This window comes from Pezoporus flaviventris, unplaced genomic scaffold (genome assembly GCF_033815535.1).
Source record: "Pezoporus flaviventris isolate CSIRO_AGI_PZ_B2104156 unplaced genomic scaffold, CSIRO_AGI_Pfla_v1 ptg000013l, whole genome shotgun sequence".
Lineage (NCBI taxonomy): Eukaryota > Metazoa > Chordata > Aves > Psittaciformes > Psittacidae > Pezoporus > Pezoporus flaviventris.
This window is the reverse complement of record NW_026892561.1, coordinates 23,808,937-24,051,373: the sequence shown is the minus strand read 5'-3', so window position 1 is coordinate 24,051,373 and position 242,437 is coordinate 23,808,937. Positions and strand designations below refer to the sequence as shown.

At 48.6% G+C, this 242,437-nt stretch overlaps 13 protein-coding genes across 49 annotated transcripts; 5 read left to right on the top strand and 8 right to left on the bottom strand.

The window, feature by feature from the left end:
* Positions 1 to 5,465: 5,465 nt before the first annotated feature.
* Positions 5,466 to 9,134, bottom strand: RPL35A (ribosomal protein L35a). The gene is made up of 4 exons (XM_061452238.1): positions 9,092 to 9,134; positions 7,844 to 7,996; positions 6,688 to 6,832; positions 5,466 to 5,803 (listed from the first exon to the last, which is right to left on the bottom strand). Exons 1-4 carry the CDS (start codon positions 9,100 to 9,102, stop codon positions 5,780 to 5,782), a joined length of 333 nt encoding a protein of 110 aa, XP_061308222.1. The 5' UTR covers positions 9,103 to 9,134; the 3' UTR covers positions 5,466 to 5,779.
* Positions 9,135 to 9,885: 751 nt separating this feature from the next.
* IQCG (IQ motif containing G) lies at positions 9,886 to 31,553 on the top strand. 4 transcript variants are annotated; one of them, XM_061452234.1, is made up of 10 exons: positions 9,886 to 10,077; positions 13,111 to 13,261; positions 16,662 to 16,900; positions 18,069 to 18,197; positions 20,349 to 20,430; positions 26,950 to 27,111; positions 27,763 to 27,837; positions 29,425 to 29,556; positions 30,717 to 30,818; positions 31,322 to 31,553. In XM_061452234.1, the coding sequence occupies exons 2-10, from the start codon at positions 13,133 to 13,135 to the stop codon at positions 31,460 to 31,462; spliced, it is 1,191 nt and encodes a 396-aa protein (XP_061308218.1). In that variant the 5' UTR covers positions 9,886 to 10,077; positions 13,111 to 13,132; the 3' UTR covers positions 31,463 to 31,553. The 4 variants fall into 4 exon arrangements, with proteins under 4 accessions (XP_061308218.1, XP_061308220.1, XP_061308221.1 ...); XM_061452236.1 differs by lacking the exon at positions 13,111 to 13,261; XM_061452237.1 differs by lacking the exon at positions 26,950 to 27,111.
* A 2,603-nt stretch (positions 31,554 to 34,156) lies between these two features.
* On the bottom strand, positions 34,157 to 102,823 carry LRCH3 (leucine rich repeats and calponin homology domain containing 3). 12 transcript variants are annotated; one of them, XM_061452265.1, is made up of 22 exons: positions 102,543 to 102,822; positions 74,472 to 74,616; positions 72,839 to 72,965; positions 71,984 to 72,089; positions 71,658 to 71,794; positions 70,575 to 70,684; positions 66,371 to 66,464; positions 65,235 to 65,355; positions 62,591 to 62,739; positions 60,204 to 60,280; positions 56,898 to 56,943; positions 56,605 to 56,745; positions 55,319 to 55,366; positions 54,184 to 54,237; positions 50,658 to 50,738; positions 49,205 to 49,276; positions 48,260 to 48,308; positions 47,657 to 47,770; positions 46,891 to 47,009; positions 45,289 to 45,426; positions 42,994 to 43,071; positions 34,157 to 37,819 (listed from the first exon to the last, which is right to left on the bottom strand). In XM_061452265.1, exons 1-22 carry the CDS (start codon positions 102,778 to 102,780, stop codon positions 37,691 to 37,693), a joined length of 2,373 nt encoding a protein of 790 aa, XP_061308249.1. In that variant the 5' UTR covers positions 102,781 to 102,822; the 3' UTR covers positions 34,157 to 37,690. The 12 variants fall into 12 exon arrangements, 11 of the variants coding, with proteins under 11 accessions (XP_061308249.1, XP_061308253.1, XP_061308256.1 ...); XM_061452263.1 differs by lacking the exon at positions 34,157 to 37,819 and adding an exon at positions 38,426 to 40,794 and having other exon boundaries at positions 102,543 to 102,823; XM_061452266.1 differs by lacking the exon at positions 34,157 to 37,819 and adding an exon at positions 38,426 to 40,794 and having other exon boundaries at positions 62,675 to 62,739; positions 102,543 to 102,823.
* A 2,921-nt stretch (positions 102,824 to 105,744) lies between these two features.
* FYTTD1 (forty-two-three domain containing 1) lies at positions 105,745 to 123,311 on the bottom strand. Of its 4 annotated transcripts, none has more exons than XM_061452233.1 (9): positions 123,293 to 123,311; positions 115,272 to 115,403; positions 112,055 to 112,200; positions 111,150 to 111,262; positions 110,201 to 110,297; positions 109,092 to 109,153; positions 108,143 to 108,217; positions 107,244 to 107,370; positions 105,745 to 106,137 (listed from the first exon to the last, which is right to left on the bottom strand). In XM_061452233.1, exons 2-9 carry the CDS (start codon positions 115,348 to 115,350, stop codon positions 106,042 to 106,044), a joined length of 795 nt encoding a protein of 264 aa, XP_061308217.1. In that variant the 5' UTR covers positions 115,351 to 115,403; positions 123,293 to 123,311; the 3' UTR covers positions 105,745 to 106,041. The 4 variants fall into 4 exon arrangements, with proteins under 4 accessions (XP_061308217.1, XP_061308216.1, XP_061308214.1 ...); XM_061452232.1 differs by lacking the exon at positions 123,293 to 123,311 and adding an exon at positions 119,392 to 119,524; XM_061452230.1 differs by lacking the exon at positions 123,293 to 123,311 and adding an exon at positions 118,528 to 118,734 and having other exon boundaries at positions 105,745 to 106,133.
* A 190-nt stretch (positions 123,312 to 123,501) lies between these two features.
* Positions 123,502 to 151,550, top strand: RUBCN (rubicon autophagy regulator). 9 transcript variants are annotated; one of them, XM_061452220.1, is made up of 23 exons: positions 123,502 to 123,603; positions 131,367 to 131,520; positions 133,434 to 133,517; positions 134,202 to 134,361; positions 134,536 to 134,642; positions 135,211 to 135,351; positions 135,570 to 135,726; positions 135,939 to 136,487; positions 137,050 to 137,094; positions 138,996 to 139,091; positions 139,256 to 139,371; positions 139,841 to 140,045; positions 140,407 to 140,508; positions 141,316 to 141,390; positions 144,085 to 144,145; positions 145,179 to 145,311; positions 145,627 to 145,772; positions 146,133 to 146,197; positions 146,605 to 146,840; positions 147,242 to 147,306; positions 147,502 to 147,655; positions 148,038 to 148,131; positions 149,001 to 151,550. In XM_061452220.1, exons 1-23 carry the CDS (start codon positions 123,566 to 123,568, stop codon positions 149,162 to 149,164), a joined length of 3,147 nt encoding a protein of 1,048 aa, XP_061308204.1. In that variant the 5' UTR covers positions 123,502 to 123,565; the 3' UTR covers positions 149,165 to 151,550. The 9 variants fall into 9 exon arrangements, with proteins under 9 accessions (XP_061308204.1, XP_061308203.1, XP_061308206.1 ...); XM_061452219.1 differs by having other exon boundaries at positions 146,605 to 146,843; positions 147,245 to 147,306; XM_061452222.1 differs by lacking the exon at positions 137,050 to 137,094 and having other exon boundaries at positions 146,605 to 146,843; positions 147,245 to 147,306.
* Positions 151,551 to 152,261: 711 nt separating this feature from the next.
* LOC133268712 (deoxyribodipyrimidine photo-lyase-like) lies at positions 152,262 to 155,651 on the bottom strand. Its single transcript, XM_061452218.1, has 10 exons — positions 155,530 to 155,651; positions 155,145 to 155,430; positions 154,825 to 154,970; positions 154,498 to 154,680; positions 154,160 to 154,318; positions 153,650 to 153,848; positions 153,408 to 153,560; positions 153,002 to 153,123; positions 152,742 to 152,901; positions 152,262 to 152,561 (listed from the first exon to the last, which is right to left on the bottom strand). The coding sequence occupies exons 2-10, from the start codon at positions 155,377 to 155,379 to the stop codon at positions 152,407 to 152,409; spliced, it is 1,512 nt and encodes a 503-aa protein (XP_061308202.1). The 5' UTR covers positions 155,380 to 155,430; positions 155,530 to 155,651; the 3' UTR covers positions 152,262 to 152,406.
* A 55-nt stretch (positions 155,652 to 155,706) lies between these two features.
* On the top strand, positions 155,707 to 159,123 carry LOC133268236 (mucin-2-like). Its single transcript, XM_061451083.1, has 3 exons — positions 155,707 to 155,990; positions 157,053 to 157,883; positions 158,945 to 159,123. The coding sequence occupies exons 1-3, from the start codon at positions 155,924 to 155,926 to the stop codon at positions 159,121 to 159,123; spliced, it is 1,077 nt and encodes a 358-aa protein (XP_061307067.1). The 5' UTR covers positions 155,707 to 155,923.
* Positions 158,806 to 162,617, top strand: LOC133268728 (UV excision repair protein RAD23 homolog). The gene is made up of 5 exons (XM_061452278.1): positions 158,806 to 159,328; positions 160,448 to 160,844; positions 161,029 to 161,145; positions 161,459 to 161,544; positions 161,778 to 162,617. Exons 2-5 carry the CDS (start codon positions 160,640 to 160,642, stop codon positions 161,850 to 161,852), a joined length of 483 nt encoding a protein of 160 aa, XP_061308262.1. The 5' UTR covers positions 158,806 to 159,328; positions 160,448 to 160,639; the 3' UTR covers positions 161,853 to 162,617.
* Positions 162,618 to 166,471: 3,854 nt separating this feature from the next.
* On the top strand, positions 166,472 to 179,825 carry LOC133268711 (mucin-4-like). Of its 5 annotated transcripts, XM_061452216.1 has the most exons (13): positions 166,472 to 166,638; positions 168,448 to 170,683; positions 171,572 to 172,629; positions 173,894 to 174,033; positions 174,311 to 174,475; positions 174,757 to 174,912; positions 175,405 to 175,535; positions 176,370 to 176,458; positions 177,657 to 177,836; positions 178,275 to 178,427; positions 178,645 to 178,764; positions 179,057 to 179,101; positions 179,245 to 179,825. In XM_061452216.1, the coding sequence occupies exons 1-13, from the start codon at positions 166,578 to 166,580 to the stop codon at positions 179,259 to 179,261; spliced, it is 4,551 nt and encodes a 1,516-aa protein (XP_061308200.1). In that variant the 5' UTR covers positions 166,472 to 166,577; the 3' UTR covers positions 179,262 to 179,825. The 5 variants fall into 5 exon arrangements, with proteins under 5 accessions (XP_061308200.1, XP_061308198.1, XP_061308197.1 ...); XM_061452214.1 differs by having other exon boundaries at positions 168,448 to 172,629; positions 179,060 to 179,101; XM_061452213.1 differs by having other exon boundaries at positions 168,448 to 172,629.
* Positions 179,826 to 180,322: 497 nt separating this feature from the next.
* On the bottom strand, positions 180,323 to 202,839 carry MUC4 (mucin 4, cell surface associated). The gene is made up of 31 exons (XM_061451100.1): positions 202,648 to 202,839; positions 202,046 to 202,243; positions 199,023 to 200,672; positions 192,454 to 192,614; positions 189,615 to 189,948; positions 189,144 to 189,283; positions 188,776 to 188,940; positions 188,541 to 188,696; positions 188,230 to 188,360; positions 187,914 to 188,002; positions 187,428 to 187,604; positions 187,197 to 187,340; positions 186,968 to 187,087; positions 186,578 to 186,783; positions 186,298 to 186,376; positions 185,958 to 186,128; positions 185,653 to 185,754; positions 185,209 to 185,445; positions 184,785 to 184,919; positions 184,510 to 184,688; positions 184,242 to 184,401; positions 184,056 to 184,154; positions 183,273 to 183,455; positions 183,110 to 183,183; positions 182,754 to 182,818; positions 182,290 to 182,489; positions 181,955 to 182,123; positions 181,691 to 181,864; positions 181,188 to 181,225; positions 181,005 to 181,102; positions 180,323 to 180,793 (listed from the first exon to the last, which is right to left on the bottom strand). The coding sequence occupies exons 1-31, from the start codon at positions 202,712 to 202,714 to the stop codon at positions 180,737 to 180,739; spliced, it is 5,958 nt and encodes a 1,985-aa protein (XP_061307084.1). The 5' UTR covers positions 202,715 to 202,839; the 3' UTR covers positions 180,323 to 180,736.
* A 1,803-nt stretch (positions 202,840 to 204,642) lies between these two features.
* TNK2 (tyrosine kinase non receptor 2) lies at positions 204,643 to 223,223 on the bottom strand. Of its 8 annotated transcripts, none has more exons than XM_061452208.1 (17): positions 223,080 to 223,223; positions 219,922 to 220,219; positions 216,187 to 216,364; positions 215,964 to 216,034; positions 214,156 to 214,368; positions 213,914 to 214,066; positions 213,447 to 213,724; positions 213,246 to 213,372; positions 213,007 to 213,153; positions 212,545 to 212,639; positions 209,605 to 209,799; positions 208,048 to 208,139; positions 207,489 to 207,533; positions 205,823 to 207,141; positions 205,269 to 205,364; positions 205,052 to 205,179; positions 204,643 to 204,943 (listed from the first exon to the last, which is right to left on the bottom strand). In XM_061452208.1, the coding sequence occupies exons 2-17, from the start codon at positions 220,096 to 220,098 to the stop codon at positions 204,937 to 204,939; spliced, it is 3,321 nt and encodes a 1,106-aa protein (XP_061308192.1). In that variant the 5' UTR covers positions 220,099 to 220,219; positions 223,080 to 223,223; the 3' UTR covers positions 204,643 to 204,936. The 8 variants fall into 8 exon arrangements, with proteins under 8 accessions (XP_061308192.1, XP_061308191.1, XP_061308187.1 ...); XM_061452207.1 differs by lacking the exon at positions 223,080 to 223,223 and adding an exon at positions 220,356 to 221,184; XM_061452203.1 differs by lacking the exons at positions 219,922 to 220,219; positions 223,080 to 223,223 and adding exons at positions 217,103 to 217,289; positions 217,482 to 219,542.
* A 1,744-nt stretch (positions 223,224 to 224,967) lies between these two features.
* LOC133268251 (uncharacterized) lies at positions 224,968 to 227,527 on the bottom strand. Its single transcript, XM_061451099.1, has 3 exons — positions 227,517 to 227,527; positions 225,533 to 226,683; positions 224,968 to 225,354 (listed from the first exon to the last, which is right to left on the bottom strand). The coding sequence occupies exons 1-2, from the start codon at positions 227,525 to 227,527 to the stop codon at positions 225,582 to 225,584; spliced, it is 1,113 nt and encodes a 370-aa protein (XP_061307083.1). The 3' UTR covers positions 224,968 to 225,354; positions 225,533 to 225,581.
* Positions 227,528 to 227,556: 29 nt separating this feature from the next.
* TFRC (transferrin receptor) lies at positions 227,557 to 241,538 on the bottom strand. Its single transcript, XM_061452212.1, has 18 exons — positions 241,310 to 241,538; positions 239,326 to 239,536; positions 238,502 to 238,721; positions 238,144 to 238,287; positions 237,360 to 237,456; positions 236,854 to 236,976; positions 235,969 to 236,064; positions 235,662 to 235,801; positions 235,106 to 235,272; positions 234,686 to 234,805; positions 234,006 to 234,091; positions 233,842 to 233,905; positions 233,500 to 233,567; positions 233,067 to 233,134; positions 232,581 to 232,662; positions 231,422 to 231,643; positions 230,771 to 230,911; positions 227,557 to 230,490 (listed from the first exon to the last, which is right to left on the bottom strand). The coding sequence occupies exons 1-18, from the start codon at positions 241,340 to 241,342 to the stop codon at positions 230,248 to 230,250; spliced, it is 2,325 nt and encodes a 774-aa protein (XP_061308196.1). The 5' UTR covers positions 241,343 to 241,538; the 3' UTR covers positions 227,557 to 230,247.
* Between the last annotated feature and the right edge of the window lie 899 nt (positions 241,539 to 242,437).

The following is a 242,437-nucleotide window of genomic DNA, read 5'->3' as shown; positions in this document are numbered from 1 at the left end:
ACACAACCAACCTCAGAGCCCTTGCACGGGCCTCTTGCGAGGCTGGTCTTGTTTCCAATGGGGAGGTGATAAACTTCAGGCAAAAAAAGTGCTGTGGAGAGGCTGGGAAGCTGAGAGAGGGATGAGCAGAAGCTGTAGTGACTGCAAAGTGGGGTACACACAAGGCCACAATAGAGGAGCAGCTGATTGTGCAGCCCCGAGGGTATAACGTGCTCACCAGGGTATAACAGGCCTTACCCCAGGGCAGTGCTGGAGTGGCCTCCCTGGTGTCACATGTCATTACGCTGCTGCACAGCCTGGCCAGGCTACAGCCACATTTGGGAAAAAATTTCACTTTGGGAAACAATTACCCCTTCACAGACCATACCCACCCCACTGGTCACAAGTTCCCCAATTTGTGCACAAGTGCACAGCTGAGCTGCAGCCCTCACCCCACACTCTGCAACTCCAAGTCCCTTCTTAAGCCAGTCTCCTTTGGCTTCCCCTCTGCAAATCTATCACTCTCCACGCAAAACACAGTCCATAGTCACAGCCACCAGCACTGGCAGTGCTCCACAGTGACACACATATCCCATCAAAGCATATAATGCTTGCAGGAAGCTATAATCAGGGCTTGGGTGCTGGCATGTGTTACACAGCCCCAGCACAGAGAAGGGTCCATATCCCATGAGCTGGCTCTGCTAGCCAACAGTGAATGACAACCACATCAGAGCAGTGCCGACCCCTGATACTTGTGTGGTGTTGGTGTGTCTGTCATATAAACCAGGAAGCTCCAGTCTATGGTACCTGTTAAATACTTCCCCTGTGCCATATCAGAACAGGATCTACCAAACAGCTCGTCCTACCACAAGAACCCAGGAAGGGATAAACAGCTCAAAGGAGTCACCTTGGGCAGTTGCTCTTTGAGGCCATTTGGAGCCAAACCATCTCTGTGGGATAGGCAGAGTTGGCTCTAAGAGCATGGCAGGCAAAAGCAGAGCTGAAATCCATGTGCCTGCCCTGTATCAGTGGTTCCCAGCAGCACACTGGGCCACACTCATGCCACAAAGGCAGCTGAGCCAGCATGCCTGCTTCCTGCCCATACTCATGGCCACTCTTCCCCAGAGCCCTGCAGATCAGCAGGCACTACATGTGGGATGTGCCACAGGCTGGTGCTCAGGCACAGCGGAGGTGTGTCAGGTTGGGAAGATCGCTGTTTGCCACCAATTTTCATCCAGGAAAATATTTTCCCCAGCTATGACAGACAGGCTTAGCAAACACTGCCCCCCATGCCAGCATCACTGGCGCCAGACAGCACAGGCAAGGGCTTCAGAGAGACTTTCTGTCCTGGGTCCTTGCAAAAGCAACTTGCTCATTGACAACTGCTGATAAGCAAATCAGGGGGAGATAAAATAGAAGGATTAGTCTTCTCTTCCAAAGATCAGGGTCTATTGTTGCAAGAGCCTATGCTACCATGCCAGGTAGCCCTGAGAGCAGCTGTCAATATGGCAGGGCTACAAAGTCAGGCATAATTCAACAGCCAGGTCTGGTTATAGTGTTGCCCAGATTTTGTATTTATGAGGAAATTTTTTACTCATCTGTTCAGAGTCCTGCTTCTGTGGAGAAAATCCCTGGGTGTAACCAGCACTATGAGCAGCACCTGGAGGGGACAGGAGCAGGTGCTGGTCCACAGGAAGCCCTCATCTTGGGGTTTCTCTGCAGATACTCTACCCCACTACAGAATTGTGGCTGCAGACATAGACTGGATCATAAGCAAGTCACAACCAGAAAGTCTCTGGGAAAAGGAACCAGCAGCTTTGGCTGCTCCGTGCAAAGAACAAACCAAAGACAGACACTTGCTTTGGCCAGTTTGACTGCAAAAGGCCAGGTCTCTTGAAGGTTGCCCTAAGGAGGCAGGATGCCCCCTGCAAACCTCCACAAGATGACCCGCATATTTAAATTCCACATGAGCTGCCAGCACAGCCTGGTGTGTGGTGGTGCCAGCTATACCCTGCCTGATGTGCCAAGACCATTACAGCATGGGTCTCACAGGGCTCTTCTCAAGCAGTGCTGTGGCAGTGACTTGCACAGAAACCCCAAACTGCATCAGAAAGTGTGAGATTCCCCAAATTAATGAAGATTACTCCTGCAGAGGAGGTATAGAAAAAGCTTAAATTATCTTCCTAACTCAGCTCAGAAGGAACACCACTGGCTGTTTTTCTGCAGTGGCCCCAGTGTTTAAACTGCCAGCACACCCTCTGAAAACTAATATTTGGACCAGATAGAGCTGTTCTTCATGGCCACTGCAATTCTTTAGTTAATTTTTGGGTACACACATACCATTGCCAGCAGAAGCTGACTAGACTGGTGAATGTCACCCACAATACCCAAACAACCTTGTTTACATTTCTTTACTCATTAACAGAGGTAAGATCTAATAACATATACAACTTTATCTTCCTTTGTGTTACTTAAAGGGGTACAGCTCAAACAGTTCAAAGGGTGTCAGGAGCTCAGCAAGATTTGTGGTCCCTGACAAAGTGACTTCAGAGCTCTAGCAGGCATCTGAGCAAAACACAGATATATTTACAAGACTTGACACTCCTTCAAACACCTACCTGACAGTCACATTTGTAGAAAACCTCTACAAATAGTCCCAGATGAGGGTAATCACATCTCTTACATATGGCTGTTCAGAGTAAACACAGCATCTGCTCATTCTGGACTTCAGGGGAGGAGAGGATGCTTTGTTCAGAGAAATAAATTTGTCATGTGTAGTAGTATAGTGCCTTGAAGCCTAAACAAAATCAAAAGTCCATTGGATTAGGCCCCTTAAGAGATGCATTTACCAAGATTGACTTCTCTTCTGAAGAGAGTAGAAAGAGGACAGGGAAAGGATTCTCGTGCCGATTTTGATGATAGGACTGCAAAGAAGCTAAACAGGAGGGAATCTGTGAGAGCAGTTATGAGCCTCTGTGTGTAGTGATTCAGCCCAGCTTCTTAAACATTTCCATTCAGCAGCCTTGGTGCTCATGGGGGCACTTTGAACCAGCAAGGATCTGAGCTGGTGGCTAACAAGTGGTCTTTCACACACCTGTTCTCCAAACCTGCTTCCACCTACTGCTTTGGAAAAACACATCGTTAGGAGATGCTGGAAAGCAAGCTCCGGCTTTACTTGTGCATTGCTCCTGACTGCCACCAAGGGCATTGCTGTGCTACACCAGCACGTGCTGATCTCTCCACCCATGGACAGACCTTGGGCTCCACCAAACACTAGCAGAGGTCACGTCAAGAAATCCCACCTATCCCCTTGCCCTGAACATCCCAATCACACTGATCCCCTTCTAGCCCCTGTCTCCTGTTCAGTCTTCCCATCTCCTCCACTGACCTTCTTCAAGACTCCTTTTAACCCTTCTAGCCCCTGAACTGCACGCTTTTCACCCACTGAAGTGTACCAAACCAGACACAGATCCTTCCTGTGGTGAGTTCAGTCACCACTGAATTCAAATACTGGATGGTCACTTTGCTCTGTCTCAGCAACCCACACCCAGATACCTCCAGGGATGGCTGAGACAGTCCCAATTTTGGTCTCTTGGTAGCCTGTGCTGACTCAGCTCTGGCCTGGATCCATCCAAGTCACCATACCCCTCTGAGCTCCACTGAACATAGGTTACACCCTATAAACAAATCATAGAATTATGGAATAGTTAGGATTGGAAAGGACCTTAAGATCATCCAGTTCCACCCCCCCTCCCTCCCCCCACCATGGGCAGGGGCACTTCACACTAAAGCATGTCACCCAAGACTCCTTCCATTTGGCCTTGAACACTGCCAGGGATAGAGCATTCACGACTTCTTTGGGCAACCCATTCCAGTGCCTCACCACCCTCACAGTGAAGAACCTCTTCTCTGTATCTAACCTAAACTTCCCCTGTTTAAGTTTGAACCCGTTACCCCTTGTCCTGTCACTACAGTTCCTAATGAAGAGTCCCTCTCCAGCATCCTTGTAGGCGACCTTCAGATACTGGAAGGCTGCTATGAGGTCTCCATGCAGCCTTCTCTTCTCCAGGCTGAACAAGCCCCAACTTTCTCAGCCCGTCTTCATACAGGAGGTGCTCCAGCTCCCTGATCATCCTTGTGGCCTCCTCTGGACTTGCTCCAACAGCTCCATGGCCTTGTTATGTTGTGGCCCCAGAACTGTACACAGTGCTCCAAATGAGGTCTCATGAGAGCAGAGCAGAGGGGCAGGTTCACCTCCTTCACCTGCTGGTCACGCTCCTTTTGATGCAGCTCAGGATACGGTTGACTTTCTGGGCTGCAAGTGACACTGCTGGCTCATGTTAAGTTTCTCATCAACCAACAGCCCCAAGTCCTTCTCTGCAGGGTTGCTCTGAATCTCTTCTCCACTCAACCTGTAGCTGTGCCTGGGATTCCCCCAACCCAGGTGTAGAACCTTGCATTTGGCTTGGTTGAACTTCACACAGGGGAATCTCTGCTTCAGTGCCTGGAGTACCTCCTCTTTCCGGCACTGACCTTAGTGTCTGCAGGACTGTTTATCCCACATATTGTCACTCCTCCCTCCAGCTGCAATTGCTGCTGCACAGTAACTTCCCCCTCCTTCTTAAAGATGTTGGCCCAGAGACACTACCACTGTTACTGGCTTGACCTTGGCAAGCACTAGGTCCATCCTGGAGCCAGCTGGCATTTGCATTATCAGACCTAGGGGAAGCTTCTGGCAGCTTCTCACAGAAGACATTCCTGTAGCTCAGCTACTACCAAAACTTTGCCAAGCAAACCCTATACAATAAGAAATCCCAAACCTTTCCCTGCCTCTGTTCTCCAAAATGCTGTTCTCTTCGAAAGCTGTGCCTCATTCTGCCCATCTTGGCTGTTCTCCTAAGTTTCCTTAAGTCATCATCCCTTTCTGGATGGCAAAGGGGCATAGGAAGGTATGTCTGAAGAGGAAGATGGGGACCTGGCACAGTCTGATGTAAAGAGCCTCACCACTGCCCACTCTGAACTATGATAAGGCCAACCAGGAGACCAGCAATTATTAGCACTCGGGCGCTAGAGTTGCATGATGAAAAAAGTCTTCACTGTCCCTGGCAGTGTTCAAGGCCAGGCTGGATGGGACTTTGAGCAACCTGCTCTAGTGGAAGGTGTCCCTGCCCAAGGCAGAGGGTTGGAATGAGATGATCTTTAAGGTTGCTTCCAACCCAAACCATTCTGTGATTCTATGAAAACCTATCTAAATAAACTGCACACAGCAGACACAAGGCATACATGCTGCCCACGTACATATGGCCTCACCCTCTGTGATTCTACTAGAACCATTATTTTTAGATGCAAGCTAGGACTTAGGTCTGCTAGGATTTGGTGTCCCGTCACACAGTTTTGTCTCAACAGCAGTCATCACCCAGTACACAACAGGAACAAGGAAATTTCCCTCTACTAGGTAGGCAAAGAAATACTTCTCATGTCCTAGGTAAAGTTTCTGTGTACAGTTATGGGGTTGTGAACATTTATTGTTTAGCCTTGCAAACAATTCAAATTCCAGAGACAGGTCACAGTAAAGACTGCCAGTTATTTGTCTTTAGAATGCAGTCCGGTCTGCAAGCTCCTTGCCAAGCACAGTGAATCTCCATTTCATTGTCTAGCTTAGAGTCACTATTCCATCCCTGTGCTGTGAACTCTGATACTCTACTGAAAATGAGCGAAGTCCCTCAAAACAGGTGGAGGGGACAAAACCAGAAATGTACAATAATTAAACAGATTCTCCATTTTATTTCCAATAAAAATTTTAGATCCTAGATGGATACAGCATCTGCAAAACACAAGAACAGATACAATCTTGTTAGAAATCTTGTTACTGGACTCTATCATTTTAAACACAAGTTTTGCAGTTGCAATCTGGATTCTCAATCTCTTCAACTACTATAAAAGTGACACCCTTTCCCCCATTTACACAGAAGAGGTGCAAGAATTGAAAAGTGCAACAACTAGTTCAGTGACTCGAAGTAGCACTTTGGTGACGGTACAGAGTGCCCTGGCAGTCAGGCCTTTTGCTCACAGTAAGCAAGAGTCCTCATGAGTCTAGTTTCAGGATTTAACTGTACCACTCCTCCTCCCAAGGCACAGGAGAGTCAGAACAGAAGGATGGAAGAATTGCACCCCGATACTCCTTTGACAACATCACTAGAAGAATACTGCATCAAAACTCAGTGAGGGGCCTAAAGGGACAGTCTCACTGAAGCCTTGTGGCTAAAACACCAACTGTGGAGCAGGTACTAGTGGTCATGCCAGGACAGCACCCTCTAAGTTCAAATACTGGGGAGGCAGGAGAAAACAAATCTATAAATGGGTAGAAATCAGAGTAGAAGGGGGCAAAAGTACACAATCTAGGGAAAAAAAAAAAATCAAGATAGCTTTAGAAGGGAGCAGAGGAAGAGTCCTGGAAGCTGAAAAGCCTTTCGAGACAAGCTGAGCCAGCACACAAAACCCTTGACAATGAGACAAATACCCTCAGCACAAGAAGCCACCAATAAACCCCTCCTAGCTCCAAAAGGAGCATTTACCGAAGAGCCATGCTGAATGCACAACAGCAACAGAACAAAACCATAGTTCAAGTTTTCCCTCATATTAAGTGGGATGAAAAGGCTCCCTGAAATCTGCTACTAAATATCTTGTTGCTGAAATAAATCCACTTACCACTCGGATTCTGTGTCCAATGGCCTTGGCAGGAAGGTTGGAGCGGAACTTGGCACGAACCATGCCACTGTTCCCATGGGCGCGGGTTACCTTCCCCCAGATCACTCGTGTCCTGTTAGGTTTCCCACCGGGGGTTACGGTGTTGCTAAGGAAAGAGGAAAAGCTCTGCTGAGCAGGCCAGCCACAGCGCCCTATTGGGCTCTGCAGTGACAGGGCAGACAATGTGGCCTTGTTAATGCACTTCGGTAACTTTATTCCACAATCATTTTTAAGCAGACCGCATGTCACTTTTATTTGCCTGTGAAATTTCCCAAGCCTGGGAATTTCACTATCCTTTCCAAACAGCTACATACTGCAGCTTGTAATCTATCAGAAGCTCCACTGGAGAACTATTAAGTTACGAAGCTTAAGAATTTGTAAAATGCTGATGCCAATAATATGATCAAACCAAAAAATCAAGAGTTTTCCAAAGAAAATGCAACATCTTATTTGTACTATTTACCCAGACACACCAAAGGCAGGAGAGGCCTAAGCCATTGGAATAGACTGCAAAAAACTGGTTTAAAGAAGCCATACGCCATCTTGGAAATGATGGTGGTCAGGTTAACACTTCAATAAATTTTATTCAAAGCAATTCTGAACTCCCATATCTGAACTCCAAAAAATACACTCCCAAGAAAAAAATAAGTGGAAAATATTAAGTAACTGTTCTTAAAGGCTTCCACCAATGCTAGCACAGCAGTGACAGTACTCTGATATGGGCACACAAATGCCATGATACAAATTCCTCCAGGTCTCACAAAATAATTCTGCCATTTAATTAACTCAAGAGCTCACAGCACCCACCTCCAACTCACCTCACTTCAATCTACTTCATCAACCCACCTTCAGCATTTGCCAATCTCAAGCAAAATTTGTTTTTCATAATTCCATTATCTGAATTAAGCCAGTCAAAGCAAAAACAACTCCAGACATTAAGAACAAAACCAACTCAGGAAACTGCTCTACACAGTACTCCATGAACACTACTGATAAACTGAACCCAATTTATTTTTGTTCTGACAAAAACTCTGTAAGCAGACTGCTCACATGCTGGCATTTCCAAAAGCTGATACAGGAGCTAGCTAAATTAGCATAACAATAAAAAGCAACTTACTTTTTAGCTTTGTATACATAGGCACATCTCTTGCCCAAGTAGAAGTCTGTCTCCTGACGGGCATAAACACCTTCAATTTTCAGCAGGGCAGTGTGCTCCCGCTGGTTTCGGAGGCCACGTTTGTAGCCAGCAAAGATGGCCTTGCACCACAGCCTAGAGACATTGAAAGCATTTGCAAATTAGAATTCACACCGAAGTATCAAATACAAAAATCGCGTGCTGTTTCAGCAGAAGCTATTTCTACAGCAATAAAAATTCAGCCAAGGAAAAGCACCACTACTTTTACATATTACTGCAGATCCCTACATTCAGTCAAGAGAGAAAAGCCAAGTAACTCAGACACAAAGTATTTCTGAAAAGTCTGTATCTTTCTGCTTGTTACAAATTTCTGGCACTGCAGGCTGCATATTAAACCCATAGTGCTTCAACATCAGTAGGTGTTATGTTTTCAAATGTCTACAAACACTCTGTGGTGAGTAAACTTCTTTTCTATACACCACAAACTGTGCTTCCTGTGTTGCAATAACTGCTGTACAAAATAGTAACTGCTGCTAATTTGTAGTCTCAAAGGACTTAACTGCAGCTTATCAGGACAGCTCCACATGCTCTGGACCAGTGACATTACACAAACTCCTCAGCAATTCTTCATGACAAAGACGTGTCTGTACTGTGCAGGTAAAGCAATTACAAGGCTCATTCCACACATCATGTATGCAGTGTGACTGTCTCAACTGCGTCCAGCAACTGTCCCATAACACAGTAGTAGTAAACCAAGCTACCTAGTTCGACCTCCTACACATGCATGAGAGAAGATGAACTCTACAGATAAATATTAAGACAAAAACTTATGATTCAGACTCAATCCCTACATCCATAGCAAGTAGCGCAGTTATGCAAGGAAGCAATATGCCAAAGCCTCCACTGTACACTGGCGGGTTACAAACGCTGTGCTAACAAAGCCACCATTAATACTACACATCTACTGTCAGGCCAGGAAAGCGTGGCAGAACATATGAGCAGCTACAACTACATACGAACTACTACAGCTAGTTTAAGGCAGAGACTTCAAAACAGGGAAGCACAACCGTGGGTGTTCAAGAGAGCTCAGCAGGATACTGGGCAGAAGAGCTGCCGCAGGAAAACGGATTCTTGCACACAGCTTTAACGCTCAGAAATGCTCACTCTGCAAGACTTGTCAGAAGCACAGTGTACAGCGAGCCAAAAGCCATCTGGGGGTAGGTAACTCACCTCCCGGTCATGGTGTCCTCCTGAAGCCCTGGTCCCAGCAGGCCTAGAAACGACACACAAGCCATGAGCCTTCCAGGCCGGTAGCTCTCTCCTGCCGAGCGAGCGGGAGCTGCCGCAGGCCCGGTCCGGGGTCAGAACATTCCGGCAGCCGGGAGCCACCCAGAACAAAGCGACAAGGGCTGCCAGAGCACCCAGTTCGGGCTCCGCTTCGCGGAGGAGTTAAGGAGACCCCTCCGCTTCCCCACAGAAGGGGACGTTCCAGTCGCCCCAGCCCGTATCAGCTACGAGCCCCAAACGTACGGCCGGGACCATCCGCCGCACATCGCCGCCATCCCGCCCTCTACCCGCTCCGCACGGCGCCAGCCTCAACACCCCAGGAATGCCGCGCCCGCCGGCGGTGCCATGGCGGTGCCATGGCGGGGCCACCTCCCTCCCGCCCTTCACCCCGCGCCGCCACTCATCAACTCACCCCCACGGCGACGAACCAATATGGCGGCAAAAGAGAGAGCTGCCGCGCTGCCTTCCGGGATGTGGGCTGGGAAGGACCCTCTTCGAGCGGCCGCGAGCACTGCCTGACAGGGCGAAACAGAGGCGACCCGGCGGGGTAAGTACATCGGGCCCCCGCGCCATCCCTCGCCGCATCCCCCCGGTCCCCTTACTCCCCCGGCTGGGGATCCGGGGAGGGACGGCCCCAGCCCCGCCGCGCAGGCATCCGCCTGGGCAACCCGTCGAGGCCCCCGGAGCGTGGTGGTTGTCGTGGAGACGGGCGCCGCCGATACTGCGTGTCAGTGAGCGCCGCAGCGGGTCGGGGCTGGGCACAGCACCGGCAGTGAGCGGTTGCCTGGGGTAGGAGGGGAGCTGGTAGTGTATCGCGGCGCGGAGGGGGAGGGGAGGCTTGGCAGGACGAACGGGGCCGCAGCCCGGCTGTGAGAACCGCCTGCGGCGGTAGAACAAGCGGAGGAGCCCTGCGAGAGGGCAGCTAGGAGGTGAAGTTGGAGTGCTTGGTGCTTCTGAGATGGCCAGGGCTCTGGGGCCCTCTTCTGATGGCTGCTTTCCGGGCCCTGCCCATCTGCCTCCCTTCTTACCTTAAACTGAATCATCTCAACATTTATTTCACTCTCGATATCACCCTGGGGACGCAAAACATGTATTTCTACGCTCGGATCACTGCAGAAATACATGTTTTCTATTACCCGTTTTCCCATGTTAGGGCCATTCACTCCTGATCACTGTCACTTCTCTCACCTAGCCAGAAACGCGAGGGAAATGCACCCGACTGGTTAGACTTTCACTGTTACTTTGTTCCTAAGTGTCTTAAGCTGCATCTGAACATGTGTCCAGGCTGCCCTTGGGGGGGGGGGAAGGAAAAAGGATCTCAGTAGTCTACTATTGTCTTGTCACCAGGTGGGCTTAGAGAGCTTGAACCTGGACTAAGGAATTAAATCCTGATCCAGGAGGAGAATCAAGTCTATTTGTGCATTGTTGGGCCAGGGCAGAAGCACACAATGCCTTGCAAGCAGGTATAAGCAGAGGTTTTTCTTAGAGATTAAATTGTTAGGAAGTAGGAGCAGAGAAGGGATGGAATATTATGCATTCTCCAAATTACTCAGTTGGCTTCTGCTTTAAGGAAGAAGTAGAAAGCAAAGCAGTGCTCAGTATTCTATCTAGTTATCAGTACCAAATGTGTGCTAGTCACCTCTGCTTAGAAGAAGAACACGGTCCCTTCTTTGAGGAGAATGAACTATCTGTCAAAACACTGTTTCCCAGCAGTACACATCCACAGTCGATAAATGCTCCCTAAATCTTATCTTTTCCTGTCCCACACCAATCTAGTCCCATATGGGACATACAGCTAAAAGCAGCACCACATCTTTCATTCCTGCACTCAGTTCTCCAGGGTTCTCATTAGTGCAGCCTCAGAGAGCAGGAGTGGAAATTCTTTACAGTCAGGATGAAAACTAAATTGCATCTCTAAGCCAAATCCAAGATATGTTCTAACATTTATAGTGGTAGGCAGGGTTTTGAAAGACCAGAACTATTTTACTTGCCTAAGAGACATTTTTTTTTTTTTTTTTGTAAAAACTAAGGTATTTCTGATTTATGGCCCAGCTACTGCCCCTATGGATATTTGAATCTCTCTTTGCCAATCATTTGCAAAACAGAGCTGAAGGAGATGTAACATTCTCAGCTTCAAATTATCCCACTGGAATCCTTAATTGACTAAAAGAAATCCTGCCTTTGAATCCATTTTAGTCTAATAGGCAGCAGGATGGGAGAAACATGCATCCAGGACTCTCACACAGCAGAGGGAGTTGCAATCCCCAAAGGAACAGGAGGCCAGACTTTTTATACAGTTGTTTTAAAAATTATTTCTCAACATGTTTTTCTTTCCCTTTAGTTCAGCAGGGAAAGAATTTCAACCTAAACTCTTGGGGAAAACTGAATCCTTCACATACCTCCTTTTTTATTATTATTAATAGAGTTTAATGAACAAGTTCGGCAAAGCAAAATGATTAAAGCCAGTGCCAATGGCTACATCAGGATGCTCTGAGACTGCAGTAATGGTAAAATCCTGGGAAAGCAGCTCACTATTTGTACCGTTTCTTAATGCTCCAGACAGTTGTTTCCTTCTCATTTCCAAGTCAACGTAAGTCCAGAGTGTACTGGCTTGGCACATGCATCTTCTGAGGGAGTGTATGATTATAAGAGGAGATACATAGGAGGAGCAAACCAGCAGGCTTTAGAGAGACATTCCAGCTGTGAGTTCTTTTAACATATATTAATATCTTGAGTAAATTCTGTCCTGGACAGAAGCTGTTGATGGAATAGAGGAGAAGCTATTGTATCCTCCTTTGTTTCCAATTAAGTTGCTTTTTCCTATAAAAGCTGTGAGCATTACTTCTTTCAAGACTGCTGTTGTAATCATCTGTCACAGCTATCTCACAACAAATTTTTTTTGGGGGGTTATATTTTTAGCATTAGGACTCCACATGTAATAGATTATTTTTATGTTGTTTAGACTCAAAACATGGATTGTAGATTTCTTAAAAAGATAAAACCAAGTTAAACATTTGAAAATATTTTATTAGTGTCTGCTGACTGGAAAAAAACATTGTTTGACTTTCTCTACGTAAAGATACTTAATTTGCACATCTCCACTTCTATCACTGAATCCACGGTTGAAAAGAAAGGAAAAGTGATGTTTTGGGTTTGGAGGAATTGTCTAATGGCTTACCAAAACATTAAAAATCTCAAAATTTCTCTGTTGTTTATGCAGGTGTTTTATTATACATTTTCCTAAATGGGTCAATTTTGCCTGGACTAATAGTGAATTTCTACCATTCCTAGAAGCACTTTCACAATATTCCATGTGTAAGCAAGACAAAGTGATACTAAGACATACATCACAGCAGTTTCACATTTGAAATGCAACTTAAAACAACACAGAATGTTAAAGATAGTTTACTTAGTCCAGATACTGATTCTTGTTTGACTTTCAAGACCTTAAGTTGATGACAGTTCCTGCTGAGGAGATTTGCATCAAAAGTGTTAAAAGCTACACAGTAATACTGAGGAAAGATTAGAGCATGCAGGTTCATCATCTGAGATCTTATAAAATGTGGATTTATTTTTCTGCCTTTTAAAAAGGCACCTTCATTCCATTGTTTTGCAAAGAATAAAGTCCATCATGAAACACTGCTCCCACCTGAACTGAATGGTGAGGCCACCTCACCCAGTTTGTGCCTCCCTTATCCATTCCCTCCTCAGCCTATCTATCCAGATCTACTGTAGGAGGGACTAGGCCCTACTTTGTTTTGTGAAAGCTAAACATTCCCACTGTCCCTGAATACAACCATTAGCAGAGCATGGCTCCTTCTATAAACAGTATATGACAGAGTATAAACAAAGCTAAGGAAGTATATGAAAGGCTGCAAATAAGGCTATTTCAGGTCTACCTTTACTGTTGCTAACACCATAGCCTCTTTCTCATTAGTGTCTTTTGTCTTTGTTCCTCTTAGCAAGAACACAGAGACTAAAGAAATGGAAAAACTCACTCATCTGGAAGCTCTGCTGTTTACTGATGTGCTGGAGACTTGTGTTGATCAGCTCTCAATTCTTGGATATATTATGCCAGTTTCATATGAGGGCCAGAAGACAGACCTTGGCCATGTACGTGCCTTTATCCTGCCTGCTTTAAAAAATACCTTTTTTTCACCTTTTTTTTTCTTGTCTTAGTGTTATGTCTTCTACCAGCATTAAAAAAAAAAGAAATCAACTCAGATATTTTCTCTGCTAAGTGTCCCATGACCCTTGGGTGGAGCAACACATTCAAAATGCATGGATGAAAAATTTAATATTTATACTGCAGCATCACTGAGAAGCCTTTGTCCAGACTTGGTGCAAAGGACCTCACTGACATAAGATGAGGTTCCTGGGCTTATAATTTTAAAATCTCAGTGGTCAGATGACAAGCAAAGGATTAAGGAAAAGGAGGCAAAACATAACTATGTTCTTATGCAGATACACAACTATCTTAAAAATACAAACTAATAGCACATTTGAAAGTACTCAAACCCAGGGTAATTCTGTTCCTCTCTAAATCCACATCAAAGTTCCTCTACTCCTCACAGACAGTGAATTAAAACAGATTCTACTTCAAAATATGTTAGTAACTATCCATTCTCAATGACCATTTTTAACTAGTTGATTTCTAATAGGCATCATAACTAAGAGGGTTTGGGCAGAGAGATAAGGATCAGAAAAGAAGTCCTAATGTCCAGGCACAAGTTTGTTGCTTGTGGAGGAAGGGGTTGTGATATTTCTGGTAGCTGATAGACATAAGAAACAGGATGGAACCATCTGGAGGGGTAAATGGTTCCAAGTTCTGTTGTGATATATTTGAAGTGACATTGCTGGCTGTTTACAATTTAAGCAGTTTGAAACCCTTTTTTTTTTAAGAGGAACTCAGAAAAGTGGGTGACCAGGATGGAAATAAAAACTGGGATCTGAGTTTTCAGATCTCATACTATTCGCTCTGTCTAATTTACCACTTAAGAATGCAAGAGGAAGGTAAATCAATACGTTGTTTTCTACGTGTTTCCTTTCCATATTATTTCCTTTCCATTGTGGGGCCGCAGAAGCTGGTGTTACACTGTATTTCAGGGAGTGAACGATGCTTATACCGTGCAATAGAGGGCACTCCTCCCCTTAAAAGAGTCCTGTGAGCCATTCCCCACCTGTGTCCGGAGGAGAAGCTTCTCCAGAGTTGGATGTGTAACCTCTTCTGTGCCAGCAGCAAAACCACAGAGACAGAGTGTATCTCTAGAACAATAGTTGTTCTTCCTCAGACACACAGACTCAGGTTGACTGAACTACTAAAAGTACACAATTATAGAGAAAACACCTTAGCTTTTTTCTTCAGTCACAAATGCTCATTTTTATCAAGTCACTTCTTAAAAAATAATTTTCTCACAGACTATAAACCCTACTTGTGTTCTCAAAGACGCCAAAACAAATTGAAAAGGAAACAAGAAAATGACTTAAAGGAAGCTACTCACTAACTTTGGTGCTCTGTAATTTGCTACTCCTCCCTGTTTCTTAGTTATATTTGGCTGTTATCATTGTATTTGTATAAGACCCATATTTGCAGAGCACCCTGAAGCTCTGTCAGTCAAAAAAATCAATGACATTTTCAAAGACTGCCATCTAAATTTCAGTTGATGACATTTTTGAGAGAATTAATCACCATGCTGGCCAGCACCTCATTGAATTTCCAGACTGGGGACTCTAGTACATTGCATCATGCAGTGTACCCCCTCAGAGGAAGGCAGCCTTTCCATTTGCTGAATTTTGGGCAAAAGACTAGCAAAACATAAACAGCTAGGAGACTACACAGTTGATAACACATGCAGTTTACAAACTCCTTGTCTTACATAGTTATTTGGTAATTATTAGCATGTTTACAGACAATCCAGTTAAAGCCTGTCTTGAACTTTCCCAGACATAAAAGTAAGCTATGAGAACATTCATAAAATCTACATTATATTAAGCAGTTTGTTTGCCAAAATTAGTTCTTTCTGAAGCAGAGTCATCACCAGCAAATTATTTAAACCTTTTTTTTCTAGTTAACTATGTAATTTTCATTGGTCTGTGTATATTTTGCATGCAATTCATTTAATGTAAATTTAACTGTCTAAATTAAGCATATAGACACCTAGACTCCTTCTGTAGTCAGTGGTGAGTCAGGCACTACCACAGACTTATTCGTCCAATCTGGAGATGTCCACAATACTCAAAATGAAGCAGCCCCTTGCAGTGCCCTGTTCACTGCCCTCAGACTACACAGACCACTAATGGAGCCTTGGTTGACAACTTCTTGGAAGTAGACCTGACATACACAGTTGCTGTTTTGACCCCTTGCTTTTACTCTGTCCTCTGTGTTGCATTGGCACAAATGCGTCTGTGGCTGTGGAGGGATCTGGACTGAGAACTGGTGCTGCTAAAAATAAACTTACTTTTTTTTTTTTTCTTTTTCTCTGGAAAATGTTTCAGCTCAGTGAGTTCTCTCATCAGTTTTCTCAAGCAGCCAGGGCAGGAGTAGGCAGCTCTGGACTGGGCTGGGGCTGGCAGTGACTGTGTTAGCTGGCTTCAGTGATACTGCTAGTAAGTGTTCAGCCACAGAAGTGCTGGTAGGCAGGCAACAAAAATTTTAATGTTCCAGTGTATACACTTGCATTCTTACCCATAGCACTTAAAGCAGAGAAATTCCTAGAACCAAGGCCTCACCTGGCTCTGTAGTCTGCTTTTGCTTTTCTGGAGCTTTTTCCTTTTAAATAAAATTGTACACAGCCACAAGATACCTTTGCATGTAGGAGAGAGCTGCCAATATTTTGAATTTCTCTGAATTCATATATACTTCTTCTGCTTTCACTGTTTCAAAAAAAAAAACAGCTAAGCAGATAGCTGATGTCTATCACTTATTTCCACACATCTCAGCTCTTGTTATAACCATAATACTGTAGGGAAAGGTTGTGGTGACAGGCAGAGGGAAATGGCTAAGGAGAGAAGGCAAAGAGGAAGCAGGCTAACAGTCTTCCACTACATAAAAGCTGCTGCAAAAGATGGAATGATTTGTCCTATGTGCCTAGGGAAATGAAGACAAGAAGCCAGTGGCTTGACTTCAGCTGAGGAGACAAGAAACTTATGGTAAAGATTGTTGTGACATGCTAGCACTGGCAGCATTGTCTCCATTGCTGGAGGTCATTAAGAACATGCCAGGAATAACAAGTCTGAACCATCATCTCTTGGAGCAAACGTTTTCACCTTCTGAGGCTTCTTCTAGTCCTGCCACTTTAGGACTTTTGATCTCATAAACTTTAACACACCTACATTGTGTGGTCAGAGCTAACCAAGACAAATGCTTCTCCTCTTAGCAGAATGTAACATGGACTATCAACTGCTTTTAGTATAGCTCCACTTTATTATTAATTTTTCTTCCTCTCATGTAATGTTGCAGAAGGTTTACTTCCACTGCCCAGTGTGCAAGCAGGTCTCTCTTATTCCCTTTCAGTCTGGCATTCAAGAAATGAAAGAAATTGTGGAGGCTCTGAAGGAGCTGGACAGTAACTACCAAGAGTCAGCAAATCAAGGGAGTAGAGAAACAATTACCTCCATGTCTCTGAAAAGCATCGAACACAAGCAGCAGCTGGGGAAAACTGAAGAGCTAAAAAGTACCCATCTTCTTTCCAATAGGGCTGTGAAAAACAGTGCTCTGTCCATAGAGAGTCTCAGAAAAATTCAAGCTGACAGGTGAGTGAAGCACAAATACGATGACTGTGGAGGATGCTCTGAGCTGTAAAGTTCTCAGTTTATCTCTTGTAAGCAAAAATACAAGCTCCCCACTCTCCCACTGGTGTACCTCAGCCTTGTTCCAGAAGGCGTACCTCTGAAGAGAGCAGTGGGGTCTAGCTTCATAGGCAATTTAGTTCTGGCCTTTGCTTGTCTCTAGATGCCAAGTAATGACAATCAGTTTATTTTGAATGGAGTTGCATAATATTACCCAGTTGATAATTGTTGCTGAGGTTGAATTCATGACAGGTACTAGCCAGTGCTGATGTTCTGCTCTCTGTAGTCAGGTTCCGCTAGCAGAGGTGTACAGGCCAAGAGGGATCTGAGCGTTGTCCCATGAACTAAGCTATTCTGCAGGGCACACAGAGCCTCCGTGGCAGCTACAGACATTTTCCTTTATAGAACAGATAAGGTATATAAAAAACAAAGACTGCTTTTCTTTTTTAAAATATTTTTTATTCCTGCACCTAATCCAATGCCTTGATTTACAAAAATACCAACAGCCTTTGGTTTAAAAGACAGAATGTGGAGCTGAGCATTCAAGATGCATTTTACTGCATTCTGGCTTTAACGTTATATCAACAAAGGGCTTAAAGAAGACCCAAACACAAATGAGAAAAATGCAGCTAAGATATAAATATCATGTGCACCATGAAACTCAATAAACTGGGCAAGCCCATGTATTTGTTAAGATCAGCTTAGGGCTGTACTGGGATATTTTGGCACCTGAAATATCTATCTCTTCATGGACACATTTGTCTGCCTCCCCAGGTGTCATTTTCCAAGATCCACCTGTCATCACTACTACAGGCCAGCAGACTTCTTCCTAATGGCATCACAATCTGGCACAGACTGGATATGTTTGTGCCTCTTTTCTATTTCCCAGAGTAACATTCAGAGCAGCACTTTTAAATTGTAAACTTCCATGAACTCCTAATACAGAGTTCTCCAGACACACAAGAAGCAGATACCATGGGAGAAACACCTCTGGCTTTGATAGGACACAAGAACACAAATGGGACCTTGTATTTCCTTACCTTTTTATCTGAAAATAATAATGGATAAAGGTGATGCACACAATAGTACCAGCACCTCTAGATTGATGTTGTATTTCTTTTCTTCCTGGCAGGCAGTATGCAAGTGATGTAATTACAGCCACTATGAAAAGGATGCAGGAATCAGGAACATTCAATAGCCTAACAGAAGCTAATGAGAGAGAGGAGGCAAAAAAGAGCAAGTTTCACGATGTCCTCATCAGGTCAGTGTTGTGTTCATTACTTTCCTGATTAACTGCTGAAAGCCAAAGCCCGTTCTTGCTTAGTGTATGCTAAAAAGTTTTAAAAGAAAACCCCAATCTACACCCAAAATACAGAAAGGATTCCAGTTTTTCAGTTTGAATCATTCTGTCTGCTTCCCAAACTACACTTCTTTCCCCCTCAGAAAGAAATAACTGGTGGTTATGATACCGATCTGAGCTACAATTGCCTGAGCTTTGACTGCAGCGGACACCAGTGTCTGCATTAATGTGAACAGTGCCCCATTAAAATCATATTAATATCAAATTAAAACATAATGTGATGTAGGAGCTCCCTGATCTTTAACTCCTATAACCAGTGAAAGCCAAAGAAGCAGAGAATCTGTTCAAACCAGGGCCAGCAATATATGGTCTTTAGGTTATGTGATGCCAGGGAGTATCTTGACCCACGCTAATGCTAATATGCTCCATTTTCCCAGGAGCAGCGAGGAGCTAGCAGAGATCGTGACAGAGGCAGTTGTCTTATTTACAGCTAATCCACCAGCCACTGCACTGTAGATTCTCTTCTGTCGCAAATCTTACAGGGCACAGATTTGTTATAATCTCAACTCGAACTGGTGATTCCTTAGCACAAAATTCTGGGCACTAGAGGTTTGGAGGTCTTTTAGCATGGGAAGGTCTGCTTCAATCCCAACCCTGCCAGAGAGAATAGCAGTCATCAAAAAAGTATTTGACTGTTTTAAAGTTACTCTGTTCTGTGTAGCAGCTCAGGCCCATCATTTAGGGTAGACAGCAAAGCTGCTGTGAGTCATGATTTGTCATGAGTCCAAGCTACTGGATCAGCTAGCTCCAGTGGTGGCTCAGTGGTCTGCCTCTGGGGCAAGCTGTCAGCTTCCAGTGAAATGGGTGATTTCAGCCACAAACTCCAACTCTTCCACAGTCTAAACCCAAGGGATTTATTGTTTATCCATGAAAGGGACAGAAAGCAAAAATAAAAGCAGCAGTTGCTTGTGGAATAGCTATCCAATACTGGAAGGTGGAAAGGAGCAAACAAATTATAATCAGAAAGAACATAATCCTTTTTATTCCACTCCATCAACTATATCTAGCCACTGTGATGTCTGTTCTACTATATATTCTTTTCATGGAATAAAATTGATCTGTCTTTCAATATAATGCATACTTGCCTGGAATTGTGTCAATATACTAGTCTGAAAGCAGCCTGCAGTAAGACTAGAACTCAGTATCAGAAGCTTGTGTTCTGATCAGTCACCCAGCTAAGGACTGAAATTTAAATGCATGTTTGACTGTAAGGTTGGGATAGAGTATGAAGTCTCAGGTACTAACTGTAGTATTTACTGGCTTTATATCAAACTATAAGCATAAAAACTGAGAAAAGCACTCTAAGTAAAATAAGATAGTAACACCTAGAACCTTCTTGCATCTGTTTTGCTTTAAGCAGCTTAACAGTTCTCTAGCATTTGCCTTCACTCATATCCCTTCATAGATCTCAGAACATGAAGCAGTGTTTTTTGAAAGATTTTAAGTCTGATCCAAAAAACCATTCTTGATACATATACTGAAACTTCAGCAATTTCGCACTGTCTGCTGGTGAGGCATGCTTCTGCACAGAATCAGGGAGGTTTTTGCCTGAAATGCAGAAACTGTGACTCACTGGTAGGCATCCTCCCTCTCTGCTATAGGATCTGCATCATCCTCAAGTGCCCTCCATGCTTTCAAGACCATCCCATTTTTTGGCTCATTCACCCATTCATTCCCATCCTCCTTGCTCAGTCTGTGCACTTTTTTCAGAATTTACTTACCAAGACACTAGCTTTAGCAAGAAGTCTCTGTTGCAGATGTGCTGCCTCCTCAAGACTCAGATGAAGACATAAATGCCTTTTTTTTGCTACTCAGCTGCAGGAAGCAGCTTGTCTTCTACTGCTCTGAACAAGCTGGCCCAGCATTTGTGTGCGTTTCTTTTAGTTCAGCTGTTAGAAACTCAGGGAGTGAGCAGGAAAAGCAGGGCAGTGTTCAGCAAGGTGCCACAATGTACCACAATGTACCAAGAGACAGGAAGTTCCCCTTCAAGGTAAACAGCTCGTCTTTTTTTTTTGTATATTCAAGTGATAGTATTTTCACGTTTTCCTTCAGGGAGCAGGAAGGAAAGAAGCAGATAAAGTCACTTGAGAAACAGCTGCAATATGTCAAGAAACAAACTGAAACAGAACTTAAGGTGAGATCACTTAGCATTGGGCATCATGCCAGGTGGGAAGCCTGTTAAGCAAGGTTGTCTCTGCTGCACAGGAACTTGCCCTTAACTGGGAGAACATGTGGCGTATATAATGATCCATAATTTAGAAATATAGAAGCAGTATAATTGCAATAAAGATTTGTATTCTGAATGAGACCATTAATGACTTGAAGAGCAGTGTTCAATGGTTTTCAAATGGCAGTTTGAAATTCTTACAAGCTTGAGAGACTATGATCAAATTTGAACACCCCAAAACACTGCTGAGAGTGGCAAAGCACAGACGTCTGCAATCAGTAAGAAAGAGGTTATCTGCAGATAGCAGTATTTAAGGTTCTGTCATACTTACTCATGCAGATGTGACACCTGGCACAGAAAAAAGTGTCACAATGAGGGAGTGAGAGATACCTGGCATAGGGGCATGTAATTTTTTTTACCTACATTTTTGTCTGAGGAAAATTTCATTATTTTATCTAATTTTTTTGGCTTCCAGATATTAGAGAGTCCCAAGCCTGAGAGTCATAAACAAAGGCAGATCAACGTTATTGCACATACACTGTCAGTTTGTTCTTTCATGCTCAGTATTTCCACTGTTCTGTCTGCAGCATAAAAATGGTGTGTGCATGCACAGTAAATCTGGGGCATTCTGGAAATGCCAGACTGGCTACACAAGTGCAGGTCATTTGAATGCCATATCACTGGTCACTTTGATGCCCACCAGACAGCTCAGACTTGATGCTTGGGCGTGCTTGAGCACGAAAGCAAACACAGTTCTGTAGAGAAACATAGAAATGTAGCATAGCCCTGATGAGGCAGGAAGAATGTTATAGAAAACAAGCAAAAGGAATGCAGATTCAGAGGTATACAAGGAGTGGAAGAAGGAACAAGAATCTGATGCTTCGTTCAGTACTGAGCAAGAGGACAGCAAGGGCGTCAGAGGAAACAGTCAATATCACTGAATTTTGTCTTTGGACAAAAGTGTGGACAGTATTCAAACCAGGATATAGTTGGCTACAGAGAGGAATTTTAAGCCACTGACATGCTGGTGAAGTATAGTTTATAGAACGTGAGGGTTTTGTGCTAGCAGTCTGGATGTGCAGTGGAAATTTTAATTGTAAATAGAGGATGGTTGTAACAACATGAAGGATCTATTAGCACTGGTAGTGCATGCAGCTATCTATAACTGATGAAAACACCAGAAGTCCAGGAAGATATTGGAACAGCAGAGGAGAAAGCAGGAATATACAAGATGGGAAAATTCATTTAGGTCAATGCTCATCTACGAGCGGAGATCCTGGAAATTCATAACAGAAATTGGGAAGTGTCCCTGTGGGACAGCCCAAAAGTTCCTCGACATCTGCGTGGCAGTTAAATGAAATAAGCTAGATGGTTTGGCAGGCTCAAGAGACTGTATGTTGTCTGTTTGCTTCTGCATATTGTCACTTCTCAGTCAGAATCTGATGGCTCCTGGTAAGCCCCTATTCTCCCACCTCCAAAGCTAGTGAATTATGATGGCATGGTTCTACTGTGCAGTGCATCTCAAACCTCACAGTGTCTCTGCATCCAATATATGCACCTGGTTCTGATTTAATACCTTCCCAGGGACTGATGTAAAGGGAGCTGTAATCATCCTGTCTCACACTAGCAGCAATGTCCTCCACTGTGCAGTCAGGCTGGGCACTTCTCTGTGTCCTGCCCTGCATCTCTCCTACCCCTTGCAGCATAAGGCGGGTAGCTCCCATGCTGAGAGAGTGTTCTTCTTTGTATTCTTTCAATGCCTTCTGCTAATCTGATCCTTGCTTTTTGCCATATGAAGTGGGATCTGAATTCATCTGGGATTTTGTTTTTACATTTCCAGCTTAAAAGTCCTTTGCTCAGCTTCCTTACAGTTTCAGCTTTGATAACAAATCAAAGACAAGACTACTTTCAAGTACTCCTTTCCTCCTGTGCCAAAAATAATGGTGTCTCACTGCGTCTCCCAAGGGAGAATAATTTCTATTTGCTTCATATGGGATTTTCCCTTAGGCAGTTTTACAGCCACTTGCATGATTTGTCACCTTGCCAGCTAATTAAAACCAAAAATACAGCTTGCGGATTTTGGAGTACTTTGAACAACAATAATACACAGACCTGTGGACAAAAGCCTACATGGTTGTCTCCAGTCTAGTGGATGAGAAAACAAAAGGAGCAAATCTAATCATGGAACCAGAAAAACATGGTCTTTGCTTCACGCATGTTGCCTGTACGCTTGTATTTTCAGCTTTGCTACCTCTTAATGAGATGCTAATTAATGCAGTGTTAACCTGCTCAGCTCATTTTTCTTTCTAATGGAACACAAATCTAATGCTGAATGTTCTTTTTTTTTGAATCTTGTCTTCTTGGAAAGAACTGATGTCTCTAAAGGAGCTGAAATGATCACTCTGGTTTTGCTCTTATCCTCCATGCAGTGGCATCACCAATACCTCTAGTTTGGCTTTAGGAGTTCCGTTTGCTGCTGCAGTGTTTATTTTCTAGCTTGGATGAAAATACTTTCTCTGGTTTCCTGGACAAGTGATAGCAGTCTGTACAGCAGCTTTTGTAACAAGTTCACATCATATAGTATTATATAGTTTAACATAAAAATGTACAAAGTTTAAACTTTAGAGTTCCTGCACTGCTATTCACCTGAAGGCTCTTTATGTCCTGTAGGCTTTGTGGTATAATCATGCCATACATGTGTGCAAGTCATAGTACAATTTTATAACAAGCAGTAACACTGCAGGCTACCTCCCCGACAGAAAACCATGTTGTTGCACTACACTACCAATGAAAACAGGTCTGTAACTTTTACTGTGTAGGCTCTCATAACACACCCAGGGACGCCGTGTCAGTGTACCACTTGGTAGTGCATTTAGTAGTGCAACTAAAATCCATCATGTTTCCTCTGTTACCCTCTCCCAAAAGGACGAAAGATGAAGTGTTCTGGGGGAATATTTTACACACACACACACACACACACACACACACACGTGAACTGGCACATGTTCCTACTGCAGAAATGCACCAGGTGATTCCAGCAGAAAGCACAAGGTCTGGGATGGTCCTGAGCTCCTGAGTGACAGCTGGCAGAGCCTCAAGGCAGCTCAGCAGGACCTGGAGCTGGCGCACTAGATCCAGACCCAGCTCCAGAGGGACAGGACTTTGGACCAGAGTGCGGCTGCTAACAGGTCTCCTCCCTCTATCAGCAAACCGCCCCCCACAGTTTGCTCCTGCAGCTGCTGTGATTGGAGGTGAGCTAGTGCAAGGCTGCAGAAGCTGTTACGCCGAAGCCGGGTGACCTTCCAGTCCTGGTGTCCTTTCGGCTGAGGCATTTCTTGGGGTGTGCAGCATGCAGATGTTCTGGCAGCTGGGACAGAGCCTTAGTGAAATGTCTGTAGGGCTTCATGTTGTGGTTTCGGGGGGAGCAAGTCCAGGCTGCAGCAGGTGTGTAGATCTAAGCATATCTTCAGGCTTTGCAAGCTGAGATATTGCAGCTGCCAGTGGAGAGACTTGAGCTCATACGCACTCAGCGTGGAAGCAAGGAGGCAGGCAGCAGGGCTCTGCCGGCATGCTGCCTGCCTGCACATAGCACAGCACCCATTCCCCTGCCACCTCCCAGTGCCTGCCAAATGGTGGGCTCTGGGTGTGCTGCTGGCTGCAGGAATTCCTCAGACTCTTTACTCCTGTTGGCTATTTTTGTAACCACTGACTGTAAATACTAATTGCTGTGGAGGAACTGAGAGATCTAGGTGGCACTTGTAAGAGAAACAAATCAAAGTAAATTAAGACGCAGGGGTGTGCATAGCCTCTCCAGCTAAGTGCAGTTCCTTTTGCAGCCAAACAGCATTTGTAGAGCAGACTGCTGTGGCATTGGGTAACAGCAGCAGACAGAACTCTGAGCTTATGTCTGCAAGCTGAGAGATCAGAGAAAATCAGCTTGTTTACCTGCTTGTGAAGCAGACTGGCTCTTTGCAACTATTTCCTGGGTTTTGATCTTGCTCTCTGCCAGTTTTATGATGGTTTTGGACACACGATGTATGATCTTGCATCTTTGGTTTGGCAGATTCAAGGCTGAAGTCATCCCAAAGAAGCAGCCCAGAGGTTTACTGCATTAACTATGGCAGCGCTCAGTGTCCTGGCTGGGAACTTTGCTATGATAAACCAGAATGCATAAATATGAACTCATTTGCCAGGTGTCGCTTAAGTTCAGGGAACACCATACTCTACAGATGGTGCCCATGGCTTGTGGGCATCTACTACTGTATTTAAGGCCTGCAATCTAATACCAAATGTGCCCCAATTCCGCAGCACCAGGTCCATCAGCAGGGCTGCAGTAGTAGCCCTCACGCCTCCAGCTGACTTTCTCTCTCCAAGCAAATGCATTGCTGTAAACCACCAGTGGGGTTTTGCATTTCACTTCCTGTCTGCTTTGGATTGTGTAACTAAGCCCCCAGATTCCCCATCTCTAACAAAGATGTTTTACAACACTGCAGACCAAATCCAAACCACGGACATGTCATGCAACAAAGAAAACAAACGGCACAGTCAGGCCCCCGTCCCAGCTGAGGCCTGGGGTGCTGGAATCAAAAGCACTCTTTCCTCTGCTTTACTAAAATGTCAAATAAAAAGGAAAATATGGTGAAGTGGTCATGCTCTGCCCCACCTCTGTAATACCTGAGTACTTTGTAACCTAGGCTGAACCCTTCTTTCCTGATTTGTTTGCAGATCCTTAGCAGACAGCAGTAACATTGACATCCGCAGCACTTGGCTTTGCTGAGTCTTAGCACCAAAAAAAACCAGCATCCTTCACCAGCATCTCCCTAGTCCCTCTGCCAGGCCCTCAATTTAGACATGATTCAACAATGAGACAGGAAGGCAATCTCTAAATAAAGTGTTTTGGTCACCTTGCATATCTAGCGACTGGGAACTTGAGCCCTCCCAGTGCCCACCAAAATTTCATACCAGGGAAAATAAAGGCCACTACCAGAAACTTTAATAGGGCACAAAAAGGTGCTGTCTGTAGCTGTCTGCAGGCATATGATGCTATGGCTGTAATATAGCACCTGATGTTGCAAACCTTCAAAAAATAAAAATAAGTGAACACATGACGTTCAAACCCACAAAACAGCATCAGCCAAGGGCCCAAACTGTTCTGAGCCTTACAGGCACACTTTACTCTTCCTAACTATGTCCCACAAGGGGTGCAGAGGGAAGGATTTTCCTTTTAACTGCTCCAAACTCTTCTTATAAGGAAACATTTTCCAAATGAGTCATACTGCAGAGACTCGTAAACACAGCGCTATTGAGCTGGCTTCTTCCTATGGCATTTTTCCATATTTACACATGTAAGGAATGTGAGGGTGCTTCAGAGACAAGATGTGTGGACTTCAAAACATTTAAATGCCAGCACTTTGGTATTTCATCTTCAGCTGCAAGGTTTGTCTGATGAATGTCAAACCCATCACAGCACATCAAGAAAGCAAAGAGAAAGGCTGTAGTGGAGCCATCGGGCACCAAACCCAAGACATTGATTGATCTTGCATAATCGCATAGGAGACGTTGATGAAACCATTTAACTCTTGATACAGGAATCCAGAGTTTTTCATTTTACAGGCGGTTCTTCCAAGTGCCAACCCCAGATGAATGAACATTTATCTGTTACTCAAAGAAATCCATTAAAAAGGAGTAAACAAATCAACAATCCCATGTCAAGCAAATGCACTTTGCTTCCTAAGCATGCGCCAAAAGCTGGACAAATGGCTCAGGATTCTTGCCCATAGTGAGCTCCCCAGGGACAGAATTCCCTCAGGAAAGCTCAGCTCCATTGCAAAACAAAGCATGGGGAGAGGCTGGGAGCTCATAGAAAGCTTGCTTCAGCATTTCCTTGCCCTTCCTTTTATAACAAAGTGGACACCATCTACCTGGTAAAATTTCAAGAACGAACTGTTTAAACATAAGCATCACAAGATAAGATTTTCACCTGATTATAAGGTTGCATTTATAGAGTTGCTGCATAACTAGGAAAAAATGAATCCAAGGAATAGAGTATGCTTTAGGAAATCAACCTTTGGTTTACGTGGGGCTGAGGTATTATCCTCCTCTTACAGATGCTCACTCACTGAGACAGCCTAATTCAGTAGTTTGGTAAAGCCTAGCTTTAGGCAGTTGAAATTATTTGTCTTCTTTCACACATGACTGAATTCCTTCCTGGATCAGAGACCAGAAGGCCTGGTTTCTTGTCTCACTCTGTTCATTACTCCACCCTCTCCTGAGGTAATCAGTCCTTGCCATGGGTTTATTGCCATCTTTATGGGTTACAAATCAAACTTCCCTTTGAAGTTAAGGTTGAAATGGAGCAACATTCAGGGAAAGTGTGAAGCCTATAGCCTTGCCTTTCCTGAGTTTATCAGGGACTGGAGAGATTAAGAGACAGTGAGCTGATCTCAGTCTCTAGGCTTGCTTTTGGGCTTCTCTCTCCTCCACTAGAGCCGAGATGCTATGATTCTTAACCTCAAAGATGAGCTACAAGAGATAAAAGCCAAAGTGAGCATGGAGAGATCCTATGTGAAGAAAAGCACTGACCTCCAGGTCCACGAAACCCAGAAGAGGTGTAACAATGCAGAGGATATCCTGGACAAGGAAATTCAGGTAAGCCCTTCCCCATGACCCCTACTGGAAGGCATATCCAGCTAGTAAGGAAAGAGTCCTCGCTCCCCAGATGCCCTTTGTGTTCTCCATCACAGTCACCAAGACAACTATTTGAACTGGATCAGAAAACTCATCCAGGTTAGAAATCTTTCACTCTTCCACTGCTTCTCTGTATGGTCCTGCAAACAGCAACAGCATGGATGGCATGGCTGCAGGAGACAGTGGCTGGAGGCAGGGACTGCTTAAAGTAATGACACTATCAGAAAAACAGACCCATAACTACATCCAAAGGGTGTCATTACAAGGCTGTTTAGCAACATAAGCAGCCTGAACTCTCAGCACTGGCCGCAGCACATGGTGCTGATACAGCTGTTCATGTGGCCCTAAGGTAAATTGGGCTAGAAAATCATTCTGGTTTTGCAAGCTTCCCTTTCCTCCCCTTTCCCCCCCAAAAAAGTCTGATCTAGTTGTCCCTTCTTTATGGATGGCCCAAGGTCAAGGACTGCCTCGGTTAATTTTGTCACTGGGAAGAAATGGCTTTGACTACACAAGTTGCTCCTGCACTCTTGCTCACAGCTCAGCTTTCAGCAGCATGTGTGTGCACACACATATGCACTGACGTCTCTTGTTTTCTGTTTGTGCTGATCACAGAAGCTGAAGAGCAAAACTGATGAGGAGACTCGAGTCCACACGGAGATTGAAGATTTCCTCAGGCAAAACCATAAGGTACTTGTGACTGTCTGCTAGTGCTCAAAGTAGCAACTGATAAACATTGTATCCTCAATTAGTGCCTAAACAAAGCCAGTTATTGCTCTATCAAATTTACCAGATTCTTCATTGCTGCTGTCTGAATGACTGTTTATCCTCAAGTCATAATTAACCCAGCTCACCCAGACTTGGGATTTGGTGCATCTCCTTAAAATTAGAGTTTGTGTAATGATTGGCATTGTTTGTTCAGGTGTTACAGGACTGTTCCTCCCTCAGAGAGTTGTGTTCAGGTGATCGGAATTTTATTTAGACCTTCGTTGGCAGTAGCTGGGGCTCCCAGTGCTTCAGTGAAGGGTGCTACTGCGCAGAGTGAGGGTGACTCTTTCACCGACCCAAGTGTTGCACACACGAGGCACCAGGGAGGAAATGACACAAACTGCCAGCCCAGTTTTGCCTTACCTTAATCCGAGGAAGTATCAGGGTTGGCTAATTGCTAATTCACAATTACTGTACCCGTTTTCAGCAGCAAACAACCATGAATGTTCTTGTGCTGTTGATCCAGAAGTTCAGGGCTCTCCTATTATCAACAGTGTGTCCAACACTGGAAAGCATCTCAAACAACACGACTGGAAGAAAACCTGTACTACTGCAGGGTGCCTAACAACTCTGCTAGTACAAAACCTATTAGAAGATATTAAATTTAAAAAAAATGAATTGAGTGCAAAAAGTGTGCTGTATTGCGTAAGCAATTGGTGTCCTCTGTATCCCAGAGCCTTAGGCTGATCAGCGCTTCATAGTGAGGGGGCTTTCCAAGTACAAGCTGCAGCCTATTTGACCTCTACCATACAGCAAAGTACAAGACTCTCTGTACTCAGACAGCAGCTGGTGGCTTTATAGGGGCCCACAGAGAAGAGAATGACCATGGCCTCCATCTCCCTTGTGTGTCCAGCTGTGATGCCATAATGAGATTGATGCTTTCCCTCAGATTATTTTTCCATGCAAGCCATCATGGTTGTTGCCATGGAGAAGTTGTTCATGAATGGAAGGAAGTCATCTGGGTGACTGTTTCAGAAACACCTGCCCCTCTATTCACAAGTGAGACAAAGCCAAGTTCACAACCTGAAATAGCGTGAAGTGCACCTCTGGGACCTTATTCCTGGTGTGCTGAGCTTAATACAGAAAGTGGGTAGGGAGTCAGGCAGAGAATAAAAGCTTTCTCACTGATAAATTCTGTTTCTTAACCCCCTCCCTCCCTCTGTGTACACACAAAGAATGGCTTCTAATTGTCACTTACTTCACCGGGACTGACTGTGTACAAAACGAACCCGCAGTGCTGCTCCATTCTTCATGCACCCCTGAAAGCCCAACCTAGCCTCTCTTCATCTCCAGTCCAGTGCTGCACCTTCCCAGTGAGGGACCTGCAGGCCACCAGTAATTTATCACTAGTCCTAGGGCGTTGGCGTTTTCAAGATGAGAAGAAAACACCGAGTATGTGAAATTTAGGGGACTCTTACCACCATTCTGACAGCAGGCCATATAATAGGAGCAAACCTTTCCCCTGTACACTGTTTTTACTATGCTGAGCACCACTCTATCCCCCTGCAGAAGGTGGAAGAGAAACTGGAATTCTGGGTTGACAAATACGAAAACGACACAGATGCTAAAGACAAAGAACTGGATGCCCTAAAAGCATTAAAGGCAAACAACTTGGAAATACTGCAGGGACTTGCCAAGGAGGTAAGACATCAGCAGCATCTCTGCGCAGCCATGCAAAACTGCATCCTGGCTTTTTCTTACCTGCATTCAGGTAAGGAACCAGGACCCCGGAAAGTAAAAATCAATAATCTTGAGGCGTATTGTGAGATGGTTCTAGGAAGGCAGGGACCGAGCAGTCATCTTCTGTTTGCCACCTGTGACACTGAAGGATGATGATGTTTCCCCTACAGCAGTTGCCAAATATCAGCAAATAATCAGAGCTATTGACAGCCTTCGAGAGGGGCAAAGATGCTATCCCATCCCATCAGTATGCCTCACCTTCATTTGCTGCCTTATTCTGAACATATCTGCTCCTTCTAGCCACACTGGGGTAAGACAGGCTGAGACTGGAAGAGGCAGTTCATCCCTCCCTGCAGATGCACATTTACAGCTGCACAGTGCTCTAAAGGACTGACCTGGTTAAAACTATTCCTGCTCCACACTAGTTTTTTGGTTAACTGCCATGCTCTGAACACAGCTATGCAGGCACAGTAAAGCAGGCAGCACAGGGTGGAGAGAAGTGTCTAGAAAAAGGGGTTTTCTGAAGCCAGAAGGAATTAATTTGTAATCATTCCTTACTGTCACTGGGTCTGAGATGATGGAACCGAGTTAAATGTTTCCCTGTTTGTGGGCTCATATTTTTTACTCTGTACACTGTCATCTCAGTGTCCCAGGTGTTTGTACATCATCTGCTTCCTACCTGGGGGAGCCCAGGTCGTTCCTACCACCATCTGTTGCCTGAGACACCATCAGACAGCCATTTTACAGTGCAGGATCAGAGGGTTAATTATACCCAGGCCATGAGAGGCTTCACTTTGGCGGCAGCTCTCAGTGCCTGTGGACTGATGGCAGTAATGAGCAACATTTGCCATCTGGATTCAGGAAAGATCAAATAAAGGAGATGGGGGAGGAAGGCTCACACTTACACATTGCCTTTGGGCTGCCGTGGAGCTCCCTGGTGCACAGGGTAGAGATCCGCGCTGTGGCCCATTAGACAGCCAGAGGAGAAGAATCCTTTCACCAGGGTCTGGATGAGCCCTGCTCTGGCAGGCTGATGGGCAGGGTGAGGCTTGAAGGACAGCCCTGCACTTTAGGGAAAGTGGTTTTCATGCTGCTGTTGCCACCCTTGTGCTGTCTTGCAGTGTCAGACATTTGAGAAAACCATCATCACTGACCGGGCAGAAAAGGATGCTAAAAGAAAACAAATAGAGCAGGAGGCCTTGCAGCTGAAGAGCACCCTGAAGGTAAAGGGGAGTAAAGCTGAGGCAGTGCTGCTCCATCAGCAGATGGGAGTTAGTAATTTGTGTCATTTGTTTTGGCAGAAAATGGCCCAAGAAAATTGGCTGGTGTGGGGCAGCACAAGCAAAGGACAGAAAAAGCCTGTCCTCCCTTTCTACTGGGGCAGACACAAAGCCAGCAGTCAGCTGCAGGTTTGAGAAAGCAGCAAAAGGGGAGAAGCCGGTCCCCTCAAATGATGTGGGGCTGTGCCTATCACACCAGCCCCACTGCATGGGTGATAGAGGGAGGGTCATGGAGCTGTCCCATGCTCATCCCCTTGCCACCAGCAATAGATGCCCTTGGCCCAGATGTGGATTCCTTCAGCATGACCAGCACAGGCCCAACTGCTGCTATGCAGGCCAGAGGTTCCCTCTTGCAGCTGGGGAGCACAAGAGAGACTCTGCCCATTGAGTTGTACCAGGTACTCCAACAAGTGGCTTCTCCTAAGACATCTCTCTCTCTCTTCCAGCTGCAGTCCTGGTGGAGAGGTACAATGGTCCGCAAGAACCTTGGCCCCTACCAGGGCCTCAAGAAGAAGATGGAGAAAAAGAAATCGGACCACAAAGAAAAAGGGAAAAAGGGAAAAGCTGGAGCAAAGAAAAAAAAGTGATAAGAAAGTGGCCACAGAAATGCTCCAGGGCTGTTGCTGGGCATGGCACTGCTGTCAGTCTGTCTGACACAATGAAATAAATCAAGTTCTCAAGCTATTCTGGAGAACACAGTCATGTCAGACACAGTTAAGGTAAAGCTACAGTAACTCTTACGATCTTGAACCTGCCCTTGCACAGCAGAGACATTTTCTCCAGCAGAAAGGGGATTTGCATCAGAGCAGTGAGAAACACTGTCCCCCAAAGTGCTGTATGGAAACAAAGACAGCTAGCAGGAGGTAACCCTGTTAACAGCCCAGCATCTTGCCTGCATGGGATGCTCTGCACTGAGAATGTCCTTTGCAGACCCCAGAGCTCTGGCCATGGCTGAGGCACTGGTGTTTGCTGCGGCTCCAAGTGAGGCAGGGAGGCCAAGTCACCCACACCTGGGCTCAAGCAGCTCGGCTGTCAGTGCCAGCATCAGGTCAGCAGGGGAAAAACTGCTGACAGCTTGCAGTATAAACACAAGGGCAGTCAAAGCACGCAGGTTTCCATTCCCCCAGTCCTGCAAAATGTCAGCGCACAGCATAGCTCCAAATGTCATCCCACCGGGGGAAGGCACATCGAAAAAAGACAGCCGGATGCACTGCCTGCAGGAGCTGCCCTGGCCTCATCGGTGCACAGCAAGATGAGGCAGCAGAAAGAGAGTGAAGCTGCTGGACAGCAGTGCACTGCTTTTCTAACCAAGAGGGGAGCCCCTTCTCCTGACACGATTGTCAGTCACATGCAGGTCTGTGCATAAGGCAAAATTAGCCCCGTGGCTGAGCTGGCTGGTGTCTGACACTCCCTCACAGGAGAGCTCAAACCACACAAAACCTGCTGTGCTTAGTGACCAGCTGATGCTGGCCTCATCCAAACATCCTCATGTCCAAGTTGAACTCTGCCAAAAGATCTAAAGGTGGAGATGACTGAAATCATAAGCAGAGAGCCTTTGGCTCACGGCTCTGTATGAACAGCAGAGAAGGGGCTGGTGCCCAAGTATCAGGCAGAATGGATCATCAAGGGAGCACAAAAGTTTCAGATACAGGTTCCCTTCCCAACACTGGTACCAAAGCCATTTTGCTCACTTTCCATGGTCTCCGTGCAGTGTTAAGAGCAGGTATCATGAGCCAGGACTGTGCCCGCACCCATATCGACAGTACATATCCACACCCCTCACTGTAGGAAGTGCCTCAGAGCAACTGTGGGACTTAGGTTCCAAATCTTAACTCTCCTTTCTCATGCACTGCTGACTTACGTTTTCCATATGTGGTGGGTGTTAACAGGTGACCTGTTCGGGTGGAAGGAATTGAGTCTGATAATAAACTCTTCAGAGGGCTTGAACAAAGGAAAAAGCAGGATAAGTGGAGGGGTGGTAGACCTTATATCAAACTCTAGGCACACACTAGTAATACAACCAAACAACTGAAATCTGAAACGTGGCATTTCCTGGGATCTGACTGCTTTTCAGCAGAAAGCAAATCAGAATTCTGGTTGCAAAGAAAAAAACCAGCAGTAGAACAGGCTCTGTTATTCCACTAAGGTGGGAGGTGCTGAAATCTCAAGTCCAACACAAGTGTCCCAGCCACTGGTTGTAGTGCAATGGGTGTGAAGGTGTTGAACTTAAACTCGCACCTCCCAGGGAAGGACAGCATGCTCCTCCCTGGGGACTGTGGCCTGGCTGCCAACCATCCTCCTCCTCCCGCCAGCAGCCCATCCCAGAGGTGCTGCTCCCCTTACAAGCCTTACCTTGCTTAGCAAAAACCGCAGCGGCGCTCTGTTCCTTGGCTGTGCAGCGGGCAAGTAAACTGGCTGAGTGTGTGTCTGGTGGTGGGAGGGGAGAACAGTGTCCCAAAACCTGGCAGTGTTGAGGAACTCTGTCAGGGTTGGTACTGTGTGTTTTCTCCGGCTATGGAAAGAGGGGATCAAAGCACATCCATATTTCTTGTAGGGAAAACCAGAAATCGCAAGCCCTTTGGAAGAAGTGGGTTCCTGGGAGGTAAATGGGGAAGAAAGGCTGGAGATGGGGAAGCTGATTAGGAGGTGGCTTTGGAAAGAATGGGAAGGATGAACACCTGGAGAGAAATGGGCAGCCCTCACGAAGGCAGCAGCTTGGTGAGCAGTGAACAGGGGCACGCAGTGGGAAGTTTGTGGCTCTCTAGGCCTTTACTTATTTATTTTTCTAAATAATAAAAACTAGCTATGAGGAGGGAAGAAAAGAGGAGCAGGCATTTTGGTCAGTAAAAACAAACCCTTCAAATGCTGCAGGGCATGAAGCTGGGTGCAAGTTTTACAGATTAGACCCGAGGCAGGATAAAACCACGCAAGCAGTAAGAGCCACAAGGAGCAGCAGCACCAGCAAAGTCCCCAAACCCAGAGTGTACATTCTGCTTTGAGGAAAAACCAGGGCGTGGAGAGAGGGGAGCACAGGATTCTGAACAGTATCACTGCTTCTCTGTGTCTGTGGAAGGTAAAATATCCCTAAGAAAAAGCTTCTGATGTGGCTGCAGAACATGTGTAAAGACAATGGGGTTGTTCTGTCCTAGTTAACTACGAAAATGAGAGGAACAAAGAAGTCCACTAACTGGCACCTGCAAGGATGAGGAAGGGGAATAAACACCCGATACAGAGGATGTGACATTCATGGGTGGAACAGAAAAACAGCAGGGAGAAATAACGTAACTTATGTAAGTTTGAAAACTTTATTTCAAATTACCCATGGTTTCCTTTTATATTACAGGTGTGCTAGAAGTTCACACTACTGGCAGAATACAGGCAATGTAAAATATACAATACTCAGACACATTTATGTGTAACAGACTTAGAAATTATGGAATGTATTTACAGACATACAGCATGGGATGGAGCTTTAAAATCCTTTACTCTATTAATTACACGTTTACACTGTTTTCAGAAATAACAAAATTAGATCACTTTGTAAAACATCACAATATCTATACAAAAGCATTTTTTAATGTCCAAATTCACCTTAGAAGTACTCTGTTCCTAAAACATTTTTTCAAATAACTATTTATAGGCATAAAAGGATAAAAATACCATTTGCCGTTGTGTCACAACCAAGAACAAGAGGTGTCCTTGGCGTTGTAAGAAGCTGTCTCAGATTCATTTTAAGCAGGCTGCTGTGCTGGGGCCATTACAAACGCCTCCCCTTCAGCAGGGGAGACCTAAACCCTGGGGGGTTTTGCTGCCAGGGCTCCCGTGTGCCTGCACCGCTCCACCTCGAGCATGTAACCCTGCTGAGCATCAAACACTGCCCAGCACTTGACACGGCTCAAGGAAGGACAAGTGGCACAGGGGAACCAGTGTGTAAACACCGGCAAGCATGACACACTCAGGTGGATTACTCCTGAACACAAATGCCCCAGAGAAAGACAATCGCCTCTTTGCTTTGTCACACGAAACAGGATTTTATACACGTTCTCTTTAATATACTCTTTTCAAGGGATATGACAAAAATTGCACAGAAACACACCAAAAAATCAGCACCCATTTTGCAAACAAGAACTGAAGTTGGGTTTGGTATAATACATTAAATTAACTGTAAGATGAAATTTCAGGTTTGGATTTTGTTCCTAAACATCTGGTCAAGATTTAGTCTTTGCCAGGATGAACACACAGGATTGTTACTGCCAAACTGATATGTCACATACACTGAAACTGCCAGAGGGAACCAGGGCTTAGCACAGAGCGAGCAATGGTGGAGGTAGCCCCTGCCCAGCCAGGCCACTGCCGCTCCTTACCCAAGCTCTGCTGCCGCACACACACTGCTTGGACAGAAGAGGAGCTGCCTTCACCAGGCACAAGGGGAAACGGCCTTTTCTTGCTGTCCAGACTCAACCCCCCACCCCGTTAACTCCTAAAAACTAGTATTAATGAAACGCCAAACTTCCACCAACCTGAACACTGTTAGGTTTCACCTCCCCTAAGTGCTGGAAGCTGGACCGGAGCAAAGAGCACACCCACCATTCCATGAAGGGAAGGGTTTTCTTAAAACAGGAGTGTTTAACTAGCCCACAAAGGGTGTGCTAATAAAAGCCCTGTAACAACACAAGTGACCTGATGATGGAAACTGATGAAGTCAGTACCCTCCTCTTTTAAATTCTATGCAGCGACAAACACACACAGAACATTTGTGGTCCGTACTGTTTGCTTGTGAGTGGCAGAACCTTCCACCCAACAAACCACAGCAGAGACTTCAGACACTTTGACATAATCATGTGAGAATTACCAGCACTCCTTGCAAGCGACATGAAGTGAAATACAAGATCTGAGGAGAAAAGTGTCTGTGTGGGCTGCTCTCTTCCTACACATGGCATTTTCATTTCCTGCCAGGCTCAGGGCAGCGCACAGACCCAGTGTGAAAAGGTTTCTCTCCAGCTGCACAGTTTGAAATACCCTTCAGGTGTTCTTCTCCACTCACAATGTGATCAGCCATCTACAGATGCCAGTAAGGAGCAACTGGAATAATTATGTGAAATAAGGGATTCAACACTCACCACAATGGACCTTGAAAGAAATACATGAAGCAAAATGGAGTGGAAACAAAACTGCAAATCAAAAGGGGGAAAATTCAGCTAAGCCCAGTCCTTAGCAGTGCTCCCATGGGAGGTTTACTTCCACAAGAATGCCTGTTAGCCAGCCTCCTCCCATTTCTTCTGTTATTATCCCTATGAAATCCTTCTGGTGTATTCTGCTTCAAATATATTCCCAGATGGAATACCTCCAGCGCCTGAGGTTGGTTTCAGACCCCATGCACCATGTATTTATTAGTAGCGTAACATTCTGGGATGCTTTAAATGGGCCAAAGCCAACCAAAGGAAGTGCACGGGAGAGAACTAGATTTTGCAAGGTCTTTTTTCGGGGGTGGGGGGGAGAAAATACTGTAGGTGATGTGGTTGTGAGCTTGGCCTCGGCACTAGGACCAGAGCACATGGAGCTAGTCTTTATTTTGCCAGGATCATCTGTCCAGAAAAATGTGAAACCTGTTGGCTACCTCTCCCATTCCTGTATATTGAATTTCCATTTTCATATTAAGGAAAAAGGAAAGAAGTAATGGTAGCTCTGTAAAACCAGTGCGGCTCTCTACATAAACTCTCACCGATAAAAGGCTTATTTAAAGCCCTGTCGAACCCCCAAAGAGAAGCTACCTTTTGTAACAGACACTGTTTTGACAATACGCAGCCCACTGTGGAAATTCAGTAACTGTGTTCTTAAAATGATGAATTTCTCAGTGGCTGGGACACTCACCAGTGCTGGCATGGCTGCAGGGGATGCTCCCGCCCCTAATAAACCATTTGATAAAGGGTTGCCAAGGATTATTAACACAGCAGGCTGTGATTCTTTGCACTGCAGTGAAAATAGAGACGTGGCTCCTGATGACATCTAGTCACTATTCAACAAAACCACCGAGTAACCAAACGCATCCCTGCTTGACCAGAGGGGCAGGTGAGGAAACAGATGTGATCTCTCTCCACTGGTGTTGGGAAAATCGTCAGATAAAGACATGTTAAAAGCCCAAAGAGAAAGTGAACCCAGCAAGAATGCTGATGTGATTAACACAATTTGAACAGTTCTGATTCAGTATCTTTGACTACGGCGCTTTCCTGCAGAGAAAACACGCAGTATTTCTCAACCCTTGAGAAAAAAAAATTCATCAGTTTTTTTTTTGTCTTCAAATTTTAAGTGATGAGGACATGCCAACGCAAGTTACAGCAGCAGGAGGTTCGACCCTGTCATCAAACACTGCAGGTAAGATTGTGTGTTGCAATTTTTTAGTATATGTAATAGAAATAGCTGTTCTTTGGAAGCAAAGAAATTCCCCTTCTTTGAACCCTGTGAGGAAGGAAAGAAATTTCCCCATGTGCCCACTGCAGCAACATCCTTTTTTAACAATGAATTCCCCTAGGAATCTCATTCCAAGCTACACCCATGTCAGCAAGGAATTCCCTACCCTCCTCCCAATGAACTCTGTTTTCTTTAAATAAGGGGCAAAATACTGATAATAAAAATGTTATTGGAAACTGTTGTGATCTCCAAAAAAAATGGAGAAATGAAGTAAAACATTCCTGTCAGGAATCACGGAAACTCGTTTCCTTAGAACAGAGCTCTGTGTGTTTGGATGCACTGCATGGGCAGTAAAGTCTTCACGTCCTTCTGCTTAGCCAAGGTAACCCCAAAGGTCCCGGAGGTCTTTACACAGCAGACAAGTGGTGAAGTTGCTGCTGCTTTGGGGGTGCCAGCTCCAGGAGCGCCTGGACAGTCACAGCTACCTGTGTCAAACCCTTCTCTTCTAAAATATGTAGAGGCAAACATAATTGCTCCTGAATGGGGAACAAAACAAAGACAAAAACAAAATGGATGAAAAACACTCAACTGAAAAGAAAAAAAAAAAAAATCAAGCAAAAGGTGACTGAAATATGAAATGTTATGGACAGCCAGCACACACACACACAGGTACGACATGAAACTCCTGCTTGTGGCTAAAGAACCATGAACTCGACTCTCAACGAAGGTGGCCTCGGGCTAATCCTTGTCTTCATTTATCAGAAAACTGTACAAATGGAACCTGAAGAGGACTGTGGGAGGTGCGGGGAACAGCAGATTGCTCTGTCTCTGCCCACACTGAAACAGCAGCAGCTTATGAAACCAAAAGAAGATGGAACTTCTCCCAAAAGAAGGGAGACAGCTTTCCCTCAGTGTGATGAACCCACCACCACATGGAGCAGGAAAGGAACCATGGCTTCCTTTCCAGAGCAACACTGCCTTTTTGAGGAAGTCCTCCTGTTCAGCTATCAAACGTGAGGAGAGACATGCTTTAAAGCAGAGAATGAACCACTACCACTTATCAACCTCCCAGAGGTACACCCGCCTAGCAGGTTACCTCCAAAGTCATCCTGAGGAATAAGAGTAATACGCAAAATGCAAGAGAGGTTTAAAAGTGTTTATTAATAATTGTGCTGTTCTCAGCCTAAGACGTATTTAAAGTCTCACCCTACACCAGTCCTTGGCACATCCTGGCCATCCTCACTCCGCAACAGTCAGGATACATGTCCTGTATTTGTAGAAAATAACCAAAGTGTGTCCTTCCTACAGAACTACATTTCACGTGTTATTTCCACAGCAACCTGCCTTCCTCCACTTTTTGACCCTTCACTGATTTAGGATGTTAAAGAAATCCTTCAGCATAAACAGCAGCAGCCAGCACTCCTCCCGCAAAGCTCAGGGTGGAGAGAGAACAAACAAAACCAGGCTGAAATTCTCACAGTAAACCATATGACCAGGCTCAAATACATTTTTCTTCCAGCAAATTTGTGCTGTTTTGAAAAGAGTGTGCTTTTCGTGAAAATAACCTGTAAACTTGAGCAAACATGCCTTTTTTCTTCTATATGCAAGCAGATAAGAGGATAAGCTTTGGAATGAATCCGTATCACAGTCAGTCGTGACAAGCAACATTTAGAAACTGGAAGGCACTGTTAGTGTAAAAAAACCCTTGCAGCTTTTATCACAGTGTTCATTAGAAAAAGTTAAAGGACATAGGAACCGAGTTCATTTTAGTTTATACCAGTAAGCAGTGCAAAAATAGCTCATTTAAAAATAAAACAATTTCCCCCTGTCAGAATTCCCCTCTTTGCTCAGAAATGCTTTGCTTGGACAGAACACTTTGTGTGATTTGGAAAGAGGGCACAGACTCCTCTAGTTGCTTCTTTGTTAAGCACTCGCTCTGTGTTACAAGGGCTTGCGAGATCCATGTACACATAACACATTTTTACTGGTAGCAACTACAAGTGCAACTGAACTCCTGTGTATCTTAAACTGTGCTTCAGAGCTGTTGCCAGGTTAACATCGGAATGCTAACACCACTTACACTGGGCTTACAAGCCACTTCCTGTATTTTCAGATGTAACAGAAATGTACTGAAAACACATTTGTCATTAAGCCATTTTCTTTAACACTTACCTGTGACTGGTCTCTGAACAGAGTTCCCTGAATCAATCTACACTCTGAGGAGACATGGTCTTTTACACATCACATGGGGAGTGCCCTGAAGTTCTGAGGTGTCCCTGAGACATTAAAGCATTAAAGCACCAGGATGCTTTTCCTGGGGAGGGAAAAGCTTTGAAGCATTATGGAAGACTACCTGAGTTTTGTATAACAGTGAAGAGTCATTGTGCAACTGGGACTTGCATTTCTGCAACTGGATGATACAAGGTTTCTGAAAATTACAGGATGGGAGGAAGACGCATGGAACAAGCATGGGTTGGGCTGCCCACAGTCAAGTGGAAACTCCAGAAGTTTTTGTTAAGTTTTATCCAGAGCACAGTAAAATGCTACAGCATTCTGTGGCATGCAACAGAATTTTAAGGGATTTTTCCTTCTGTGACAGAAAAAAAATTATTTCAAAGTTGTTAAAGAGTGCAATTTCTCTGAAAATTTCCTCCTTGATCTGTTACAAAGCTCACGTAGTTCAGGATTCACTGACAGTTACTGTGCAAATCCTGACTCAGACTAATACACCAGTCTACAAATACAAGAAATCACATGCTCTCAGAAGCAGCATAAGGATAAGGAAAAAGAAAAATCAGCTACAAGGTCCCGTGGATAAAACTTACCAGACCATGCCTCCTTAAGACTGTGAGATCTCATCAAGAACACTGATGTTGGAAAAAAAACCAACTTTGCCTTCTTCAACATTTTTCATCAGATAAATTCTCAAGCAATTTACCAGGGTGGGTGCAATTCCCATTATACAGGTGGGAAAACTGAGGCACAAACTGACAACACCGTTTTCCAAGTACTACATCACCTGTTGGCAGACTATAGCATGCACCCACACGTCCTAACCTCTGTGCCTCACTCTAGCTCCCAGACAGCACTTCCTCCCTTGTCACCTGCTAAATATGACACAGGAAATACAAATGTGGATTATGTCACAGACGGTCGTGTGGGTGCACCAATGTGTTCACACATTATACTTGTCACCTCTGTCCCATCAGTGGGAAGTAAAGCACTTCATACACACAGTCTTGACAAAACCCCAAATCCTTTCCCAAGCACTGGAGGGACAGAGGGAGGAAGCGGCGACACTATCCTTCAGCTAGAGAAAAAAGACCCAGCGATAGAACATACAGAGCGTTAGCATTAGAGTACAGTAAAACACCACAAAGCCCCAGAGCTGAATGGAAAGGGAGACAAGACTGGATTCTTCTGAATCTGTCCCCAGGGAAAGAAGAGTCTCAACTGTTCTTTTAACGCTGAGGTTTAGCTGAAGAATGTCAGAAGGGGAACAAAGATTGTCCTGTCCAGAGTGTGTGAGCAAGAAGGGAAAACAGACAGAAAAAAAAAGGTCAGTCAGTTAGCCATAGCAACATCCACGAAGCAGTCAGTTATCAGACATCTCAGATACAGCCTACATAGTTGAGGAGCATATCACAGCTGGTTATTTTGCACAAAGGAATCCGCAAGACTCCCATTGCAAAGAACAGACCTAATGCAAATATTTAGTGTTCAGTGAGGTGCCTGTCACCTGTGTACAGCTTAAACATGTAACTATTCCTTGTTGTTAAAAACAGCAGTTTACACATGCCTTAGTGAAAACCATTTTTCTCCAGGGGAGGTTTCTGAGACACTGCTGGCACTGAGCACTCACCAACACTAAGTCTCCATTCACTCTTAGTTAATGAAAACAGTAGGACAAGGGTAGTCTGCAAAAATATCTATTACTAATTAAAGTGTTCTGCAACTATTCCCAATGTGTATCTTTTCCCTTCCTTTCACCCAGGTAAGAAGCGTAAATCAGTGAAATCTAGATGCACAGATCAATCTGTTCAACTGTCAGACTCTTTTGATGCAAGGGCTTTAACTTGCAAAGTTCTGTAAAGAGCTGCTCCACTGTGGAGCCTGTAATTACCGTTTTCTAAAAGTAGTCTTCTCTTAGTGTTTCTGCATAGATCCATATTTCAGAAAGCCTTTTATTTTTGTAATTAGACGTTAAAGGAAAGGAAATACCTGCAGGCATCTTTTCAAAAAACCATGCTAGGCCATTCTTGCATAGAGATATCTTACATTCACATCTCAGCAGATATGTAACGTAGACATGTGAGAGCAACTTCAGAGTTCAGGTGGGGCTGTTTCAGTAAGCTTCCCCAGAGACACTCTCCTTGAACTCTTCCACATTAAAGCAAGAAATATGAGAAAATCAGGAGGGTCCTGGACTGTAGGTGCAGCAGATGGAGCAGGCTGCGTCTATAAGAGCTTTTTTCTTGACTGGCTTTTTTGTTTGTTTGTTGTTAAAGGTGGGTCATTTCAGTGATCTGCTCCGTACTGTAATCTCATAAAAATCACATGTGCATGTTTGAGGGAGCTGTAATTAGGGAAGCTGGGGTAGAATTGAACAACTTTGCCTCAGGCAAATTTATATTGTGTAGTTCTGCCGGGAGTAAAAATCTGAAGTTTCCTAGGGTGCCAAAATAGTGCAGGATCTCAAAGTACTAATGATCACTTACAACTCCCTACCATGTTCCAAGGCAGTTCACCACTGAGTCATGCGGAATTGCCAGGCATTTGATAAGTATGATATCCTAAAAGCCCAGTGGTTCAAATGCCTGCAAGTGAACTATCTGAATACACCAAAAAATACTGCATGACTGACTTGAGAACAGTGGTTTTAGAAATAACTGGGAAATGAGCGCCTGGGTCTACTTTTCCTTTTCACAATACAGAAGAAAGAAAACAGCACCTACAATAGGAACACTAATGCTTAGCAATATAAGAAACAAAATTAATGCACTAGAAGAAAAATTAAGAAAAACATGATGTATCAAAGTTATTTATGCTGACACAGCTGCTAAGACAAAGTGGAAAGGACAGGATAGCATAAAACAGGATAACTGGAGTCAGATGGACTATTTTATGTTCCCATCTCCTAGATCTTCCAAGTTTCAGAAGGTGACAAGGAGTATCTGAAGACGGATTTCTACCACTGGTATGTAATGAAAGAATTAGGATCTCTGCAAAGATAGCTACCATCAGAGAAAGGCCAGTAATACTGTGACTTGCTGGTAAGATAGGAAAGGTATTTGTGTGGGATAATTATTCTGAAGGAATGTGAAAAGCTTTGGGAAAAATAAAACATGCAAAACATCATCCAAGTTTTATCCCACTTTTAAGCTGTCAAATATCTAATCTTGAGAAGACGTAACTGTAGTTAGAAATACCTTGCAGTTCTAAAGGCAGACTTCAACTGCATCAGCTATTATGAATTTGAGGGACAGCAGTAAGTGAATAAGACCTCTGATATACTAAATCTGACATCATTTAGCTCTGGAAGATTATGCAAGCTAAGTCTGATCTATACCACAAGACATAGCTTATACCTGCACCTTCTAAGCTTTTAATAATTTTGTTTTCATCCAATCTTTCAAAGAAGGTTTTATTTTCCGAAGCATCATACAAAACTGCACCTGAAACATTATATCAGGATAGCAGAAATACGTACCTGAGGCACTCCAATCCTCCTGCAAGCTTCCAAGAAATTCTCCACGTTTCGTCTGCATTTTGCCATTGTAAGTTTAGGCTGCAAAGAAGGAGGCAGGCACAGTGTTCGTCATTGGCAGGATTTAAAAAGATCTTAATTTTTTATTTAAATAAAACTCCTAATAAATCTCTTTGCCAAAAACTTACTGCACTGACCTAAGCTTGTCTAATTCAAAGCAGGCTCTGTTTAAGTTTGCTTTTCTTTAGAATTTCAAAGCCATTTTATGAAAAGCTAATTTATGAATTCTGGATGTTTATTAAAAAAGACAATTTTAAGCTGTGCACTATTTAGACACAAGGTGTTATGAAACTGGCCAACACCCTTAGTGACCACAGCATAGCAATTTCAAAAATATACTTTGAATGAAGCACATGCATGGCTTCCATGCTGTGATTTCAGAGCAATTTCATGATATGAAGCAAATCTGGAGTCTCTCTGGATGACTACAATACAAAACCATATAAATCTCAAACTGTGTGTCAAACAACAAAGAGATTAAAAAAAAAAAAAAAGGAAGGCTGTTAGATGTAACCAGAACATAATGGGAGAAAAGTGGAACTGAAGCTTGCTGCTTGTAGATGTGTTTGATGTAGCTGTTTGAATTGCACTCACCAGCATTTTTTCAAGCAAGTTTTTTTCTGCAGCTAGCTTGCACACCTCTACACATACAGACCAGGGCACAGCCTCTGTCTCGTTTCTATTTGTGAAGTTTATTCTTTTCTGGTCAAAGAGACACAAGCTTCCTGCTCCTTTGAAAAAACTACCCAGAGTCTACATAGCAGCAGGCAGCAGCCTCTGTGGGTTCAATCCTTTTCCACAAATGGCAGGGACTCTGCTCTATCCCCTCAATGTGCCACACTTCCCCATCAAGAAAGCAGGTTAAAGGCTAGCGCCGACTTCTTTCGCCCCAAAAGGCGAAGGGAATACAAAGATTACATTGTAACTGAGGAATGACATGATGCCTCTTCGGCTCCTGGAGCCACACAGCTAATGGCTGCCTCCTCCTTGGGATTAGTATGACAAAGCCATGATTTAATTCCCAACACAGAATATTCAACAGCACATAAAGCCAGGCCACTGAAGAGATACTCTCAGTGACGTAAGTCTTCTGAATAGCGGCTGTATGCCTTTTCTCTTAATGATTCCACAATCTGCCTAAAATGTTGGCATGGCCAGTTCAATCATTCTCAAAGTAATGAAGACATTTGCTTGTTCACATTAAGTCCAAGGGAGAGGAGCCACAATGATATAGTAGGCAGCCCTGTAAGTGCCAGTTCAAATTCCAGCCAACACAATGACAGACTCCAAAATAAGGAAAAGCAAACACAACAGGCATGTTTCAACTCCTTCCCAGAGGATCAATCTCTAAAGGTGCATAACAAGCAGTCTGCCTGTTCCTAATACTTTTAAGTAGCTGACCCTAAGTATTTTCACTGAACTTTCTAACTTCCACAAATACACATTAGGTAAATGATCTGCTACTATTTCCCAGTTCTTGACCTTTCTCTAATACTGTGCTTTCCCTATGTGATACACAGTGACCTGCATCCTGAAATCTATTATCATCACTGCTTTCCCAAAGCACTGCAGATAGGCAGGGTCAGAGAAACAACTTCAGACATTTTCAAACTTCTCTGTTTGCAGTATGTCTGCATTTCCTTCCTTGCTCTCAACAGGAAAAAAGGTTGTGTCTGGGTACTATTATCACAGAGGTATGACTGGATTTGTTCTGTTCCAGGAGATGATGTTCTCCTAGTAGCTTGAGTGTGCTCTGCTGAAATTCCTAAGCAGAGGAATTTGTAGTGCTGCGAAGTGGACACAGGAATCAACTTGACTTCTCTGCTTGTTTTTACTGTCTTATGCAGTGGGATCCTAAAAGTGGTAGAGAATATCCTATTTCACTACTATCTGCTTTTCTTAACTTCTCAGACCTTTTGATCTTTTGAAATACCCTATTTCAGTTTTCATGCTGAACTGACTCTTATTTCACTAATTTTCATGTTGATGGATGGAGGACTTGAAAATGTTAACATTTTCTTATAATCTATGTTACAAGCAACTTCATTTAAGTGAAGCAAACACAAATATAGTTTCTTTTAATGATGCTATAGACCTTTTTTAGACAGAGCAGATGGTTAATGTTTGTCATGTACATTCACAGAGGAAAATGCTGAATTTAGCATTTGTCTAGGTTATGGGACTTTGTTGGATGCTATTTTGGATACCTATAAAATACTATCATTATTACATACTTACAACAGCAGGCGAGGGGACGTGAATGCTGGGAACAGATCGAGGACGCACGTGATTAGCTAAATGGCACAGAACAACACCATCAGTGAGAGCTGCTCCAAGATCACTGGGTAATGACACTTTCAACCGTGATTCTATATTCTGCAGAAAGATGAACATGGACACACAAAAAGTAAGAGCTGGTTTCCTCCAGCTGTTTCATTCTACAGAACATTTTACATGAGGCAGAGTGCTTGCACTACAACTCTGTCTGTCCTCATGACATTTCCAAAAGGCTTTCTGAATAACATCAAGGAAAGCTCTGCACACTACTGTGGCCCAGAGCTGACCATAATCTGGGAGCAATTGAGTTCAATGATGAACAGTTTTCATTGTATAGCAGGAAGCACTAATACAACCGTTATTCAGAAATAATGGAAATCAGGGTCTAGAAATAGTATTCCTGATGTTACGTAGTCTGAGATAAAGGTTCTGTCAAGGGAAGTGAAAATCATTGTCATTGTGGGCTGGAAGACAACACAGTTAACAAAAGTCAAGACAACATTTTTGCCTTTAAATAAAAAACTGAACTATTTGACGAAAACAGCATTTGTGTAAGAAAATGAATACAAATTCTGTTCAGCCATTTAATCTTATTTCAAACATTGTGTGAATTTCACTGAGTTGTTAGGCTGTATCTACTTTAAGCGTTAAAAAAGATTTAAGCGTATCTGGCAAGCAGAACAAGACAGACATTCTGAGATAACAGAAGAGGGGCTTTGCAAACAGCACCAAGTTCTGTTCTGCTTTAAGATAACTTTTTCCTTTTGGAGAGATTGTCCTTACTTTAAATGTTACGAAGAGAAAGAATTCTCTCTGCCATCTGGGATGTTTATAGCCTTAACAAGTAGGAATTCTTATTTCTTGGGAAAGTTAAAAAAATTGACATGTCAAGGAATCTCTTCATGATCTCCAGAAACAAGTCTGGGGTAAAGCAGAGCAGTACCTTAATGCTGTGTGTCATTTTCAATATTTATGTATGTCCAGTATCACTGTACCTGGGTATAAGCCACAACTGTGGTGGCCCTGAACAGACACGTATAAAGAATATTTGTGCCTCTGATGTTCTGTACTTAACTAAGGATAAAGCATGAATCAAAAGATGGATCCAGAGCACAGAAGGAAACCATACTGTCAGCATGACTGGCAGTAGTCTGCATAGCACCAGCTTTTCTGTGGGATTTACAGCAAAGGGGAGTTTAAAACAGAGATTAAAAGGAAAAAGTGAGGTAACTTCCCAGTGAAGTGTGAAGGCTTCACCCAAACAAGTGTGAGGGCTGATAAAGAAGAAAGCGAGCACACATTCATTTTAAAAGCAGAAATCACCAGACACCCAGAAACAGAAGTCTTTATTTTACAGAATTTGAAGCTGACTTTATCCATCACAAAAAACATCACTGCATCCATCTGAAAGAACCACTTAAACTGTACACCACCATTTTATTTTGGTCAATTTTGCACCACACTGGTTCAGTGAAATTGATCCAAAACACAATGACAGCCTTAACAGGCTGCGCACAATGCATTTACTAAGATGCCCACATACTGGCTCAGGGCAGCACCTACCTTGCGTAGCTGCTCAATTAGCTCCAGCTCCTCCTCTCGCTGTTTGGAGTTCTGTCTTACTCTAGGGTCTGCAGCATCATTAGCAGGTGACAAGGTACAGGTAGAAGATGAAACAGCACCTAAAAAAGCAGCATGAAGGAAAGAAAAATCACTAAGCATGGTTTGGCTGATTGTCCTTCACTGCTGTACTATACATGCACACACAAGGTTCCAGAAAGGCTATCATACATTCCCTTTCACAACCTGTTTCTTTCATTTTATTATGAATCAAACTAATGATCTCCTAATCTAAGTGAGGCATTCTTTAACACATTTTCCTTTCTGTTTAGATTGTTCTTTCTCTTGGGTAACAGTAACTCACAAAGGAGACAGCAAAGTTCTGCTGGATGGAGAATGTTGAAACAGTTCAGTTTTTCTACAGAAGCTGCAACTTTATTATGTGCGACTGCACAACGCTAAATTTATCAAGCTGCCTTCATCAGCTGCTGAAGACTCTTGTGGCATTTCCTCGGTATCTCTTGGGTGTAAGCACAGACCAGGAAGAACAAATCCCCACATTTCTACAAATATGGCAAAAGAATATTTGACAGCTCTAAATAAGAAATTTCTTATTCAAAAAGTATGCAATACCACATGTCTAGAAAAGAAAGTCAAAAAGTAGTTTCACGGTAATGACCTGAAGTAACAGAACACTACGAAACCTCAGTAAATGCAGATGTTAATACAGGGTAGCAAAGCTAGCTGATTTCTGGGCTATTTAACCTACCTTTCTTTGCTTCATCCCTGACAGCTGCTTGGTAAAGGAAACTCTCTGGTCGCAGGACAGGGTTTCTATAGGAAGGCGGGACTGCATGGCCAGGATATGGAGGGGAAAGGTGGACTAAACAAACGGGGAAAGGCACAGGAATGGAGGAAGAAGGAAACAGTTAGAATTTAAATAGGAAATGGGTTTGGCAATGTGGTAATTAAAGGAACAAAACAAAAATTTTAATATAATAATGACAAAATAAATTACAGCCATGCATGGTAAAAAGCACAGAGCAGGAAAAGGCACTTCCAAGGACACTTGCATGCAAAGCACATTCCACATACCAATACCAACAACTGTTCTGGCTGGTGCTGAATGCATCTGCTTTAGGTCTGTATGAGGGCCTAAAGCAGCCAAACCCTACACTGCCTGAGGACATGCTTCACCCCTGTTGTCTCTTCCCTTGTGTGTTTCTAAGGAGACCCAAATAACTGGGTAAATTCTCTAACAGCAGTGCCACATAGAGAGATGGGAACAAATATTCCCATCTCTTCATAGTACAAACAAGCAAAGCAGGCATTTTGATCCTTTTTCAGAAATTTTTGTTCCTTTCCCTGTTACCTGTCTGAGTGGTAGGTGAGCCAGGGGAGATGGTAGATCTGTCATCACTCTGTGGATAAAGAGAGCAGAAGAATATAAATGGTCCTAATCTGGAAAAGCTGTGACTAAATTTTAATTTTTCTGTGCTTTTAAAAAAAGCTCCATCCATCTAAATGCATTTCAGAAAAAAAACCCAAACCAAAGAACCCCAACAAACCCCAGAAATGTGAAAAACCACAGTACACTGTTCCCCAAGTCTCATCGCTGCAGAAAGCAACAAAGTTTTGTCTTTTGCAGAAATGACACATTTGGTTTTTTCTAAGGAAAGAGAATGATGAAACAGTACTGACAATGCAATGATGGATCTCTGTTTACTCTTCCTTCAAACCAAAACTTTCAAATTATTCTTTGCAAACGGGACACAGAAAAAGAGATCATTGTGCAAAACTTGCACTACAGAAGCACCAGTAAGGATACACTTTTCCCTTTGCTAATGCAAACCTGGTATTTACTTAACATCACTCTCCACAGAAACATCCTGTGTTTTATTACAGTGCCTAGACAGATTGATTTCTTGTGATTAATGCATGCAGTATAGCAGTTTTCACAGAGGAGAAAGAAAGACAGTGTGTCTGTATTCAGAAGTAAGCTGGTGAAGAATACAAAAGGAGTACTTTTGATGAACTCAACTTAATCAAGCACAAATAAACCTGTACAGAAAAAGCAACATCAAAGCCAACCAAGAACCCCTCAGAGGAGAGACTGGTTACCATGCTTTTATAGCTTAGTCCTCCTGTAGATGCAGCCTAAAGCTAAGATGAGGTAATATCTACTACATTTTAATGAGATAAATCGGATTCATACCCTACCTGAACTTCTGATTAGAAGCTGACAGACTAACACCTGTTAAAACAGATGTGTGGATCCAAGGTTTTTTTGTTGGTGAAAGATAATAGCAAGAGATACCTTGACAGGACTGAAGGTAGAGGCATTAGGCAGAGTAGTAGCATGGCTTTCTTGATTCAACCCTGAAAGTGACTGAATGCAGAAAGAAAGAGAAGGCAGTAGGAGTGTTAGCAAATGGCTGATAGGTCACACACAAAGGTGGAATGCAGTAAACAAGGTAAAAAACAAGAGATGAGTGTGATCACATTCTCAGAAACACTCAACAGGCAACAAATATGTACTTGCTGAACTGCAGGTAAAGCCTTCCTATTCTCCTGAACTTTTTGGCTTGTAAGCTTGGGAGATGTGATGTTTCTTTTACACACCACACAGTGACATCAAAAGCAGAACTAGTAGAACAGTGAGTTACTAAGAACAGTGAGGCGAAAGCTTCTTTAATAACACCTAATCTATCCCCTATGCCATCAGCCAAAAGGAAATTTTACCCTAAACAATTTATTCTGAGCCACTATTCAGAATAAAGCTTTTTTTTTTTTTTTTAAATATTTGAACTATGTTGTGCATTTTTAGTTAGTTATTTTCCTGTCAACTTGGTGAAAATCAGAGAAACCCACATCTCACCAATTTAGGAATACACGCTTTGTGTCTGCCACAAACACCTAATGCTGATCCTTGTGAATTACACACAAAGTAAATAAGATTCCATGAGTGGAATCTAGGTCTCAGGGAAGGTATCAGTGTGAAGATTCACAGCGCTGCCACAAAAAAAGCACAGTCAGATTTCAATTACAGACAACCTTAAACCCAACCAAATAAACAACTTCTCATGTTTATGGAACAGGAGCTCCAGCATCCCAATCTATCACTGACAGATGGGCCTAGAAGGCCAAATTCCATGCCTTATTGAAAGCACAATCAAAACATTTGAGGACTGAATGGCTCAAGAATGAAACTATACTTTCTGAAACAGCATTCAAATAGGAAAGTGGCAGTTCAGCACATGAGAAGAACACCAAATGACACCTAGAGACTCTATGGATGTGAACGACACACTTGAGAGCGTTAGTGTTTTAAATGATTTGCAACTACTCTGCCACTTCAGAACAGTATAGCCAGGAAGGACTAGGAGGATAGGTTATGCTCAGGGCAAGCCTTAAATACAAACATCTTCAAGCCTTATGCAGACTTAACAGCTGATTCTCAGGACAGACTCTTTCTCCACAGCAGCACAGAGCAAAAATCTTGTTTGGTTATTTTTTTTTGGTAAGAATTTCAAAATATCACTTAAGAAAACATCATCTATTATATAAGATCAGTAAAATAAAACAGAAGTAGGTGGTCTGTAACATTAACATAACTGTTTATGCCTATATGAAAAGACCAAGACAACCTTGATGCAGACTAACAAGAACTCATCACAAATCCATGTACCCAGCAGCGGGGGAAGGGAAGGGGAAAACAGCACACGACAGGGTAGGACAATCACAACAGCAACACACTGCATGCTCTTAACCTGTTTGCGAGTCCCTGGCCTTCTTTTAATGGTATTGGTGTTACTGTCAATCTCAAACACAAAGAAAGGCTCAAAGCCATTCTGCCAGGGCCAGCAAGGAAAGAAAGAGAGGAAAGAAAGGAGGAAGTGAGACAAAGAACAACTGTAAGAAAAGGCAGCTGCAATATGAAAGGAACCAAGGTGTCGGAATTCAGACTTACAACACCTGACTGCACATGCCGCACTTGGCCTCTAGGTCTAGCATTGAAGTCAGAGAAATCTCCCTGTGCCAGAAACAACTGTAGATACAGGGACTGTCAAAGCAGAGCCCAACCAGAACTCTGCTCAAACCAAGTAAGGGTATTTTAAGAGAATTTGATTATTAAACTTCTGAAAACACAAATGGATGCCAGTGGTCTAAGAGAAAACTCCAGGGTAGAAGTTACCATAACTCAAGTCCTGCTTACTTTACCCATACCATTATTATTTGTGACACACTGGTGCCTAAAAGCCTTAAAGTTTCAGAAATCCCAGGTGCTAACAGCAACATGATGGCCTCAGGCAATGTTTGAGACCACAACAAGAAAACAGAGCACAAGGCAGCAATGACACAAAGGTTATGAAAGGAAGAGGTCACACCAGCTGCCTGATGCTTATCAAGTATGTCATAGGCTTCACAACAGAGAAATTGTGCAGCAGTTTGAGACGATGTTTTGGGCTATTTTTCCTTCCACAGTATTCACTTTGTAAGAGACGGTATGGGAGGAAACAAAGTATTCGGGAAAAAATGAGATCCATAAGCAATCAAACCTGACATCACTAGCCATGTCTGAAGCATTGATACTATCTCAACAAGTAATCTCAATTTAAACCAACAGGACTACCCTTGTGAGACCAGCAGCCAGGACAGGATTAATACAAAACTTTGAGGTATACAGCACCAGAGACCAGTGATTACGTTTCGTCAGCAACATTTTAGTTAGTCTGGCTATCATCAGTCAACAAAAAGAAAGCACCTGCAGTGTGCAATGAAGCCAAAATCCACTTATAATCACAGGTATGTAGAACAAACATACAACTCAACTATTAACACTCATAGAAAAGTATGCGTAGTTTTTTGTGAGTTCAAACAGACTGTCCTGAAAATGTTTACAAACAGAAGGAAACAATCAGAGCAACCTGTGCAATGTGAATACATTTTAATTTAATTAGTTATGAAAGACAACAAGGAGAAGAAACACGATGTAAGATTTAAAAAAGGAAATTCACAACTTAAATTTTGGTTGTAAGAAAATTTTTTGCTAAAGCAGTAATAAAACCAGAAGACAGAACAAGTAAAATAAAAGAACGCTCACTTGCATTCTAACTATGTATTAGACTACTACTTTTTTAATCTTTTCCTTACATCTGAGCTGAAAACATTGTTTGGAGGAAAAGAAAAGCAACTGCTCAGTTTGGAGAGCTCTGATGTAACAAGGGAAATGCTGAACAAAAGATCTTTTACTGTACTTCTGTGTAATATTCTCTCCTTTTGCCATGAAGTGTTATTCCCACACTACAAAGCAAGAACAATCAGTGGAAAAACCAGCAGAACTAATTTTTTTTTTTTAGGTAACCTATCTGCAAGTTGCAATGTCCTAAAGTTTGGTACGGTAAAGTTCACACTGTTGCATGCAGTCTTTATGGAGAGAGAGAAAAGACGGAGAGGAAACTATGTAAATGAAAAATGGGCACTGAAAACTGCCATTAGTGAACAGAACACTTTGATATCAAATACGTTGTGGAGGAAAAAAATATCCTCAGAAATTAGACCCAGCTAAATCTCAAATCCATAAGGGCAGGGAGAAAGTCAAATGAAATACAACAGAATAGAAAAAAGCAGAAGTAATTTCAACTCTTACGACAGACTGTTTTTTGGTGGTTTTTTTTTTTTTCCCTAAAGCAATCTAATGAACATTTCCTTGGTTTTGAACAGGTTTTTACCACACAGAATACATTTGTTGAAACAAAACTGCTACAAATTCATGAGCTTGCATGGGCTTAATGTTCCAATTTATAATAATTGCCAGAAACAGCTGCCCTGGCATATGTCATCATTAGACACACTGTGTATTTATTTCCACTGCAAAATAGAGCTGCAGATCATACTTCAGCAGTTTAGAAAACTGAGTATTTCATATACTATTACAGTTCAGTGCTGCTGAAAAGAGCAAGGACTCAAAAGAAAATAAATGAACAGAGAAATGACCGCTTGGAAATCTGGTTCAATCTTCCCCTACCAGCCTGGTGCAAGGATGTGACTTGGTTAAAATACAAAAGAAACAAACAGCGACGGAAGACAGTCTCAAATCAATTTCCGAAAAGTGCAAGTCATGTAATGTAAAATTCTACATATTAATTTACAACAGAAGTCATGGAGTCACACAATCAAATAGTCCCTAAAGGTATCTTTAAAATACATTCCAAAGATTAATTCACTGACAACAGATTCTTAACACTTAAACCAGACCACTGCTATTCTTCTGTTTCTTATTATCTAAATATGAAAGCACATTTTTATACGCTAATTGACTGTGATTTCTCTCAACAGGCACATGCATGATCACTACATCTCTCTCTAATATTACAAGCTTGCTTGCTTGCTTGCTTTCTCGCACAGTGCTGACTGTTTTAAAGCAGGAAAACAACGTCTGAATAAAGAGATAGTAAATATCTTGAGCAACATGTTCTAGAGAAAGATACTCTAACTGAAACCACTGCCTAAAGAAAATTTAGGCTGATAATGGAAGCACGTGAATGAAGAAAATAAATCCCAGGCATGCAGTCATGCAACAGCAGGCAAATCAGGTGTATTTTTCTTTTATAGACATGGATTATGGCATTAATTATATTCTTTATTATGCTACATTGCTAAGATGCCATAAAGGGAGAAATAGCATAAAACATGAATTAGGTACATAAATACTTTTATTTTTTCTAAGTGTCCATAATAGATTATTTTTAAGATGTCTCAATCAATACACAGTAAAAAGATTTGGGGAATATTTCATGATTTGTAGCATATGTAAAGCAGTTTTTCCTTGCCAGGATACTAGGTATTTCTAACCACTGTGTGCAGGATGCAGACGAGTTAAAGTAGAAGGCTGTGCCTGAAGCATTAAAATTGCTTACTTGATACTGCAGAGCGCATCAATGGGGAAGCAAGCTGAATGGAGAAGAAATCAAACCAGAACGACTAGAGGCTAATTTTTAATTGTAGAAGCTGTTCTTTATTGCTGTTCTATCAGTAATTTTCTTCTGCTGTCAGCAAAAGATAAGTTTTAATTATTTTGTGGGACATCATCACTATATTACTAAAAAATGGCTCCCAGTACAAGTATCAATATAATATTAAAGTTCACAGCTAAGCTACTTTTCAAGAAGATGGTCATGTTTTATGCTATTTAGATTAGCTCTAAAATAGTTTGTCTGAGAAAATCATAACATGTTGTTATTTCTATGCTCTAGAATCTGACACATAAAAAGGCCATTACGTGCAGGATCTTACCACTAACAAGGCACTATCATCAGTATGCTGAGACCTTCTGGATGGAAAAGGACACTGGGAGTTGGGAGAGATGGAGTAATGTCAGAAACACACAGAATGTCAGAAACACATGGTATGTGAACAGACAGACATTTTGGAACATGTACTGCTTGTTTATAGCATTGTGAGGCTTTTTTAAAATCCATAAAGTATATGTAACTCTGCAGTAATATACAGCCACATAACCAGGAATTACAGTGTATTCGTATTACTTAAGGAATCAATTACTCTGCTTTCTGTGTTGTCTCAAGTAAATATAGCTAATACATATTCACAGTTCTTACTGTGGTAGAACAAAGGACCCTTTAAAAGAATAAATTAAGAACAGAAGAACATTAAGAAGGCAAAGGAGCAAAAACTATTTCAATTACCCCATGTTTCGGTAATTTTCTAACTACTTAGTTTGAAAATGCTGCTGAAGAAGTATTTATACTCATTATATTATTAAAAGTTTTGATCTGATTAACACTGCCAAGTGAATTACTGTCCTCTGGAGGAAAGTGGGGATGGCACGCAGTGGAACATGTAGAAATCTTATGGAGAGAGTGAACAGATGTTATTGGCTCAGCTCTAGAAGGCTGAGCCTTGTATGATTTGTGTTCCCCACTGACTTACTGGTTTTGATTGGGAAACTACACAAGAATAAAACTTTAAAAAATTTTATTTTTCTGACAGCCCTCAAAATTCTAATGCTTAAACTTTTTGGCATAACTGTTGATCTAATGGCAGGAAACTGCGAGAAAACTGATCAATGAAGGATGACTACAACACAGTAACTTGTCTCAATACTCCCGTTAGAAAGTAAACTGTAGGGCTCGCAAGGAGTAACTTTAAATGAAATAAGAAATGTGACACAGAAAACATGCAAGAAACAATAAAACAACACACTTGGACAGGCATTTACACGAACAAAAGCAAATACTAGTATGGTCCCATAAGCAAAAAAAAAACCATTCCAAGGATTAACATGAAGTGTCAAAAGAACTGCTATAACCCAGTCCTGAAGAGTTCTCCATCATCAGAAAAATACCTCTGACGGAGAGTGCTAAGAATTGAGGTGCCGATGTCCCTTGTAACACTCCTATTGGACTCTTACCTCACTATCCAGGGGACTTTGCTTCTGAGGACTTAAGGATGCCTTTTGCTATACAGAAAAAGGAAAAATGAATGACAATTTAAAAGAATGTGACAGAGAAACAAAAGCTCAGAACAAAACAGTGTAATTTAGAAGTGTTTTAAAAAAAACAAGTCTTAGTTTTTAAATATGCACTGGGAAAATTGCAAGTTTCCACTGAGCTGACGCTTCACTGATACAATCATAAAAAAACAGCCTTTATTCCATGTGAAAACAAACAAAATTAAAGTTGCTTTTGCATATTAAAGATGTATAATAAATCCAAAATATAACCCAAGGGAAGAATTTAACTGCTGGGAATAAAGTGCTCATGCATAACAAAGACAACAGAAGAAAAAAAAGCTAATCAAAACCAAAAACCCCAAAAAGGCTCATCAATGAACAAAATACATTCTAAACATTTCATGTCTTTAACTGAAAGCCTGAGCTGAATCTTTGATAAAAACAGCTTTTATAAAAACTATTGCCAGAGGCCTGAGCTTAGTTGGTGTTAATGAAAAGCCTACTTTCCAGCAGCTAAAAACCTTTTTCTAAACTAAATTTACACATTACATAAATGCAATAAAACATTCTTTTCCTCTCTGCAGACCACCCTAAGCCCAAAATACTAGATTTGTAATAGCAAGAGTTGGGTAGGTCACCAGACCAGTAAACAGTAAAATAAATTTAACTAACATATAAAGAAATTTGCATGTTGAGCAGCAGAGTACTTCATACTGACTACAGTGAAAGAGAATACAAAGATGCAGCACCCATGGAGGATCTGAGGTACCATAAATTTGCACCTGTGCTTTACCTGGAAGTAACTAACTTACACACCATAAAGCATCAAAATAGATCAGCCAACGTCATCTCGTGGGTATGATCGCTTTCTTTCTGCCCAGTTTGTCTTCAAAATTAAATGGCCTCCATGCCTTCTCCAATAAAGACCCCTTCTTTCTTTTACCAACCCTGTCACTTCTATATGAATGAAAAATTGAGAGAATGAGGTGGACTATGTAAAAATACAGTTCTTTGCAAAAACTGTGTGTGGGCAGATCTCTTCTGTCTTCCTCTCCAGTTCTAGTCCTGTCTATGTTAAGCTACAGCACCAACACTAAATGGACTTAAGCACTATTTCTCCATTTTCTTTATAAATGGCATGCATGCTCGAGAGTGTAATGTACAAGTATTATGATCTTGGCAATTAATTTTCATTCAGGGATTCGGAAATGATAAAGTATCAAGTAGATACTAAAAGGAGGTACCTTAACAAAGTCAAGGACAGCTTCTCTCTGAATCTGTTTTGTTCTCATCCTCTCCTCCTCATACTGAAGCGCCGCTAGCTGAGCCTCCCGACGGGTATGCTCTATGTGCCTGCGGTGCAGCTCAGGATCTGTGTTAGGCACCTGGAACAAAACAGTGCACCATGCTGTAAAGACAGAGCTACATAGGGTAAAACAGATGGAGAAACAGTCCATGTGTTATGGCTAACATGAGTTTGGTTTTGCGTCAAACTCATCCAAAAGAATAAAATAGTAGGTAGAGTTCAATGTGTTACCTGACTGTGGTGACTTGATAGAAAGTAAGATGAATCAGCTGGGGGTCTGACAAATGGAAAAACAGAGTAAGTATAATTTTTACCTTAAATCTAAACAAATTTTCATACATGAGTTGTCAGCGACACACAAGTATCTCATCAAATCAGAAGAGTAACTGTTTAGTAAGCAAAGCTGTTAAACCAACTGCTGTGATAACAACTTAACTCACTGTGCATGACAGATTTTGAGCAGTCATTTCTAGCTCTCCTCTGGTACTTTTCTGTAGCTAAAGGTGTACCAACTGGATTGTACATTTGGCCTATTACACAGAGGTATTTCAGTTCTTCATACTGATTATCTATGAGCTGATTAAGTAACCAATCCAGGACCTTTTCAGACGATCCTTGTTTAGAGGACCAACAGGCTACTGCAGTTACTGGGGGGAGAGGGGTGTATGTGTGGAATAAAATTAGTCAGTAGAAACTATGTGTTGCTTTTCCCTACCTCTCTGTCCTGTCCCCATGACTCCTTAGTACTTGGTGATGCTCTCTGTCCTGCATCAAATTTAGAGTTTCAGGTCTTTGTAATTTATCAGTATCCCTGCAGGCAAGCACCAGTGGAAGGGGGATCAGCCACTAATGCTTATAAACTATCAGATTAATTCCTCTCTAGATTACATCTTTCCAAATAGATTTTCTAGATTACAGTTTTTCCAAGAGTAATGGCCTAGACAATTAGCTTCAGGTAACAACAAAGCTGAGGATGACTAAAGAAATCATGTTGTTATATGTAGTCAGATCACAGTTACTGCAGCTCATAATTAAATAAACACACCTTGCTTAATTAACAGTGATTTCAAAATACACAAAGATAGAATCTCTCTTTTAAGACTATATTCTGGTTATTGTAGGCCTTTTTGTGCTCTGAAAAGAACAGTTTTAAACATTAGCACCCTCTGATATTTTCAGAACCTGCTCACTTTATCAATCAAGTAATGACTTCCTAACTGCGAATCAACCCATCAAAGTCACAAGGTAAACAATAACTGATCCTTGTTATCCATCATATCAACAATAAAAGAAAACTTGCAGTCATTTTTTTACTAGAAGGCAGTTGCTAGCACTGCAACAATTCCCAAGGCCCACAGTCTACAGCACGTTCCCTGCCACGTTGCTGCCTAGAAAGTTGATGGAAATCTAGTAGCTTACTCTTGACAGCCTCAACACTGCAACCTTCACTCCTGGGGCAACTGTGGAACAGAGACACATTTGCCAATTTCCAAAAAATGTCAGTCCTGCAGCCTATGTGTAGACTTATTACCTATTCTGCATGGAGAATCTTAAGAGATGTGGAAGACCCATATGCTACAGGTCTCCTCTGTTACTTAAATTAGCACTGATTCACATGACAAATCCATTAACTGTGCTGTTTCAAATGGACAGGACTGGATTCAACTGAGTGCCAAGAAACGTATTCAGAGCAGAGTACACAGAGCTTTGTTGCATCAGGAATGCACCACAGTCTGTAGAGACACAAACTGTAGTTACTGAGTTGAATAAACTAATGTAAGTACTCTTGAGATGGAGTCTGCCTTACATCCAACACTAAGAGTTTTAATGGCTTCAGCATGCTGAAGGAAAAACAAAGAGGCCGCCTGCCAAGGCATTTGTACAGAATTATTGTGGAAGCAGTTTACTGCTTGTGGTGGCCACAAATGAAATATTTGTCTAATACAAGCTTAAAATACAAAAAAATTACGCATTGTCATATGGCTGTTTTTACACTGTTCTGAAGGCATTAACAGTATGATCTGTTTTTAGTCCCTTGTTAAGAATTTCACTCTGCTGCAGCATAATATGAATAAACTACAATTCATCTAGATCGTACATTAACTGCTTCTGCATGAAGATCTGCTGCCACCCTTAAGTTAAATTTTGAAAACACTGGATACCATCCTGAAGCACAATTTCCTTTATCTTTAAAATACGTCTATGTAAACATCAGCTCTCTCCAAGCTAATGAGCCTTCTTTTACTTCCTTCAGATGCATCATAGAATCCAGTGTTTGTAAAGTCTAAATATTTCCATGTTGACCACAAATGTACAAATAAGAATGTAAATAAACAAACAAGCAACAAAATCAGTCTTTCAAACCAAGAGCACTCACTTTATTTGGGGAGGACATATCAGACTGCTGCATTATTTTATGCCTTACCTGTAGACACTACAGGATAAGGAATGCTGATATATGCTGAAGGAGTTACCCTCCTCTGAATCAAGACAGCTACCTTACCTGCACATCTGCTGATATTTCAAAATGCTTATTAAAATGTTGCCATGACTCTGGAAAAATGCACACACTATTCTTGATTTTATTTTCTCTTTCAATGCCATTTTAGTATGCCATTAAAAATTAATTTCCACTGTCAGCATAAGTAATGACATAATTATAGCTAGCAGTTCCTAACATTCCTAGTACAACTGAGCTGGCGTTCTGCTGTGTCTTTGCACATTCACATTCACCCCACAGAATACTGAAATATGAAGGGTTCCAACAATTTTTATTCAAGCTCCATTAGTAAGAAGCTAAACATTCACTTATCTTCTATTCTCTTAACTAGACACCCAAATGTCTTTTATCAAACCCAATCACCTCACTTATACTCTGTTCAACTCTGACCAGTTTTTACAGATAAGCATTCCCTCCAATAAGCCAATAGTCACTAGAGTGTGAACGTCATTCAAAAAGTCTGCTTTATGAAACTAAACAACCTGTTTTCAGCATTGACTCCCATCCTATCCCTTCTTCCCCTGACGTAAGCTCATGATTATGACACATAAAAGCACATTTTAAATTAAATTAAACCCCTACAGTACTACAGCTACCTAGAGTCAACCAGGTAGCACATCGGATGCTCCATAGTAACTCTCTTTGTGCTTCCCCTAAACCTGCAATACAAGTTTGTTTACTCCTTCTGTCCAATATAGTCAGCTATTTAATCAAAGTCAGCTATTTAACTGAAGCACAAATTAAATCATGAAATGCAGATACTAAATCAGTTTAAAAGTATACACTTTAATATGGCAGACTTCTTTAACCAACTGATTCAAAGCTGAGCACTGGTCTAGAACAGCCGTGCCTTTTGGTCACTGCCATTATTAGAATACAAATTCCTAATCTGGAGCAATAATTTACAAGTCAAGTGCAATGCATGTTTCTGGTGAAGCATCAGACAACAGTGCCATTTTTAAAACACATTCAGTAAATATGCACTCTGCATTCATCATAAAACTCTGGATAGAATTACTGTTACCACATATTCTTACCTGTTTTGATGTAAGTATCGTCTTGTATCCTCTGTTCTCTGACATTCTCTGATGGATACAGGCTTTACTGGTGAGCCCTAAGCAAAATAACAAAGACTAAGTTAGCAAGTTGTTCAGAAAACTGTACATTAATGTCAAAGAAACTCTTTGTAGAGCAACATCTGTAATTACTTGTATTCAAAATACTTGACAAAGAACCACAAATCACAACTCGGGGACGTTCATTTCCAGCTAGGCAAGCTCGCTTTTATTTTTTCCTCCAATTTAAATGCTTTTAAATAAATTCAAGAGTTTAAAAACCTACACTATTAAGAATTGTGAAGGAAAGTACATGTAGGTAGAAAATAATTCATGTCACTTAGAAGAAATGTAGCATTAAGTCCGAAAAACATATATCCCAGTGTACAGCAATGCAGTCTGGATTCTCAGAAATACAGGCTACAATAGCTGATGGTCTTTTAGGATGCCCTAAAGACACATCACAGAGGGACTAAGAAAGCAAAACATGGGAAGAGTGAGAACGCATCAAGCTTCATCTGAGCTATGAAATCATTTAACCCATTGGGAATTTTATCTTAAAACGTCTGCTGATACCCATTAATGTAGGAAAATGGAAACTCTTCAACATTAGCTTGCCAATTTCCAGTCATGCTTCTTGTATGCATGTTGTTATATTGCATACAGCTTGTTTTCCTAAGTAGTATTTTGGATTGTCTAAGAGAAACGACTTCAGTTAAAAGCAAACGATTAAATTTTTATGAAAAAATATGGACAGCTTTTTGATATTAACAATGCCTTTTCCCTATCCACAGCAAGGAGTCCTTGGGTTGCATTGCCAATGGTTGCTTTTTTCTGAGTTTTGCTTTTATGTCTATGCTTCAAATGACATCAGCTTTCGTGATCTGATACTGGATTTATGAGATTTGCAAAATGCATGCGCCTCTCGAATCTCTGTCACGGATTCTGAACACAGCAAACAGTAATATAAAGTGGGCAAACTGGGGACCAAACTCCTACATGAACCAATGTTCCTATTGGTTAGATTTCTGAGGACAGTCTCCAGAAATGTACCATCCAAATGACTTACAGGGAACAGTTTTCTCTATGTGTTTCACAGCAGGGGCTGCTACAACTAGAACAAAGGCACTTCCCAGTTTTGGCAATTCATAGAGTTTTAAAGCAATCCCAGTGAATTTCATTATAGTATGCACCAATTCTTGTGCAGCTAAAAAGCAGTAAAAGACCTGAGCTAAAGAAACCTTACTGGAATCATTGCCCCTGTCTGTGCCAGGAGATCATTTGGATAGAGTAAGAAATCAATAAAACCAGCTGCTATTAGGACAGTATATGCTAAGTTTGCCCTTTCTTTTTAAAATTACTATTATTATTAGTTGTATTTTTTTGTCTGTGAGAGAAACCAGGGCAGTGTTCAGAGTTGCTCACAGCTGTTTCCAGAAATTTCTAAAAAGCTGGCTGGAGAACTTTCAAACCTATCTAGCAATAATTTTACTTATTGTTCATTCACCTGTATACTTTCACTGACTGAAAACACTTTCGTGCCAGGTTTATCTAAAACTACAGATGCTGGTTTTTGTTCAGAAAGGCGACCACACATGTAACCAAATCCGTATCTGTGGTTCAGAGCTTTCCTCAATAGTAAAGTGAGAAAGAAATTGTTTTCTGCAAAGAGTAGGCTTTCTGAAAAGTCTGAATATTTAAGTTAGTCTAAACTTAAACAGGATGCTCAAGACACCGAGTTTACTGGCAAGTAACTTACAATCAACTTGAACAGCCAAATAAATGGAATTGCAAAATTCCTGTATTAAATATTTAGGCTGGTAACAATTAACATTTCCCCCTGAGAAAGCCAGTATATATTCAGTACTACCAAGTAAATGTTCACAGTTTTCTAGATCTCATAAATTACCATCTGGAAGTATCAACTTGTTTTTTGAAGACAGCACTCCTTTGTAAAAAACACTTACTTCACATATGCCTAAAGCATAAGCTTGCAAAAAGCAAGCCTAGTGGAAGGGGTCACTGCCCATGGCAGGAGGGTTGGAACTAGATGATCTTTAAGGACCCTACTAACCCAAACCATTCTATGATTTCCTCAATCCACATGACAGAAAAACAGTATGGCTGCATTGGACTTATCCCACATATCCCAAAAGGCACTTGGGAGCAGCTTAAAACTCCAGCTCTGACCTTCCACAAAGCCCAATGCTGTGCTCTTCCTCCAGATCAGACCAGATTTTATTATTTAAATAAATAAAAGCAAACAAACAAACAACCTTAAGAAAACCTCTAAGGACAAGAAGCATTAATACCATCACAGAGACTTTCCTGGGGCATATGAATTTAACTAATTTAAGTAAAAGCACCACCTCATTAGAGATTCGCCGCTGGTCAATATATGCCATGAATTGTGAGCTGAGGCTGTCTGAGTCCATGCACTTGGGTTGCCTCACCTCTTCCTCCTCCTCTTCTGTGGCACAGCTGTCAATATAGTCGATCTGATCGAGATCATGCTCCACTTGACACACATACACAAAGAAAACATCCACAATTAGATAAGCAACAGGAGAGGGGAAAAACACCAACAAAAAAGCAATGCCAGGAACTAAGGCCCTACTGTTTTTCTTCCGTCTGGGAAAACTCAGCCTAAAAGCTCCTGGACTTTGCCAAGTCCACTAACATTTCTTAAACATCAAATTCTGAAATAATGAGAAAATTTATGCTTTTTAAAGAGCAATGAGAACCGTGTATCAAGCATGTAGTTTTATGGCAGCGGATACTTTCGCAGTGACTGAAGAAGTAAAGCAAGTAGTGATTTTTTTTCAATACCCAAAACTATCTATCAGAATCTGCCAGCTGACACCAAGACTGTACAATGATTTGTGTACACATTGAATCATTTCTCTTGGTTCTAATTCATCTCTGTCACAGAAATGAGAATGGATATGACATACTTCTATTAATTTTACAACAACAACAAGAACATAGAAGGCAGAGTGTCTGTTACCTAGATACAAATCCACTAAACATAAGAAGTATGTGTGGAAATAACGAAGGACAACACAGAAAGCAACAAAATCCTTATAAACCAACATAAAATCATCTACAGTTTTATTTTAAAAGAAGGAATGGAAAAGGGATTAGGAACCACTGAAATGAGAGCAAGAAACAGCACAGCTTGGCTAGTATTGATTTTCCCTTGTGTGGGTGATATTATGTAGGGCAATTTTTTCACTTGTCACTGCCTTTATACATTCTGCCCAGGGATCCTGAGAGTACTGACACTGAGTAAACTACCCTTGTGAAAAATACTGTGCTGGGGATGCAGCACAAGGCATGAGCTCCCTTTCTGAGTACTAGAGTTTTCTTTCTCTTAAAACTCTCCCCAAACTCTAAACTCTCTTGCACACATTCTTTTTCTACTCCCCCGCCCCTTTCCTGCTTGTCTAAAACAGACTTCTCTTTGCCTCACCACACAATCTAGCAACTGTTACTGACGAAGCCACCTCCTCTGCTACAACCCTCCAGAACAGCATTCGTATATACTTTGGCTTCATTAAGTCTCCATGACAGTTTCAAACCATAAAAAAATCCCCAAGAAAAAGCCAAAACAAAAAAGCCCTTCTTTCCAGCCTTGCTTATTAAACTTAAATAATGATAACACTACAGTAAAAGGTGAAAGACACTAGTGTCTGTGTTAGAAACACAAAATTGGAAAGCACCCCCTGGATCACTGACAGCTATGGGCTACAGCTTGTGCCACTCTCAAATACTCCTAATCATGAACTGATCCTGCTCCATCTTAAAAGACTAGTGAGACATTTTGAAATCCCTGGTTTACAAAATAAAGTTAGTCTTGGAGGCAGAGCTGGCAGTACTACCTGTTGTTAAGGCTGCCCAGAGCTTCTCATGATGCCATGTCTTCAATTCTTCTAACTTTGATAGAATCTAAGTGTTTGAATTGGTATTTATTGTCTGTCATCATGTGAAAGAGTGTGAGTCAACTAAAATAATGCAGGTATTTCTAGCAGATGGCAAAACCCCAAAGTACTGTGGAGAAGAGTAAGACCAAGAAAAGAAGATGGCAAAAGACGACGAGGAGGAGAAGAGAGAAGAAAAAATGGGAGCTGGGCACAGAAGATTAAAAGTAGTTGGCAAGAGTGCCACTCATATGGGGAATATGAATTGTAACCATTAGGGGAAATGGAAAGCAGGGAGCAGCTAAGAAAGAAATAAAATTAATCAAGATATATGGGATGAGATCTAACAATAAGTAGTGCAGGAAAATAGGGAAGACGGAATTACTGGGAACATTCCCCCCCCCCCAAAAAAAAAAAAACCAAACAAACACCAAAACCTGGAAGAATACTAAAACTGAGACATATAATCAAAACAAGACAGTGGTAGCAGCAGATTATTGGAAGTTAAAAGGGAGAAGGACTGCAGAGATCAAGAAACATGTAAAGTGCTGTCACCTCTTTAACAAATATGAGTGCGCTACTGTAAGACTGCAGCGCAACCAATTAAGAAAGTGCAAAAAAGCAACATCACTAAGAAATACCAGTCCCCCACAGATGCCTTGTGTGCTTGGATTAAAACCTGAGACTGCTGAATGAGGCACTTTTGCTACTTGGAAATTTGGCATTCCCTGACAAAATTGCTGACTCCCTTCCGACAGCAGTCAGCGTGAAGCCCCGACAATTTACTCCTACTGTAAATTTTCCCCAGTAGCTCAAGCAGCAGAACTCCATTCCAGAACACTGTCCGAAGCAACTGGAGACTTTACACAGCACATAAGCAGAAGCTGACACAATCCTAATTCTGATTCTATTTGATTTTGCCTCATAGCAACCTTAATACAAGTGTTTTTCTGTTTACACAGCAGTGGTTGTATAAAATTACACCTGGATTTTTTAATTTTTTTCCTCTTTAGACAACCTACTATTTATAGCAAATATCCTGGAGCTTTCATAATGATGACAATAAATAGTGTCAACCAAAATCACTATTTACCTCCACCATTAGTGACAACTGTGCTGCCTCGGTTTTCTTGATACTGACTTTCTCTTCGCAGCCTCTGTTCTTTAGTGATCTCTGCCACACGCAAAGGGAGATCCGAGAATTCATCTGTTGGCTTCAGAAAACAAACAGTGAAGTCAAGAAACACTTTTCTTCAGAAACATCATCTTGCAACTGTTACTTCTCAATTTGCGTTTTTACTTCAACTGTCCTGAATGGCACCTACAAAATACAGCTGTAGTGTTTTCAACCACATATTTAAATTTTCTTAAAAAACCCCAAACAAACAAAGAAACCCAAACATCACGCCCCCCCCCCCCCCCCCCCCCCCAACCCCAGCCAAAATTAAAAAAAAACAACACCAAAACAACCCCAAAAAATCCAAAAATACAAACAGCTTGCCTATGGAGTTGTGGGTTTTTTGGCTTGGTGTTTTTTTTTTGTTTGTTTTGTTTGTGGTTGTTTTTTTGTATCTGTAAGTGTCTGAAAACGTTCCAGGATGGAAACTCCTAGAACCCTCTCAAAAACCAAGCTAGGAGTGCAAGCAGCTGTACAGAGTATATCTCACTGAAGCTCTTAAGGTCTTGGCTACTGCCTTTTCTAGTTGTCTCAGGAGAAAAAGGGAGCTTTTCTCTGGGAAAAGTAATTGACAGTCGCCTTGCTAAGAGACACCATTTTCCTGCTTCTAAATGGCAAACGGATTTTAACATTTGAAACAAGCTTCAAAGAAAGAAGAAAAAATTTCCATCTGATTTTGGAAGCTTGATTTTCATGTTCAGATTTATTTTATTGAAACAACTCCTCATAAGTAATTGTAGTTGACTCAACATTGTAATATGATACAGTTATAAGCTTTTTTAAAATGAGGCCTCCCATTTTTCTCATGTTTTGTACCCCAGTAAATTAATTTGTCATGCAGTTTTATACATTTCTCTTATTATTTCCAACTTTGTGTTTGTCCCATATAAAATTACACTTGTTTTTCTCCAATAAAACAACAAATATTTTTGGCTCAAGGGCACCTGCACACTAGCATATACATTACATATTGAATATGCTTCCATATGTATACTTAACAGTTTTCTTTCCTATACAATACTGCACCAGACAAAAATAAAGCTGCAACTTACTTCATTCCCTGACCATCTTTTGTCTCCGCTGTCCACACTATTGAAGCCAGAATCAAGTGCTCCATATGGACGACCGGAATAGAGTTCCTCATGGCTGTTAAACACACAGTTTTGGTTACTATAATATAAACACCACTAAAAACTCAGCTACTGCAGAATCAAAGCAGAATGAGCTACAAAGCAGTTGCAGTGTGTTCAGAAGCTCAGCATATTAGAAAGCATCATAGCGCATTTGCCACTTAGAACAAGAGGGCACGTACACACAGCTGCAAACATACTTCAAACTTGTCCACCTGCCACTGCCTAGCGTTTTAAGAGCTAATCTGATCCAAGAGATCCATACTTTAAGCATTTCCCAAGCAGAAATTATGACAAAGAAAACTTCAAAGTGGCATCTTATTTCACTTATTTAACAACTCAAGTTTTTATTTTTTCATGTTTTCACTGATAAAACACTGTCCCACAAACTTTTTCAAAAGTATAAATTACTAAAAATTAAATCACATGCAAAATTACTAAAAATTCAGAACATACTACTTCTACACAAAAGTGCACAGAATGCATTACATAATTATCTCCTGTATCATAATAACCGACCTAAGAAACTGTACCAATCTCAACAGTATTTCAGATGCTTTGTAATATAATATAGAAGTGCAGTTTTCATCCACAGAGCCCGACTCTGACTAGACAAAGGCATCAGACATGTGTCTAGTGTAACAATACACATAACCAAACAGCCATGCAGTTCTCAACTTCTGGGCTTAGAAACTACTTAATTCATCAGTACAGCCATCACAGATGTCAAGTCTGGCAACTGCTGCAGATAGCTACAGTAAAAGAGACAATGGGACTTGTCTGATCCACTGCAGATGGCATTTCACAATGGCTCAACTGTCCTACTGGCACTGGATGCCTCAGGGAGAGCTGCAGCAATAATTACTATACAATACACAAGGAAGAACAAATTTCAGGAAGCTAATTGCTTCACCCCATCATAACTAAATTGCAGGTCATTTTCTCTCCGTTATTGCTCTCAAGTTGTCGCTCCCTCTGAAATTCCTCTTTCAGGAAACACTTATTTTCAAATGAATCATTACTGTTGTTATTATTATTAATGCAGTACTGTATGTGTGCATGGGACTTTGTATAATAGCAACAGACGATTATCCTGAGCTATTTGAATTTTCAAATAAACATAAAATAGCAAAAAAGTAAGAGGAGGGATGACAAAGTTAAGCTATACATCTACTTCCATGATGATATACACCAAAAACCAAACCTGTATAGGCATGGAGTTTTGTTTAAATAAAAAGAGTTCACCTTTGTGGCCCTGCATTTGATCAGAAAGATCATTTGCATAATAAACCCCTATAAAGAAAAAGGGGGAAAGAAAAAACAACTTCCTTCTTTTGTGTGGGGAAGCGAAAAGAATGACCATAAAATCACCCATGCAGTTAAAGAAAGATTTACTTGAATAACTGACAACTGAACTATATTTATGTGAACAGTTGTCAGTACTTAAATGGTGTCTTTAAAACATGGGTCAAAGAAAAATCCATCTGCAGTGTAATTCCATTATAAATACATCAATATTTTCAGAATCTCCCAAGTACCCTGTTGTAAGGTTGAACAATCACTGCAAATTGAAGAGCATCAAAATGACTATTTGGCTACATTTCAAAAATGAGAAAGTATTTTGATACAAATTTTCTTCTTTTAGCCTTCCTTTTCAATTAGAGATTTTGAAAAGCTCTACATCTAACAGTGAGGGCTACCAGGAAGCTCAAGAATTCATAATCACTGTTCCTAGGACTTTCTTCCTTTTTAACATGAAAGCTGCTGTCTCTCTAACTTTCACATCTAAAAACAGCTGCACACCCAATGCTGCACACTTTACATGTTTATAATCATACCGCAGCCATCCTGAAATCAGTTGAGACTTATGATTTTTATTCCTCTCTGACCAACAAGCTACAAGGAACAATGACTAAGCATTTGGACAGATCAGAGCATTTTGGGGCAAGTAACCCAGAAGGCTATGTAAGAAGGCCATGTAAGGCTTGAAATCAAAGCGTGAGAAGCTAACTGCCTGGTAAAGCCAACAGCCAAAGACAATACTTGCCAACACTTCAAAGACACCACTCCAAAGCCACATTAAAACATGTATTTTTAAGAAAGAACAGTTCTCCAAGTCCCAGAATATCCAAGACACTGGTTCATGCGTGAGTACTTCACATTTTAAACCTTCTAACTCCAGCCTGTACCAGTCTGCCACAGTGCCAAAAGAACTGCTACACAGCTTGGACAGTTCTGCCTCCTCTCAATCACATTCATTCCAGCACCAACCTGAGCTGCTCTGAACTTTAATCTTACAAATGAGGGACCGGCTGCAGCAGATAGAAACTTGCTGCAACACAAATTTCATATATCTTATGTTTAGAAAAGGACTGTAACATACAAAATTTCACTCTGGTAAAACAGTTTGATAATCAGCTGCACTACGACTTCGAAATCCCACTTTCTACCCTAATGTTTCAGAGCATCTTGTTTTATTAGCAGTATTAACAACTTTATTATTAAACAATGTTTGATGAAGAGTGATCTGACAGTATGACTCAAACTTTCTTAAACTTTTAAAAATCTCAACCACTCAGTTTCAGATCCTTAACCTTCATATCCATGGTATTTCACCTAGCTTATCAGATAAAAACAGCAACAAAGTCTAGGTGTACAGACTGATACCTTTGTTCTATTGGCCACCTTTGAAGATAACAAACATAAAGCTCTTATGACTTGCCTGGAAATATTAACTATATTGTAGCAGAATGCTTTTATTTCTCTCACCCCAAGTTCCAGAAGAATATAGTAATTTGAGATCCTCTCTTCCACTAGATCATTCTACCGTTGCCTCCTAATATATACTCTTAACCGTGGACAGTTGAGAGTAGGTACATGAAGACAGGAATAATCCCCTGTAAAACTAAATGCCCTGAACAGCATGGTAATGACAAATAATTCTACCACCAACTCTTATATCCTATTGGGGATGGAAATACAGCTAAAGGAATGCCAGCTGAAACTCATTTCATATGCTTGAATCTGGAGGCAAATCCAAAGAAAGCATATGCAAATAGCTCTGCACTTGTTTTTACATTCATAATTCCAAGTTATGATTATAATACATTAATTCTTCTAATTGCACAAAAGCAATTAATGAAAATTTCCATAGTGATATACAACTAAAACCAACAATAAATCAGTAACCACATAGTCCACTGATATCTTTAGAATTTCTCTTAAAAAATACACAAACTATGCTAGAGATAAACAGATCATGACACTTTATCATTTAGATAAAATACCATGGTTTAGTAACATGGCAGAATCCTCAGTATTATGCAGAAAACATCTGCAACAGCTTATACTCTAGGAAACCGAGTAACAGTCAAAATGCTTATATGTTGACCTCACCTAAAAAATTAATAATTTAAGATACTCTGTGCTGATGAGGAATCACTCATCAGTCCCTTGTGCAAATCCCTCTTCACAAATCTTTCTCATGATTTATTGTAACATGCGCTGATTTCTGTTTTATTGCTGCTAAAACAGCAGTACATCCTTTCCAGGCAACTCACTCCTCCACACCTTATTACGACCTTCCAAGATGATTGAGGTAATGTTTCTATATATTTAGTTTCATACTTCACAGACTCCCTTTCTTCTATATCATATAACAGAAATAAATCTTAACTCCTGCTTTTCTCTAGACATCTTAATCTAGCAGCAGATAAAACTGACTGTTCCAACATTTGTGTTACAATTCTAAGCAATAGTGCCAAGTGAAAGCTTGCCAAAAATAGCAGTATACTAATAGGGTGGAGATCAGCATTTACACCTGTGGTTTGAGCACAGCAGTTATAAAATTCTGTACAAAAGGCTCAAAATCACAGCAAGGATGTACTTCAGGAAGTATGTGGAAAATATTAAGATCTTGTAAACTGAACACGTGTTAACAACACAAGAGCATGCACCAATTCTTAAAGTGCACCATGAGATAATATAAATTACATTCTTCAAAGCCACATCCATCAATGCACTTACTGAAGAATGATCCTTGGCTCTAGTTTCTTTAAAAACTCAAGGCAACTGAAAAATTTTTCCTGAATGTCAAAACTAAGAACTTGGATTGTGCCAGACTTACCAAGATCCAAATCCCATGGGTCTCCTATCATAATCAGGCAAGTCTGGAGCTATCTTGCATGCTTCTATGTTCAGGTATTTAAATATGTGGATTTTTCCTTTTATACATATCTAAAAAAAGAAAAAAAAAAGGAATAAATTACATAGGTATAATCTGACAATACATTTTGAAAGTACTCTACAGGCATTTAACCTGTAGTTGAGAAGAATAAATGAGCACATTTACATCAACCAACATATCTTTTCTTACAATCTCACTGCATTTTAGAGAAACAGCTACAGTGGAGCATGACAGGATGCACACAACAGACGAATGGAAGCTACCCTCCAAGTACATCTGGTCTGCATGCAACTGTGTCAGCTGGATGCTGAAATTTCAACATGCAAACAACACATAAGTATTTACAAGTACTAGAATTTATATCCTTGGCATTAGAACGGCACATTGCACCCATGCCCAGCTCTGAATGGCAGCAGCAGTCTGCCAAAGCAAGCTCAAATTTAAAGTGAATGAAGCCAGTAACAGCTGGTTTTGCTTTCAAAAGGGAGGCAAAAACCTACTTCCTACAGGTCTTAGCAAGTGCCCTCCTGACTCAGAAGCAGCAGCTCACAGTAGAACCTGTAATACTCAGGGGCTTATATACCACATTAAAAAAATCAAATTAGTCACTAACCATATTGCAGCTTCTAATTTGAGCACTCTGCTGCAAAGTGAACCAGCACACAGCAGCACTGAGGCCTCAGTCAAAATTTTGACATTTGAGTGGCACAAAATCAGTCTTGCTTAACAGAGCTTCCTCTCTCTTACACCAAAAGCAGAAGTGTTCTGCTAACATTAACAGCAGTACAATGCTAACAGGGGAATTCTTAGTAATATCCCATCAATGAGACTACTAATACAGTAAAGTAAAAGAAGAAAAGGGACTTCTCAAGCTGTGCTGCGTATTTAACACTATTAGTTAATACAATTTATTTGAAGTCCTCTTGTTCTTAAATAAAGCTCATAATATAATCCTTCAGCATCCAACTTTGTTCTGCTCTTTATAGTTGAACTAGTCCTTCTGGATTCCTAGCTGCGGTTTACCTGTGCAGGGGGTGACTGGAGAGGATTGTTCTCCAACATGATGGTCTGCAGATGTCTGAGGTTCCTATAACAAACTGGTATTGTTGTTATCTTATTGCAGGAGAAATCTAATCGGATCAAAGGCAACTCAGCAAGCTCTGGAGACAGAAAATAAACACAGAATTCAGCAGACTAAAAAAAGTATTAAAAAAAATCAAAAGTATAAAACTGTGTGTTTTACAAAATAATTAAACATGCTGCTTCTAGCTCCCACGGGAAGAAAACAGCATCGAAAATACAGAAGTGCTTTAGGTTTCTGCTGTTACAACTGACAGCCTTTATCTCACCTTCAGGTAAACGCACCAAATTATTTCTTCTGACATTTAGGTCCCGTAAGGATTCCAAATTTCCAATCTGTGGAGGTATTGTCTGTATTTCATTACAGCTCACATCCTAGAAAACAAGAGTAAAGAATGAGTTATCACTGACTGGTAGCCTTCTGTTAAGTAAAATATGTAGCACTTTATTTAAGGACTGAAAAAGACAACTATTTACATAACATGTCAGATCTCTATATTCCTTAATCTCATTGCTGATATGAAGCATTATTCTCATTTTAAATACATGGGGAAATAAAAGTTTTACAAAGATTTAACCATTCAGATGTAGAGGGTTATTTTAAGTTATCGCATTCAAGTTATTCCATATTATCTGAGAGAGCACAACTTGCTACATAAAAGCTTTATGCCAGAAACAAATGCATGAAGAGCTCTAATTCCATCCAGCCTTCCTTTAAAAATTAAGGAAGACTTTTAGTTAAATTGACATGGATCATTTGCTCTCCAGTGCAAGGCATCTCTCCCTCATATAATTTTTTTTAAGACGTCAGAGTATTTCAAACTCTATCCAAAGTCAAAGCATAGTTGGAGATACTACAGGAGACATAAATCCTCCTTAGGCTAAGAGCAGATGTAAGTAACTTACGACTGCATGCAAGTGACTGGTTTAGAATCACAAAGTTCTCAGCAGAATGAGAAACAGGATGTTGACCTTGTACATGCCCAGACAGCATCCTAGTTACTGCATTATTTTGACCAGTTTAAAAGAAGTTATTTCTTCTGAGGCACGTCTGAACCTATTAAACACATCACTTACAAATTCAGGACAGAATAGTAATAGTTAAAAAGTAACTGCATACTCACAAGCTCTGTCAGCTGTCTGAGCTGTCCAATTTCTTCAGGTATTGAAACCAACTTATTATTACTTGCTATCAAGACTTTTAGCGGTAGACTACAGAGGTGTACTGGCAATGTGGAAAGCTGGTTTCGACTTTTTGGACAGAAAGAAAACAAAATCATCAGAACTCTAATGAACTCACATTCTAATGAAACGAAAGACACATACAAGAAGCACATTACAATTATGTAAAATCTGAGTTGATCATCTAATTACTGTAAAAGTAGTTCCAGTAAGTCATTCTTCATTACTTGCTTTATTCAGTTACATGTGAACAAACTCTGAGTATCAAGTACCAAACCTGATCAGATGTTTCTGAACCTATGTGCTGGGGAATATGTTATTTCAAGTGCTTCTGATGAGGGGCCACCCTCTGTCACAAATGACTACAAACAGAGTGCAAAAGCCTTTCAGATAGGTAGTACTGCAGGTGGGCACATACAAAATGCCACAGAGAAAGTCAGTACTTACTGAATATTTAAAGTATATTTCTAATTGAGCAAGTCATGTGGATCAAAAATCATGGTGTGCTGGATTTCACTATTACAAAATGCAGCCTTGAACATTTCACAATAAATTACTATTAAAGCAAATATGAGGTCATATGACTGGACTGTAACCTCAGATGAGAAACAGGAAGGATGAGAATGGGCTGTAAAAGACAAAGATTCCCTTTAAAAATAAAACATAGAAAGGAGCAGTGACTGGATGATTAGAAAGAATTTTATTAGGATCTTAATTAAGGCTTTGATCACATTTAGCAAAATATGCTGTATTTTTTCACACCTGAAATCAAGATTTCCCTGCTATTAAAGAAAAAAAGTTCTGAGCAGTAGTAGGTGAACCAACAGCAACTTTTAAAAGGATAATAATTGGACCTCACCTACTAGAGATCATAGCAATAGGAAACCCATACATGATTCATATCCTATTCATACAATTCTCACCATCAATAAAGAAAATAAAGAAAGTATACTAAATTGGCAAAAGTATAGCAACAGAAAAAAATAGCCTGACGTTTTTCCTGATTGATATCACTGCCAATTTGTGATGAGGCACTTTCCATGCCTCTTAAAAGGCCTTCTACAAACGGAGGATGCTGTACACAGTTAAATTAAATCAACAGCCTGAGTTGCACTGATTAGCTTTTGCACCAATTAGCTTTTTGGCAATGCTGCCAGAGTCATATTAACGCTTAAGAAAGATCTTTAAAAACTATCAATGCAGTGAAAAGTAAAGGAAAACTGCATGAGCCTTGCTCAGCTACTGAGAGCTGAAATGTAAAGACTGTCTAAAAGCTCTATCATCTCTTTCCAGTCTGCATGCCTGTATTTCACATGAAAACTACTGGAATTCGTTTGGCTATTCCTTTAAGCCAGAATTAGCTTTCTTCGTCATACTCAGTTCCACAAGCTGCTAGTTAATCCTCATGTTCCTGATCCACCTGAGTGGGTAAGACTGGTTCAGGTGCTTTGATCCAATGACATAAAATAAAACAATGTCATGATCACACACCATGTTAGCACTACTTACAGATGCATTAAAATTTATAAACCTAGACTACTGATGCTAAAGCAAAATTTCTAAGACAATTGTTACCTGATATTTAGAAATGTTAAAGACTGTAAGTTCAAAATAGCCTCTGGGATGTATCGAATGCAGTTCTGGTACAAATTGAGACTCTCGAGGGAGACAAAGTGACATGCTTCTGCTGGAAGCTCTGACAGTCTGTTCCGTGACAAATCTGAAGGGAGGGAAAAAAGAAACATTCAGTAAAGCTCTTAAAACTTCATGAGGACAAGTATTGTCTGTGTATTCACTGTCACACAGTTGGACAGGAATTAGTTTCGCTGTCCTGCCTGCGAGAGTTTCAAAGTTATGAAGTGACTCACACATGAAATACATCAACATCTTTTAAAATCTTACAGCCGCAATGAGAGAAAGAGAGCCTGATGCAACACTCCTTTCATAGTCAGACTTCCATATCCCAAAATGCCTTATGCTTATAGGAAGATACTTTAAGATGCTGAAAGCCCAGCTTCAAATCTCTGTACCAAGACCCTCTTTAAATAATGGAATTGGCACTGGGTGGCCAGTGCTGTAATGAAAAGAATCAGAAACTACTTTTCTCCCAGCCCTCTACTAAGGTACTCAATGCTATGTGAAAATCACAGATTTTTAGTCTAAAATACATACTTCATATAGATACATGTATATTCATGTGTAACAGTTCCAACAGGGGAAACATGAGGCACACACTTCAGACAAGCCTTCTATACTCTAGAAAAGCATTCCCTCCTTCAGAGAGATACAGTTCAAGCCTGTAATCTCAACCAGGCAAAAGAATGGTTTACAATAAAGGGTCTTCCCAGCTGCAGAGAAATGCTCTGCTTGCTGCTGGCAGTAAAGTTTATTGTTATCTTTGTGGTCATATATTCCTCACTCAGCAAAAGACAAAAAGTTTCACCAAAACTCCTACCAAACTCTGTATATGAGGAATCAGTATTTTTCCTTAGCCTGTTCCAATTACCAGTCTATTTGCATAAAATACCCATTGGTAATACTCTCCTTCAAAAGTACTCACGCATGGAACACTCAGTGGATAAAGAATTGGCTCACAACTCAGAGAGTTCTGGCCAATGGACCAATGTCCAATTGGAGACCAATGACAAGTGGTGCTCCTCAGGGGTCAGTACTGGGACTGGTGCTGTGTAATGCCTTTATCAGTGACATGGACAGTGGGACTGAGTGCACCCGGAGCAAGTTTGCCAATGACACCAAGCTGTGTGTCCACACTCCACCTGGAGTACTGCTAAGGACTAAGGCCCCTTCTAACCCTAACCATTCTATGATTCTATGATAAAAGCTGCATTGTGATAAATAATGCAGCTACAAAGGGCTCTTGTTTTTAAAGGTTAAAGAAAGCTTTTGCTTATAATGCCAGCTCCTGCTTCCTAACACACCCAGCTCTTAAGTCTGACAAGAGTTATGCTCACATCAAGAACAGCTTGTGTCAGCAGGGAGTTCCTACAGACATACTTCCTGTTTAATAAACTAACTCTTCACCTTAATATTTTTAAGGGAGGGCAGACATTCATTGTAAGAACCCATATAACCTGAATCAATGTTATACATGATTAAAAAACAAATAATCCAAGTTTAACTGCTACTTTGTTTTGAATTTTGAATTTTCCTCAACAGCATAAAGGATGAAGGAACCATCAGATTATTTTTTTTAAGACTTCCAATGCAGTCTTAAAGAACAGAACAAAACTCTTTGTCCATTCAGCAATGAGTATTTAACAAAAAAAAAAAAAAAAAAAAAATCACACCAAGTGCTTCTTTCCAGCTTGTATCAGACTCAAACATGACCTCAGCTTAAACTTGTCCATACTTGATTCTGAAAAATCAACAGTGGGAGCCAAAACTACAAAATAATAGAAGTCACCAATATTAATTGTGCATCACGTCTTGAATTATTTAGTTGCCTTATGACAGGAAACAATTTGAGATCTTTGCCCATTTTTTCTTTGTGTGAAAAATACCTCTTTTTCCACTTCTTCTTTTCTTTGAAGAGTGAAGGAAAAGCTGCTCTTACAATTGCTAAAGGCAGATTCCATAAACATCCCAATCTTACCATATGCCAATCCAGATAAAACATCAGATAAATGCATCAAATGCAAAGAAAGACCACTGTGATAGGTCCTGCTTCCTGCTACTTGCCAAACCCAAAGTCTTCTTACTTCTGTTGCTCATCCCAAGCCCTTGCCTTGTCAGAGTTTGTGGGAAATCCTGTCAGAATTAAATACAATGGTTTTTTTTCTGAGCCCCTCAGCACCCAGCCCCACAAACCCTAAGCCAACACCAGGGAAAAACAATGGTGCAAGCAGCAGAGTCCCTTGCTCCAGTGGCATGGATTGTTTTTGCTGATTTATAGCACTCACCAAACTCCAGCTGAAGTGGAAACAGCAAATGAACCTGGCTGATCAGAACCTGCTTAAGAATCTGTAGATAGTAAAGGAGTCAATAAAGCAATTGTCTATATCCTGCTTCCTTCACACAGTATACGCTTTCAAAAGAATTTCTGCAATGGACACTTATTTTGCACAAGCCATTTCCCTTAATATACTAGCCTGTCCTAGGGTTTCTTCTGCTTTACTTCCATAATATATTTTTTATTAATGTTTCAGTGAGAATGACAGCAAACTCCAGCTCTCCCCTCCTCCATGTTGTACAGCTGCAGTAAATTCAAAGCAGAGTAAATAGCGCTAAAACTATGCAACAATGCAATGTCCAAAATGGCAACATTCCCAAACATCTCTCCTGTGCCAACACTGTTGTAATACGTAACAGAAGAGCCATTTCCAAACAAACATATTGTCCCAACACATAAAAATGATGTGCCCTGAAAAGTTTCTTGTAAGTGCAGCCATAGTATTTGGAATTACTGAAATTATCTGTGACATATAGAACTCGCCATTAACATTTCACTGCACAGTTGTATGTTGCCATAGAAGAAAGGGAGAAGAATGCAAATTATTTCAGAGATATCAAGAAACAAGCAAAGGTAATTCAGAAAGAATACTTAGCTTCCACACTGACTAGATGTTTAAGCACCTACTTAAAGAATTTCAACGCTGGTTCACTATAAGGTGCATTTTTCCTAGGGACTCTGGAGGATGGAACAGAATTCCACCAGTTATCTCACCATGTAACAACATCCTTCAGCACATGGTTTTAGCCCTCCTTCACACAGCTGTGTCGGCAGTCTGTTTTAATACTACCCATTTTAACAATGAAACAGGCTTCCCAAGTAATGAGCCATATTTTCTGGCAGAAGAGTTGCAAAGAAAGAATTTCTTTCAACTTTGTTTTGGAAAGGGTTTAACCACAAACATAAGAATTCACAAGTGCTTTTTGTTTCACTTTATTTTACCAAAGAACATTTAAATTCTAGTGTTTACATATTGTGCAGCCCATGAGGCATGAACTAGTCAAGAATTTAATATATTCTCAGCTATGATTTGGAATTTCTATAGAAATAACTCCCTACAAAGTAACATTGGGTGTGAAGAAGTGAAAATATATTTTTTTAAACAACAAATGAGCTCATTGCATGATAGAAGAGAGACACCAAAGCTGGCTAGCCACAACAACTAAGTTTTTCCAGACTTCTCTCAATCTACAGTGATTTTTTAAAACTTGGCAATTCTGTTTAGCAGTAGGAATTTGGTGGGAAGCAGATTAAATCGAAGCTGAATTTTGATGCTGCAGTGTAGTCTCTTAAATCATTAGAAGCGGGTCTAACCAATTACAAGCTTGGTTAAGAAGCTTGCAGCATTTTTACCCAGATGATGGCCATGAGAATGCTAACTCATACACAGCAGCCATGATTTCATATGCTTGAATGGGGAGCTAAGAGGGAATGTCTGCCAGGAACATAAGAAAAGCCAAGTGCTAGAAAAACACAGACTAAGTGATAGAGTCAAACAATATATGATAAAATACAGTGTGAATTCCAAATCAGCAAATGAAGAACTGCTTTTGGTCATTCCTAATCGCTGCCTTGCCGCTTTGCAAACCTCCAACAAGTATTTCAATTTCCCTAAGTCCAGAACACACTATCCCCAAGACTCAGAGACATTTCTGATTTTGGCCAATTTCTCTGGAACCCTCCTCTACTCCAAAAAGTGGACCTTAAATGGACCCAGAAATGGGGCAGAGACTGCAGCAGTCATTGTATGAAATGATTCAACAACTCCATCCTCTTCCCCCTCTTCTTCCTAGAAGTATCTGAATGAAAGGAACAGCTCTAACAAAATCAGGAGAGAAATAAAACCACCAGTGATTGGTTAGATATTTACACATATGCTACCCTGTAGTACGGCAGTAGCTGATGCTTTTCCAAAAGAGAAAGTGGTGAAGGAACAAAACTTAAGGTATTTTATTGAAAATACCTTTTCAATTAAGACTTGTTTTAGTGATATTTTTCTGCTACTGTATGCATAAAATAACTTCAACTACAACCAGAAAACCAGAATGTGCTACAGTATAAATTACTGAACTAAAATTACAAACTAAAAGTTCCGCAAAGATTTCTCTCAACTTCTCGGAAGAACATCGTAGTGACTTCTTATTTAAAATCTATTTTTTCCTTTTTTTTTTTTTAACAAATACTACAGCATGAATTAAGAACCAATTGCTGTCAAATCAAGCGAGGAGTAATCAGCATGATGCAGATTATTTGCTTTAATATGTATGTACACACCCTTGCTGCTTGACATACCATGAACTCCAAAGAGCAAATGACTAATTCTCCCCCGAAAGCACAAACATTGAATTTCAGAACGAGTAAGTGTATGAGTGGAATATAGCTAATATAATTTGAAGCAGGATTCACCTGTGGTCACATTTTATGGGCTAAAATTGCTGTTACCAGAAATCTGCTTTAAAAAAGGCTTTCGTACCCTGCTAAAAATGGACATGTTTCCTTGAAGGCAAGATTATGTGGAATTTTGGCAAAGGAGAAGCATTCTTTGGAACTAAGCTCTTTGTGAAAGATAATAAAGCCAAGAGTACAAACACAAAATGAAACCTCAGAGTGGAGTCAGATCACTGACCTTTTCCATCTTAATTGGGATTCTGTTCAGAAAGCCAGTAAATCCAACGTTAAATGCGACTAGAGAATACAATACGTATAAAATTGCATCATTTGGCTCTAAACTTCAACTGTTCCTGCTCAAAGAAGAATGCTCCTCTGACACCAAATATTAGCAGGGCTGTGTTCACACATCTTTAACTTAAGCTGTAACACTACTTTTGTCTCCAAAGTAAAATCACTGATACACAAGGATGCACTATTTAAGGTACTGGGTACTTTAACCCACTCCATACTCTAGAAAGAAAGGGAGCTGCAGCTCAACTGCTGCTGGCACTCAAACTAGCTGGGTGGTGCTGAATTCCAATTCATCTAATGCTAATGTGATCAGTCCACTAATCCTGTTGCAATGGGAATACAGCTTCTGCTTTCATTCCAATTAATTATGACAATGAAGGCCAGTTCTAGGCCTGGGCTGCTCTACACCATTTCGTTGATAAAAATCTGCCTTTTGTCACCAGGGATCTGCATGTGCTCCCCATGCACATTTTTTTTTTCTTAATTTAAACCAGCAAAGCCTACATTTTTGGCCATCTATTCAAACCCAAATGTCAGCAACCACCATAACACCCTGCTGGCAAAATGCTAATGTAAGAGAGATTGCGACTTTATGTCAGCAGCTGTAAACTGTGAGCTCCCACCCATGATGTATCACATCTTCTACAATAACCCAGTTGCAGCTGCGTGACATAAGCCGTGAATGTGCTGCAGTGATGCAATAACAATACTGGTATCCATGAATTGATCTGAATCCTGATGGTGACACTGGCTACTATATACTGCCCCTAACTAGGATGACTTCATTTGAAGGGCAAGAAAATGTTTTGTTTTCCCTAAAACGATGAGAACAGTTGTAACTTAAAAGCACGCCACAATTTTCTTTTTCTAACAGACAAATCTAAGATATATTAGCTTGCAGCTTAGAGACAAAAGCATTTTCATATAAATAATCAGAGAAGCCAATCAGCGACCAGGAGGCTGACAGCCAGAACAGTGACAGAAGGCAAAAGGCAGAATGAACTGCTGTATGAGGACAAAGCACAGCTGTTCAAGAAGAAATAAGCTCAAAATCTGGAACTGTGTAAACAGACATTATTTTTCTCCCCATATACACAACTTAAAGACCAGAAGCAAACTCCATAGTTTCACAATGATAACAACAAAACCGCAATCACACTGAAGAATACCCTTGAAGTAGCTGATGTAATCTCACAGATATGGAAAGCAGCTCACCTGAACAACTCATCTGCAACCTACTGTTCCGGAAGAGTTGGTCTGCTCCTTGGAAATTAACTGCTTAGGTTACAGGCATCTTTCAGATAACGTCACTCAACAGATCTTTTGAGGAACTTGATGCCGTCTGATTGCTCAATTATGATGTTTAGAATCAAATCTATTAGAATGATTACTCACAATTCCAAATGCATTATATAAACTTTAACTCTACCTCTTGTTTGTCATTCATTCTATCAGCCAAACAAATTCATGCATATTCATCCTGGTTTTATGAAATTATTTGTTTCACCTTGCAAACATTTCAGAACTTGAAATGTTCTCAGGTTATACTGAGAAGAGCAATGATTATGATTCTGATGATTTTTAGGAAATATTCCCACAAAGCTACTGAAAGAAAACAAATAAAAAGCAAGCACAGTCCTAAGCAGATGAGCTGCTGGTATTATTGTCCTGACTTGCACAAGTAAAACCAGAAATCATCATTAAATAATACCTCTGTGCATAATTCTGATGCTGTTGGTCTCTGGACTCAGTATCTGGTAACGTTTTCCTCTCTAAGCACTGAAAATGTTGGCATCCTTAGAGCTGCATTTCACACCTGGAGGATTTCCTGACACAGAAGGGATGATTTTGCCTCTTCCTGCCTGCTGTGATACAACACTACCACTTTTGTCATACCCTAATTTAAAACTAACCTCAGAAATGTCATCTCCTGACTCACCTTCCACCTGCCAGTCCTGTCAAACCTGAAGTTTTCCCAACTATTCTCCCATGTATCCGAGATACACTTCTTGTAAACCTATTAAGTTAAGGTGAAAGGAGGTGAGCCAAAATGAAACACTTCCTTCTTTGTTTTACCTCAGTAATGTACAATGACGACACAACAGCACCACTGCCCAAGCTGGAATACCCAAGTACCAGGCATAATGAAGACTATTTTCACCTACATTATTTCTGTAGCCCTGTAATGAAATACATCCCCTAATTTCTAGTTTCAATTTCCAGTATTTCATGAAGGAAAATTAGATTCAGACATGTGATCCATCCCTGATACACTTACCACATTTCAGTTCTCAGCAGATCCATTCTTGATATGTACGATCACATTCCTACTTAGCCACAATACTAGCAGCATTGAACTGTGTTTTAACCATTTCCATAGACTAAGATTTTTTAACCAGGAATCTCCAACCTACTGGGTTTTGCCAAGTGAACAGGCTATTATTTCTACAGTTACAGGAAACAAGGCAAAGTATGGTGGTTTCTTCCAAATGTCAACTTGGTGGTATCATGCCTGGAATGCAGTGGTGTTTACTACCAAAGCCTGCTTCACCAACCTGAGAATATACTGCATAACATGCAAAATTAACTGAAAGATTATACTTCACACTGAAATCATGCTCTGTATTTCCTGTCTTGTGTGCTGAAGACAAGGTTTGTAGCATGCTTTTAATCAGAGCTGCTTAACACTGTCCTTTATAAACCATGCTTCAAATCATTGCCAAATCATTGCCAAGCATCAGATGCATGGATCAGTTTCACAGACGCCATTTCCTCTGACCACACTTTTATTTTGGAACACTCAATACAAATAACACGGCTTCTTGCCAAAGGTTTAAAAAAAAACAAAACCCCTCACTTTTCTGAAGACCTCTCACAAATCCCTTGCTTGAGGCAATTTTAGTGACCCAGAACTATGGCCTAAGCGTTTACCTTCAACACACAGTTTGCCACATGAAACCTAGCTAGCTTTTGTTTTAACTCAGGAACATCTTAAGAACAGTCACACAAGGGAGTCTTGCTGAATCTGCCTTCCAACTCACCTGAACTACAGTAGGGATTTTTTAGCAGTGTTGCCCCTTCAACTCTTCTCCATTAGAATACAACACATAAACCCAAGAAATTAATCAACTGCAACTCTCTTACTGAGCCTGGTCTTTGCAAAATTCACCATCCCCTGTTAGGGCTAGAAAAATCCACACACAAAGATCTGCAAGAACTTTAATCATACTAAATAAGAAAACTCAGTCATACCTGGGATCAAAGAGGCAAACAAGATTCCAAGCACCAACTCCCATTCTCCCTCCCTTTTTCTTTCCACATGATTTTAATGCGTATTTGCTGTAGTTTAGCTTTCTCTTTTTACACATGAATGAAAACTTCACAGGTGTCACCATAAAACATACTGACTAAACACAAACACATATTTTACAGTCCTGCACTTAATGTCAGCTGCTGTACATCATCTGACAAGAAAGCACATTCCCAAAGAAAGCAGGATTTTCTCACAGGAGCAGACTGTGTAAGCACTGCAAGAAGAGATAAACACTGTAATCAGAGTAACAACCTGGAATACAATGCCACTTCCTCTGTAAAATAATTTATTTTTCCTTTTGCAAGGAATAATATTGCTTGTTTACTAAAAATGAAAACAAACAACCAAAACCCAGTGGAAACTATGGAACACCATTACACAGTTGTGTGGTTACCGGAGAGTGACAAGTTCCAGTCCCTGTAAGGAACAGAGAACTCCTAATACTCCAGCTGCTTTTCCTCTAGTTGGCTCTGGAGCAGGAAAATCAGTAGTGTCAATGAATCAAACTGTTATGTCAAGTATTATTTATTAATTTTTCAATGGAGATGCTGGCTTCACAGTCAGTCACCATAAGCCAGTGAAGGGAACAATTCCTTTCTGGCCATGTGTTATCATGCCCTCCTCTTGCACCAGCACTCCCAACTGTGCAGCCACACAGCCAGTTCGGGCTCATTAGTAAGAACAAATCCTGCAAAAAAACCACCACCACGAATAGTTTTCAGCCCTTCTAAGGCATGATCTGATTCATGCTGCAGTTGTGTAATCTCTAACATCAGTATGAAAGAGAGGACAAGAATGTGCATGGAAAGAAAGGGACCATGATTTTTGGCAGTAGTTGGGATTTGGACTAGCTGGTGCATGAAACTGCACTTTTTTTGGATCCTTAACACACACACTTACCAAAACACAGAGTTCTTCTCAGAGTAGCAAATACATTGTGATCAGGGATTTATTCCCAAATTTTGCTCATTACAGATATGTACCTGGGTATGCAGTATGACATTAAGGATGGCACATGGTGGAGCAAAGCAAACACTTCAGGAATGAGAAGCAACCACTTTCCAGATGAGCAGGGAGCAGAATTCAGTGGCTTTAGAATGGAGGCAGATAAAGGAAGTCAGATGACTTGGGCCTTATGACTGGTCAGTAAACAAGAGGACAGATTACTGACAGAATGCAAACTGCAACTCATGTACTGCCACAGCAGAGATGATGCAAATTGGAACTGTTTGGCTATGGTTGAAAACAGAGACTAATTCTAACCCCCTCCTATACGGTTTGGGGTTAAAGAAGTATTTACATACACTTTACTTCCACCTTCTGCTAGAAACCCCACCATTCCCCTGATCTCTCTTCCAGCAATTTCATTCCCTTTCCTCACTAAACTTGGGCATCCAGCCAACAGCACAATCATGCTTCTCTTTCAAACCACCCTAAAACATAAAGCCAAACAAACTAAAATAAGTGAAAGTTGGAGGAACAATGTCGCAATAGAGCTAACACTGAGGAAATGAACCAGAATCTCCAGCTCACCAAGGCCGGTTAAACTGGGGAAGTTCAGTTCCTCCCTGACCAGCTGCATTGCAAGAATCTCTGGGGTTTTGTGCAAAACACACCTACAGTATTTATCTCCACGGGAAAACAGCCTTTGGACTGCACATACATAGCTGGTAAGGCAGCATACACCCCTTCACTGATAAACGTGTTTTAAAGGAGGCTGTTTTCGTTTGACCCAAGCCTACTCCTTGTTGACTTTTAACTAAAAACAAACAGAAAAACACAACCAAGCAACCAACCAAAAAAAAAAATACCAAATCATAGCATAAAACCTGTGAGTCTTGCCTTTTATACTAGTTTAACCAAGACAGTTTAAAATGGCATTTGAAAGGCTTGGAGATACACCCCCTGGAATCCAACTATACTGGTGTAAAATTATCACCTCTATTGGATACTCCTTACCAGCCCTTTGCTGTAAGTTACTGATTCTGCAACACTTCTGTGAGCATTTCTCAATTTACATCAGGCAGAGAAGCAGTCAAGTTAGCCCACATGATTTTTAAAGTTGTTTAAACCACTCTTGCAAATTTTGCCTGAAGTTTTGAATTCTGCCTCCTTGGGGAGGACTTACATGAACTGTCTTTCTAGTGGACAGGTAAGGGCAGTGACTTCCATTGGTAGTACAACCTCCTTAAAGTAGCTGTTACCTGCATACTGGCAAACGAGTTGAAGCCTCACCTTTACAAGAAGGTTAAAAAACCCCATATCCCAAAACCAAACTGACCAAACCAAAACCCAATCCAGGAGGGAAGAAAGAAAAAAACTTATGAAAGAAAAATCTTTAATCAGGATTTTCTAAGCAGACATTACTTGGACTTGAATCAGATCAAAGTGCTCATTACTTAAGCATTCTATTTTCTTCTAGCATTAAGCAACCATCTCAGCTAAAACAAAGGAAACTAAGCTCATTTTGTAAATGCTTTGCTGCAATAACACTACTTAGAATCATTACACAGTTCATATTTGCTCGTTTGATTCAGGATTTCAATCCCAGCCTATACAACAGGAAATTTCTCTCTCCTGTATTTCTTCCTCATCTATTTTTTATTTAAGGCATCCGCTTTTCTCAGTTCTCAGGATCATGGAGAATGAATACCAATAAATGGACATACTCCCACCAAAAGTATCAGCACTTCCCACGATGTTTGCTTCCCATATGCCTGAGCTGGTCTTGTCCCATATTATTTAGGGAGGACATACCTTCCTTCTATGGACTCTTTTCCATAATCAGGAAAGAATTTCTCATTTTCTGTTACATTCCCATTTAATACCTCAAGAAAACCAACTATTAAAGACTTGAGTATAACTTCTCACTTTCACAGGAGCAGAACTAACCTAGTTGTCACTTCATAACTTAAAACAACTTGATCTTAGTGATCTGGTTGAGAGCGCAGGAGAGAGGAACTGCTGTACAGAAACAGGAATGAATGTGGCAAAGGGCTGCAACTTTTTCAGCCTGCTGTGACACTGAAGCTATACTCAAGCTTCGTTAAACTTCAGCTGACATTCTTTTGCTGGGTTGTGTTGAACTGCTGAGTCTAAAAGTCAAGTCACTTAATAATACTTTTTTTATCTTGTTTTTAATTTAAAAGCTTCCTGTTGTTATGAAACTTGTCCTCACATCATGGTAAGTTGTATTCAAAATTTACTTCAGTACAGGACACAATGCAAGTTGCCACCTCCAGAACAGAGGGCTGAGCTACTGTTGCAATGGGAAGACATTTGCTCTTTAAGAGAGGAGGGAAGGCTGTGTGCTTTATGTGGCAACTTTTCATTTCCTTACATCTACAGGTTTAAGGAAACACGTTTTTCTCATGGTCCAGAGGCTGGCCAGTAAGCACCCAAATGGCTCTGAGGTCTTCACACACATTATCATCTCCTTCAATTCCATTTGTCTCACCTTTCCAGTTTACATGGAAAACCTGTAGTATGCAGCATGTACTAAAGGTACCACACACAGAAGCAGCTATAATATAGCAGCAGGAAAACAGAAAAGACTCTTACCAAGAAGCTATACTATACAAACAACTTCTCACAAAAAAAGGAAAACAAAAAATACAAGAAATATTAGTTCCTTCATCTCACTATTAGACTCTAAGGTACTATGCTAGATACCATATAGTTTAGAATCCATAGTCAATCTTCAGTTATTCAGAAAAGGAGGGGGAAGGAAGGGTCAGAAAATGTGGATAAAGTAACACACCACAAGTTAATACAAAGGCTAATGCAGATGGTGTGCAATGATAAGTAATGACAAATACTAACAGAAAGGTATCAAGACCTCCTAGGCAGCAGTGAGCCAGGCTAGAAAGTCCCTGTAAGGCAGCATAGTGCCTTTTCAATAAATTTATGTTGCCTCAGCTGGCACCCCCACAACCAGCTCAGGCACTCCAAATACACCAATTACATTTTTAAACCACCCTCAACAATCTGTTCATGGCTATCAAGAGTTCTGCCTGAAGAAACTATCAGTGTGGAAGACTCTATGTTACCGTGACTTTGCTTAATGCTCTGCTCTGGCTTTCCTCTGTATCAGTGAAATATCTCTTATATTCAGTAATTCCAACAGCTCTGTCATGAAACCGTAACTTGGGGAAGGAGACCTGGCACAGACGAAAGGCAGGAACAGGTTAGTCAGGAAGGCTGAAAACATAAAATGCAACCAACAAAGGCTTCATATTTCCACCATTCATCTATTTATTTCACTAAAAGCTAGCAATGACTTCAGTTCATCTTAATATTATTATCCATAAAATTCACATATAAATAAGTCAGCTAATGTGACAGCTGCAATTTACCTACTATCCCATTAGTTTTGCATATTTCCCTTATATATTTCACTGATCAGTTCAAAATACATTACTTTACTCCCTTTTTTCCACAGACAGTTTAAGTTGAATGATCTATTAAAGCCAGTAATAGGTGGACAGACCATAAAGAAAAACATTTTAGCTATGAATACATTTCAGAATGTCATAAGTGGAGAGTTAGAAAAAAAACAGCTTAAACCAGAACTGGAAATTCAAAGGTCCTAAAAAGCAAAGTGAGTAATTTCACATAAAAAGGCCAATTACTTTCACAGAAAGGCAAGCATTTCTATAAAATTTTATGGCTGTTATTACTGCATTTCTCTGAAGCTCTTAATAGAGTGCCTTCGTATTTACAGAACTTAGATGCAGCTTCATCAGACTACACAAGTAAGGTCACCAAGTATGTCTCATAGCATTGCAGACACTAATCTGTCTTTAGCAGGATGGTATTTTATTGAGAAGAAAAGTCAATAAAGTCCAACAGTCAAAAGTCCTATGTTCTTTTAATGACTCCTTGAGGCCATCTCTCATGCTGACATCATCCCTAACAAAAAAAGTCTGTTACACTTTACACCAGCAGTGCTGCAAATTTTCAATTGGACAATTATTGCCAGAGTTCTAGAAAAAGAGCTGGAGCCTTACCAAGTCGTCTGTGCAGTACAAGCCATTTTAGTGTCAAGAAATAAAACAACAGTACAGAATATGTATGGAAAATCCCCCCCATCAAACAGAGAGGACAGCCAAATGAAGAGATAAATGACAGCAATTGCCAAAACATATGTTCATCATATGAAATAAATTTTGAATCTGGAAACCATAAAAGTCACCTTCAGTCAAAAGCACGCCATGCCGATGTTAGCAGGGATCAAGAACTACAGAACTGGTGGTCACAATTACATGCATCTTCACTTTTTTAAAAGCTCAGCTTGCTAAGAGCTAGTAGCAAGGCTATCAAAAGGATTGTTACATTCTCAAACCAGTATTTGAGATGAACTCTACATGTCTTTTTAGAAAAGTATCTCTGGCAGCAAATACACAACACAAAATCTAACCTGATCTCACTACAACTTAAAAGAGAATTCTTTTAAAACCAAACCCATCCCTATTCAGGAAAAGGCTGAAGCAGAGGTTTAACAGTAAACATTGCTCCTCTGAAGAGGCCATGATGGAAGTTAATCTCAAACTGTAGCACTCACTTTGAAAATTTTTGGCTGATTGGTTCTATCCCTCCAGCTCCTCTGAGAAACATCAGTTTTGTGCATGTGACAACTCCATCTATACAGTCTCAGTGCAAACTGCACACAGCAAGAGAAAAAGGAGAACAAAAGTTTTTTTGCATTATTAGAAGAATTCTTGACAAATGCTGAGCTGTGTGGCAACTGCCCACACTGCACAACAATGATAAGAGTTCTACTCCAAGAGATCTCTGCTACTCCATTTTCAAAATGACTTTTAACCCCCGGTATTTTTAGAGCTCTGTCTATAAAACCTTATTTCACAAAGTGGTCATTCACCAACATGTAAAAATCCAAATGTAAAAATCTCAAAGGTTCAGATAAACTGCTTTATACATGCTCAAGCATGGGCACAAGCATGACACACTATGTATGGAAGCACACTACTGCTCCTTAGCAACATGACACCCTGCCTCTTGCCCACTGCTTATGAAATACTTGACTGTGTTCCAGGAGAGCAGGGTTTCATTTTACACCACTGCTTCACAGAGTTAGTAGTGAGGGGAAGTGGGCAGTAAGTGAACTCTTCCCCTCCCAACCCCCGTGACAAAGTTTCTTCAGGTACAAACAAAAGGAATTGCCCAACTAAAATTAACTTTAAAAATTCATTTTCAAGCAAAACACATAACAAAGCCTTGAAAATGGAGCTAGAACTATTGTCAGGTTGTAAGTCTATGCAGAAAGCTCTGGATCCATCTGTCTTTTTTCCTATTAAAAATTACAAGCATTGTTAAAAGCATAGATTAATATTTATTCAATCCATTTATCTTTCGCAAAATCTCGCTAGGATAATAGGCTTGGGTAAAAAGAAGAACAACAATCTTCAGCTTGGGTGAAACTGCAGGTAAACTTGCAGTTCCAGCACTGCAAAAAAATCCCAAACAAATCCAACCCCACACCATGGAAAATAGTCCTACTGCAACAATCACTCCATGAATTTTAATCAAGAGACTTAATGGAAACAATTCACCTTTAACAACTTCCACAAGCCTGCACAGAGTTATGGAGAGATCGGAGAGAAGGACTTTGATGCAGCAAAGATACTGGATAGCTTAAGAGCCCTGAAATTACAAATCTGATTTTCAGATTTCAGTGCAGAATAAGTCAATGAATCACCCACAGCAAAATGGAAAGGTTATACATGGAAAATAATTGGCTCTGATATGCAATTTTAAAAAGGCACTGCATTAAAAGATTAACTGTGGTATAAATATGGAAGTGATCAGCAAAAAGAAAGCAGTAAGGGTGGAAAATGTGAGTCAAGCAGGATATTTGAAGTTTATATAAGAAGAAAAATGATGATAAAGCACTAACAATAGTGACGGCACTAAGTATTTCTTTTGCCCTGAAAGTAATACTGATCTCATTACAGTATGTACAAGATAAGGAAGAAAATCTATCCTGGGATGACTAGAAGCACATCTGTACTTCTAACAGAAGTAAAATAAAACTCTTCAGGCCATTATAAAACAAGAATGAGAAACTTGTGAAAAATCCCACCATAAAATATATTTGCAAATAAACCCATTTTAGTTTCTACTTCAACTGCTAATATTTAACATTCATTACAAATCAGAATTTACCTATCATTATTAAACTGCAACTACAGCCAAAGAAGAAACAGCTGTTACAATTGCGAGAATACTACATAAAAGAAACAGAGTGCCGCATTTCATTGATACAGAGTGAGAAAGCAAGAGTGCCAGTGATCACAAGACAGGATGCCATAAACCAATTGAAACTTTGGTAAATGAGAATTTGCCACTGGAGTTTGACATCCTACGAAAAGGTTAACACCAACAATACAGGAGGAATGACCTTCCTGCCACAAAAGCTACATGGAAAAGTCGTCACATGGGAAGTAACATGAAGAAAACACTTGAACAGCTGGAGCGAAACAAAGTTTATGACAGTGAAATTATGCTATAAGTGTGAAGCAACATTAAGATTACAATTACAATTTCATATGCACATGTATTAAACTCTTGTTCATTAATCTTCTTTCCCCTCATGGAAGATGCTACCTGCCAGAGACAGCCTGTTTTATCAGCTAATAACACCAGTACATCAACCAACTCCATAACACCACATACTCATTTTGCTTATTGAAAGGATGTCTCCAGCTTTACAGATGTTAACATCCCCAGTTCCTCCTCCTAAGTACTGTCATCCCAGCACAACAGGCTATTTTAGGAGATTACATGATGTAGTAATATAGTTTCAGATCAAATGGCATGGAAGCAAAATACAAAGGCATATTAAAAAACTCTTTCAACAACTTTAGTCTATGTGCAATATAAAACTTGAAATGAAATCAAATTCAAGCCCCCCAAGTAAGACACATGGCTTATATTTTTTTTTTCCCCCTCTTCTCTTCATGGGACATAAATTGTGTTTTCTAGAATTTCTTTAAAATTGCAAGATTTTGCCTGAAAAGTAAAACAGTACACCAAACAAGTTGCTCTACAAGTATCTCTGACATAAGCATGTATCACCATGCAGGGAATGGACGTACCACACAAATTAGAGAGAGCAAGATGCAAAGAGATAGGAAACACAGAGACAGAAAGATTATTTAAGGTCAAAACCAGAGAATGAAAATTGAACAGGCAAATCTAAAAGGCATATTTTTTTTAAGTATGAACACATTTTCTTCTAATAATATGAAAAAAAAGACACTGTGTTGAGCAGACTGAAATACCCCCAGCTGAGCATCAGAGAATTATAAACTGCTTCTTCAAGAGTGAAGCAGGAGCCATTACCAGATCCTCTCTGCCTCTTGCACTCCATCACATCAGTCCAATGTAGGAGCAAAGAGAAATTCTCTTGGTTCTACTTGGTTCTTGTTGTTTCTTTGCTTTGGTAATCCCCAACAATTGTCAGGTATCAGATACATTTCTCATTACTATACTGAGAAAGCCCCAGAGACACATGTTGTAGTCATTCATTAGAAGAGGAAACCCCTTCCCCAAAACAAAGGGGACAACAACTCATTCAAGTTATTCCAGAATCTGCTCATACAGGTTGCCATGTATGCTTCTAAAAACCCTTCTATTTCCATTTATTACCTATTCAACACAGTCAAAAGTTGAGAACAGCCTCATATGGGAAGAATATAGTCATGTTTAAAAAATAAATCACATTTCTGTCTGAAAATCTAATTAGATCGAAATAATAGCAGAGGTTATTAAAAAAGTAAGAGTATTTCTTTTTCCACTTAAATACTGCAAATCTGGCAGCACCGTGCCAACAATTACATTACTGATGAAAATAGGTATTTCTGCATTTTGTTTTACATATTCAAAGAGAATAATGTGTTTTAAGAAAAAGGAATATGAACTGCATACTTTAAAAAAGCTATTTAAATGGTCTAGTTTCAAACTGGTGGCACATTATTGAAATAGAACTTCCAGAGACTTATTTCTTAACCACTTTCTATAGCAGCACTACAGAATTGTGAATAGAAATTATACTGCAGTAACACTGACAAAAAGAATTTACCAGATTAACAGATGAACTTCTCATTTTAGCATGTATTTGTGGAAGCAGAAATGCCAGATATCTAGAAGTTTACAGCTGTTACTCAGTTACATAATTCACACCCAAATCACGTGCACTAGAAATATGTGAGGGAGAAAAGTACCACTTCCGTTGTGCCTTCCCTCTTCAAAGCGCTGTATGCTTCTTAACAGCAGTAAAACATAACTCTCTTACCTATTCCCAAATCGCATCTGAATGGAATGTTATGGTGCAGAGAAAGTTAAACTCAAGAAAAACATATGAAGCATGTTAATTTCATAAGCAATAGAGATTTCTGGCAAGGAAAGCCACATTTAAAGATTTATTTTATTACTACTTTAATACCTTGGTCTAGATGAATTTCTATGAAGTAGAAGAGTTTCTTGCATTAAGTAACAAAAATGCTCTTCTGAAAAAAGCAGGAAGAGCAATCAAGCTTTGCAACCTGCACTACAGCACTCCTAAGGTATTTTCAATATCTGAATGAATAAATTTTTAGAAAACATGGCATGCAGAGTTGTTTGTAGCCACAAAAGTCTCCTCAGAAACAAAATAGAAACATCAGATCTAGGACACAAATAGGTTACACCATATTCTTTATTTATACCTATTGCTTTTCATTCAACATGGTCATAGCCATCTGCACGCTTGAACTTGTGATGAATGTAATGATACGGAAAAAGCAGTGAAAGTTAATTCAGTGACAAATATGTCATATCACAAAAAAGTTCTCAAAATAATTACAATACAGGTATGTTTTTGTAACCCTTCATATTCTTCATACCTTACAGCATAGCCCTGGGAAAAAGTTCTTCAAATGATAACACGCCAAGTTGGAAAGAAACTACGGCTTTTTTGTCATATTGAGGTTTGTTGAGGTTTTGTTTTTTTTTTAACATGTGTTTAATAAGCACATTAATACTCTCATAGAAGTATATTTCTAGTAGTATTGATAAACCTTCAGGTAAACAGTAAGAGCTTGTAAAAGAATGCTTTTGAATAGAAAACTAGCCTCCTCCTTACCCTATGTGAAGAGAGAATAAAACTCTCACTCAACACCATTTGTTAACATTGACCATATCAATTAGCCAACAGAAAGAAGAATGTAGTATTTCAGAAAGATTTTAAATAGTTGCAGTGCACTTGGGCACTAACAAACTCAAATCTTCTACCTCTTATTTCAAATTACAAGTTAATGCTCTTTTCCCTTCAGAGAAAACAAAAAAACCAGCAGGAGTAAAAAAAAAGTGAGCATCCTGAATAAAAAAGAAAAATATGTTAAGTTGATCATAGTATGAAATCTGCAGTTAAATACTAGCTCATGATAAAATGCTATGACAGCACCTTTAAACTAACAATTCAAATAGAAAAGCTGATTTTAAAAAATGTGTTTAATGAGAACAGGAACTACAAAACAGATTGAAGGTTATCAGTTATGGGGGGGTGTGGGGTATTCTCCACGAAAACTTGCTTCACCTTGCTCAGAAGCTAATGTTTTAATCACCAGTAAAGCTTCTAGGCTTGCCTTCTTACACTGTAGCTTTTAGCAGTAATAATGATAACAATCTTTCGACACACAGGCCTCCCTGAATGACAGGATGATTTGCATGGCAGCAGACCAGAATCATGCCATATAGAATACTCAAATATTCTGCAACACATTTACAGCTCAAACAATCTGCTGTTTTAACATAGATGGGTTCCAAAGATAATTTTTTGACCTTGCTAAGCACAAATCTACCCACCCCTTGACAAGCCAGCAGAATAAAAGGAAGTAGCAGATATTTTATGGTTCATAACCACATTCAGCAGTGGCCCTCTAAAAAAAAGCTGAGCTTGGAGTCAATGTAATGACAAGCACCTAATTGTCCTGCTATTACTGTGCTCACTGACTCTCACTCCTAGAGAACAGTATGTATGACATCAATTCAAAGACCAGTAAAAGCCTTGGTCTATGACTGAACTAAGTAGTAATATATATGTCCATAAATAATGGCAATAATGAATTAAACAGGTTTAAATTACTACTTGTCTCATCAGCACCCTAAAATTAATGTTCTGCTCAGATTTAAAAGGGATTTTCTGTCAAGCATTAAGATATTGGTTAGTCCTCTCTTTATCATGCTAACAACTTAGAAGATTGGAGTTGGCAACAAGAGAAGCATTTGAGACAGAGGGCAAGATTATTGAGGAAAGAATAAAAGGTTAAGATGTGGAAGCTTGGATGAAGGAGATGAAAAAAGACTGAGGGTAGAGGAGACAGATAACATCATATTGCTGGGAACATGTGACACAAACACTTAGGAGGAATCCCAACCCAGTAGAGCACAATCCCCTCCAGTACACCAAGCACAGTACTGAAGACCTACACATACTATCATTCCTCTGCTTTCAAACATCTGTACAATTTGGAGGCAGAGCATTCCACTCTACAAACTGGTCCCAGGGAATGGCAACCTACTGCTGTCTCATTGGCACAGGTAAGAGAAACCTGATGGGCATAAAGGTTTGAATTGTCATGATGCCAGCATGATTCCACTTAATTGCATCTAGAGAAAGTCAGCCTGCATTCAGAATTCAGCGTTAGGAAAGTAACCTGAAAAAAGCACTGGAGTCTTGTACAGAGAAAACCCAGTTAAAAACTTACATAATACTGGTAAATCAAGCACACAGACAGTATAGTCTATAATCAAAGATGGTCACGTAACTGTAGTTGCCCATTTCCTGTGTGTATCTAGTGTCTGGAGGTCTTTAATTAGCAGCCACATACTACTTTTCATTCCTCTTCAAGATCTTTCTGTTCAAGTGGATTTCTTCAGAAGACAAAATTACTGTAAGAATCAGGACTGATCACAGCAACTGTGATCAACACCTACTGTTGAAAAATCATTAGGAAAAAAGTGGAATTGCAAAAAAAAAAAAAAAAAAAGGGATGATAACCTGAAAGCTGGTGAATGCTGCTTTGGAAATACAGATTGCATCTGTCATTGCCATATAGTTCCTCTATCATACTAAACAAACCTTCTGAACTAATTTTTCCAAAAGTAGCAATTAATCACATATTCCCATTTTTCTAGATGTCAGGCTTGATTTCCAGTACTCCTGAAGAGTCACCAAGGTAACTGAAGTTATTGAAGAACTGCATTTAAAAAATAAAACCAGGATTTATCTGTAATGGTTCTGTTGCCTAAAAGTTCAGGCACTAAGTGCTTTGAATCTGGCACCCCAAATCAGCATACGCTACCAAACTTTGTATGAATACAAGCTTCATATATACAAAATACAGTTACATTACCTTGCTTCACTCCACAGAGATTACATGAAAAATAGTGTCTGGAACCTTTTCAAAAGTAGGGAGCACTACCCAAATGCCCAAGGCAATAACAACACAATTCTGTACTCAGAGCTAAGTCTCAACAATAAGCAGAATAGACTAAAATTCACATGGGTCACTGAACAATTGGGGGGAGAGGGGGAGGGAACTGAATAGATGCTCACTAATCCTACTGTCCTCTGCACAGAGCAGACTATGGTTAAAAAAAATGTGTTTCTCCAGCCAACACCTGGGCTGCACAGCAAGTTGGGATTTTTTAGGCATATCCTGATTTTGGAGTGCTTGAACTACATTTAGAGAAGACTATTAAATACTTTCAAATCGGTAACACTACCAGCTAGAAAAGAACAAAGGCTCTCCTCGCTCTAAAGAGACTTCTCTGGGCTCTGTCCGTGAAGACAGCAGTTTGTAGTGTAGGACCGTAAGTGAGGCTGAAGTAAGCAACTGTCAGGACAGTCTGGGGGACTTCAAAGTGAAAAATAAAGCCCCCTTCCTGCATATATACAAAATTACTAACTTACACTAACTTACTAACACTCCTATGAAGAAAAGACCAGAATGTATTACCCTTTCTCTAAATAGCTGTAATTCAGAGAACTAAAGCAATATTTTCACTCTAATACACTGATAAAGTCTAACCCCAAGACACTTTTAACATGAATGGGTTTTCACATCCCCCACACTTTGGAGAGGGGGACGTAGTAGCTGAAGAAGAAAGCTCACTGCACAGCCCATAACTTCAGCTAAATACACAACTGCAATTCATTCAAGCTGTTTGGCTAACATCGGAAACCGTGAGATCCAAGCCTGGTTAGTTATTAAAGAGAGAAGAACCCTTGAATTGAGTTACAGCCTTTTCATTAGCTACCATGTAATTTTATTTTTAACACACACTATATAATTTTCAGTGTTTGTTGTAATTAATTCTTCACTGTTGGTTCTTCTACTGAAGAAACTAATTCCATCTACTGCATTCTAAAGCTAAACATGAGTGTAAAATTACTTCCATAAAATAATGTATTTTGCCAAATGAAAGCATGAGATCAAAATCTGTCAGCAGTAAAGTTTCAATTAATGCAACTCAGCTCTATAAGCCATACTCTGAAAGAAAAAGTTCCTATGCTTACTGACTCAAAGGCTAGCACATCGTTTTACAGAAAGAAATACGCAAATTTACAACAGCTCAGTGGTAAAAGGTTACAAAATAGAGTTAAGGTATGATTTCACAACTGATGCAAGTCAATTTAAGCTTACATATCTTCCAAAACAGACCCCCTCATTCTTATCACCCAATAGGATCTTTCCATCCTTTCTGTTTGCTGGCACTCAAACACACGTGAAAACGCTGCAAGCTGTCCAAGGATTTGATCTAGCTAGTTATGGGTTCTGTTTTCAGCTCGGTAAGTACAAAAGAGGTTGCTGGAAGGCAATATGATTGCTGGCGTTGACTGTGCAGCAAGAGATGAAGACAGAACTTCCCCTTCTGGCATCAGCATAGAACTTGGCCCACATTAGGCTGTGTATTTATGACTGACTTCAGCGAATACTTACCCAATATAAATTTGCTATCTCCAAGCACAGGTATAACCAGAGGAGAAGAGGTCTGGAAATGCCATGAGAGAAAAGAAGACATTTCCTATTTTCCTAAACTCTAATTTCTCCTTGGTGTGACTGCCGGACTGAATATATTTACCTACCAATCCTGCTCCTCTTTACTTTCTATGTAGTTACAATTATCTTTAAAATCATAGCTAAAAGTGTGCATGCATACATGACAAAAATATTAAAAAAAGCCTGACCATGATGGAGGCAGGGAAGTGGAAGTAACCAGAAACACATGCCATCCCAAACAACACTTAGAAGAGTTCACTGGTAGCAAAAGTTTGATTGTAAGACTACTTCTTCTGTTTTAAAAGATCAGCTCACTAAACAAAGGCATTCTGAATGTCACATATTACTTTTACTGACACAAGGATCAGAAGCTACAAGCTCAGACTCCATTTCCCCAGCTGCTATAAAACATGAGGCAAAAAGACTGCCTGTGTGCCAAGAACCACTGAGCATTAGTGCAGGCCTCAGCTCTCCACCAAAACCCAACCCATTCAAAAAAACCAAACCATAAACTGCAACAGTCTACTGCTCTAGACATTTTGAGGGTAACAAAGAAAGAGAACTGACCACAATTTACCCATTCACCAAAGCAACATTCTCAGATAATCCCATTAGCCTAGACTAAGAATTGCCAGTATTTACGCACAGAACATGCATGAGATCAAGACTTTATAATAATAGAAACACAACTTGAAAGAAAATAAGGTAGACCAACAGTCAAATTATAAAGGGACTGACACAAGAAGGAGGTAAAAATCAAAAAATGCAACAAGCCAGACTACCATCTATAGTTTGGGGAAAGATTGCCATCCTCCCTCCTTCTTTCCCATACAGCTACCAGAACCTTGGGAGAGTGTATTTCTGTTTGGGTTTTGATAAGGGTAGGTGTAAATATAGAAATCTGAGCACAATACTCTGGACTACCCTAATAAAATGTTTTGATTTTTAATACTGAAACTTCAGATAATCTAAGTAGCAACACTGTAAACTCCTCTGACAAATAGCCTGTGACTTGAACACAGAACAATCCCATTTCCTTGCAAGTTACCTTAAAGATCGCTATAAAATCATATTCTAGATACAGTAACCCAAAGAGGTTTTGTTGTTTTTTTTTTCCAAACAGTTTTTTAATTTTAGGCTGGTTTAGATTCTGCTGTTGCGGCTTTTGAGTACAAATGTTGCGGAAATACGGCCACTGCTCTATGTGCCAGAGTGTACTTCTCAAGTTGTTTTTGCATTTCATCAGGCAATATCAACTCAAGCTCTGGCAGGAAAGAAAAATATCAGTGAGAGCTCTTTCTGCAGATCACTGATAAAGTCACTGTAATCTTTCTAAATGCAAGCAAGCACTCTGCACGTAGAAATTTTATTGACACTATGATCGGATTATACTGTTTCTGTGGAGAGCTGCCAAGACCAAAACTACAGACACCTTACTGGCAAAGGCATGCAAAAAGGTAGTAGCAGACAAGTTTTTTCTTAATTTTCAGAGTCTTGCTATCTTTTCTCACTATTAATATATTCCAGAAACAAGATGTAGTACACTGCATATAATGATCTCACTACCTGATTCCCACACTACAGCCATTTCTTTTATTGCATAAAACCCCATATTCCCATCTTTCCCTTTAAAAATGGAGACAGTGAGTGGTTTAGATAATTACAGCTGTCACAAAGGGCTTGACAAATAACTTTTCTGCTCAATGTATGCTTTAGGCCACTGGGAAAGCTGTCAAATAATGACATCAGAATCTACATTAACACTGGCAAAATGCAACTGTGCTTCCTTTCAGATGGTTTATAGCCCTTCCTTTTCCTATTCCCTGGTTGAGCACAAGAGTGGGATGAACAAATGGGTTGTAATTCAACCCAGACAAAACGGGGATAGACAATGCAGATTAAAGGAAAGAGTATGAAAGAAAGAGAGAAGCACATCCTTGATTTGTTAATGAAGAAGCTTGCTCATTCTTCATTAGCAATGAATGCTGAAAGCTTGAGTCACTTCCTAAAATTCCAATTAACTTGTAAGGGATGAGCATACATAACAGCTGCTCTCCCCTCTTTCAGTATCTAAGTTGTTATTACAGTGCATTTCTTGTACATGAGCCACTCCACATGTACAAGAACGTCAGATGAACTACCACCTCACACATTGTGGGGAGCTACCTTCCCGCTCATCCATTCCAAAGCTCTCAAGCACAGATCCTTCCCATCTTCAATTTGATTTTATATTACGTGATCTTAATTCCAGTCAATGTACAAGCAAACCAGAAATTCACTATTACTTCAATGCCTGCTGAGTTCACCTGCTCTGTTCTGAGAGCAACCTTGGGCACTGATCTTGGTTTTAAAAGCTGCTTGTGGGTATTCCCCACATGGAAGACGGCAGTGGCCAGAAGCAGCTGAGGCTTGACATTATTAGACAATTCACTTGCCAGTGAAAAGTTTAGTGACTATGGCAAATGATTAATGAGGAACTTCGTATTTCTGTTAGGCATCAGTGGAAAAAATAGATTTATTTCCAGAATAAAAATGCAGCAAACCTGATCTGGTCATGTGGTTTGGTTTTAGGTAGCCCTGCGAAAGGCAGCAAGTTGGACTCAAGGATCCTTATGGATCCCTCCAACTGATTCTGTGATCTGTTTATCAAGTATTTTTCCAGAGTTAAGTTACACACGCCACAAATTCGGCTCTGATGATTGTTTAGTGCGTCGTTAAGAATGCTACTTTGAAGCTATTACAGCTTGAGCACTAGGGTTAGTATCACTGTCAACTCTGAAGCCATAAAGGATCCAAAGAAATATGATCTTCCCATTCATTTAATGTTTTGAAAATGTACCTTATGGGTGACATGTATTTAAAGGGATTTTCCCCTCACCCATCAATTTCAGAATCTTCACAGAGCCCCTAACTTGATCAAGCATCTAACCTCTAACATCCTGTTCCTGCTGACCCACTGTGCTGGTTCATCTGCATTAACAACAGTTTCCATGCAAGGCCAGTGATTCTGTTAAAGCTTAAGGCTATGCTAGACGCTGGTTTTCTACCAGTGTAGTTACGTTAATGAGAGATGCAATTCATCCCCACCTCTTTAGCATCAATGCAGTTACAGTGACATGCAATTACTTTTATTACTACAAGAATGGGAATGAGCTATACCAGTATAACATGATCAACACTAGAGAAGTGTCATGTAAAAAGAAGTAAGGTTTGCATATACATTGTTTTGCCTTCATTTTTACAGTTTTGGAGTAATTCCAATGATTTTTACGAAACTCCACACACATACCCCACCTGTGTATTTGTGGCACAGCATGCAGGAAGGCATTTGGAGTATACAATCTAGGGGGTTAGTTAAAGTGTTTCAGTGTTTCTAACACCTAGCACACATATATATTATACCATATTACTCGTGGCTGCTCCCATAGAAGATAGTTGAAGGTTTTACAAGAATGAAACTGATGTGGGGTAAGAAGCAGATTAAATTGTAGCTGACCACTCAAGTGAAAAGTGGGGGTCAGAAACACTGCCCAGCCTCACTCAAAACAAAAGTCATAGAACAGACCACACTAAAAAAGGGCACAAGATGAAGTTATTCACAGCAGCCTTCAAAACAAGAGAATTTAAACAGTATGCGTCCCTCCCTCCCTCCCACACACTGCTCAATAAGATTTGCTCCCTACAACTTAAGAACAGTTCTAGCTTTTTTTTTTTCCTAAGGTTCATTGTGATGATAAATGCACAAAAGTGTATGGTATGCACTGCTGCTTATTAGCATTTAATGCTTCTTGAACAACTACAATGCAAATATTCATTACAACAGATGGGAACCTTGGTGGAAACAAGAATTCCCACAAATTGTTTAAGAGTACAGTAAATGAATAGGATGACAAAAAGCCCAAATCCCTCACAAATGCGTATGCTGCATTTGCTTACAGATTAGCCCACTACACATCCGTTGTGCAACTGCATTTGTAGAACACCCTTTGAACAACAACGAAAAAAATTATACCCCAACAAGAAGTGTTTCCTATTTATGGATGTGTTCATATCAAGCAAACCACAGTTGTCTCAAGGTTTGGTTTGATTTTTTTTTTGTTTATTTTTATTAGTGACAGATTTTTGCGTAAGTAGGGTGTGACAGGACAGACTATAAAGTCAGACAGTTTTAAAGAAGGCTCCATTTTGAAGTACTTAGTTGACAGTGTATCAATACACTTTCTAACAGACATGGTAACTTTCAAAAACTGATGTCCAGAGTTTATTTCCAAGCTCCTAAGCTACAACTCCACATAAACCACCAAAAAATCTGAATGACAGCATAGGAAGTAATCGAAGCTACAAAAGGCATGCTGGCACCCTTTAAAACTGCTTTTACTTCATGTATACAACTACACTATCAAAATAAACATAAACTAAATTTGCTCTATAGAATGCATTACGAAAACTCCTACATCCTGCACAAACTCTCACTGATTCCCAAGTCTCCTCTCCCTATTCAATACAGTAATATGTAAACACACTCCACAAACGTGTTTCTTGCTTATGATCAAGGTGCTTCCAGGGAAAGTATATTAGTTTTTAGTCTATTCCTATGACTACACTGAGGAGCGCAGAGAAAAAACGAGCCCTACTGCTTACTGTACCTTGTAAATTGTTTCTTAAAAATACTTAATATTTTTATCCATATGAGGCAGGAGAAAAAAAAAAGGCATGTGATTCTGTCTACAGTACCTTTCATATCTTGCTTATGGCTGTCAGAAATGACAATAACAGAAGCATAAGAGCACAAGAAACAGTTGTCTTTAGTGTATGCACACGTGACAGCCCTTCTTGGAAAGTTGGTTTCCCCTGTCAACAGCACAAGACGAGATGGGTAGGGTCCATAGACCCGTGTACATATGCACACACAATCACATGCAGCTACATCAGAACAAGAACATGTGTGGCTAAAACCGCATCAGGGATCAGCAGTATTCAGAAAAGCCTCATAACTCTTTTAAAAACAGCCTCCAACAAGGGAAACACCTCTAAAGTGGAGACGACAAAGAAAAAAAAAACCCAATAAATGAAGAGATTTCATCGGCCAGACCGACGGCGGGCAGAGGAAGGAGGAGTACCCTGCAACAGCTCCTCCATCCTGTCCCAGCCGAGGAGAGGAAGGGCGGAGGGCGAAGGGAGGAGGCTAAGGGGTGAAGGAGAAACGGCCCAAATTAAGAAACATGCCAAGCATCGCTTCGCTGCGGGAATCCCCCTCCGCACACACACGCACTTTCAAAGACAAACTCGCGGCGGGGGGGGAACACCTCCAAACATCCACTGAGGATATTCCTCATCTTCATACACCCAGCTTGAATTTACTGGAGCGACAGCGAATTGACCAACTCAGCTTCAATTCTGGCGGGGGACTGTCACCCTCCCACCCCAGCACCCTTCCTGGAACGGGGCGGGGCGGGACGGGACAGGCAGCCCTCCCGAGCCCTCTCTCATGGGGAGCCGCTAGACCCCCACACGCCGGCTGCCCCCAGCCCTGAGGTGCTCGCGGAGGCACGGCAAGGCGTTTCCCCGACCCCCCGTCCCCGCCGTCTCGCTCCCTGCAGCGCCGCGTCCCTCACCAGCCTGGGTGGTGTCGCTGAGGTCGTGGTTGGCGGCGCTGGCCCGCGGGTAGTCACGGAGCTTCCTGCCGCTCAGACTGAGGGTACCGCTGGCCGCCGCTTCTTCTAAGGCTCGGTCCAAGGAGCGGTTCCACGAACCGGGACCCGAAGGACCTGGTGGCGGAGTACAAGCCGCCGCGTTTCCCGCTTGCATCACGGCGGAACCGCCCTCCGGCGCCGCCAGCACCGTGGCCGCCATTTCGCCCCCTCCGCCGCCACCACCACCACTGCCACCGTCGCTGCTACTGCTCCGGCTTTGCGCGCCCCTGCGCAGGCGCGGGGAAGCCCGGGGACCGGCTGGGAGGGAGCAGGGTATGCGCATGCGCGGCTAACCACCTGCGCGCACAGGAACGGCAGCTCCTGAAAATAACGCGGCACATCCGCTTTGTGGGTCCGACTGGGGGTAATGTGTCGTGCGGGGGCGCGCACCGCCCCTCGGCCATGGCTGCTGTGCCCGGACCCCTTCTGACCTCTCACCAGCTCCTGAGCATAGGCCCGTTCCAGCAGCAAACCAAGGGGAGATCGCAGGGATTGAACTAGGTGGGAAGAGTACTGACTGGATCGTGTTCAACTCGATGTCATCAGTCCCTAAAAGGCTGCACACTTTGCAACGTCCAAATAAACGCCAATCTTGGTCTGGGCAAGCACTGATGCGCTTGCATGCTGGAACTGCTGCGGGAAGCTGGCAAGTGTGCAGGCTTGAGCTGGTAAGGAAGAGCAAAGGCTGTGAACACTCTTCCTCATCAATAACTTATCGAACATATTTACAGGCAGCATTTTCTTCCTGCACTTCCAATAAGCAGCAGCACTTCCAGTGCTGGCACAAGCCTGCACTCAGAACCACAGGTGGTGGCTGTTTTCTCAGGGTGTTGACACCCATCTTGTAACCCGAGGTTCAGGTGACAGTCACTTCTCACTAGCAAGGTATGTCACAGCAACATGAAACCAGCGCTTGGTCTGACCGAGTCAGGGATCTGGTTCTATAATCACACCAAACCACTACAGTAGATGGTGCTACTGAAAAAATACATAAATACAACATTTAAATGAAAGTTTGTACAGTGCCACTCCAAGAAGTGCTTCATTTTCAGGATATTAAGCTGGGCAACGAATGTGAGCCCTCCTCAAGTGAGCCTCCTTTCTGGTATGTTCTTCAGAACATTTAATAAGAATCTAATTATTAAGAACCCCTTGAAGGATATCACAAAATTCACATAACCAATATACTGCTCAGGTAGTTATAACAGGAACAAGACAATATGAAACCTGTAACTTTTTATTAAAAAAAAAAATTAACAGCTTCAGAATAGATCCAATGTAATAACTTCTCTGAAAAATACCAAAAGGTATAGTGTAACACATCTTCTCATTAAATACAAACTAGCATTTTTTGATGCACTGCATCAGTGTTTTGCATCTATGTTGATGCAAAAAAAATGTTATTTTCGTTGCATCCTGGCACATCAAAGAAAGTATACACTGAAACAGGGTGACTGACAACACTTTATCTACTCCAATTCTAACAGTGGGACATTTTTTAAAAAACCCAATTTCCTACTAGTAATTAACAGAAAAAAAAAAAACAAACCCCAACCAACCCTTAACACCATTACAATTAGTTTGCTTCTCCTAAGGTATATTTTTCAACATTAAAAATAAGGGTTTAAGTACTATATAGTATCAGGATGCACTCTTGACTTTAAAACTGCTATACAAAAGCCCTTCTAATGTCAAACGTTCTTCAACATTGAAGTTCCTGGTAAATGTCAGTTAACTTGGAATTTGAGACAAAAATGCAAGGAAACCAACTCTAAGAAGGCAAATGTAAGTTCCTGAAGAACAATAAAAGGAATTAAACCCACTTCAAACACTGAACATTTCTGGATACAGCAAGCCAGTTGTTCTTTTGCCTGACTGTACCTAAATCTCATTGCTATAGAACACTGTTAAGTTCCTGATCTGGAAGCAATTCTGAACAGGTGCCTCAGTTTTATGGATCATACAAATTCAGACTGAGGATGAACATTTCTGGATACAGCAAGCCAGTTGTTCTTTTGCCTGACTGTACCTAAATCTCATTGCTATAAAACACTGTTAAGCTCCTGATCTGGAAGCAATTCTGACAGGTGCCTCATTTTTATGGATCATACAAATTCAGACTGAGGATGCCCCAGCTGTTACCATCCTGCAGATCATGATGCACAAAGCTAAACGTAAAGCAACAACTACATGGTCCTGGCTTAACGCATTGCATGTGCCGGCAAACCGAAGGCTTTCTTCCAGCAACATTCCCCAGTTCCAGACAATTTTAAGATATCTGACCACTTCTGATCAGCTTCACATCTTTCCTCTCTTTGGTATACACAAACAAGTGCCATTAGATTGCTTGCCTCTGGCTATTTCCAAGAGCCAGAGAAAACCCTCTGGGGCAAGGAATGCAAAATGAGAATCCTGTCTCTGGGGAGGATAAGGAATTCTACCATACCACTGGCTTTCTCGTGCATGGTTGCATTTATTCCTATGTAATTCAAAATTTCAAAGTTATTGCATTAAATTTGTGAAAAAGGTTACAAAAAGAAACAACAAAAGTTTAAGAAAAAATAGGAGACAGACATACTCCATTTACAGAGGAGGATAATGAGATTAAGCTATTTGTAATATAAATTACTCTCATACTGCCTGTGCAGTATTCCTCCACTGCAATCTGGACCACTTTTAAGGATAAGAGTAGAATAGTCTCCATCCCAATTTCATATTTTGGATATCTCAACTAACAGCTTTATTTGTGAAAGTGAGGATGCAAAACATGTAGTTTTCAAGAAAGGAAAAAACCTGAACTTCAAAACCACAAAGAAATCCAACCAATGCTCCCATAAAAAAATGCCACTACATCACTACCGAAGTATTCATGGACTGAGGCTCTGTGCCAAACTGCAGCCCACAGGGAAGTTTATAAGCAGTCCCTAAAAAACCCTAAAATGGGGTTTGCAATGAAACATACAACCTTTCTTGTGACAGAGGGGTCAAAGAATAGACACTGAGCACTCCTAAATAAAAAAAAAAACCAAAACCAAAAAGAAAATCCAAACAAAAACAACAACAAGAAAAAAAACCCACCACAACCCAAATCAAACAAATAAACAAAAAACAAAAACAAAACAAAAAACTTTTAAGATTTTTGTATTTTGGTTACAAGAACCAAAATCAGTGTTTGTTGTCAGCTGGGCCACAGAATCCTTTCCAGCCAGGTGATGGTGCCACTCCAGCAGATCAGTTTCCCCACTTTCCCCCTCTCAGGACATCATGTCTTTTACTATTCAAAGTAATAAAGAGAGAAAACTCTTGCCACCATCTCAGCATGAAGTCCAGAGAATTTCAGTGATGTGTGCTGTATACTTCTGCCCACTTCTATCTCCATTTCTTAGGTAGGTGGGATCAGTGCTCAAGTCCATCTGTCAGGTTAGCCCACTGTTACAAAACGGCTCCCTTTGTTCTGAGACAGTGCTGTTCTTTGTTCCTTCAGGATCCCAAAACGTTCATTCAACGTCATCCCTGTCTGAGAAATAAAATAATTTAACTATAGTCTTAAAAAACATTAGGTTAATTTAATCAAAGTATGAGAGGCAACAATATTTTTTTCCACTCATTCTGTATCATCACACGATTTCTTAATAGCCTCACTTGGATAAAAAAATGGTTTGATTTGATTTCATCATTTCCCCACACCATTTAAAAATCAGATTGGACTATACATCAAGAGCTAGCATTTCTCATTTCTCAGAATTCACTAAAACCACATGGTACACAATGTCAAGACAATGTCTGCTCAAAATACTGCAAGTTAAATTGAGGACAGACAGACTGAAAGCGGGAACTTCCACTAAACTAATTTTCCCCACATAGTTTCCATGCAACTTCAACAAATGCAGCAATTTAACTACGTTAATGCAGGGCTGCTTTCCAGTCCATCCATCTGATACAGTAGACTGGAGTCTAGTCCAAAAGTTCAATTAATGTTACAGTATACTAGTAGGCCTTTTTTACCATACTGCTTATTTATGGAAGGAAAAAATCCAGCTTGATGCCCTGAGCCCATGTATTTTTCTACAGCTGGCAAGAAGGAGCCAATTACAAAAGCAGCATCTAACGGTCACCCTGTAAGAATTCTTTCAATGATAGAAGCAAGATTTCTGCACCAAATCATCTGTCGTCATGAAACTTGTGAAAAATTGTCCATCTTTAAGCGTTTACATCATTACATTTGATTTTTTTCCCCTAGATGCATAGCAAAAGTTGCTTTATAAATTCAGCTGCTGGGGTTCTATGCAGGTTACACAACTGAAAACAACTCATCCCTGAATTATGCACAGTTGCTGATTCAAGCACTGCGGGAACACAAGAAGGCTTTTAGAAATATTCAACATTTTAAATCCCATTTAAAACATGTGAGCACGCAAGACATGAACTAGACGAACAGGAACAGTGAGTTTAGTTACTTGTATGAAGTTACATAGCAAGTTAGTGAAAGAACTGGAAGTGGAAACAAGTAGTCACTAGTTCCCTCTTCCTGTCACTAGTGAGTCTAGGTGGAAAGTGCCTGGCTCACTGGCTTTCATCTGTCTTGAAACTGTTTCCACAGTTAAGCAATGAAAATGCATTTACCTGTTTTCCAACACTATTAATATCAAACTGCAATGGAACCCCTTTGGGAATCTTCTTCTCTTCAGATTGGTCTCTCTTCATCAGAAATGGTGGCACAGGAGTACGAGTTAATCGCAATTTTGGGGAACTGTGAAAGAAGAATGGTACAAAGGACAGAGTGAATATATGTTTTATGTAGTAAAACCTTAATGCTGATATATGTATGAATTTTTCGTCAAGCCATTCGATCTGAGTAGCTGAATAGCTGAAAGGTACAAATTCAAGAAGGTAAAAGTTCATGCAGAACTATAAAAAGGTACCATTTGTTACTGTAATCAGATAGCGAGTGTCATGACAGGAAGTAATCTTTTACCTCTCACTCCTTCTGACAAACACATAATTTGGAGTTAAGGATTCCCGTAAATACAAAAAAATTAAAATGCTACTAATGCAAAAGGCTACTTTAAAATAAAACACCTCATGAAACAACAGTACCATCAACTTCCTAAAGACAAAGACAGTAATGCTTTCCTTAAGCACAATTCCAGAACTATTTTTATGAATCACAGAGGAACTATTACCATCACTCATCAACTAGATGCTCATTCCTTTTCACACAAAACAGCTGCAATACAATCTAATTGGGAAGAGACAGACAAGGTGAAAATTTACCAGCCCGCCACTCTTTGACTCTATACACAACATCAAGCTCCTAACTGGGATACGTCTTGTGAAATCCAGCTGTGATATTATTCAAACAGTGTTCAGAAACACTCAGAGGGGTGCCAGACTTAAAGTCTTCTCAAGAAGCTGTGACCTTGAGGTCATCTGAAATACTACCTGCAAGGAACTTGCTGAATGGCCCAGACCAGCAATTTTGGTTAAGCTAAAAACATTTCAGAACTTTTTTGAAAACTCACATTGGGGTTATGATGGCTCCTGGGTTGTCAATAGACACAGTCAGAATCCCTCCAGTTGTGGTAGAAGTTCGCCATCTAGATGGAAAACACAGAAGTCACTTACAAAAAAATACAGAAATTTAAGTCAGAATATCTTTAAATGCGTATCCAAAACACTGGGCTAGTAAAGAACGTGCAAGCTTTCAAAATATAGGGCAGTGCAAAGACCACATGCAGTCGAACAATCTACAAGAAGTTTGGCTATTGATTCTTTTATCTTTCACACTCTCTAAACCTATTCAGGTGAGTGCTACATTACACACTGGCGTACACTAGGTGTACTAGAACTGCAGCACTGACTGAAATGTTGTGTTGTTGTTTTTTTTAAAAAAATATTCAATTTCCTTGTCACAGATGGGACTAAAATGGTGCTCACAGCAAATCAAACAGGTGACAGATTCAGGTCTGTGGCATACACTGCTTACTCAGCCTGTTGTGTTACCAATAAAGTTGTGAAGAGCCTAGCAAGCATGGAACAATATGGGAAGAATATGTGTGGGGAGAGTTGAGTGTCCACCTGTGACCTGCTTTGTTTATTTCCAAACTGTTTCATAGGCTTATATGTGTACTCAATAAAATGGAAATTACATTAAGAGATCAGGAGAACACTAACATTTGATTTTTTATTTCCAGTCTATGCAGTATTCACAACTGGTAGACTACTCTGATCCTCTGAAGCTCCCTCTTTCCCCTTTATTCCTGCAAATGTCTTAAGCAAAACCAAACTCCTCCTGGTTAAATTAGAATATAATTTAGGAAATAACTGAGAATAGGGGAAGGATCACTGTCACTCAGTTGATATGCATACAGGGTAAAAGAAAAACCATTCAATTATCATAACCCGGAAGGCAGAGCTAAAATGAGACTCATACCAGTAACTAAACTGAAGTTTTACAAATTACATACTTACTGACGAGTTCTCTTTACTATCTGATTATCAAGATCATCTGTTGACTGCACTTGGGCTTGTACCTGAAAACACATCAACAGACACTGGATTTGAATACTGTTTCGACTCCTATTTTAGCAGCTGGAAATAGAGAAGTTCAAAACCAGAAGTTTAAAACCATTTGTACACTCTGGACAAAAACAGCTGCATTTTACAGGGACTTTAAAGACCTACCCTATCTATCCTAAAAAATAACTATCCTATTACCCTTGCAAGACACTGGAAAGAACTTAAGAACACAATGATTTTATACAAAACTGTTAATGACAGTAACTTCACCAATAAAAAGATGGAAACATTTTGGAAGACTATGTCAGCAAACATATGCTGTATCAAGATACACCAAAACCTTACGAGGCCAGTGAGAAAAACCTGGTTAGCTCCTAATCTGATCAATGTTAACATACATAATATCCAATACACACTCACAGCTGTTTTAAAGGACTTTTGTTTTATTTTTCTTCCTCCTGACCCTGTCTGCAATTCTACAATCTGTGTGGCTGGAATACAGCAGCTACTTACAGTCACAACAATGGCAGATACAGAATGAGGGCAAACTGAAAACACCACTTATCATTCACTGCACACTCTGTTCTCTTGATCTTATTCAAAATAACTAAAAAAAAAATAAAAAATCCTTAAGTAACTAACAACTCAAACAACAAAAATAAATAACCTCATGTAACTAATCCTCCCCCAACCATAATCAGATTCTAAAATATGCTTCTCCTATATTCACCTGAAAGCAACTTTTGAAAGCTGCAAAGTGCTAACATTGACCTTTTAAAAGGAAAAATTAATACTCTGCAACCATCCTCAAACACTAATGAGTTCCATGGCCCTCTGAACAATCCAGCTACACTGGAACAGGAAGCAATACTCAGTAGATTACAGTAACTAAAGGCAACAAGTACACTTCCCTAGAAGAACCAGTAGCTATTTCCTAATCCACCTGAAGTTTCTACTCTGATCTAACATTCAAAGTTAGTTCATTAATACCAGTGTTATAGGTTAGCTTAGAACCTGTGGCACTTTTTTTTGTTAGCGTCATTTTCAGTGATTTTTATTACCTTCAGGCCCCTTCTAAACAGGAAAGTTGCTTGACGAGTCTCTTTCTGCTGATTTAGTTTGTTTCCAATTCTGGCAAAAGCTGACAACGCATTATTCCTGTAATTTTTATTAAAATATAGTTATTAAAGGCTCCACAGGTAACATCTTGGAGCAACTACAGTGTATGAGAGGAAAGTGCCCAATACAACCTTAAGGACACCTGCAATGCTGCCTCTTTGAGGCAGAACATTTCAATTGCAGTAAGCTCCGCCTCGATCAGGAACAAAACACAGTACTCATACAGGGGAAAAAAATACTCCTGCTGCACAGAAGCCTAGTACTATTATGTCATAGGACAGTATGGTTATTAGTTCAGTTTTGTACTTCACTCGGTATCCTCCAGCACTTTAAACATTGCTGATTAGATGAAAACCAAGAAGCAACTTGATTTGTATAAAGAAAGTTTGTTAAGAGTTTCCACAATAAAGTCACTCGGTGAAAATTTTCATCATGGACACCAGTTAAAATGCAGTTTATAACAGACATGTTAATTCCAGCACAAGCAAAAAATGCAATAGGTTCTATGAAACTGAAGATGGCATCAGCTTCCACAAAGGTATTTTCTTTAGGAAGTTCACTAAACCATGGCTATCACTTCAAAGCTACTAAAATCCGTACTGGCCATTTCAGTATAGGCTGCCTATGACTTAAATGAAGGCAGTATGCTAGGTGCTCACAAACACAGGCATTCCTGAGTGTTTTACATGGTAATAAAATATCTGGCTTTGTATTGGGATGCTGTTTGTTCCATGCTTGGCTTCTAGATTTGTAGAACTTCACATACATGGCAGTCTTGACCGTATTACTACTGCTGGTATCTACCATCTTCTCTTTGACTCACTCCTATCAAGCAAGACTCCCTATGGGAAGTTGGCAAGGAGAGTTCAGAAAGCAGACTTGGTATTTTACCTTCTGTTTAGCAGGGCATGCCTCCTTAGGGCTGGAGCTTGTTTTCTCTGCATTTCAGATTGTCTCCGCAGGTTTGTTTTCTTTTTCAAAACTGGGTAATACCGCTGTGCATTCTTAAAAACCAACAAATATATATAGCATGCATGTACTGCATACACACAAACACTTCTCCTTCAATTCCCATTTACAAACTGCATATAGAATACATTTAGCCTATCCTACCTTTTGCAGCCTAGTACAATTTGAAAACAACTTCTACACTTTCATGAATTCTATATTCCACTCATTACCGGGGGGGGGTGGTGGTGTGTGTGAGGGGGGAATCAACACAAAACCCCCAAAGCTCGGCAGTTACTTTTTAATTCCTGTATTTCCCCGAACTGACAAAGTACACACTTCACACATCTTTAAAAATGTTTTTTCTTCACAAATGCAAAAGCAGTCCCTGTTCTACAATATTGAATGAGATGGAGCAGGCACCAATGCACTGGAGGAGTGCAGAAGAGGCAGCCTACGGATGGAGTGACGTATTTTGCAAAAGCTTCCATTTTTGTAACAGGCACATGCTTAACACCTGCATTTTGGTTGAATCACTGCAATGCAAAGGCAAGAAATCCTATTAAGTAAGCTTTTCTCATAAAAATACAGTAACTACCTCCATACTTGCACAATATACATCTGTACTTCAACTTTAATGACTTCCAACCTAGTTTAGAGTTAAAAGTTTCAAACCTAGTCATTAACCACTCCCTTTAAAACAAGCAAGAACTCAGCTAACACATTCGTAATTTAAAAAAATTTGCACCAGATTGTCTCCATTTTCTATTCAGTAGCACTCTTCTGAAGACACTATGCTTCGTGTTTTAATCTGTTCTTAAATAAACCACTAGAACTGCATTAATTACCTTCTCACTAAGTGGCTGCCTGTTCAGAGGACTAATTCCTTTGCGTGAACCCATTGCTTTCTTGGCTGCCAAGCCAGTTACAACTCCGTAAGAACGCTTCTTCCCTGCTATCTTCTTTCTGCGTCCCAAACGATTTATACCATAACCTGCAACAAATATGGAGAGTTCAACAATCCTTATTGAAAGAAAAAGCTTATTGCTTTACAATGCTACACCGGCAATGGAAGTTATTTGGCTGCACACTTGAAGCCCTTAGAGCAGAAGCTATCATTACACTCAAAGACAATTTGGTCATTCAGTTATTCTAGCAGGTTTGGCCCAAGCTCTAGCACAAGAATAATCAGCTTCTCATACAGATCCTAGTGTTGCTTTAGTTCATTTCATTAATTTCTGCTGAAAATCTGTTATTTGACATGCCTACAGGGATGACTTAGTCATTCTGACATAGAAAAATACCAAAATACTAAAAAATGGAATTTCATTAAGCGCTGAATAACACAAAAGCAAACCAAAACAAAACCCCAGCTGCCTACCCATTTAGCAAACTTTAAATTACCAGTTCAATTTAAAAGGGAAAAAAAAGGCAACTTCAAAGCTTATTTATTTACATCAGTGGTTCCCAAGACATGACTTTAAAAAAAAAGAACATAGCAATTGGCCCACAAAACCATACTAAGCAGCATATGAATGACATCACATTTAAAGTGTTTTCAATCAGAAGTCTGCACAGCAGTTCAGATAAAACTGAGAATTAAACCAGCCTTTGAATATAAAAGGCTTGTAAGTTTGAGGTCTGCAGTATAAACACCTCAAATCTCCAGTTACAAGGCTTTGGTTAACCCTGTCTGGAGCCATTTAACTTCACATTATGAATACAGACCATGCTTTAGTTTTATCCCCAAGTATCATCCCCCCTAAAACCTCAGACCTCGAGAAAGTAAGACTAAGGTGTCAGCTTAACAGCAACAGACACATCTCGATTTGACATATCTGACTTCATAGCATCAATAATAAATCTGTGTTTCTCCATGAGACATGAGCTGTCACATGAGGTTAGCCATCGATCAGAACCCAGCTTTGATAAGTCTGCCATGGTGAAGCTGCTATGTACCTGCATTTTGTGGGTGGTTAGCAAATGCTTTTCAAATAGAAAAGCAGAGAAACAGGGTTACTTTGGCTAAAAAGGACCTTATAAGCTCTCTGGACCAAACTCTGCTCAAATGAATGACAACCTCTAAGTTAGCTCAGGCTGCACAGGTTTTGTGCACTTGCATTTTCTGTATCACCAATGACAACCTTTATTTATATGAACAATGTTCCCCTCTCTGTTTCTTCCACCAAAAGCTGAAAAGACTCCCAGCTCAAGTTCCTCGCTTCTTTCCAGAGAGTTTGGCAGATGATTCTAAAACCACAAGGAATTGAATGCTGCTGATCATCTGTGGTTTCCGTTGCTATCCACAAACAACACAGGATTTGCTACTTATCAGAATAGCTTCCATGGCAATGGAGCAGCAACAAATCTATTGGTCATAAGCTACTAATAACTAAACTGCTCAGAAGAACTATTCAATTACACCTTCTGCTCAAAAAACAATATAAAAGAGGTTTGCTTTCAAATGAAAATGTGTGGAGCTGTACAAGGGAGAGAAGTTAAAGCTGAAGAAGTTAAAGAAGTTCACAATGTTTCAGCATGTCATGAATCTGGCAATTTAAAGAAAAAAAAAGAAAAAAAAAAAAAAAAAAGAAAAAAAGAGTCATCTTTTTCCTAGAAAAAGGGCAGGCAAGGGCAGGCTAGGAGAGAAGGTCCCAAGAGAGAAAAGTAACTGCCAAGACAGTTGTATTTAGTTTAGTATCTGCAGCTCAAGTTCCTCCTAAAATTCCAAATTCTGTTACTTGCTTCTTTTGTGACCCTTCAGATCACAATTGCTTTTAACAACTGCAGCCATAAATAGAAGCCTCCACATTTGATAATCTGCAACTTAAATTCACTTACACGCTTCACCTACACAAGTAATTTTACACTCAGGCTGACAGATGCAAAATATTTTCCTGCAGTCACCAATCTACTGAAGACGCACAAGTAACACTGCCATGTTGGCCTGTATAAAACCCAAACTTCCTCTGAGCCCTGATCAACACAACACTGCACTGATCCCCAAAGATATTTGGGTCTAAGATGCTAGCAACAAGCTGTTGCTTCAACAAACATTAAGCAAGACAACGATAAAATGGGGATCACTGAATACACCAGACAGATGTGTTATTTGTTTTAAATGAATGTTACTGAACAAGAAATTACATATATTAAACACTTAATTAGCCCGTATTGAGGTGGTCAGCTTTCTGATTAGACAGTACTCTTCCATATTTTGATAATCCAGAGCTAAACAGATACTTTGAAATATTAAATATAAGCAAAACCAGTTTATACTTCAAGCAAGTTCTGGACATGTCTGGACTAAAACCTGGGAATCATCTGAGGATATGACTTCTGTTTATCTGTTACTCAGGGAATCTACAGTAAAGCTATTATTGTGCGCTTTGCCTCTTCTCACTCCCTGCCTATTTGTATTTCTATATTCCATTGTAAAAACACTGGCTTAAGAAGGCTGACAAGGCTCTTCTTCTCCATCCCAAACTCTTAACAAAGCCAATTCAGACAGTCTACACTACACATTTATGCATCCCAGACCCAGTGTTACAGTCTGCAGTAACAGGTGTTTTAGGGAGACCTGCTAAGAGAATTCTTCTTAGCAAATATAAATATGCTGGCTCTGTTGCACAAGGCTCTGTTGCACAAAGCTCTGAGCTCTGGCAAGTCCTCCGTATTTCCTAATATGAAGGCATTGGCATAAGCACTCTTTCTATTCATTTCTGAGAAAGGACAAGTATCAACACCATTTCCAAAATTAAAATAAATAAATAAATTACTAAAAAAAAAAAAAAAAAAAAAAAAAAAAAAAGCAAGCCAATCCTTCCTCAAGTCAGAGTCCCTCAAGCACTTCAGTTCCCTTTGGGCCAAACATGTCAATGACTTTCTCACACTGAACCAAAAACCAAACATAAATGGATCACAAAGAAGTCAATTATAATAAAAATTGCATATAATAGTATTTGAAAGACACCTGAATTGACCAGGGCAATCCCCACATTTCATTAGGTTACATTTCACCTCAAAAAACAAATTGTGCATCTAGATCATGTTTGGCATACACACCTTTCTGCTGTTGGGTTCCCCACTTCGAGCCTGGTGCCCTGAACTGTCGAGTTTGATTCTGCTGAAGCCCTCTTTTCATTTTGGGAGAATATTGCTTTCTCTCTTCTTTCTTGTTCAGTTTAATTATATCATCTGTAAGAAGAAAATAAAAAATTTATGTCCTGCAGACACATTCCAGTTCTGAAGAAAAAACCCTCACAGCTTGGAGTCACGGGAAACAGGCCAGTTAATCCTGCAAAGCCAGCGCATACAAGTTACGGTTCCAGAAACATTATCACCAGAAAACACCCAATCCCTGTTAGTTTTATTATAAGACTTGCTTTATAATATAATGACCTAGCAAAAGAGAAGTGGTTGCATACCTCCAGAAAATCCAGGCTTGAAAGATGATGGGATTCAGCCCATCATTAAATTTTAAACTGAATGACTCCATTAGTTTTTGTATACCTTTAAAGAAAAGATAATTCCATCTCACACCGAGACTTTGAAGAGTCCATACAGTCAGTTCAAGCCTTAGTTCTTCCACATAAAGTTAGTTAAGAAAAACCACATAAGAGAGAACTGAGCCTATCAGTTATCTTCCTATGTTCACCGAGGTTAAGATGAAGGGAAAAAAAGCAAGCAAGATTTCTCCCTCCCCAGGTTATCTGCAATGCAAAGCAATCATCAACCTACTGTCCAGGGAAACAATGTTGAACAAATTATTAATCTGTTTCAGAATAAGTGTAAGATAATATACAGATGAAAAGTGAACAGCAGGTCTGTCAAGTGCAAATCATGCCACACCAATTGGATTTTCTTCACTGATCTGGTAGGAGATAAGAGTAAAGCAACAGATGTAGCATGCTTCTATTTGATTGTTAGCTTGTTCACAGAAATACCATAAAGGAAGATGTCAATTACATTTATTGCATCTAGATCATGGGAGCAGCACAACTGATAAACATATTGTTTTAACAGGGAGCTACCACAAACATGTGGAAATGCTTTTCTGAGCCAGGGAGAGATGGGAACAGGGTTACTGTGTTTAACAGAGTTCAAATGGACTTGGACAGGGTAAAACAGATCACAACATAATTATCCAATGGTTTCTATCCTGCTGAAGTAAAGCTAAGAGGAAATGAGCTTACTTTGCTGCAAAAATGACTGAATGTTCAGAAGAGTCCTAGCAGGACAAGGAATACCAATACAGGTCACTCAGGGTTTGATTGCTACAAAATCTTTTTTACCAAACGGACCATCCAAGCAGCAAGGATTACCAATCTACCCTCTTTATATGACAAAGGAAACCAAAGCCACTTCAAAATGGCAGAAACTGTCACTGCCAACAGCAGTACTCAACCAGGAGCTTTAGCCAAACACAGCACCATTAATAAAGTGATGTTAAATAAAAACTAAAACTTCCAAAACTGTTAGAGCAGAGAATGTACCTGAGATACAAAACCTCCACGTTCAGAGAGCATGGATCCTTGCTTCAGCTTCTCTGTTCCATCTTAAATGCCTTTTTTGCAAGTTAGCTATTGCTGCACACAGGGTTGTAATTTTTTTTTAAACTTTAGAACTTAAGTTTCAGCTACTCTCTTATTTGGGAAAACGAAGGATACCTGAGAAATGTATCAAACTGGAAGATTAGCTTCAGATGAGTTGCACATAACACATTCCCAACAAAACAGGTTTAATCTTTACTGCTACATGAGAAAATACTCAATGTTACACCTAGATTTTAAGATTAATGTGACATTTTCTTATTCTGTATCACAGAGAGGTGGGACAGCCTCTCATCTTTCCTTACACAAGCCCACGCAGCTTTGACCTGCGGAAAGTGGTGATGGATGTCACAGTTCTCATGCAAGCTACCCTTGCATCTGAACAAGTGAAGGGACATACCCACTCACAACAAAACATCACCATGACACCACAACAGTCTGTTGTGATCTGCTATTAATCAGTGTCCAGGACACATAGCAGTAGCTAACCAAAAGGTTAACCTGGCCAAGAAACATTAGAACATATGAAAACATAACCAGCCACTCAGAGTCAGTAACTCTGTTAATCTTGGTAACTTTGAAAATACAGACTCAATGTGCTACAAGTAAAACTAGATTTATGTGAATACTGTAATGCTACTCCAGTCAGAAAAACTCAAAACATCACTTCACAAGTCATCTCTATTGCCAAAGCAAAGAATTGCACTGGGTTCTCTACAGAAGAAAAAATTATACAAAACTTATTTTAAGCTGGTTCACAAATGCTAAGTCTACCATTAACAATGTTCACACCATGATTTTTCTGTTTGAAGTGAGTCTCCTGGGAGTATCCACCACCCAACACACTCCAGTAGCATCATGGAACAGTCTTGTAGCGTATAAAAATAAGTTTTCTTTTTTTTTTAATAAAACTACACTGGAACAAGTACTCCAGGAACACACCAAATATGTCCCCAGCTGTTAAGGGAACTCAGTGCACAAGACCAGACTAGAACTGTTCTGAGATCCCTCTCTGAAATACATATAGTGAGAATGTCAGTTTCTCAGACACAGCTCTGCAGATCCCTAAGGAGGTTGTGCCACTTCCTAGCACACACAACCAATGGGAGGACAGAAGAGAAAGGAGTATATTGTCACAGGAAACTACGTGGTAGACACGACATCACGCTTGATCTGACTGGTAAAGTACTGCAAAGGAGTTACAAAGGAGAGCTGCCATTACCGACTTCCAAACCTGAGAAGAAGGAGTCACAGCCAGCTGAGCGGCAACAAAACCACCCCACCCCTGCAATTATGAACGCTAGGTGAGGTCCTGGAACGCTCCCCAGGGGCCACCCAGCAAAGGGCCCAAGCACCGCAGGGCCTGGCTGGTGCCTAACGCACGCAGCACCCCGGGTATTAGGCCTGCTCCGGACACCCAGACGGAACAAAGGGGACTCAACCCGCCAAACCCCGCGCCACCATAGCCAGTGACAGCAACTCCCAGCCCAGAGCCCTGGGAGCTCTGCTGCTCCCTGGGACACAGCCGGGCCTCGCCTCCCGTCCCCGCCACGATGGGTCCCCGAAACAACCTCGCACTCCACCCCTCGCCTCGCTGTAACTGTGGTGTGGTCCTGCGCCCCCGCCCGACTTGGCTCCAGCCACCTCCCTTTGGTCCCACCCCCGCCGGTAACCGACAGAGCCCGTCGGTTTGTGCCGCCCAACCCGGCCGGGGCGGTCGGTTCAGCCCGCGCCCCTCCCCTCTCTCCCCACAGCAGCGCTCTCCTCACCGAGCGACATGTCGATCTTCTCTAGGCTGTCGCTGCTGCCCTTCCGGCCGCCCGCCGCAGCCGAGGACCCGGGAAGCGGCGCCACAGCCCCGAACCCACTCATGGCTGCCCGCAGGACCACTGCTGCCTCCCCTTACCGCCTCGGCAGAGCGCTCTACGCATGCGCAGGGTGCGGCCACGCATGCGCCCTTCCCACCCAGGCACCGGTAGTTCACGCGTGCGCAGTAACCTCCCCTCCGCCCAGAGAGCAGACGCCTGCGCCGGGGAGAAGAGCTGCTTCCCCCATTTCAACCCCTCTTGCCGGGAACTGGCGTGCCGCCCCCTGCCGGCCGGGAGGAGCAGTTACAGGGGAAGAAGATCCGGGCGGGCCGGGCCTCAGACCCCCGCCGCGCCCTTGGAGCTGCCAGCGTCGGCAGCCCGCCCTGCGACTGTCGAGGTGACACTGGCCGCAGGACGGATGGTCCGGAGGCCGCTTGAGAGAGGGCTTCCCCAGGGACAGCGGGTGTCCTTGGGATAGGCGAGCGCCCCCCTGCCGCAGCGGGGTCCGGGGACGCCGGAAGGCTGGTGTCGGGGTGGGTTTGGTCCGACCGGGACCCAGGGCAGATGTGCCACAGTTCGTAAAATCACGGGCTGGCCTAGAGCAGGGGAAGGTGCTCAGCCAAGTAGCTGAGCACAAGATGCCTTCACCTCCCATCCCACTGCAACTAAGAGAAATACCCTCAGCAGTAAACAGCAAAACCAACACAGTCCAGTTTCTAGTAGAATTATGTTTTCAAATGGCAGGGTTCAAAACATGTTCCCATTTCAAAACATCATGTAAGGCGTAAAATTACTACTTAAGCCTAGAACAGCACGGCTACTGACCTTTCGTTTTCTTTGGGTTCTTTTCAGGGTTATCTTCTCCCACATTTGGTCAGAATCACGATTCAGAAACTCAGAAAAATTAACTACTTGGTATTTTTTAGCAATGAATTTAGTGAAGCCTTTCCTTCCTCCCCTATATATATGCACTGTGCCTACATATAGGCACTGTTGTTGCTGGGTCAACAGCACACACATAGCTAGTGGTCAGTTGGCAGCTGCTGAATGAGCTGCAACAGGGCTGAGTTCTACCTCTTTTACACAGTGGCTCCTTCCTCCTGCAACGCTATCTTTGCTAAAGCATTGGATGGCAATTAGCTTTGCAATCTCTACATCTTGCTCATAGCTGGTTGAAATTGGGCAGTGGGTTCCAGAGATAGTAAAGGAAAGAGCAGGTGTGCAAACCACATGATTGCAGAGACTGCCTTTGGAAGCCAGACAGTAAATGGTGAGAATAGGATCTGTACCCATTTCCCCCACCTGCAGTAGTCACCTGGCATCTCTGCCTGCATCTCCTCGAGTTTTCATCCTGGAGCTGTGCTGAGGCTGCCATTCAAAAGCTGATTGCCTTTGCCCTTCAGCTGGTTTTGCAACATGACCGAAGGACAGCTTGTTTTAGGGCTTGACTAACTGCCTCCAGTGCTGCAACTCCAGGGACTATATTGCAAATACCCTTGGACAGGAATAAATATTTCCATACGCATGACTCAGTGCAACAGGGACACTCCTGCATTTCATTAACTGCCCATGTACTTCACATGCTCATTTGACAGAACAAATACTCTGCGGCAAATCCGAGTACCCACAAGCAGCTCCCTGTGTGTGCAGTCTCTGGCACAGCTCTGTCCCATGCTCAGAGGCATCTGTGCCTAAATACCTAAATAATACTAATACCTAATACCTAGTATAAGTACCTAATAATACTAAATGGAGGGCTTTGCTCCTGACTGCAGAAACGGACATCCTTCTTGGAGTTCCATCAAGAAAAGTGAGAATGAGAAGAGAGCTGAGGTTTTCTGGCCACCGCCCTGTGCTGTGCAACACTGTTGACAAAGCTTTGCTCTCTCTGCTTATGCTCTTTATGCATCTCTTCCCTTTTAAAACAATGCTAATAACAGCTCTGGATGCTCCTCTTGCTGCTTTCTACTACGTAGAAGTGAATGTCTCAGTTACTGTCACATGGCATCTTCAGCTCTTGAGACTGATCTTCAGCTAGTGAGAGATTTTCTCTTTCGAGCAAGAGCAGCTCGTGACCACAGTGCTGGAGGCACCCTGTTTTCTTCTTTATGTTCTCCATGTGCAGCATAAGTTCAGACATGGAGTCCTGGAGCCACAGATTTGGTAATTTATGCATTTTCCTCCAGATGACAAGTGGGATTTGATGACAAGTGATTGATGACAAGTGGGACTTAAGGTTCTTAAAGTCAGGCCTCATTTGTAAAGCAAAGATGCTATCACCAGATTACCAATAAATACTAATAATAGAGCTGTCACAAGAGGTATTATTTTAAAAACATCAAATCAAATTCCTGTAATGCTGTAGGGTACAGCTCCATCTGGTGACTGTGTCACACTGATCAGCAAATGCTCTGTTTACCCAAAACAAATATGCTAACTGCAAAGGTGGCAGATGCTGCCTGCCCTCGTGACAGGTGGAAATCAGACAAAATCCAGATTGTACCATATCCATGGTTCCCATTTATTACCCAGACAGGACACCAGCTGTCTGCTTCTCAGCACAACAGAAAAAAACACAGAAGTTCTGATCCTGAAGAGTGTCTTCTTCTGTATTGAAAATGGCTGAAATGCTGTGGGGATCATGGTGACAACTGTACAGACATCAGCTCTAGATTTTCTTCCTGGCTCTCAGGACTGTGTCAGCATCCAGCCAAGCAACAAAGATTCCATGTGGCACTGACAGTTATTGTCTCCTCAGAAAAATGAGACTTCATGACTTGGCTGCCCAGTAACCCCTGTTGTTATGATACATCTTGGGGGAATTGCAGACCAGATGTTACCTGCTGTACATCCTGGCTAAAATTCTTAGGAGGAAGCCATAAAATTACCAAGCAGAAACCATGCCCAAAGAATCAGATACTAAATGCACATGTAGATTTAAAGCCAGAGGGGACTGTCTAGTCCAATCTGTATGTCCTCAGCTGTGGAACACCTGCATTGATCCCAGTCTCTGCTTCCCTAGAGGCATGGGCATTACCCCTCTGAAAAACAGCTTCTCATTCCTCACATGAAATTGTCTAGCAACTACCATTAACTTCCAGGCCTGCCTTCCCTGTGAAGTTCTTTTGATGAGTAAAGAAATTACATTGAGTTGATAACTGACTTCATGTCACCCAAATCTTCTCTGAACAGCAGTCAGGTCTGCGAGATTCCAGATTTTGCTACTGTTTAGCAAAAGGATATATACATGCTTTCCTACATTTACAACTGTTGACCTCTATAGGCACTCCTCAAATTTTATACTGGAAGGTGACTCTTCAGTTGAACCTCAGCACAGTCCCAGAAGCTTACACATCCATGTGTGACTACAAGCTCTTGGTGACTGGGCTTATTCTTGACAGAATTATTTCTTATATGCTCTCTAAATTGACAAAGGTATGGACAATAGTTAAGTGAGCAGTGTCTGTAAGTAACTTGCAAAACAGTAATGAAGCAGGGGAAGAGATTTTCCTGAAGAAAGAGAATTTGAAAATTGCTGTTAAGCAATATCCATGCTACCTCTAACTTGTGGAGCCAGAAGAATCTTGTAATTCCTGATTTAGGAGCTAAATGAGATCTGTCAGCAGCTTCGTCTACATGCTCCACTTCACCAGGCATGATCATCTAACAATGATCCCAATAGTCTTGACGACTTGATTTCCTCCACTATTTTTACTGTGAGAGTTAATGCATAGCCCAGTGCCCTGACACCAGACATGGCACATACAGCCAGTGCTTTCCACCCGTCCAATCAGTGCATGAAAACTTCTGCACAATGGACAACCAGCTGGAAGCTGTTGTTCCACACCTGTACACAGTTACTATGGCTGGGGAGTCCTAGGCTCTTAATTAAGCACCTTCTGAAAAAACAAACAAACAAAAAAACCCACTAGTTTTTGTTATTTTTTTCTGTTACTGCTTTTAGAATAGCAGTGTAGAGCCCTATTCTCCCAGACGCTGCTGAAGTCCTGTACCGGTAAAATACAGAGAAAATGTCAGGTGAGGTGGGTTGTCTTCATGTATGCAGCATCAGTGAGCAGCACATATTTGTTAGAAGTAACAGATATAGGATGCTTCTACTGTACTAATGACTACCTTTGGTTTCTGAGGCATCAGATGTACCTGGAGACATATCTGGGTTTTGTCTCCTATAATAATTTGTTAGTGACTGTTCTCAGACTACTGGTGGCAACATCATTTTTATCTTTTCCAAGTTTCATGTCAATCTTCCTTGAGGAAAGTACATATAATTCTGCAGTATTTTTCACATACACTTTACTGTGGATGATAGAACAGAAACCCCTGTTTGTCTCCACATGTGCATGAGCTGTCTCTCAGGGACACCTTGCCTGTTTGTTTTTCTCAGCATCACAATTTCCTCAGCACCTCTGATGCAGGATTTGTCAAGCGGTTACCACAGCACTCACTGTGGTGCAGCTACACCCCAGTGCAAACGCTTTACTCGGAGGGCTGTCAATAACCCGACTGGCAACTCAACATTTCACGCTGACACAGCGAATCGCTACAGGGACCTAGAGCAGCCATAGACTCACCCTGGGGTGAGTTATAGACACAGGTGAGAACCTGCATCTACAGGGGTGGAGGACGCCGGCGGCCCGGCCCGCCCCGCTCAGCGCCAGCGGCCGTGCCTGACGGGAACCCATAGTGCCCACTGCTCCCTTCTCACCGAGTCATGCAGGGCGCTGGCTCATGGGGGCATGCTGTCGCAGAGAACAGCGAGGGCAGCACAAAGCTCCGGGCGGCAAACTGCGGTGAACCTCCGGCCACAGCATAACGCCACCACCTCCGCGGGGCGCGAGCCCCGGTTTTCCAGCCGCGCGAAGGTTGCCGGGCGGCCGCGGTGCATGCCGGGAGATGTAGTTCACCACCGGCGGGGCGGGCGCACGCCCCCACGTGACGGCGGCGAGGCGGCGGCGGGTGGCGGCGCCGCGCGCCCGGGATGGAGGTCGGTCCCCGCGAGGGGCACGCGGAGAGCAGGTGTGTCCGCGGCGGGGGGCGGCACGTGTGCGTGTGTGACACGGCGGCGCGGGGCGTGAGCGGGACGGGCCCGGGACCCGCGGCAACCCCCGTGCTGCTGGGGGGGGGGGGGGGGGGGGGGGGGCGGCTGCAGGGCGTGCCGCTGCCCCCGCTCGGCCCCTCCTGTTTCAGAGCCACGCGTTGCGCTGACAGCCCGGGCCAGCTGCCGAGTGCTTCACATTGCACCCCAGGACTAGCGGACCGCTCTGCCCCTGGCACTGAGCGGGCATCTTGCTGATGGATGGAGGGTGGTCAGCGGTTCGAGGGAGGTGATCCTGCCCCTGTGCTCTGCTCTCGTGAGACCCCAGCTGGAGTACAGTGTCCAGCTCTGGAGCCCCCAACATAAGGAGGATGTGGAGCTGTTGGAGTGAGTCCAGAGGAGGCCACGAAGATGACGAGAGGGCTGGAGCAGCTCTCCTATGGAGACAGGCTGAGAGAGCTGGGTTGTTCAGCCTGGATAAGAGAATGGTCTGGGGAGACCTTAGAGAAGCTTCCAGTGCCTTAAAAGGGGCTGACAAGAAATCTGGAGAGGGGCTTTTTACAAGGGCATACAGGGATAGGACAAGGGGAATGGCTTTAAACTGAAAGAGGGTAGACTTCAATTAGACATAGGGAAAAATTCTTCACAGTGAGGGTTGTGAGACACTGGCACAGGTTGGCCAGGGAAGCTGTGGCTGCCCCATCCCTGGCAGTCTTCAAGGCCAGGGCGGACAGGGCTTTGAGCAGCCTGATCTAGTGGAAGGTGTCCCTGCCCATGGCAGGAGGGTTGGAACTGGATGAGCTTTAAGGTCCTTTGCAACTCAAACCATTCTGTGATTCTGTTGGCAGTGACAGTCACAGATGTACACCCTGAGAACCTTGTACTCTGTCTCCAATATGGTGGAGACAGCCACTCTCCATCAGACATGGCCAAGAAGGCAGCTGCCAAGTCTCTGCTTCACACGCCTTGTTTTAAGGGTGACGCCATCCCGCCCTGACGCTGTGCTGCTGCTGTCCTGGCAGCTCTGCAGCTTGCTGCTTTTGGATCATGTCTCCTTACCCTCCTGGCAGGCAGCTGCATTGCCCTTTCTGGGTGCTGAAAAGAAATCCCCAGCTTCTTTCTATTTCTAAAGGCAAGGCCCTGCACCTGCACATGGCTGGCTGCAGGAGTGGCTGTGTGGTCTTCATTCATGCTTTAGGCATGGTTTTTCTTGTTGACATCTATAAAAGCAGCAGAGGTTGCTCCCTAGAGGTGTTTTGATGACAAGTCCTGTTTACTTCAGGGTTTTGCATGTCTTCAGCCTTTGCTTTGTGCTTCAGTTTTGCCGTGGTGCTCACAGGCACAGTGTGGATGTCGGATGGAAAAGGGAGTGTTGGCTGTGGAGGAGAGAGCCACTGAAACTTGATATGGGAGACAAGCATTCCTTATCTGAGGGGCTCAGCCAGCCTCTATTCCTGCTAGCAATATCAGCCGGAAAAATGCTGCTGTAGCTTTTAAAGCTACAGCACAGGTTTGGGGCAAACCTTTTGATTTGCATGGTTCAAGCTATTCTCCCTCTTTAGCTAACACTTCAGACCCAGCAGGTTCAGAAAGGTAAAAGGAGTCGACTGCATTCATTTCTTTTTTTTTTCCAGATTGTCTTTGTGCATTTTCTTGCCTTTACAAGTGAAAATCCTGCACTACCAGACTCTATCATTGTGTTATTAATAGGGCTGAGGTGGTGCCACCCCCAGCAATCCCCCAGGGACACAGCAGGCATCATCCGCTCTGGAGCTGACATATGAGGGGGCCTGCTTGTGCTCCTGGCTATCACTGATGTGCTGGGGAGGATCCTGGCATGGGCCATGCACAGCCTCATTGTCCTTTGTGCAAATGGTTCAGCAGTTTAATTCCCTGTGAGGTGCCATTTCACTATAGATTGTGGCTGTGACTGACAGCAGTGGGGTAGAGCTCACTGGAGCCATCTTCCTGTGTATCACAGGAAATGCAGAAACAGAAGTTATTTTGCTGAAGTCCGTCCTTCTGCCAGCACAGGAGAGGAGAGCAAGGATTTTGCACTGGGTTTTGCTGTCTCTCCTGCTATGCAGCAGGTTTGGCGTGCATTGGGGAGCAGGGGTTGTAACAGCGATGTCCACTGAGGCGCAGCAGGAAGGTTAGCTGGGCAGAGAGCAGGGCTTTCGGTGCCTCAGGCGGGTGGTGTGGAGGACACAGCAGTGCTGGGAGGGAGCAGAGGGGCCCTTGTCATCTGGGCAGGTTGACAGCTGCTGCCCTCAGCTCCCAGGATCAGCAGGGCCTGAGGAGAAGGTTCCTAAAGGAAGCCTTGCTGGGAGCATTGGAGGAAGGTGAGTGGCTGGTCCCAGGGAGATGGGCTGCCGTGGGGGTCTGCTCTGCCTGTCACTGCCCCTGGCTGCCTGTGCACAAGTTACAGGCAAGGTCCCATGCAGATCAAAGCTTGATGGACAGTATCCTGGATTTATGGTTTTGTGGTCATCTGCCTGTGGGAGGTTTCACCAGGACAAGCAGGTGAAACTACTGGTATGCTGTGCTGGGAGAAGGCTAAAACCCACCTTTAATCCCTGTTTCCTTCCCTCATCGTTTGCCAGTGCAGAGCAAGAGTGCTCCAGCAAGCAGCAGCTCTGGGCTGCATTTGCTGGGGGAGCCTTTTGTGGTTGTGCCCCCTGTTTTATACTGATGAATGCTTTTAGCACTGTTGCAAACCACCCTATGTTTTGTTTCCCTGCCAGCCTGCTCGGGTGTTCCCATCCAGGCACTGCAGGGCTGATCTGCCGGGCTGGCAGAGCTCTCCTGGCTTCCTCGGCCTTGTCAGCCACTCCCCATGGCTGCAGATGAATTGCACGAAACCTGCCTTCCTTCTAATGCGCTTCCCCAGCAGCGCTGAGCCTGCTGGAGGAGCAGTGGGGGAGCCCAGGGAAGGGGCTGCTGGTTGTCTGGGAGACCCGGGAATAGTGAGAACGGGAGCAGGGTGTGCGCAGCAGTGGGTTGCGCAGTGCCTGCGGGATCTGCAGGAGGAACTGACAGCACGGGAATGTCCTTGGAGATCTGGTGGAAGTCCCTCCGTGACCTCACCATCCTCAGCCTGACCTTTTTAGTGTGCTAAGAAGGATTGAAAGCCTTCTCTAGGTAGAGGACAGGGTTCAAGCAGCCTGTTAGGTACCTCCTGCAGGACACAGACACATGTTGACTGCTTTTTTATTTTATTTTTATATTTTTAATACTAACTAGCTGTGTGATTCTATTTTGGAAAGTAACCAGGGTTTGGTTTTGTTTTAAATGAAGAAGTTCACCTCAGTCAACAGCATTTCTCTCTGCCTCTGCTGTGGGTCACCTTTGCTGCCTTGGACCAAAAGAAGCTCCTAGCCTCAGTGGCATGGAGGGGCTGAGAAAGCCTTGGGAGAGCAAGCAACGTTTCCCTCTTGTTGTCATCAGCAGAGGCATTAAGTCATTTCTTGCTCCAAGGCTGTATTCTGTCTTCTATTGCTTCAGTGCAAAAGATTCAGTTATGCTGAACACAGTTCTTGATGGCAGGTTGATGTTGCTGTACCTGAAGGTAGAGTTTGTGGAGGTAAAGCAAGGAGACCCAGTGTCGAGTTTACAGAGCTGGTGGTTAAAATTAGAGGCTGGATCAGAGGTTGTTGTCTTTAAGGAAGGAGAGCGATGCAGCTGAGGTCTCAGTGATGGCCCCGGCAAGCACAGTCAACCATTCTGGCTGGGAGAGCCAGGTTCTGCTAGAGCAGGAGAACAGAAGCACATGTAGTTCTTGCTCTGCTCGCGTACTGTGACCTCTGTGGGACACAAAACCCCACTCGTCTTGCTCTTCTGTAAGTTTTTATGATGTGATTACGAAGTGGCCTTACCTTTCTTTAGCACTAGTGAAGGGGAATTCTCTTTATTCAGAGAAGACCAAGCAGATTTCTTAATATTGCTCTGAACACCTGCTGAAATGGGGAACTTGTGGGCAGCTGGGCTCAGGCTTTCTCCATCCCTCCTGGCAGCCCAAGCTCAGGCTCTGTCAATGGGAAGGCAGCAAACCCTGCCGCTAATTTGGGGTTATCCCACAAGTCCAGTCAAAGCTGAAATGTGGTTTCCCTGCCACCTGCAGCCAGCTGTATGGGTCTTCATTTCTTCAACCTTATGTCACTGCATGATTTTCAGCATGCACAGTGTTCCGTCCCAGAAACAGCTGGGTTTTCAGTGTCAGTAGGATCTTGTGCGTCCAACTTGTGAACTGCTTTGCACCAGGAAGTCCCATGGGATCCATACTGTCTTACAGGGGTTTAATTCATTTCTGGTAGCTTCTGCATCACCTCTGCAAAGTTGCTTTTGTTGTGCTGCTCATTCCCTATGTGCCTCTGAGTTCAATGTTTTAATATTTTGAGGTTATTTTGTTTGAGGGTCGCTTAACCTTAGTTTCCCTGTGCTAGGAGGGAGCTGTGACTCCAGCCTGTTGGACCCTGGTTTCCTACCTCTGGGGAGATTCACAACTCCTTTAATGAGAGAGTTCGTTTAGAAAGGCACGTCTCTGCATGTCCTACCCCCACATCCTTGGGTGCATCGCCTTGCTTTTTAGCATGAAAGAGCATGGGAGGGAGTTCCTCTGACTCAGTTACTTGGAAGACCAACAGCATGGTTGAGCTTTCACTTGCATTTCCTAACTCTTGAGTGTCAGAAATATCCTGGGGAGGAGCTGGTGAAGTTTTGAGCTCAGTGGCTGCAAATGCTCTTTGGCTGGGGACTGGTGATGCCGCTCTGGGTGTCCACAGTCCCCGATCAAAGAGCATCTGCATCCCTCAGGGCAGGGATGGGAACAGCCCATAAATTTAGAAGAGCTGTATCAGTTTTCTGTGTCTCCCCAAGTTGGATCTCTTTCAGGATAAGGAGATAAAATCTCCTGAGATAAAGCCCTGTCAGTGCTTGTTAGCCTAAGTACATCATAAATATATACATACATATATATACATCTACATGTAGCTCTGCTTTGGAGCTCCTGTGTTGTCAGGGTGACAGGCTTTGCTGGTGGGATGGGCTGGCTTCTGTTTAAGTTTAGGTGGGCACTGAAAGTGGTGAGGTTTCACTGGGGAGACCTTGTGAAGGGAGTGAACGGAGAGCCTGAAGTAGACCCAATATTTGATGATCTGCTTGTTCACTTAATCAGTTTCATAGAATCATAGAATAGTTAGGGTTGGAAAGGACCTTAAGGTCATCTAGTTCCAACCCCCCTGCCATGGGCACGGACACCTCACACTAAACCATGGCACCCAAGGCTTCGTCCAACCTGGCCTTGAACACTGCCAGGGATGAAGCATTCACAACCTCCCTGGGCAACCTATTCCAGTGCCTCACCACCCTAACAGTAAAGAACTTATTCCTTATATCCAATCTAAACTTCCCCTGTTTAAGTTTTAACCCATTACCCCTTGTCCTGTCACTACAGTCCCTTATAAAGGGTTCTTCCCCAGCATCCCTATAGCCCCCCTTAAGATACTGGAAGGCTGCTATGAGGTCTCCACGCAGCCTTCTCCTCTCCAGGCTGAACAGCCCCAACTTTCTCAGCCTGTCTTCATATGGGAGGTGCTCCAGTCCCCTGATCATCCTCATGGCCTCCTCTGGACTTGTTCCAACAGTTCCATGTCCTTTTTATGTTGAGGACACCAGAACTGCACACAATACTCCAGGTGAGGTCTCACGAGAGCAGAGTAGAGCGGCAGGATCACCTCCTTCGACCTGCTGGTCACGCTCCTTTTGATGCAGCCCAGGATACAGTTGGCTTTCTGGGCTGCAAGCGCACACTGAAGCCGGCTCATGTTCATTTTCTTATCAACCAACACCCCCAAGTCCTTCTCTGCAGGGCTGCTCTGAATCTCTTCTCTGCCCAACCTGTAGCTGTGCCTGACATTGCTCTGACCCAGGTGCAGGACCTTGCACTTGGCATGGTTAAACTTCATGAGGTTGGCATCAGCCCACCTCACAAGCGTGTCAAGGTCCCTCAGGATGGCATTCCTTCCCTCCAGCGTATCAACCGAACCACACAGCTTGGTGTCATCGGCAAACTTGCTGAGGGCGCACTCAATCCCACTGTCCATGTCAGCGACAAAGATGTTGAACAAGACCGGTCCCAACACCAATCTCTGAAGGACACCACTCGTTACTGGTCTCCAGCTGGACATTGAGCCATTGACCACAACTCTCTGTGTGCGGCCATCCAGCCACTTCTTTATCCACCGAGTGATCCATCCATCAAATTGATGTCTCTCCAATTTAGAGACAAGGATGTTGTGTCGGACAGTGTCGAACACTTTGCACAAGTCCGGGTAGATGACATCAACTGCTCTATACCTGTCCATCAGTTCTGTAGCCCCATCATAGAAGGCCACCAAATTGGTCAATAGTTTAGCAATAGTGAACAAGTCTCAAAAAGATAATATTGGCAAGGAAAGGTTGGTTTTAAATACCAGGATTATGTTATTTTTTAGTATCGTTCTCTGTGCTGCAGAAGTGTGCAGCCCACACTTTCATCTACAAAGAGCAGTTTTAAATAATGTTATTTTTTATTTTATATTTTTCCCCTTTTGCTTTGGAAGTTCAGTTTACTTTTGGCTGTGGGAGGAATTAACTGCTGAAACACTGGCTTGTTTCTTGCAAGATGAAAGGTTGGACTTTCATTGTAAGCTATCACCTTGGGTGCTTTTGTTACAAACCCTGCAGAGGCAGTTTTTTTGGTATTTACACCCCTATATAGACATTGCAACATTCCTGCTGCTTCTGAAAGAGTAGCTTCTGTCTGAATACATGTTTCTTAGAGCTGCTGTTCCTCTGACAACATAGTCAAGGAGCTTGAGCAGGGACCTTAGTTGTCCAAAGCTTCCTTCCCCAAAGTTGCTTTTGCATAGGCAAATGATATTACCTCTCTGCACTGTCACTCCTCCTTTATAGCCAATCATGGTGATTTCTTACTGTATGGAGGGTGGCTGAGGTGGGTCGTACCAATGAGAAATGCTGTGCAAGCTCTTGAGTACAGCTGTAGTTTGCAGTTTGTTAATCTCTGTCCGGAACATGATGAATGCTTTTGCGAGAAAGTCAACTTGTACCTACGGGAGCTCAGGAGCCAGAGGGCAGCTGTACAGATGGAGATGCAGGTGAAGAGTTACCAGCCTTGGAGTAGTGCACCTCTGCATCGTGATAGTGCTGGAGTGCTTGGTGCAGTACATATTGCTCAGGGCGTGCTGCTCTCTGTAAATGTGGCTGCAGCATGGCCAGTATCTGCTGTATAGAATCATGGCATCAACTAGTTTGAATGGGGCAGACATCATGCTTTTGCCTTACAACTGCTGTACTCCTGATGGGCTGCTGCTCTGAACAGTTTCTGACAGAGCTTGTGAATGAAACAAGCAAGAGGCTGGCTGGAAAAATGTCCTTCAGCTTTGCTGGTGTGTACCAGGCAAGTGGCATATTGCAGGAACCATGAGTCTTTGTTCTGGTTGCCTTCTGAGACCACATTGGTGGTGACTACCAGTCATCACAAGAATCATTACGATACAGCCTCTTGTCCACAAAGCATGTGTGGGAGACCACAAGGAGTTGTAGAGTGTTAGCTCACCTTTGCTAGCTTCTGGACCACCAAAGGTTTCAGCCTGACCAGAGTCTCCTTGGAGATACCAGTACCATGATCCTGTTGTGAATCTCCTCTTGCTCTATATCTGATGCAACTTGCTGTGTTCCTCTGCAGGAAGGAGCACTGGAAGCTACTAGGCAACCTGAAGACTACAGTGGAAGGTTTGGTGTCCACCAGCAACCCAAATGTCTGGTCCAAGTATGGTGGCTTGGAACGGCTCTGCAGAGACATGCATAGTATCCTCTATCATGGGCTCATCCATGACAAGGTAGCCTTCTGTCCTGCCAGCACTGCTGTAGCAGCTTTGGTGCCTGTCATGAGCAAGTGGGGCCGTCCTATTTGCTGCAGCTCGCTTCAGTGCTCCTAGCATGGAGTGGGTACAATGCTTGTAGCAGTGCGGGAAATGCTTGAAGCTGGAACTGAACTTGCCTGGCAAGTGCTGTGGTTGTCAGAGGGACCTGAGTGTGTGTTCTTTCTATCTCATCCACCTTTGACATAGTTATTCTAAGTACCTGTGCCCCTGCGCTGAGGTCAGCCCCTCTCTCCTTTCCTCCTGCTGCAGCCAAGTGATAAAGTTGCGTTTGTGATGAGTTGACCCCATATTGTCTGCACTTGGACAACTCTGCAGCGAAGTCTGGCAAGAAAACCTTGCATCTTTACTGTTTCCGGTTAACTGTGTTAGTAGCAGAAACTGGCAGCCAAATCTGGCTTCCTGTGAATGGGATCTCTTTCCAGGCTCTTGTGCCTTGCAGTTACTCACACAACCATTCCCCCTTTCATGGCTGCCTGGGAGAACTTCTCTTTCCCACTTGTGTACAGAGGCTTGAAGATCTCCCTTTCAGCTTACAATTACCAGCACAATTAATTTACAATGGAGGGTTGAAGCAAGTCTGCAGGGCATGCCCGCGGGCAGGCTTCCCATCTTGGCTCTGGGGCCCAGAGAGCAATGCAGGCAAGAGAGGGATGCAGAGGAGCCCCAGGCAGCTTGCATGGGCCAGGAGCAGGAAAACCACACCTCTGCAGTGCTGCACCCCAGCTAATAAGCCTCCAGGAAGAGCCAGGCTGGCATGTCATCCCAGCATGGTGCTTTGCTCCCTGGATTCATTAAATTTGCAGTCAGCATTCTTTACCGTGCCTCTCTAATCCCATTAGTTCCCAGGGAATAGGAGCTTCTTTGAGAGATCGACAGAGAGAGAAGCTACCTTTCATCTGAGGCGTGCGGTGCTCCCTTCTGATAGATGTGCTATTAATAGGCTTCAGGAAGTGAGATTTAAATTATTTGTACTTGTCTGACTATTGGTAACAGTTCATGCCAGACCTGCAAAGCAGAATGGTGTCTTCCTGAATCCTTTTCAGGTAGGCAAAGGCAGCTCTTTCTCTTAGAAATGTCTCCCATGTCTGGGCACCTGCAGCACCAGTCAAGCTATATAAGCTGCAAAGGGAGGCACATAAATACAGCTTCCTAACAGCAGTTTTCTCATAGTTGCTCCAGCAAAACAATTAATTTTGCTTATTATTTCATCAGCTTTTTTTGGAAAAATTCATATGTACGTGTTGAGAAAATGGAAAGAGTTTTTTAAACTTTTAAGTGAATTTTACCTACCTGTTCAAAAAAAAAAAAAAAACCACAACACCCTATTCAATCTAGAGAACTAAAATTGCCATGTTAGTTCTCTAGTCTTAAAAAAACAAACCAACATCTCTCCCCCAGCCAAATAAACCACGAAACAGAGCCCATTCCTCTGCCACTTGTGAAAGAGGAAATAAAGATAGAAGAAAAACAATTCAGTCTTTTGGTGAACAGAGATATTTTGGGGTTGTGTTTACACCCTAGGGGGTGGTGAGGGAAACAGCAACTCTGCTGCAGTTCCTCTTTAATGGCAAGAAAAACTAAGAGCAAAATAATCCAGTGTTTGAATAAAGCTGAGGCAAACGGAAGCAAGGAGTTGATAGAAGTGCAATGCCAAATTTCCTACCTGGGATGCTCAGCTGTGCTGGTGTCCTCAGTGGTGGTTTGCATCAGAAAACAGCAATGGTTGCTGGGTTTGCTGGGATGTGTTTGCCTGTTTTCTGGCTCACCTTGCCAGGTTTAGGGGCTGTCCTCTGTGGCAAGGGGCTAATGGGAGATGTCATTTAAGTGGGACTTGGCTGGTGGTATCTAACTGTGCCTGTCCTATGCAGGTGTGCTGCAGACAGAAGGATTACTGGCAGTTTGTGAAGGACATTCGCTGGCTGAGTCCTGGCTCTGCTCATCACCTGGAGAAGGTGAGTTCTGGGGGGGTGGCCCTGTGTGCCCAGCAGGGATGGGATTGGGTAGCTGTGCTGCAAGCCTCACTGCTGGGATAGCAGTGCCTTAGCTGCTGGCCTGCTGGGAGTAAAGCAGTCCCATGGTTTGTGGAGGCTGAGGCAGCCTTGTGTTTGTGTACAAGCCACGTCCCAGGAACTCGACATGGCTTGGGCTGAGACAATTGGCTGCTTATTTCTCCCAGGCCAATCTCCAGCTTGGCTTGGCCGGGTACAGCAGGCGTCACCAAGGAAACTGGCACAAGCGGCACTTGTGTGTACGCAGAGGTGATTCATGTGTCTGTGCAGATCTCTAACAGTCTAGCTCTTCAAGCTGCAGCAGCTCGGGCATTGCCATAACCTTCCACAGTTAATATGTCAGCAAGAACATGACCGTCACCACGGGGGTCAGGTTGGATTTGGGAGTGTGGGGTCCCATTAGGTCAGGGGCGAGGCACATATATGGGAAAACATGCAAGAGAAATTCATATTGCTGGTGGCTGTCAGAGGACTTTGGTCACTGGCTGACCTTTGAAGCATTGCTCCTGCCTGGTGCTTTGGCTCCCTGGTGGCAAAGAAGCTGCTGGGATGTGTCCTCCTTCCCGCTGACAGTGACTAGTGCTGCTCCAGTGCTTGTCTTAACCTGTACCTGGTGTCTCTTTCCAGTTCATCAGCCTGCAGGAGAGCGGTAAGCCTGACCCTGAGGGCCCAGGGGACCAGGCCATTGCACAGCTGTGGCTGCAGCACAGCCTGCAGTGCCACTGCCTGTCAGCACAGCTGAGACCACTCCTGGGGAACCGGCAATACATCAGGAAATTCTATGCAGGTAAAGAGAAATGGGCTTTTTCCTTCTTATTAGGAAAATATCTAGCTAGTGGCATTTCTAAGCCACATAGGAGTGAGTGGGATGGTAGAAAAGATGGTTTGAATGTGAGGAACTGACACTATCAAACCACGCAGATGAGAGGGACCCCTCCAAGCAGCAGTTTTCTCTCCCCAGACACTGCCTTCCTGCTCAGCGACGCACACGTGACGGCCATGCTGCAGTGCCTGGAGGCTGTTGAGCAGAACAACCCCAGGCTTCTGGCTCAGATCGACACCTCCATGGTGAGTTGAGGTCCTGTCTTTTACATCTGGTTTTCTCCAGATGCTGGCTGGCTGTGGCTGCTTGTGGGAGGTCTTATTTGGGCCACATGTAGCCCTTGGACAAGGGGCTGGACTTGGAAGTAGCCGAAGATGCTCCAAGAGGGGAGGAGAGCAGTGAACTTATCCCTCCACTGCCTGTGTGAGACTGGCAGGGGTCGGGGTGGTGGAGGTGGCTTTGTGGAGCCTTGTGTAGTGGGGCACCTTGGTTCTGGCTGACATCGAGGATTTGAGTATGAGGACCTGAGGACTGGTTCCTTCTAAGAGGCACCTCTGAAGCCCTCTCAAATAGGCTTCAGGGCCAGTGAGCAGAGCTGCCTGGTTGTGAGGGACAGCCACCATCCGAGGGACAGGCAGCACCCCAGGACACCTGGGTGCCCATTCCTGCTGGTGATGCCAGTTACCCCCGTGCAGCCCCACACCGTCTTCCCCCTCCCCAGAGGATGGGAACAACAGCTGCTTTCTTTACACAGAGCTCCCCAGAGGAGAGCAATTAATGAGGCTCCATTTAATGGGAGCTGTGTTCTTTCAGCTGGCCGGCACGTCACTGCCATCCCTGTGCGCATCAGGTCCTTCTGCTGGTACAAGAGAGATGTGTGACCACGACTCTGAAGGACATGAGAGCCATCTGTCTGGGGCGCTGGGCTGCCTGGATCATTTCACTGAGAGCCTGGTAATTTCCCAAAGGGAGCCTGCCACGTAACTGCAAACAAAGAGCCGCTTCCCTTCTGCACCTCTGTTTTTCCCTCCCCATCCTCCTGCCCTCAGGGCTGCCACATCCTTGCTGGCTGGTGACCAGGCACTAGCAAGTTGATTCCTTTCCCTTACTGCTCCTTTGATGTGTAAATGCCCTGTAAATGCTAATTTATTAATGATGCCACCTCTCTTCAGCTTACCAGGAAGAGTGATGGTCCACCTCCAGTGACCAAGAGTCAGAGCCTGACTGCCCTTCCCGCATCCCCATACATTCCGGTTGCAGACTGCATGCAGCAGCGCTGCTTTGGGTCCGTTTCCAGCCTTCATTCTCCAGCCTCCTCTGGCCTCTCAGGTAATGAGGGGTGCTTGGAAGTTCAGGATAGACCCAGAAAAGACTTTGCCTTTTATTTCTGCTTTTTGATTCATTGTGGTGGATGGGTGCCTGCAATGGGAGGGAGATCCCTGGTGAGAATGGGCTCATGGGGTGTGGACATGCTGGCGTGAAGACATAGGGTGCTCTGCTTGTGCCAGGGTATGTGACATCCTGCTCCTGATTCTGTCCAGACAGGAGATCAGCGAGCAACTCCATCAGCTTCAGTGCCAGCCAGCCCCAGGAACGCTGCCCGTCCACCCAGTCTTCCTCCTTCAGTGAGGGCAGGTCCCCTCTGGAGCAGCCCAGCTCTGTCACCCACTTCAATGTACCCTCACCCAAAGACCCCTTCTCTCCAGCCAGTGAGATGAGCTCCAGCACCACCAGCCAGAGTGAGGACACTTGGATGGGGAGTCAGGATGATCCACAGAGCGATGTTAATGATGGGCCAGAGTACCTGGCCATTGGGAACTCGGGCCGCCGGGGCCGAGCGTGCAGCAGTGCTAGCACCAACAGCACCAAGAGCAGTAGCTCCAAACTCTTCTCCTCCAGCAGCTCCCAGAAGCTGGACTCGGTCTCATCCCTGGGGGAGCAGGGGGCAAGTGGAGGTGGAAGCAGGGGCCTGAGCCTGTTGCGCCGGTCCAGCTTCTCAGAAGGACAGTCATCAGCTACACAGGGCATCCTCAAGAAGAGCCACGTGCGCTCACACTCTGACACGAACGTGGCTTCGGGGAAGTTGCACGGTAATGGAGGAGCTTTTCTGGGATGGCTTTGGGGTATGGGAGTCCCCGGTACTGGGAGGCTCATGCTGGCCACCCCTTTGACACCATGGATCTGGTTGGTGAGGGGAACAGTGTGCAAGTGGTTGGTAAATTTGGTCTTTGCCCTTACTTTCCTGCACTACACTGGAACGATGGGCTGACCTTTTGCCTCCCAGAATGCCCTGGGCCAGTCTCTTACTGGTATTGGCAGCTTTTACCAAAACTTAGAAAATGCCAGCAATGGCATGGCATTAACTGTCCTGCTTCCCCACTGGCCTTGCCTGGCTGGGGCATGGGGCCATGGTTGGCAGGGCACTGAGCTGGAGCTTGGGCTCATCCTACTGGTAGGATGTCATCCTTCTGGTAACCTGCTGGGTCCTGTGCTTGAGTAGGGGGGGGAAGGATGTGAGAGGACAACCAGTCTGGGAGTCTGCCCCACTGTTGCTGCCTTCATGGGAGAAGTGGAGGCCCTTGCTGAGTGGTAACCAGTCTGTCTCTGTTTTCTCTCCCTTAATGCTGCCCTTCTCCTTCTCTGTCTGCCCAGGAGGCCTCAGGGATATCACCATTATAATAGAAGATCCAGTGGCAGGTTTGGGAGCCAGTGTAACAGCCCTTCATTAGTGATCATTGCATCAAGTTCAGGATTTCCATCAATCCATTAGTGCTCATTTAAAAAAAAAAAAAAAATAATCTTTCTTCTCTGTGTCCCAGCTGATGCTTTGAAGCACAATCAGGTTTATGCATGTGACCTGACTGAAGATCCTAGCTTGGATTTTGGGAACAGTGGGCCAGACTCAGAAGGGCACCCAGCTCCCCTACATGGTGTTACAGAGTGCTGGCCACTAAGTCCCTGAGATGCATCCTCTGCTCTTCCCTCTACCCTGCTGCCTTGGGAGCCAGGAGAGGTTTCATATCTCACTTAGCAAGTAAGGACTGGCAGCTAAGCAGGCCTGAACATCTTATTTTTCTTTTCATTTAGTGGGTCTGTGGCATTTGGAGGTTTGATGTTGGCTGAGGTCAGCCACATCCCAGTCAGCTGTGTTTGCACCCACAGCCAGGGCAGGACTCCGCCTGATCTGCTGAGCCTGGGGCAGGTTTTCCCTCAAGCTGAGGTGCTGGGGTGCTGCCATCCCTTTCCCCCACATGCAGAAAGAGTCAGGAGCTCTAAAAAAATGGGCTGCTTTCTTTTGTACTCCACTGAACAGCAGCAGTGGGTTTGTCAAGCTTACAGCTGGGTGCTGAGTGCTCTTGCAGTTGCAAAGGCTCCTTTCTAGTGGTAGTGGACATTCAGACACGTGTGTCCAGCCCTGTGTCCTGCCCCAGCAGAGGATTCTGAGCACTGCATTGTTTTACCCTTCAGCAGTGGGCTCTGTTGTATGTGGCATTCCCCAGGCTGGTGATCACGAGGTGGTTTCTGTGCTGGTTTTCAGCAGGGCTGAGGTGGCGGCAGGATACTCTGCCAGGCTGCTGTGATTAGTTATGGGAGCCTCCCACCCCAGCGGGCTTCCTTTGTCACCCAGCCTGTCAGGTGGGTTAATCCCAGGGCTGATCCTGGTGCCTGCTTCATGGTCTTTGCAGGGACGTGCTGGTGTTGGTGGGCTCAGGAGCCTCCAGCCACGTCAGGGTTATGGCACAAAGCTGGGAACAAAGAGGAGCAGGAAGCTGAGAGGATGGGGTTGCCCTTCTGTTTTGCTCAGCATGTCAGGATATCAGCTGGCACCAGTCCTTCTGTCCACACCTGTGTGTTCCTGTCCTGCTTCAGTCAGGGTGTTTTCAGTCTCCCTCAGTAGTCCTTGGTCATCCAGGTGCTCTCTGGGGCTGTGGCTCTCCATAGAGCACTATCCATTGCTGGTCTCTGGTCACACCAGCTCGTGACAGTCCCTGCCAGTTCAGCCTGGCAGAGAGTTGCACCACAAGTGTGTGCACAGGGCAGTGCCCTGCACACAGCCTGTGCAGGTCACCTTGAGGACTACAGGTGACCAGGGAACCCTGGCTTCTAGTTGGGCAAGCGCATGTCCTTCAGATGCCTCCTTTTAGTTGTTTGGGCTGTTTTGCAGGGCTGGGAGCCCCACATATCCCTCAGCTCCTCAGGTTTCCCCTTTCTCATGATTCAGTACCCTGGACATAGCTCTTTTCTTAAAGGTGCTCCATCAGAAAGAAAGGGCATGCAAGAGGCACTTGCTGGAGCCTGTTGTGTCCCCCAGCTCTGCTAGGGAGTAAAGAGAAGGCAGCTCCGGACTTTACTGCTCTGTGGCATCTCATGAGTATCTCACCTTCTTTCTGTCCCTCCTCTTCTCCTGCCTGAAATGCCTTCTAGTTTTGTCCCCTCCTGGGCTTGCCCCTAGTCATTGCATGGAGCAGAAAGATATCCCTCTGTGCTTTCCATCCATTTGTGCCTGCCCATGCGATGCTGAGCCCCTTTCATTTCACCCTGTGCAGTGGCTGAGCACCTCTGGGATACTGATTTGTGCCTGGTGTCTTCTCTTCCAGAGTCCCACGATGATCCAAGTGGAGGGAGAAGGCCAGTCTCTGCTTCTACCCAGAGCAGTGAACTGAGCACACCCAGCTCACTCTACATGGAATATGGTGTGTACAGCCAGCTTCATCAGGGATGCATGCTCCTGGTCAGGCTGCGGTGGCCTCAGCTTTAGGCACTTTCTTATGGGATGCTGATTGGGCACTGGCAGGGCTCATTAGCAGGGGGATAACAGCAGGTGCCTCCCTAATATGTTTGTCTCTTGCTTTTGTAGACTCTGGACAGTACCTGAGCTCGGGTGAAGGGATGTTCAGAAGACCCTCAGAAGGGCAGTCCCTCATCAGCTACCTCTCTGAGCAGGACTTTGGAAGCTGTGCAGACCTGGAGAAGGTGAGGGAGGCAGCAGCAGTCTGTGCATTGGAGAATGTATCTTACTGCAGGTTCAGTGATACTTTCCTCTGTGGGGAAGATAATGCCATAGTGTTTCCTATTACAGAGGTGTGCACACAGAACTTCAAGGTTAAGTTCTGTGATGGTGTCTGGCAGCCGGGATCTGCCCAAACAGCATATACACAGCAGCTTTGCAACATGTTAGGGCTCCTCCGTGACATGTGCTGACTGCTCGGAGTGGATTTATTGCACAACCTCTTTGTAGAAGTATTCTGGTGCCCAGGAAGGCTTTAGTTTCTAGGTCCTCCTAGAAGAGTCAGGTTTTGTGTGATTGACAGGGCTTAAGATCTTCCTACCACTCTCCATGAGCAGTAAGTTCTTTGCTGTCATAGGTGGAGACAGGATATTTACCATGTCTTCCTAGTTTCTCTGTGCTACAGCCTTGAATACTTTTGCTCTTGCCTTGCAGGAGAATGCCCACTTCAGCATCTCAGAGTCCCTGATCGCTGCCATTGAGCTGATGAAATGCAACATGATGAGCCGACAGCTGGAGGAGGAGGAGGAGGAAGACAGCGACAAGGAAATCCAGGAGCTTAAACAAAAGATTCGCATTCGGCGCCAGCAGATCCGCACCAGGCACCTGTACCCTACCTGCCAGGGGATGGGCTCAGACAGTGGGTGATGTGTTTTGGGCTCATCAGTTATTAGCATGTGGGGTTTCTGTCTGTTGCCTGACCTTATAGCATCCTGCCTTCCTGCCCATTTGTGAGAAACAGTCATGATTACAAAGGTGCTGCAGAGATTTGTGAAACTCTGCTGCTACTGAAGATCATAATGGGACTAATGATGTAACCCTTGTGTGATGCTGTCACTGAGTTATGGAATGTAATTTGATTTTGAACCCATAGTGTTTTCCAGCCTTGACCTCTGTCCCTCCCTGCCCTGGCCATGCCTGGCTATCAACTTGTCCCTTAGCTGTCAATGACCCTTCAGACCACTTCCATTGATGGCCTGGTTGTGTTGCATTTCTCCCAGGTCTTGTGGTGACAGATAGCGGGTCCCAGTTCAGCTCCCATGGCTCCATGCGACTCTCTGACTCTGGCTCTGCAGAGGATGTGGAAGAGTACGAGATTCGAGGTAGGAGGGAATGGCTGTGTTGCTCCTTGCATAGGGACAGCTTTCCCCTTGATGTGGTTGTGCTGAAGTCAGTCCTGCTGAAAAATAGCCCATCCCTCTCACTTCAGGATGACTTTGCCCAAACAACTGGCTGAATTCTCAGCCTGAGAAGAGCAACCAGTTTCCCTCATGTGGTGGCATAGCTTTCCTTCAAAATCCTCTAACTCTCTAGCATTCAGTGCCTCTGGCTAGTAGGTTTCTGTTTCATTGCCTGGTCCACATAGTGGCTGTCACAGCTAGAGACAGCTGGGAGAGCTGCCATCCTGCTCCCCTCATCCCCAGGCAGAAGGAGCTGTAGCTCTGACTACTTACCTCTTGGGTGGCAGTAGTGGGTGTTGGTCACATCCTGACCTACAATACCTCTGTTCTGCTCCTGGCAGCTTGGGTGGCTGAGCTTATTGCCCACAGGAGACCTGTCGGGGTCCCTGGGTGTTCTTTTCTTCAGACCCTTGTTTATCCTCTGAGGTGGATGACTGACTTCTCAGCAGTAGTTTCATCTTACTGACTTTAAAAAGGAGATAAAATCGTAGAAGACAGAGCACTCTCCACTCTCCAGCTTAAATTTCTTGTCTCTTAACTGTGGATATAGCAAAGCTCTCCTTTCAGTCACTGAGGGCTACATTTTTGGCCTGATTTTGAAGCCCAAGGAGGGGTGTGTGAATTCAGTTCTGGGTTTCTTGTGTGAGTGCTGCTCTTGTATTATGCCCTGTCTCTTTGGCCTGGCTGAAGCACTGAAGTCAACTATTTTGTCATCACCATGTTATGCAGATGGTAACGATGGATCTAACCTGATTCAAATGTCCAAGAACGGCCTCTCAGTGTCAATGGCTTCCTTGTTCTCAGGTAGTACACCGCAGTGCTCCTCTGCAGCACGTGTGTGTTTGTGTGCAAGCTGTGTGTGTGTGCATGTGCACACTGCTCAGAAATCTGCCTGGTTTGACTGCAGTGGGGATTGTGAACAGTATCATCCAGACATCACCAAGAGAAGCTATGGCAGGATGATACAGAATGGAGCAGAGAGGAGGCAGAGGAGCTCTGCTGTGGGCTCCATCCCCCAGCTTGTTTTGCCATACAGTATTTCAGATATACCAAACAAGCCGGCTGTGGTGAAGACCTGTCTTGAGTGGGGTAGGGCTTGGCAGGGTGATGGCACAGCTTTGTGGTTCTGTAGCTGCTGAAGGCTGAGCCTAAGCTGAACAAACACAGAGACCTCTACAGGTGCCTTGGGGAGCATTATCCTGCTTGTCCTGGCAGGGCTGCTGCCCTGTTGCTCTGATCTGAACCACAGCCAAACTTTGCCATCCTGCTCAGATTTGGCTTGGAGAAGAATCCTTCCAGAAGGAAGTCCTGGAGGGAGAAGTGGTGAGAGCAGACAGGGCACAGGCAGTTTGTTTTACACTGGAGCCCTGAACACCAGGATCATGTGCAGCCAGATCTTGCTTAGTGTTTTTATTGTTTACAGTGCTACTACATAATCCTTCCAGTATTCTGGCTGCATTTGAATAACCTTCATGTGTCCCCTGTTTGCTTTAGCAAGGGAGCAGCCTATGTGAGCTGCTGCTGATCCCTCCTGTCAGTTTTTTGGCGCCAGCATGTTGCTCGTGCTGGAGATGCTGGTGCTCAGAGCTTCCCCACCAGCCCTACTGTGTCCTGTGTTTACAGCCCAGGGATTGATCCATGGGGGTCTCATCCTGGCCTGAAACTGGCATACAGGGACTGGGGTAATGTCCTTGGGTTTGTGTTTGTTCACAAGCCTTCTGGAGACTATCCCACCTGGTGATAGCATTGGCAGCAGAAGCATTTCAGGCAGCTAGCTGGAGGCTTTTGAGGAGTGTCTGCAGTTAAGGTTGGGAAGTGAGTGGTGGCAGCATTCCAGTGAGAGCCCCCATGGGAGCCTGGGGTCAGATTTGGCTCCCTCTGCCATCCCTGAGATGATGCCAGTGCCAAAGTGTGCTGGCTCTTCTTCTCCATAACACTTAGCCCACACTGTGCTGCGTGTGCTCCGCTGTTTGCTCATGTTCATTGTACTCCAGGACAACGGAGCACCTTCCTATGCAGAGCCAAAGGCACCAGGGCATGGCAGGTATGTCTAGCCAGTGCCCTCCGTAGTCGGGAGGCTATATTTGCCTGATTTCCCTGTTTTGTGCAGCTAGAAGTCTATTTGCATGATGTAGATATGTGGATTCCTTAGAATTAGGATGCTTTACTGTTCTGTTCTAGCAATGGATGTCAAACGTGGAGGGTCAAGCATCCATGCTGGACTCCTCTGGTGTGAGTCTGTAAATTTATGGGCAGGAGTGGAACTTGCTCCCCTTGCTGCCAGGGCAGCCCCACTCTTCCTAAGGGAGCCAATGGCTCTGGGGTGACACTCTTCAGTCAGCCAGACTGTGATTCCCTTGGCCCCAGTGTGTGGTTGGTGCCTGGCCAGGAGCAGATGGACTCTTTGTTGGACCATGTACTGGCACTGGGCCATTGGGTAGGAAAGCTGCGAGCCTGTGTTTGGGGGTGGTAGGGTCACTGCAGACCCCAGTGCTAGAGCTCCCTAGAGGTACAAAACAGGAGACCTACTGGGCTGAAGGTTGTGGCATTGGTCTCTGTACTGTCTGACCTATAGTACTTTCCCCTTCTATGTCCTTCTTCCCTTTTCTGGGAGTCCTTCTGCAATGAAGCAGTGTTGCTGCCTGCTTCTGCCTACCGTGTACTGCTGGAAGAGTCTCCTGTCCCAGGGTCCTTCCACTGTTGAGATAAATTCCCTGTCAGGGTTTAACCTGCCAGAATGAAAGAAAGGATGAGTGATTAAGGTACCATCGGGTACTGTCTGCACCTGAGGCTGGCACCGAGGAGGAATGTGGGGCAGCCCAGGGCTGTTGGGGAGCTGATGGAGGGAGCAGGACCCCAGGGTCCTCCTGCATCTTACCTTGGACTCCCCCTCCTTGGTAGATGGGCCTGTGGCCTGTGCAGAGCATGTGGCACCCATAGGGCCAGCCCACTTCCTGCATAGATGCTGACATGTTTCTGGAGTGCTGGATGAGGCTACCAGCCCTGGCTGTGCAGCCACTGAAAAGCTGAGGCATGGCCACTGTCTGATCTTACAGGTTGTAGTCAAGTAGAGAGAAGTGGTCTGCATCCCATTGCTAATCCCCTGCAGCATCTATACTGTGTAGAGAGCTACTAAACCTTCTTGCTAACCTTGCTGTCCTGTCCTCCTAACCTTGCTGTCCTGTCCTCCTAGCTCCTGTGTGTGTACTGTTTCAGGCCATTCGCTGCTGGGACTTGGTGTGTGACCAGCAGCCACTCAACTCCCCCAAGCCCCAGGCTCACTGTTTTCACAGCATCTTACCATGTCTCCCTTGAAACTCCTGACAGGTGACTGATTAGACTGCACCTCTCCTTGCTGCTCACTGGTAGAAGTTGATGCTGTAGTTATTTCACGTGCTCTTGAACAGCTTGATGAGTTTTACAATGAAGCTTTGGTTTGAAATGAGTGTATCCCCCTGCCCTGCCCCATCTGCTCCACTTTGTCTGTTTGTGATTCAGATGCAGACATCAAGAGGAACCCAGACTCCAGCAGGAAGCCCTTTCTCTCCTCAGAGTCCATGTACGTTTGCGGCTTGTGGCGAGACATCTTGTTACCAAGTTCCCTTTCCTGCCCAACTCTGCTCTTCCAAGTTCATCAGCTCCTGTTTTGCACTGGAGTGGACATTCCTCCTTTCCTCCCTTCTTCCCTCCCTCCCTCCTTTCTTCCCCCCTTCCCTCCCTCTCTCCCTCTCTTTACTTAGCAGTGAGGCACTAGGTTCTAGTCTTAAATTTGGTAAGCAGCACCTGGGATGATCAGGATACTCATGAGGTAGATATGATATGGACAAGTGTCAGGAGACAGGCCCACACCTCCTGGTAGGTAAGAGGCTGGGGAGAGGACATGGCATAACCTGAAGCATCTGGACTGGCTGCTGGCTTGCTGCTGGCTCTGATCCTTCCCTGCCTCTCTCCTCTCAACTGGGATAGCCTGATACACTACGTGGTGCTGACACCTTCTCTCCAACCCTTGTTGCGGTGTTGTGACCCAGAGGTGGAACTGCTGGCACACAGCAATGCTCACTGACTGTGCAGTGTGGCAGCAGCTTAAACTTGAAGTGCTCAGTCCTTTCCTGGTACTGCCCTGGGGTGATGAGGTGGGTGCTGTGGGGAGGGGAATCACCACCTGTTCTAAGCACTGCTGCTGTTAATGCTCTGAAAGCAAAACCCTAATGGGATGCAGGGACCCCTTTGCTAGCTGGGTAAGATACAAAGCCGTGTCTGTGGTTGGAAGGTTCTTGGGTAGGTTTGTACTGGGAGAGCAGTTCTGGCTCTCACTTTGCAGCTTCCCCTGCAAACAGGCACAGGTTTTATTAAGTAAGATATGTTTTGCTTGCCTTTCTAAATAATTGTTGTGCCATTAGCCAGCTTTACTTGAGGGCAGCTGCAAAGATAGAAATCAATAACGTATCTCAATTGCAGGCCTGTGTAGCAGTGCAGAAATCAGGTACCAAAGTTGAAGGGGGCATCTTCAGCTTGAGATGGGACAGGCATCAGGGGTTTTGAGGAGAGCACAGCTGTGAGACCTGGTACTAACCGTCCCCTTCACTGTCTAGATCCCATTCCTTCCTCAATTCCAACTCAGCGGAGGCTGTGGCCATGGGCTTGCTGAAGCAGTTTGAGGGCATGCAGCTCCCAGCTGCCTCTGAATTGGAGTGGCTGGTCCCTGAGCATGATGCTCCACAGAAGGTAGGGTTGTGAGTACTTGATCTTCCCCAGATCCCTGGCTTCTGCCTACTGCTGAGGGGCTTTGCTCGTGATCCTTTTGTGGAGCTGGAGGAGGGGTTTTGTCCAGGCTCTGGGGTTCAGCTCAGTGGGGCTCTGCCACCACAGCCTCCAACAGCAGAGTGCTCACATCCTTGGGGACATCCCTCCTCCAGCCCCTGTTCAGCTGGAGCAGCAACTTGATGCCTGGCAGTTTTCCAGAGGTTTCTGGCAAGCCAGCCAGGTGCATTGGATTTGCTGTACCTGGCAGGGATCTACCCACTTCCCTGCTTCTTCCAGCTCCTACCCATCCCCGACTCTCTGCCCATCTCTCCTGATGATGGAGAACATGCCGACATCTACAAGCTGAGGATTCGGGTGCGCGGAAACCTGGAGTGGGCCCCTCCACGACCACAGATCATCTTCAATGTTCACCCAGCCCCAGCGTAAGGACCTGTGCTGCCAATGGCTTTCCAGGGTCCTGCCCTTTCCAGCCCTTTTCCATTAACACCAAGGTTGATTATCCTCTCCTTCCTACTTGACCACCAGGACTTCCCTGTTCTTAGCCCGATAAATGCACATTGATCACTACCATAGCTGGTGCTATGAGATGGAGCCAGTGCCAGTGGTCAGCACCTTTGGTGTGCACCAGGGCACAACAGGGCTTTTCCCCTTGGATTTGTTGTCCACACTGGAGTGGCAAAGCATGTGGCCATCTCCTGTCCACCCCTGTGCCAGTGCCCATCCTCTGGTGCCATGTGCCATCAGGGCTGGACTCATGCACGTTGTCTTCTGTCTCTGGGCAGGAGGAAGGTGGGTGTAGCCAAGCAGAATTACCGGTGTGCAGGCTGTGGCATCCGGACTGATCCTGGTGAGTGCTGGGACCATGAGCTGTACTTGGGGAATGGGGAATACTGTGAACAAGTGGAAAGACACACAGTGGGTGTGTGGTGGCAGAGCTCAGGACAAGGACACTGGGCAAAATGATATGGTGGTTTTACCAGCTTTGCCTGCAAATATATTAGTGTGCACCATCCACAGGGGAGCTTCCTTCTTCAGAAGGTCACAGGGCTGGTAGAGACAAAGAGCAGCCAGCCTGTCCTTTGGGAAGGGCATTTCGGATGTTGACTCTTCTAAGGCAAAGTCATCTTTTGGGGTCCTGTAGCTCCGAGCAGGTTCCTTGCTTGCTGGAAATGCTGGGCAATGTTGGGAGTCCAGTAGGTGGTTGTGCAGAGCCTATGCCTCAGCTGACCTCCCTGTCTGCCTGGGTTTGCCCAGATTACATCAAGAGACTGCGGTACTGTGAGTACCTGGGGAAGTATTTCTGCCAGTGCTGCCATGAGAATGCCCAGATGGTCATCCCCAGCCGCATCCTGCGCAAGTGGGACTTCAGCAAGTACTACGTGAGCAACTTCTCAAAGGACCTACTGAGTAAGATCTGGAGTGACCCCCTCTTCAACGTGCAGGATATCAATCCTGCTCTGTACCGGAAAGTGAAGTCTCTCAACCAAGTGTGGGTAAGATCCTTTGCACACCTTCCTGAGTGGGGTTTGGGTGAGGTGAGTGGCTGTTCATTGTAAACAGCGTTCCAGGGAAGCTGTGGAGAAGCAGATATTTCAGGTTTTGAGGCTTAAAACCTTGGCACCACGGATTTCCATTCACCTCTTGTTCTTTGTCCAATAACAGAGGCATTTCAAAAGGAATTTCTGCCTAGTGTCCAGCTGGGCTTCAGTTTATCTCTTGGAGCTTGTGATGGTTGTTGTGCTCATTTTGTCCTGTGTGGTGTAAACACTTTGGTAGCGGGAGAGCAGCAGCTGAGGAGCAGTGGTTGTTTCACCAGCACAGGAAATTGGGCAGACCTGCTTGGCCAAAGACTGTACTCTGTTTACTGATTCTTGTGTCCCCCCTTCCTCTCCAGCTGCTGCGAATCCAGCTTTTCCACATGAAGAACATGTTTAAGACATGCCGGCTAGCTAAAGAGTGAGTACCAGGCTGTGAGACGAAGCTGTTTTGCTGTTCTGGTTCTGTCCCATGACAATTTGCACTGGGGATTGTGCAGGCTGTGCAGTGAGCAATGGAGGGAGAAGGGAGGGGAGGGAGGAAGAAAGCAGAAGCAGTGGAAAGGAGCTTAATGGATTTGCTTTGCTCTGAGTTCTGGTTTCTCTATCCTTGCAGCCTCCTTGACTCCTTTGATACAGTTCCTGGCCACTTGACAGAGGATTTACACCTCTACTCGCTCCGTGACCTCAGTGCCACAAAGAAAGGGGAGTTGGTGCCTTGCCTGACTGAGCTCCTGAAGGCAGGCAGTCTGCACGTTGATAAGTGCATGGTAAGGCCTCCCTTTCCTGCCTCATGCATGGCTCCGCACCCTCAGGAGCACCTTGGGAGCATCTTGCTGCAAAGATAACTGATGGGGAGGCCTTTGATATGTGGGACAGCCACCAAATTAATGATTCAATGCTAACTGTTCCTGCCTGCTCCACAGAGTTAGTACTGAGTCATGTACAGGAAGTTTGTTTCCCCATTTTGGCTCCCCCACCCCTAACACATGTTGATTCTGTCTTGCTATGCTCCATGCCGGGGAAGGGCTGTCCTGCATGCTTAGAGCAGGGCACCGTGTCCTCCTGTCCGGCTCTGCTCTACCTCCTGCCCTGCTTGCCAGGGAGATGAGAAGCATTCAGCTGCTTTTTCCTCACCTTTTCTCCTTCCAGCTGTGCCAAGCCAAAGGTTTCATCTGTGAGTTCTGCCAGAATGAGAGTGACATCATCTTCCCTTTTGAGCTCAACAAGTGCAGCACATGTGAAGGTGAGATGGTGCGGAGAAAAAGGGAGGGGACAGACCCTGAGGCCACCAAGGTCTGCCTCCGGTTTGAGTGGCATTTGTGCTAGCAAGAGGTGTAGAGCCAGGGCCAGCCAGACCGGGGTGCCTCTGTGCATGGCCTGTGTCTCTGCACCACGTTATCACAGTAGTAGATCAGCATTATAACAATGTCTGTCTAGAGCTGCTGGTGTGGTGGAGCATGTAGGTCCCTTCCTGACCGTGCTGTGTGCTCCCTACCCAGGCGGCAGCATGCAGTCGGGTTGTGACTGCAGCAAGCAGGTCCCTTGGCTTTCCTTCTGCTGTGGCTGTGGGACACACGGCTCCCCTGCCCTTGCTTGGATGGCTGGAGCCGACCTTCTAGAGCAGAGAGAGGCTAAAGGCTTTGTCTCTGTGCACTTCCTGCTTGCCAGGAAATCCACAGGTTCCCTTCAGGTGTAATCCTTGATAATGCCTAGTATTAGTGGCCAAGCAGAGCTTGTTGCTGCAGCTTGGAGCCAGCCTCTGAACTGGCTTGAAATGACTCTGACACCATGCAGACACAGTGCCAGAGAAACCTTGGGGCAGAATTACTGTTTCCTTGGAGAATCGTGAAATTTTGGGGAAGGACCTTATGTGGAGGAGGCAGCCTCCTGCCTGTGCTCCCAAAGGCTTCACAAGCCAGTTCAGGGACCCTGCAGCCTGTCTTCTTGCTGCTTCCAGAGCAGCGCTGGACCCCTGCATCTTGTGCTAGTTCTGCCATGGCTTTGGTTTGAAAAGTCCTCCTGGACAAGTCTGGAGCATCCCTCTCTCAGGGTGCCAAGTGTCAGGCAGTCTGTGTCAGCCTCTACCAGCTCTCAGTCATGCTTCCTTTGCAGAGTGCAAAGCCTGCTACCACAAATCCTGCTTCAAATCCACCCGCTGTCCCCGCTGTGAGCGGCTTCAAGCCCGGAGAGAGCTGCTGGCCAAGCAGAGCATGGAGTCCTATGTCTCGGACTACGAAGAGGAGCTGGAGCAGTCAGAGGTGGTGGTAGCTACATGAATGTTGCAGCAGAGGAGCAGAACGTGGGTTTATGTGCATGGATTTCATCACCAGAGACTGAGGCACACAGACTGGCGATGAGGAGGACTGTCAGGAGGCTGGAGCACTGTCTTGAAGGGATCTGTTTTCCTCCCGTGCAGTAGTGCTGGGCTGGGGAAGGGACATCTTCCATTATCTGGGTCTGCTCCAGGTTCTGCTCACAGGTTTGCTTGGGGAAGTTCAACTGCTTCTGCCTCACAGGCAGAACAGGGGCCTTTTCTGAGCAGTTGTTCATGCTGGACCAGGCAGGGCTGTGCTGCCGGTCCCTTTGCCCTGCTCCCCAACAGGGTCCCTGGGGGATCAGCACTTTCTGCTCATCAACTGTATATTAGGAATCTCTGGCCACATCTGGTCCTTGGAGGTGGGAATCAGCTCTCCAAGTCCTCTGATCCTGTATCTTGCTGCTGGGAGTTGTGTTTATGGAGGGACAGTGGGGATTTGGGGTTGATGTGCATATAACAGCTCTCTGCCTCAAATTTGGCTTGCGACACTGCCAGAGAGCAGTTCTCACTCCAGGATCAGAGCAGAGGATGTGGCAGTGGTGAAAATGCCAGATTCCTGCCTTGTCTCTTTGTGCCATCTGTGCTGAGCTGCTTTCCCTGCCCTCCACATGTGCTGTAGAGGTGCATTGCCCCTGGAAAAGCTGCACAAGGGCACTGGTGCTGCCAGGTTTTTGTAGGGGCAGATCCCCATGGCTGGAGAAGGCAGTAAGCCCCACTTCCTCATTCTGCCTGTCTGTCCCCCTGGGGGGCACGTCCTTCTCTAAGGGTGATACGGGGCCTCACTGGTGGCACCAGGACCTGCCTTGTATGCAGCTGCCTTCTGTTGGGATGTGAGTGAAGGCTCAGCCCTCCAGCCACATCCCCTGAGCCCCTGTCTCAGTTTGTTCTTTGGTTTGGGGTTTTGGTTTTTAATCTGCTGGGTTTGGTTTTATTTTTTAATGTGGTTGTTTGTATTTTTAACTGTGTGTTCCCCCCAGGAAGGTGCTGCTTGAAATGCCTCTTTAGGGGACATGGACTCTGCTTGGGGCTCACAGGTATAAAACTTCCAAGCCTGTCCTGCTCCTGGTTCCTCAGCCCTGGAGGGAGCTGTTGTTTGCCAGGAGTCCTCTCTCCCAGCACATCTCCTGTTCCACTTGGGAGAGATGTCCCTGAGCCAGGCAAAGCCTCAAGGCTTCCCAGGTGCAGTGCAGTGGGGTGGCCAGGCAGCCTGCTTGCAATGGGGGGTGCATGGGGGAGAGGGTTTGGCACTGAGGTGCTTCAAAGGGCTGGTCCCTTGCTGATACAGAGCTGCCTGCCACAACCAACAGCTTCGCAGGGTCGGACCCAGCAGTACAAGATGCTCTGGGGCTAGCAGTCAGCTGAGGAGGTGCCTGCATTGCAGGGGAATGCTTTACATGGCACAGGTGAGTGTCCAGCATCACCTTGGCATGGGTAGGACATGGCGTGTTCAGAAGGATGGTGTGGCCTGTGTATGTGCAAGAAGGGTGTTGAAGAACTGTAGAGCAATACACTGGCAGAAGGCACCTAGAGGCAGTGGCTTTTGCAGCACAAGCACTGGCTTGAGGCTGGGGTGTGACCCCTCGTGGGCTATCCCTGCAGGGGTGGCAGGGTCAGGGAGAGAGGCTGAGACCAGGAGAGGTGGATGCAGGACTTGGTGAAGGAGGGTGGCTGGGAGCGTTGCTGCACAACAGCATGTCTCCCTGACTCGCAGCATCCTGGCAAAGCCAGGTCTAGCTGGGAAAGGGGCTTCAGCTCCCCACACACTCTCTGGAGTGTTTGCTGCCTCCTCTCTTGCTTCTGCTCTGTTTCTTGCCAGGGGAGCCACTGCTGTCCTGCTCACTGTCTGTCTCTGCAAGCCATGGGGCTGCCAGATGCTGGTCCACCTCTGTCTTGTCTGTCCTCAACAGCAAGCCAAGCCTTCACACTGCTGCCCAGAGTTGGCACCCCCTTCCCTGGAGCTGGCTCAGCAGCACACCTTCATCCATCCTGTTTTGTTTGAAGCACTTTAATGTCATGGGACAGCAGCTGAGAGGCTGCCCATGTCCCCTTCTAGAAGCACTGAGTACATTTAAAGAAGAGAGAAGGGATTTTGGATTATCTGTGGTTTCCACCCTCCACTGTGGACTTTGGAAGCAGTGGGACTTGCAAACTCGATGGAGGGCTCCAGGGCAGGATTGTGCCCAGCACTCACCATTGCAAGGAACACTGGAAGTGGCCAAGGCAGTGAGCTCTTTTTAAGAGAGAGCAAGGGAATGCTCTGGCCATTACCTGGAGCCCTCCCCATGGGACTGTTGCACAGAGAGGCAACAAAAATGCCATCCCAAATAAACTAAGTTAATGATGGGCCTGGTTTTGTTGTGGCATCATTTCAGCTGTTGTAGCAGGGTGTATTGCCCTTGGGGTCAGTCCTGCAGTGCCTGTTGGCCCCTGGGGTAGGGAGGGAGTGGGCAGAGGGGGGACAACTTGTGCAACTGGCGGTGCGTTGCCAGATGTCACTGGGTCTAATCCATGTGGTTTGTGGCCTCTCCTTGCAAACTGCCCACTGGACTCAGGGCAGGAAGTACAAAACACTGAGTAAGGGGCTCCCTGTATGGTCTGTCTCTCCCTGGGTCTGCCTTTGCAGGCATGGCCTTGGGTGTCCCATTGTTGTTGGATCTCTGTCGCTTGCAGCAGTGTTGTGCATCACCACATAAACACCACAGACACAGGACATATATAGATGGATAGATACAAACTGTAAACTTTAAAACAACTGCTGACAGATGCTTGTGCAAGCACAGCGCTAGCTCTCCATGGAGCAAAACAAGGCTTCCCTGCCTTGCAGCACACCAGGAGGAGCCACTTTCTAGGAGTTTTTCCCCAGAAAAGCCCTGCTCAGCCTAAATCTAAGCTGTGACTAGCAGCAGCAACAGCAACTTGGGCTTGCACCCAAACACAGTGGTTGTAGAAGAGGTTTTGGGCAGGCAGAGGCACACTGAAGATGGGGCAGCAGGAGGGACCTGGTGAGCCCATGGGGCTCCAGCAGCTTGAGCAGGGGGTAAGAGACCTGTGAAACCCCGGGGCTTGCCACCATCAGTGAGCCCTCCAACAGCATTTGTGGTGATCCCCGGCTGTGGTGTAAGGTGTGAGCCCATACCTTGGCACTGGCACATCTGCCCCCAGTGCAGAGGGGCACAAGCAGTCTGGAGTCTGCTGTGCCTGTCACTGGGAGAGTGTGCAGGGAGCATAGCGACGCTCGAACTGCCCCACGTCGAACTTGCGCTTGCAGCCAGCGTAGTTCATGTAGCGGATCTTCCCGAAGACGGCACGCTCGGTCCAGCCGTGGTCATGTATGCCGCAGATGGACCAGAGGCAGCCTGCAGGGTGTGGGGACAGAACGTCAGCATTGCCCCTGCTTGGAGGCATCTAGAAAGCAATGAGATGTGGGTGTAAAGCAGGATGGCCTGGGTAGCCTGCAGAGAGCCTTCCCCCTGCCACAGCCCTTGGCCATCAGAGATAAGACCCCCCGCTTGCTGTGCCCCCATCCTGCTGCTTGCCTACATAGCCGTTGGGGTCTCTCCCATCCAGCTCGTAGCGGTCATTGAGGTAAATGGCGAACTGCAGGGCCTCCTCTGGGGAGCGGGTCCATTCTAGGATCTTCTTGGCCCAGTACATCCGCAGGAAGCCGTGCATCTTGCCCTCCCGGACCATTTGGAGCTGGGGGAAAAGGGACAGATGGACAGGTCAGTCTGTGCCACCTCACCTCTGCCCCTCAGGAAAAGACTCAGCATTTTGTCAGGGAGATGTGGGGCAGTACCTGGGCAGCGTTCCAGAGCGGGTCATGTGTGGTCCCCTGCTCCAGCTCCTGGAGCTTGTAGAGAAAAGGCCTCTCATCTTTGGCATGGAGCTTCAGGGTGGTTTGTGCCCATGGATAGGCACCTGTGAGCAAGAGAGATAAGGAGCAATGATGAGCAGCCAGCTCCTGCAGGGCCCTGGGGAAGAGATAGAGAACTGAGCTACTGAAGAGCACTATGCCCAGGGGACATCAACCTTGAAAAGGGCATCTACCAACTCCTGTTTTACCTTCAGAAGGACTGAATGGCAGCAATTAGTGCCCTCACAGCCCCTCTCCAAGTCAGTCTTAGGTTTGCCAAGCTGGGTACCAGCCCAGCCATTGGGTACCAGGTCAGCCCCAGTGCTGCCCACCCAAACCAGAACGCTACCTTGCACGCTGTCATAGTTCTCATTGTAGTAGCAAAAGTTCTCAGCCAGCTCTCGCCGCACCACGGCCTCCTCCACAAACACGTCTACTGACTCCTTGTACTTGTGCTGGTGCTTCTGCACTTCCAGGATGGCTCGTTGGGTGGAAACCTGGCCTGGGGACGTGGGGAGGGAGGAAATCAGGCTGCCAGTCCCAGCCACCGTGCTCAGCTGTGCTGCCAACTGCAAAGCCTGGGGCACTCACCGAAGTGGAACCACGGGGACAGGTTGCTGAGCGCAGCCTTGTTGGGGTCATTCCGGTGGGAGCCGAAGTATTTCAGTCGCTTTCTGATGAAGGACTGCAGCACAGCCAGCCCCGCAGCTGTCCCAGGGGTCGCCCACTCCACCTCCTTCACTGTATGGTCCACCTCCAAGCTGGAATAACAGGCCTCCCAAGCAATGGGCTGGGCAGTGACCAAGCAGCATGAGTGCATTTACAGATGCTCTTCAGCCAGGGCTGCCCTGAGTCTTAGATCCCCTGGGTGTCCCCAGCCAGCAAGTCCCAAGCTCATGCCAGCCTTCTCCTCTTAACTAGACCTGCCCTGAATGAATGAGACGCGAACCAACCTCCCCAAGGGCACTGCCATCTCCACATCACCTGCCCACTTCAGGCAGGTCACTGTCCCCATTCCCTGCCATCCTCTCCCAGGATCACAAAACAGCTGTAAAACCCTCTAGGATTGGCCTTGAGTGCGGAAGTGTCTGCTGCTGGTACCTCTGCTGGGCAGGAGGGGGAATATGGGTGACGAACAACAGGGGGGAACTCCGTGAGGAACTCAGGGAGCTGAGCCTGGATCTTTCTCCGGATGGTATAGGCACTGTACTCCTGTTTGGGGGAGGCAACCCAGCAGGGCACGATGTTGTGAGCATCAACCTGGAAAGCAAAGCCATGGAGGAGGGTGTGAGCAGGAGAAGCAAATGGTCCCGAAGACATGACACACACACTCCCTGCTCAGGTCACTCCGGCTCACCTCTGCAGGCACAGAACGCAGGAGACAAGTTTCTCCCACATTTCTCCAGCCAGTTTTCCCCTCGCAGAGTGCAGGCACCCACCTGTGCAAATGGCACATCCTCTGGCAGCCGCTCCCTGACGTCCTGCACCCACTGCCTGGGGAGGCGGAGGGGGCTGAAGTCCGTCACTAGCCCACCAACACCATGCTCCAGCACGAATGCAGGCAGCACGTCCTTGGCGTAGCCCCGCAGCAAGTGGAATGCAATGTTCAGCTCTGTGCACTCCTGCAGTGAGGGGGAAAAGGCTATGGGGGGGTTCACACCCCTGCAGACCACATCCCACGACCATCCACTGAAAGGATGAGTCTTCCGCCCCCTCCCTCAGGACCCCTGTCCCACTCAGCATGGACATCCCTGCAGCAGTCATACCTCAGCCACCTCTTGCAGACCCCTTAGCATGAAACCATAGTGGCGGATGGTGGCCTCCAGGAATTTGGGCACCAGGCAGAAGCAGACACGCAGAGGCAACTCCTGTTTGAGGGCCAGGCGCTGGGCATAGAGGAAAGCCCAGTTATCTGGGGAGAAAGCACATGGGGCAGTGTCAGGGAGGATGCTTTACTGAGGGAATGGAGATGGGGTCTCCCCTGCACAGGGGGAACCAGTTCCAAGGCCTACTGTGGGAAGGGACTGTGGATTTCGCCACCCATAGAAGCTCCACTTCCCAGCCTCCCCCATTTGCTGATTCACACCTTGCAGCCGCTGGTCCCGGGACATCCAGTAAAGGATGCACCGACCATCATCCTTCAGATCCGAGCCCTCCGAGATGAGGCGCACCCGCTTTTTGTTGAACTTGAACTCTCGCACGGAGGGGGCCGCCCTCTGCCGGGCTTCCTGCACCTCCTCCTCTTTCTCCGTCCTCCTCCGAGGCACGCGTAAATCCTCCTCCGGGGCCGAGGCCTTTCGCTTCCCTTGCCGCCGCCGCATCCTTAGCACTACCCGGGCCGGCAGCGAGAGCAGCGTGGTTCCGCGCGGCAGCTGCGAAGGGAAACGGGACCGTACTGAGCTCCCGGTGCCTTACCCATCCCGGTCCGTAAGCCAGCGGGATGCTGGTACCCTGCCCCTCCCGGTCCTTACCTGGCAGCCACGCGGTCCTCCGGATGTTATACAACACGGGGGGTAGGGGGGTTGTTAAAGGCGTGGAAATGGGCAGGGATTCGGGATAAGGGGAGGGACTCCATCATCTGGCACCGCCCGCCGTGTACACGGGGGCCGGTGCTGTGACGATGTCCGCGGCGCCCGCGGGTGCCCCGGGGACATCGGTGCAGCACCTTCCCCCGGGAAAGGGGAGTAGTGGAGTAGTGCCCGCCAGTGCCTCCTCTCCCTGCCCGCTGGAATGAGGAAGTGGCTCCTGCCACCTTCAAACGTCACTCGGCACCGTAGTTCCACTGCTGGCACCATTCGCTGGCCCTGTATCCCTGAGTGCAGGGACTTTGTCCCCACTTAGGGAGTGGGGGTGCTGGCTCTGGACATGGCTGGGCAGAGAGGAGGGCTGCCACTGCTGCTGTTGAGCCTTGCCGTGCTGGACCTCACGCTGGGTAAGGGCTGAGTGGGATGTTGTGCTATCAATTGGGTGGGTGCTGAGATGGGAGCACCATTCCCCAGGGTGGTGGTGGCAGCCTCGGCATGGCTTCACCAACACAGGTAGAACACTGTGTGTGCTGTTTGCTTTCTGATATCTCGGCCTCGTTCCGGTGGGCGAAAGGACTGTGCTCTGCAACACAGAAGCAACAAGCTTGGCTTCACTTCTTTTGCCTCTCATGTGGGTTTCCATCCAAGCAGAGAAGGCTTTGGTCACAGTTTGACTTCCTTCCTGAACACTGGTCACTGCTGGGCTCACTGCCTTTGATACGACCTACCCAGAAGCACAAAATGGCCCTGCCTGGATGGCAGCATCACCAGGATGTTGTGGGCCTGGAAAACTCCAAATGCCATCGTGATGTTTGCACTTGACACAAAGCAAGAGCAGTGTTGAGTCAAACACAGGGAATAAACTTGAGGCTCATTCCTCCTGCATGCCTCAAACTCACAAAGCTTGGGTAGGTCTTATCCTACTGCATCCTTCACCCCCTCACAGAGAATGACTTGCCCTAAGCTGTGAGCTGGGATTTGTTCCTCTGTGGGGCTGGTTCCCTCCTTGCCATTATTTACACCCGGTGTTATCAGTTCCTGACTATCTGCAGCAGGGAGCTTTGTGTAAACCGCTGCTGCTGCAGTTCCAGCCTGTCTCACGGTCACCAGTTCCTGCACGGCTCTTCCCGTCGGACGGGTTTGTCTGACTTCCTCCAGGGGTGGGTGAAGGTGGTGAAACGGGTCTCAGTGCTGGCGCCTACAGGAGTTTCTGTCCTGAGCCCAACGATGGCCATGTCTTGTTCCTGATTTGTTGGGCTTGGATTTACATGGCCTGCCTTGCTGACAATCATGTTGTTGCTCAGGGCATCCACATGCTGGATCCATGCAGGACAGTGAATGTCCCACTCCTGATGATCCATTGCTCATGCATAGCTTGTAGAGCTCATGGTGGTGGTGATGCTGCACAGCCACGGTCTCAGCCTTTCACTACCAGCCCTTGTACACCTCATTCTCCCACCTCTTTGCAGCGACTACCGTCACAGATGTGACAGCAACCATGTCCACGAGTGTCCCTACCTCCCTGACACCTATGGAGACCTCAGCACTGCTGCCCACCACTGACCCCACCACTGCAGCCACTCTCCCTCCCTCCAGCTCTGAATCCTCTACCCTGGAGAGGTCCAGTACATCACTGGAGACCAGCAGCTTCTCACCATCCACCACGCCTACTGTCACTGCAGCCACCCTCCCTCCCTCCAGCCCTGACACCTCCACCATGGGTGCTTTCACAGCCAGCATTGTGCCTCTGAGGAGCAGCCCAGCAGCCTCCAGCATGACCACACCACAGGTGACTGGTAGCACAGCCCTCAGCACTCCCGATGGCACCTCGGTACCACCTGAGCCCACCCAAACAAGGCTAGGGCTCACCACCAGCACCCCGACACCAGCTCCGGCGGCTACGACATCCAATGGTACTGATTCAACCACTGTCACGTCTGTGGGGACCGGTACGGCATCGGCTGTCATATCGTTTGGAGTCGAAAAGAACACACTGCCTCCCTCCGACTCTGCTCCTCTCTCCTCCACCGGAGCGGGCACCACGTTTGGTATCACCACCCGCCAAGAGCCAGCCGTGGCCACACTGCTTGGCAGCACATCGCTAGGGACCGGCAGCGCCTCTTTCCACACCGCAGCAGCACCGACAGTCACTTCGGATGAGCCCCATTGGACCGCGTCGGACACCACGGCCACCGCCGTTACCAGCACGGGGGGCCCCGGGAGCACCCCCACCCAACTGGCCGAGACCACGGCCGGGACCACCGCTGGCGCCGCCTCCGAGACCCCCAGCTCCGCCGCGGGTGAGTGCAGCTCCCACCCGACCCCCACCGCGGGAAGGGGCGGGAAAAGCGGGGAGGGGCGGGAAAAGCGGGAAGGGGCGGGAAAAGCGGGGAGGGGCGGGAAAAGCGGGAAGGGGCGGGAAAAGCGGGGAGGGGCGTGGCCTGTGGGAGGACCGTGCGTGGCGTAAGTATGGGGAAGGGGCGTGGCCCCGAAAGAGGGCGGAGCTTCGGGGGCGCGGCGTGCCTTGTCCGGCGCTGGCGCGGCAGCTGCGCGGCGGTGGGGCGGTGTCCCGGCTGTACCCCAGGAATGCGGCTGTACACCAGCTGTTCCCCCTCAATAGCTGTACACTGGCAGTGCCCCATCGTAAGCACCTGTGTCCCAGCAGTGTGATCGTACCCCGGTGGCTCTCCCAGGGTATAATTTTCACCCCGGGGCTACAGCTGTATCCTGGTGACACCCCTCTCCATGCACCTCTACCTGGCAGGGAGGCTGGACCCTATGCTCTGGTGCCCCTAGCTGTGCATGTGCCCCCGGAATCCCTGTACCAAGGTACAGCAACTGAATCCTGACCGAGTACTTGTACCCTGGCCTAATGGCTACAGTGTGACAGCACCCTAACAGAGTGCCTGTACCGCTGTACACCGGTGATGCCTAAATGTGTCTGTACAGCAGTAGGGTGGCTGTGCCCTGACAGTCCTCCAGCATGCCTGTACCTTCCAGGAGCGCATGTACCCTGGCCCAGTGCCTTCAGGCACCTCCGACTGCTCTTGTCCCTGACCCTGAGAAGAAGGAAGTGACTCCAGCTATCAGCAAAGCGCTTCAGCCATGACATGCTGTGACATAGGGAAGTGATGCCTCTACAGACAGCCCGGGGGACAAACCGTCAGCCTGGAGCACGCCCTTCCTGAGCGCCTCCTGTTTTCTCAGCCAGTTCCTCGCGCTCAGACAAGGCTGTTGTCTCCCAAGGGGCGTTGGTGTCAGGAGCCACCACCAAACATCACCCCCGTGGTGGAGCACAGGGACGGTCCCAGGCAGCCTGGCTGCTTCCCTGGGCTTTTTTCTGTTGTCGCTGTCTCCTCAGGAGGCAAGGACGGCACGGTCCCTGGCTGCAGTGGTGGCCCTGCCGGCCTGCCCTGCCTGCTGTTCCGGGCTCCTCTGGGTCCAGCTGTGCAGCTGATGTCTGCTTGGCATCGCGCCGCTCCCTGGGAGTATCTGTGTCGGGTGGAAACCCCCCCATTGCTGCCAACACCTAGGGAGTGAAAGAGCCCACCTGAATGCTCCTCCTCTACTGGGCAAAGGAGACCAGGAAACCCCAGTGCTGGGGACATAGGGAGCACTTGGACTGGTGCCTGCAGGGTCCCATCGGCTCCCACCCACCCGGACATGGCTGGGCAAAGCAGGAGGTCACCCCTGCCCCTGCTGCTGCTGAGCCTTGCCCGCCTCGCCGTGCTGCACCTCGTACTCGGTAAGGGCTGAGTGGGTTGCAATGGTCTCCATGGGGCGGGTGGTGAGCATGGAGCATCATTCCTCGGGGCGGTGCGGTGCCTTGTGGGGTGAGGGAGTGAAACACTGAGAGTGTTGTTTGCTAAATGGGAAACAGAGGTGGACTTACAGCTCCTCCTTTGTATGTGAGCATGTGGATCTATAGTGCAGATACCCAGCATGGGTTGGGATCAGACCATTGCCCTTCTCCACATTATTATTTAACCAGTTGCAGCTAGCACCAGCTCATGGAGTCAATGGCTGTGGGAAGTTTTGGTGGGGTTGGCTGAAAGCTCATGGCTTGTTTCCCCAACCCCATGCAAGCAGAGACACAAACTCATTGGGTTTCTGCTGGGATCATGGTGGAATCCAGCCTGGCATCTCAAAGCCACTAACTCGCAGGCATACCCTGATGGAGGCTGGGGCAGCCAGGCTGTTTTGTGCATCCTTTTGGAAAGGGTTACAGATGCCTGGGCTTCCTCAGGGATAGCACACTGCCCCAGTACAGAGTCGGTGCAGGCAGAGAGGAAGGCCCTCCTGCATCCTTCATGACCCCCATGCTGCACGTCTCTAACTACTTGCCCTAAGCTGCAAGCTGGGATTTGTTCCTCTGTGGGGCTGGTTCCCCCTTGCCATTATTTACACCCGGTGTTATCAGTTCCTGACTATCTGCAGCAGGGAGCTTTGTGTAAACCGCTGCTGCTGCAGTTCCAGCCTGTCTCACGGTCACCAGTTCCTGCACGGCTCTTCCCGTCGGACGGGTTTGTCTGACTTCCTCCAGGGGTGGGTGAAGGTGGTGAAACGGGTCTCAGTGCTGGCGCCTACAGGAGTTTCTGTCCTGAGCCCAACGATGGCCATGTCTTGTTCCTGATTTGTTGGGCTTGGATTTACATGGCCTGCCTTGCTGATGCCCATTTTGGGCATCCACATGCTGGATCCATGCAGGACAGTGAATTTCCACTCTCAATGTTCCATGGCTGATGTACAGCTCTGGATCCCTCATGGAGATCATGGTGGTGGTGCTGCACTATCCCCAGCACAGCCACGGTCTCAGCCTTTCACTACCAGCCCTTGTACACCTCATTCTCCCACCTCTTTGCAGCGACTACCGTCACAGATGTGACAGCAACCATGTCCACGAGTGTCCCTACCTCCCTGACACCTATGGAGACCTCAGCACTGCTGCCCACCACTGACCCCACCACTGCAGCCACTCTCCCTCCCTCCAGCTCTGAATCCTCTACCCTGGAGAGGTCCAGTACATCTGGAGACCAGCAGCTTCTCACCATCCACTATGCCTCCTCTCACCACACCAGCACCGACAGTCGCTTCAGCTGAGCCCTTGACAACCCTGGCAGACAGCACAGCCGCCCCCTTTACCAGCACGGACATGTGCAGCAGCAATCCCACATCCAGGGCTACCCCTGGCCACTCCAACTCACCCTTGGGGTCGACCCCAGGTATATCAACAGTATCTGGGACCCTCAGTGCAGCCACAGGTAGGTGCAGCCGTGGGTGCCTGGAAAGCAAGGGGCATAGTCAGGACAAATCCCCAAAGGGATGCTGGGCATATACTTGGGTGGCTTCATGGAGGTGGCTCCATTTAGGCTTGGTCTGTCCCCAGCTGTAGGAGCATCCTGCACCTCTCTGCAGGCTGCGCTAACATAACATTACTTTGCCCAGGCACAGAGCCCTCTTCCCCTGCTGCCAGCTCAACCCAGACCACAGAGCTTGCCCTCAGCACCTCTGCAGACCTGCCAACGATGCTGCCTGTCTGCCCCACCACCACATCCAACACCAGTAAGTGCAGTGCCCCATGGGTATCACCACCCTCAGTGCTGGTGGCTTTAGGCTTCCCGGGGCAAGTGCAGGGGGTCCTGGAGCCCTGTTCTTTTCGCATGCTCTCAATACAAGGGTGTTGATGCTCTGTGGGATGTGTGGTTTGCTATACAGGTGGAGCGTTATTCTCCTGACAGTTTAAGGTGTCCATGACATGACTAACTTGGGAGAAGGTTCTGTGTCTCCACCAGAGGATCAGGGGAAAGACCCCCAGATCCTTTGACAGAGCCCAATATGTAAGGGCTATAACCAGAACCATGTTTTCCATCCCTAGGTGTATCTCATCTCTTTCTGTCACTGCGGCTAACCGTCCCCCTGGACCTGGGCAACACCACAGTGCAGGAGCTGCTGTTGTCCAAGGTGAGGTGTGCTGGGAGGGGGGTGCCACTTTGCATTTGCCAGCCATGGTGCAGCCAGCTAGGGAGGAGGTTTGACAGCCAGCAGGAGGGAATGGCTGGGTCTTACACTGAATGTCACCTGGAGCAGTTTCAGATGAAGGGGAGACCCTCATCTGGGGATCAAGCCCCTCCTAGGTTGGAGCAGGGGTAGGACATCCCTTTGGCATTGTTTGATGTCTGTCCTTTCCCCCACAGCTCCGCGGGGACTTACAGACAGCGTTTCCGTGTGCCGGCCTGGCAGTAGAGTGGCGAGGGAAGAGGAGGACCTGACTGCTGCTCCTCGCCCAGCCAGCACCCATGTGGACTGGCAAGCCATCTGCTGCCAGCTCCTAACTCACAGTGGTGCAGCCCTTTCGGGTAACCTGTACAGCTCCCCTTGAACCTGGGACCCCCCGTCCTTCACTGCCCATCCCCACAGGACCCCCAGTGCCTCTCTGTGGGCTAGGGTGCCCCTGCCCCTTCCCTCAGCCTCTCTGCAGAGCCTGAGCCCTCCCACCATCCCTGCACCAGACCTGGCTCCTGTGATGAGGCTCCCCCTACCAGCACTGCCAGGGGACCAAGAAGAGAGGGCCCTGTGGGGATGGGCTTTTACAGCTGGGACTGAGCTGGCTCAGCCATGAAAGCCACCCTGAGGACCAGTGGATGAGAAAAAGGAGACCTAGAAGCCCCAGTGCTGCTGTGCCCAGGGCACTCAGGGCTTTGGTGATGGTGGTCTCCAAAGATTTGCAACCCAGGGAGGCTGCAGTGCCTGAGGTCTTCAGGAGATGCTTCATGGCTGCTTTACATCCAGAGCGGGCCAAGGTGGAGCCTGAGGTGGTTCTTGGGAAGGAGGCAGGAGAGGAAAAGAGCCCCCATCCCACACCAGAGCCCTGCCCCATGGCCAGTGAGCTCCTGAGCCGTGCAGTGCAGTGGTCAAGTGAAGCCAGAGCCTGGTACAGAGGCAATCCCCAGCTCACCTGTGGTATTGCTGGCAGGAGCATACCCATGCTAACCAGGCTGGGCAGTAAAGGGAAATCCCATGTTTTCTGTGACAAAGATGATGACTTCTTTTTTCTCCAAGCTGTCTTCCCCAGTTTTCAGCTTCTCCATCTAGCAGAGGTACCAGCAAGGAAAACTGTGTCCCAAAAGCTTCACAGCAGAGAGAGGAGCTGAGGGCTGCTCCCCCTGGCAGGGGCTGCTGCAAACACTCCGAGGTTGGCTCAGTATGCTGACAGGCTGGGGGTCCCTGCTTGGGTGTTCTCTGCCCCATGCCATCCATGTGCACCATGTGGCTGTGGAAATCACATGGGCTGTGCTCCTTCCCTGTTTTTTTCCAGTCCCCAGTTAAGGAGACGGCCGCAGCATCTATCCCCCTGCAGCAAAGTCATTTATTAACTGATTAATTAGCCAGATAAAATCCAACTGAAGCAATTATTAGCCTAAACAAGTCACCTCGCCGGGAGATTGAAAACTGAAGTAATTAACAAAATAGCCCTGTTGCTTCTCTGGGGTTGTTTTAGGCTGATCTCTGCTCCTTGCTGGCAGCCCGTGCCACCAGTGTGGGGAAGGCTGGGAGGGGGCACATGGGGCTCTGGGATATTAAACCTGGGGATATATTGTTCCAGGGCTGGATGGGGACAGAATGGGGAGAGGCACCCTGGGATCACCCATCTGTCTGCCACTTTGCAGTCCAGGGAGAGACTGGGCTGGGGATGGAGGCTGAGCCCAGGCAACTTTTCAGGATACTGCCGTGTGGAATGCCCCTGGCATTCCAGTGTTGCCCCTCTGCTCTCTAGGATGCTGCCTGGCTTTGGGGGACTTGTTGTAGCTGTTGGCACCAAGAGAGGTCCTTAGCACCTGCTCAGGGAGCTGGGGAGCAGGGCAAAGCCTGCCGAAAGGGGTCCCCACACTGGATGGCTGGTGGGGTGCTGGGGAAGGAATCCTCGTGCTCTGCCTACGCCGTGGAGCTGGGCCAAGAGTCCTCCCACACCGCATCCCATTGGGCTGCTTTCTCCAGCTGTTGAATCCATAACTTCAGACCCCGGGACATGGCCAGGGGCCAAGGCTGGGGTAGTGGAGCCAAACTGCGTCACAAAGGGAGGAAAAGGTCCTGAAGTGCCGGGATGAAAAGGTGACCGGGGCACTCACTGTCCCCTGCCAGCATGGATGCCTTCCGTTGTCATGGCTGGGGCGTGGCCGGAGGAAGAGATGCTCTGGTCCCACTGGGCGGCTCTGGACCCCAGCATGGGAGGAAGAAGTGGGGCATGGTGGGGGGACATGCTCCCTTTGGTATGGTGGGCCCTGCCTGGGTGTTGGGGACATTGAGCTCTGACAAGCTCCTAACGCTGCCCATGCTCTCCATGCCTGCCATCCATGAGGATTCCGGCTGCCATTTTTACCATGGCTGCTTGCTTGTCATGGACCCCTGTCCAGACGGTCTTGGGAGGTTGGATCCAAGTCCCATTCCTTTCTGAGCCCATAAATCGTTTCTCAGCCTGTTCGCTATAACCCGCTCCCATCTATCATCATTGTCCCAAGGAGCAAACTCTGCACCAGCAGAACTGTCACTCCACAACACCCAGCAGTATCATGGGGAATGTGTCTCAACTCCCTTGTGACTCAAGTGTCCCTTCCAGTGTCCCTCTCCCCTTCACCTGTGCCGGAGGCTATAGCCTGTCTCCGTAGGATGCCAAATCATGCAGAACCTATGGAGTTGATGGATAACCTGGTCCCTCCCACCCACCCCTGACCCCTCTCCAAATGCCCTTGATAGGAAGCAGGACCAGTGCTGGTAGGAGATGCCAGCATCTCCGCGGGGCTGGAACAACCAGCCCATTAATTTCGGGAAGGCTGATAAGGCACTGTGCTGGGCCATGCCATGCCATGCTGTATAGTGCAGAACCCATGGATGCTGGGATTCATGGTTTTGTCCCCGGGATGCGGGCTCCTGAGGGGCTCTGGTGCACAGCTGATGCTTTGGTCCCTTGATAACTGCAGGTGCTGGTTATCCTTCCAGGAGCCAGCAGCTTGCTGGGACCTTGGTTTTAGGAAAAGTCCTTTCCCAGGGTGGGAACAGGGCACCATCCTTGAGATGAGGGACGACCCAGAGTGGCTGCAGGCCTTCTTGGGAGGGTGTGCAAATGCCAGAGCAGAAGGACAAGCTTGGTTTGTCATCCCCATGACTGCTGGAGGAGCATCAGGGAATTGGGCTATTTAGGCAGAAGGTGTAAGCCTGAGGGTCTCTGGATAGTGCCAGTCCCAGCACAACACAGGCAGGAGCTTGCAGGAGGGCTGAGGTTGAGGTGTGCTGGAAGCACCTTGCTTCATCTGAGTTGTTTTCCCCTATGCTGAGCAGTACACTTGCAACAACCCTTGTGGTTCCCACCACGTTTTACACCTCAAACACCACCTGGAGCAACTCTCTCCAGTGTCAGCACATATTCCCCATCAGGGTGGCTTTCCAGAGCAATATGGCATTGTCAGCACAGACAGCAATGACTCTCCCACTGTGGGTTTGCATCCCTCTAATCCTCCATCAGCCCAGGTATGGCAGCTGCTGGGGTGATCACTGGCTGGGCAGTCACAGTGATCTGCAGTGCTGGTTGAGGGGCACCCAGTGCACCGTCCTCCCCCCGGCTTCATTCCTGTGCTGGTGTTCTCGGTTCCGGGCAAGTGGTGCTCCCCCCTTATTTACCACCTATGCCCTGTTCCCAGTGCTGGGGGTAATGCGTGGGTTACAGGATGGGGATCCATCAGCCGTGACTTGGCCTCCCCTGGACTTCCCCTATCAGCGCTGCCTAGCTGGGGTCGGGATGTCGCTCAGTGTGCCCTACCATTGCCACATGCCTGGTGGAGGGGTGGGACACTGTGTACTGCCTAACACCCCTAATAGCACTTTGCAGGAGTTGCCTGGGGGCAGTTCTGGTTAAAATGCGTTTAATTGATTACAAAACCATGTAGCAGTGTGGGGGTTTGCATAATGCTCTTAGTGGGGGAGCTGGCAGCAGCTTTCAAGGGGGGGAACTGGGAATTGTTTCTTCAGGGGAAGGGGAGACATAGGGGTGAAGTGACCCAGGGGATCCCCATAGCAGGGGAGGGGATCCTGGGCTGCACCTTTTCCTGCTTCAGACCTCTGGGGTGGCTGGTCCCACCTTGCAGAAGAGTTTCCCTGGCCTGTTCACCCCGTCCCAGCACCCCATACCACTGTGCCCATACTCAGGTGCAGGTTTAAAACCCTGATGGGGCATGCTGGGCTCTGGATGGGAATCCCCAGTGCTCTCAGTTATAGCTGAGCTCTGGGGAGCTCGGCTGACATCCAAGGGGCTGCTCCCCACCCTACCTCTCTCTGCTTTATAACCTGCCTCTGCTCTGGGGGAAGCCTTGAGCCAAGGGGGAACATGGCTCAGCTGCTGATTTCAGTGTCTGTGGTGTCCTCACAGGCATGGTGGCACCACCTGGCATTGCCCCACCACCACCACAACCCACTGCTCCGTGTCCCTCTCTCCTGCATGGGGAGCGGGTCTTGTGGGGCCTCTGGAGTGTCTGGATACCACTGTGGGCAGTGTCATGCACTGCTCTGGGCTCAGCTTCTCCAGCTGGTGCTGGTGGCCCAGAGAGCTGCACTGGACTGTGCCCAGGTCCCTGGGAGACTGGGTTCCTGTAGGCTAACCCCCAACCCATGCACCACTTGAACATCCAGCTTTTGGGAAAGGAGGCAGCTCAGCAGGAAGGGAATGATGACAGGGACATTGGAGGGAAAGCACTGGGGGCGGGAGGGGACGGTGGCTGCAACCTGCCTCCTTCTGCCATCCCTATAAATGGGAGGGAGCAGGAGCAGGGTTGCACCTGCGGGACTCCAGCTTTGCAGGAGAGGCAGGCAGGCAGGGAGGCAGGCAGGGAGGCAGGCAGGCAGGCAGGGAGGGACAGACGGAGAGACGGAAGGAGAGACGGACGGACGGAGCTGCTCTCACCTCCCTTTGAGCTTCCCAGTGCTCTGCCTGCTTGGAGGCCTGAGGCATGCAGACCAGGGGATGGCCACTTTCTACCTTCGTGGGATGCTGCATATGGATTCTACACGGTATGTCTTATATTTTAATGCTAACACGTCCTGTATGAGCCCTTGCAGGGCATAGCAGGTACACTTGTGAGATGCTTTTCTCTCCTGATTACTCTGGAAACTCCTCTTATGAGCAAGTCCTCACAATACATTGCAGCCAAAGAGCTAGGAAAAGTGTTTTATGGAGCAGGCATCACCTGAGGGGCTGGCTGCAGGCATGGACCTGTGGGAGAGGTGAGAGCGCATCCCTGGAGCCTATATACAGCCCCTCCAGCAAGGGATCCAAGGGAAGCCAGCGGGGCTCCAGAGACACTCCCATCCCTCCCATGTCCCGGGAAAGAGCAAACTCCATGCTCCATGCTGGGGCCCCTCTCACACATGCTTCCCACGACGGGGTGGCATGGGGTAGGTGGTGTTTCCTGCTCTGCATGGAAGAGTTAAGATAAAACACGGATTTACTGGGGTAGAGTGTGCCCAGCTAACCTGGGGGACTTGACTGATGAGCTCTGTTTTCTCCAAGATGGGGAGGGAAGCTGCTGAGCTCCTCTGGCTGAAGGGGGTTGGTGCAAAGAGCCAGGGAAGATGACAAGGAAGCAGCTTGACAGGAGGGGGAATAGGGGGTTGAGGGAGGACAGACCCCTCAAGGACTGGTCTATCATAGTCATTAATGACTCCGGTACAAGCTATCCACAAGTTAATGATCTGAGCCAGCGGTGAGGTCGGAGGCACCTCTGCTGCAGGGGGATGCGGTTGTCTGGCAGGGGAACCTGATGAACCGGAGCACCGGGATGGGGAACAGGCTCAGGCTGTCGTGCTGAGGTGAAACCCTGCTGGGGCTCACCCTCGGGGAGCCCTTTGTCTCCCCTAATTGCAGCTGCCTAAAGCCAAGCGTCAGCAGATCTGCCTGACTCCTCCTGAAGCCAACCGTGGCAGATTGGCCTCCCCATAGCTTACATCCCTCTCCTAAAAATAAGACTGGGTGGAACATCACCCATGGGTGCCAGAGGGTGCTGGGATGTGGGGTAGTGTCTCCTCCTTTGTGTAAAGCTCCTGGATATGGGGCAGGACTTCGACAGCAAGACGAGGGAGCTGTAAGCAGGGCTTGGTCCTGGGAGTTAATATTCCCCCCACAGGCAGGGAATTCCTGATGCCTGCACCCAGCTGGAGGAGAGGGGTAGTCCCCTTTGCTTTATCTGCAGCAGGAGAGAGGGATTTGCCATCAGGGAATATTTCACTAAGCCCTGGCTGCCCTATCTGCCAAAGGGCTTTGAGTAAATGTATTTAAATGTCCCTCAGACACCAAAAAGGTGAAAAAATGGAAGAACACACACACACACCAGCTCTGCAGAAGAAATTGTGCTCAGTTTTGTCCCTGCAGCAAGGCAAAGAGGGCTGAGAGCTGCCTTCAGGCGGTAGAGCTCCACAGACACCCTTGGGGCTATGAACTAGACTTGCTGGGCCCCAGCTCTTCTCAGTGGCAGGCAATACCATCCGCAGTGCCCTGGCTGCAGTGTCTGCCTTTGTCCTGGTTGCAGCATCTGCCTTTTCCTCTAGGCTTGCACCAGACCTATGATGAGTTGTGTCCTGTCTCAGCTGGCAGCAGCAGATGCTGGGGCTGCAAAAGGTGCTGTGCAGTGCAGTGCCTAAGGTAGCCCAGGCTGCTTTCCTTATCTGTTAAATCAGAGACTTGTGAGGCCACAGGATGGGGCAGTAGGGTTTAAGAAGGGGTGGTATCTTCCTGTTGCTCAGCTGACAAAGACACATAGCTGATCCTGGCAGGCTGCTGGCTCCAGTGCCCAGCATAATGCTCCACTTTGTGTACCTCTGCAGGGCTTGGGACTGCTCCTGCAGTCCCTGTTACTACCGAGGGGCCATTTGCTACCGGGACAGCTTCTCCCATCACAGCAGAGAGCGAGGGGCCTGGTGCCCTGGTGATGGGCACTGTGGAGACAAGCACCTTGGCGGCTGATGCTGAGACAGAGGGCCCACCAAGCCCATCCTTTCCTCCTGGAACTGAGCCGAATGTTTTGGTGACAGCGGCGAGTGAATATGGCTCTACAGCACCAGCTTTGACAAACGTGACCAAGCCTCCTGACACGCCTCCGGATTTTGAGAGGGGTTCGGCTGCTCCTGCTGCAGCCACGACCGCTGCTGCAATCTCTGCACAGCACCCTGCTGTCACCCCAGAAGCAGAGGTTGATGTAACAGCGGCTGGTCCCGACACCCCCCTCGGGACCACACCTCTCTTTCCAGATATAAAGGAGGACACTGCGGCTGTGACCAGAGAAGGAGGAGAAGATCTAAACCCCACCACTGAGTCCCTCCCCATCACCCATCCACCAGCACAGTCAACTGCTGGCAGACCTGTGGGTACCAGTGTCACCGTACTGCCAAGCCAGGGGCTGACCACAGCCACGGGAGCAGTTGAGGAAGGTGTTACTCTGCCTCTGGATATCCAAAGTGAAGACAGTGCCAACTTCTTGAGCCCCAGAACCAGCACTGGGGGGCTGCTTACGGCCCAGCAGGACAGAGCGGTAAGTGGAGCTGTGGACATCACCCCAGAGCCAGTGGGAGAAATGACCCCAGCTGCTGAGGGAAGTCTCTCAGCTTCAGTGCCTGGAGATGCAGGAGATGCAGTAAATGGTGAATTCAGCCCAGCTGCCTCGACCTTCCTGCCCCTGGAGAGCCCAACAGTGTTGGGAACAGAGGGAAACCTATGGGAACCCTCCCTCCTCCCTAGCCAGGCAGCGCAGAGCCCAGCTACTTCACTGGCACCAGCCGGCAGTGAGGATGGGGATGGGCAGGGAACCTCCAGGGTGTCATTGGAGGCTCCTGGTTCAACCCTGTCACGTGCAGCCAGTGAGGCACCCAAGGCAACAGAGGACACTGTCATCTCACAGCTAGCCCCAAGGGTTCCCACAGATGTACTGAGTGGCATAAATCCCCCAGTCTTGGACACTGCACTACCCAGAGGGGACATGGGGGCTGTGCATCTAGCCAGACCACCCTTGCAACCTGCCCCGTGGCAGACCCTCACTGGAGAACAGCCACCACTGCCTGCTGCTGCTCTGCCATTCCCCAGCGCTCCTGGGGCTGCTTACCCACCCCCAGGGACTGGGTCTGGCACCCTGCCTGCAGCTGATGATGGGACAGAGACACCAGCAAGCCCCAACCTCACTGCTGATCAAGGAGCACCTGTGTCTCCTTCTCTTGGAGTGTCACAGCCATGGGAGATGGCAGCAGGTGGTCCCCAGGGTGCTGATGGCACTGGCTTGAATTCAGCTCCAGATGCTCCCAACCCAGCGTCTTTTGTACCTGATGGACTGGCATGGCCTGCTGCTGGGGTCCAGGGTCAGGGGGCCGAGGGTGCAGGGGACACAGCACAGTCAGGAGGTCCAGGGAATGGCAGTCCTTATGCAGATACCCAGAGTGACATGAATCCTTCAGCCTTCAGCACTCAGCAGGACCCTGTTATCACTGGAGAGCTACCCGCAGGGGCAACAGGCACTTTGGTGAATGCTGAACTGTCCCCGCTGTCAGCTCTTGAGGACAGAGCAGCAGCAGGAGCAGTGCCACCACTGGGACAAGGGCCCCTGCCTGGTCCAGCACCTCCTGGCAGTGCTGGCCCAGAGCCTGGCATCTTGGGGGCTGAAGGACCAGAGCGCCTGCCTAGTGAAGCTGCCAGTGCTCCTGGGGATGCTTACCCACCCCTGGGGGGTGCAGCCGGCCCCGTGTCTAGGGCTGAGACACCAGTGAGCCCTGACCTCAGTGCAGCCCGGGGAGCTCCCGTGCCTCCGTCCTTCGGGGTGTCACAGCTACCGGGGATGGCAGCTGGTGCTCCCCAGGGACCACGTCTCCCTGAAGCCAATGGACTCAGCACTGGCTTGACTTCAGCATGGGATGGCCCCAGCTCAGCAGCTTTTGGACTGGTGGGACCCCCATCAGCTGCCCTTGGGGTCCAGCTTGGCACAAATGTGGGGCTGCCGTTGGCAGGGGACTATGGAACTGGCCCAGCAGAGCAGGCGCTGGGAAGAGCAGGCAGTAGGACTGGGTTTGAGCCACCCCTGCTCCCTGCTGCAGGCAGTGGGACAGTGGGTGGGATGGGCCAGCTGCCTGGGGTAGGTTCCTCATTTGGTCCTGCCTCTCACAGTGGTGCAGTGGCAGCACCTTCCATTTCAGAGGGTGATGGAGCAGAACCCATCCCAGCCACAGCTCTTGACTCTGACAGTCTGTCCCCAGCCTCTCCAGACAGCGAAACTGGTTCAGAGCTTGCTCTGGTGCAGGGCACTGAGAGCAGAGTGGATGCAGCACACGCAGGAAACCCAGAAAAGCCCTACACGGAGACAAGTCCTTCAGCTTTCAGTGTTCAGCAAGATCCATCTAACACTGGAGAGCTGTCGACAGGAGAAACAGGCACTTTGGTGAACGCTGAACTGTCCCCGCTGTCAGCTCTTGAGGACAGAGCAGCAGCAGGAGCAGTGCCACCACTGGGACAAGGGCCCCTGCCTGGTCTAGCACCTCCTGGCAGTGCTGGCCCAGAGCCTGGCATCTTGGGGGCTGAAGGACCAGAGCGCCTGCCTAGTGAAGCTGCCAGTGCTCCTGGGGATGCTTACCCACCCCCGGGGGGTGCAGCCGGCCCCGTGTCTAGGGCTGAGACACCAGTGAGCCCTGACCTCAGTGCAGCCCGGGGAGCTCCCGTGCCTCCGTCCTTCGGGGTGTCACAGCTACCGGGGATGGCAGCTGGTGCTCCCCAGGGACCACGTCTCCCTGAAGCCAATGGACTCAGCACTGGCTTGACTTCAGCATGGGATGGCCCCAGCTCAGCAGCTTTTGGACTGGTGGGACCCCCATCAGCTGCCCTTGGGGTCCAGCTTGGCACAAATGTGGGGCTGCCGTCGGCAGGGGACTACGGAACTGGCCCAGCAGAGCAGGCGCTGGGAGGAGCAGGCAGTAGGACTGGGTTTGAGCCACCCCTGCTCCCTGCTGCAGGCAGTGGGACAGTGGGTGGGATGGGCCAGCTGCCTGGGGTAGGTTCCTCATTTGGTCCTGCCTCTCACAGTGGTGTGGTTGCAGCATCCTCCGTTTTGGATCCATCCAGCCCGAGTGCTTCTGGTGCTCTGCCACCTTCCCTGGGTGCTGGGCCTGAGATCCCTCCTGCTTCAGGAGGAGCAGGTGAAACAGCTGGTGGTGGAGGGTCACTGGGGCAGTCCCAGGCCCCTGCTGGAGAGGGACCAGCTGGTTCAGGAGCCCCTGATGGAGAAATGAGAGCCGTTCTGCAGTCTGCATCTTCTTCCCCATCTGCAGAGGGGTCTTCATCACCTGGGACAGCTGTCGAGGCTGCTAACAGAGTAAGCCTTCCTGCAGGTGGTGGTGACTTGAGAACAGACTTGGAGGCTGCTGGCCCTGAGGAACGCCTTGTGCCTACTCCTGGCATCCAGAGCAGTGCTAATCCTGGACTTCCTGATGCAAAACTGAGCCAAGCCAATGTGGTGGAGCTGCCTGGAGGATCCTCAGTGAACGGGGGACCTTCCCCTGGTGCCAGCCTGCGGGAAGGAGCAGGAACCATCATGCAGAAGACGTCAGGAGCACCAGCCCCATCTGCCCTCGCCTCCCCTTGGGAGGTGCAGCCCCTGGTCCCAGTGGCTTTTCCCAGCAGCAGCATTTCCAGTGACATGGCCACCTCTACGGCTGCTTCTCTGCCTCTTCCCGGGCATGGGCTGAGCTCCGGGTTGGCACCCAATGGGAACACCAACTCTGCCCCTGGCACCCAGAGTGGGAGCAGACCCCTGGTGCCATGGGCACGGGGTGGGCTGGCAGGAGAAGCTGGAGGTGCTCAGACATGGTCTCTTGAAGATGAGGTGGCCTCAGGGATGCCAGCACCGTTGGGAGAGGTGTCCCCCCGTGCTCCTGCATCCCCCGGTGCTGCCCTGGCGCTGCCTTCTGCTCCACAGAGAGAAAGCGCTGCAGAGGGAGACTCCACCAGCTCCGGGCTTTCTGCTCCACTTTCAGCATGTGAGTCAGCAGGGGGGTCCTCTGCAGGGGGAAGGGGAGACCTGGGGGCTGCTGCACCGGGGAGGGCTGCCCTGCTCGTGCCTGCCCACCAGACGGAAAGCCCTGGAGCCCCCTCCAGGGATGCTGATAGCCCCGTGCCCGGGGAAGCAAGTGCCATGCTCCACAGAGCGATTGCAGAACGAGGGGATATGGCTCTGCTCCTTCCCAGCATAACTGGAGCCAGGGTAGGTATGGAGACCGCTGCTCATTCTCCGCTGGGGGGAAGCCCAGGGCTCCCTGGTCTTCCTCCCACTGGGATGACTCCTGGCAGCCCCACATCAAAGACCTTGGGCCCAGCCGCTGTACAGCCGTTCCTGGGCAGTGAGCTGACAACCAGCCTAGTGAACCGAGCCCCTGCCACTGCCGGGTTGAAACTCCCCACAGCCTTCCCAGGCCAGGGGGGAGCCCGGCTGGGCTCCCCAGCCACCACACGCACAGCCACCACCAGACTCGCCCCACCAGTCCCCATCCCTGGGGACAGGAAGGCACTCCCCAGGCCAGAAGCAGCCACTGTCATCTCCCGAGCATCATCCCCAGTGTTTCCAGCTCCACTAGAAGGGCCGGCGGCTGCCCTGACCCCATTGCCTGGCCCTGCAGGTATGTGATGTATCCTGACTGACCATCCTGAGGGACACTTGGTATCCAGAGACCAAGGGGACTATCTGGGGCCAGGACCCCTGGGGGAGACACACCATCAGGACCTCCTGCACATGAGCTTTCATTTTTGGCAGGCTGAGCCTGCCTTCAAGTATGGTCCAATCAGCTTGAAAAACCAGTCCCCCCAAATGCTTTGTTTTATTTAGCAGACATAAATACGGGACTGGAGACTGTGGACATCTCTAGAAACTGCTGTGGGTGCTTAATTCCCTGCTGTCCCCCTACCACGGTCCCATACAATGTTTTTCCCCTCCTAACAGCAGTCCTTCCGCACAGTGCCCCAGCAGGGCCGGAGCAGGAGGGGACAGTGACCACAAAGGCCATCACAGTGGGTTTAGGAGAGCTGTGTACGTGTAAGGCAGTGGAAGCAGTGGGAGCAAGCTCCTGTAAGGGAAGGTGACAGACAGGGTGTCCAGGTGGCTATTGGCAGTGTCCTCCCAACCTCCTACCGCCCAGGCTGTGTCCCTTTGGAAGCAAAATCATTTCAGCCCTTTGAGTTTTTGGCACACACCAAAGGCTTTGCTAAGTGTGCTTTGCGGGTTGTTTTTTTGCTTGTTTTCTTTTTCAGTTGCAGCTGTGCCCCTCTACGAGTATGGAGTGAAGGAAAATGATCGACAGTACGTGGAGAGGAGAGTGGATTTTAATTCTCCGCTTTTCAAGCCCGAGACTGGATTCCCATTTGGGAAAACCCTGCGCGACTCTCTCTACGTGAGTCTACCTTGGCTACCTGGTCTACTCTTGCTGCAGGGCAATCTGCCATCCCCCAGGAACCTGGGTAGGCCCTGGACGGCAGGTGCCTGGGATGGAACCGTGTCGGAGGCAAATCAATTGTGATGCTGCTAGGGTCTGTTTATAGCAGGAGGTGATTTTGTGGCCACATCGGTGGTGACCTTCCTTGGCCTTGCTCAAAGTGGGCTTGGAAATGGGCTTGCTACTCCTGTGTTATAGGGTGATCCTCACCTGACGGAGGGATCCCTCTGCTCAGTTTACAGACAACGGACAGATCATTTTCCCAGCCTCAGACAACAGCATCTTCACGTACCCCAACCCTCCTCCCAGAGGCTTTAATGGCCACGAGGAGGTTCCCATGATTGCTGTGTTTTGGGACAACGCCGACTTCTCCAAAGGGGTTGGCACCACCTATTACCAGGTAAGTGAAGCCACTGGGGTGCATGTTTGCATGAAACACCTTTCGATGATAAACTCATCATCTATTCTGTGGATGTCCCTTGAAATGTGTAATTGATGGAGCCCATGAGCAGCATTTCCCTTTTCTGGGCCAAATCTAAGAGCTCTCAGTCCTGTGTGTGTCATGTCTTGAGCCATCCAAATCTCATCCGGAGCCTCAGTCGCTCCATGGCATGACCCCAGTCTAGACCTATCTTTGCCCTGCTGGGAGCTAACATAGACATGGGTGTACCCAACCCACAGGAGTACGTCACCCTCAACACGGCCAAGCCTCCATTTGTCCGTGATGTGGAAGCAAAGGTTCGGCGGTACCTGAGGTCCTCCTACTCTGCAGCCTGGACCCTGAAGATCACCTGGGAAAGGGCACCTGCCTACACAGCGCATACTGACAGCCACAGGGTAAGGGGCTTAGGGAGCTCAAGAGCTCATTGAGTTGTCAAAAAAAACAAGACCCGTGGTTTTCTGTGCCTAAAAATAACAACCGGTTCTGTGAAAAAGGTCAGTCTTGAAGATTTTCACCAGAAGAACTGGGCTGTGCCCATGTTTTGGTGTTTCTCAGGTTTTCTGGGGGACATCTTTGGTTGAACTTCTCCTGCTCTGTAAAATTTTCCTCTTTAATGTGGTAGGAGTTTGCTGAGCACCAGAAACACTGTTCTTCAGGAACATAAAACTGGGTGAATATGAGGCTTCTCCTGGAACATCAAAGTAAATGGAGCATCAAAGTAAAACCATCACATTTTCCATGCAAAATGCAAACCAGCCCAGGCTGCCTTTGTCTTGAACATCAGGACCTCAGCCCTGCTGTTCCTCAGCGAGCACTGACCCACAGCCATGATTTAAAATCCAACAGCTTTGCTCGCTTTCTTACCTGTCTGCAACACTTCTCCCCAGACGATCACGTATCAAGCTGTTCTGACCACTGATGGCTTCAGGTCCTACGTTCTGATGCTGTACCAAGACGGAGGCATGCAATGGGATTACACCAGGCTTGCTGCCACCAATGTGCTCATCGGTTACACCAGGTACAGCAGGATCAGCACCCTACCCCTGCCTCCTCTGAGCACCAGGCTGTGTCCCACCACTGGCTCTGTATGGTTTGATCCTTTTCCCTGCATCCCATGAAGGATGAGGGACAGCTCAGGTGGGGTCTCTATGCCCATATAGCCTAACATACAGGGGTCTCACAATCAAATTTGCCCCACTAGTGGCTGTATTGTGCTGCAGCACACTGACTTTCTGGGCTGCGCTTGTGATAAAAGCCAGACATCCCCCTGGGGGCCCAGGCCCACAGCATCCTGGTGGTTTGGGTAGAAGGAGTGGGGAGCAGGGGATGTTTGCTGAACTTTGCACCAGTCGAGGGAAGGGATTTCCACTGCTTGGCTAGAGCAGTCACTTCCTGCCTCCTCGCATTACATCTCACCCCATGCACGCTGTCTCCAGGGTTTCCTCATTGCTGCAGCTGGGTAAGGAAAAGGTGGCTGGGACAGGAAGCGTGGGCAGCACAGGCATGTCTGCGTGCACGTTTGCCTGTGCGTGACCACTGGTGGTTTCTGCTCCATATCACCCTGCAAGATGCTGGAAACCACGGCAGCTGCTCACAGGGGTCTTGAGGTATCTGCAGGTTCAGCCATGATGCAGTAGGTGCATTTGCAGCACCCAAAATTAACTGCATCCCGTAGAGAGGAGGCAGCGGGTTGGGGTAGCTAGTACCTTTGCCCTTGTGTCCTCAGAGCTGTGATTTGGGTGCTGCGGGTCCCACTGGCTCAGGATCAGAGCAGCTGAAGGGCAGGCTGGGGCTGTGATAACCTCGCACAGGAAGAGCAACCCCTGATTCTTCCTCTTTCCTCTGCATGCAGCGGGGATGGTTTTTACCACAACGATGACCTGGCTCAGAGACCTCCAGCCGCTAAATATCGCCCTGACCAGTTCAGGGGCTACAACACAGGTAGTGCTGCACAGCCGGGGGGGTCACGCAGCCCCTCAGGGAGCTGGGAAAGAGCTATGTGGGGAGGGAGGTGTCCCCAGGGGATGAAATCCAACCTAACACTGTGGCAAGGCTCCCACTGAGTTCACCGAGACTAGGCCTTCCCCCCAAGCACATAGAACCATAGAAGTGACCAGGCTGGAAAAGTCCTTTAAGATGACCAAGTCCAATCGTTATCCTGGGACTGCCAAGACCACCACTAAACCATATCACTGACAACCTCATCTACAGGGCTTCTGAACGCTTCCAGGGACAATGATTCCACCGCTGTTCCAATACCTGACTGCCCTCTCTGTGAAGAAATGTTTCCTAATATCCAATCTAAACCTTCCCTGGCACAGCTTGAGGAGGAAACTCTTGTCCTACTGCTTGTTACGTGGGAGAAGAGACTGACCCCCACCTCACTACAACTTCCTGTCAGGTTGCTGTGGAGACTGATAAGGTCTCCCCTGAGCTTTCTTCTCTCCAGGCTACACCCCCAGGTCCCTCATCCGTTCCTCATCACACTTGTGCTCCAGACCCTTCACCAGCTTCCCTGCCCTTCTCTGGGTGTGCTCCAGCTCCTCAGTATCTCTCTTGTAGTGAGGGGCCCAGAACTGAACACAGGATTTGAGGTGCAGCCTCACCAGTGCCAAGTACAGGGGATGATCACTGTCCTGGCCCTGCTGGCCACACTGTTTCTGATACAGGCCAGGATGCCATTGGACTTCTCGGCTGCCTGGGCACAAACTGGCTCATGTTCAACTCCATCAATCAGCCAGGCCCATTTCCACTGAGCACCTTTCCAGCCACTCTTCCCCAAGCCTGTAGCATTGCCTGGGGCTGTTGTGACTCAAATTCATAAAATGCTTCCAGTGGGTACCAGCTACTAGGGCCCTAGAGACAAAAGGTACCACTGGGTACCCTGAGGCTGAAATATTCTTGATGTGTCCATGGACCCTTTTTGTTGTAATGGCTCTGACCCAAGGCTTTCTTCTTTGGCAATAGCCTCTCCCCATTTTTCTGCAGTTGGGTAGCTGCTAAGCATGGAGTCCCAAGGCTAGGGACAATGTGGGCTTAGCTTCTAGCATCAGCATCACTCAGCCCTTGCCTCAAGCCAAAGCTGCCCCTGTGGTCCCTTGGCTGGAGGTGACAGCTCCTGGTTTCTGTCCCTGCTCAGACCTCCGCGGGCTGTGGATTTACAAGCTGGAGAGCCGAGTGGGTATCAACTACCGGCTGAAGTGCCTGGCATGGACGGGGCGGCAGCAGGAGCCGCGGGCATGGAGCCAGGGCCTGCCCGCCTGCCCCTGCTCCCTGCAGCAAGGGCAGCAGGACCCCCGCTTCAAGAGCAGCCGTGGAGGTAAGTGAGCACACCACCTCCCTCCGTCCTCATGTCCAAACTGTCCCTTCCCACCTCCCCTGCGAGGGTGTCTGGGGTCCCGCTGGGAGGGTGGGCAGGTGATCCCATAGAAAATGGGAGGAGAGGGGCTGCTCTTCCCTACAGAGACGGAAATAGAGGAGGAACAAGGGCTGACCTGCCCCTGTCTTATTAAACTGGATGGAGCTGGTCCAAGCTGTATGGGGACAGTGGGAATGGACCCTCCGCAGCACCCAGGTCTCACCGTGGGGGATCACTTGGATGGTCTCTGTCAGTCCCTCCAAACCCCCATAGCACCACGGGTGGTGCAGTGGTAGTGATGGATAACAAGGAGCAAGCCCCAGCCCTGCTCCTTGTCCTGAGGCAAGGATGCTGGCTGGGGAGAGCTGTGGTCTAAGGCTCACTGCCACCCCATTGCAGGCTGGTGGGCTGCCCGTGTCTCCATGCTGCATTCCACCTCTCCCAACCAGCACGGTGCTGGCATCCGCTGCCTGTATGACAGTCAGAACCAGCTCATCGAGGGGCGGCAGGAGAGGTACTGGAGGCCCTTCAGGCAGGCGTCTCCCTACCGTGGTAAGCACAGCCACCCCTGGCATCCCCCGACTGAGGCTGGCATCGCTGTAGCCTCTAAATCACTTTAGTCTCCATGCCAGCCTCTTTCCTGACATGCTGTTGCCCTTGGAGGGAGTGTGGATCTCCCATAAGCTGAGGCAAGCGCCCTGCCTGCCCAGAGCCAGCCCATCTCCCTCTCTTCTCTCCTTCAGCCCCTTACTCTCCTTTTTGCCTCCAGACCAGGAGCTGAAGTTGTATGACTGGTGCTGTAATCAGGCTGGCAGTGCCCACCTCTGCGCCCGCTACAGTGAGAAGAGACCAAAGATTGGCTGTGATGGATACCAGTTACCTGGCATGGGTAGGTTTGCAGCCTGTGTGTGCTGGGGTGATGCTGTCTTGGTGCCCAGGGGTGCAGAGGGGAAAGTCCCAGCCACCCCATTGTTAAGGCAGCAAGAGCCCCACACAGATGAGGGATGGGTTTTGGGATGTCCAAATGCAGGCTGTGCTGTGCTCTGGGCTGTTGTGGGAAGCATCTCCCTTAGCAAACAACCACCAGTGTGGTCTGGGGGTGACAGCACAGGGAGGGGAGGAGGATTGCAACTAATGTGGTTATCGGTGTAAGTTGATGTGGGGCTTTATTGCAACCCCAGCAGGTTCCTCAGAGGAGTCAGAGAGCTACTCAGAGGAGCAGAGAGGTGAGCGGGATTGGGGATCTCCTCTCTGCCGGCCACTTTCCTTTGCCCCTGTCCCTCCATGTGGAAACTCCTCCAGGGCTCCCAGCTTACCAGGCCCTCAGGGAGGAGGTGGATGAGCAATTCTCATTTCTTTTTCTTTGCAGGTGGAGAGGATGAATAACTGTGGGATTGCACACCGACAGCATGGTCTGGGCCACAGCTCATCCTCTGAGTCCTTTGCTCCTGCTCATCCACTGTGTCCCTGCTCTATCCCCAGCACCCATCACCCTGCCCACCACACAAGGCAGCTCACTTGGCCAGTGCCTGCTCCACTGGCAGAAGTTCATGTTTCTAACCCAGACTTGTCCCAAGAACCAGTAGCTTTAGTTGCCCTTCCCCAGCTGCAGCTCAGTGGGTGTTCATGGGCATCTCCTTGCTGGCAGAAGATGGCCAGGTACCCCTCACCACATACACCATCTCTTTCTCCCACTGCATCCCACCACACCTCCCATGCAGCCAGGGGAGGTCGGACCCTTGGCACCTGGGGAAGGAATTTTTGCACCTTGCATGGGTTGACTGTGTTCAAGCCCCTGCGTGCCATGGTGTGCCAGGCTCACCCCATGAGCTGGACCTATCTTGTTCCCCATACCTTTGCTGGGTATGTGAGGGCAAAATGCAATCTCATGATCAGAAATTAGGAGAAAAATAATTATTTTGTGCCTAGAAGAGCATCTGCTCTTATCAATCTTACTTGTTCAATAAAACCTCTGAGGGGTCTGAGCATCACTATCCTGCAGCAGCTGTGTCCTCTTCTGAGCCAGGATGGGAGGCAGTGGTGGGGGCAGGCTTGGAGTAGCAGGACTGCAGGATGCTTCTGCCCTTGGAGTTGGTGCTGGGGATGTGAGTGTCCAGGCTGAGGCCAAGACAGGCTCTAGGGATGTGGGGCTGGAACCAGCATCTACTAGGGTCTGATACACCCACCTTAGGCATCTTCCCTCAGCAGGGCCATTTGTGGGGACCATAGCCCAACCTGCATGATCTGAGCCACTGTGAGTAGTGCCCGGCGAGAGCAGTGAGAGGAAACTTACAGCTCTGCAGGGAGAATGAGGGGATGGAGCAATCGAAAAAGGTACATCCATCTTGTCTTTGGTTCTGTGAATGGAACCAGCAGAAAGCAGGAACTTGAGAGCTTGATGACAAGGAAGGAGGGCTGGCACATGGGCACCATGGGGTGCAGGCAACTTAGCAGCATGCCATCATTGTTGATTTATTCTATTTTGTTCCTAATGGGTTATAATCACTGCATTGTTCCACTTGACCATATCAATGGCTCTGCTAGGTCTGGTTATGTTGCACTAAAGCATACCCCAGTGCAGACACACTCAAGGATTAACCCAGTTGCCTCTGCAAGGTCCTCAGTGGAAGGTAAAATCCTCTTGCTTTGGCCACCCACTGTAACAGCACATTTTTGATTCAATGAAAACACCTCCTCCAGAGTGAGTCCTCCCACAAACACTAGGCTCCAAAGGACAGCTGCCAGTCCCCTGCTTCCATGCAGGCGTTGTTGCTGAAGACCTTGGGAGCGGGTGGTGGGGCTGAAAGCAGCAGCTGGCTTCTCTGTGAGCCCAGAGGTGCTGGGGCAGGACCAGTGGCAAGCTAAGGCTGATGGGGGAGCTGGCTTGGAGGCCTGATGTGGGGTCTCTGGATCCTCATCTGTAAAGAAGGGACAAGCCACACTTTCTGTTGGTGCTGCTCTTTGTGATGAGCTCAACAGCACTGACACAAATGCCAGCCAAAGCATCCGTGGTGCTCTGGCATGAGGCATGGCTCCTGAGCATCTTGGAGGCACAAGGCTAGGACATCTGTCCCCATCCCACAGCCCCCCATTCCGACCCACGATGGGGACAATAACCCCTGGGCATACCTGGACTAGGGGGTCAATGGGCTGGAGCTGCAGTTCCCAAAGGCTTTCCATGGGGTGAGAGTGGATGGGCTCTGCTTGCTCTCCTGCCATCATCAGAGCTGGAGTGGGGAAGATGATCAGAGGTCAAGGAAGACTGGGGTGAAGCAGAGCTGGTGTGAGGAGGTGTTGCAGGGATGTACTCACAGGAGAAGGGCCGTGGCATCCAGAAGGTGTCCCTGGCCCTGGGAGGGGAGAAAACAAAGGGGATGACATGTCAGGGGAGTCTGGTAGAGCCCCTGCCTGACCTTGGCTCCTGACCAACTTTTTCTAGACCAACATGAATAGCAGTGGAAATTATTTGTATGGGATTCAAATTAAAATTAAATAGAAAGCCTGTCTGTAATTGAGCACTAGGTGGGATGAAGAAGAAATACAAATATTCCCTTGACACAGGGAAAAAAGGTAAGCTAATGTTCAACCCACTGATGTTATCATACCTCTGGGCAGCAGATGACTAGGAAGATGCTAAAAGATCACCCAGCCCAGCCTCTTCCCCATGGCAAGCTCCCTCTGCCCAGGCCAGATGAGTTCCACTGGTGGTGGGTCTTCCAGAGATGGATTTTCCGCCAGCTTTTGCTGCTGACACCCAAACTCCTTTCCCTGCTGCACCCACAGCACCCCCCACCATGGTCCAGCCTATGGCTCACCCCTCGTGCCGGCGGCGCTGCTGGTGGCAGAGGTGTGAGGCCAGGCAGACGATGGCAAGTGAGAGGCAGAGCAGAGCCACGACTACCAGCAAGATGCTGAGGAAGGCAGTGAAGCTGATGGCCAGCTGCTCACACTGGGCACCGGCTGGAGAGAACATGGAGAAGGGCAGGCAGCTGTGGATAGGGAAAGACGAGAGGTGATGGAGAGGTGTGGGGAGAAGCAGCAGTGCCAGACGGCTTTGCACATCCCAGAGCTGCTGCTACCTGCAGGTGGGACCCTCGGGCAGGTGCTGACACTGGCCACCATGCTGGCAGTAGCCCTTCTTGCAAGGGGAGATGCAGATGAAGCCAATGGTCCCCACATAGTGAAGCTGGTATCCTTTGTAACCATACAGATTGCAAGGGAAATAGTGCCTCAGCTCAGCCACTGTCACTGGGGAGGGAAGGCATGGATTCGTCACCTCCCTGAGCTGGATCCATGCCTAGGGACTGCTGCCCACCTGCCCCCCCTGTGGTTGTTACATGAACCCCGGGGCACACAGGGTGATGAGAACAATGGGGACAGCAGGGTGCTCCTCCTGGGCTCCCCTGCAACTCACACTTCACCAGGTCAGTGATGTTGTCCCGGTGCAGGTGCTGGAAGAGGAGGCGAGTGCCTGCTTCCCGCTGTCCCCAGTGCCTGTTGAAGGCGCCAGTGATGGCCCCCGGCAGCTCCTCATTCAGGAATTGGATGACGGTGCCACGGCTGTCATAGGCAAACTCAGACACCACTGCGAAGGTGAAGCCATCACTGTCTGTCCTGCTGGGAAAAGATGGCAGAGCTGTTGCTGCATCACAGAATGACTGAGCCTCACTGTGCCTCAGTTTCCCCATTGGGTGTGTGGTAAAGAAGGAATGAGGCAGGAGATGGAAGGTGCCATGGGGCTTGTGTCTCCAAGGGTTTATCAGCATCAGGGCTGGTGGCTGGAACTGCCCTTTGTGCCCCAAACCCCATGGCACCAGGCCCAGCCTTCCTCTGCTGGCTCTCTGGGGTGGGCATGGGGCTGCTCCACAGCTGACTCACATTTGGGTGATGTTGGTGTTGCACTGGAAAGCCTTTACCTCCAGGGAGGCCAGGATGGCTGAGACCTGCGGTGGAGGAAATGGAAGGGCATTAGGGAGAGGCTGAAGGGCAGCGTGGGCACTGTGGCCAAGCCCCAGGGGCTGCTCTGGCCTTCCATTCACACACTGGGGACCTGGCACATGGCTGTAGCCAGCATCACATGGCTGGCGCTGCCTCCCTCCAGCCCTGTGGATCCATTGGATGCCTGTGAATCTCACAGGAGGGGAGCGCATGAAGGCATGGGCACCCCAAGCTGCCATGCTGCCTGGTGTGCTGGTGCATCCCCCTCCCTGAGCCCATCCCCTCTGGTGACATACAGTGCCATTGACTTCCTCGGCAGTGGCGTTTCGCAGCGTCCTGGCCCGCAGCCGAATGCTCCTCCGGGGCAGGCCTGCCAGGGGGAAGCACAGCAGCGCCTCTGCATCCCTGCACCGGCGTGAGCGGGGTTGGGGCTCACACCCACCGGGTACAGGCACCCACCTGCGCTGGGCAGCGGCCGAAAATCCCCCCCTGCCACCAGGCAGCGCTGGTCGGTGAAGGCCGGGGGGCAGGCGCAGCTGGGGGTGCAGGTGAGGGGGTGCAGGTGGCAGTGTCCCCCATTACTGCAGTATCCCGTGGGGCAGGAGCGGGAGCCGCAGGCTGAGCCACAGCCTGGCCCCTCCCCTGCAGGATGGGGAGCCCAGGTCAGGTTGAGGCACGAGCCTGGCTGCAGGCAGAGAGCCCCAGCCCACTGAGCCATCCCCAGCTGCTCTGTAGCACCTTTCTTACAAGTTTCATGTTTGGGGGTTTCTTTTTAACACATTAAGACTTTTAGTATAAATTCAGGTCCTCAAGGAAAAGCCCTGCACCTCCTCCTCCCAGCTGAAGCCTTTCGCCCTTGGGAAATCCCAGCTCACTGCATTAGAATAGGAGTGAAAACCATCACTCACCCACCCCCCCCTCCCTCCAGCCACCATAAAAAAAAGATTTTATTTTAGCCCCCACAACCTCTGCATGTGCATTTGAACTTTGATGGGATGAGATTTTTTTTTTTTCCCACAGAGAAAAATTGCATGAGAAAATTTTCCCTTCCCAGAGGAATACTGAGACCTGCAGCCTAGGAGTATGAGCAGTGGCTGGATTCCAGTCCCTTCCGTTAAAGACAGCAAGAGCTTGTATACAGAGCTCAGCTAGCTCCCCCTTCTCTCTCCCAGTTCGGGCTCCATGGGAGCCCTCTTCTGAGGCCCAGGGGATAGTGGGGATGAGAACAGTGCCCATACTCACCCTCCTCGCCAGCTGGGCAGGAGCAGGAGTAGCTGCCCACCGTGTTGGTGCACGTGGTGTTCCCTGGGCACACCGCCCCCTGAGCGCATTCGTCAATATCTGCCGAGGCAATGCAGCATGGCACCGGGAGAAGCACCTTGGTGGGGATCCCATGGGTGCCCTGGGGCCATGGCAAGCCCTTGTCACCTGAGCAGTGCCGCCCGTCACCAGTCAGGCCGGCTGGGCAGGGGCCGCAGCCAGCAAGGGAGTCGCAGCGCACTCCAGGGAAGCATCCCTGGGCACAGGGGTCCGGAGGGTCCTGGCAGAAGGGACCCGAGTAGCCGCCCTCACACCTGCAGGCTGCCAACTGGAAGGAGACGGTGACGCTGGCTTAGGGGACATGAGGAGGATGGATGGACAGAGAAGAGAGCTGTGGGGACAGGCACAGTGAGGCACTGGCTTTCCAGCACACTACCTGCAGGGAGGACCCCTCCACAGGGACAGTGTTGCTGTAATCGCACTCCTGGATCCTGCTGCAGCTGCAAAGTGTGAAGTGGAGCTGGAGGAGGGCAGAGAGGTTGTTGGACCCAATAGCCTCCAGGTCGATGGTGAGCGGGGCTGTCCCACGGGGCTCCCACGTCAAGGTGCCACTCTCTGCCAGGGGAGAGGTGGGAGTTAGAGGAGGTGGCAGTGAGCTGGTGGCCACTATCCCCCCATCCCATCCCCGCTGCCTCATTGCTCCTTCCTTACCCGATATGTTGAGCTCTGGTGAGAGGTGGGGGACAAAGTGTGCACCCAGCCCCACAGCATGGTACTGCCTCCTGACCCTTTCTGTCCTAAAGGCTGTGAGTGACGCGTCACCAGTGATGATGGGAGGGAAGGCATCTGACGAAAGAGCAGTCCAGCGCACAGCTGGTTGGTAGCTACACATGGCTCTGAGTCCCTCATGGTGAGGACAGGACCCCAGGCAGATGCTACCATGACTGCCCACTGATGAGGCCCTTGTGTTGCACAGCGTGGTGGCATCTCCCAGGCTTTGAGACCAGCCAGCCAGGCAATGCAACTCTGAGACCTTGTTGACTTCTCTCCTGACTCACATGGAGCAAGAGAGGACAGTGTGAGAGCAGGGCACTGCCCAGTTACCAAAGCTATGACCTCTTAGAGGTCCACTTACTGAGTACTGTCTTCTTCTGCTGGAAGTCGGCTGTGAAGCTCTGGGTGGCCAGACCCAGGGCCATGTCCCCTGTGCTCAGTGAATCATAGATGCACTCCTTGCTGCCACGGCACTGTGAGGCTGCCAGCTGGTACTGGCTTTCACCCTCCTGCCGCAGCTGAGACAAGAAGATGGGTGTGAAGTTCATTGCTGGTAAGCCCAGAGGCTGAGTAAACAGGCTGTGCCCTCCAACAGCCCCTGCAAGAGAGTACGCCATGGGTATGGCCTTGGGTTTTTAAGGTTTCTTGTATTTTAAGTATAATTTCCGCAGAGCAGTGAGGAGACCAAAGGGCTTCCCTCGCATCACTTCTGCTCAGGCAAGTGTCAAAATGCCTCCAGCCAAAGTGTAGCCAGAAGGCACAGGAACAGGGGAATCATCAAGGTAGTTCCCAAGCCTGAACATACAGGTCAAACCATAGCTGTAGATCTCCTCCTCACTGCTGTTCACAGGGATGCTGGTACCATTTGGCATCTGGAAGTCGTCTGCGGGGTCATGGTCCCACACACCTGGTGAAGCATCACCAGAGGACTGAAGTCTCCCCAGGGTTGACCTCCTCTCTGGTGCTGACCCGTATTTAGTTTAGACTCAGAGGTCCCTGCCTTCAAAATATGTCATCCTCCCCCCTTCTTCCCCCAGTGTTTTCTAGTCTGCTTTAGGGTGGGAATGGGACTTTACACCCTGCCTCTGCAGCAGTGCCACAAGTCCTCACCCAGGAGGCCCTTGGTGCTGTTGCGGTATTGATCAGGAAGACTGCAGACCATGCTGAGGATCCTGGAGGTGGCAGAGATGGTGATGGCAATGGCCCCGTTGAAAACAGCTGTGATAGAAGAGGCATTGACCAGCAGGACACCAGGGCTGTAGTACACCTCAGCACCCACGTCTGCAAGGGAAGGAGAGCACAGAGGGAGAGTCCATGCAAGGCTGGGGTCTGAAATGATGCCCCAGAATTTGTGGAGGGGAATGCTCTCCATCCACCCTGGTTGAGTGGGGATGGTGACACTCATCACTTCTGCAGATACCTTTAACATTTAACAGCACAACCTGCTCACCTTGGGCATAGGAGAATTGGATGGTATCATGGTTCAGGAGGACTTGGATATCACCCCAGCTCCCCAGGGTCCACTCAACCTGCAAATCACAGCATATGTCCTGGTCAGCCCCTCTGCTCATCCCTTCCTGCCATCCCCCGCTGGTGGGGAGACTTGAGCTAAGCTGTGTCCTCCTCCAGCCCTGGCAGAGAAGCTCGGTGCCAGGGCCATTCACCAGGGCTGGATGTGCTCTTCATTCCCTTTAGAAGCTCAAACTGATACCCAGATTTCCTCTACTCACTGTTGTTGTGGTGGTGGAGGAGACGTACTGGGCGGCAAAGGCCACGAAATTGGTGGCCTGAGCCATGCCAGTCCGGACTGTGCGGCCGTGCAGCACAAAGCTGGTCTGGGCATCACTAGCCAGCAGCAGGGCAAAGTCCCCAAGGCCATTGAAGGTGTAGGTGAGTCCATCCATAGTGGTGATGTGGGGGTCCCCAAAGGCACCAGCTGTGGTCCAAAAGACATGGAGCCATTTTGGGGGAAGGAAAATAAGCCTGGTGTCAGGCAGGAAATGATGGTGCCATTTCATGGAGGAGAGCAGCCTCTGGATGCTCTCCAGAGGGGATCTGTGTACGGACATGTCACCCACCCAGTACCCTGGCACAGAGGAGGTAGAGCCCTGGGGACTCACCAGGGGTGGGTGGCACATATCCCTCGCAGCCAACCCTTGGTCTCTTCTCAGCAAACCTTGCACAGAACAGGGACTTCCCAACACGCCGGCAGCACCAGTCAAATGCCTCCAGCTCCCCATCTGAGGGGTAAGGCAGCTGGGTGACGGGGGTGTCGGGGTCCCCACTGCGTTTGCAGAGCGCTCAGTGTTTGGTGTGTAAAGTGTAAAGGCAGTGCTGATGCCCACTTACCAGTGGCGGGGTGAATGAGGAGGCTCCATGCTCTCTCCTGCCAGCCTTCAAGCAAGCTCCTATCTCGGTACAGACACCGCACCCCGGCTCCCGCCGGGCTGGGGGATGCAGTGCGCAGCATCCTCACGGAGGGGTCTGCTGGGCCTGAAATGGTGCGGGAGGATGACGGCCACCCCAGAGCAGAGGGGACCACATACCCGTGGCTGGCCCTGGGGGTGCTGCGCTTGGCACCTGCACTGCGGCGGAAGCGGGGATCCAGCTCTGCCTGGGGCCAGGAACAGGGGCATGGTGGGAGCTGAGCGTTCCAGGCGGCTGGTGATGGCTCTGCGTCCAGCCACGCCAGGCACCGCAGCCTATAGTTCACCCGAGAGCGGCTGTCCAGCCTGTAGACCCACAGACCACGCACATCTGGGAGCAATCAGAGAACAGCACCGCCCCACTGGGATCCCACCTTGCTCTGAGGGGGATCCCGTGGGACAACCGTCCCTGGCCATTGTCCTCACACAAAGTCTCCAGGCTCCCTCTAGAGCTGGCTTGGCTGTAGCAAGCCACAGCAGGACACAGGACACCCATGTTCTGCTCTCAGTGGCCAGCCCTGGCTCAGTGGCTTTGCTGGCCCATCACCTCACAGGGGCAAGTCCCGGGAACATGCTCCCAGCACAGAGCGCATGGATCCCCCCATCCTGACCTGCCTCATGGACTCCCCCCTCGTCATACCGGTGCTGGTGCTGCTGTGCTGGTCAGGTCGGTACTTGACAGCCGCTGGCTTCTGAGTCAGCTCGTTGTTTTGGGCATAGCCATTGCCGCTGTGTGGAGACACAAGGTTTGGGAGTCACCCTCCTAACACAACCCTCCTCCTCTCCTTGTAGAGCAGCTGGGATAGGAATTGCTATGGGGGAAGGGTTTAAATGGGACAGGGTTGCTTTAGGGGTGGGAGCTGGGCTTTCCTGGGGGTAAGGTCTCAGATGGTCCCAACATAATGCTGGGAGAAATCCCTGCTCCCTCAAAACACAGCCACACATGTGCATAGCACCTGGAGAAGCCAATCAGCACATTGTCTGCAGCCAACTTGGTGTAGTCCCACCGCATCCCGCCATCCTGGTACAGCAGCAGGGTGAAGGAACAGTTCCCATCAGTGGTGAGTATTGCCTGGTAGGTGCTCGTCTGGAGAATACAAGGCACTCCTTTAGCACCACCAAAGCCTCCCCTGCTCTCCCTGCAGTGCAGACTGTGGTGGTGAGACCTGAAACACCTGAATCAAGGTACAGGAGACCAGCAGCCCAGCTCTGCTCTGGCCATCGCTGGTGACAGTCCCCCCTGTCACCTGAGTCCCACACTGCTCACCCGAGTGTCATTCCTCTGGGACGGGTATGCTGGAGCCTTCTCCCATGTCACCTTCAAGGTCCATTTTGCTACATAGGGGATTTTCAGGTATTTCTTGATCTTTGCTTCCACATCATGAACAAGGGGGTCTCGAATAGAGCTGAGTGTGGAGTACTCCTGGTTGTCAAGAGAGAGAGTAAAAATGGGCAAGCTGGGAGCTGGGGTCTCCCAGGAGAGTACCTTTGTTTGCCCTGACCTGGTACCAAGTAGTGCCGACACCCTGGGAGAAATCTGCGTCGTCCCAGAAGGCAGCCACCATCGGCAAACCCTCCTGGCCACTGAAGCCCTGGGGAGGTGGGTTGGGATTGGAGGGGACGTAGTTGTCCGTGGGTGGGAAAATGATCTGTCCATTATCTGTAAACTAACCAGAATAACTTGTTCATTGCTGAATCCCAGGCAACTCCTGGGGAGGCCTTTAGCTCTCATGGGTGAGCTGAAAACAGGCATTTTTAACTGAAAAAAAATTATATTCAATGAAGTTCAGTTTCTGCTCCATTTCTGTAGGATATTATTCTACCAAAGAGCCTACACATCCCTGACATGCTCAGCAAGGTGGGAACTCACGTAGAGAGCATCCTGCAGTGAATTCCCAAAGGGGAACCCAATCTCTGGCTTGAACAGGGGGGAGTTAAAATCCACTGTCCGCTGGACACACTCCTGGTCCCCTTCCTTTGCACCGAAGGGGTAGAGCAAGGCTGCCGGCACTGAGATGGAAAGGAGAAAAACCGTTAATGTCTGCTCCATCTTTCCTATGGCCGGCGCACACCCACCTGCTTGCTGCCTGGATGCTGCACGTGTGCTACTCCTGGACAGACCACTGCTTGGACAGTGTAACCCAACTTTCAAACCAGTTTTTAACCTGGAACAGGCTCCCAGAAGTCTTATTTCATCTTTCATCATGAACCTCACAGATTAACATGCATTGTGGAAGAACTGCCCCAGGCTTGGCCATAGGTACCCTCAGACATCACGATGCTTCAACAGCTGATTAACCCCTTCCTGCTCTATGCTTTAGGATGAAGAAAATCTACTTACTTGTAATCCCACTGGTGAGTGCGAGTTCAGGGGCAGGATTTCTGTGAACAGTGGTGGAGTTGGAAGATGTGCTTGATGTTGTGGCCAGACCCTTCTGTGTCCCAAAGGCAGGAGCTGGGGCAGTGGTAGGTCTGGAGGTAACAGCTGGTTTCAAAGAAATGGTAGAGCCTGCAGGGAGGACATCTCCTGCCTCCTTGGCTGGACTCACTGAGAATTCAGGCGCAACAGCTGCAGTGCTCCCTGCAGGGATGGTTTTGAATCTGTCTGCAATAGTGGCTGTGGTTGTGTCTGCCGTGGTGGCTGTGATTGTGTCTGCAGGGATGGCTATGGGTCTCTCTGCAGTGATGTTTGTTTCTGCTGTGGAGGCTGTGGTTGTGTCTGCAGTCATGGTTGTGGTTGTGCCTGCACTGATGGCTGTGGTTGTGTCTGCAGTGATGGCTGTGGTTGTTTCTGCAGTGGTGGCTGTGGTTGTGTCTGCAGTGGTGGCTGTGGTTGTGTCTGCAGTGGTGGCTGTGATTGTGTCTGCAGTCATGGCAGTGATTGTGTCTGCAGTGATGGCTATGGGTCTCTCTGCAGTGATGTTTGTTTCTGCTATGGAGGCTGTGGTTGCGTCGGCAGTGGTGCGTGTGGTTGTGTCTGTAGTCATAGCTGTGGTTGTGTCTGCAGTGATGGCTGTGGTTGTTTCTGCAGTGGTGGCTGTGGTTGTGTCTGCAGTGATAGCTGTGGTTGTGTCTGCAGTGATGGCTGTGCTTTTTTCTGCAGTGGGGGCTGTGATCGTGTCTGCAGTGATGGCTGTGGTTGTGCCTGCAGTGGTGGCTGTGGTTCTACCGACAGTGGCGGCTGTGGTTGTTTCTGCAGTGATGGCTGTGGTTGTTTCTCCAGTGATGGCTGTATTTGTGTCTGAAGTCATGGCTGTGGTTGTGTCTGCACTGGTGACTATGGGTCTGTATGCAGTCATGGCTGTGGTTGTGTCTGCAGTGATGGCTGTGGTTGTGTCTGCACTGGTGGCTGTTGTTGTGTCTGCAATCATGGCTGTGGGTCTGTCTTCAGTGATGGCTGTGCTTGTTCCTACAGTGATGCCTGTGGTTGCGTCTGCAGTGATGGCTGTGTTTGTGTCTGTAGTCATGGCTGTGGTTGTGTCTGCACTGGTGGCTGTGGTTGTGCCTGCAGTGATCGCTGTGGTTGTGTCTGTAGTCATGGCAGTGGGTCCCTCTGCAGTCATGGCTGTGGTTGTGCCTGCAGTGATGGCTGTGGTTGTGTCTGCAGTGATGGCTGTATTTGTGTCTGCAGTGATGGCTGTGGTTGTGTTTGCACTGGTGGCTGTGGGTCTGTCTGCAGTGATGGCTGTGCTTGTTTCTGCCGTGGTGGCTGTGATCGTGTCTGCAGTGATGGCTGTGGTTGTGCCTGCAGTGATGGCTGTGATTGTGCCTGCAGTGATGGCTGTGGTTGTGTCTGTAGTGATGGCTGTGGTTGTGTCTGCAGTGATGGCTGTGGTTGTGTCTGCAGTGATGGCTGTGTTTGTTTCTGCAGTGGTGGCTGTGATCATGTCTGCAGTGATGGCTGTGCTTGTTTCTGCAGTGGTGGCTGTGATCGTGTCTGCAGTGATGGCTGTGGTTGTGCCTTCAGTGGTGGCTGTGGTTGTGTCTGCAGTGATGGCTGTGGATGCGTCTGCAGTGGTGGCTGTGGTTGTGTCTGCAGTGATGGCTGTGGTTGCGTATGCAGTGATCGCTGTGGTTGTGTCTGCACTGGTGGCTGTGGTTGTGTCTGCAGTGATGGCTGTGGTTGTGTCTGCACTGGTGGCTGTGGTTGTGTCTGCAGTGGTGGCTGTGGTTGTGTCTGCAGTGAGGGCTGTGGTTGTGTCTGCAGTGGTGCCTGTGGTTGTGTCTGCAATGGTGGCTGTGGTTGTGTCTGCAGTGGTGCCTGTGGTTGTGTCTGCAGTGATGGCTGTGGTTGTGTCTGCACTGGTGGCTGTGGTTGTGTCTGCAGTGGTGGCTGTGGTTCTGTCTGCAGTGGTGCCTGTGGTTGTGTCTGCAGTGATGGCTGTGGTTGTTTCTGCAGTGGTGGCTGTGGTTGTGTCTGCAGTGAGGGCTGTGGTTGTGTCTGCAGTGGTGGCTGTGGTTGTGTCTGCAGTGGTGGCTGTGGTTGCGTATGCAGTGATCGCTGTGGTTGTGTTTGCACTGGTGGCTGTGCTTGTGTCTGCAGTGATGGCTGTGGTTGCGTATGCAGTGGTGGCTCTGGTTGTGTCTGCAGTGATGTCTGTGCTTGTTTCTGCAGTGGTGGCTGTGATCGTGTCTGCAGTGATGGCTGTGGTTGTGTCTACAGTGATGGCTGTGGATGCGTCTGCAGTGGTGGCTGTGGTTGTGTCTGCAGTGATGGCTGTGGTTGCATATGCAGTGATCACTGTGAGTCTATCTGCAGTGTTCGCTGTGGTTGTTTCTGCAGTGGTGGCTGTGGTTGTGTCTGCATTGGTGGCTGTGGTTGTGTCTGCATTGGTGCCTGTGGTTGTGTCTGCAGTGATGGCTGTGGTTGTTTCTGCAGTGATGGCTGTGGTTGTGTCTGCAGTGAGGGCTGTGGTTGTGTCTGCAATGGTGGCTGTGGTTGTGTCTGCAGAGATGGCTGTGCTTGTTTCTGCAGTGTTGGCTGTGTTTGTGTTTGCACTGGTGCCTGTGGTTGTGTCTGCAGTGATGGCTGTGCTTGTTTCTGCAGTGGTGGCTGTGGTTGTGTCTGCAGCGATGGCTGTGGATGCGTCTGCAGTGGTGGCTGTGGTTCTGTCTGCAGTGATGGCTGTTTTTGTTTCTGCAGTGATGGCTGTGTTTGTGTTTGCACTGGTGCCTGTGGTTGTGTCTGCAGTGATGGCTGTGGTTCTGTCTGCAGTGATGGCTGTGGTTGTGCCTGCAGTGATGGCTGTGGTTGTGCCTGCAGTAGTGGCTGTGGTTGTGTCTGCAGTGATGGTTGTGGATGCGTCTGCAGTGGTGGCTGTGGTTGTGTCTGCAGTGATGGCTGTGGTTGCGTATGCAGTGATCGCTGTGAGTCTGTCTGCAGTGTTCGCTGTGGCTGTGTCTGCAGTCATGGCTGTGGTTGTGTCTGCAGTGGTGGCTGTGGTTGTGTCTGCAGTGATGGCTGTGGTTGTTTCTGCAGTGGAGGCTGTGGTTGTGTCTGCAGTTATGGCTGTGGGTCTGTTTGCAGTGATGACTGTGGTTGTGTTTGCAGTGGTGGCTGTGGGTCTGTCTGCAGTGATGGCTGTGCTTGTTTCTGCAGTGGTGGCTGTGGTTGTGTCTGCAGTGATGGCTGTGGTTGTGTCTGCAGTGGTGGCTGTGGTTGTGTTTGCACTGGTGGCTGTGGGTCTGTGTGCCGTGATGGCTGTGCTTGTTTCTGCAGTGATGGCTGTATTTGTGTCTGCAGTGATGGCTGTGGTTGTGTCTGCAGTGGTGCCTGTGGTTGTGTCTGCAGTGATGGCTGTGGTTGTGTCTGCAGTGGTGCCTGTGGTTGTGTCTGCAGTGATGGCTGTGGTTTTGTCTGCAGTGGTGCCTGTGGTTGTGTCTGTAGTCATGGCTGTGGTTGTGTCTGCAGTGGTGGCTGTGGTTGTGTCTGCAGTGATGGCTGTAGTTTTGTCTGCAGTGATGGCTGTGGGTCTGCCTGCAGTGATGGCTGTGGTTGTGTTTGCACTGGTGGCTGTGGGTCTGTCTGCAGTGATGGCTGTGCTTGTTTCTGCAATGGTGGCTGTGGTTGTGTCTGCAGTGGTGGCTGTGTTTGTGTCTGCAGTGATGTCTGTGCTTGTTTCTGCAGTGGTGGCTGTGATCATGTCTGCAGTGATGGCTGTGGTTGTGCCTGCAGTGGTGGCTGTGGTTGTGTCTGCAGTGGTGGCTGTGGTTGTGCCTGCAGTGGTGGCTGTGGTTGTGTCTGCAATGGTGTCTGTGGTTGTGTCTGCAGTGGTGCCTGTGGTTGTGTCTGCAGTGATGGCTGTGGTTGTGTCTGCACTGGTGGCTGTGGTTGTGTCTGCAGTGATGGCTGTGCTTGTTTCTGCAGTGGTGGCTGTGATCGTGTCTGCAGTGATGGCTGTGGTTGTGTCTGCAATGGTGGCTGTGGTTGTGTCTGCAGTGATGGCTGTGGTTGTGTCTGCAGTGATGGCTGTGGTTGTGCCTGCAGTGGTGGCTGTGGTTGTGTCTGCAATGGTGGCTGTGGTTGTGTCTGCAGTGGTGCCTGTGGTTGTGTCTGCAGTGATGGCTGTGGTTGTGTCTGCACTGGTCGCTGTGGTTGTGTTTGCACTGGTGGCTGTGGTTGTGTTTGCACTGGTGGCTGTGGGTCTGTCTGCAGTGATGGCTGTGCTTGTTTCTGCCGTGGTGGCTGTGATCGTGTCTGCAGTGATGGCTGTGGTTGTGTCTGCAGTGGTGGCTGTGGTTGTGTCTGCAGAGATGGCTGTGGTTGTGCCTGCAGTGGTGGCTGTGGTTGTGTCTGCAATGGTGGCTGTGGTTGTGTCTGCAGTGGTGGCTGTGGTTGTGTCTGCAATGGTGGCTGTGGCTGTGTCTGCAGTGGTGCCTGTGGTTGTGTCTGCAGTGATGGCTGTGGTTGTGTCTGCAGTCATGGCTGTGATCGTGTCTGCAGTGATGGCTGTGCTTGTTTCTGCAGTGGTGGCTGTGATCGTGTCTGCAGTGATGGCTGTGGTTGTGTCTGCAATGGTGGCTGTGGTTGTGTCTGCAGTGGTGCCTGTGGTTGTGTCTGCAGTGATGGCTGTGGTTGTGTCTGCAGTGATGGCTGTGGTTGTGTCTGCAGTGATGGCTGTGGTTGTGCCTGCAGTGGTGCCTGTGGTTGTGTCTGCAGTGATGGCTGTGGTTGTTTCTGCACTGGTGGCTGTGATCGTGTCTGCAGTGATGGCTGTGCTTGTTTCTGCAGTGGTGGCTGTGATCGTGTCTGCAGTGATGGCTGTGGTTGTGTTTGCACTGGTGGCTGTGGTTGTGTCTGCAATGGTGGCTGTGGTTGTGTCTGCAGTGATGGCTGTGGTTGTGTCTGCAGTGGTGGCTGTGGTTGTGTCTGCAGTGATGTCTGTGCTTGTTTCTGCAGTGGTGGCTGTGATCGTGTCTGCAGTGATGGCTGTGGTTGTGTCTGTAGTGATGGCTGTGGTTGTGTCTGCAATGGTGGCTGTGGTTGTGTCTGCAGTGGTGCCTGTGGTTGTGTCTGCAGTGATGGCTGTGGTTGTGTCTGCACTGGTGGCTGTGATCGTGTCTGCAGTGATGGCTGTGGTTGTGTTTGCACTGGTGGCTGTGGTTGTGTCTGCAATGGTGGCTGTGGTTGTGTCTGCAGTGATGGCTGTGGTTGTGTCTGCAGTGGTGGCTGTGATCATGTCTGCAGTGATGGCTGTGGTTGTGCCTGCAGTGGTGGCTGTGGTTGTGTCTGCAATGGTGGCTGTGGTTGTGTCTGCAGTGGTGCCTGTGGTTGTGTCTGCAGTGGTGGCTGTGGTTGTGTCTGCAGTGATGGCTGTGGTTGTGTCTGCAGTGGTGGCTGTGGTTGTGTCTGCAGTGATGTCTGTGCTTGTTTCTGCAGTGGTGGCTGTGGTTGTGTCTGCAGTGGTGCCTGTGGTTGTGTCTGCAGTGATGGCTGTGGTTGTGTCTGCACTGGTGGCTGTGATCGTGTCTGCAGTGATGGCTGTGGTTGTGTTTGCACTGGTGGCTGTGGTTGTGTCTGCAATGGTGGCTGTGGTTGTGTCTGCAGTGATGGCTGTGGTTGTGTCTGCAGTGGTGGCTGTGATCATGTCTGCAGTGATGGCTGTGGTTGTGCCTGCAGTGGTGGCTGTGGTTGTGTCTGCAATGGTGGCTGTGGTTGTGTCTGCAGTGGTGCCTGTGGTTGTGTCTGCAGTGGTGGCTGTGGTTGTGTCTGCAGTGATGGCTGTGGTTGTGTCTGCAGTGGTGGCTGTGGTTGTGTCTGCAGTGATGTCTGTGCTTGTTTCTGCAGTGGTGGCTGTGATCGTGTCTGCAGTGATGGCTGTGGTTGTGTCTGCAGTGGTGCCTGTGGTTGTGTCTGCAGTGATGGCTGTGGTTGTGTCTGCAGTGGTGGCTGTGGTTGTGTCTGCAGTGATGTCTGTGCTTGTTTCTGCAGTGGTGGCTGTGATCGTGTCTGCAGTGATGGCTGTGGTTGTGTCTGCAGTGATGGCTGTGGTTGTGTCTGTAGTGATGGCTGTGGTTGTGTCTGCAATGGTGGCTGTGGTTGTGTCTGCAGTGGTGCCTGTGGTTGTGTCTGCACTGGTGGCTGTGATCGTGTCTGCAGTGATGTCTGTGCTTGTTTCTGCAGTGGTGGCTGTGATCGTGTCTGCAGTGATGGCTGTGGTTGTGTTTGCACTGGTGGCTGTGGTTGTGTCTGCAATGGTGACTGTGGTTGTGTCTGCAGTGGTGCCTGTGGTTGTGTCTGCAGTGATGGCTGTGGTTGTGTCTGCAGTGGTGGCTGTGGTTGTGTCTGCAGTGATGGCTGTGGTTGTGTCTGCAGTGATGTCTGTGCTTGTGTCTGCAGTGATGGCTGTGATCGTGTCTGCAGTGATGGCTGTGGTTGTGCCTGCAGTGGTGGCTGTGTTTGTGTCTGCAATGGTGGCTGTGGTTGTGTCTGCAGTGGTGCCTGTGGTTGTGTCTGCAGTGATGGCTGTGGTTGTGTCTGCAGTGGTGGCTGTGGTTGTGTCTGCACTGGTGGCTGTGGTTGTGTCTGCAGTGATGGCTGTGCTTGTTTCTGCAGTGGTGGCTGTGATCATGTCTGCAGTGATGGCTGTGGTTGTGCCTGCAGTGGTGGCTGTGGTTGTGTCTGCAGTGATGGCTGTGGTTGTGTCTGCACTGGTGGCTGTGGTTGTGTCTGCAGTGATGTCTGTGCTTGTTTCTGCAGTGGTGGCTGTGATCGTGTCTGCAGTGATGGCTGTGGTTGTGTCTGTAGTGATGGCTGTGGTTGTGTCTGCAATGGTGGCTGTGGTTGTGTCTGCAGTGGTGCCTGTGGTTGTGTCTGCACTGGTGGCTGTGGTTGTGTCTGCACTGGTGGCTGTGATCGTGTCTGCAGTGATGGCTGTGGTTGTGTTTGCACTGGTGGCTGTGGTTATGTCTGCAATGGTGGCTGTGGTTGTGTCTGCAGTGGTGCCTGTGGTTGTGTCTGCAGTGATGGCTGTGGTTGTGTCTGCACTGGTGGCTGTGGTTGTGTCTGCAGTGATGTCTGTGCTTGTTTCTGCAGTGGTGGCTGTGGTTGTGTCTGCAGTGGTGCCTGTGGTTGTGTCTGCAGTGATGGCTGTGGTTGTGTCTGCACTGGTGGCTGTGATCGTGTCTGCAGTGATGTCTGTGCTTGTTTCTGCAGTGGTGGCTGTGATCGTGTCTGCAGTGATGGCTGTGGTTGTGTTTGCACTGGTGGCTGTGGTTGTGTCTGCAATGGTGGCTGTGGTTGTGTCTGCAATGGTGGCTGTGGTTGTGTCTGCAGTGGTGCCTGTGGTTGTGTCTGCAGTGGTGGCTGTGGTTGTGTCTGCAGTGATGGCTGTGGTTGTGTCTGCAGTGGTGGCTGTGGTTGTGTCTGCAGTGATGTCTGTGCTTGTTTCTGCAGTGGTGGCTGTGATCGTGTCTGCAGTGATGGCTGTGGTTGTGTCTGTAGTGATGGCTGTGGTTGTGTCTGCAATGGTGGCTGTGGTTGTGTCTGCAGTGGTGCCTGTGGTTGTGTCTGCAGTGATGGCTGTGGTTGTGTCTGCACTGGTGGCTGTGATCGTGTCTGCAGTGATGTCTGTGCTTGTTTCTGCAGTGGTGGCTGTGATCGTGTCTGCAGTGATGGCTGTGGTTGTGTTTGCACTGGTGGCTGTGGTTGTGTCTGCAATGGTGGCTGTGGTTGTGTCTGCAGTGGTGCCTGTGGTTGTGTCTGCAGTGATGGCTGTGGTTGTGTCTGCAATGGTGGCTGTGGTTGTGTCTGCAGTGATGGCTGTGGTTGTGTCTGCACTGATGTCTGTGCTTGTGTCTGCAGTGGTGGCTGTGATCGTGTCTGCCGTGATGGCTGTGGTTGTGCCTGCAGTGGTGGCTGTGGTTGTGTCTGCAATGGTGGCTGTGGTTGTGTCTGCAGTGGTGCCTGTGGTTGTGTCTGTAGTGGTGGCTGTGGTTGTGTCTGCAGTGATGGCTGTGGTTGTGTCTGCAGTGATGGCTGTGGTTGTGTCTGTAGTGATGGCTGTGGTTGTGTCTGCAATGGTGGCTGTGGTTGTGTCTGCAGTGGTGCCTGTGGTTGTGTCTGCAGTGATGGCTGTGGTTGTGTCTGCACTGGTGGCTGTGATCGTGTCTGCAGTGATGGCTGTGGTTGTGTTTGCACTGGTGGCTGTGGTTATGTCTGCAATGGTGGCTGTGGTTGTGTCTGCAGTGGTGCCTGTGGTTGTGTCTGCAGTGATGCCTGTGGTTGTGTCTTCAGTGGTGGCTGTGGTTGTGTCTGCAGTGATGTCTGTGCTTGTTTCTGCAGTGGTGGCTGTGATCGTGTCTGCAGTGATGGCTGTGGTTGTGTCTGTAGTGATGGCTGTTGTTGTGTCTGCAATGGTGGCTGTGGTTGTGCCTGCAGTGGTGGCTGTGGTTGTGTCTGCAATGGTGGCTGTGGTTGTGTCTGCAGTGGTGCCTGTGGTTGTGTCTGCAGTGATGGCTGTGGTTGTGTCTGCACTGGTGGCTGTGGTTGTGTTTGCACTGGTGGCTGTGGGTCTGTCTGCAGTGATGGCTGTGCTTGTTTCTGCCGTGGTGGCTGTGATCGTGTCTGTAGTGATGGCTGTGGTTGTTTCTGCAGTGGTGGCTGTGGTTGTGTCTGTAGTGATGGCTGTGGTTGTTTCTGCAGTGATGGCTGTGCTTGTTTCTGCAGTGGTGGCTGTGGTTGTGTCTGCACTGGTGGCTGTGGTTGTGTCTGCAGTGATGGCTGTGGGTCTGTTTGCAGTGATGACTGTGGTTCTGTCTATAGTCATGGCTGTGGCGCTGTCTGTAGTCATGGCTGTGGTGGTTTCTGCAGTGATGGCTGTGGGTCTGTCTGCAGTGGTGGCTGTCATGCTCCCCGCATTGATGTCCATTGTGCTCTTTGCAGTGATGGCTCTCTGTCTTTCTGAAGTCATGGTTGTTTTCTTCCCCCAGGCAGATACCAAAGTTGATGTCCATACGGCAGGAGTTAATGTGCTCGCTGCCTGTCTCATGGTATGGTTGCTGATAGCTCCGGGCAAAGTGGTGCCTGTTTCCGGCTGTGAGAGAATCTCTCTGGCTCTTGCCTCCCCACTTGCATGTAATCCAAGCAGAGATGACGGTACAGTTGCTGGCTCCCCTGCTGGTATGTGCGGGCTTGAGAGGAATGAACTAGGCACCGTGATGGCAGGGCTGGTACTGAGCACTCCCCAGGTCCTTGCAACTATGTCCACCACGGGGCTGCGTGCTGCTGGGTGTAGGACAGGTTGCCCACCTCCACCTCCCTTCATATGCATTACAGCGAGGGACAATGCTCTGCTGGTGGTGGTGGCCTTTGCTGTGGCAGATACCATGGTTGCAGTGGTCCCAGTCATCACAGAGTTCTCCCATCTGGCTGAGGTGCTGTGTAGGATGCTGTTGCTAGAGAGCATGCTGGCAGCTGGTGTTGTGGCTGGGCTTGTGCCACCACTAGTGGAAACAGGCCCATAGGTGCTGTCGGTGCTGGCTGAGGGTGCTGCACCCTTGGCACCGCTCTCCAAAGGGGTGTTGTCCGCCTGAGCAGCGGTAACCCCAGCACCTGTCCGGGATGCAGCTGCAGTCTCCCACACGTGTGTGAGGCCAACAGCCAGTGAGGAGCCCGCAGCTATGGGCTCATCCTCAGTGACTGGACTGTGAGCTTTCAAGGCTGGGTCTTGTCTGCTATTGGTGGCCTCATGGAATGGCCTTGGGGTGACAGTGGAGGTACCGCTGGGGACAGCCGAAGGGAGTGTTGTCGTGATCCTTTCCAGCCTAGCATCACCTGCTCCTGATGCTGGATGAGTGATGGTGATGCTGGGTGTGACGGAGGGTGCTACCACGACTAGATGAGTGCTCCTGGGGACAGGAGATGACACACTGACCTCTGGCTCAGCAGGACTGTGAGTGAGACCAGGAACCAGCTCCGGAGCTGTAAGTGACACTGTGCCCATGATGGCCACTGCTGTAGGGCTTTTGCTGCCTGGGCCAGAGTGTGCCAACAAGGTGGCATCACCACTGCCTGGCTCAGCCACCCCAGCCATCAGAGTGGGCAACCGCAGAGGCAGCCCCATAGCCCTGTTCCTTGTGGTGGCAGAAGCTGTGTCCATGTCCAAGTCCATGCCCATGTCCAGGCCCATGGTGGGCCCAGCAGTATGATAGTTGTGGTCCCAAGCAGCGGCATGGGCTGTGGCAGAGGGTGATTCCAGCAGGGCAGTCTCTAGGGTGGTGCTGCCACTGAGAGGGGTGCCTACCACAGCACCCACCCTTGTATTTTCAGCCGGGGTTGAGTCTAGAACTGCCTGCATGGTGCTGCCATCTTCTTTCAGCTGGGACTTGTCCCTGCCTCCCTCCACAGCTGCATTTTTGGGGGGTGGCTGGGGTGTCTTGCCGGTGGTGGCACTGCGGAGGGGACTGGCTGTGGCTGGTGCTGGGCTTGGGTTAGCCATGGCTGGTAGAGAAGAGTGACCACCCCTGGGAGGCAGAACATGCAGATCCATGGTGGGGCTGATTTCAGGAGCCTCAGTCCTTTTGGCAGGTGTCTCTGGTGATGATTCCGCACTGATAATCGCATGGCCAGAAGCTGGCCCTTCTGCTCCACCAGCATCTGTGAGGGACAAGGTCATGGCCATGCTGGGTCCAGCTGGAAGGGATCCACCTGCAGCCACCTCTGCTGTGGTGGCCTCAGGGCCTGCTGAGAGCATGTGGGGCAACAGAGACCCTGTGGAGTGCACTGTGGAGTGCAGAAAGGGCCCTGGAGAGGGACCACCAGGGCTATCTGAAGCTTCATGAGGGGACAGCTTCATGCTGAGCCTCACCAGGGTGGCCTTGGTCTCCAGGGGAGAAGTACCTCTTGTGGCTCTGGCTTTGTTCCTGATGGATGCCAGCTCAGTGCCAGTGCTTCCCAGAGCTGCAAACAATGGAGTGGGGACTTGCTCTGCAGTAGTGATGTCCATCACCATAGCTGGTGTGCCTGGAGCTACTGCGGTGGCCTGGGAGTGGGTGACAGCATTGGCTCCAGCAGTGCCAAGGGCTCCACTGTGGCTAGAAGAGAGCACCTCTCCTGTGCCTGGTACAGCACCATGAGGGAGCAGAGGCAAAAGGCCTGGAGGTGGCTGAGTGGAGGGCAAAGGGGAGTCCTGCAGGGCACTGTGGCCAGCACTGGATAAGGAACGTGTCCCTGGCTCTGTAGCCTCGCTGGTGCCAGTTGTGGCAGAAGAAAAGTTGACCTTTGCTGAGGATGTACTTGGGTTGTCTGCAGATGGTGGGGCTGCCATTCTAGCTCCCTCTGTGGCTGCATGGGTTGGGGCACCATGGAGGCCAGTAGCAGGGCTGGCTGGGGCTGCCGCCAACTTCATGGTGTTGCCTGTGTCCTGAAAGATGCTGGTTGTTGTGGCCAGAGGTGAGGTGGCCTTGTCCAGCCCTAGCACGTCCTCCTGGGATGGGAGAATGGAGGTTGCATGCGGCTCAGCAGAGCTCTCACTGGTGCTGTGGACTAACATCCACATGCTGTGCTTATCCTGGTGGAACGATGCTGTCCCTGGCATCCCCTCTGCAGTGATACCATTGCCCAGCTGAACCAACTCATGGGCATCAGTCAATTTGCCAGTTACTGAAGAAGATGCTTTAGTCCCTGGCACTGGTTGAGCAGCTGGGACGTGTGCCACTGGTGGTGACAGACCTCCACTTGGAGCTGGGGAAGAACCTTTCAGTGCACCAGCAGCATCAGCGGGTGGCTTGGCCACAGTGCCTTTTTGCATGGGAACAGTTGTTCCCAGGAGTGACTCTCCAGGGATGCTGTGCAGAGCCACTCCTGGCCCTTCCACAGTTTGCGTGGGAGCAGCACTGCTCTTTGATAATGGTTTGCTCATCCCCATTACAGCGGGGATACGTGGAGCTGGGGACGATGTGACTGTAGCTGGCCCAGCAATGCTACCACCTGTGGCAAGATCCACTGCATGCCCTGTCTGCACGAGGGACGGAAGCTGTGCATGCCAAGTGGTGGGAGTTGGAGGGACGCTGGTGGGGTGGCTGGCCGCACCTGGAGAGGAGACTCCAGCCCCTGCCTGGGGTCTGCCTTGTGTTGACGGATCCCTGGGGAGAGCTGCCACAGTGGGAGACCCCTGCTGCTCACCGCTGGCTCTGCCTGGGACCAGCCCTCCCGCCACCACCTCCGGCACCAGGCTGCCTGTGGGGCGAGACAAGGCAGCCCCAGCTGGATCAACCCCACCGCGGCCCCAGCAGGCAGGAGCCCGCCCGCAGCCAGCTGCCCGCCGGCCTTACCTGCGCGCACGGAGATGGTGGTGATGGTTCTCCTGCCCGCGGGAGAGGGGTGCTCCGGCCGGGCAGCTGCGGAGCTGGGGAACGCCTGGCACATGCCCAGGTCTGGAGGCAGCTCGGCACTAGCGCTGTCGGCCAAGAGGGAGGTGCTGCCCGGCTCTACCGGGGCAAGGGGCTGCTGCCCCGTCCCCTCGGCTTGAGCTGGAGGCGGAGCAGGTTGGTAACGGCAGGATGAGGAAAAAAACCAGCCTGGGGTCCCCATCATCCCCATCCCTCCTCCCTGCTGCAGTAGGAAGGTGCTCCCACCCCCTGGGGCTGGTCCCCATCGCAGCACCCACAGCCGGACCAACATCAAGAGCAAGACAGGTATGTTCCCACAAGTAAGAGACCCCATTTGACCCACCACCGACCCTCTGTTACCGTACTAACGGTCAGGGAACCATGCTGAGACTGTCAGTAGCTGGCAGAGGTGGGGTGAACCCCAGCCGGGCATGGGCTCACAGCATTCGAGGAGCCGAAGAGCTGTTCGCAGCACATCACCAATCACCCAGATGGTATCGGCCACCTCGTCTGTCCCGCAGCAGTGTGGGTACCCCGGCACTTACCTGGCAGCACCCAGAAACCCCACAGCACGCAGCTCCAGAGTGGCCCCTGGCCCCAGCAACCCATCATGATTTCTCGACGGCAGGGACAGGACTGCAGCTCTCTCTGTCCCAGCGGAGCAACGCAAGGGGGTGGCTCCACCAGTGAGCACTCCCTCAGGTGGGGAGGACAGGACGCCACATACCCCGCCTGGGGCACTGATTTACCCTGCCTGGGGCACTGATGGCTCCTGTCCTCACAGCCCGCCACAGCCATGGCTATGTCCATGTCCTGGGGACCCACTGATGCTGGGGAACACACATTGTGCCATGGGAAGTTTCAAGGTCCTTGATCCCATGGTTGACACCCCAAGGTTGGGGGCTCCAGAACCCGGAAAGCACACCATGGGTTGCCAAGTCACCTGTGCCAAGGGCCCTGGGATGGCGTGTGGAGACAGGGGTCCCCAGCACCTCTGGGGCGGGGGGGGGGGTGGGGTGGGGGGGGTGGGTCAGCCCCGGGCTCTTCATCCTCTCATCAACCCCCCTGTTTACTGCTGGGTCCCTGCTATGCTTGGCCGCGGCTGATAACCCCCAGCAGGGGTTGGTTTGCAGCCAAGGAGGAAGAAGGAAGGAGCAGTCTCCTGCTGCACCCTCGGGGTCTTGCGTGTGAGCCCTGCCCCTGTCACCTCCTGGCGCTGCCAGCACCGCTGCCCGGGGACCTGTGTGCAGGGGTTATCAGTGCCATCGCGGCAAACAGCCACGTAAGCCTGGCAGGGAGGGCCTCTTCCCACATGGGCAGGAGGGCTGGGCCTTGTCCTGGGTTGCAGGTCACCTTCCACTGGGGACAGAGGCAACCTCACCGTGCAAAGGGAACCAGTGGGGCCACTTCAGCAAACACAGGTTTGCTTCTTCACAGAGCCTAGCCTAGACCAGCTTGGGCACCATTTAAAGATGAGAAGTAAGTTGGTGAAGCTGTTGCGCCTTCCTCGCTTCATTGACAGCCATCTTCCCCCAGCTGCCATGCTATGGTAGCTGCACTTTAAATGGGGAAACTGAGGCCCAGAGGGTCCAAAGCACCTGTGCATGACTGCTCCCATGGCAGCATCAGCAAACCTCTCCGTTCCCATGCTTAGGGAAGGCCAGGGTGCACATAGCACATAGCTGATGTAGCCAGACACCACTGCCACAGGGAAGGACACATGAACATGCTGAGGCAGCCCTTCCTGCCAGGCGATTCACCACACATGGTGGAGTCACTCCTCTGAAGCCACCAGCTCTGGAGCAGAAGGCATCCTGTGGACCAGGCACGACCAAAGCCCAGGGACTGATTTTTGGGAACTGAGGTCCACCATGCTCCACATTGGTTTCTCCTACACACTCAGAGACCCCTTCCTGCTGCTGCCACCTCAGGAAAGCCAGCTGAGGGGCTCTGACAGCGACTGGGGGGGCCTGGGACCCCACAGGAGCCATCCCCCCCTCCTCCAACACCTGGCTCTGGCTGCGCGGTGGCATCTGGTTGCACAACGCCCCTCGCGTGGGCCGGGGAGCAAGGCAGGTCCCGGCACTCCCTGCCTGGGCATGAGTCAGGCGTCACCAGGATCCAAACCTTGGGGCACTGGGAAAGGGGGGCCCTGCTGCAGGACATTGCTGGGGGCAATACTGCCTCCTCACAGCAGGAGAAACCTGCCCAGCCTTCCAGCTTTGCACCTGGGACAACATGTGACCAACTTCAGCACCCCAGATGGAGAGACCTGTGCAACCCAAAACAGCCTGGGAGCCATCACCAGTGTGTTTTACACGTCACAGTTCCTTAGAGATCCCCAGCGCCTGCTGGGCATCACAGCACATGTGCATCCCCTCCCTGACACTCTGCGCCTGAGTTCCATCCCTGTGGCAGGTCCCATGGGTCACAGCCACAGCTGCCTGCACAGGGAGGAACCGGCACCCATGGAGACATGGTCTGTCCCTGTGCATTGGCAGGGATGAACCTGGGAGACAACTACAGGCACCCTCCTCCTCTCCATAGAATAGTTTTTTATATATACATAATATATATATTAAAATTACATTTCTCTTTACAAAAACAATTCAACAAGGGGCATGGGGATGGAGCCCATCACTGAAGCCAAGGTGCAGGCACCCTGACAAGTCACGGGTGCTGAGCAGGCACCCTTTCGGGGTGTCCCCATCCCCCAAGTGGCAGCTCAGTCCGGAGTCCAGCAGCAGGTTGTGTAGGTGAGGGTGGGCACCACGGGGTGGCCCCACAGTGAGATGCCTGCTCCGGATCTGACACAGCTCGCCCCATCCCCACTGTCACCGCCTGTAAGGAGAGAAGAGGACATAGGCTCAGGAAGGGTGATGATGCCACCTGGCCAAGAGCAGCATGGCATGGACACCCCCCACCCCGAAAAACCATCCGTGCCCCTACTTCTGGCGGGTGGTGCTGTAGGGATCAAGGAGGTGGGAGCTGGCCTGGGCCAGGTTCCAGTCGAACATCTCCAGCACCCGGTGGCACTCAACACGGGACTTCAGCCCCAGGCAAAAAAGCTGCTCCACCTGCAAGGGGACAGGGCATGGCAAGGGAGGTGACAGGGGTGCCAGCACTCCCACAGGAGCTGGGGCAGGTGGACAGGGGTGTATGGTACCTTCAGGTACTGGATGGCCCGTTGGACGCTCCAGCCATGGTTCTGCAGGGCCGCCTGGCACTCCTCGGTGGTCACACCGTGCACTGTGTCCTGCACCTGAGGAGAGGTTGAGGTCAGTGTCTGCTACCTGACCTGAGCAGTGAGGAGGCAGTGGCTGGAGCAGAACACCAGGGCTGCCCTCCACCCTGGCTCTGTATCTGCAGAGCGCCGTCAGCTTGGAGCTGGGGCCATTCTCATCCCTGGGATCTTCAGCCTCTCCTGGGCTTGGGTGCAGACTCCTGGCCACCACGGACCAGCCAGGAGAACCCAAAGGGACCATAGTGTCAGCCACCTTCCTCCCCGCTCCCTGCGGCCATGGATGGAGCTAATTTGGAGTAAAAGGGTCTGTGATCCCCATTTTGGAGTTGCAGTGACACTTATGTCCCACAGCACATCTGGGGACCACATGCAGCCAACCCCCGGGGGTTGAACTTGGGGAAACCAGGGTGGGGATGCCTTTTGCTCCAGTGAGTCCATGGCCCCTGTGTCCCCTATTGCTCATGGATGCCACTTACCAGCCGGATCTTGTCAGCAGGGCGGCAGCCATCCGGCCCATCGTAGATGATCTTCTGGAGACTGCAGGAGGCTTTCACCAGGCACTTGGGCCCAGGATTGCTGTTGTTGGAGGAGAAGTTGGCTTTGCAGTCTGTTGGCAGCTGCTGCACCATGGGACGAACGGTAGCTGTGGTGACCAGGCGGGATGCCTGCACCTCCTCGGGGCTTTTGGCCTCCTTGAAGAACTTCTCATACTTGTCCAGGTAGGCAGGGCGCTCGGGCAACAGGTAGTAGTGGGTGCTGCTGACCTTCTGCCCATCCTTCACGATGGGCAGGATGCAGGGTCCCTTGGAACAGTCCTTGCCCTGTGCCTGGATGACCTTGGGGGTGGCGTACTTGGGGTCCAGGGCAAAGCTCTGCGTGGTGGGCATGGGCTTCCCTGGCGACGTGGAGAGGCAAGAGCAGAGGGCGGCACGCTGCGGGGGGGACCCCACCTGCAGGGCCATGGGGCTGGGTGTCCGGGAGGTGGGCTGCGACAGGGGGTCCCGGGGTGGGATCTGGGGCGGACGGTCCTCCTCACCCCCTGATGCTGGGGAGAGCTCCCCCGACCAGCGCCCGGGCTCGTTACGGCGTACGGGCCGGGGCGGGATAGGGATACGGGGTGGGATTTGGGGCTTGTCGTCTGTGGGGGCAGCTGGTCCCAGGGGGACATTAAGCCTCTTCATGCACTCCTGCTGCAGCTCCTCAAAGAGCTCTGTGGTCTGCGTCATGCTGGGCTGCTTCATCTCCTTGGGGGGCAGGAAGAGGTTGTCCTCCAGCGTTGGTCCCCGCTCGCCCTCGTCCACAAAGCCATAGTTGGTCTTGCCCCGCCGGCTCGGAGGGCTGGTGATGGAGCAGACCTCGAAGTCGTCCTCATCCTGCGCCACGTCATCATAGGCAGGTGGTGGAGGTAAGGGGCGGGCGTCCCAGTCCACCACTGGCGTAGGGTGGAGGGGCCGGGGTAGAGCCCGCGTGGGGCTCTGTGGTGGGGTCTTGTCCAGCAAGGAGAAGGCCTCCATGGCCAGCTTGGCCAACGATGGGGCTGTCAGCTCCCCCACTGGTGAGGGGCTACCTTGGGGCACCTCCTCTCCAAAATCGATGAGGGTCACCTCGCTGCCTGCCGGCCCCTCACTGGTCAGCTGGCGGCTGGGCTGCCGCTCGCCCACCTTGGTGCCTGGAACCCGTGCCGACGGCTTGACTGGTCGCAAACCCTTGCCTGGGCCTGGCTTCTTCAGGCAGAGCTTCCGGAGACCACCTGGCAGACCCTCCTCCTCCTCACTGACTGGGTCGTAGCAGGGCTCTAGGAGGTAGACAGAGAGGGATGGTGAGGTTCCTGGCACCCATCCCAGGGGTGCCAGGAGGGGCACTTGCGTCCCTAACCCCCAAACTGCCTGACAGCTTCAGCCACCTTTCCTCTCCCACTTGGGTGTAGTGATGCACCAGGGCAGGCAGAAGGGTGCTGGAGGCCTGAGGGGTACCCTGCCCTTCCTCACCCTGCAGACCCCAACACCCAGCTCCTCATCTCCGTCCCCCCTGCAGATGCCAACGCTCATGGTGGTACCCGGGATGCAGAGACAGGAAAAGGAGCTAAGAGAAAAAAGAAGGGCACAAAGGAGGGAGAGAAGCATCCGTAAAAGCCCAACTTACTGGTGAGCAGGACGGTAGGCTGAGGCGGGCGCGGAGGTGGCTGCCCTGCAGGAGAAGAGAGAGCCCGAGAGGAGAGGCGTGGGGTGCGCGCACGAAGCAAGCAGCAGTCAGGGTGCTTGTTAGCGGGGTGCATGCTTCATCATGTCCCGCATCACCGCTGGGGTGCGGGGAGGATGCCGGTGGGAAGCCCCACCAAGGGAAAACTGCAGGATTAGGGCATTTGTGGCACCCGCACAGCGTCTGAGCTCCCTCCACGTGGCAGCTCCACCGAGATCCCCTGTACTGGGGAGCCTGGCCGCGGGAGGCTGGGAGTGGACGAGGGACCTGGACGAAGGGCAGCAGGGCAGAGTCCAGCCGGGCAGAGCCACAGGCCACCCACGCTGCTGGCGGTGGCATTTGGCCAGGTGACAACACACCCTGTCACCCCAGCTCCCCCTGGCTCTGTGAACAGCAAGTGGCAGCAGAGAGAAAGGAGAGGGTCCACAGCCCATCACCCTGGCAGCAGGGCACAAGGACTTTGCACGGCTGACAAGCAGGGTGAAGGAGAAAAGCGACTCACTTTTAGCCCTGCCAGGAAGCTGGGTGGGTCTGGCAGCACTCGGGTCCACACCTAAAATGTCAGGAGGGTCCATGGGATTTCCCAGGTACAGCCTGTGGGGAGACAGGAGAGTGCCTGGAGGTCAGCAGGGGCCTCATAGGACCCCTTGCACCCTGAGCTTGTGCCCTGTCCCTTGGTACACCCCACCTCCACCATGCCCCATGCCCCAGTGAGTACCGTCTCTGTGAGCACGGGGGCACCACACCCTAGAGGCTTTCAGTGCTGCAGCACAGAGCCTGGTGCCATCCCAGCACCACGCATATGATGCGCTGTAACCCAGGGGATTGCAAGCAGGGTGCCGTGCCCAGTGTACTTGTACGGGGCGTGGTGGCCGGGACACACCGCAGCACCAGGGTGCCCCGGCATGACGCTGCACGCAGGGCAGGGCACCCCGGTACAGCACAGCACGGCACGCTGGTGGGGTGCCGGGAGGCGCGGGCGAGCCGTCGCAAGCTGGGTGCGGCGAGGCAGGAGCCGGTGGGAGCCGGTGCAGCCCCAAGGCCTGGGTGTGTGCCCAGCTCGGTGCGTTCTCGGCAGCCCGGCAGCACGTACCCAGCGCCGTGCCCACGCAGCGGGAGCCTGCTGGGGCACGAGCAGGGCTGTGTGCACGGCGCCCCGGTCCAGCCCCCCGAGGTTCAGCCCACCGGGTGGCCTTGGGGAGTCAGGCTGGGGCAGAGGGCACCGGCAGAGATGTCCTGGGGGCGGGAAGCTGAGCAGCAGTGGTGATCACGACCCCAGGGGATGTGCTTAGCCAGGCACAGGAGCTGGCTTTACCCAGCTGTAGCTTTCCAGGCTTTGAAATCCTATCCTGCCCCCCACACACAGCCCTCCCACGTCCCCCCAGCCCAGTGCTGGCAGAGATCCCCATGCCCTCTGCCCTGAGCCAAGCACCCCTGCCCACCATCCCCCAGCAACACACTAAGCACGTCAGTCCCACATGGCAAGGAGGTACAGGCACCCGACCCCCTCCATCAGAACAACCTGGGTCTGTCCTGATGGAACAGGGGGTGGAAAAAGCACTTTGGTGGATTTCTTTCATGGTGTGCTGTTTTAACTCATGCTGTTAAAAGCAGGGGGTGAGTCTACACCCCCATCACAGCTTCCCTCCATGCAGGCACAGAAAGGCGCAGGTTTAGCACCCCTGGGACATCGCAAAAGCATTGTGGTTAACACGGCCACATCCAGGGTGGTGCTTACTGGTGTCCCTCCAGGCCGGGACAGCATGAAGGGCTGCAGGGCTAGAAGATACTCCCCCACCCCCACCCCAGGCAGCTCCCACAAAAGCACAGCAGCCCTCCCTGCCCTTGACCCCATTAGTAAGAAGAAGAGAGGGAGTTAGTCCAGCCACAGGGACCCTTCCCGGAGCCACCACCCTCAGTAAAGCAGAGGGGCGGAAGAGATGTTTCACTAGCAAGGCGAACACAGGATGGCCAAACCATGGCTCATTCCATGCCCAGCGGGCAGCAGGGAAAGCAGAGAGCAGGCAGGGGATGCAGAGAAGATAAAAGATTTTCTTACTCATCAATTTTATCAGGAAACCCCCAGCAATGCTGGGGGTTGGTGTCTCCATGGCCCGTGTGGATGAAGCTGTTTTTAAGCGGCTGGCTGATGTCGTGCGCCGACAACCCTGCCACCGAGGTCACCGTGTTTCGGGGGAACTGGCCCACTTTTAGGGTCCGCTTATTCTGACCCCGCCACCAGTAATTCTCAGCCCTAAAGAATAAAAAGGACCTCGTTACCAACAAGGGTATGAGAGGGGGACACATGCCTGCCCCGGTGACAGGGGAGGAGGCAAGGTGACTTGTCCAAGTCCAAGCAGGCAAGCAGTGGCACAGCCAGGAAGAGAGCCCAGGTGTCCAGGATCCCAACCCCGAGCTGACAGTGCCCTCTGCCTCCCACCCTGTGGGCCCCTGCACCCAGTGGTGCTGGGGATGCAGGGGGTAGGGAACAAAGCTGCCTGCTTGTGCCCACAAAGATGTGCCCCTTCCTCCTCCCAGCTGCCCCAAATTATGCAGGAGCCTTGGGGTGCTGCCTGCATGGAGCTGCTCACCCCTGGTCCTCCTGTGCCCTATGCAGCCATGGATGGCACAAGGAACACGGCTGGGGTCTGACGATGAACATTCAACTATTAATTGGGAGGTCTTCCTCGCTCTCTTATCAGTGAGCCTCATGCAGGTTGGTGAGGGCAAGGGAAGATGGGCAGGCAGACAATGCCACCTTGGGGTGCTGGTCCCCAGCGTGCTCTAGGAGCTGCCTGCTCCAGGAGAAGAAGGGGGGGTCACCTAGCCCGGGTGGGAACTGGGACAGGAGAGGGGCAGGTAGGGGGCAGGAAAGGGTACCCCAGGCACTGCACCAGATGAACGTGGGGGTACTCCGACCCTACCCGCCCCCCGCCTGCGGGTCTCCCGTTCTCCGTGGGTAGGGCGTGCTCCGGGGAGGGGGCGGTGGCGGTGCCAGCCTGGCGAGGCTGGCACGGCCCCACGGTTTCCTGGAGTCACCTGTGAGTCACCCCCGGCCACCAGCTCAGCCCTTTTCCTGTTTACCTTCCCCGCTCGCCGCCAGCCAGCCGCCAGGACCCCTCGGCGTGGCCGCAGCAGAGCCCAGCCGGTACCGGGCACCATCCCTCACCCGCACCGGGACAAGCAGGAGCCGGCTCCCCCTCCCCGGGAGGTCCCGTCCACTCGCCCTCCCCGCGTCGCGACACCGCCCCATCCCACCGGAGGGATGCTGCGGCTGGGCCGGCCCTTTCGCTCCCCTCCTCTGCCGGCCTCGTCCCACCGGATCCAGGCGCGGAACCCCGGCACGATCCCGCTGCGGCTCTTCCCTGGCTTCCCCCCGAGAGCCCTCTCCTGCGACCGCCTGGGTCCCCGGGGGGCTTTCAGGTAGGTCCCTGCCCCTGCCCACACACACGTACGCACGGCCAGCGCCCGCCGAACGACAGGCAGGGGCTTGTAAAGGGGTGGGGGGGTGTTTACGGTGCCCCGGGCGGCCTCGGCGGGGCCGGATGCGCGGCCCCCGGGAGGAGCCCCCAACCCCCTCCGCCAGCCCTCCCCTCCCAGCCCAGGCATCCGCGCCGGCAGCGCGGTGGGGAGCAGGCACCCCGGGGGGGGGGGAAACCGAGGCACGGGGATGGGGGTTCCGGTCCGGGAGCACCAGCAGCCCCCGGCTGCAGAGCTCACCCCGCCTGCTCGGACCCAGCACCCCCAAAACGTGCCCACCGCGGGCCACCGAGCACCGGCGTCCCCCAGGAAAACTGAGGCAGGGGAGGCTGCGCCCCGGTTCCACCGCGCTCACGGCCCTCCCCGACTCATTGCAGCGCAACCACGTACCCCCGTCCGTCCCGCTCCTGCCAACCTCTCGCTCCCCGCCGCCCCCCCCGCGGCTCACCTGGGGCCGACGGCGGGGCGGGGGGCGCGGGAGCTGGATCCCCAGCCCGTGATGCGCGCCGGGGACGATGTAGGCGCACTGGCGCGACCGCGCCGCCCTCCGCCGCTCCTTCCCTACCTCCCTTCTTCCCTCCCTCCGCCGACGCCGCTTCCCTTCCCCTCCCCTCCCTGCAATTAAACCGCCAGACCCTGGGCAAGAGTCATCCCTGGCGGCGGCCGCCGGAGAGAAAGCCGGTCCCTGAAGACACACAAATCCGGCCTGATTCACCTCCGGGCTGTGACTAACGGCGGGGAGCTGGTCCCGGGAAGGGGGGAAGGACAGAGCCTTTCTCCTCACCCCCTGGGGCTGGAGGCGGGAGCAGCCTCCCATGTGCCAGCGGAGCGAAGGGACATAGAGCTCTTCCTAGGGGTCTCCACTGTCCGCATGCTGGAGTGGCACAGCCACACACTAGGATGGGAATGCAGGGACCAAAAGTCCCCCCAGTCCACAGGTCACCGGGGTAGTGGAAGGGGATGGCTGTGCCCCGGTGTGGCTAGCAGCGACCAAGGAGCAGAGCCGACAGCGCAGGGGGTGACAGGTCATGCCACCGTGGTACTGAGCTCCCCAGCATCTCTCCTGGCCCCACAGCAGTGGCAGGTCCCCACTGCTATCAGTGGGGAGCTGTTCTGGGGCAGCCGGTTTCCAGGGACAAGGCTACGGCAAACCCAGAGGCAGAGTGGGTGAGTCAGCGGGTGGATGTTTTGGGCAGCGCAGGTAGAGCTGTGCTGCCCATAGGCATTGCTGCACCCCACACATTGCAGTGGCCCCACACTGCTGTGCTGCCTGGGGCACTGCACACCTCCCAGGGCAGTGGGGCAGCTCACCTGTGGACTACACAGTCAGGTGTGCTAGGGGGCAGAGCCCACTCTCCCCCATCCCTGCTCCACAGCTCTGCCAGTGCCCCCAGTCTCCTGATTCCCCCTGTGCCCATGCAAACTGGCAGCCCTGAAGCTGGCCGCTGGTCCATGCGCCTCTAGTGCAATACCTGGCACTGCTCCCGTGCAGTACGTGCCCTCACACCCTGAGCAGTACCTGCCCTCGATGACTGTGATGATGTCGTTCATCTGGATGTGCAGCTTGTCCGGCTCCTCGAAGTCCTGCAGTGCTCTCATGTCAGTGGGCTGGGCCTGGGAGAAATGAGGGTGAAAACAAGGTGATGCAGACCCCCACCATCCATCCTTGCCCTGTTTTGAGACTAGCTGCAGCCCCACGTAGAGGAAGGCAGGGGAGCCTCAAAAGTGGGGCAAGAGACAGCATCACCACTCCCAGCCCCTACTCAGCTGTAACACCCCTGGGCTGGACAAGGGCCAGGTAGTACCCAGGGACCTGCTGTGACCAAATCACTGCCCCTCACCTCCCAGCCTGCAGGGCTGCCTGGGCTGAATCCCCCAATGTCACCTCCTGCCTGAGTGGTACCCTGAACTCTGCCTACACTTAAGCAGAGCCGAGGGGAAGGGAGTGCTGGAGCCCCTGTCCGCCTGCCTGCACACCCACCTCCACCAAGAAGTCCCGCAGGGCTACAAAGGTGGGTCGATCCTCAGGCTTGTGTGCCCAGCACTGCAGCATGACATTGTAGATGTCCTGCGGACAGTCCTCAGGCCGTGGCAGCCGCTCACCCTCTTTGTCTATCTTGTGCAGGATCTGCAGAGCAGAGAGTACTGTCAGGGGTTCCCAGGTCTCCCCGAACCACTGCCACGGTGAGTCAGGGGGTCAGGTCCCTGCCGTGCGCTCACCTGGCTGCCATTGAGGCCAATCCAAGGCTCCTGCCCATAGGTGAACATTTCCCAGAGAGTCACCCCAAACATCCAGGTGTCACTGGCATGGGAGAAGGTGCGTGTCTTCAGGCTCTCAGGAGCACACCTGCGTGGGGAAGGATGTGAGCATCAGAAGGCAATGGGTGCTGTATCCCCAGGTCCCTCCTCCCCAGGGCTCACCAGGCGAAGGGGACCTTGCGATGCTCCTGCATCACGTAGTGGTCATCATTTTTGGGCAGGGCCCGCATCAGCCCAAAGTCCCCGATCTTGACCAGCTCATTGGAGGCCAGCAGGATGTTGCGGGCAGCCAGGTCACGGTGGATGAAACGCTTGGACTCCAGGTAGGCCATGCCCTTGGCCACCTGGATGGCATACTGGCAGAGGGTGGAGATGAGGAAATGACCCTGATTCTTCCGCAGGCGGTCCAGGAGGGAGCCCAGTGGGGCCAGCTCTGTCACCTGGGCCATGGGGTAGGAAAAGCAGGTTGGTCAGGCCAGAGGCACCCTTGCTGGGCTGGTTTCCAGCCTTGTGCCCCACTGGAGATGCCCATGGAGCACTGGGATATGGATCCAGCCTAGCTTTGCTCACCCCACCACACAGAACTCTCACAGGGCACCAATGGGTCAGCCCCATCCTCCCACACTCACCATCTTCATGGGGTGGGAGAGCACCACGCCATAGAGACGGATAAGGTTCCTGTGGTCCAGAGAGTGCATGGCATTCACCTCCCGGATGAAGTCATCCAGTGCCTCCGGCTGGCTCAGCACATCCGTCTTGAGACACTTCACTGCCACATCCAGCTATGGCCAAAGCAGGGATGAGCCCCAAAGCATCTTCCCCCCCAGGTGGTGCTGCTGCCCGGCTCACCCCACCATGAACAGCCCCTCACCGTCTTGCCGGCAGGCGTGCACCACTCGCCACGACGTACAACGCCAAAGGAGCCGTCGCCCAACTTCTCAAAGATGGAGAGGTCCCGCTCCCGTACGAGGCAGGTAAGGGAGTGATGGCCCCCGGCTTCAGGGGGCGGTGGTGTGGGGGGTTTGCGGAAAGTGCTCTGGGGCTGGGGCGGCAGCTCTGACTCAGGGCGCTTCCCGCTGAACACCTGCAGGACATGGAGGTAGGCAAGATGCAGGTGCGGAGATGCCCCAAGCCATTGTGTTTGTGAGTGCCAGGATGACACCTGGCCTGGCCTGTACACTCTGTAACCTAATGATGACCCCTAACTCATGATTACCCAGGGCAGGCTGGCTGCAGCAGCAGGCTCTGTTCTTCTAGCTGAGCTGCGATTCATGTGGATTTGTAGAATCATAGAATGGTTTGAGCTGGAAAAGACCTTAAGATCATTTAGTTCCACCCCCCCTGCCATGGGCAGGGTCACCACACACTAAGCCAAGAGTCTGTCCAACCTGGCCTTCTTTGGACAACCTGTTCCAGTGCCTCACCAACCTCACAATAAAGAGCTTCTTAAGTCTAACCTGAAATTTCCCTGTTTATGTTTAAACCCCTTGCCCCTTGTCCTGCCACTACAGTCCCTGAGGAAGAGTCACTCTCTGGTATCCTTGCAGAACTCCTTCAGACACTGGAAGACTGCTATGAGGTCTCCACGCAGCCTTTTCTCCAGGCTGAACAGCCTCAGCTTTCCCACTCTCGCAGCAGCCCAGCAGCAGCACTCCAGCAGCCTCGGCAAACCAGGCTGGCCGTTGGAGGGCCCTGGGCATTCCTTGGCCAGGCTGTGACTACACAATGTGCCTGGGCATAAGGCCAAGAGAAACCTCCAGCTTGGGCAGAGTGTGGTGACACATCCCTCCAGCAACGGAGGCCTTGCAACAGGCACTGCTGCCACCGCCAGCCCAGAGGGAACATGGACAGGCTCTCCCTCCACCTCCCCCAGCTGGGACTGATGATGTGCCAGGACCAGTGATGTGCTCCATGGGATGGGGTCCATCCCATCCTCAGAAGTGAGGACCTGCGTGGGGTGCACAGGGGTTGGGCCCAGCATGTGGCTGGGGTGGGAGGTGGCATTTCTGTGCCCAGTGTGAGGCTGAGCAGCCTTCTATTAAAAGCCCATCCTGTCTCCATCCCATCCCAGATGAGTCACACAGGGAAGAGGCCACAACCCAGAGCCCAGCTGGCAATTATCCTGCTCTTTTGGGGGTGCAAAGTGCCAGGGTGGCAGCATCACCAGCCTTGGGCAAGATGGCATTGGGGGCATACATGAGCATCGTGGGGTCCCCTGCCCTGGTGCAGCCCCAGCCTGGTGAGCAGGGCTCCAGTGGGCATTGGCGCCCATAAGAGCTGCCTGGGGTGAGATGCAGAGGTTCTGTGGCTCATTAGCTGCAAATTAGTTTCCTGGCAAAGAGGCAAATAATGCAAGAGGAATGAACTTCCCAAGTACTGGGGCGGCAGGGACATCCATCACCAGGAAGTAACCCAGGAGCCTGCACAGGACGGGAGCACACTGCAGGCAGCACACTGCAGGGAGCACACTGCAGGCAGCACACTGCAGGGAGCACACTGCAGGCAGCACACTGCAGGCAGCACATGCCTCACAGGGGTTTCTGCCCCCTTCCCTGCCAGCCTCCCTGCCAGGCACTGGTGACGTGGGGAAGAGCCAGGCACTGTGGAAGAACATGTGGAGAAGTCCAGCTCCTCCTGCATGCCTGTTTCCCTGCCACACCTGCCCTCTCCCATCCCTACCTTGCTCATCCAGGATTTCCGCTTGCACATGGCTTTCCGCCGCTTCACTGCCTCCCACAGCCGCCGCTGGCCTGCACGACACAGTGGCTGTCACCAACCCAGCATGGGGTGGGGGTCCCTCCAGCCCCATAGACTGCATGCTCCTCTGGGATCCCCAGAAGATGCTGTGCAGCCAGCCAGAGATATGGGGGGAGGTTTTGGGGGGGGGGGGGGGTGTACGCACCAGGGCGCCCCATGCCAATCTTCTCCAGATCCTCATTTTTGACGTACTCGAAGTGGGAGAGGCGGGTGACGTTGAGCTCATCCCGGATGCGCAGGAAGTACTGCTGCAGCTGCAGCTCAGTGAGCAGCTCCAGCAGCCAGTCCGTGCCCTCCTCCGCCTGCATGCTACAGCTCAGCCTCTGCAGGGACACCGACCGTGTGAGGTTAGGGGGAGAACCCTGTTCCACTCCCCTCTGCCCCCTCCTCACACTGGGGACATCATCCAGAGAGCCTGAGAGCCAAGGCTGGGGTGCTGCCTGGGCAGGGCATGAGGGATGCTAGCAGGACTCATCTCCTAAGCCTGCCCCCAGCTCTCCAGGGAAGCTGGGAAAGGCACCCCATCAGCAGGATGGGACGTTCGTACTGCCCCATGGTGCCCACAGAAACACCAGCCCACATTTCTACTCCAGCACAAACTGTCCCCACGCAGCAGTGTCAGGGACACAGGAGAGAGCAGAGCCTCCTGGATGGGTGTGCCTGGCAGCGGCCCCCAGCTGAGGGCCACCCCGTGCCTGCCAGGCTCCCTTTGGCCAGCTGGAGGGGCTGACTGGGGAGGGGACAGCCACATCGGCCCTGCCACTCAGCCCCCTACCATCCCCACACACCCGGCTGGGCTGTGGCACAGACCCACAGCGGGTCTTCTCTGCCACGGGTGGTGGCACCTCACCTGGCAGCCACAGGGACAGGACACACAGGGACATCACAGCCTTCAGGTGGTCCTGGCGCCTGGGCTGAGGCAGAAGGCAACCCAGCGCTGCTGGTGTCAGCTCCACAGCCAGGCCAGGGCATGAGGCCAGGTCTCACCCACGGTTCCCCACATCTCCCACAACATGTTCCCCTCCGCTCCCTATCCCTGCCTCCTCCTCTTTCATTGCCACCTTTCTGGGAAGAGGCATGTCTCTGCCCCTCGCTGCTGTGAGCTGGGCGCGAAGTGGGACCCTCATCCCGGTCCCACAGCAGCACAGCCCGCTCCATCCTCTCCTCTCCCCCCGGGTCCCCGCTGTCTTCATCCCCTGCGCTCGACTCCCTCGGTGCGTCACCACAATTACAGCCCTCGGCACTGGGCTAAAAATACGGCGGGTGCGGCAAGCAGCTGGGCACGGGGGCACACGGGGGCACACGGCGCGAAAGCAGCCGCTGGCCTTTGGTGTGCGCCCGCGGGTGGCCGGGGACGGCTGGTCCCCTGCCCACAGGCGATATGGACAGGGCTGAGTGACAGCCAGCACAGGGTCTGCCGGGGCGAGGGTCGGCACTTACTCGGTAGAGGCGGAAGCGGGTGAGGAAGGGGAAGGATCGGCGCAAAGCTTGGAAGCGTCGCATCCTGCCTGGCTGCCCGTCGCCGGCTCCTGGCACCGCCGATGTCCCTTCCCGGGCGCCGGCGTCCCGCGGCAGAGCCCGCTCAGCGCAGCAGGGGCACCCGCAGCCCTGCCATCCGGGCTGCAGAGATGCCCCTCGAGCAGGCAGGGGTTCTCGGGGCGTCCGTCAGCCGGACGCGGGCTGTGGCTCTCCCCCTTCTTCCGTCCGGCTCTCGATCCTCCTGGCCGGCCCTCCCCTTCCCCAACGCAACAGGGCCGGGGCGGAGGGTGGCGGCAGACAGGACTGGAGTCACCCCCTGGCTGAAGCCGCTTCTGAGGACCCCTGTCCGGCCGCGGGGCTCGGTCCCGGCCGGCTGCCCAAGGAGCGCTCCGGGGAGGGGTTATTTTCAGCCGGGGCTGGGACGCGCGCCCAGGGGGCCGGGCTCCCATCAATGTCCCGCTTTCTCCCTTGTTCAGCAGCGGGCACCCGCTCCGGCAGCTGGGAGCCTGGACCCCCACTCCCATTTCCATGGAAACCCGTCCCGGCTTTGGGAAACTCTCCCAGGCCTCAGTTTCCCCCCTCAGGAAGCAGGGAAGGAGGGAGGGAGAGGAGACATCCGGCTCTCCGCTCCCCAGCCGAGGCCACAGGCAGGATGCCAGGGCGATGGGCACTGCGGGGGGGAGCTTCTGGCTCGGCAAACGCACCCGCTGCTCAGCTGCTAGTCCCCGCGGGCTCTGCTGTGGGGTGCCGCCAGCACCCTGGGGCTCACTCCCCTTCCCTGGCAGAGCTGGCACCCGACACCAGCACTGATGTCCGGCGCGGGCTCCCCGGGGAGAACATCTGGCCGCATCCGCAGCCACGGCGTGAGAGAGGACAGACCCACAGCAACCTCTTGCAGCAGCCCCCGCCTGTCTGCCCCCCCGCCACTGTGGCCATGGTTGCGACGGGGGGAGCAGCTGGGAGAGGGTTAAGCGCATCCCCAGGTGCAGAGGAGCCTCCGCTGCGGCTTCCACGGCCGCCGGGATCCCAGCTGGCACAGGCACCCTACACAAGAAACCCATTGACCAGGGACACCCGGGCACGGTGCACTCGGCACCAACCTCTCTGCCATGCGCCAGCTGCCCCCTCCCTGGCTCTGGGGACACCGTGATGCGAGGGGTTCCCTGCTCTGAATGGGGCATCACCTCCACCAGCCGGGGATGGCACCCACTGGGATCGGCACCCACTGAGACTGGCACTCCCTGGGGCCAGTGTGCTTGCCTCCTGCACCCCCAAACCTCAGGTGAGGCTGCCCATTTCAGAGCGCACACTGGGGGAGTACTGGTCTCCAGAAGGGAGTGGGGGGAGGAGGGACACCCAGCCTTGCCCACTGTGCTGGGGAGGCTCCGTGCCTCAGTTTCCCCATCCACCACAGACTCATGGGCACAGAGGCTGATGCCACAGCCTTAATGCTGAGACAGGCAAGTAGAGTCCAGCCAGCAAACCCCTGTCCTAGGGGGGTTCATAGATGCCCTTCTCACTCCCATGACCCGGCAGGCGGCAAAGCCCCCCAGCAGAGGTGCTACCTGGCCCTCCATGCCCTGCACACTCACCGTGTTGTGCACACCCACCTCTGCAGCCCCCAGGGTGCACCCTGCATGCACCCAGGCACATGGATGGGTGGTGATGACCGTCACGCACACCCCGGGACCACACAGGCACGACCCCCAGCACCTGCACAACCGCAGCCGCCCCCCTAAGCGCGTCACCCCCGCACACCCCCCAGCCATGGCCCTGCCCGGCCGCACGTGCGCCAACACCCCGGCGCCTCACAGCCGGCGGCAGCACACCCGCCTCTGCCTGACGCACACCTGGAACCGCCTGCACCCTTGCGCACCCATGGGTGCCTGCCCCCTGTGTGGCAAGCTCCTTACCTCTGCGCTTGCCCGGCATCACGCTGAGCAGCACATGGGTGGCCAAAGCACCCCGAAATACTCCTACCCACCATGACACCCCAACACCTGCCCTACACCCCAAGGCAGCTTCACCTACGTGTGCTCCCTAACTGCCCCCCCCCCCATACACACAGCCCGACAGCCCCCTCCATGAGGATGGCAACCTGTGATGGGCACTGTGCCCCCTTATTTCCTCCTACTGCGCCATCAATCCCCCATGCCTCAGTTTCCCCAGCAAGAAGCAGCAGGCAGCCCTGCTCCCGTGTGTCAGGATGGGAGCACAGCCAGGAAGGGGGATGCCATGCCCACACCACCCCAGATGCTGCGGGGTACCCCGACTCCCGGAGAGGGGAGATGCCATGCAGGGAACCCCCGTGCCTCATGCCAGCTGCCCCACAGCAGGACCCTGCCCTCACGGGGGACACCCAGCCTGCCCGGGTGCCCCCCGCCGCTCCCCCCACACTGACCCGCCGGCACGGCATGCCCGGGGCGATGTCCTGCCGCGAGGACCGTGCGGGGCGCCTGCTGCCTGGCCGCAGGGCCTGCTGCCCAGTGCTGTCCGAGAGGCTGTGGGGCAGGGAGCCGAGCATCTCCTCCTCCTCCTCGGCGCTGCTCAGGCGCTGGTAGTCGCATCTCTCGCCCATGGCTGGGGCGGCTGCGGCAGTTGCGGCGCGGCGGCGAGCGGGGGGCTCTGCGGAGACACCCGCGCCTGGCTGGGGGTGGCGAGGGCTGGAGCCGGGCTCGGGATCACATGGCAGAAAGTTGCTGCAGTTCCGGAAAACAGCGAGAGGGTGAAGGTGACCGCGACGGTGATGGAGGGGAAGGGGGGGGGGGTGGATGGAGGGATGCAGAGATGGGGGAAAAGAGAAGCGGGGACAGCCCATCAAGCTCCCGTCCTCACCCCGATCCCAGCTTGGCAACGCGATCTTCCTCCCGTCTCGGCAGCCTCACTGCCCGCCTGCTGTCCCCACTCCAGCATCCGAGGGGAAAGGTGGTGGCATCGATGCCAGCCCCAGTGCCGCGCTCGCAGCCACCTTCTCCCCCCACCCGGACAGGGTGCAGCACGCCAGCGGGGATGCGGTGCAGGCAGGCGGGGGGAGGAGGATGAGGTTGAGCGGGGAGCATCGTTCAGCAGCCGGGGATCCGCGGCAAGCTGGGTGGGTGAGAAGGCACCCCGCTGGGAACCTGCAGAGGGGCTGGGGGGGCTCTGGGGCTGGCAGCATCCCCGGCATCCCTCCCACTTCCCTGCGCCGGCAGAGGGGGATGGGATGTGCTGGGAAGATGGCTGCTCCACAGCGACCGGCAGCACTGGCGCAAGCACGGCAGTGCCAGGAGAGCAGCCAGGCCCCGCGGGCGCTGCGGGGATGGGCTCCGGGGGGCATGCGGGGAGGATGGCTCCCAGGATCAGTCCTCTCTCCCCACCCCATCGCAGGGCGCTGGGGGTCTCCCAGACCCGTTGCCAGGCGCTGCACCAGGCACAGCCCCCAGCAGGGGCAGGTGGCAATGGGTGGCCACCCCCCCGGGATGGGGTACCCCCAACCTGCACACTGAGGCCGGCTCGCAGCCCGACACTGCCTGGCCACAGCCACTCTCTGAGGCCCCTTGGGCCAGAGCTGAAGCAGAGGGAGGCCCCTGCAGCCCCTACCCAGTCCCCCAGGACCCACCTGTCCTCTGGGGCATGGCACAGACCTAGGGACAAATCTGCTCCTTATGTCAGCGCCACTGGGGCACGATGCCCACCCCGCGACCCCCCACATCCCCCAAGACCCCGGTGTTGCCAGAGGAGTGGGAGCACGCATCCATCCTGCCCTCCCCAGGGGAAACCCCCCCAGTGCCGGGGGGCACCTGCCCCGGGCGGGGGCCGCCCCGTGGCGGCTCCTCCTGCCCCGCCATACCAGGGAGGTGAGCTCAGCTGTGCAGCCGAGGCGGGCCGGGCCCGCGGCGTGGGAGCAGCGAGCCACCCCCGTGCACGGCCGCCGGCGTCACTGGGCTGGCACGCCACAGCTGTGACTGACGCGCGTGCCGTGACACCTTCCCTCCGGCCCCAGCTGCCCCCAAACCCTCACCAGCCTGTCCAGCCACAGCAATGCTGCGGGGCACCAAGCCACAGGGGGACAACCCCCGTCCTCACAGCCTCCACAGCGCATGTGGTTCACCCCTCCATGCCTTGGGTCCTCTGGGCTTGCCCAGGCTCAGCTGAAACCCAAATGAGAGATCCCCTGTAGGAGGATGGATGGCATCACGCCATGCCACCCCTGACCCACCTGCCTGCAATTCCCACCCCGGAGGGGCCCCAACACAAGGACAACTTCCAAATGGGGTGTGCTGTTCCTGCCCCACAAGGCACTGACCCCAGGAGGTCCCTCCCCTTGCTGACACTGGACCTCCCCAGCACTCTGGAACACCACGTTTGGCCCCACATCCCTTCCTGCAACCCTGGGTACTGCGGCCGCAGCATCTCTGCACCCACCACCCCTCACAGGGGACCCTGGAAAGCAGCGGGTCCCCATGCAAGCTCCCAGAGGCAGACAGGCCTCCCCCACTCACCTCCGGCACATCACCCCGCTTGCTGCCACCGCAGCCTGCCACCTTCCTGGCAGCTCTGTCACCTTCCTGGCAGCTCTGTCACCTGGAAGTGATCTCACCGGCTGTGGCGGCAGCAAGGCGGCTACGGCGGCACCCGGGGCTGGCTTAGCCCTGGCGGGGCCCCGGGGGCGGCCCCAAATTGTGGTGACACACTCCCCGGCCGGCGGCCTGGCGCAGGCGTGCGGGCACGCACATACCCACGCGTACAAATGCACCCTGCTCCCACCGAAACCAGGGCTGCCGGGCACATCCTGCCCGCCCCAGGGTGCTGCTGCCGCTCAGCTCCCCAGGGTCTGTCCCCACCCCACGTCCCCCCTGTGGGACCCCGTACCGGTGGGTGCTTTGGCTCCCTCGGTGCTGGTACCCGATGCTGCTTGCTCGGCTGGCTCTGGCAAGCAGGAGTTCCTGGGGGGCCGGCACGGAGGGCTGGTGACCCCTGTGGTGGCGGTGGCCGTGGAGGCCGGGGTGCCCGGTTCCCCCTCGCTGCCATCTCTGGAATCCCAGAGTTCGGCCCCATAGCCTGATCCTAATCACCGGCACAGTGCATCCCCCACTCTTGAGCCCCTGCCTGCAGCAGTGGCTGCCTGGGGAGGAGAGACGCAGCTGGGTGGGGAGCCCTCCCACCCCAACAGAGCCCAGTGCAATTCCAATCCCCTCCATAAGCCTCTTTCCTCTGCTAAATCTCCTCTGCAGGTCGAGCCAGGGCGGGCTGAGCCAGTCTTGCACCTCCCATCTCCTCACTGCAGGCAGGAATCACTGACCCGGTAGCTGATGCCCACCCCAGCCCGCAGCCCCTCCAACCACGACAGAAACACAGCACGGTGTTTTGGGGGAGAAGCAGGCAAAGCAACACCCCCCCGGCACACACAGCACACTGCCCACAGTCAGCTCCATGCCCACAGGCAATGCAGGGAGGGGGAGAGGGCAGCAGGCTTGGAGTCACTTGAGCCTTGGCACAACTGTCCCCGAAGGACACTGCCATGGTGGAGATGCTGCCACCCTGCCCTGTGCAAGGTCAGTTTGTGCCCGCTGCACTCACCTGGGCCGCTGTGGTGGCACTGTGGGGGTCCCTCGGCAGCACCAGCCCCAGTGACACAGTGAGCCAGGCAGTGTGCAGAGGGACACGGTGTCAGGGCTCAGCCGTGCTGCTGGCAGGGCTGTGGTGACACTGGCCGTAGGGTCCCCCTGGGGCAAAGCAGGAGTGAGATGTCAGAATGGGCCCCCCCAGCCTGGCACCCCGATATTACCCAACCCAGACCCTCCAGGCTCCCTGGAGTGTAACAGGTGGGAGCATCTCCCTGAATCCAGAGTCACTCCCTGCCCAGGCAGCTGAAAGAGCATCTGTGGAGCTGCTCCCCCTTTGCCCCAGGGGCACGGGTCATCTTTGCCCCTGGTCCTGCCGTGGAAAGGGGGGGACCAGCACAGGCCCTGAGCCCAGGGTCCAACCTCTGCCCCAGGGGTGCTGCCAGCATTACCCCCCTCTCCATGCCACTGCATGACCTGCCCTTGGGGCAGGCTGTAGCTGGCATAAAATGAATTTGGCAGGTCTTAGGCCAGATGGGCATAAAGCCACATCCACCACACAGCATCTCCCCTACATGATGGGTGCTGGGAGCAGGGGAGGTATGAGCCCCAGAGCTGGGGGGACAAAAGCTAAACCCCATCACTTTCCCAGCACCAGAGCAGAGCAGTGCCCTGGTGAGACCATTCAGCATCTGCTGGTCATTAGCACTTATTGATGTCAGCCTAATTAGCCAGGCTACAGTGTGAGCAATGCCCCCCCTTGGGGCTGCTCAGCAGAGAGCTGGAGCAAGACTTTCTCCTTAAAGCTTTCCTGTTCTGGCAAGGAGAAGAGCTCCCTCCTGCCCCTCAAAACCCACGAGTGGGCCATGTCCCCCACGATTCTTTGCCCCAGCCAGCTACCATCCCTCGTGGGCATGACTGGAGTGAAAACCCCAGTGCTTCAGTGGCAGGATGGGGCCTCTCGGGGGGAAACTGAGGCACGGATCGAGGCCTGGTCTGCAAGGTGGGAGAAGACTGCTACAAGCCTGCACCAGTTCCTGGTCCTGTGGTGGCTGCTCCTCTGCCCGTGAAGGACCCCCATGCCCCGGGGTATGCTGAGTCAAGCCCAGGACAGCAGGGTGGCAGTAGCTGGAGGAGGAAGAGCAGGAGAAGGGAGGCATCCCCAGCCCCCCAGCCATACCTACATGGCCCACGCCCTGCACTAACGAATTCCAGGCTAACGAGGCCCGGGTAGCTCCAGGGGCTGGTAACAGGTTGCACAGCCTGCACAGCCCCCACCTGGGTCTCAGTGCGGCGGGACCGAGAGTGCAGAGCCTACTTTGGCCCCGCTCCCTGCAGGGAGCATCAGGCTGCAGCACCCGGGGTCCATCCTGGACCCTCTCCCTAAAGAAGGGCCTGTCAGAGAGCAGACCAGCTCAGAGACAGCCCCCAGGCAGGTCCTGGTTTTAGCAAAGCCCAGCACTGACAAACTTTGTTCAAGGGCTCTGCCCTGAGTCGGGTCAGCAAAGGGCTGAGAAATGGGGGGGATGCATGACACCCAGAGTATGCAGCAACTGATGAGGGGGACCCACTGTATGGGGCAGTGAGCTGACACCAGCACCCAACGACACTGGAGCACCCCACAATGATGCACCAAGGCGGCTCCAGGGAGGTGAGCGCGTGGGGAAGCACCAGCGCCGGGCTCTGCCCCAGCCTGCCCTGCCCAGACAGCTGAGCCCTGCACAGCCTCTGGCCCATGACAGCAGCACTGCGGCAGAGACACTGTCCCTGCCTTGGCTCCTCCGGTGACCTGCAAACCCCATCCCGGGATACTTGCAGAGCAGGGAAGGGGTCCGGCAGTGCCGGGAGAGCACAGCGGGGCTCTCCTGGCGAGGTGGGACCCTCACTGGGTTGTCGGCACCACCTTACCCGGTTTAACTTAAAGGCTTTATTAAAAAATGCGAAACCAACAAAGAACAAAAGTACCCAAAGGGTCCCGAGTGTGTAGAGAAAAACCTGCTAGTGTGGCTGGACACAGACACGGTGTAGCCCACCAAGCCAGTGGGTAGAGGCTCCCTGCACCTCATCGCTGCTTCGGGTTCCAGCAGCCACACAACACCCCAGTGCGCAGGGCCGGCTCGGGAGGACAAGGATCCTCTGTTCAGCGCTGGAGCTCCCACGAGCCCGGGGTAGAGCAAAGCCGCCTTTTCTCCAGGAAAAAAAAAAAACCTTCCCCCAGCTTCCGCTGCGGTTTGGGAGGGTTCAAGGGCACCGAGCACCCACTCACTCCAGACCCCACTGCCTGCTCTGTCCTGGCAGGCAGGAGCAGGGGGGGCGGGCATACTGCCGCCTGGGCACGACAGCAGCACCGGCAGCACCACGGGGCACTGTGCCAGCAGTGCCCGGTGAGGCACAGCACGGCCGGGCAGTGCCGCAGTGCTACACACCGACACCTCCCACCCCCTGCAAGGGATCGCGCCTCGCTCTTACCTCTGTGCTCACCGCCACTGCCACCGCATCCTGCGCCGGGTCCACAGCGTCACCGCAGGCAGAGGACCGGCACGGCCGCTCTCCGGGCAGCCCACATGTCAGGCAGGATGCGCCCGCCCGCCGGTCGGGCCGTGGTACGCAGATCGACGCCGGCAGCAGCCCGGTCTCCGGGGGTATCCCCCGCGTGGCGGCCAGCAGCGGGTGCCGGGTCCGGCCTCACAGCCGGGCGGCCCGCCTGCGGCTCGGGCGGTGTGCGGGGTTCCGTGTGGCGGGGGTACCGCCGGGGTGCTCCTGCTCCCCCGAGTAGAACTCGCCCTCCTCCTGCACCCCGCCCCTGGCCTCCCCTTCCTCCTGCCGGCCCCGCCGCACCCACCAGCGGGCCCGGCCTGGGGGGCTCGCCTCCCGCCGCCCCCCGCCCCGCTCCTGTTGCGCCCGCCGGCTCAGGCCCTGCTCCTGCCCGGCTTTGGGGCCGTGCTCTTGCACGCCCCGCACCGCGCACCGCGCTCTCCGCGGCGGCTGCGCCCCGGGGCTGCCCCCGTCTTCCCCCGCCGCCGCTTCCTCCGCGCCCCGCGCCCGCCGCCGCGCCCGGGCCGTCCCCCGCTCCCGGGGCCGCCGCGGCTCCGCGCCCGGCTTGGGGCCGCCGCCGGCTGCGGTGACCAGCGCGGGCCGCTCGCCCCACTCCTGCAAGCCCGTCCGCTCCCCCAGCGGCACCCAGTGCCACCGGCCCTGGCCCCCGCCGCGCCCCGGCCCCCCGCCGCCCGCGGCCACCAGCTCCTGGCCGCGGGGCAGCTCCCCCAGCCCCGCCTCCTGCACGCCCTGGGTGAAGCCCCCCTCCTCCTGCACCCCTGGGGCCACTCCGCCGCCCTCCGGTACCCCTGGGCTCAACCCCCCGCCCTCCGGCACCCCGCTCGCGCCTTGACCCCGGATGGTGCACGCGGCCGCAGCCCCGGCACCGCTCACCGGGGGGGCCCCCCCCGGGGCCGCCCCCTGCCGCGACCCCCCCGCGCCGCGCTGCCGGAGCCCCGGCGCCGCCGCCGCTCCCCCCTACCCAGCAGCCGCCGCCGCCACCGCCCCCTCCTGCCGCCGCCGGCGAGAGCTGCCGGGGCGGTGCGCGCCCGGCCGGCCCCGCGCTTAAAGGCGCCGCGTCGCCGCTTTACGTAACGGCGGGGAGGGGATGGCGACGGGGTGGGGAGGGACGGGCAGGCGGACGGGGAAAGAGCGGGGCGCGGGGGGGCAGACTCACCAGCAACAGCACCAAACCGGGGGCCGCTCCGGTACAGGGGCTGGAGGTGTGAGATGGGGCGCAGGGCACGGGCAGCCCCGCGCTGCCACGGAGCAGTCCTGATTCCTGCTCCCAGGCGGCTGCAGCCCTGTCCCCCGCTGCCCCGGAGGAGCTGGCCCCGCCCGGCGGCTGCAGAGGCCCCGCCACTGCAGGGAGAGAGCCCTGCCAGGTTTGGGCAAGGAGCTGCGGGAGACAGCGTGTTCCCAAGAAGTAAATCATCCCTGCTGGAAGAGGAGGGACAGCCCTTAAGGAACAAGCAGCCTCCCCCTCCAAAACGGTGCATTTTCACGGGATGCAGCGTTTCTTAAGGAGGAGAGACTAGCACTAGGGAAGGAAAGCTGAGCATATTTAAAATGCAAAGCCCCGAACCAGCACAGTCTCCCACGAGAAGGCCCTTGGCCTGGAGAAGCAGCTCCAGCCCTGCCAGAGCTCTCCAGGGCTCCATGAGCAACCAAATGCCAGCGGGAAGTCTGACACTGCATACTTCCACCATCTACCCCAGTGCCGCAGGTGCTTTAGGATCAATGCAGTGACCAAGAGGCTGCTCTTCCACCTGAGTGCCAGAATCCTCGTGCCAGCTGCCGGCCCAAGGCAGGACGCACTGCCACGGAGCATACTGAGGTTTGAACTTGCTATTGCACATCACTGCAGGCCGATGCAGGAGACCTGCCTCCCTCCAGCTGCCCCCATCTCACACACTACCAGACCAGCATCGCGGCTGGTCAAGAACCCACGAGAGGAGTTGAGTGTTGAAGCTTTAAAACTTTATTCTAGCAGACAGCAGGTAACCCAGAAACAGTTTAACACCCCACACCACTCCGATGCCAGCGCTGCGCCAGGCATCCCAACATCCCAGCAGTCACGGTTGTGCTGCCCAGCCAGGAGACAGGCTTTGTCTTTCTCTGCCAGCTACAAAGCGCATGATTAACTCTGACATCAAGATGCATGCAAACACTACAGTGAGGACTCCCAGACAGCAGCTCCTAAATGCCATCCGGAGAAGTGTCACTAGGAAACAGTAACACAGGCGGGGCTGGTCACATGCCTCAGGGACAGCAGGATAGTTCAGAGCAGCATGGAGTCACACAAGCCTGGGCATCGGGCTTTGAGAGAGGTGAAAAAACTTGCCTTCAACACTGGTGATCTCAGGGACCATGCTGGGGGCTCATCTTTGCCTGTTCCTTGCAGAGGCCAGGCCTCTGTTCCAGCTGAACACTGTTCTTTCCCTCAAGGACTACTGCTGGGGCTCAGGTCACTCACTTGGTTTAGGTTTAAATGCCAGAACTGTTTGCGGAGCACAGCGCTGGCAGCAACGAGCCAGTTGCTTTCTGGGAACAGGCAGCAGAGTTCAGCAGGTGTCACACGGCAGCACTGTTCAGCTTCAGAGCAGGCAGCAGAGGGGCACCATGAGAGAGGTGCCACTCCACACACACCCAGGAGACAAGACTGCAGTTTCCAGCAGGACTTGGGGAGCAAGCAACTTCCCCTGCACACACAGCAGCATCCCCCAGCCTTCAGGTACCAAGCATGCCTATCTAGAGCAGTGACCAGAGCCCTCCAGACAGCATTAGCCCCAGGCCCTACATTCACCTTTAACTCCCCAAGTCCTTGTAATAGAGCTGAAGAAAGTTTACTAAATCACAGAGCACACAGTCTAACTAGCCTAGTTTCCACAAAACATTCAAGCACCAGCCCCATGAATGGAGGCAGGAAGCCACTTCAAGACAGCACACCTATTTGAAACAGTTCAGCCTACAGAGAAGGTAGAATATAGGGAAGCATATAACAGACCGAAGTTTGTATTTGCATCACCACAGGAGAGTGAAAAAATAAGACTGCAGGAAACTGATCCATGTTAGATACTAACCATCAAGCTTCGCAGATGACATTGCATGATAAGCATAGAACAATTATGGGAAACACTGTCCCCGATAATTACGTACACCCATAGTGCAACATATGGAGGTCACTGCCTCCGATATAACACTGTGGTAGGCAAAAACTACCTTGTTCTTTACACATTATGGAAGACACTGCCCCCGATAATGTCAGTTAGGTTTCATGATACATAAGGTACTGGAAGTTTGCAGGAAGCTGCCATTTAAATATTGGGCCAATACCTAATCTGAAGTACAAGTAGTTTGTGTGTTGCCACAGGTGGAGCAAGGGCTACACAGCAAGCTCCACCACTGCGGCCAAGGGGAAAGCTTGTGCTCCCTGTGAGAGCACACTGCATCCAGAAAGGGGTGCAAAGAGGGGTCTGAAACCCACAGAGAGGAACAGACACCACAGGGCAGCCACATTTCTAGTATTTCCGATTTTCAGCATTTCAAGGATCACTTTAGAGCACAACCTGGAGACTTGCTACCAGGTTTGCACATTTAGGTTTCTTCCAGAGCGGTGTTTTTGCCACAGAAAGCTTAATTGCTAGTTTTCCAAAACTTTTTGGTTTTTGAGGGACCTGTTTAAGGTTATTTTAAATGCAAAGTTCCAGTATCATGTTTGATTGTAATAGCAGATGCTGCTTTATTCAAAAACGACAGTATAACTGTCATAATTATGGAAGGCACTGCTTCCGATAATTATCTTCTATAAAAAAACCACACCATTTATAGTGAACGCTGTCACTGATAAATAAATAAACAAATAAATATCTCAGTGCCAAACAAGAGCCATCCTGCAAAATGGCATCAGTCAGACAGGGTTTGGCCAGCAAGAGACTCGATTTCACAAAAGGCTCCATAGCAGCAAGGTCTGAAGTGCCAGTCTAGAGCCATTCCTTAATGTCACAGGAGTCGCTGAGGTGCCAGCTAAGGATCTAAAAGGGACATTAGATAATCTTTGGGTCATTTTTCCTGGGTATCAAGACCTGCCTTGGCAAAAACAAGTCTGTAAGATGTTGGGACTCTCCCGTTGAGTAAAGGCAGGCTGGGCACTTCAGAGCTTGCTGATAATCCAGCACTTGCGGGCTATTACTAGGTTGGTTTATTTTTGAGCTACAGGTTGATCTCTGCAGCTCCCTGCCAGAAACGGGATCCTCATTACAAGAGTTAAGAGGAATCCATTCCCCATTTTATCACTAGGTTTAGGAGGCCAACAATTAAAACCCTAAATAGATGAGGTACCTCCCCACTCAAGGTACCGGTTTCAGGAGTCACCTGAGCTGTTGGTTCTCAAGTACACTGGAAAGCAAAGCCCCGCAAGCAGCTGTACATGACTCATTTGTCAGATGGGAGCCTGGTCAGAGCAGATTTCATGATAATCCTAGTACCTGCTTTAAAACTGCCTCCTGTGAATTTGTCAAGTTGAGATTTAAATTTTATGCTCCACTTTGGTTGAAAAATATTTGTTGCCAAAGGATCTACAGAAAAATAACACCATGTTAGGGAGTGGGTATCCCTAATCCTGTACCTTACCCAGGTGTTTGCCATGTCTAGAATTCGTTGTCTGTATCCCAGATATCACCCACTAAGGCATTGGCAGCTCCTTTAATGGTCCAGGTCGCCAGGGCCAGCTGCTCTTTCAGCATGTTCACATCCACGCTGTCCCTGCTGGTTCTCAGCAGCTGCAGGTTCTCCAGCAGACTCTGCAGGGTGTGGAAGCCTCTGCCGAAGAAGATGTGGCGAAAGGGAGCATCTTTTGGCGAGAGGTATGGGGAGAGGAAGTCGTATTCCACCTGAAGCAGGGGTGCAAATTTAGGGTTATACCCTCACCTCCCAAGTTTTCTTTCCTGATCTGCCACAGAGCTCCTGACCTCTGATCCCCACCCAGCCCTTTCTCACTGCACCTCTGTGCTGTGTTAGACCCTTTCTCAATAGCCAGTGAAGAAGTCAGTCATGCTGAAACTAAGCAAAGAAAGAGATGCCAGTCTGCACATTGCCCATGGCACACCTGAGGAAAAGGCCCATCCCAACCTTTCTTTCCTTCATGAAAAAAGGAAAACCAGTTGTACCCACCTTCATGATCCTGTCATTCAGGGCCCTGCGGACGATCTTGTTTTCCCTGTCACTGTTCGCAATGTCTCGTCTCAGTGTATCTGTAGCTCGCTGGAAGTCACCACGGGCAAAAAACAGCCAGTTCAAGGTCAGCCCCAGAGCCTGTGAGGGAGGACCTGTTAGCAAACCTGATTTTCTTCTTTTGCTGCTTTCTTACCAAGAGAAAGTGTTGGGTTTGTTGTCATCCCGTTCCAACCCCCCCCCCCCCCCCCCCCCCTCGTTTAACTAAGTAGCAGAGCGAGTTCCTGGCAGGCTCCTCTGAGGTCACTGAGCCCAGTGACGTCTCTCCCCACCCACAGCTTCTTGTGAGCTCTCAGCAGAGGTGCAAGAGGTGCAAATGAGATGCAGAGCTCCACAGTACTGCAAATGGTAACCAGACAAGAAACCATCCGTGTCCGTTTCCTCAAGAGCTCACCACAGCCAGATTAGCTAAATCTGTCTTACACAGTGACTCTGCCTGTACTGCTCTATAAAGATCAATTCCTGTCACATCTTGGTACACTCTGGTGCCCAAAGGAGGAAGATGTCCACCCTGCTGTATCCAATGGCAGCAGAGCCTTATTAGCACATGGCCCCATAGCAGGGATTCAATGCACTCAGAGCCTTTCTTACCTTCACATCCCGATCATAAGGAAAAAACTTCTCCTGGTACGCTAGCAGTTCTTCACTGTATCGCTCAAAGTCCAGGTAAAGCTCATGATCATGGGTCAACCTGAGAGCTATTTGTCCAGCAACTTCTGCAGCAGCACGCATAAGATCATACAACTTGTCAATCATCTTCAGGTTCTCCACAGTGTCCTCAGTAGTTCCCAAAAAGGGATATTCCTCATCTTTCTGCAAGAAGGCAGGCACTGAAGTTAGGCAAGACTGCTTCTCCAGCTAGCACTTCTTACCTCCCACTGCAGCTTGCTTGCTACTTCTACCGCATCCCATCTCCTTGTGCTGCTAAGTAGCGAGACTTGGGCAAAATTTCAAAAGCACAGGGGAAGGGAATTGAGCTCCTGCATCTCATCCCTCACAGTTTCCAGCAATCAGCAGGATGCTCTACTACTCTGTTGGACACAAAGATACATAGAGCTTTTCAACTACCACAGCTGAATGCAGAAGTGCAGGCAGGCAAACCCCATCACCCAGTCTCGTATGTGCTGGCAGTACATACCTTGGCAGGATAACTCAATTTTTTTGTGGAATAAGTCTGTCACTAACAAAAGCATTCATAAGCAGAGGAAGCTGTTATCAGAAAGGTTCCCAGCTACACACCTTGCAGTAACAGAGCAGGCTGCCTGGCTGATGCCACCTTCTCCAGCCCCAAGCTGCAGCACCCCACCTGAACAGTCTGAATTAGTACTTGCTTTAGCCAACAGTACTGCTTCCCCAACACACTTCGCTTGCTGACCAGGAGGCCACAGCAGTCTTTCACTGAAGCACCAACAGCATGACATTATTTAGTACTTTTACCTTCTGAAACATCAACATCTGAGCCTTCAGAAGAGCAAGTGCGCCCTCTCCCAACAAAATATGAGTGTTCAGGACTCTGGAACAGAGACTGTAGGCCAACCATGCCCCAGATGCTGCCTTTGCAGCAAGTACTGACACAACCACAAGGCTGTGTCAGATGTAGGTCCAGAGGCTACCTATATCTCCTCCCCTAGAAAGGCTCTTGCATGGACAAGGAGCTTAGGACAGCACCTTGTGTTCTGCCACCCTGAAGAGCAGATATCCTTACAACGCTGCACAGAATGAGTACATCAGGCAGGTGGATAGCACTTACATTGCAGAAACCGAAGGAAACCACAGGGATTCCTGAGAAGGCCAGGAAAGGGAATGCTGCATTATCCAGACCAAGGGGAACACTGCAAAAGACAAGTACCAAGTAGTCACCAACTGGTTTGGACACACCAGGAGAAAAGCTGCAAGCTCTAGAGTTGAAGCTGTAAGCCAACTCAACTACCCTGTCTAGACAAGGCTGGTTTTGGTAAGCAATCTAGCCAAGCACTGAGGGCTCTCTTCCGTTTCTGGCCACCTGTCTTTGGACAAGGCTGTTCTTGCTCTACAAAAAGGTGTCTGGGCTGCCTACAGGCAGACTGGGACAGCACTAAGTGTAACAAGCACACTGTTCATGCTTGCCTGATCCCACTGCAGCAGGTAGAGCCTGCCCCAGACAGCAGTATGACACTCCAACACAACCAGCAGAGGCCATTTAGTTTGCTCCTTTATGGAGATTTGCTTTTCCAAAGAACAGGATGACAATACTTACACTGTTTTTACCCAGTCAGAGCCAACTCTGTCATACAGATTTCCTGAATCCTTTGTTGGGTCCTTCACCTGCACAGAGATTAACAGTCACTGCACTTGTTCTGACCTCTGCTGGGGCTTCCAGGTCCATCCTGGAGTTTACATTGCTGTACAGATGCCAGTCAAGCATCTCCTTTCTCCACACAGTTCATGCAGAACAAGCATTCACCTCCCACTGAACCGTGGCATTTGCCAGTTTTAGATTCTGCATGTGTGAACTGCAGTTTCCAGAGCACAGCTGACTTCAAACAGGGCCCCCAGGGAGTATCTCAGTCCTTTCTCCTATTCAGGGCTTTCTCCCCGGAAGGTGCCAGCTGGGAAAAATGAGCCAGCACAGTTGTGGCTGCTTTCCTTAAAACCAGTCACCTTGATTAGCCCAAGACCCTTCAACTCACCCCCTTCATAGTTCTTTCTAGCAATGTGTACAGCAGTGGGCTAGCAGATATCTTCATGTGGTTGAAGCCTGCAAAAAGACAAGGACATTTGACATGCTGGCACAATTAGCCACTGCTGCTAGAGCTGCTCAGCCTTGTGACCCAGGAACAACTGATCTACAGGTTGCTGCCATAGGATCTTCAGCAGACACAGTACAGTCTACTGGGACCTAGCAGAGCTGCCTGCTTTTGGCTCAGGCTCTGCATACCTTTGGCACAGCCCCCATTCCTGGAGGTTAAGGGATATCAGTCAAGCTATTCTGGTCCCACTCAGTTTCAAGAAACTTAAGAGTAGGAAGTTACCTAGAACTGCAGCATCCAAGTTAATGTAAGTGAAAGCTTTGGCATGCAGCGTTGCAGAGTACCCCTAGAACAAAACAAGTATTTTAAGATGAGCAGTAGCAGTACAACACCAGGAAATCACAACTGTGTAGTCACCAAGCAGAAGTCCACCAAAGAAACAGTACCTCCAGCCATTCAGTAGCACCCACAGCTCCGTACTCTCCTGCACTCCAGCTAGCAAAGATGATGCTGCGCCTTGGTTTGTAGCCACCTGCAAAGAGGGAGACTGAGATGTCTGCCCTTCCCCCATAGAGATGTAGATCAGCACTGAGGGCATGGAGTGATGAATCTCCTGCTCCTTAGAGCTGAAGTGCTCTGGCTGCTGCAAACATGCACACTAGCAGATGCATGGACACTTCACCCAGACTCTCATGCTGCAGAGCTGTGTAAGAAAACCATGCTGTCTGCATTTCCCTCCTTTTTTTGTTTAGCTGCCTGAGCCCCAAATTAACCCTGGAGACAGGAGCACTCACACTAAGTGCCACCATGCAGCCTCCACTGCTCTAGCTGGTCAACCACATCAGTATTTTCCTACCTTCAGGCCTGGCTGCCCAACAAACAGCTCAAGTTTGAGCTGCGCATAGCGTGTTATCCATGGACATTTTTGCATTCAAGGAATACCAGATGTAAGCACGCAGTGAATGCAAGTTGTCCATGTTGTAAAGGCAACAGCTTTCCAGGAAGCTTAATCAGATTCCCTGTTGCCTTCCCTTAGGATTATTTTGCTGGACTCCCCAGTATTAACACATAGAGAATTAAACCTGCATCACACCTCCCACTCACATGCTTTTGCACAAGTATTTACCATTCTTCACTATGTCTGAGATCACACGGGCAAGTTCCAACAATATGGCTGTTCCAACACCAGCCTTGGCTGCTCCTGGGCCCCAAGAGTCTCTCTGGGCTCCGATCACAACATATCGATCTATAAAGGAGACAACAAGATCTGAGCTGCAAGCTTCAGGTTGTAAACACCACTTATCAAAAGAGCAACTTTGAGCCTTTGCTAGAAACACATTATGAAGTCTGACTCCTAAATCTGGCACACTGCTTGCTGTCATTTAGCCTTTCTCTGGCAGTGTGGTTCAGCCTTTTCCTTGACCCTTTGGGAAGGGTCTTGGTCCTGCTAAGGAAGCTGTTGTCTTTGTACGAACAGCTGTCATCTGGTGATCACAGAAGAGGAAGGGTTCCCTTCAAGACTAAGCCACAAGGCAGTTGCTGTTACCTGGTTCTTCAAATCCCTTGATAGCACCAAAGATGTTCAGAATCTTCTGGTCCACCATAACATTGTTCACACTCAATTTGACTGTCACGTTGGTTGCGCTGCTCATCATCTTGCATCCCATGACCCCAGATTTCCACTCCAGAAGGCATTTGTCTCCATCCATTTTGCTGAAGGGAAAGAGAGGTTCTTTGAACTCATACAGCTCTAACCTCATGTAGTTATCCTGTGAAGAAAGCAAGCCTACACAGCTGCAGATGCAGCTTTGTTTAGGACCTGCTCAGGAGATAGCCTTCAGTCCTGTACCACTGATTATGCAGGGAGAGGTCAGAGGCAGAAGCCAAGAGAAATCCCAACACTAGCTTAAGTTCAGTCTTTAAGACATAAGACATGGACACAGACAAAAGCAACATTTCTCCAGCCAGTTCCAGTAAATGCTCACTGCGATACACAGTAGAGACCAGCAGAGAGCTCCCTGGGCTCAAAGCACCTCAACATCATCCTCAGTTCTCCACGAGGGCCACAGCAGCCTAGCCTGCAAGCCAGGAGAAACTATTACCTGTACAGTCGGCCTGCTGCTTGGCTAGAGATGGTCTGAACAGGGATGCGAGGTAGTCCAGAAGATTCCACTGGTGGGAACTGGGTGTGGTTGAAAGAAGGGAAGCCTGGGGTGAAAGGGTCTCCAGTTCCAAGGTGGGCCTGTAAAAAGCAAGAGGAGCCCTCAAGTATCAGAGAAGCCCAACAACTTTCATCTAACACAAGGGTATGAAGCACTGCTGAGCCAGAGGCTTGCAGAAGGACTGCTGCAGTCCACAGCAAAAAAAGTTTAACAAGAACACGAACAGGGGAGCCAGCTGCATACTCACATGTCCAAAGGGGACAAGTTCATCCGTGTTCTTGTAATCATAGGGATCCAGGTACATCAGGACACCAACTGCTCCTGCATCTTGGGCATTTGCAACCTGAAGCAAACAGGAACATTTACTGCACATCTGCACTGCAAGCAAGGGGAATTAAGGCCTGCCTCTGACATGCCACCAGCACAAACACTCTTGCAAGGTTAGATACCAGCTTGAAAAGTGGTTAAGGGACTGAAGAGCCAGTGAGCACCCCTTGCAGAAGCAGTTTTCAGCTCTGCCTGTGTCTTATATGCAGTCAGACTGTGCCTGCTTGCAGAGTCCTGTGCCCGAGCCTCCCCAGAAGCACCCACCTCAGGGACAGCTCTGGGTCAGACATCTGTAACAAGTCTGTGTACAGGACTTGGATCCTTTAGCCTGCTTGCCTATTTGGTTCTACTTGCTACACAGAGAGCATTACAGCAACATGCAAGGCAGCTGGCTGGGCATGCAGTGCCACCACCTTCACCCAGACCAAGTGAGACACTGCAGCCAAAATTTAAAAGTATCTGGCTGCAGCAACACGAGGTGTTCTAAAGGCAAGGCTGCTCTGCTGCTGCATCTAGCAACACCATATAGCCCACAGGCTGCCGCCATCACTCTAGATGCTTGGCTGTCCCAGCAAGACTGTCAGAGGACAAGAATGCCATGATGAATGGTAACCAGCTCTGTTCAGTCTTGGTGTCCAGATCTGCATGTGGAAGCTTAGTGCATACACATAAGACCAGATCTGCAGGGACAAGCCTACAAACACAAGTTCTAGAGACCTAGACAAAAACAAACACATCTCTGAACCTCAAAGAGGAGGAAACATGGCTTCCTGCTGCCACATTTGGCCAGGCATGGACTGCTTACCTTCTCAGCAAGGGTTATCTTTCCAGCTCTGAAGATGAGTATAGCACCATTCAGTGAAACACCCAGCTTCTCTAACTTCTGAAAATCAGCTTTCAGTCCATAGTTCACATGAACTGGTTTGCCCTGAGACAGAAACACTGGTTATAAATGCAACAGTCTTATGTCAGTAAGGTCCTTGATACAGCCTACAGAGTCACAGTACCAGTGACTCCTGGTAACAGTAGGGTGTTCAAGCTCAATCAGCTAAACTGATCACATGCAACATGCCTGCTTGAACAACACTTCTGACACGTTTCCTGTCTGGATCCCAGCACAGAAGTGTAAACAGTTACTTTCACTTCTTGCTGAAAACATGGGCCTGCTCCTCACTGAATTCTCCCCGCCACCACCCCAGGTCTCTAACTGGGGATGGCTTATACACTTCATATCTCAAAGGTACATATTTTGAACACTGCCACCTGGTAAGCACACAAGCACATTTCTCAGATCTTCCTGGAGTCACTTACAACAACCGAGTCAGTCTTGCTGTATGCTACATATACATTGGGACTCTCCAGTTCCTCCTCTTCACCATTTTGCAGAACAGACACTCTGTTGCTGCTACTGTTAAAAGTAAAGAGACAGTGTTATGTTCTTTCATACATAAACTCTGTATTTAACTAGCTCCCATATTTCAGCAATTACGATCAAGTCAATGTAGAGCCTGAAGCAAGCAGACTCATCCCAGTACTTCCATGCAAGAATATCTGGGGCTGTTCAGAGACATTAATGAAGGCTAATTTCTAAGACAAGGCAGAAAGAATCTGCGCTTCCAGGTCTCTCAGTCACCTCCTAAGAGAAGCTAAGCAAATTTGTCTCCCCCCCAGCACAAAGAGGGCAAGTAACACAAAGGTGTGAGCTGTCAGCCAACAACAGTGCATGTTGATATCCTCCTGAGCTACAATAGAAGCCACTGCCAGGTCCACAACACCCATCTGGGTGACGACAGCGCTCACACACACGGTTTTACTCACAGGCAATATGCCCTTCAGCCTAGTTTTTACTCAAGTTTGTTTTCTCTCTACTTCCTAAGTATGCTTTGAGGAATCGGCTGCCCAGGAAAAATCCACAGGGCTGCTACCAGACGAGAAGAGATAGAAGCAGCTATTGCTTGACTAGCTTGAAGCCTTCTTTGGAGAGCGGTAACTGGCTCACAATTTTAGTACTGCTCTCAACAGAAATCATGTGTTTGCTCAAGACTACAGATATCTAAACTACAAGGAAGAGATGTGCACCTCTTCATTAACGTACCTGCCTTTGACCTGCAGCTTAATGTAGTGCTCATCATTCCAGACTTCATCCAAGTGGAAGCTGTTAAACTGGTCATGGATGTAGCTGGCAGCTTTCTCATCTTCAATCTGTCCAGCTTCAAAAGAGTCCTTGTTTGCTCTTTGCCTGTAGGTAACAGATAATAGCTTAAGCTACAGCACTGGGTTGCACTGCAGTGCTGCAGCCTGCAAACCCAAGTTGGATGGGCCATTTAAGCCATGTTTAACCACAATACTACCCCACACCATCTTTAAGGCCCTTGCTCTCCAAAAGATCTTGAGGAGTTCTGCTCACAGGATGTGCCTCTCATAGCTGTAGTTAAGCTTTCTGGACCTGTTACCTCAAGCTGTCCTCGAGACGTCTGGCTGACAGCTTTCCTGACAACAGGGTTCTGAGGTCAGGCCAGTATAAGACAGGTGGTCCAGGAACCTCTTCTTCCTCAGTTTCATCCTCCATTAAGTAAGATGCAGTAGGAGTCATCTCACACTTGCCACTTCCATCCAGACACCTGCTAGCCTTCTGCATTCGTCCACGATAACTCAAGTAGCCAATCAGAAACCCTACAGACAGAAAAGGTATTTTTTGTGCTGCAGATGACTAAACCAGCCACACACCACACAAGTGCATTCAAAGCAGCTTCAGGGTTGAGATGAATCTCTGCTCTCACACCATTTTTTACAAGCTAGAATGGCTAAGGGCAGGCGTGACTATGCAGCCTGACATTGTGCCTCAGCTGGCATGTTTTAAGATACACTGTAAATCTGATCTTGTGCTTGGCAGACTCCATCCAGCACCACTTTGGAAGAAGAATGCTTACTTTAGTCCAGAGGCAGAGTTAAAACTCTGAGACAAGCACCAGAGGCTTTACTGGCATGTTAAGCCATATCACTAGAAAAGTGTTAAAGAGTTAATCAAGGGAAAACCAGTACACTTGCCACATGGACCAGTTTACCCTTCAGCTAAGTTCCACTGCCGAATTTCACGCTTCTTTGTGCCAATTCTGTACCATAAGTCTGAGACAGACATACTTAGTGACAAGAGGCTGCAGCCTGGATTCAGGCTCTTTAATTATCTCATGAACCAATACAGAGCCAAATGTTAATGGCCTCAGATATGCTCAATACCAGAATCCACTTCATGCAGTTGTCTCCCACCCTTCCTTACCAATCAAAAGGAGGAGGAGAGCTGCAATGACTAGGAAGCAGAGGTTCTTGACACTCCTCCGTGGAGGCATGCTGGCATGCATATGCTCTTGTCTCCCAATTTCCCCTCCTTCCTCATCATCAGCAGACAGCTTCATCTCCACATGGCTGTTGTCTCCATCCATTTGCCGGGCAATGCTGAAGCGCGTGTATGACATTGGCTCGCCACCAAACTGTACCGAAAGACAGTCATGCAATGGAAGAGTGTTACATCAGCCTACATACAGTCCCTGCAGCCAGCTGCACCCATGCTCCAAATCAAATACAGCTTGTTCACCTGAAACTGCTGCAGCACAGCCTGAGCATCTGGCTCTCAGTAAATCAGGCTGGCTCCTTTGAACAGTTAGACATAGACCCAACACAGGGTCTCCAGGGCCTATTTAGCATCTGTTTGCCCTACACAAGTTCAAAGCGACACTGGTCAAAGTCTAGCTTGGAGTCTATTTCAGATATGACACAGTCAATGGCATCAGCATTTCCCACATTACCCCATGGCAAAGGCTGACTCAAGCAGAAACTCCTGGTCTTAATCAGGAGCACATCGATCTGACTTGAACATGTGCAGTTTGCACAGAAGGAAAGGGAAGGCAACTCCTGTACGGCTGTGCCTTTGAGCCAAATCCGCTTTCATGTAAATACTGTCATGCAACATCTAGATGGTGTTGTGTTTAACAGCCCAGGCTACTCTTAAATTACACCATTGATGAGTATTACGAAGCTGTTGCGCTGAAGAGAGATGACCCATGGGAATCCTGCTACCTCAGCTAACATGAAAGCTGAGGACACACTGCCTGCATCCACCAGCAACTGGCAGCATTCAGCAAGTGTTTATCAGTGCCTGAGCAGACCAGCTTCCAGCCTGGAGCCCACTTTTCTGAACAGCTGCAACACACAGTCCAACTGCTCACAGAACAGTAGCCCATGCACAAGGCAGTTGCTCAGATTAACAGACAGCTAAACTCAATTCCAGTTAAACTCAATTCCAGGCATAGCCAGGCACTGTGCAGAACCATTCAGCTTCCATTAGAGCTGCTGAACTTGCCTGCGGCCATGGCTGTGTTGCAGACAGGCAGGAGACTGGCTAAAAGGCCAGAGGAATAGTTTTGGGAGCAACAGTCCTGTAGCCCCTCTCCACAGTACTGGAGAAGTGGCTGGTTGCAAGCACTCAAGCCCTGTTCTCAGCTTGCTCTCTAACTGCAAGTGAGAGGCTGAAGGTGCAGAGACCATACATCAGCTTGGCTGGTAAAAACGATACCATGTAATTTCAGACCTGCAGTTCCATCCTGACGCATGCTACCAGTAATGAAGTGGCTGGCTGCTCACGTTTCAGAAAGCACAATGCAGCAGCCTGTCCTATAGTGCCCCTGCTCAGCTGCTTGATAGCTCAGCTTCCCTCACCCTTTGCAGAAGACATGCTTCAACCCCACATATCCTTCACACTTGTGCAGAGACCAAACCATCACATTTGCAGGCCTAGCCTAGGGTCATTTCACAGTTCAAGCTCTCTAGGACCTGCAGGCTTGTCTGAGCACATTTGTTTCAAAGCACATTACATTCAAAAGCTGGACTTGTGGTTGAATTCCCACCCCCAAAGTAACATAATACAACACACGCTGATTGTCCCGATAGGCATTTGTCAGCTTCCTCAGCAGCACTTCCTCCTGGAACATTGTTCAAGGCTCGACCCCCCCTCCTTATCAGCTTCCTGAGAGACCCAAGACACTGTAGCAGTTACCGATAACTAAACAGCACTGAACTGCATAAGCCACTCCCTTATCATGGCCAGCTAGTTACAGTGACATTTGGCTCACAACCCACACAGCAGCACCCAACACTGCTTTAGATTTCTCATCTTCCCCAATACTGACATGCATGTGGTTGAACCTTTCTTCTTGCAGTACCAGCAGCCCACCAAGAGACAAATGGCACAGCGAGTTGTGTCTTACCAAGTTAGAGATTGCTGCTCTGGCATGGTCCATTGCCTTCTGGAGGAGTACCCACCAACTTGACCAAAGCCCTGAAGTGCAGAACACAAGCAGTCAAGTCACAGTGTTTTCCTCTGCCATTACCTAAGATATCCAAGGTCACTGTCACCAATACAACACTTGCCCATGGATTTTACATGCACGCTTCTAAGTAAGTCACAATGATAGAAGTTCACATACTCTTACTGTAAGTATCAGTTCTGATGAACAAACTGACTCCTAATGAACTCCGGGGATTGGGGATGGGGACGGTATGCGTATAAATGAGGACTACAGTCTCAGATAGCTGATTTTAGCCAAGAGTCTTATTAATGGTAGGGGCACCTCCACTCAGGGAATGCTGGCAAGAGGCACTGCTTGGCTGTGACAACACACACCACATATCTAAGGTTACTGGAGCCCACCTCACTGACAGGATGTAGACGAGTCCGACTATTAGCCAGAAGTGGCTCAATGCCTTTAACTCAAAGCACGACAAAACCCAACACTGCCAAAACACTTAAAATTGCAAAGTCTCTTCTAGATGGCTATATTCTTTACCACTTTATGAAGGCAGTATGAGTTCTGCACAATATCCCAGAGTAGCCAAGAGCAACTCTTCAAAAAGCATTTCAATCACTTGGATTTCTCTAGACAGTAGACTTATCTGCTGCAACTCAAAATAAAACTTCAGCATTTCTTCCTGGAAAGATGCTGGAAAGAGCTTTGTAAGTCGGCAACAAGACAGCTTGGGTTGGTGCAGGTGCTTAGGTTGTGAGCATGCAGCCTGAGTATGCCCTCAAGCAGTGCTGCTAAGAAATGACTTTGAACTGGTCTTTGGGTGCATATGGATTATCTTTACACCTGGGAGCTCTGAAATATAAGCAGGCTTTATTTGGAGTTCAAAGGTTAAAAGTGGCCATCCCCTCATTTCACGTTCACCTTTCACTCAGGGCAAGAGTACGCAGAGTTGAATCCCCAGCAGCTTTTCCAAGTGACAATCTGAGGCCCAGGCTCCCAGCTGGCAGGCGGGGAACAACACGGCATGCATAAAAGGCAGACGAGCTACCCGAGGGGAACACTTAGGGAAGCACAATGGCCTGAGGCCAT

Excerpts from the sequence above, each read along its gene's own strand:
- IQCG (XM_061452234.1), top strand. The coding sequence starts at position 13,133 with ATGGAAAAACTCACTCATCTGGAAGCTCTGCTGTTTACTGATGTGCTG. Across the intron at positions 20,431-26,949 it reads AAACTGAAACAGAACTTAAG|AGCCGAGATGCTATGATTCT; the intron begins GTGAGATCACTT and ends CTCCTCCACTAG. Across the intron at positions 27,838-29,424 it reads TCCTCAGGCAAAACCATAAG|AAGGTGGAAGAGAAACTGGA; the intron begins GTACTTGTGACT and ends ATCCCCCTGCAG.
- FYTTD1 (XM_061452229.1), bottom strand. The coding sequence starts at position 118,630 with ATGAGTGGGTTCGGGGCTGTGGCGCCGCTTCCCGGGTCCTCGGCTGCG. Across the intron at positions 111,263-112,054 it reads GGCAGCCACTTAGTGAGAAG|AATGCACAGCGGTATTACCC; the intron begins GTAATTAATGCA and ends TTGGTTTTTAAG. Across the intron at positions 110,298-111,149 it reads CATGCCCTGCTAAACAGAAG|GAATAATGCGTTGTCAGCTT; the intron begins GTAAAATACCAA and ends TAAAAATTACAG.
- LRCH3 (XM_061452263.1), bottom strand. The coding sequence starts at position 102,780 with ATGGCGGCCACGGTGCTGGCGGCGCCGGAGGGCGGTTCCGCCGTGATG. Across the intron at positions 72,966-74,471 it reads TTAACATTTCTAAATATCAG|TCGAAACCAGCTTTCCACAT; the intron begins GTAACAATTGTC and ends CTGTCCAAAAAG. Across the intron at positions 56,746-56,897 it reads TATCAAGTCACCACAGTCAG|GTGCCTAACACAGATCCTGA; the intron begins GTAACACATTGA and ends GTTTTGTTCCAG.
- RPL35A (XM_061452238.1), bottom strand. Across the intron at positions 6,833-7,843 it reads TATGTATACAAAGCTAAAAA|CAACACCGTAACCCCCGGTG; the intron begins GTAAGTTGCTTT and ends CTCTTTCCTTAG. Across the intron at positions 5,804-6,687 it reads TTGGACACAGAATCCGAGTG|ATGCTGTATCCATCTAGGAT; the intron begins GTAAGTGGATTT and ends TGTGTTTTGCAG.
- MUC4 (XM_061451100.1), bottom strand. The coding sequence starts at position 202,714 with ATGATGGGTTGCTGGGGCCAGGGGCCACTCTGGAGCTGCGTGCTGTGG. Across the intron at positions 189,949-192,453 it reads CAGCCATCACTGCAGACACA|AGACCCATAGCCATCCCTGC; the intron begins ACCACAGGCACC and ends ATCACTGCAGAG. Across the intron at positions 184,155-184,241 it reads TGACGGGCGGCACTGCTCAG|ATATTGACGAATGCGCTCAG; the intron begins GTGACAAGGGCT and ends TTGCCTCGGCAG.
- LOC133268728 (XM_061452278.1), top strand. The coding sequence starts at position 160,640 with ATGCCTCCTCTCACCACACCAGCACCGACAGTCGCTTCAGCTGAGCCC. Across the intron at positions 160,845-161,028 it reads GACCCTCAGTGCAGCCACAG|GCACAGAGCCCTCTTCCCCT; the intron begins GTAGGTGCAGCC and ends TACTTTGCCCAG. Across the intron at positions 161,146-161,458 it reads CACCACCACATCCAACACCA|GTGTATCTCATCTCTTTCTG; the intron begins GTAAGTGCAGTG and ends TTCCATCCCTAG.
- LOC133268236 (XM_061451083.1), top strand. The coding sequence starts at position 155,924 with ATGGCTGGGCAGAGAGGAGGGCTGCCACTGCTGCTGTTGAGCCTTGCC. Across the intron at positions 155,991-157,052 it reads CGTGCTGGACCTCACGCTGG|CGACTACCGTCACAGATGTG; the intron begins GTAAGGGCTGAG and ends ACCTCTTTGCAG. Across the intron at positions 157,884-158,944 it reads GACCCCCAGCTCCGCCGCGG|GAGGCAAGGACGGCACGGTC; the intron begins GTGAGTGCAGCT and ends CTGTCTCCTCAG.
- LOC133268712 (XM_061452218.1), bottom strand. The coding sequence starts at position 155,379 with ATGCGGCGGCGGCAAGGGAAGCGAAAGGCCTCGGCCCCGGAGGAGGAT. Across the intron at positions 153,849-154,159 it reads CCCCCTCCTGCCCAGCAGAG|CCCATTGCTTGGGAGGCCTG; the intron begins GTACCAGCAGCA and ends GTCACTGCCCAG. Across the intron at positions 153,561-153,649 it reads GTCCCCGTGGTTCCACTTCG|GCCAGGTTTCCACCCAACGA; the intron begins GTGAGTGCCCCA and ends CCACGTCCCCAG.
- TNK2 (XM_061452203.1), bottom strand. The coding sequence starts at position 218,701 with ATGCCCCATTCAGAGCAGGGAACCCCTCGCATCACGGTGTCCCCAGAG. Across the intron at positions 216,365-217,102 it reads ACATGCCTCTTCCCAGAAAG|AGGCTGAGCTGTAGCATGCA; the intron begins GTGGCAATGAAA and ends GTGTCCCTGCAG. Across the intron at positions 207,534-208,047 it reads GCTTCCTGGCAGGGCTAAAA|GGCAGCCACCTCCGCGCCCG; the intron begins GTGAGTCGCTTT and ends CTTCTCCTGCAG.
- RUBCN (XM_061452220.1), top strand. The coding sequence starts at position 123,566 with ATGGAGGTCGGTCCCCGCGAGGGGCACGCGGAGAGCAG. Across the intron at positions 134,362-134,535 it reads CATCAGGAAATTCTATGCAG|ACACTGCCTTCCTGCTCAGC; the intron begins GTAAAGAGAAAT and ends TTCTCTCCCCAG. Across the intron at positions 141,391-144,084 it reads AATGGCTTCCTTGTTCTCAG|ATGCAGACATCAAGAGGAAC; the intron begins GTAGTACACCGC and ends TTTGTGATTCAG.
- TFRC (XM_061452212.1), bottom strand. The coding sequence starts at position 241,342 with ATGGACCATGCCAGAGCAGCAATCTCTAACTTG. Across the intron at positions 233,135-233,499 it reads TAGAAAGAACTATGAAGGGG|GTGAAGGACCCAACAAAGGA; the intron begins GTGAGTTGAAGG and ends ATCTCTGTGCAG. Across the intron at positions 230,491-230,770 it reads TGAATGACAGGATCATGAAG|GTGGAATACGACTTCCTCTC; the intron begins GTGGGTACAACT and ends CCCCTGCTTCAG.
- LOC133268711 (XM_061452213.1), top strand. The coding sequence starts at position 166,578 with ATGCAGACCAGGGGATGGCCACTTTCTACCTTCGTGGGATGCTGCATA. Across the intron at positions 174,476-174,756 it reads TTGGCACCACCTATTACCAG|GAGTACGTCACCCTCAACAC; the intron begins GTAAGTGAAGCC and ends CCCAACCCACAG. Across the intron at positions 176,459-177,656 it reads GTTCAGGGGCTACAACACAG|ACCTCCGCGGGCTGTGGATT; the intron begins GTAGTGCTGCAC and ends GTCCCTGCTCAG.